Here is a 253,079-nt window from a genome sequence, read left to right on the forward strand (position 1 = left end):
TTGATGAACTTAAAAGGTAGGCAGGAATTAGAGCATGGAGACTATGAATACCTTCTAAAAGAGTATAGCATGAGCAGATTTACCTATCAGGAGGCTGACTATTACAGTAGTATAGAAGATAGATTGTAGGGAAGTGTGACTCCAGGGAGGGCATCCAGTTAAGGTAAAGTTATGAGAACCTGAACCAAGGCAGAGGCAACTGGATAGAGAGGAGGAAAAAAATCTGATAGACATTTAGGAGGTATATGCAGAAGGATTTAATGAGTGAGTGAACCTGAGGAAAAAGTATGAGATTGGATGAGGATAAGTGCCAGGTTTCTGACTTGGATGGGGTCATTTATTAGGAGACAGCATACAACAGAAGAAGCAGGCTGGTTGGAAAACATAATGAATTCAGTTTGGGACATACCGAATTTCAGATGACTATGACACATTCAGATGGAACTTTTCATCTGGGCAGTTGGATTTGTTGCCAAGGAAAGAGGAAGATAAAGATTTTTCACCAAGAAGGAAACAACTAATTTTCAAAGTAGGTTTGAAATAACAAGTATAGAGAAGCCAAGGAGAAAAAGTCAAACCAAAGAAGAAAACATAAAGGAGAGAGTCATCAGCATTGTCAAATGCCATTTCAAGGTCAAGTTGAGAGCTGAAACACACTCACTGTCTTTGGCAATTAGAAGGTTATTGCTGACCTTGGTAATAAGATGCTGTAATGGCTCGAGGTGTCCTCAGTTGGAGTGCAGTGGGTCAAGGACTGAATGGAGGTAGTCAAGTTGCTAATGACTATCTAAAAGCTTTTCTCTAAAGTATCTAAAAATAGCTATTCATAGAAGTATATAGGATAGGAGGGACTTCTTTTTAAGATAGGAAAGACCTACCATTCATATACAGAAAGAAAAGAGATGCTTGAGAAGGAAATATGAGAATAAATGAGAAAGAGGAAAATTTTACAAAGCAATGTTCTGAAAGAGACAGAAGAGGATGAAATCAATATACAAAAAGAGAGATTAATTTTGGACAAAAGAAAGAACACCTCTACTAAGACAGGAGTCAAAAGGAAAGGAGAGAAAGGAAATTAAAGGAATGTACATTTGATGGCATCACTATTCTCTGTGAAAATGGGGACAAGATCATCCGTTGAGAGAGAGAGAAATAAAAAAACCTTGAGAAGAGTGGTAAAAGTTTAGAATAGTCATCACGTCATGAATCTTAGATTTCTAGTCCTACTCTCCTAGGAGAGGAAATTGACAGGAAAATATAAAACATTTGTTGCTGAAGATCCAGCTGAAGTTAGAGGCCATGCATTTGTAGTGACTTCAGCTCCATGCTGGTTATGTGAAACATTCCAGCAACAAATCCAAAGCGGAGGCTAGAAGTGATTGGATCAATCCAAGGTTTGCAATTTGAAGGGTAAAAGCTATAGAAGTTCCTGGTGACTCCTGGTTTCCTGGGGAAACTAGAGAAGACCTCAGTCAGCCTTTTAGATGGGCGGGCCCTGAAAAGAGCTTTCCCAAAGTGCAGGAGCATATAAATGCTTTTTAAATAAAAATTTAAGTAGAATTTTATTAAAATATAACATACATGCAGAGAATACACAAATCTTAGGTATCTAATTTTATTTGCTCAAAGTGAACACATCTCTTTAGTCAGCACCCAGATCAAAAAACATATTGTTATGAGTGCTCCAGAATTCCAGAAGCCCCTGGTTTGCCTCCTTCTAGTCACTAACCCCTGAAAGGTAACCAATATCCTGACTTCTAATACCACAGATTAGTTTGTTTTCAAATTTTATATGAATTGAGTCATGCAGTATGTACTCATTGTGTGTGTCTTCTTTTGCTCAACATTTTTTTTTTTTTGTGAGAATCATCCATGTTGTATATAATGATAGTTATTTCTTCCTCATTCCACTTTTAGGTATAAACCCAAAGGAAATTTCTAGCTATGATGTGCATGACAAAATGTTCAGAGAAGCATTATTTAATCCCCACTGGAAATAGTCCAAATGTTTACCAACAATAGAAAGAATAAATAAATGGTTATATATTCATAGTATGTAATATTAAACATGTTTTTTAAAAAGTATAGTTTTTTTATTTTCCATTTTTGCCTTGATCTATCCCTATCCAACATTCCTATTCTAGCCACATTAGCTTTCACCTGCATCTGAGGTAACTCATGTTAACAACTTGTTATATATATTTCCATATTTTCTCCTGATGTCATATATAGACACACATACATACATATATATATTTATATATGTATAAACAAATATCTGTGGAGGAGTTATTATAAAAAGTGGGATTACAATATACACCATTTTCTACATCTTGCTTTGTCATGTCATCATATTGAAACCAGGATTCCTATATTCTTTAGATAGTATATGTCTGGAATAATATAATGAAAATATTAAAAATTATGAAAGTTTGGTTAAATTTTATTGAAGCTATTTAGTTATTAATTGGTTCATATCATCTAGAATGAAGAAGTTAGAGAATTCATTTTAATAAACATTTATTACTATGCCAAGTATATTGCTAAGCCTTGAGGATTTTTCTCTTTGCTAAGTACACTTAGAGAACTGTGTTCAGTTTTGGACACCATAGTATAATTCTAAGGATAAACCAGAGCCTGTTCAAAGGAGAGAAACAGGAATATCTAGTGAGAGAACTAACAACTTGAACTGGGAGTAAGGTAGCGGTATAGATGAGAGATAACTATTTTCTTCAAGTATTGAAGGCTCATTATGTGAGAAAAAATTAGAATGACAATAAAAGGTGAGAAGTTATGGAGAAACATTTAAATTCAGAATAAAAATAATCTTCTAACGTGAAACTTCAGAAATGGAATGGAATCTCTTGGGGCCCAGACAGATACTTGATTATATACTATATGATGATTTCAAGCCACAAGTAGGTGGTTCCTTTAAGGTCCCTTTTATCTTGGAATGACATGACCCTAGTATTTATTTAAATTTTTCATTTTCCTTGACAGATATAATATTATGACCATTGTTTTTAATGGAAAATGATTGAAAGTGAAAATCTAAACCAAGAAGAAATAATTAAAGAACTGGTGAGTCAAAACCAAACTTATTTTCAACATTTGTGACAATATTAAATGGAACATTTTTATGCTCCTTTCTAAAGCTGGAAGGGTTATTTAGTGATTTCTTTTACCCTGTGACTTTTGAAAACAGAGAAAAATCACACATGTAGTACAACTTTCTCTCTTGAGAGAGTACAAAAATGGCATCATTTCAATTGATAATTTATAATTTCTAATGGCAAAAGTCTTTTTGTATCATCTAAAATAAGTAGTAACCCAGTTTCTTTCTCTTTAAACAGTGTTTGTGCAATGGTTTATCTTATGAGATGGTTGTACAAGAAGGATCAGACACTTCAAGACTGGAGATGTTTTTCTCAGGGTATCCTCGTATAGTTGGACTGTCATTGTTTCCTAACTTAATAAGTCTTACAATTGTTGCTCAAGATATAAAAGAAATTTCAGGGTTAGAGACTTGTTTACAACTTAAAGAACTTTGGATTGCTGAGTGCTGCATAGAGGTAACTCTAAATATATTAACCTTATATGGAGTATTTTATCCTGAATTCTTTGGCTTTGGAAAAATAATTTATTGAAATATATCTATAAGGCATGGGTAAAACAGATAAATGGACAAAAGATAGAAATTAATTTGTACAAAGGAAAATCTAGAAATAAGGAATTAAAATATAAACATATTCTACTTTTTGGTAATCGTATCAAATCATAGCCAGTATTACTTAGTAGTAACATTGGCTTACTTAGACACAATTGGCTGTTGAAATTATAACATCTAAAAACAATATTGCAAAATGTATCAAGAGCCATAAAAATGTGCATAGTACATTCTTTTCAACTTAGAAATCCCTATTCTAAAATTTTATCCTAGAGAAGTAATTCAACAGCAGAAAATAACTATATGCATGAGGATATTTGTTGTGTTATTTATAATAGCTAAAAATTTGAAATGTAAATATGTCACACATGAGGTAATTTTTAAGAAAATTATAAACTTCAAGAAGTATTTTCTAATTATCAAATATCATAATTTGAAGGATTATAGAAACAGTTTTAAGTTAAAAAATCTTCCAAATGTATGTGCATTATGATTATAACCACATAAAAGTAGGTCTAGAGTTGATTAAAATTTAAAGAGAATAGCAAAGTTGAAAATAGTACTTAGGTGGAAAGACTATATGCTTTTTCTTTTAAAAAAATTTAGTTCATTTTGATGGATATTTATTTTGTAATAAAATGTAATATTTAAGAGAAAATGTAGTTAGAAACCTACTTTATTGAAAGGATTAATGACAAAACATAAGCTAACATGAGTCTGTCTCCCTCTTTGTTTTTTTACAGAAAATTAGAGGTCTTCAAGAATGTAGAAATTTGGAAAAACTGTATTTATATTATAATAAAATTTCCAAAATAGAAAATTTAGAGAAATTAATCAAATTGCAGGTTCTTTGGCTAAACCACAATACAATTAAAAATATTCAGGTAAGATAATTTCAATGATTTCTATGTAAATCCATGGCTAGTATAATTATTGTTGTTAAAAAGAACTAACATGTATGTAGCATTTTATAATGTACATAGAGCTTCTTTTACATCACTTTCTTTACTCTCACAACAAGCCTGAGAGATAAGGTGGTGTTATTCCTTCTTTGAAGTTAAAAAGAAAAAAAAAAAAAAAAAAAAAGAGGTTTAGAGGCATGATATAACGTGCCAAAGATTATAAATGTATTCTGTGAGATATGTTCCTTTTCCTCCTACTGCTCTCCTTTTCCTCTCCACTCCCCTCCCTTTTCCCTCCAATAATTTCCTCTAGGTTCCAGGAGAGAGAAACAAGGATGGCTTCTCTGAAGCACCCATTTCCCTCTGTGCTTGTGAAGTACAAAGCACCCAATACTCAGAGCACCTGGAGAACTAACCAGATTGATCAGAGATGATTTATAAGTAAAGACTTTTAATGACTTTTTTTTCTAAATTATATTGTCTGAATTTTTAGGGCTTACAAACTTTGAAGAATTTAAATGATCTCAACCTTGCTGGAAATCTAATAAGCAGCATTGGTATGTACTATTTCATTTGGATTCTGAGATAATGCTACAACAATTTTTACTAGTATAAAAAAGTACATGCTTTGATTTCTTTTTTTTTTTAGACTTTTTGTATATCATTGCAAAGCATTTCTCAACCTGTGATTACAGGATGTGAAAATATTACCCACTAATCAGTTGTTACTAATTATACAATGATACCATTAGTCTTATTTATATGCAAGAATTGATGGCCATATACAACTTAGAAGTATAACATGACATGAACAGGAGTAAAACAAGAAATTTAATTTTTCTTTCATCTTATTTTTCAAAGGCCGATGTCTTGACCCTAATGAACAACTGGAAAAATTAAACCTTTCTGGTAACCAAATATGTTCTTTCAAGGTATGTTTAAGTGGAATGATTCATTTTTATTTATCAGCATGGATCATGAACCATTTTGTTGCATAAAATGTACTAAAAAGTTCCCTTTTAAGAATAATTTTATTATTTTGGGATACCTGATACTCCAGGAAATTTGAGAGTCAGCTGCCTACATTGGCCTTAATGACCTGATACTATTAAAGCCAAACAAGTAACTATTTACTTGGCTCTTAGGATGTCATTTTCTCTTAGTTTTCTTTCAGTTTTTCTGGTTACAACTCTTCAGTTTCTGTTTTTTCATCCTTTCCTAGCATCTAAAAAATTGACTGCCCTTGATCAATCCTGGGATTGTTTCTCATTTCTATCTGCCTTCATTCTCTAAATAATCTCATCATGTCTTATGACTTTAAATACCTTTTATCCACTGATTACTCCTAAATTGGTACCTTTAGTTTCTCTGACAACTCCCCAGAACTATAAACTTCTCCTATCCTAACTTGAATTGATTTCCCCTCCACCAAACTTTCTTCTCCTGCAGCCTTCCCCACTTCTCTAAATGGTATCTCCATTCTTCCAGTAACTTAATCCAAAATCCTTCATCATTTTTTACTTCCCTTATCCAATCCATCAGCAAATTCTGTTGGTTTCACCTTCAGAATATGTCCAGAGTCTGAACAATTCTTACCACCTGCATCACTACTAACCTGGTTCAAAACGTCATTATCTCTAACCTACGTTATTGAAAATTAAAAAAAAAAAACTCCTAACAGCTCTTTCTGTGTTTATCTTTTCTCTACTATTAATCTGTGCACACACTCCCTTTAGGGCCTTTCCACTAGCAGGAATATTCGTCCCTCACATACCTGCATGGCTCATTTCTTCATTTCTTTCAGATCTTTGTTAAAATGTTATGTTCTTAGTGATGCCTTTGCTGCCCAATTTTGTAATAGCAACAACTCCCACTCCCCTCCCCAACCTGCCGCACTCCTTATCACACTTCCTCTGTTTTACTTTTCCTTTTGACACATCCCTTGCTATAATACAAGCTCCATGAGTACAGGAACTTTGCCTATTTTGTTCACCACTATACCCACAATGCTTAAAACGGCGATAGATATGTAGTAAATCTCAATAAACATTTGTCAAGAACATGAATGAAAAATAGCCAAATGAAAGGACTTATGTTGATCACGTATAATATGGGTTAAAATATGTGGCATTCATAATTTTGACAATATAAGATTTAAGGTGCATATTCAAACACTTCCTCTAAAAAGTATTGAAGAAAGATAGGTAAATATACTATAGAAATAATTTTGAATTGATAAGTATTAAAATAGGCATTCTTACTCAGAGAAGAATATAACAAGACCAAAAAGCTATAGAATGAGGCAGAATAAGTACTTTAAAAAGAAATTTAAACACTATTTTATTTTATTAGTCAAATTCAGGAGGAAATATTTAACATGAACTTTGAAGTGTCAACAGAATTTTAACAGGCATTGCAGGAGGATTTTTCTGGGCAGTAGAGGGTGGGCATTCTAAGATGGGAACAACAATATGCACAAAGGCATGGAAGTAAGAAATCAAGAGGTATATTTGAGTAACATCAGCATTATCATTTGACTGGAGTATAGAGTATACAGGAGAATATTGAAAGTTAAGACTAGAAAGGTCAATGGTGTCTTTAATATGGTCTGTACTCTATTGGCAACAAAGAGCTATTAAAGTTTTTGAGCAAGGAAGTGATATAATCAGATGTTCTTTAGGGATGGTAATCTGGAATTACTCTTTGTTGGTTTGGAGCAACTGCAAGCAGAAAACCCAGTTAAGATATTATAGAATAGTGTAAATGAGAGATTATGAGAATCTGAACTAGGGCATTAACAGCAAAAAAAGAAGAAACAGAAGGAGCAGGGAGGAAGAGGGAGAGGAGGAGGAGGAGAATTATTTGCAGGATTTGGCAGCTAGTAGAATATGAAGATCGAGAGAGTCCAAAATGAATCTGAGAGTACAGTTCTTAGCAAGCTCAGGAAATACACAAAATCAGAAAAAATGGCTAATTTGGGAGGAAAGAGAATATATTTGGTCCTGGATATGTTGAGTTTAGAGTACCAGTGGGGCCATGGTTGAAAATGAGGGGCTGAAATTCCAGGGCTAGAGTACTTAAGAATTATTAGAAGACATCTCATATGGATTAAATATCCATAAAGAATGAATCTTTGCTCTTGGAAAATGTATTTATTTAGGGGATTTGAAGAAAATGAGGAGCCAATAAAAGATGGACAAAGATCTCTCAGAAGAGCTGAAGAGTAAAGGATAAGAGAACTTTAAACAGGATAGTCCATAGTCCCAAATTAGGCAGAGAGATCAAGGATGACAAGGACTAAAATAACTGTCATAAGTTATCATGGAAGCAAATATGCTTATGCCAGGCCATGTCTCAAAGAGTCATAGTCATGGGACCCTTTCTGCTTGGCTAATATGTTTTGGCAGTATGTTTGATGGCTTGCTGGCATTTAACTGATTGGTTATTTAGTGAACTGGGCTAGCAAACACCTGGTCAAGCAAGTCAGAAGTTGAGACTGAAAATTTGTGATCTGGGTGGAATTAGATAAAGGTCTTCTTCGTGGATCAGTCATATGTCCTTAGTGGGTTCCTTACTGAATGTAGATTGACTGAAGGCAGACAATGAGTAAATAATCTAGCCTATTACTGTTTCATGGATACTGGCAGAAGAAACAAAACTCGTGGGTCAGACAAAAGACTTTATTACTCATGCCACAGAAAGTAGCATGAACACAATGTTGGTTTGGTTCAGTTTCCTATGCCCCTCAAATCCCACGGGGGTGACTGGTAGGCCTGATGGATTCTGAACATGCAATAGGTTCGCATCATATCACATCTAAGGAACTCGGGAGCTTAGGAAATCTACTACTTTAGAAGGAAGCTTGCTTTCTATAGAAGGACAGGGGGTTGGGAGGAGTAGGGACATTACCTCATACCTCGAGGTTGCTCACTGCACACACAATGCTGGGAAATGGGTAAAGAGCACTCATGCCTTGCACTCTTGGCATAGCAAGCAAGAGTGTAAAGGGATGCTTAGTGCCCATGGCCTCTCCCAGCACTGAGACCATCAGATAAGGGATCAGAGTAAACATGGAAAATAAGCCATGATAGAAAACCAGAGACACTCAGAGGGTGGTAACAGTTGTCACAGGGACAGCTAGTAAGATAGATAAGTGTGTTGTGTGTGTATGTGTGTGTGTGTGTGTGTGTGTGATTCCCCCCTTCTAGTTCTGCCAGCATAAAATGCTACACTAAATCTTTAAGTCAAGACTAACTACATGGAAATTTTAAACCAGTCTGTTAAACACATCACAAAATTAAAAGGCAAAGAAAACATCTGGGAAATTATTCTTACTATTAAAAGAGCTCTTTTAAACCCATTAGGAGCAAATAACCTAAGATACCCAGTAGAAGAAAGGATAAATGAGCAAATAATTCGTAGAATTGAACTCCACATGGCTAGTAAATTCATAAAAGAATTTTCAATGTCACTAAGAATGAATAAAATGAAAATTAAAGCATGATATAACTTTTAACTGAACATATTTTAGATAGTCAAGATTTTTATAAATATGTACTCTGTGCTAGCAAGATTGGGATACGATGGACATTTATATGATGGTGGTGGTAGTTTAAAGTGGTAGAGATTTTCTGGAAAGCATTTAGACAATATGTACCAAGTCCTTTAAAAAGGTTTCTATCCTTTGACCTATCAATTCCCCTTCTAGGAATCTCTTCCAAGAAAATAATGTGAAATGTGGACAAAGCTTTATGCTTAAATATGTTAAAATTGCAGAAGAGATCAGAGAGAGCTATGAAAGATAAATGCAGAGTGCTGTGGGAACATATGAAAGGACAACCTAGCCTTACTTGGGAGGTCAGGACAAGACATCCTTGAGGAGGTAATGTTGCAGCTGACATGTGAGACCTAAGTAGGAGTAGCCTAGGGAAAGAGCCTTACAGGCAAAGATTAGAGCATGTGTGAAGGCTCAAGGTAGTAAAAAGGAGTATGGCAGAGCCAAGGAACTAGAAATCCTGTGTGGCTGGAACAGAGTGAGGGAGGCAATTGTTAGATGAGGCTGAAGAAGATAAATGCAGGATGTTGGGAAGATAAGGGATTGCCCTGCCAAGAAACCTATAGAAATTTATCTTACTCTGGCTAGCCATGGTAGCCTTGGGGTGGTTATAAGAGTAGGCTGCACAGGCAGAAATATCTGTCAGTTCTAGCCCTGCCCCATACCAGAGGCAGCAATATATAGTGGGAACATGAAGTTTAGGTGAAATAAAGCTCCTAGAATAGTGACTAGCACATAGTAAGGACTCAACCGATATGTTGTTTTTATTATTTTATTACTATTACATTAACCTGTTGCATTTTGATATCCTCATTTTAAAATGATACTATTGTGAAAAGTCATTGTATGACATAATATTAAGAAAGCTGTCTATAGTAATGATGGCTATCATGAAAACATTGAACATGATTCACAGGAACTTTTACTATCTTCATATTAGGAATGTTCCTGAAACACTATTATCATAGATTTTTATCTCTAATCTTTTATCTCACCTTAAAAAGACACTCTTTTGGTAATGATGGAATAACTTCTGTGCCCAGCTTCCATCCATACCAGGCACCACAACACAAATTTTCAATGACATAAGTGGGGGATTCCCATATAGGACTTCAGAGTTCACACCCACCATCTCTTAGCCTGGACTGATGGCCAAATGAAACACAGCCACCCAGTGATCAAAGAGTAATCAAAGGGCTCCTCAGAACAGTTGAACAGTTTGCCTTCATTACCCCTGTAGAATTTGACCAAATAATTCTCTGTACATCCTTAAATCTCCCTTTTGGAGCAACTCTGCTTAGTCCCGCTCCCACCGTGGGCTCAGCTCTAGCCTCAGGTCAGGCCAGTAAGTCACATTTTCACTTGTCGAGAGAGAGTCTGGAATACATTGGCCACCTGACCCTGACTTATTCTTGATTTTAGCAACCTAACTTCACTACTCTCTTTTCCATTCCATTTGTACTTTATCTTTAGAACAAATGCCTCCTAGTTCTTCTTTTGGATTTCTCTTAATTCTGATTCTGACTCTCCTAATTAGTATCTTTTCAAGTTTGACCTCACCATAGTACCATCTTACCTCAGGCATCATCCTAGTAATGAGGAAGATGTAAGGATGTCTTCGAGGTTGGTAGAAAGTAATAATTCAATTTACAAATTTATTTAGTGCCTACTTTGTTCTAAGTGCTGAGTGTTGGGAATTCAATGTTAAGACACAAACTCTGCTCTCAAAGAGTTTATCTCAGAGGTTGGCAACCTTTTTCTGTAAAATGCCTAGTATTAATAGAAAATATTTCAGGCTTTGTGGGCCACATGTGGACTCTAATTGCATATTCCTTAATTTTTTACAACACTTTAAAAATGTAAATATCATTCTTAGTTTGTAGACTGAGGGCCATAGCCCATATGGATTTACAGACTTGTGGATGCACAAGCAATTGGCCATAGGAGATGGTAAATTTCATAACAAAGCTAAGCCCACTGGCTAAGAGAGGTCCTAAGAGGAGCATCTACCCCAATCTTGGGGGATAAAAAAGGCTCCCAGAGAAGATGACACCTGCGTTAGTCCCTGACAGATTAAGAGGTAAAATTGAAGTAAAGATCAGTTCAACCAAAGGGAGCAGGATGAGTGAAGGTCTAAAGACAAGACAGGGTCTGGCACATTTTAAAAATTCAAGTGATTCAAGTTGGCTAAATCATACAATGTTACGACTTAAACAGAAAGAGGCAGACTGCAGAGTTAAGCAAAGACCAGAGGACAAATAAAGGAAAATGTAAACAATGACTTTAGACATCAGGATAAAAGGACTTTAAGGAGAAACATTTGTCTGGGAGTGCATTATTAACCCCTCTTCCTCCATAGTTTGTGAGGAACTGAGGCCCTCGAGAGAAAGCTAGGTTTTAGCTGATCATAATAAGTAGAAAGGGTATTTATGGAAAAAACAAAACAAACAAAAAACAACAAAAAGTCAGGAATTGCATGGTGACTGTTTGTAATGAACAGGGATCCCATAGCCTTTGGGAGCAGATCTGGAGGGCAAGGAAGACTGAGAACAGTATTTCTAGGTGGTAAGTATAGGAGACAGAGGTGAAGGAAGCAGAGACCTACAGTACCCTGGGGACAAGTGTTAGCAGAAGGGGCTGTGCAGAGGGGACAACTTCCTGATGAATAAATGTGCTCATGTGACTGGCTCCAAGGTTCCAGTTGGAATACATGGTTTAGTAAATATTTAAAATGCATAGTTTGTATAGAGTCTGCTGTTTAATTATTATTAATCTATTCTTCAGGAATTTAGCATGTTTTTCACTAGAGAAAAACATGTTAGCCATCTAAATCGCTTTAATATATCTAAGCACATTATTAGAATACATGACATTAGATTATGGGTGATCTTAAGTGTTCAAAGCAGCCTTTAGAAATGGAAAGTCACAATAAATTAATTAATTGAACATTATCATTATTGTTGTTTTAGGACCTCACTAACTTAACCAGGCTGCGTTGCTTAAAGGATTTATGTCTGAATGATCCTCAGTATAAAACCAATCCAGTTTGTCTGCTGTGTAATTATTCCACACATGTATTGTATCACCTGCCTTGCCTTCAAAGGCTAGACACATTTGATGTGTCAGCAAAGCAAATCAAGGAACTGGCAGATGTAAGTACATCCATAATCAGGTATCTGTGGCTTAAATTTTATTAATTAACTGCTTCTTTCTGGCTGTGTCCACATATGGTAGGTAGGATCAGCAGGTCAGTTCTTGTTGCCAATTCCACTTTGCCCAGTGAACAGATATTTCATATGAAATTATGTAAATAATAACACTAATACTAGGGTCTCAATTTTGATGATATTACTGGAAGGTGAAATAATAGAAAAACATTAGTCTCTACAAAACTAGAAGAAGGGAAATTTGACAAATTATCAACGTTGTTAAGAATAATTGGACTAGTGCTATATGTACAAAAAATTAAAGCTTTAATACAATGGAAATGTAACAAGTAACTGCCTCTCATTTGGAATAGTACATATCAAAACTAGAAAATACCCATGGTTGATGGTAGTATGCCAAACATTAGGTAGATTTTAATATAATTAAAAAGATGGCTCGTGATTCCCTGGAAATTTAAGTGGGTCTTTGTACACTGCCATCACATCTCTGAAATTTTGAAGACAGCTGTTCCTGGGCTGCTACTGATGGTGACCTCCCAGTAAGGGGACCACTTTGACATGCCACCAAGGGATCTCTAATTTCATAATGGAGTTCATAGGAATTCTCCATGCTTATTAATAGTCTTTCCATATTATAGTTCTACCTCTCCTTCTAGTCCAGTGCCACTCCCCTTGCTCCATTTGTGTATTCAGTTAATCATCCAGTAAATAGCTTTGAGTATCTAGTGTGCCATGCATGCGTACGCCCCCACATGAGGCCCTTCCATCTTTTCCCACGGCTCAGCCATCACGTCAACATAGGTAAGGAATATCTTGATCTATTTATCTTAACTTGTTTCTCTTCTCTTGCTAGCCTGAAGATTTGTTCTTAAGTTCTATTTTCTCTTCACTTTTTTCTAAGACTTAGATTATCCTGTTCTTCATCCTCAAACTAAGAAGCGAACTGTCTTAACAACACTGAGCAAAATGCTAGCATTCTTGTCTACTACTAGTCGTTGGAGGACCAGGACAGAATGTCTTCTCCAACAATGCTAATTAAAAATAATAACAAAATTTCATAGTATCAACCATATTTTTGAAATTTCCATAATTTTACATCAGGCAAAGATTCTACAAAAGTGAACAGGATGAACATACTTCACGAAATTACTTGGCTGGTTCACTTATCTAACAAATACTTAATGCCTATTATATTCTAGGCACAGTTCAAGGCACTAGAGATATAGAGTGACGAAACCAATCTGTGCTTTCTTGGAGCTTACATTCTAATGAAAGAAGACAGATAATAAGCAACAAAATAAATAAACAACTAATACATCAGACAATAATAAATGTTATGGAGAAAAATAAAACAAGGGTGAAGGAAAAGGGATTATTGATAGGGGCAGAGAAAGGGATGTTGGCTGTTTTATTGTCAGGACTGGAGTTGGGGATAAGGTGATGACATTTGAGCCGAGACCTGAAGGAAGTGAGGGAGCAAGCCATGTGATATCTGGGGTGAGAGCTTTTTAGGGATCAGCAAGTGCAAAGCCCCCAAGGCAGGAGGATGCCTGTTATATTTGAAGGACAACAAAGACGGTAGTGGGGGTGGAGCTGACGACAGGAGGGGAAGAGAAGATATAAAGACAGGAGTGGTAGGGGCCCGATCACATGGGACTCTGTAGAATGTTGTAAGAACTTTGACTTTTACTTTGAGTGAGATAGGGGCCACTGGAAAATGTCGAGTAGAGCAGAGAAGGGATGACTTATGTTTTAAAGGGATCCTTTTGAATAATGGATTAAGAATAGAGGATTAGAGGGGAAAGGTGAAAGCGGAGAGACCAGTTAGATTATTCTAGTAATTTAGATGAGAGATGGAGATGGTTTGATATAGGGTGTTAGTAAAGGAAGTGGTAAGAAGTAGTCAGATTCTAGTAGTAGTTACAAGGTGAAACCTATCTGAATTTGCTGATGGATTAGACATGAGGTGCAAAGGAAGGAAGGAGAGAATAATTCCAAGTTACTGGCCCAAGCAATGGAAAGAATAAGTTGCTATTTGATGAGATGAGGAAGAGTATGAGAGGGTAGGTTTAGGAGGAGGAATCACAATTTAATTTCAGGCATGTAAAGTTTGAACAATCTTCTGAACATCCAAAGGGACATGTTCAATAAGTAATTGGATATGAGAGTCTGCTATTTAAGAGAGTTTCCCAGATTGGAAATATAAATATGAATTGAAAACAGAAAGATGGCACTTAAAGCCATAGACTGGATGAATCACCAAGGTAATGGTGTGGATGGGTAAGTGTGTCATTTGGGTGTTAAAGGCTGTGGAGATGAGGAGGAACCTGCAGAGGACACTGAGAAGGAGAACTAGGAGAGGCAGGTTCTTCTGAGTTTCTGACCGAGATTCTTATATATTTGGTTGAGTTTTGTATATGTGAAGAGTAGTATAAAGAACAAAATAAGGAATTGTTACACAGTTCCCGACCTCTTAAATTATGTCATTATATTTCAGTTTTCCCACTGTAAAATATTTATTCTTCCTTTACATTTTAAGACACAAATAGGATAGATAATTCAGTTCAACTTTTGATTCAGACCAAAATGATTTTTACAATTCAAAGTATTTTTAATTTATGGATTGATATAGATTTCTAAAATGCTTTCTTCATTACTAGTCATAACAAGACAAGTCGTGGCAACTCTCTGTGATAAATTCTTCAACAGAGTGCTATTGATTCTTCAAATTTTCACCATGACTGTGAAGTAGTTTGTGTAAACTACAAGTGGCAAGTAAAGTCAGAACCTACCAGGAAGACCATTGAGAAATCAGATTGAAACAGAGAGAAGAACATGGGGTTTCAAATCAGAAGACTTCGATTCTTTCTACTTGTCACTTTGGCAAGACCCTTCACCTTGCTGAGTTTCAGTTTACTATTAAAATGATGATGTTGAAAATACTATCTACCCTTTACCACGGGGTTGCTGTGGGGATCCAATGAGTTACTGTGCATAAAAACCCATTTTAATTGTTATGTACAACAAAAATGATCACTATGAAACTATAGTTGAGCATGTTTATGACTTTTCATTCTTTTTTGGCTATCAAAGAAGCACAGGGATCAAATTTTGCCTTAATACAAACCTGCAACTGAATCATAAGTAGTCCAATTTCTAAAAAACTTTTCTATTTTAACAGGCAAGTAATTCTACCAAAGTCCTTGAAAATTGCTTTGACATTAATTCATAAAAGTCCATACCCAAAAAGAAAATTGCATATAATCAGCCTACAAAGCTTTTTTGCTTCTATATTTATGATTTACACAACAGTCTTCCCTCCTTTTCCATAATTTTAGTATATATTCTCAAAGAACAAGAACCAAAAATGCTTCCTGATTGTTACTTGTTTGCTTCCCGTTCCTGACTCTAATTTTGGAAAAGTTTAGGAATAGTAAAATATCACAATTTATGTTCCTATATGAAAATATAGGCATAGTCTTAATAAAATAGAAAAATGAAGAAAGTGTGGAAGGAAACACTAGAAACTAAAATCAGTGGTTATCCATGGAAGATGGGGCAACTGGGAAAATGGACAACACATGTGGGAAGTAGACTTTTCAATGTATATCTTTTAATTTTTTGGTTTTTGAAATATTTGAATACACTGCTTATTAAAAAATTTAAAACAAAGTAAAAAAGTAGTACTTTTTATCTTTTAGATAGAATATTTTAGTATAATTTTGTATAATTAAATAAGCATAAGTTTAGTAAGTATGATATTAAAACATTATTTGTTGCTTATATGAAATTCAAATTTAACTTGGCATCTTGCATATTACCTTACAAAATAACTACTTCTATCCCATGTTCTCTTGCTGTTTCCCCTTTTATCTTTAGTTTACATGTAATAATTCTACATATTTATGGGATGCACAGTGATATTTAAATACTCATATATAATATATAATGATCAAATCAGGGTAATTAGCATATCATTCCTTTGTGTTGTGAACATTCAAAATCCTCTCTTCTAGCTTTTTGAAAAATACAATAAATCATAACTGTGTTCACCCTATGGTACTGCAGAACACCAGAATTTATTCCTTCTATCTAGCTATAATTTTGTACCCATTAAGCAACCTCTCCCTATCCTTCCCTCCCTTCTTCGTCCCATCCTCTAATACCCACAATTCTCAATTCTACTCTACTTTCATGAGCTCAAAATTTTCTTTAGCTGCCACATATGAGTGAGAACATGCAGTATGTATCTTTCTGTGCCTGACTTATTTTGCTTAACATAATGTCCTTCTGGCTCATCCATGTAACTGTGACTGATAGGATTTCATTCTTTTATAAAGCTGAATAGTATTCCATTGTGTATATATACCACATTTTCTTTATATATTCATCTGTTGATGGACATTTAGGTTGATTCCATATCTTAGCTATTGTGAATAGTGCTGCAATAAACATGGGGGTACTGGTATCCTTTTGATATACTGATTTGCTTTCCTTTGGATAAATACCTAGTAGTGGGATTACTGAATTGTATAGTAACTATATTTTTAGTTTTTTGAGAAACCTCCATGATGGCCGTACTAATTTTCATTCCCACCAAAGAGTTCCCTTTGCCTCCAGCATTTGTTGTTTTGTCTTTCTGATATTAGCCATTCTAACTGGGATGAGATGATATCTCATTGTGGTTTTGATTTGCATTTCTCTGATGATTAATGATGTTGAGCATTTTTTCATATGTTTGTTGGTCATTTGTATGTCACCTTTGAAGAAATGTCTATTCAGTTTCTTTGCCCATTTTTAAATTGGATTATTTAGTTTTTTTGCTGTTGAGCTGTTTGAGTTCCTTGTATATTCTGGATATTAGTCCCTTATCAAATGAATACTTTGCAAATCTTTCTTAGTCTGTTTTGTGTTACTATGAAGAAATACCTGAAGCTGGGTAATTAATAAATTTTTTTTAAAGGTTTATTTGGCTGACAATTCTGATGGCTGGAAAGTTCAAGATTGGGCATCTGCATTTGAGGAAGGCTTTAGGCTGCTTCTACTCATGGCAGAAGGCAAAGGGGAGATGGTGTGTGCAGACATCACATGATAAGAAAGGAAGTAAGGGGGGGAGGTACCAGGCTCTTTTTAATAACCAACTCTTGTAGGAACTGGAGAGTGAGAATTTATTCACCCCTGAGAGAGAGCATTAATCTATTCATGAAGGATCCACTGTCATGAACCAAACACCTCCCATTATGCCCCAACACTGGGGATCATGAAGTTTGGAAGGGGACAAACCATATCCAAACCATGGCAATTGGATTATTTGGTTTTTTTGTCGTCAAGTTCCTTATATATTCTGGATATTAATCCCTTATTGAATCAATAGCTTGCAGATATTTTCTCCCATTCTACAGGTTGTCTCTTCACACTGTTGATTGTTTCCTGTGCTATGCAGAAGCTTTTCAGTTTAATATAGTACCATTTGTCTGTTTTTGGTTTTGTTGTCTATGCTTTTGAAGCCTTAGCCATACAATCTTTGCCTCAATCAATGTCCTAAAGCATTTCTCCTCCATTTTCTTCCAGTAGTTTTATAGTTTCAGGTCTTAGGTTTAAGTCTTTAATCCATTTAGAGGTGTTTTTTTTTTCAAATACAATATAAGATAATAGTCTAGTTTCATTCTTCTGCATATGGATTTCCTCTTGTTTTATATTTAAGAAGTCATTAGAGATTTTTTTAAGCTGTCACTGACTCAAAGACTTTTGTACTGAATTTTCCATTTTTCTCCAAATAGGCAAAAAATCAGGAAACACCATTTGCCATTTCTTAAGTTACAGTTTTTTCTTGTAACTTAGTTGTACCTCAGAAGTTAAGCTGTTCATTATCGGAGATTTTTAATCAGTTTATCATCCTAAAACAAATTTTTTCTTAACTGTTCTATGTTATGAATGCCTTATCTTTGTCAGAGGAATTTAGTGATTTCAGTTTCAGAACTTCATAATATTCATGGGGAAAGAGATTTCTTTTGGCCTGCTCATTGGACCATATATTTATTTCTATTCTGTCTTTTATGCCAAAGTACTCTGTTTGGGATCTTGATTATCTACTCTGTACTAAATAAATCATATAAAAAGGGGCTGCAGCTATAGAAAATTCACGTCTAAGTCTTCTAGCTTATTTAGGTGCAGATTTCCTGATAAAATGAAATGACTTTATTATTTCCGGTAAACAGTTATACTAGGTCACATTTTTATGATATACCTAATTTGTTTATGTTCTCCTCAGCTAGTTCTTTGTTACTAATGTAATTCTTAAGGACAATTTATGTGGTATATTTCATAAAGATGGATTTAATCATTTTATCATGATAAACTTCTTAATAACTGGATGACCCATTGACATTAATTAATTCAAGATAATTGGATTAGATTGACAATTTAGTAATTTGCTCAGTCTAAAACCAGTTCATTTAGAACATTCTTCTATAGATTTCAAAAAAATTAAATCATAATTCTTAGCCATGCTTTTAAAAAATGAATTGAGTAATGTTACATTTGTTTTTAATTCTTTTTAATTTCTTTATTTTTTCCCTGAGTTAATCTAACAGGAATAATGTATTACATATTTGCTTGAGTTGTACTGCCTCATTAGCTAAATGGTACTATTTTATAAATTAAATTCTATCTCTTTATATTGTATCCTGAAAATAAATGTAAATATGCCTCCCACTTAAATATTATCCACAGAGAAAAATCTTTGGAATTTTATATTTTTCCTACTAAATTTAAATATAGAACTCTATGAAGCCATTGTCACTCCACCTATTATTATTACTAGTAACTGAGCATGAAAAACTTTCAAATTGTTTTATATAACATGCTGTACTCATATAATACCACTAGTAATTACCTATAATTTGTTTTAGCTAATCATCTGGGTTTTTTTTTTACTTTTAGACCACAGCAATGAAAAAAATAATGTATTACAATATGCGTATAAAAACTGTTCAAAGACATCTCAATGAAGACCTTGAAAGACTGAATGATCGCAAATGCAAATTACAGAAGTTGCCAGAAGAACGAATAAAATTATTCAGCTTTGTGAAAAAAAGCGTAAGATTTATTATGTAAAATTCCAGTGGCCACATCTTAAGAAAACTGCCAGATAAGATAGCAAGCGATATCTTCTAAATTACATATATATATATATTTTTAAATTACTGAATTTCAAGTTGTTTGCCCCAAAAATGTTTTGATTTCAGGTACTTAACTAAGCTGTATTCTTAAAGTGCAGCAATTGGAAATTTGCAATTCAAACAGGTATAGGCTTATTGAATTATGCTGAGAAATCTGCAATTCAAAAAAGCTTATAGGCTTATTTAATTATGAAATTTTTTTAAAGCTGTGTAGTTCAGTATGATTCTGAGAGTTACAGAGATCTGTTAGACTTATTTCAGCTGCATTTTTATTAGACACCAGCAGGCTATGCTCAAAATTCATTTTCTTGTTTAAAGTGCTAAAATGTCCCTTTACTAATACTATGAAGGTAAACAACAAGGTGGGAGCTTTAAATCAAGCTACAGTTTAATAGTATATTATGTGTGGTTTTTATTTAGAATAAATTATATTTCCTTTATTAAAAGTAGACCCTGAAAAATTAAGACTTATTTACCTCAAAACAGAACCTCATATAGATATAACTGTATTTTTTTTAAAGGATGAGGAAATAATGGATTATTCAATAAACGGTATTAGAAAAATAATGCAAATATTTGGAATAGGGAGTTGGATCCTTAGTTTACACGTTACTAAATGCAAATACTAGTGGGGGAAAAAAGAATTAAATGTAAAAATGAAAACACGAAAAAATTGAAGAATAAGTATTTAGATGGGTATATTTAACTGATCTTGGCCTGCCAAATAGAATAAATACTGGAAATTGCAAAGGCACAAAATGTAGATTTGATTGCAAGAAAAAAAAAAAACAATGCTTTTGTACTAAGAAGCATCATTAATAAAAAGTAAACAATAAATGACAATCTGAAAAAATTGTCTTCAACAAACATGATAGACAAAGAGTTGATGTCCTTAGTATAAAAGTACTTATAAGTAAAACAAAATAAAAAGTAAATATCCAAATAGAAAAACTGAGCAAAGTACATAAACTAGAATTTTACAAAAGAAGAAATAAAAAATGACTAATAAACATTTGAAAGAAGAGCTGAATCTGATTATTAATTTCTAAATGTTAATTAAGATAAGAAACCATTTTCACCTATAAAACTGTCAAAGCATAACACATGATAGTACTCAGGCCAGTGGAAATGGATGTGACACACTATACACCACTGGTGGGAGTGTAACTTTGGTCATATATATTAACAGCCTAAAAATGCTCATGGCCTTTGATGCAGTAAATCTACTTGTCCTCTATTGTAAAGATTTATAGATGATATTTATCACCATACTATTAATAACAAAAAAAATCATAAACTACCTAAATGTTCAGCAAGAGAAGTTATTCATTCTTAAGATAGAATAGTATGTAGCCATTAAAAACAAACATTTTAAAATATGCAAATGCTTTTTCTAAAATGAACAGGTTTTAATTATTATAATCAGAAAAATATTCTTAAAACATTGACAAAATTTAAATTATTTCTTTGAATAAAAATCACAAGAGACCAGTATTTGGGAATCATTTTATATCTGCCATTTTCATATGCAAATGCATGTATTAAATAAAATCTGCAAATGTGAAAAGTAATAGTTATAGATGTATAAGACTATAGACATTTTTATAAATATGTTTAATTTGCTTTTTAACAGCTGGATATAGCTATTATAGAGAAGAAGTACAGATAATTAGTAAATTTCTATTTATGTACACTTCTTGTACAGTACAATTTATCTTAAAATCTTATAGGGCTGGGATTAGAATGAGGCAAGAGAGGCTCTTGCCTGGGGCCCACAATTTAAGGGAGTGTACAAAACCTCAGTAATCAAGATAAATAATACTGAATGCACTATTTTAAAATATCCAAGTTAATGCAAAAAAGTCCATTATGAACAAAAAACCCCAAAATACCAAAATCTTAAAGACTGGTGCTGTGCTGAGCCAAGTAAGAGACTATAGCAAAAGGAAAAATATACTCCTTAAATACGTGCTTTTGTGTATTTTTTATGATTAATTTTTTTTGTAGAACACCAAAGGAATGGAAAAAATCGTGAAAAATTAAAAAGTAGTTGTGTGAACAATTACATTATTTGAAGTTTAAACATTTTTATACCAAATATAGCATTTATTTTAATTTTACTGACTTTAATAGAAGCATCAATAATATTTAAAAATCTAGTTCTTTGCTTATTTTCAATTGAGACACTGCCATGTTTGAAGTATTTAAGGTTGTCACTTGCTCAAGAGAAACTGGCTGACTGAGGTTGCACTAAAGTTGAAATCACATTTGGCACGCGTTTGTGAAGTTTGGCCTACATATTACATAGATTTCTACTCTGTTAGTTTCAATTAATTATTTAGCCACTAAATCCACTAAAAATTTAATATCTCAATTCAGGCTTTGCCCTTACCATGTTTTATTTTGCTTTCTGGTATGTTGTTTTCAACAGTTGGAACGGGAACTCGCTGAACTAAAGGGATCTGGCAAAGGGTGCAGTGCTAGATCCAGTAACAATAAAGTAACTGAGCTTGAAAGATCAAAGAATTATGAAACTGTCACAGAAGAACCAAGTCTTCAACAGAAGATATTGACCAAAATAAATGCCTTGAATGAAAGGGTAGCATTCTGGAACAAAAAACTAGATGAGTATGTTTAACGAATTGTCTAGTTGTTCAGATTTGAAACATGAGAAAATAAGATTGTTCAGGGCCATAGATTGAGCTCAGTTCCCTTCTTCAGGAGTGGAAAGAACAATAGTATGAAGTAAATAAAGCATGGAACGTGTTCCTAGTTCCATTTCCTAGTACATAGAGGCATCCTTGGTTCAAAGCTGGCATACAGTTTTTTGCAGAGGCAGTTCTTAATTAGAAACAGTGAGCTTCCTCTGCGTGGCTTTGTGCCACATCACTGCTCTAGTGTCTAAAAATTAAAAAAAAAAAAAAATAGAGCTGCTACTGGTGCAGAAACTCACCAAATACATGAGACCTGGCAGAGCACATACACAGTTGTCTGAAATCACGTAGAAACAAGTTCAGGTTCAGTTATCAACTAGAAATATGAAACACAAAGGCTTAGTAAGGACTGTGAATTTTTTTTATTTCCTAAAGCACTAAGTGGATAAGTTAGTTTGCCCTGTAATAATAATACTAACAATAATAATAGTAACATTTATTGGTTTTTTACTCTGTACCAAATTCTTTGCTAAGAGTTTTACATATATTTTGCATATAATCCTCAAAACAGCCTTTTAAGGCATAGGGACTAATAGTGTTGCCATATTACTGAGAAAATTCAGGCATAAAAAGGTTAAGTGACTTGTCTAAGATCTGAATGCCATAAGTGGTAGAGCCAGGATAGTCCTCTAACTTTTATATATTTTCAGATTAACAAAATTAGAGGTGATTTTAATTGCCAAAAAGAGAATGTCTTTTCCTTGGTTTCACTGTCAACACCAAGCTTTCTTTATCCATAGAAAGGAAGCCTTGTATTTTAATATCAGTCAAAAAAATCTATCATGAATTTTAATGTTGTGATTTTATTTTTTTGTGTGTGTGATTTTAGATCTAATAGCTGTATTTATTTTTTTCTTCTATAGAATTGAAGCAATTTATCACTTTGAAGTAAAGCAAAAGAAGAAAACTCATGGCTTATTGATCCCATTTTTATTAATTGAGTTGGAGACTGTGGGGAATATCCATTTTGAAGAAGGCACTCGATCTGACGACTGGTAAATCTGTTTGAAATTTAGGTATAGCTTTATAAATAATTTTAAGTACTCAGAATCATCAACCAGAATATCAACTTATAAAACCTAAAAATGTCCTATTTTTAAAACATTTCTCATGCAGAATATTCATCTATTGAATATTGGCACTTACCTGCCAATTTTGTCACCTATACATTTCTCTGTTTATACCATTGTTGTGAGCCAACTTTGAAGACATCCTAATGTTATATCATTGCTCTTTGCTCAATTTTCCATAACCCAAGAACAGAATATAACTTAGAAAAAAAATAATTTAGTCAATTATTAATTTTTATGTATGTTTATACTATTTGTTTCTGGACTGGATATAGACCTGGATTATGAATATTGGTTGAGAAGGTGGAACAGAGCAGAGATGCCAAAGTAGGATTGGTGACAGCAGGTTGCCAACATGGGAGGAGGATATCTAGCAAATCTGTCGGTCCATGCCGTGTTGTTTAGAGTTAGCTTCAGTCAGGGTATACTTGAACACTACAAGTTAGAATAGGGTATATGCTTAAACTAGGATTTCAGGTCAAAAGTCCATATAGATAAAAATGGAGAGAGCCACCAGGAACAAAAAGCAAGTATCCATGCTTTAGAACCAAGGCCTACTTGTTGAAACAAGGGAGTCACTGTGTTGCTTAAACTAGAGGACACAATTAGTTAGAAATGACCTTTACAAAAAAAAAAAAAAAGAAAAAAGAAAGCCTTGAAGAACGATATTATTAGTTATAACTTTTTATATTTCTGGAGTCATTTTTTTTTAATTGAGAAGCCTATGAAATAGCCAGAGTGCCCTAGAACCGTAATGTGAACATGGGTATGTGGAGATATGCTAGGAGGCATGTGAAACTATAGAATAGACTTGGCACATCACCCTGAAGCACGATTTAACTTGAAGTCGGTGTCAAAACAAATACTGACTTTTATGGAATGGAATGCAAAATATGCATTAGCTTTTTAGAAAAAAAGTGTGATTGTTATGAGTTACTTTAAACCAAGCCCCCTGATTTCTATTAGACATGGCTTTTTACTCTGTAAATAAAAGCTTCTCAAGGGTCTTAGGGATTCTCTGGTGGAAAAGTGTGAGCTCTTCCCAAGGGAAAAAGAGACCTTTTAAAATACTTGCTTTTAAGTACATACACCATTTGCCCAGCAGTTACCACTGTTTGCTTAACCATAATACTTGATTTTTATGTACAAAAATATAAAAGGTGTTCATCCCAGCTCTCATGTAAAACAACAAAGGCCTTGATTTTTCAAGTGCAAAAACTGAATGGTGTCTCTTTGCAGGGTGCACAAATAATTTTTCAATCTTTCATTTATATTCACTCAACCTGAACATAATTGCTTATTATTTCTGTTTCTCTTTAACCTATTGCAAAGTAAGGTCTTTACAAAACAAGCAGGTAAGTGAAAAAAAAAAAAATAAAACAAAATGACTAAAAAGCCATTTAGATAACTGTGTCAGCCTGATAGTAAATTAAATAGCTTTGAGGGATTTTGATAAGCATTAATAATTGTTTACTTAGCTTTAATAAGAATAACCTTGATCTATTTTAAGAAGAAGATCAAATATATGTTCGCAGAATTTAAAAGACATCTTTTTACTTTTAGCATACTGCAAACTTGGCTACCTTACTTCTGAGTAGCTCTGATCTTTTATGTATGTTAAGAAATAACTAGTAAATTGCTTTGACTTGCTATGTACTACATGTCTAGTAGTTTTATTTAAACATTGACTTCTCTTTTATTAATATTTTTAAGGCTAAGGATTTAGTATTTAAATAAAAAGTATCATACTTGAGTAGAGGTAGAACTCAAATAGAAAGGTTTTCTATTTCTTTAACAAAAAAAGCATTGCAGATTTCTAATTGTATATCATTCAATATTTCTTAGTTTCATTTTTTTATGAAATAAAATTATTATATTTTTCAGTTTTAAAAAAATCCTTATTTTACAGAGACTTGCTAGTTGAGTAGATCATTGACACTATAGCTTTATCATTATAGCTTCATATTATTTACCTATGTATTGCCAGTAGAGTTACACATTGACATCAGAAAACATTTATTAAGTAGGGACTCTAAAGCATAAAAGATGCTGTCCTTGTGCTTGAGAACTCAGCTTTCTACCTGGTTATGGATACAATGTACTTATAATTAAAAATATAACTTTAAAGTGCCACCAAACAATATATAAGTGATTTTATACATTACTTGGGGACAGATAGATGTTTCATGTGCCTTATAAGTCATAGCACAGGTCTGGATTCCTAGCCCAGTAGATAATTACTAATTGAAGCTTCCATATCACTTTATAGATACTCAGCTGTTTCATTTTTGTGTATATAATAACTTTCAGTAATTAAACTAACTCTTTATATATAAAGATTTCATGGGTTACTATTTTAAGGAGCTATAGCAGCAGAAACTTTTTGATTTATACTGATAAAATATCAGCTTAAGTCAGTAAGTCAAGTAATAGAATTTATTAAACCCTTAACTAGGATTATGAAGTGCATTTTAATAGGTAAGATTAAGCTCCAACCATTTAAAAACACATGCATTCTACATTTGCTAAATGAGCACACCTTTTGTATATTAACAAAAGTTTGTGGGTATCTTTCTGTGTAATGAATATCTTAGTCAGTGATGTAAATCATTGTGGTTGCTTATACATTCAGGTCCCACTGAATGAGTGAGGGTACCCACTGAAATGAGAGGCTCTCATTCTCCTGACCACTAAAATATTTGACACTGTTAACCATTTCTTCCTTATAACTCCATCATCTCTCTTGTTTTTCGTACTCAGACATTTTGCATTTTCTTTTTATGCCTTCCCTTGCCAATCTCTTCTACTCCTGTACTTTCACAAATTACTTATAGCTACAACCTCTCTCCTAGACTCCAGTCCTGAACTCCTGTCTATTAGACATCTCTATCTGGATGTCCAACCGGCAAGGCAAATTCAATACATTCAAAAGGGAGTCAGCTGTGAAGTAATAGAATATATAAAGAAGAGACAGAAGACCTAGGTTCAAACTCTCTGAAGAATCTTGAAACAACTATTTCATACATCTGAACCTCAGCTGTAAAATTCTCTCCCTCAATCTCCACATCCAATCAGGCGCCAAGACCCACAGGTTCACCTCCATACTGTCTCTTTCATTCATTCTCTCCTGACCAATGTGACCAAAATCACCTGCACACAGGTCTTTATAACCTCCGACCCAGACTATTGCTACAACACCTAATGCAGTGCCTGCATGTAGTAGGTAGGTACTCAGCATTTGTTAATCAATCAGTAAAGATTCCTGAATGGTCTTTCATATGATCCCTGTTGACATGCTTCCTACACAGAAAGCACTCTGTTAAAAACAAAACAAAAGCCTTTGTAACAATCTGTTACCTTCCAAATTACATTCTGACTCTTCACCTATAGTGGAGGATTCAGCATTTCCACCCTATGGTCTCTAAAGTATAACTCCTTTCCAGATCTTTTTGAGTTAGCTGAACTGTGTGCCTTGGAGCATACCCAGTACTCTACCACATAAGTGGTTTTGTTTGTTTGGCTTCCTTCACTCCAAAAGTCTTTGCATCCCTCACCCTCACCCCATCATTGCTCAGCAGTCGAATTCCCAGGCAAACAAAAGCTCTATGAAAGGGTCACACTTCATGAAGTTTCCTGTGCCCATTCCTGCTTCCTGCATTCCTGGGGTACCAGAGTAGAAGCTAGGTATTGTCTATTCATCCCTTCCACCAATTCTTGAGAACCCTTGAGCCCTACCTAGATGTCCACTGTATAACAAAAATGTTATCTAAAATGTCTACAGCATTAGTTTCTACCAAAGTACGGGAAGTGCAATAATGATAGGTTCAGTGCTTCCAGGGAGTTTATTTAGGGAAGACTTGACAGATTTAGGCCAAGAAAATGGTCCCCTATAGGAAGAACAGCAGGTTTCCCACCCCAGATGATAATGTGGCTGTTTTATGAGACCTCTAAACCGGTTCGCAGGCAGAATGCTGATTGCAACACTATTCATATCTGGCTCCTCTACCAGACTGTGAACTCCTCTGGGATTAGTTTGGTTTGGGGAGCTCTCTTTTCAACTCTAAGGGAGAAGTAACTGGCAAGCTCCTGGCTGTACTGATTAAGTATTTGCTAGTGAGAAAAGCAGATGCTCTAGGTTAGAAACTCAAATTTATGAGGCTCAGGGAGAAACTGACCACCCATCAGGAAGCTCACCTCTGTGATCTTAGCTCACATCCATGTTCAGGTCCTGGTTGCTAATGTAGGTGAGGACCTAGACATGTCATCAAAGGCAAATGTATGCCACATAGGATCACTTACTTCTCAAATCATCTTTTCAATATCATCTTAATCTAGATTCTGTGCTACTTTTAGACAGGACCTTAGTTTTATGAGCATGGCCAGGTGAGGGCAGCAGAGAGCAAACAAGCACTTCACTACTTGTTCTCATCTTCGCATAGCTGGCCCCTCCTCCTTAAGTTCTCAGATCAAATATCGTCTCTGAAAGGTCTTCCCCAAGACCTTAAGTAAGTCCCTTCTGCATTCCTTACCTCAAGCCTCTTGTTCTTCAAAGCCATTATCAGTTTAAGAAATTATTTTATTTATGGCTTGTTTATTTTCTGTCTACCTGACCCCTCCGCCCCTCTTGGAATATAGGCTTCATGAAAGCAGAGACACTCCCTCTTTCATGTCTAAATTCCCACTTAGGAAATTATTGAAATACTCCAACTGAGAGATAATGGTGATTTGGAGCTGTTTGGTAACAGTGGTGATGATGAAACATAGTCATATTCAGGAAGTATTTTAGATGTAGAGCCAAACAGACTTGCTAAAGAATTAGATACTGGGGAGGAAGAGAGGAGAGTGTTATTCTTGTGGTTTTAACTTAAGCTATCAGTTAGATGGTGATGCCCTATACTGAGATGGAGAACATTCAGTCAGGATCAGGTTTCGGGGCGGGTGTTAGATAAGTTAGGTATGAGAGGCCTATTTAATATGCAAGTGGATATGTCAAGTTGGTAGTTGGATATTCAACTCTGGACATAACCAGCTAAAATGGGTGGAGATCAAGGCTAGAAATAAAATGTAGGTTATCAACATATATATAAAGATAAAGAACCAAACGAAATCACTTAGGGAGAGTGTTCATGGAAGCACGGGGAAGGCCAAAGGCTGATCCCTGAGACAATCCAACATTTAGAAATCTGTCTGAGAAGAACCAGCAAAGAAAACTAGGAAGGAGCAGCCAGTCATAGGAAATCCAGGAATATGTAGTTTCACTGAAGCTGGGAAAAACAAAGTGTTTCAAAAAGGGAAGATTACTCAACCAAAGTATCTTTTAGGCAGAACAAGTATATACAAAAAATTGATAAGTTATTGTTTTTATAATATTTCAAAATTTAGCATTTCTTTTATTGATTGAATAAGTATGCGCTACTATATGATTACTGTATGTATCTTTAGCAAAAGACACAAAATATGAGCTATAACTTTTATCATATGTAATTTTGTGTTCTTGAACATTTTAAGTAAAATCTGTTACTTTCTTTATGTATTTTATGTATTCCCACATAGGTTTAATTCCTGCTATGAATTAATTCTGTCACGTTTTTGTACATGGGACTTCAGAACATATGGTATTACAGGAGTAAAAGTAAAACGTGTCATTAAAGTTAACAACCGTATTCTGAGACTAAAATTTGAAGAGAAATTTCAAAAGTTTTTGGACAATGAAGATATGCATGATCCAGAGTAAGAATCTGAATTCTCTAAGGAACAATTTTATAAAAATTTGACCTTATTTTGTAAAACAGTCTTTCTGTTTTAAAAGTTTACAGTATTGAAAATATACCTTGTTAGTAAATGTTTCCTTTTTATGCATCTCCCATGGCTAGGATGACTTCATAATTTATCCACACCAGGCCTCTTTTTGAGAACAAAGTCAGGGAGTTAGCTATTAATAATGATGCTGGAATATTGGATGCACATGGGAAGTATCCCTGGCAAGACATATGGTTATCTTATCTATGGCTAAGCTTTTGTGAAATAAATTCTCAAACTTTTTCTGTTTCAATTATTCTTAAGGAGCTATCGAAAGATGCTAGAATGCCTCTTTTATGTTTTTGATCCTGAAGTTACAGTGAAGAAAAAGCATCTGCTACACATACTTGAAAAAGGTTTCAAAGAGAGTGAAACAAGCAAGGTAGAGTAAAATGTCATTTAGAATAATGCTTTCTTCCTAACAAGTAGAGCTCTGCTACTGGTTAAGCATGATTTTCAATCCTTTTATTCATATTTATAGCAAACTTCTGCTATTTCATAAAAAGTTTAGTGTTATCATAGAAAGTATAGCATCTTTCCTCTTTGGATTATACCAGAGTAAGTCCATTAATTACTTTTTCTGCCTGACTCTACTTAATTCTTCTAGGCGTATTATTTTTATGTTGTGATACTTTTGTAGCTGATTTTAAAATCTGCTTCTGTAGTTGGCTGAAAGGCTGTTATAAATCTTTAATCTATTGTAAACTCTCCAGAGTCTTTTCCACCTTGAAAAAATCCAGTATAGTAACTCTGCTGTACTTTCTAGCTATCAGCCTGTTTTCTCTTTCCTTTTTCTGTCACCATTTCTTTATTCTCTGCTTCACTGCCTCTACCTTGCTGCTGATACTGCTTTATCATTTACCTGAGCTCCAAAATATCCAACCAGCTTTTCTCAGACTTCTACCCTCTTGATGAGGCAGCTGTAGCACCCTGGTATACAGCAGTTCTTCCCAACCCTTTTCACATCATGGCACACATAAAATGATAACATTGCTATATTTAAATCCTGGCTTCACTACTCACCAGCTATGTAATTTCACCTCTCTATGCTTCTTTATTCCTATCTGTAAAATGAAGATAAAAATAGTATCTATTTTGCAGAGTTGTTATTAGAACTTAGTGAGATAATACATTAAAAAGTTCTTGGATATTTGTACACCAATGTTCATAGCATCACTATTCAAATAGCCAAAAAAAGTAGAAATGACACAAATATGCATCAAAAGATGAATGGATAAATAAAATATATGATAAACATAAAATGGAGTATTAGTCAGCCATAAAAATGAAATTCTGAAACATGCTACAACATAGGAGAACCTTAAAAATATTACGCTAGTGAATTAAGCCAGTGGAAAAATATCATATGATTCCATGTATATGAAATATCTAGAATAGGCAAATTGAGAGACAGAAAGTAGAAAAGAGGTTACCAGAGGCTGGAGGGGATGAGAGATGGGGAATTATTGTTTAAAGGGTATAGAGTTACAGTTTGGAACAATGGAAAAGTCCTGGAAATGGACAGTGGTAATAGTTGTACAACAATGTGAATGAACCTAATGCCACTGAATTATATGCTTAAAAATGGTTAAAAGGGTAAATTTTATCATATGTCCATTTTAACACAATAAAATAAATCACCAAAAAAGCATTCCACCACTCCGTGAAGAATGGATTAGAGGGAGTAGGAGCAGATGATGGAGGCACTAGTGGGGGACCTACTGCAGCAGCTCAGGCCACAGTTGTTGGTGGCTTTGATGGGATAGTGGTGGTGATAAAACCTTCATTGTACTTTCTGGAAGAGAAGAGCGAAGTGAGGAGTTTTAGAAGGCAGAGTGAAGTGCTCACTTTCAGTCCAGAGAATGGTGAAACATTGTGGGCATGGAGGATAGGGGAAAGATGTGTGTTTTCTACCTATCACACACTGTGCTGAGTGCTTCATCTCCTGCATCTCCTAAAAGAGATGAACTGTCTCCCTTAATCCTACCAATAGCTCTCTATGCTCCTCTGTCTTATAAAGTAGCCACTACCCGCATATGACTATTGAGCATTTAAAATGTGACTAGTCCAAATTGAGTGTGCTAAAATTTTAAAATAAGTTTTTTTTAAGACTTACAATGAAAAAAGATGATAATTTCTCATATTTATTACATGTGGATATGATAGTATTTTGAATATATTAGATTAAACAAAATATATTAATAAAATTTACCAAAAAAGTTCTTGGACCAGTGCCTGGTACATAGAAAGTTTTTGATATTTTATCATTATTGTCTGAAACATTTGCTGCTTTAAATTGTTCCCTCCTTTCTGAAACTCTTCTTTGGCATCCATGATATTACGCTATCGTTATCCTCTTATTTTTCTGATTGTCCTATCTTTGTTTCCTTTTTTTCCTCTTCTTGACTCTAAACATGAAAATACCACCATGTTAAAGTGTGCTGATCTGTCCCTCTTTATCCACAAACCATCAATTACTCTCATTGTTAAGACCTTGTTAACAGAAATGGGAGAAACATTACTATATAGCTGTAAAAGATCAGATGACTAGACTTTTATGCTATGATGTGCACACAATGAGTAAAGATAAATATTTATGTTCTACATTGTTTCAAAGATGGGCTCCAACTTAAAAGACCCTTTTGTAGGCAGTTTAGGAGATGGGTTTGGCTTAGGTTGGAAGTCTTTGTAAGGCGGAAGGGTGGCTGGAGTAGAAAAGAAGAAACTATTTGACTGGAAAACACATCTGAGGTTAAGTCCACCTCGAGGCTGAAAAGGAAAGAGCTCTTTCTGTCATTTCAGGATAAAGTGCTCAATATTAAGGGTGAGAGAGTACAGATTCTTGACTAAATCTGCTCACATGGCTTGAGTTCATGCCCTACCAAATATTCTCTTTTTTTTTTCCTTTATTTCATAATATTACAGGGGTACAAGTGTTTTGGTTACGTGAATTACTTTTGTACAGTTTAAGTCAAAGTTATAAGTGTGCCGATCACTCAGATAGTGTACATTGTACCGGTTAGGTATGATTTCACCCATCCCATCCTCATCCCCCCACCACCTGCTTGATTACCTTTGAGTTTTACTTCCATATGTGCACAGGAGCGCTAATCGATTAGTTCCAATTTAATGGTGAGTACATGTGGTGTTTGCTTTTCCATTCTTGTGATACTTCACTTAGGAGAATGGTCCCCAGTTCCATCTGGGTTGTTACAAAAGGTATTAATTCATCATTTTTTAATGGCTGAGTAGTACTCTATGGTATACATATAACACATTTTATTAATCCACTCATGATTTGATGGGCACTTTGGTTGTTTCCACATCTTTACGATTGTGAATTGTGCTGCAATAAACATTTGCATGCAAGTATCTTTTTTATAAAATGTCTTTTCCTTTGGGTAAATATCCAGAAGTGGGATTGCTGGATCAAATGGTAGGTCTATTTTTAGTTCTTTGAGGTATCTCCATACTACTTTCCATAGAGATGGTACCACTTTGCAGTCCCACCAACAGTGTATAAGTGTTCCTTTCTGTCCGCATTCACACCAGCATCCATTGTTTTGGGACTTTTTGATAAAAGCCATTCTCACTGAGATTCGGTGATACCTCATTGTGGTTTTGATTTGCATTTCCCTGATAATTAGAGATGTTGAGCATTTTTTCATATGTTTATTGTCTTTTATCTTCTTTTGAGAAGTTTCCATTCATGTCTTTTGCCCACTTTTTAATGGGGTTGTTTGATTTTTAATTCCTGATTTGCTTGAGTTCTTTGTAGATTCTAGTTATTAGCCCTGTATCAGATGTATAGCATGCAAATATTTTCTCCCATTCTGTAGGTTGTCTATTTACTCTATTGATTATTTCTTTGGATGTGCAGTTTTTTAATTTGATCAAGTCAAATTTATTAATTTTTGTTGTTGCTGTGATTGCCTTTGGGATCTTATAAATTCTTTGCCTAGGCTGATGTCTATAAGAGTTTTACCAGGCCAGGCGCGGTGGCTCACGCCTGTAATCCTAGCACTCTGGGAGGCCGAGGTGGGCGGATCGTTTGAGCTCAGAAGTTCGAGACCAGCCTGAGCAAGTGCGAGACCCCATCTCTACTAAAAATAGAAAGAAATTATATGGACAGCTAAAAATATATATAGAAAAAATTAGCCGGGCATGGTGGCGCATGCCTGTAGTCCCAGCTACTCGGGAGGCTGAGACAGGAGGATTGCTTGAGCTCAGGAGTTTGAGGTTGCTGTGAGCTAGGCTGACGCCACGGCACTCACTCTAGCCTGGGCAACAGAGTGAGACTCTGTCTCAAAAAAAAAAACAAAAAAAAAAAAAAAAAAAGTTTTACCAATATTTTCTTATAGAATTTTTATAATTTTGTGTCTTAGATTTAAATCTGTTATCCATCTTGAATTAATTTTCATGAGTAGTGACAGGAAAGGATCCTGTTTCAATCTTCTACTTGTTGCTGTCCAGTTTTCCCAGCACCATTTATTGAATAGGGATTCTTTTCCCCAGTGTATATTGTCTGCTTTGTCAAAGATCAGATGGCAATATGTGGATGGTTTTATATCTGAGTTCTCTGTTCTGATCCATTGGTCTGTCTCTATTTTTGTGCCAATACCGTGCTGTTTTGGTTACTGTAGCCTTGTAGTATAGCTTAAAGTCTGGTACAGTGATGCCTCCTGATTTGTTCCTTTTGCTAATGGTTGTTTTGACTATTCAGGCTCTTTTTCTGGTTCCATGTGAAGTGTAGAATTATTTTTTCTAGACCTGTGAAAAATTATGTTGATATTTTAACAGGGATTGCACTGAATCTGTAAATCATTTTGGGTAGTATAGACATTTTAACAATATTGATTCTGAGGATACATGAACATGATATGTTTTTCCATTTGTTTACATCCTCTGTGATTCCCTCCTCAGTGATTCTTAGTTCTCCTTGTAGAGCCTGTCACTTCCTTGGTTAAATACATTCCTCAGTATTTTATTTTCTTTGTAGCTATTGTGAAAAGTATTGAGTTTTTGATTCTAAGCTTGATTATTGTTGGTGTATAGAAGTGATACTGATCTGTATACATTGATATTGTAATCAGAGACTTTGCTGTATTTATGAATTCCAGGAGGCTCTTGGCAGAATCTTTGGGGTTTTCTAAGTATATGATCATATCTTCAGCACACAGCAATAGTTTGACCTCTTCTTTCCCCATTTGGATACCCTTGATTTCTTTCTCTTGTCTGATTGCTCTGGCTAGGACTTCTAACACTATGTTGAATAAAAATGGTAACAGTGGGCAACCTTGTCTAGTTTCAGTTCTAAGTGGGAATGCTTTCAACTTTTCCCTGTTCAGTATGATGTTGGCTGTGGGTTCATTATATATAGCTTTTATAATTTTGAGGTATGTTCCATGTATACCTATTTTGTTAAGAGTTTTTATCATAAATCGGTGCTGGATTTTGTCAAATGCTTTTTCTGTATCTGGTCTGTGTTTTTGCTTCTGTTTATGTGGTGGATCACATTCTGGATTTACATTTGTTGAACCATCCTTTCATCTCTGGGATAAAGCCCACTTGGTTGTGGTGTATTATATTTTTGATGTGCTGCTAAATTTAGTTTGCTAGAATTTTACTGAGAATTTTTACATTTATATTCATAAGGGATATTGGTCTGTGGCTTTCTTTCTTTTTTTTTTTTTTTTTGTCATTATGTCCTTTCCTGGCTTTGATATCAAGGTGATACTGGTTTCACAGAATGAGTTGGGGAGGATTCCTTACTTCTCAATGTTATGAAATAATTTCTGTAGTATGAGTACCAATTTTTCTTTGTAGGTCTGATAAAATTCAGCTGTGAAACCATCTGGTCCAGGAATATTTGTTGGAAGGTATTTTTATTGCTGCTTCAATTCTGTTGCTCATTATTGGACCATTCAGGAGTTCTCTTTCTTCCTGACTGAGCTTTGGGAGGTTGTAGGTTTCCAAGAATTTGTCCATTTCCTCAAAGTTTTCAAACTTATGTGCATAGAGATTTTTATAGTATTCAGAGATATTTTGTATTTCTGCATTATCAGTTGTAACATCTCTTTCTCATTTCTGATTGAGCTTATTTGGGTCCTTTCTTTTCTTTTTGTTAAGCTAGTGAAAGGTCTATCAATTTTGTTTATTTTTTCAAAGAACCAACTTTTTGTTTCATTAATCTTCTGTATAATTCTTTTATTATCAATTTCATTTAGTTCTGCTCTGACCTTATTTATTTCTTTTCTTTTGCTGGGTTTGGTACTGGTTTGCTCTTCCTTCTCTATTTGTTGAGACAAATCATTATATTGTTGATTTGTGGTCTGTCTTTCTGATGTAGGCATTTAAGGCTATGAATTTTCCTCTTAGGACTGCTTTTGCTGAATCCCACAGATTTTGATTACTTGTATCCCCTTTATCATTTAGTTTGAGGAATCTTTTGATTTCTCTCTTAATTTCCTCCTTGACCAATAATCATTCAACAGTAGATTGTTTAATTTCCATGACTTTATATAGAATTGAGTCTTACTCATGGAATTGATTTCTAGTTTTATTCCACTACAGTCTGAGAAGAGACATGGTATGATTTGGATTTTTTAAAATTTTTTGACGCATATTTTGTGCCCTAAGATGTGATCAATCTTAGAGAATGTTCCATATGCTGATGAGAAGAACATATATTCAGTAGTTTTCAGGTAGAGTGTTCTATAAGGTCCATATGTTCTAGAGTCCCATTTAAGTCCAGCGTTTGTTTATTTTCTGCTTGGAGGATCTTTCTAATTCTGTCAGTGAGGTGTTGAAGTTCCTGGCTATTAAGATGCTGCTATTTATCACTTTGTTTAGATATAGTGGGGTTTGCTTTATGAAAATGGGTGCACCTGTGTTAGGTGCATAAATATTTAGGATTGTTATGTCTTGTTGAGTTGCTCCCTTTACCATTATATAATAACTGTCTTTGTCTTTCTTTACTATTATCAATTTGAAGTCTATGTTATGTGATATGAGAATGGCTACACCAGCTATGTTTTGATTTTCGTTTGCACAGAATATTTTTTTCCATCCTTTCACCTTGAGTCTGAATGAGTCCTTGTGGGTTAGATGTGTTTCCTGGAGATGGCAGATACTTGGCTTATATTTTTATCCATTCAGCCAGCGTATGTCTCTTGAGTGAGGAATTCAAGCCACTCATGTTTATTGAAGGAAATGATAAGGGGTGTGGATTTCTGGTCATCCTATTGGATAGAACCTTATTGCTTTGTTTTACCTCTTGAATCATTATGGTGCATATGCTCTGAGCTTTAGCGTTTGGGTAATTTTACACTGGTGAGCGTCCATTGTGCTGATCGATGTATAATGCAGATCTGAGTACTTCCTGGAGGGCAGGTCTGGTCTTGACAGATCCCGTCAGTGTTTGCTTGTCTGAGAAAGTCTTTATTTCTCTTTCATATAAGAAACCTAGTGTTGCAAGATACAAAATTCTAGGCTGGCTATTACTCTGTTTGAGAAGATTGAAAATGGGGCCTCAATCTCTTCTGGTTTGTAAGGTCTCAGTTGAGAAGTCTGCAGTTAACCTGATGGGTTTTCCTTTGTAAGTTACCTGATGTTTTTGCCTTACAGCTTGCAGCAGTTTCTCCTTTGTGTTAACTTTGGCCAGTCTGATGACTATGTGTCATGGTGATTGTCTCTTTGTGGTGAATCTCCCAGGAGTTCATTGGGCTTCTTGTACCTGGATATCTAAATTTCTGGCAAGACCAGGGAAGTTTTTCTCAATTATTTTCTCAAATAGGTTTTCCAACCCTTGTGTATTTTCTTCTTCACTCTCGGGGATGCCTATAATTCTTATGTTAGGCCTCTTTACATAATCCCATATTTCTTGTAGGCTTTGTTCATTCCTCTTATTTCTCAGTTCTTTCTCTTTGACTGACTTGTTTAATTCGAAGGTGTTATCTTCAAGCTCTGAGATTCTTTCTTCTGGCTGATCTAGTCTATTCTTAAAACTTCCCACTGTATTTTGTATTTCCTTGAATGAATTTTTCATAGCCGTTAAGTTCTATTTGATTTTTTAAAATAATTCAATTTCTTTAGTTACTTTTTCATTCATTTCCTGTAATGTTTCTGTGGTTTCTTTGAGTCTGGCTTCCATTTTCTGTTGTATTTCATTGAGATTCCTTATAATCCATATTTGGAATTATCGGTCATTGCAATATTTTTGTTTTGGCTGGTATCCATTGGTAAGGAGTTATTGTTTTCTTTTGGGTGTGTCCTTTTGCTTTTATTTTTCGTATTTCCAGAGTTCTTTCACTAATTCTTTCTCATCTGGCCTCTTAATCAAGGGATTAAGATCCCTGGTATCCCCAGGGATACCAGGAATGGCTTGTGGGCCTATCCCTAGGTCCCCAAAGATCGATCCCTGACCATGGCAGGGAGAGGATTGCTGGTCCCGTGTTGCCTATGGTGTGTTAAAGTAGGTTTGATGAACATTTCAGGTTGCCTCTGACTTTCTGTCTTCACTCTTCCCAGCAGTGATTGGGTTGGGTCCTCCAGCTTAATCTCCAAGATGGTGGGTGGTACTTGTGAGTACAAATCAGCAACACCTTGTTTGCTTGAGTTGGAAAGCACTATGCTGGGCTACAGAGGTTTTCCCCCCTGTCATTGGTTGCTGATTTTGCAGAATAGCCAGCTGCCGAGATGTTCTTTTTTGCCTATGGTAAGCTCTCGTCCCCCTGGTGGGGCACACAAGTGCCCCAAGCTTTAGGAGGGACCCTGTAGCTCCCAGGGGGCTGCTTGATCTCTACTCCCACTGAGGTTGGGGGAGGAAAAAAGCAAGTAAGCAGGTCATGGCTAGATTGTGAGAGCCTAAAAGGCTTTACAAAGCCTCCATGGGGCTCAGCAGTTGCTTTTCCATCTGCTAGGGAGAGCCACCGGAATGAGTTTCAGGATAAGCTCTCCAAACTGGGAAGGCTGTTCCTGAGGGACGGGCCTAAACACTTGCATGCTAAGGCCCTGGGCCATGCTCTTTCTGCCCTTGCCCACTAGCACAGTTTCTCTGCGGGGAGGGGTGAGTGCCCTCCCAAATCTCTATTCCCTGAAACCCTACTGTACGCTCCTATAAGATCAGTCCACATGAGTTCTCTCCACCCAAGTCCAGTTCTCTAACTTCCCCCCAGTCCGTGTGCCTGACCCACTAGCCTTTGTTCGTCTCCACGTAACACTGGCGGGCATGGAGTTCCCCAGTTGTGCACCCCTTTCCACCACAAGTCCCTAAAGGAAGAGCAGTGGGCCTCTCTATCTGCATGGACCTCAGCCAGGGACATGCTTCTGCCAGAGAGAAGCAGCTGCTCATGAGCTTCTTGATTCAAGCTACTCTCACGGTTGCAATTAGTGGGGTAGGGGCTGTGGCTCCCGGTCAGCCTGAGCACTTTCTCAGATGCCAGGTACAGAGGAGGAAGTGCCTAGGTGGAAGAAAGCCAGCACTCCAGTCTCTTGTGGCACTCCCATAGGGTGTCCCTTATGGATGCTCAAATTCCTGGGGCTTGCTGGTTCACCCCACTGTTCCTAATAAGCCACTGTGCTGGGCTCATGGAGGGTGGAAAAGCCTTCAATATACTTTGTGTCCTGCTATTCACAGAAGGCACATAGGTGGGGGAGGGGAAATCCCCCTTACCTTTTCACTCTGAGCCTCTCTGAGTTTGATCTATACCACTATCTTCTCCTCCCCACCTTCTTCTTTCTGAGCTCTGCAGCTTTCGTCCATGGGATCCCTAGTCATCTTTGTCAACTCTCTCTGATCCACACCTGTGCTGCAACTCTTCTCTACTCTCCTCAGTCCAATATCCTACCTTCCAGCTGGGATGGTCCGACAAGCAGTGTCTCCAGTTGGCCATCTTGACTCACTCCTCCAGATATCTTTTTGATAACCAAGGACTTGGTTATCAGAGGAGTTATCTTTTATTTTTGGCTTTCTCCAAAATATATCCTCAGCCAGTTCATCTCATGACCTCTAATCTGACACCCACCTCTGCTACTTCTGGTTAATCGTCTTGTCTTCTTATACAACACGTCTACAACTAGCCTTTAATCTTTTGTCCATAAGTAACTCTCTCCTAGTTTTCTTTCATGATTTATACTAACAATACTGTTATTTCATCCATTGACCAGGCTTAAAGCCTTAAAATTATGTTCAACTCTTTCCTTTTCTACTATCTCTACATCTAATCATTTACCGTTTCTAGTAATTCTTCCTTTATCGTATCAATTCTATTCTTCCCTTCCCTCCTTATTCCCACTTCCTGCCACCACTTTAAACCCTTAGAACATTCCTTCTTAATTTTGCCATTAGTTTCACAACAGGCAACCTGACCTTTGGCCATGCCCTCTAATCCTTCTACCTTTCATAGTATAGATAAATTAATTGTTCTTAAAACATTTTCATAGTGCACACTGTACTTTGCCCCATGATAAGAAACCTTCAATAGCTTCCCATTACTTATATTAACAATGATGAAATCTACCTTTCTCCTTCTGACATTTAAGGCCTCTTACAACCCTCACAATCTAGCTTCAAACTAACTCCGTGTTACCAAATATACCAAATGTCCCAAATGAAGTATGTATTACACTTGTGATTCTCCTAAGCACAACTCAATGTCATGTCTCCCTTTGATGAAATGCTGTTTTTTACTTTTTCCCTGTGACAAAGTTACTCATCCTTTAAGTCTCAGCTCAAAGGCCCCTTTCCTGAATTCTCAAACAATATCCTATTACCTAGTTTGCAGGTTAATCAAAAAGTCAATTAAAATGGAGAACTGTAAACAAATGATTTAATTAACAAATCCTCTAATATAAAACTTAAATTTACATTCATTTGTCAATCTTCTATGTAAGACCAAAAGCTTTGACTATGAAATTGGAACTGTAAGTAGTCTTTCTTATATTAGCCACAACCATCTTTCATATTAGTTTTGGTTTCCATAAAGTTGAGCACACCACTTAAATATTCTCACAAAGCAACTTGAGTGTAAGAATCCATCTAGTTTATCTGTCATTCCAAACTTTTCCATTTGTCTTGCCTAAACATGCTTTCGCAGAAGTTTTTAATGATTAGCCTCTTTGAATTTTACCCAGTTTTCTGCTTAGTTTCAAAGAAACAACTCTTTCTTTCTATTTCATTGTTTTATGTAATATGCATAATTTCTATAACAAGTACTACTGGCATAAACAAGTATGGGAACGAAATTAACTGACTCTTGGTAAGTGTACAACACAACTAGATAGAAGTATATCCATGTTTTAAAAGTACAGTCTTATCCTTGAACTGCCACCATACTGTCTGTTATAGAGAGAATGGAAAATATTATTAATAGTTAATCCTGCAAATGATTAAGTGTAAGTGCTAATCAATTGAGAATTGTTATTATAGCACCTTTGTTATAAAGAAATGTAATCACTTGTGTGTATTTCTCTACTAGTCCTTAGGGTAGGGACTTTGTTAATAGAGTAGATTCTTAGTAAAAATCTGGTGAATGAATGGATGGGGAGGTGGATGGATGGCATTCACACCTATTTCTATATCTTTATGAGGTTTTCTCCTCTTAAAAAATAATTTATTTTTAAATTTTTGATTATTTGAATTATGTCCAATCTTCAAGGCCTAGCCATGATCCCATTACCTCTACAAACTCTTTCCTAATCATTTCAGTTAAAAAGGATATCTTATTTGACACATCTTGTGATGCCTTGTGTCTTTAATTATTGAGTACAGTTTCTATCTTCATCTCCCTTAACTGAGGACCAAGACTATAGCCTCACAATGCCATGCCACATGGGTTATAATTCTAATGGATATTTAGTGATGTTCATTGGAAGTCTGAGAATGTTACTGGGATGTGAAATTTGTGTCAGATGAGCCACATTTGAATGCAGTCATCCCTCAATATCCATGGGGGATTGGTTCCAGGACTCCCATGGATACCAAAATCTGTAGATGCTCCAGTCCTTTATATAAAGTGGTACAGTATTTGCATATAACCTGTATATTCTCCTTTATATTTTAAATCATCTCTTGACTACTTATAATGTAAATGCTGTGGAAATATCTGTCATACTATATTATTTTATATTTGTATTATTTTTATTGTTATGGTTTTTTTTTTTTTCCTGAATATTTTCAATCTGTGATTGATTGAATCCAGGGATATGGGAATTGCAGATATGGAGGTCTGGCTATATTTATTTTTTAAAAACTTCGGGTTATAAGTTTCAATAATAAAAAATATATAGGTAAGTCAGCATTTACAGAAAAGATATAATTCTAAATAATTTGGGTATTAATATTAAACTAGTGATAATTTCAAAACTCTGAGATTGTCAAAGACAAGTAGACCTTAGTTCAATTTATGACTTTGCCAGTTCTGTCCTTGGACAGATCATATATTCTCTTTTAGACCTAGTTTTCTTACTACTAAAAATAGAGATTTTTGTTTGATTTTTTAGAGCTGTTTTCACAGAAAGTAATATGAATATTACTGACGTAACACTTTCAAGAAATAAAGCTAGTCACAATGCAAATTAAGATTTCCATGCATTACCACAATAAGAAATGTTTTGTTTCTGGAAAATAATGTAGATTATTAAACAAAAAAATGATATAAATAAAAACCTTCCTTGGTGTAGTATCTCATTCCCACAGAACTGTCTTTTTGGAGTTAGCAAGATTACTAGTGGAATACTCATTGAAAGCTGTTGCTCCTGCATCATGCAATGTTGTCAGTCTTGACTTTGGCTGCTTTTCCAAGAACAAATTTTGTTCTGTATCAGTTTTTACAAACCTATTTGCATATGAATTTAAGATATATAAATGGCTTTGCAGAATGAAATTGCACCTGGAGGTTATCTACTTCTTTTCAGTGAGTCTGGCCTGCAGATTTTTTTTGCCCAGACATATAAACATAAAATAATAAACAATCTGTATTGAAGTTGAAATATTGTCAAGTTTGTAAAAATACCCAGACTTTGTTTTTTCTTTGCAGCTGCCTCTCAGAAAAGAAGCTGTTATTCTTGCTAACAGCCTAAGTATGGTTGAGTGTCCCAGAATTGAATTTCTACAGAAAAAATACAAGGATGAAAAGAAAAATTCTCTTGAGCATGAGCTCTTCAGACATGGTAATACAAATATACGGTGTTTTGAACTTTAAGTCTTCAAATTCATTAATTATTTTCATATTATTTTTGATACATAGTTTTTCAACCCAAGAGATGTTTTTCAAACCATTTTACTTCATATTTGCCAACATAGTAATACATGATTTTCTCACCATTAATTTAGCTACACTGTCAACAAACTGAATGATTATTGTGTCACCATTAATAGGAAGAGACTAATTTGTTACTCAGATGTTAAATTCAACTTATATACACTTTTCACAGTCTACTTTTGTTCATTATGTTGTGTCATAAAAATAAAACTCAACATGTATGTACATATATGTTACATGCACCAAATTTACATGAAAGAGAAAAGAGAACTTGACCCATATATGTAATAATCATATGGCATTATATAAAGTACACTTTATTTGTCCTGAATCATCACAGTGTAAGATGATAAGAAAACCTGGTTATAATTTAAAATCTGCTAAAGACAAATTATGAAATGTATAGATTGCTTTATAAGTTGTCTTATAGAAGATATGTTTTTGGTATTTTAATTTATTCATAATTATCAGTCCTTTATTTGCACTTTGAATATATATAAATATAAGTACATGAACCAATTTATAGGACACTTCTGGGAGAGATTCCCCGGTACCCACAGATTGGAGAAAAAGACCAACTCATCATGTCCCCTTGCCTCGGCCTTTTCCATTGTTCTACAAGTATTTATTGAATGCTTATTGTGTGTTAGGCATCAGTAAGTGATAGGATACAGTCTCTCTAAACTAGACAGTTTCTCCTTTATGGTGCTTACAAATATTAATAATCACATAAATAAATGTGAAATTACAATTATCATAAGAACAATAAACATGAAGTATTAACACACAGTACCAAAGAATGTATAATATGGAGAACAGATCAGGTCAGAGAGTAAGGGACACCTATTCTTTGGTCTGAACCATCCAACCTACTGAAGCAAATAGTCAGAAGTTTGGTTAACATAATTCTGTAAGAATGACATTCTAGGTCCCAGACTATAACTCTGCTAGGATGATTCATGCTGAACTAAACTATGTGTGTTTTAAGTCTTTCCTTCAGTTAATGATAATCAGAAAATTAAGCAGATTATTGAATCTAGAAAGAGCTCATTACTTGAAAAAATCGTTTGCTTATTCTTTATCATTCTTCTCCATTCTCATCTTAACAAATAGCTCATGATGTTCTGTTAGATCCTTCTGGAATGTTTTCCAAAACAATTAGTTTCTCTCAACTTATATTTTATATCTTGTACATAGTAAAAATAAACCAAAAATCATTTGAATGTTTTATGCTTTGTGATTAGAAATTATTTCTTCAGATTCATTGGCTTGTAAGGATCTTTCAGATTTAGTAAATCCCAAGGATCCCTAAGAATCTAAACGGAAAAGAAATGTCCATCCATTCAGTAGACATGTATTGAGTGTCTTCTACTGTGTGCTAGGTGCTATTGATATAGAGATGAATTTTTACCCAGTTAACAATAAAAAAACTTTTCTTACTTTTAACTACTTAATAAAAAACCATCCTAAATTATCATGTTCTTTCCTTCTTCCTTTTCTGTAAAGCTTTGCCTGATATAATCACGAGACTCCTCTTTTACAACCATTTCATTTATTCAACAAATATTTGCTGATCTTCTATTTTGGATCAAGTAGTGTTCTGTGTACTACGTGCTATACAGTAACAAACAACATAGCCAGGATCTCTGCCTTTATAGAACACACAGTCAAGTCTGGGGCCAATAAAAAAGGTTATATTGGAAAATTATTAAAGTAAATTATTGTTAAAAATTATTTCTTTTTTTCTTTTTATATTTAGGCATCCTCCTCATTACAAAGGTTTTCCTTGGCCAGAGTGTTCAGGCTCATGAGCAAGAATCCATCAATCAATCCAACTATCCAATGGTTAATTCAGTGTTCATTCCTCGGAAATATTTACTAAGTATGTCTGCCATAAAAAGAAATGTGATTTCATCTCTCCAAATGCAAAATGTTTGTGTTTAATACAGATACTTACAGTTTAACCTCTACCTAACAAACTTTATAGACTTTTCTACAAAAATCTATTCCTGGCTACTAATAATTCTCTTATTGTCTACCTCAGTAACATTTACGTGTATGTGTATGTGTGTGTACATGTAGTTTATTTGGAAGATTTACATTTAATTATATATTTGTGTGTATATGTTTATATACAAGTGGATAAAAAGTCACTTAACTTTTAACAACAAGCCTTTTAGAGTAATATTAATAAATTTGTCAAAGACACATGACCACACATTGAATAAAAATGTGAAAAAGTATGAAAAGGAAAAGGATATGAATAAAATTAAACCTACTAGTCTATCTGGTGAAAGGATGACTAGTATTTATAGAATTAAGACTCTTGGGGAGCAGATAGAGAGGACAGGGAGATAAAAGAAAAAACCCTCAATAATATAATTGCTGGAATTTACTGAGGTTGTTATTTATTATCTATGTGAGAATGAAAAAATATATTATTCTCCTATTACTTTGAAGAATATTTGTTTTGCTTGTTTTGTTTTTTACTCTAGATTCTATCATAGGACAAAGAAACTGTGATTGCAGCGTTCGGCAGTGCAAGTGGTTTGTCTTTGATCATGACCTTGTTTTGCCAGAATACATCGTTGAATTTGAGTATATTACAGTGGTATGAATTGTTATATATTTTTAAAAACTGGTATTCCTTAAATGGGAACAAAATAGTAATTTGAATTCTAATAATGTTATGTCAAGTTTATACTGTAAGTGTGTAATTGTTATTCTGTGAAGGACTTAATTCTCAAATCATTATGACACCTAAATATTTTTCTTATACAAATATATTACATGAGTGATATATGGCTTTAGTCACACTGGTAAAGATTTAAACTATATTGAAAACTAACAAATATGAAAATCTGCCTTCACTTTAACCCCACTGCCACTCCCTTTTACCAAGGCGTCCACTGTTAACAGTTTTGTGGGTTTGTTTTCAATCTTTTTTCTATGCATTCTGTGATGTTTTACACCTTTAACAATATGTCTTGAACATATATCCACTTTAGTACATATAGGTGTATACTTCATTCTTTTGGTGGCTGTGTATTATTCATTAATACTCTGATTTATTTGACTATTCCCCTGTAGATAGACTCTATCCAGTATTTTTACTGTTTTAAAGCAATATCAGTGAACATCATCAAAGATGCATCTTTATACAAATATGGAAGTTTTTCTACAGGATAGATTTGCAGAAAACTTGGAGAGTGAAAGGATATGTGCGTTTTAAATTTTAAGAGATTTTGGCAAATTGTCTCCGTAAAGACTTACTTTACAAATTTCCAACAGTGTGTGACAGTGCTTGTTTCTTTGCATCTTTACCAACACAAAATATTATCAGTCTTTTTTTGAGGGGGTCCCACTATGATGGGCAAAAACCAAGATATTTTATTCTTCTATATGCTTCAAATGATTTATAGTTTTATGAATCAAATATTATATCTTTCACCATTTTCTATTAGACTTTATCTTTTTCATAGTGACTGGAGAAATCCTTATATGCATTCTGGATATTAATCCTTTATCTTATACATATGTTGCCTATATTTTCTTTCACTTGCTTTTAATTTTATTTGTAACAAAAACTTATTTCTTATTTTAATTTGTCATTTACAAGTTAATTTTTAAGAGATCAGAATCTCTCTGGATTCTGAATTTTATGTTTTGTTTCAAAAATCTCATAATTATTATAAATATTTTCTCTTATTTTCTTCCAAATACTTACATAACTTGTTTTAAAACCTTTAGCTTTTTTAATCCATTTACATATTGTTTTATGTGTAAAGTAGAAGAGTAGTCAAATAATTTTTTTTCTTAAAAATGGGCAGATACTTGTTGAAACATTATCTTTTTTGCTCTATTATGAAATACTATCTTTATTGTTAAAATTATTTTCAAATATAAGGATCTATTTATAGATCTCTATTCTCTTCTATTGATTTCTTTGTCTAATTTTGGACCCCTACCACATTCGTTTTGATGATATGTTTTGATATATAATAGAGTGGATTCCCTTCTTCTACCCACACTCAAATTTTTGAAAATTTTCTTGGGCCAGGTGCAGTGGCTCTCACACCTGTAATTCCAGTACTTTAGGAGGCCAAGGTGAGAGGATCACTTGAGGCCAGGAGTTTGAGACCAGCTTGGGCAACATAGTGAGACCCCATCTCTACAAAAAATAAATAAATAAGTAAATAAATAAACTGGCCAGGTGTGGTGGTGGAGGCTGAGGTGGGAGGATTGCTTGAGCCCAGGGGTTTGAGGCTGTAGTGAGCTATGATCATACCACTGCACTCTGGCCTGGTGGCAGAGCAAGACCCTATTTCAATCAATCAATCTATTTATTTCTTGGCTTTTCTTGACTATTCTTGAACATTATCTTTTCTAAATAAAATTTAGAATAGCTTGTCAAGTTCTATTTAAAAATCCTATAGGGTTTGAAATTGTATTGAATTTAAAACTTAATTTGGGGTGAACTGGCTACTTAATATTGGGCTTCTCATTCAGGAACATGAAAATGTACTCCATTTCCTTGAGTCCTCTCTTATAGTTTTCTTTATGTAGATCTTCAACATTTCTTGTTAAATATAGTTCTGGGAATTTATACTTTATATTGCTATCATGAATGGGATTATATCAGTCAAGGATGCTTTTAGCAGAAGATAGATACATAAACCCAGAGAAATAGTAAACAGATAGAGAAGTTCATTTACCTCACATAAGAAGAAGCCAAGAGGTGGGCAGTCCCTGGTTGTGACTGTACAATGTTAGGGAAGACCTTTAGTCCCAACATCCTTCTGCTTGTCTTCATGAGCTCTTTTGAGCTGGTGATTCAGTTCTTTCTTCACTTCTGGGAAGTCTTCTTTTGTTAATTTCTTGATTGTTTCTTCTCTTCCATTCTCTGTTAAGCCCTCTGGAACCTCTATTGTTTAAACATTGGGCAGTCTGAATTGATCCTCCATATTTTTTCATTTTTTCTCTCATATTTTACATCTAAGTTTCTTAATTCTTTGTTCTGGCAGGTTTCCTCAGTATTAGCTTTCACACTGCTAATTTGATCTGCTGCCACATCCATTTGGTTTCTCAGAGCATTTGTGGGGAGTTAGCTACGCTCCCCTCAACGTGGTTTTTTCTTTCCGGTCGGGTCTCTCAGGCAGGGGTCCTCGCAAAGGATGAAAAAATAGCAGGAAAGAGATATAAATGAATAATAATAATAATACACAGAGCCAAAGATATCGTTTATAAAGTAAAGGTTTATGAAGTTAGACAGAGGAGGAGTCCGGAAGGTATATATTTCTCCTGTGGAAACATAGCAAAGACTGAACTTTTTACATGGGTACTTATAGGGCAGATACATGCTCAGGTTGCCAAGGGCAACGGGATTTACATAATAACAGGCAGTTTGGTTTAGGGTCAAAGTCTTCTAAAAGGCTACTACAGATCCTTTAACTAACTCTATCTAGGTGAACAATGAGTTACAAAATCTTCTTAGGGCAAACTTCTAAGTTTTATGATAAGGCTATTACTTTAGCAAAAAACAGAGACATCTTGGCTCCGGTAATTGTGTTCTTGGAGACAGAGATGATCTCAGAAGTCAACATGAGCTGTGCCTTGTGCTAATTACTTTAACTGCATGGTTCCGTCTTGGGCATTAGCATATCTATTTGATCAGCTCTCATCTCTGGTGGTCTTTGTTGATCAGCTCTGGCAACCTATGGCCCTAGGTGAAGCCTATCTTGTCTTTCAAAACAGGTGAGAACCATGGCCCAGCTTACAGCTGTCTCTTTGAAATGCAGCTATCACTCTCCTGAGGCGAGGCAGCTTTTGAGCTAACACATTTATTTTTTCTTTAAGGCAAAGCCTTATTTGACTTCTGAAATCAAATCTTGTCTCCAAAATTACAGGGGGCATTTCTATAACTCAGTATTCTTAAGCTCAACATCCATTTATTAAATTTTTTAAATTTTAATAATTATTTTTATCTTAGCTTTGCAGTGTTTACCCTATTTTCTTTTCTATAGTAGCCTATTATTTTATTATAAATGCTTTATTCTCTTATATTTTTAAAAATTCTCTGATGAACCATTTGGTTTCTTCTAGAGCCAGTTCTGTTAATTCATGTAGCTCTTGTTCATTCATTCACAGTTTTTATCATAATTATTTAATTACCTGACAACTACCTAGAGCATCCTCTTGGTCTTTTATTTATTCACGCTGAACATCAAGTTTCTCTGGATCTGGTCTTCAAAGTGGTTATCTTCTGCACATGTTTTGGCTAGAGATCACATTTCTGCTCCTATTTTTCTGTCAATTCAGTCCCTTCTGATTTATATGTCATAATTTCTAGTCTTTTGTTGGCATCCTCTCCACGGTTATGAAATATTTAAATATATCTTTTGCCAGTTTTAAGAAATTTTCAGTGGGTGGGAATGGACACACCCATGCTTAGCAATCTTAATCTACTCTCATAGATATCCTAATGTAATTCTGATCATCATAGATATTACCATATAACTGAAAAAAGTCAATCCATCTTTTCTACACAGCCTATTTGTTTTCAAAATGAAAAATACAGCAACTGAATTTTTGATACTGATATTTTTAATAAATTTTTTAGGTCAAGGCTCACTCTTTATTCTCTTCATTCAACAATGTTACTCTAGAAGAAAGCAAAAAAAATTCAGAAGGATCAGCATTGTCCCAGGATTTGAAATTTGATGATGAAGTTATGAAAATGGAGCCCAGGATCAAGGCCCGACCAAAACTTATTAGTTTGGATGACAAAACAATTCTTTCCCTTGCCAAGACTAGCATTTTCAGTCATATTGTGGTGAGTATTATGAGGAATAAAATTTTGGGACAGGAATCTTTGATTTGGAATCAGAATCTAGCATATGACATCTGAAGATACTAAACTACCTATCCGATGATGTCAGGCATCATGCTAACTAATTTAAAAGTGCCCAGACCTCTTTACATGGACTAGATCAGTGCTCTCCAGTAGTGATATAAAGTGAATCACATATGTAATTTTAAATTTTCTAGTGGCTATGTTTAAAAAGTAAAAAACATAAAATTAATTTTAATAATACATTTTATTTAACCCAATTGTCTTACACAGTTTTCTGTTGCTGTAACAGAATACCACAGACTGGGTAATTTATAAAGAAATGGAGATTATTTATATTTAGGTCATGGAAGCTGGGAAGTCCAAGAGCAGATTGCCAGCATGTGGTGAGGGCCTTCTTGCTGTGTCATAAAATGGCAAAGGGCATCACATGGCAAGAGGGCAAGAGCAAGATAGCTAGAGAGAACTCATTTTTATAACAAATACACCCCCAAGATAACAGACCCACTCCTGTGACAGTAACTTTAATCCATTCATGAGGGCAGAGACCTCATTAATCCGTTAATCCATTTGAGGCCAGAGAGATGAAGTTTCCAACAAATGAACATTCAAACTATAGCACCAATATACCTAAAATATTATCATTTTAACATATAACCAATATGAAGATTCATTAATGAGATAGTTTCATATTAAATCTTTGAATTCTGGAATATATGTTACATTCTCAGCACATCTCAATTTAAGACTAGCCACGTTTCAAGTTCTCAATAGCCACTTGAGGTAGCCTTCCAATTAGCAAAGAATGTTATTCCTAAATAACCAATAAACTCTCTTTAAATGATTAATATGAAGGCAGATAAGTTTCAAATCAGTTTCTAGATTAATCAACATAGAATATGGGAGTTTTATCTTTAAAAAATTAATCAACAGAATTTTAATTACTTATTAAAGTGACCTTGCTTTATGCTGAGGCAATTCTATTGAGATATTAAGCATACTTCCATATCTGACTTTCAGATCTGTCCATTTCAGATCTGCTACTACCACTGTATTCAAACTATCATCATTTATAACCTAGACTACTATCGTAGCCTTCCAACCAGGCTCTCTGCACTCTACCATCACAATATTGCACAACTCCAGGAAGCACCTTTCATATTGTACCCTGTTAATGTGCTGTTTGAATACCATTCATTATATAATTGAACAGAACTCAAGACAAGGTGAATAGGGGTAGGGTGCCTCCTTGGCTATGCAACAGAGACCCTGTCCTGTTTCCATAAATGTTCAATATAGTGATTACAAGAGCAATCTTCTGGCTGACAGTACTGAAAACTTATTATTTTTGTACTATAATGTTGAGATTTAATATTTGAGTAATACATTTTTGATAATAAAACTTTAGTAATGAAATGTTTTTAAAAATGTGTTCTGATTGCATTGAGCTTCCGCAATATGTATTCTTGTAGGCTTAAAGGGATTAAATAAAAGTAAAAAACCAGCACCAGAAATCAGGTCTTTTGATTATCTTTGGCGTGCAAAACAAAATGCAGAGAGAAAGAGAATAAGACTTCACAATAGCTTGGCCTTCCTATGACCCCTACTTGACTTAGCATTCGTTTGAGCAATACCCCTGTCATATAAATAGAGAGGAATTTTACCTTTAATTTGCCTGTGCCGCTTAAAAACCAGCAAACTTTCTAGGGTGTCTAGTAAGATTACTAGATATTACAACAAGAATGTTTAGACATCATAGCCTTTGCACTCCACTTCTTCCTTTGTGTCATTACTCTGAGAATTTTAAGGTATATTCCTCTTATTTTCTTTTCAGTGTTCCTCACTAGATTGGGTTTTATGAGAAGAATCCATAAAAATAAATAAATATATAGAAAATAAAATAGAAATAACCCCCCCAGATTATGTAACATATAATTTCATATTCTCTTATAGCACAATTAAATACTAAAAATTAGAGTTGTCAGTTGTAAGTCTGGCTTTTACATTGATTTATTCACCTAGAATTTGCTGAAAATTTGCTATGTCTTAGGCAATGAGGTATGTATTGGGGATTCCAAAGGAATAAGTTATTTTCCCTTCCCTGAGAACATCAGTTTAGTGGAGGAGATAGATATGTAAACAAATGTGGGAAGCTTAGAATTGTTGAGAGACCTATATAGAAAGAGATGAGTTATGAGTGAATTTTTAAAGGATATGAGAAATTTACATTTTCCAGGCAGAGAAAATACTCCACCTGTAGGCACATGGTTTTGAAAGATCCTGGTGTCTTCAGGCAACACTGAGAAATTCAGTATGACTAGGATCTAGAGTTATGATGGTAGAAAGGAGAGGTGTAGGTTGGAATTTAAGGAAGAGATATAAAGCTGAGGAAGAGCAGGAAATTATATCCAAATGAGGACACATTTTGGAAGCCAAATTAAAAGTTTAGATTCTTTAAGGAACAGGCTTTCTGTTTTTAAAAACCCTAACTTGGGCAGCATGTGGATAGATTTAACTAAAGTCAGACTGGTGGTACAGAAATCCAGTAGAAAACTATTGCAGTAGTCCAAAGGAGAAATAACGGTCTGTACTAAGGCACCAGTAGTGGTGATGTAATGGTGTGGCTAATGGTAATAGTTGAAGACACATTTCTATAATCAAATGTTTATGGGAAAAAAAGAGGAAAGGGGTTATCAACAGTATGTTAGATAGATAGTGAAACACTTAATCAGACATATAGGGAAGATAATGAATTCAGTTGTAAACATATTAAGTATAAGGTATCTGTAGAATCTATCATAGATTATACCCATATGTGACTTCTAAAGTAACTAGTCTGCATAAATTGGCCCTTCTTAAAAATTTCAGCTATTTTGACAGCTATTAGAAATTTGTTTCTCCCTTCCAGGAAGTTAGTTATGTCCACAGTATAAAGTATAAGGTGGTAGTGGTGAGCAAAGAGGGCTAGGAGATAGATACTTGATTTTATCATGATAATACCCATTTGTTGTGAATACTGTAGTCAGTTATACTAATACATTTTCTTGTACCATTGTTTATTTTGTAAGCTATACATAAATACACTCTTCACTTAATACCATCCACAACAGTGTAATTTAAAGACAAAAAAAAATGTAGACATCAGGATCTTCCCTAAATATAAATATGTGATAATATTTCTTTGTATATAGCCCAGGGTGAAATGGACAGGGAAACTCTGGGCCAAATTGTGATACAGGCACTGTCTTAGACACTCTCCCACCTCCTTCTTCGACTTTCTGTCCTCTTACTTCAACATAGTCAGCCTTTCTTCCTTGGACCAGTGTCCTCATGCAATTTCCTGCAGTCAGGGTATATCCTTGTCATCTCTCTCCTGTGAGGTATTATATCTGACACCCAAAATTTTCAGGGTCTATACTATTCACTGATTAGCCTAAGAAATAGATCTTACCTAATAAATATCTGAACATATATATTTAACTATTTTCTAGAAAGAATTTCATGCCAGTTACTGATAAACTTAGATCAAGTAGGAAATCACATTAATCCATAACAAGGTCCAGTGGTAGTAATACTATTATAAACTGTTTTTTACCTTTTAACATAATAGATATTTTGTTATTGGTACTCTCTTAATGTTGTGTAAAACAGCTGTTTTCTCATTTTATATTGTAGTGGCTGAAGTAATTGTTCTAAACATTTTAGATATCCACATTTCAGTATGATGCAGAATGTAATCTGTCTTATTAATTTATATTTTATTTTGCTTCAGAATCTGAATCTACATGGGAACAGTTTGAGTAAATTGAGAGATCTTGCCAAGTTAACGGGACTTCGGAAACTGAGTATTAGCTTTAATGAATTTACTTGTTTAGATGATGTATACCACTTGGTAAGAACTGTTCTTTTCAAATCTGAAAAAGTTTAACTCATATAAATAAAAAGGAGAATGGTGGTTGTAAGGGCCTACGGGGTAGCAGAAATGGGGAGATGTTGCTCAAAGGGTACAGACTTTCAGTTATAAAATGAACAAGCTCTGGGTATCTAATGTACAGCAGGGGTGGTGATGGATGTGTTAATTAATTTGATTGTGGTAATCATTACACATGTATACATATATCAGATCATCATGTTGTATACCTTGAATATATTCAAACTTCATCTGACAATTTAATATTTAAAAAAAACTTTGGTGCAGCAAAAAATATCATAAAGACAAAGGACAAATGATAAATTAGAATAAATATTTGAAAAAAGTACTATCTTTTTGAAAATATTTAAGTTAAATAAAGTAATTAATGGATAAATTATTTTTGTAATTATGACTTCATATATGCCATATGCAAGATTATATATCCCAAATCAGGAATAAAGTACATATATGCCTAATTATGTTACTTTCTATAAAACAGGTCCTAGATTTAGCTTTTGTATGCAGACCAAATATACACCTCTGGTCATATCTGATTTCTAGCTACTTTAAAATAAATATATTAAAATAACTTCTCAGATTTGTTTTTAAAATGTCCTTTGGTGTCATTCCATTTTCTTCTGCTCTTGTTTTCCCACTCTTCTTTTTCTCTTTCTCCTGAGTCCCTGTGTCTTCACTTTCTAGTTCACCACTTCACATTTAACATTGCCAAACTTCCCATCTGCTCATTATCCAGGTTGTTATTTCTCTTTCTCTTTGTCTTGTCCTTTCTACCTGAATGTTACACGCATAGATCTTGTTTGACTTAAGTTCACCTTATGATATGTCATAGGATAATATAGTAATGCAGATGTACACATAGGCAAGGATCTCGTCTGACTTTTGTTTTCCTCATCATATATTATATAACAAAAATAATTACATATGTGGTTCCAGAAATTCAACCAAGCATCCCCTGTTTACATGGATCCCAGGTCAGTCACATGCCTTTTTAGAATACATCATCATTCTCAGCTCTTGTTCATTCTCTCCTCTACCTCCCTGCAACCACATCAAAGCCTTTGCATTGCTTCTTCTACCATTGTGGTGGAAGCTGTTTCTTTTACTTAGGTTTTAGTATTAAATTCTCTCTCTTGTTTCTTTTGGTAGGTCTAAGCCCTTTTAAATTAACAGAATCCCTGATAGCCTAGGATCAGTATCCAGCTGAGGAAAAAAACGTAGTTTAAAAGAGGTGCCAGGACTGTGTGTAGATTATTGGCATTTATATTTAATTTTTTCTAATAATTTCATAGCAGGTCCAGAGGTTATGACAGTCATTATAATTTTGTTAAAGCTCAAATTTGAAGAGTAAACTCTAAGTCTTAGATAGTGAGTGCGCTTAGGCAGCTTCCCAGCATTTATATTTCAACGTGGCTTTGCTGGTCTCTTTTAATACAAAAATTACTTTCATAATCACAGCCTCACAGCCTACTTGTTGGATGAATATTACTATGGTCATTTTACAGATAAGGGAACTGGGTAAATTTTATGCCCAAGTGGTAGTTCAAATTTTAGAGTTAGCAAATGTGGCTAGATATAGACCTCTCATTCAAACGTCAGGCATCTGGTGTGTGCCTCTAAAAATGACTATAAGGATGTTAAAGGTGGTCAGAGAGAGGAGATAGTCTACATTGATATACATAAATGTGTATTTTTCATCTTATTATAAGATAAAACACAGATACAGAAAACCACATACTACAGTTGTATGGCTTAGTAACACCTTTGTACTGTGTCTTTGAAGTTTCTTTTAATTTATAGATTTCCCTTCCATTTCCCGTAGTTTATCTCTAGAAATACTTGGGCCCATTGACCTAAAGAGTTTTCCACAGCCTGGACCCTGCTGACTTGCTTAAGATACAACCCTACTGCAAATTGGCAAGTGGATCCAGAGATGAGATCAGACCCAGGTTCTAGTCCTCTGGCAAGACTAATGTTTGAAAAGACTGTAGGAGACACATAATATCTGGTTGTCTCACTTTTGTGATGCCAGAAGCCATTATTACTTAATGCCCATATCTTTTAATTCATTGGGGATTACAAAATGGTTATATTCTTATTCTATCACTTTTTTCATTTATTAGTTGGAATACTTTTACAAAGAGACTTTTCTCCTTATTTCATTACCAGTGGTAGCATTACTCAGTGGTAGCATTCATATAGAAAGTACAAAATAGATGCTTAAGTACCTTTATTTACCAATTTTCAAGATAATGAGTTGGTTCCCTATAATTTTTCAAAGGTGAGCAATTCTTTTTTGTTTTAATATCATTTTGAGTGCAGGGACTTAACACATATTTGATTACATTCAGTCCATTGCAATTATCATGTTGAAACTCAAATTGTTTCATCCTTAGCCAGTGAGAACATTTAAAAGTTAGCTCCTTTTGCCATGACCCTAATGGTCTTTGATAGTTTCTTTGACATCTAGTATGACAAGATGTTCCATATACATCTTGTATATTTTCTGTTGTAGACATGGGATCAGCCATTTCTTCACAGAGCCCTGGTTTCTTTTAGAGAAAAGTGGTATTTTCGGAACATAATCAGGATTGCTCATCATTTCTAGGTCTTTTCACCTGACAGCATTTGTTGAGGGAGGATGTGAAAAAATATATGTGTATGTATAAGTATAGCTAAAAATAACTTTATGAATTTATATTGATACTTCCAATTCAGATTCAAGACTACAAAACTTTTAAACTCTGTTACATACATCTATATCATTTTTCTCATACAAGAATCCTAATTCTCAAGGATATGAGATGATAAAATTAGAATATTTAATAATTACTCATTTGTTTTATCCCCCATTATACACACAACAGTCTCAGAATGACAGTTCTTATACTCTCACCAATATTATATACTGGAAAGATTTTCTAAAAATTTTGTGTATGTCCTTCCTATTCTTCCCCATTTTAAAAACTAATTAAAATAATTACACTATATCTACATTGTCAGAGCATGCTGCCTTACATTATGTACACTCTCCCTTTTAGTTTAGTGGTAGCTATATATTTAATTCTCATCACCAGTCCTTATCATATCCAATCAATAAACATTTATCCAATCAATAAACATTTTGATTGTCTGAAATACGTTCTATTATAGATCATCAGGATCGGCTTATGGGAACAATATCTCTTCAGTTACTGCATGTAACAGTTTAACTATATCCTTTATATTAATACTTGAAAGACAGATTTGCTAGATATATTATAAAATCCTTGGCTCACAGTTTCTTTTGGGGGACCTCTTAAATGTTATTCCATTTTGTTCTGTCACAAAGTGTTGCTGTAGAAAAGTCTGATGAGAATGTATGATTTTTTTTTTTTTTTTTTTTTTTTGAGACAGAGTCTCGCTTTGTTGCCCGGGCTAGAGTGAGTGCCATGGCGTCAGCCTAGCTCACAGCAACCTCAAACTCCTGGGCTTAAGCAATCCTACCACCTCAGCCTCCCGAGTAGCTGGGACTACAGGCATGCGCCACCATGCCCGGCTAATTTTTTCTATATATATTTTAGTTGGCCAGATAATTTCTTTCTATTTTTTTAGTAGAGACGGGTCTCACTCTTGCTCAGGCTGGTCTCGAACTCCTGACCTTGAGCGATCCACCTGCCTCGGCCTCCCAGAGTGCTAGGATTACAGGCGTGAGCCACCGCGCCCGGCCAAGAATGTATGATTTTTTTTACCACTTATAAGTCACAAGCTTCTTTTCTTCTGGATGGCCAAAGAACTTTTTTAGTTTTCTTTAAAGTCTAATAATTTTACTAGAATTTATCTTGGCATTGGTTGTTCTGGGTTGATATTTCAGATTCACAATATAATCTTCCAATATATAGTTTAAAATCATTTTTTCTTTCAGGAAAGTTGTTTTGAACTGGAAGTTTTTAGCAATTTTTCTGTTTCCCTGATTTTGTTTTCTTCCTCAGGGACTCTCATTATCCATATGTGGAATCTTCATCTATCTTCAATATTTGTTACTTTCTCTTGAATCCTTTTTTCATTTAGTCATTAAATTTTTTTTGTCTTTTCACCTTATATTTCTCTTTTTTTTTTTATTTTTAAAAAATTGTGTCATCCTTGCGCAGGGGCCATGCTAATCTTCTCTGTATCGTTCCAATTTTAGTATATGTGCTGCCGAAGCGAGCACCTTATATTTCTCTTAAAGCATTATCTGTTGTGTTTATTCATTCTTGTTTGACTAATTAGTCTTTATTTCTGATATTATTTTATTACTTTATTTCAATTTTTTTTCTGGTTTCTTTCACCTCAGTTCTAAGTTTTTCTAATCCAGATTTATGTTGTTATTTTATGTCTTGTATCATTCCTAACATCTTTTTGCTTGTTTTGATATAGTAAGTTAATAGTCATGATCTACTTCTTGAGCTTATCTTTCTGGTGTACTTTTATTGCTGGCAGCAATATTAGTCTCTCCTCCCTTTCTCTCTCTTTCTCACTTTCTCTGTCTCTCTCCTTCCTATCCCCTCTCTCATAGGTTTGTCTTGGATTTGATCTCAGTATGTTTCTGCTGTTCATTTTTAAGTGAAATTAATTTAAAAGCAAATTTTATGTGCAAAAAATATATGTAACAAATTAAAGTCTTAGAGATTTCTTACAAACAAATAAAATGAAGTTCTGAATAAATAGCCAAAGGCAACAAAGGCAATAAACAAAAAAATAAATTTAAAAATGGTTAATATAAACACATGGAAAGATATTCAACTTCACTGATAATAAATAATGTAAATTAAAATAAGGCAGGTGGAGCAGTGAGTATTTGAGGAAATGGGCATTCCCATATTCTACTGTTAGAAGAAAATTTTGGTACAAACTTCCTTGAACTCTGTTTGGCAGTATTTATCAAGAGTCTTAGTAATACCAAATCCTTAGAACCAGTAAATCCTATTTTTAAAAACCTGTTCTGAAAAAAATTTTCAGAAGTGTAGTTAAAGTATAATGGATGTTTGTTGCTTTGTTGCCAAAAATTAGAAACAAAAAAGTTCATAGTAAAATGTTTAAAACAATTATAATAATTTACATAGTAGAATATTATGCAGTCCTGAAAAATTATTTCTTAGAATATTTAATGATGTGTGAGAATGTTAAAAGGATACAAAATTCTATATATTTGTTTTATATAGGAAAAAATATATGTGCATATAATAAAAAACAATGTTTTCAGCAGTTCTTTCTAAGCAACAGAATTATATATGCTTTCTATTTTTTCTTTTCAATTATTTACTATATTTTCCAATTTCCAACAGGGAACATGTGTTACTTTTATGATTTTAAAAAATGTTATTAAAAATTGTGCACTTTTAAAAAAGAAAATTATAGTATTGAATTAATATAGTTCCACCTCTGAAAATGAATGTTTTTTAACCAGGCTATGGATTCAACAGTATAAACTGGAAGCCTATATATTAAGAAGTGCATTTTGTTTGCTGGGGACAAGTTATCTTGCCAATTTCTTTTTTCTTTTTTTTTTTTTGAGACAGAATGTCGCTTTGTTGCCCTGGCTAGAGTGAGTGCCGTGGCGTCAGCCTAGCTCACAGCAACCTCAAACTCCTGGGCTTAAGCGATCCTACCGCCTCAGCCTCCCGAGTAGCTGGGACTACAGGCATGCGCCACCATGCCCGGCTAATTTTTTGTATATATATTTTAGTTGGCCAGATAATTTCTTTCTATTTTTAGTAGAGATGGGGTCTCGCTCTTGCTCAGGCTGGTCTCGAACTCCTGACCTCGAGCGATCCACCCGCCTCAGCCTCCCAGAGTGCTAGGATTACAGGCGTGAGCCACCGCGCCTGGCCTCTTGCCAATTTCTTTATGCTCTCTCTCCTACGAAAACAAACACTGCCACCCTATGTTACAAGGGTGAAGTGTGAATTAAGAGAGAATTACTAAAATGAAATACCTGTAGCTCTTTAGGCAAATTCATATGTTAATATCATTACTATAATATAATGACTGTTTAGGTTTTCTGTGAGGATACATAAAGTGTATGAAGTACTTAGAGAATGATAGAGAAAAGAACTTTATAAATAGAAATCATGATTTTCTTAGCATCACTTCTATTTGTATGTGTTGCAGTATAACCTTGAATACTTGGATGCAAGCCATAACCATGTGATAACCCTTGAGGGATTTAGAGGTCTGATGAAACTAAGGCACTTAGACTTGAGCTGGAATCAACTGAAAAAATCTGGAGATGAAATAAATATGTTATGCAAACACACGACAAACCTTCTCACTCTTGATATTCAACATAATCCATGGCAAAAGGTATGCAACAGACATGTTTATAAAAATGCACTTTTATTTCAAAGCCATTTCTCACTACTTTGCTATTCAATCATAGCTATATATAGGCAAACTATCTTTGCTTTTCTAGGCTTTAAATCTTTCATAAATTAAATTTAGTGTAGTGATCAAATAAATCAAATGTTACTATAAGAAAATGCTATACTTTCATGTCAGATTTTTTGTAACCCCTAAAAGTTTGAGAACATTATTGCTTTGAGTCATTGATGTCATTGTTGTTTGCAAACCTCCAGACAGTTTATATATCTCAGTGTGCCAGAACCACACTGTAATGAGAAATAGGAACTGATGATAATATAATATAGTGAGAGAAGCATACTATTAAGGAAGAAACATAATTTGATTTATAATATTTAATTTACAATCTGTGGTTGAGAAACATGTTTTATAATTTTACTTTGCATTTTGCATTGTTTGTATTATTTGTTCTCTAAGTCCAGAAATCACCTCCCCTCATAAACTTATATCATACAGTCTTCTGTTATAAAAAGAAAGTTGACTAAACATTTTTTCTCATCACAAAATACATAGATTAATGCTAAGTAATTTCCACATTCAAGTACTATATTAAAGCATATTTTCAAGTATGTAAAATAAGCCCAAGTTTATAACTTCAAGAATCTTCCTTTCTCTGCTTTTAAAAGATATATATAAGGCAGTGTGCAATATTTTGTCAAGAAACTAAAGCATGCTTGGTTCTATTAAGTTGGCCATATTACTAAGTTTATATTATTGTATTTCTTCTTTTTTGCTCAGTAAAATTGAAGAATTTTTCTTTTGCCAAAGCAGACTTCCTGGATGATCACAGTACAACTATCTTCCTGTTGCCAAATTGGATTGTCAAGCGCTAAAGATCCATATTGAATCACACACATGGCGATTGCTAGCTTACTGCTGATCTAGATAAACAGGAGTCACTGCAGTTGTTCTTTTAACACTTTTCACCACAGTCACTTTTCAATAGCTTATGGGATTTCCCCTCTTCATAAGAGTAGGATCTTCTACCTTCAAACAAAACATTAATTCTTAAATATAACTTAATTTCAACTATTATGTAAAGAATTAAGTTAAACCTTTATTTTTAGATACATATATAATAAATAAGGAGATACGTATTTTTTAATTATGGAAAGGAATGAAAAAGCACTCACTTCCATGCCATAACATATATAATATTTTGTGAAAATTAATTTTTCGCTATTTTTCCCAAGCCAGCCACATTGAGGCTAAGTGTTATTGGCAGATTAAAGACTCTTACACATTTAGATGGAGTCCTCATTTCTGAAGAAGAAGCAACAGAAGCTATGAAATTTATTACTGGAACAAGGATTACTCAGGTTGGATTTTATTGTTTAATATTTCTTGTGCTATTTGGAACATACAAATAATATTTCCCATATGCTTTTTCTGTCATTAAGATTTTATATTCCTTCATAGCATGTTAATAAAAATATGTAGCATCATATCACTTGATTTTTTTTTTGTTTAAATGTACCCCATTTAAATACCAGCTGGTTGTATGGATTCTCTTGATTCATCCCTGAACACTACCCCCAAAAATATTTCTAGGGTAACTGTTTTTTTCCTGGTCACCTGAACTCATCAGAGTCCTTTCTAGAGCCTACATGAAAATAAGCAACTTTCTAAGGATAAGGTAAGCTTACAGGCTGCCTTGAGAAAGCATTTGGTGAATTATCTACTTAGTATTGACACTATATGTGTCTGGCTGAAGAAAACAAAACTTACTAACATGGAAGGAGGGGAAATACCTTTATTATCCAGATTAAGAATGCTACACTTTAGCCAAAGTAGCTTCAACATCCTAAATATCTCCAGTTATCTAGCTATTTACTCTTGGTGGGGTAAATATTAATTCCTTAAATGATGCAATGTTTAATTTTGGATCTATTCAAAATGATGGAAAGAAACTTTTTTATTGAGAAAAACATAATTAACACCCCTATAGAAGAGTTGGGTATTTACCCTGCTAGAAATTAGAGCCTACTGAACTCTTTTAAGACAATGTAGTATTGTCACAAAGTTAGTCAAATAGACCAGTTGAACACAATAAAATACCTAACATAGACCTATTCATTTGTGGAAACTTGATAAATAACAGAGCTGCCTTTGCACATCAGGGAGGCTATTCAATAAAAGGCACTGGGACAAGTACATTAAAGACTTCACTGTAAAAGGCAAAACCAAAAATGTTTTTGAAGAAAACATAAGAGATTATCATTACGATCTTGAGTTACTGAAGAATTTATTAGGCAAGAAACAAAGAGCATAAACCATAAGAGATTGGATTTGTCTACCTTAAAATTAATATATCTTTTTCTCAAAGAAAGTGAAAAGACAAGCTACTTACTTGGAAAAGAAATTTGCAATGAAACTGACAAAAGATATTCTTTATATATCCAGAATGTATAAGGAAAAAGACAACCAACTGAACAGAAAAGTGAGCAGAAGATCTGAACAGATACTTCACTGGAGAGGAAATTGGGATGGCCAATTAACCTAGGAAAAGATACTTCACCACATTAGTATTCAAGAGAATGAACATTAAAACCACAATCACCTACCAATTATTGCCAATTTTATAGGTTGGCAAAAATTGTATAGCCTGACAACACCAAGTTGTAGCAAAGCTATAAAGTAAAGTTATAGATATAAATACACACACTTGCTATACATATACATACAATTTTACCTAGAGGCATATAATGTAAAGAAACTCTTGCATCTATATACCATGAGACATGCACAGGAATATTCATGACAGCAGTGTTTATAATAGCAAAAACTGAATCAACCCCAATGTTCATTGACAGGAAAGTTATTAAGGGAATACTATATAGCAGTGACATATGAATGAACTATAGTTACATACAGAAGCATAGATGAATCTCATGAATGTGACATTGAGCAAAAAAAGCAAGTCATAGAAGAATATATATATATTATTCAATTTACATAAAGTTCAAATGAGTGCATGACTAAATAATATATTTTTATAGACACAACTATAGGACTATAAAGAAAGCAAGTGAATGGTAGACAAAAAGAAATTGAAATAGTTATCATTTCTAAGGGAAAGGAGAAGAAAAGGCTTAGGATGGGGCCCAAGGGAGCTTGGGATTTCATGGGTAGATTATATAGGTGTTCATGTTATAGTAATCCTTTCAGTTTTACAAATGTTATCTTGTAATGTTTCAATATTTGCTAAAACAATAAAAGTAAATAATTAAAATGTATCTAGATATTGAAAACATTTTCAGGCAAAGGAAATATTATATTTTAAAATTATTTATTGGACCACTCATCTTCCTTAGGAAACAATACTTTTAACTATATGTAAATAACCTCTGTATGCTATTTCCTTTATTCACTATTTTTTTTGTTTGTTTCATTAGTTATCTCTCTTACGGCATTCTAGTACTAAAGAGGAAAGACCACGGATACTTAGTGTATGGCCTTCTGCCAAAATTCTGACACAGATTTCAAAGTTAGGACCACATTTACATCTGAGTGGAAACTGGTACTTGAAGGTAAAGGCCAATTTTATTGAATCTAATATAAAAGCTTAATTTAAATTGACATTTTAGTCAGCACTGGTTTGTGTATCATCAAGAAGGCACAGATAGGTACGGAGCAGAAAACTGGAAGAGAAGAATTAAAATAGAGAGGGAATACTTAAGATCTACCCTCTTAGCAAATTGCAAGTATACAATACAGTATTGTTAACTTTAGTCATGGTGTTGTACATTAGATCTCCAGAACTTACTCATCTTGCATAATTGAAACTTTGTACCTCTTGACTAATCTCTCCCCATTTCTCCTTGCTCCCAGTCCCTGGCAACCACTATTCTATTCTCTGAGATTGACTATTGAGATTTCACATATAGAAATCACGTAGTATTTAATTCACAATATATACCTATATCAAATCAAGTTGTATACCTTAAATATATATAATTTTAAATTGTCAATTATACCTCAATAAAGTTGGGAAAAAAATAAAAACACCAATGTTGTTATTAGGAAAAAAGTAATAAATTTACTGCATTCCAAAAAATGAAAATAGGAAGATCAAGTCGTGAGTTGTCATGGTACAGAGGCTAGGCCCTGACTGTTATAAACCATAAAATTGGAGATTTAGGATAAAGGAACACTACACACTGAAGGGTAGATTCTGATAACATGTCAAAATAGGCAAGCAAACTTTAAAGGCTCAGAGCCAGAGAGCAAGCCCAATTTTGAGTGGTAGGGGATCAGGAACACTGGAAAGAGAATAGAGGAACTGGACAGAATTCAGCCAAGGATAAGGGAAAAGGTTACAGAGTACCAGCAGCTTCTTGCTGCATTAGGTGCCCTTATAATTCTTGCCAAAGATAGAAACTGGGGCTAAATGAAGCTGACCCTTGAAAATGTAAGCTATTAGTAGCATTATTTTTATTATGGGATATATATAGATATTGAGCTGCAATGAAGGCCTAATGACAGCCTTGGCTGACCCCATAGCAAGTTCTGGAATTAGAATGGCCCTTTAAATTTGTCTCAAGTTGGGCTGAGATGGTCAGGCCCTTATATCTCTCTATCATTGGCTGTGGGCCAACCTGGGAAGGAGTGTGACCTTGGGTGAGGCAGCTCTCTGCAGCTCTCTGAGCAGAAGGGGCTGACAGCTGAAGGCTTTCTGCCAACAGCACTCCCAGCAGCTGGGACAAGTCCTTCATTGCAGTGGGAATCTGACTGGCATATCACAGAGTCCGTAATATCGGATAAGCCCTTCTTGGAGTTATAGTCTTGTCAAATTTTACTTTTTTATAAACTAAGAGCTTCATAATACCTTTAGTCTCTGAAAGAATCCTTTTGATGTTTACTTCTCACATTTGAATTACTTTATTAGCCTTTTTAAAATCTTGTAGCATTGACTGAATTTACTCATAAGATACAGAAATAACATGTAATGTGAATTATTCTACAGATAACTGCCTTAAATTTAGATGGACAGCATCTCTTTGAAATCACAAATTTAGAACAATTGGAAAATTTGAAATGGGCATCATTCAGCAACAATAACCTCACTAAAATAGAAGGCTTAGAATTCTGTGTTAATTTGGAAGAACTCACATTAGATGGAAACTGCATCTCAAAGATAGAAGGTAAGGAACTTGAGAACTTTGAGGTCTCAAAATATGAATGTCCAAATACCAGAGAAAAAAATTAATAACACTGAGGACAGAGTATTTGAAGAGGAAGATTTCCAGAGGAGTTCCAAGAAGGTTTATGGCAGAGTATTCTAAATACCTAATGTGAGGTAATGCAGTTATTAATTAGCTAGATTTAGCCATTTCATAATGTATATACTTCAAAATATCATGTTATATTAAGATAAGTACATATAATATTATCTTTCAAATTAAATAATTGAAAATAAAAAATACCTATGAGTAGGATTTGTGACTGACTGCTATATATAATCAGTCCCAGCAAGCTGACTTTCACCTCCTCTGCCTTCTCTCTCTTCTCTGTGCCAGTTTACAGTCTGTTAACAAACCTAGCACATACAAACTGGGGAGTCATTAATGTCTGTAAAGTTGAATAAATGAATGAGGTATGCTTCTGAAAAAGATGAAGACCACTTCATTTTTCAAAATATATGATTAAGGTCATATTTGGAAATTTGAAGATTTTTAACAAAAATGAAAATTATATTCATTAGACATCAAAAATTAAATATACTACATATAACCTTTTGTATGAATCTAAATAAAAGTACAATTAAGCAGCTTTACTAGTGTCTCAATATTGAGACCAATATAATATGTTTTATTTGACTGTTTAAAATTCAGTATTAAAACATATCTTTCTGGACCAGAGAGAATAAAAAAGACTTTTCTTCCCTTCCTCGTTCCAAGCTTCTTAGATTCTTCACTTCTTTTGGGTTTATACTTATATGCAGCTAAAAATCATGAGTGAAGAGGGTATATATTAAGTTAAATATTTTCTGACTCCTTCCCAGCTTTATTTTATTCTTACCCTCATTTAATGCTTGGAACTTGGAAAGAAATTGAAAGAAACCTTCCATGACTTGCTAACAAGTTTCTCCTATTCTCCCTCTCCAACTACTCAAAGGGGTAACTAATTCCCAGGAATTAAAAAATAATATGCCCACAAGTGTGCACCATTTGAAAAGGGGAATGTATATATATGTGTGCGTGTGCGTGTGTGTGTGTGTGTGTGTGTGTGTGTAACCCCACAAACATACATAGTTACCTCAGCAAAGAATATTTCTGTATGTGCATTTTGGTAACATAGTTGACCTTGTCAAGGAGGGAAGGTAAGAATTAGAAATCATGGCTGGAAAAAAGATAATTTATACTTTATTCACTTTTGAATTGGATTATTTTTAGCATGTGTGTACACTATATTTTTCATAAAATAGAAAATTTGATTTAAAGAATTATATATAAAATCAAGTATTAAATATCTTTAAAAAACAGCATGTACAGCAATTTTGTTATATTTATTTTAATGGCTATTAATGATATATATCTAAAACTTTCTTCGTCATAAAAATCACTTGGGATACAGATTCACGGGCCTCTCCTCTGTTGACTTCAGTTGAGTAAACCTGAGGTCAGCTCAGGCATCTGTGTCTAAAATCATTACCAGTCTTTTGTTCCCATACAGTTGGGAGTTAGTTTTGCTTTGTATATACAATTGAGAACCCATTTCCCTTTCATTTCCCTCTATAAAATCTATTAAAGGGAAGAAACTCTCCGATCTGTATTTTTCTTACACCTACTTTTCAGAGAAGATAGCTACTCCTCTAAAATTTAACAGAAATTTCTCTTATTTTTCTCCAAACATGGGTAGCTTTAATATCCATTTAATGATTTTTGCTTTGATGGTTTTATCCTAGCTTGCCCTAGACTGTTTTACTTTCAGCATTACATGGTTCCATGATAGAGGCTGTTGTGAAAGGGGAGCACAGATAAAATTTATGGAGGAACAATTATTTGCCAAAAGCTATAACTGATGCTTTTCAAACATTATTCCATATAATTTCATAGCCCCTTGAAAGTAGATTTCAGTATGTACACTTTATGGGTGAGGAAACTGAGGCTCAGAGGTTACATAATTTACTTGTGGTCCCAAATCTAGTAGTGATGCATTTGAAACCAGCTATGACTCTAAAGTTCTTATCTTTTACCTGCACCATCCTGCCTACAGTTAGTTATAAAGTACCTACAGTACATAATATACATCGGAGTTAGATTGTGGTAAAAGATCCCATCTTCTAAACTTCTGTTTTAGGGTACATCTAAGCATACAAAGGTAGAAGTAGCCTATCTAAATGGTTCTTTTTAATATAAATGATACCATAATGAGTACTACTTTGCAGATTTGTACTCTAGTTCCTTACCCTTAATGTTTTAAAATGAGGGCTGGTGGTTACTTTGAGTTTGAAGAGGCTTATGTTATCATGATGGTAAAAATCCTAATTAATTATATCATTTAAAGGTTATTTGAAAGACAAATTCAGTATTTTCTACATAATGCCTTTCCTTGACACCTAAGAAAAATGAATCTACTTAAAAATCCAAAATTAGAATTTAATGTATGAAATGGGACTTGATATACAAGATTATATACTTCTGAAACAAAATAAAAAATAGTGATGGTTAATATTATAGAATTCTTAAGGCTACTTGAACTTAGCCATTTGATTAACAATAAAATTACCAGCCAGTTATTTTTTTAAATTAACCTTTTAGAGCTATCTGAATCTTTTCTTGGATTTGTTTATTTTTCTAGGTATTTCCAAGCTGACTAAATTAACCCGGCTCAGCATAAATAATAATCTTCTCACTGGTTTGGAAAAGCATACTTTTGATAACATGCTTCATCTTCACTCCCTTTCTCTTGAGAACAACAGAATCACATCATTGAGTGGTTTACAAAAAACGTTTACTCTAGTCGAATTATACATAAGCAATAACTATGTTGCTGTCAATCAGGAGATCTACAATTTAAAGGTGACCATCTGGGGTGGTAATTTCTGTTTTTTAAAACAATATTTATTGTTTCTTTATACTATGAAAGTAATACATGTTCACTGTGCAGAATTTGGAAAATATAGATAAATATAACAAGAAAATTAAGAATAACAAAGTTTATTAAAATGCATTTGCATTCAACTTATGTATATATACATATATATGTGTGTGTAACCATAATGCCCCCAATTTGATAACCTTATGGGGTAACTGTTTTTAAAATATTCAAATAAAATACCCAAACCGATGCCTCCTAACCTGGTGCCTTCTTCAATATTTCCAAGTAGTCCCCAACCTGGTTGGAGAGTAGGATTCTTTAACATTCTCCTGTTCTCAGTACAATTCTTCATTATCTCTCACTGTTCTTACCAGTGGCCCAAACTCAAGTCACCTTTGCTCAGATTTGCTTTCTTTAATTCTCCCAAAGAAACCACTAATTCAAGGTTACTGTGTAACAGAATTTATTAAAGGTTTGAACAAAATAGAGGGTTTCTACTACACAGAATAGGAATTTATTTCAAATGTAATGTGTGACTTCATTGTCTCTAAAGTTCAATGACCATTTCCTAACACTGTGCGTCTTACATAGGCCTTTCCTTTTGCTGATACCATATTGCTAGAACTGTATCTCCTACTAAAAACTTGTGTCCACTTCCTATCTTTCCTTCTCCCTATCCTTTCCCCCCAATATAACTACTACTTCTAGAGCTATAGAGGCAACCTAATCAACAACAATTTCAGCAATAAAATCAGCCATTTTACAATATTATGCACAGTAGCTTTATTCAGTCCTGTCTTAACCTCTCCCTTCCATACCTACTCAGGACCCTTCCTTCACAACAAAGCCATATCAAACTGGTCTAATAAGAAAGCACATTTTCCCTTAAGATGAATTCTGCTACCCTTCAAAAGGTAGAAGCACTTCAGTTTTATCCCTTTTCAAATGGCAGTGTCTTTTACTCCTGTTATATCTGTATACACATATACATAACATTTAATAGGCCATAATTCCATAAACAAAGCGTATTGTCTTAAACATAGCAAAGTTCCCTCTAAACCCTTACCACTGGTAGATATTTGGCACCAGTATCCTAAAAGGGATTCTGATCATATAATATAGACCATTGAAATATTGTATAAAATTATGCCTTAGTGGTCTAAAAGGGTAACCTTTGCATTTAAAAGTACAGTCAAAAGCATTCAAATCCTGTGAAATGATAGATAATTCAAATATTAAAATTAAAGGATGGTTAACCTCTTAAAGAAAATAAAACTTAATGGAGTGCTTTAAATATACATGTATAAAATATGTATTTTTATTACCTTAGGGTTTATGCAACTTGGTCATTCTAGACATGTGTGGAAATGTTGTTGTATGGAATCAAGAAAACTACCGGTTGTTTGTAATATTTCATCTTCCAGAACTGAAAGCTTTGGATGGAATCTCAATTGTAAGTTGTTTTATGACTTAGAGCATTTAGTTCAAGCTGCATATTCACATATGCATATGCTATAATCATTTTGAACACTGCTTTATCATTAGCATGATACCCAAACACACTATGCCTATTAAAATCCACGTCTCCAAAGCTCATTTTAGATTACATCCAGGTTTTAAATTTTTCTCATCTGGCCAATTCTTAATTGTCTGAATTGAGGTGGAAGGGGAAGGAAGATGCTGCTTATGGCTGAACCCACTGAATTCAGTGCCTAAAAAGTAAAGAGCACAATTTTATGAGACAGGATAGAAAAACTATGCTCTGGGGCCCTACCATCCTCTTGGACCTAAAAACAGCTTCCTATTTTCTGGAAAAATATAATTGTTAATAATTAAGAAAAATATATTCCAACCAACAAGTGTAGTGAGCTGTAAAGAAAAGTAGACACAGAACTTAGGACCGAATGTGAAAGCAACATTTGGAGACTTGAATTCTATAACAAGCAAGTTCATACAGGGCTCCAGATTTCCACGTAACAGGGTAAGTACGTGAAAAATGTGCAAAGAATAAAAGGTTTCCCTGTGTAATGTTGCCTAGCTCCCATCAGACAATAAAACTCATTATATTTTCTAGAAAATTGAAAGACAATTCATGATTATTTGGTACTCTGAGGTACACTGAAAAGATTACTAAGCCCAGCCCTACTTTTTTCAGGCCCCTCCCAAGAATGGAGATTAAAACATTCTCACTCCAACATATACAAGTTCCCTAGATTCTTGTATGCTGGGTTTTATTTATTAACAGTTGTTAGCTTTCATTGAGGGATATTTTAAAAATAGTCTTACAAATCTAGTATTGCATATACTCTAAAGATGTTGAGGGTTTTATCTTTTCTATTTCTCTATGCCCTCATTTGCAGGGCCACGTGAGAAAGTACTTTTAGAAATCAGTGTAGGAAAAACATTTTCCCCTGAGGAAGAGTTATGTTCTGCTCTCTTATAATGAGTATTATTTAATTACTTTTCTTTTCACTTTGACTACCTCAAAACTCAGGGCCAAATTTATGAAATTAAAAACCTATAGGTTCTTATGGTCTGTCCTAGGGTCTCTAACCCTAGTTTTTATCTATTCTAATTTACATTGTTCCTGGTCTTGATTTTCATTATGTATGATTTGAATTTTACTATTTGATTATGTGTGTTTCCTGTAAGCTGCCACAAGTTCTTTGTGAAATGAAGCAGAATATAGATATATGAATTAATAATGGGACATGAAGACTAGACTGAAGAATTTAGACTTTAAATGAGAGATAATAGGAATGCATTGGATTTGAAAGACAAGGAAAAGGAAGAGTAAAAGATGTCTACAAGGTTTGAGTCTATACCTATAAAAGATATCATAACAGAATATGAGTACAGGAAGAAAATCAATTTTCAGGAATAAGATGATTAGTATTGGACACGGAGTTTTATATGACAGTAGATCATCTGACTTGCGATGTCAAGCAGGCAGTTGAAATTATAGGACTAAATTTAGGTATGAAAATTTACTTTACACTTGTGTAGACTTAGAACTAATTTGAAGAGAGTTGATAGTTAAAACCAAAAGCAGACATATGATTGTCTAAGGAAAGAGAATAGAGAAAGTAAAGAAATCTAAGTGAGGATTTAATACTTTTATACTTATGAAACATAGGAAAAGCAGCTATGAAAAGTGGGTGCACAGGGAGGTAAACGAGCAATATAATCCTACAGTGTTTGAGATGTAAATGGACTTGAGAAATGACATAGTCTAAATCCTTTATTTTATGGATGAGCACAGAGAACTTTAGAGAAGTTACATGACTGTGACTCTTCAATGGTAAATCATGCACAGCTGAGCCTCATTCTCTGTCCAAACTCTCATAAAATCACATTGCCTTCTTTGGAGTAGGAGTAGAAACCAAGGAAGGACAGAGATTATGAAGAGCCAAAGAGCAGTCTGGGTAGTTGTGTTTTCATTTTATCTCCTCTTCCCACATACTCCTATTTTTAAAAGTTTATTTTTTACATTTAGAATACATACTCTCAATTCAGATATGAAGTTTTAATGGAGTAGGATAAAAGAAGGCAGTTTGAGTAAAAACAGAATGACATCAGTTTTATTTAAGTCAAGGTCAAGCCATTTGACTAAAATAGGTTGACAAACTATGGCCCCTGGGCCAAATGTGGCCTGCCACCTGTTTTTGTAAATAAAATCTTACTGGAACACATCCATGCCTCTTTGTTTATATATAGTCTATGACTGCTTTTACACTACAATGGCAAAATTAAATAGTTGTAACAGAGAACCTGTCGTCCACAAAGCCTAAAATATTGACTGACTTTTTACAGAAAAAGTTTGTCAACTCCCAATTTAGAAGGACACTAATCCAATGTATGAAAAATGCAAAAGCTACAGTATTTCTAAAGCTGAGTTAATGTTTTTTAAACTTATTTTGAGATTGTATTATTTGGGATTCAACCAGAAAAGCAGAGCTAGTATGAGATACATATATATATGTATCTTAATAATTGTCGGGGCTCCCTAAGCAAGTCCAAAATCCATAGGTCAGGCCATCAGGAAGGGAAGATTGTGGGCAGGTTGGAACTCAAAGGCATGAAACAAAGCTTCTGTTCATAGGTGGAATTTCTTAAGGAAAATTCTTTCTTTCAGGAAGCCTTAGCTCTGCTTTTAAGGCCTTGTAATTGCTTGAATCAGTTCCATCCAGATTTTCCACGATCTCCTAATTGGAAGTCAGCAAATTAGGAGCTTTAATTATATCTGCAAAATACATTCACAGCAACACCTAGATTACTTTGATATAATAACTGGAGGCTGTAGCCTCACATATTTTGCATCTCTGTTGTTTGGTGCATACACATTTTGGATTGTTACCTCTTCTTGGTGGATTGACCCTTTTATCAGTATGTAATGTCTTACTCTGTCTCTGATAATTTTCTTTGAAGTGTACTTTATCCGCGGTTAATGTAGCCATTCCTTCTTTCTTTTAATTAATGTTTGTGTGGTAACTTGTGCCATCCTTTTACTTTTGACCTGCATCTGTCACTGTATTTGAAGTGAGTTTCTTGTTGATAACATACAGTTGGATCACGTTTTTTAACTACTGCTAATTTCTACCTTTGAATTGATGAATGAAGACTATTTACATTTAATATAGTTATTGACATATTAGGGCTTAACTCTGCCATTTTATTTTTTTATTTTATGTTTGTTTCCTCTGTTTATCTTTTTTCTGTTTTCTTTTTCATGCCTTCCTATGGGGCTACTTGAACAATTTTTAGAATTCTATTTTTATTTATCTATAGTTTTTAGTGTATCTCTTCATTTAGATTTTTTAATGGTTATTCTAGGTGTTACAATATATATACATAACTTATTATAGTCCACTGGTGTTGACATTTTTACCAGTTTGAGTGAAGTGTAGAAATCTTACTTGCCTTTAAGTCTATTTCTCCTCCCGTTTATAATTGTCTTAAATATTTCCTCCATATATATTAAGAACCACATCAGACAATATTATACTTTTTTACTTCAACCAAACTGAGATAATTCAGAAAACTCAAGAGAAGAAAAGTTTATTTTTTTCCTGCTTAAAAAACTTCTTTAGCCATCTTTTACGGTAGGTCTGCTGGTGACAATTTGTTTAGATTTTTTCCATCTTGATTTCCCCTTTCATTTCTGAATGATAATTTCTGTGGATATAAGATTCTGGGTTGACATTTTGCTTTCACCAAAATGTTGTGTCACATCCTCTGATTTCCATGGCTTCTAATTCGAAAGCTACTGTCATTCAAATTGTTTTCCCCTTATGGGTAAAATTTCATTCCTCTCTCAATGCTTTCATGATTTTTCTCTGTCATTAGTTTTCAGAAATTTGATTATGATGTGTCCTCCCATGGATTTGGGGGCTGGGGTTTGGGGTTTGCTCAGCTTCTTGAATCTGTAAGTTTATGTCTTTTGCCAAATTTGGGTGATTTTCAGCTATTATTTCTTCAAATACTTGTTCAGCCCTCCCCCCATTTCTCCTCTACTTCTATGAATCCAGTGATACCAACATTAAATCTTTTGTTATGGTCCCACAAGTCCAGGATATGATCTGTCTTGGTAAGGTGAGGCTCATGTTTTTAAAGTCTGTTTTCTCTCTTTTGTTCATATTGGGTAATTTCTATTGTTCATTCTTCAAGTTCACTGATTTTTTATTCTCTTCATTCTGCTATTGAGCACATTTGTTTCAAATATGTTTGTAATTGCTTGTTGAAGCATTTTTGTGATGGCTGCTTTAAAATCCTTGCCAGGTAATTAATAATATCTGTGCCATTTCAGAGTTGGTGCCTGTTGATTGCCTTTTCATATTCAAATTGAGATTTTCTTGGTTCTTAGCATGATGATAGATTTTTCTATTTTATTCTGGACATTTTGAGTATTGTGTTATAGACTGTGGATCTGATTTAAATCTTCTATTTTAGCAAGCCTCCCTTGATGCTACACCTGTGAGAAGATGGGGCACCTCTTTGTTGCTGTCAGGTGGGAGGTAGAAGTCCAAGTTCCTCCACTTGGCCTCTGTTAACAACCCAGAGGTGTGTTTCATTAACTGCTAGACTTGGGAAGGAGTTCATTCTTCTCACCATTGATTCACTCTGGCCAGGATGGGGAGAGAGGAGCTCTTTGATACTGTTCCCCATAGATCTTCACTGATTCATCCTGGCTAGGAGAGGCAGAAGTGCCTCATTAATGCTCCACAGACATCTATCTCATTACCAGGTGGAAGTGGGAAACCAGGATTCCCATGTGGTCTTCAGTAAAACGTGTGGGAGGGGGGCATGGGGGGTACGGGAGTGCATTACTGCTGGGAAGGGATCAAAGTTCAGGCTCAAACTCAGCTAAGTGGATGATGGAGGAGTGCCTTGTTACAGAGGGGCTAAGGTGGAAGTCTAAGCAGCCCATTCTGCTTTTACTGGTGGGGCTGGAGTTGGGGCCACAGTTTATTATGTGGGGTTTAGCTGGAGTAGACATGTATTGTCTAAAAGTTTTCTATTTTGCTAGGCTTCTTTTTTTCTGATCTTTTGACTAGAGAAAGCAGGCTTTTTTTGTGGACTTTGTCTTGTTTTCTTTTGTTGATATTTCTGAGTTCCTGGCTTCTCCAGCACCCACTCTGGCATGTATGGGGCAAAAAGAAAATCCAGGGTATCATTCCTCAAGTCCCACGGTCCCCAGCTGGTTGCTTTCTTCTTTGCACCTTGCAGTACTTTTATGTTTGTCTTATATATAATGTGTAGAGGTTTTAGCTGTACTTAGCAGATGAAATAGGGAGAAAGGAGTCTACCCCATTTTACCTGAAACCAGAGAATTAATGTGATTTAGTCATCTGTAAGGACATTATTTTCTAAATGTCTTCATACAGGAACCACCAGAGACTGAGAATGCAAAAGATTTGTTTGGTGGCAGACTAACTTCTGACATGATTGCAGAACGACAAGGACATTCCACTTTCACCCAAATGCAAGAACTAAATTGGACTTCATCATCTATCAGGTACAATCATTTTTATTATATGCTTCTTGACATTATAATCAAATATGTAATTAAAATTTTTCTGAAGTTCATATATTCACATATCTTATTTAAATATAACCAACAATTCAGAAAATCATCTACCCTACTTCAGTATCTCATACTAACTTTGCCACCCTTTAAATGCATTAATAATTTTTATTATCAGAGACTGATTTAACATGTCATAAATTTTTCTCAGACTTTGTTTCTCTTTTCTTTCAGAACCAAGTTTTTAAAGTTAGAACATACTAGATTTGCTCCTCACATTTTATCACTCTAATCCAATGCAATCTTATTTCTACTGCCACATTTCTGTGATACTATTCTCACAAATGTCATCATTGTCCTCCTGGTTAACAAACACAGTGGATTGTTTTTAGTTCTTATCTAACTTGACCTCTCTGAGTCATATGAGAATGTTGACTCCTCCTTCCTTGTACTTCTTATCTCTTTTTCCTCCTGTAATTTCATATTTTCAATTTTTCTGTAAACTTCTTCAGTTTTCTTTATGAGTTCTTACTGTCTGGTGTTGTCCTAACCTGAATATTTAGTTGCTCTCTGGATAGCACCTAGGCAACAACATCTGCCTGCTGTTGCCCAGGCCAAAAAAATCTGAGAAAAATCTTAGTCATTTCTTTCTTTTCTTTGCCCTACATTTTGAATCATCACCAAGTTCTTCAATATGTCTTACTCCTCCTTTCTGCAGTCATAGCCATTGGCCTAGGTTGGCAATTTTTTATTGTTTGTCTTATATAAACCTTCCTTGAAAACCCATCTAATATGCATACTGTCTTCTAAGATGCAAGTTTTATCAGATTACTTCCCCTTTCAACATTGTTCAGTAGCTTTCCATTATTTACAAAAGAAAATTTAAAATTCCTTTGTGTGACATAGAAGACCCTTAATTACAGATCCATTTTTATCTCTTGTAATCCTTATCTTTACTGCCCATGACAATTTACACTTCAGAAATTCTGAAATATTCTAGTTACTGAGTCTCAATCATAAGATGCTGTTTCATGTTTCATATTTCATGTTTGTTTCTGCCTCTGTTTGTGCCTGTTGTACTGCCTGGAACTCTTTTCTCCCAATTTGCCCGACAAATACCTACAAGTGTCATCTCAATATTTTTCTTCTCTGTGATGTCATCCTTGACTTCCTTAAATAGGTTTTCTTTCCCTGAAATTCCATTACACCTAATCCTAGTATTGCATTTTTCATCTTTATTTTAGTTTTTCTGGCTCCTACTTCTTGAGGGCAGAAATAATTTCTTTTGTATTTGTTGTAGTCATTCCAAACACACTTTGTCTGCACTTAGGAAATACTAATGAAAATATGTTGAGTGAATGAATGGCTTATTAATGGATAAAATTATATCATAATTATAACTTCAAGTTTAGGATTTATTTAAGGAAGTGAACAGGGAAAGGTGATTTGCTATTATTCTCTTCTCTGTTAAGGCTCAAATGAAGGTAGAACAGTTATATAGCTAGGCACTAGGAATCAAGCATTCTCTTTAATTACCAAAAAATTCTTACAAGGTGGAATGCAATAATAGTTTTCAGGATATCCCACAGAAAACTCTCTTTTCAAAGACCTTACCTGCATTTCTTTTGCTTTCCCATCTCTAACCCTCTCCTGGCATTTCAGAAATAACCTACTTCACGTATACCCTCTGAAGTTTATAACATGAGCATCTTATGATTTACTGTATCAATTTCACTATGATTTCATGAACATGTATGTGAATTTATAAAGAATTTGGAGATGTTTATTTTATATGATTTTTATGATAGTGCTATGTTTATGTGGCAACAGATGTGTTTTTGAAAGCAATCAAATTCTATATCATTTTCTTACATATGTGCCCAACAAAAATGTGTATTTAGCTGATAATTTGACCCATACATTTCACATTAAAGGCAATTATTTTTCAGAGAATTTGTCAGATGAGATTTTTTTCATGCCTTTGCAGATTGTACATGGAATAACTCACCCTTTCCTATATTTTTCCTATCCTATTAAAATAATAACTATGTTTGCTTTGTCTAAATTCAGAACTGTGGATTTGATTCCAGTTGATCAGTTTAGAAATGTGTGTAATGTGAATCTACAGAACAATAATCTTACCTCATTTAGTGGATTAATCTATCTGCCTAATGTGAAGGTGAGTCACTCACAAATTTTTTTTTTTAATTTCAAGCTTTTCAAATGCAAGTTGTTATCGTTTTTACTTTGGACTAAAATGTATTTCCATGTTATTAAAGTAGAGAAATTATTCTTGAAAGTTTTTTGTTGTTGTTGTTGTGCTTTTTACTAAGAAAGAAAAAGTATTACCTTCCAAAGTTATTTTGGTTTGACTTCAGTTTTCTGTCATTGTTTTACCTGCTGTAAATTTTATTCTGCAGTAGGAGATAGGATGGAAGGCTGCCTCTATAGTGAGCAGGTATGGAATGAAGTTGAAGATACTAAGGTTCTTAAAGCAGCCTCATTGCCTCCTTTCCTATTGCCTTGACTCAGGCATCTACTAAGGCTGTTTAAACATAGGGAAACCCTTAGTCTCTTCCACTAAGGGGTTATTTTATCCCCAGTTGGGCTTGGAGAAATCAGGAGTGCAGATTGAGAAAGTTGAGTAGCTTTCTAGGATCTCCATTATTTTATCTGAAATGCTGTAATTTCCCAGCATGTCAGATAATCAAAAATACATTCAGGCCAGATGCAATGGCTTAACCCTGTACTCCTAGCTCTTTGGGAGGCCAAGGTGGGAGGATAATCTGAGGCCAGGAGTTCAAGACCAGCCTAGGCAACATACCAAGACCTTATCTCCATAAAACAAGTTTAAAAATTAGCCAGGCATGGTGGCACGTGTCTGTAGTCCCAGATACTTGGGATGCTGAGGCAGGAGGATTGCTTGAGCCCAGGAGTTTGAGATTGCAGTGAGCTATGCACTGTAGCCCAGGTAAGAGAGCAAAACTCTGTCTCAAAAACAAATTCAAAAATAAATCCAAATAATTTTGGATATAAAAATTTGTTATTTTTAACATTAATATGTTATTAAATTATATGGTATATTACATATTTTATCCATACCATTTTTAACAGTTTCTAGGATGTCTGATTAGTCAGATATTCTTTCTGTAGGTCTTATGCCTCAACTATAATCATATTGAATCAATCATGCCCAGAGTAAAGCCTCAGACTCATTTAACCAACAGACAACTACTCTACCAGAAAGTGGCTTCAAGTGGTTATGGACAGCAAGGAACTTCAAAAACAAACAGGTACTATCCTTGATTTTTACAATTACAAATAATTTTGGCTGGGAATTTAAAAAGCAGTTAATTCCCTGCCCTCCTGATTGCAAGCCCACAGCCATCACCATTTCAAGAGTTTAATGAACCATGCCCCACCCTCAGCCTGAGTTCAAGGTAACATGGCTGCAGCTGCCACCTAGCCACGAATGGAAAGGGGAGACCAAGTTTTCCTAATCACATTTGGACAATACCATCACCTTGTTACAGGCAGCTATGGGACTGCAGACTAGCCTGCCCAATCCATTGCAGCTACCAGTAATACTAATACAGACCAGTTGGGTCCTCGTGGATGGCTTCACCATCACTACCACCTCACACTGCACACCAGCTTGCTCTGGGGCTTGAGAACCTGCCCACACACCACACACCTGCCCTCTGCTTCAACTACTAGTTTCTGAGCAAGCCTCCTCCTAAAGGCCCAAGAATTGGCCCCACAGGATGCACTAACACCATTGCCAGCATAATCTGCCCTGGGTCCTAAAATCAGGCATACTTAGCCCACTGCTTCCGCCACTGGGGCCCAAAGACTGGCTCATCTTACATTCAAGTCCCCAGAAAAACTTCACCACAGCCTCAACTAATAACTGTTCCCTAAGCCACCCAGGAAATCACAGATACCACTGACCCTAAGGATAAGTGGTATCTGCCTAAGAAACCATGCAAAGACCACACGACTGCAGGCACCCAAAATCAAAGCCAAAGTGTCCTATTCAACCAACAACATATATACATCTTCAGGGAAAAATTCTCCCCTTCAAAAATAATTCAAAAAAAATAGAACAAGTGACTACCACATCGTATGCTCAGATATCAATGGAAAGACATAGGAAACATGAAAAATCAAGAAAATATGACACCACCAGAACACTAAAACAATTTTTTTCCAGTAACAGATCTCAATCAAAAAGAATTCCTCATAATGCCAGATAAAGGATTCCAAATACTGATTCTACAGAAGCTCAATGAGATGCAAGAAAAAACACTACAAAGAAATCAGAAAATCAATTTAGGATATGAATGAGAATTTACCAAGTAGATAGATATCTTTTCTTTTTTTTTTTTTTTTTTTGAGACAGAGTCTCACTCTTGTTGCCCGGGCTAGAGTGAGTGCCATGGCGTCAGCCTAGCTCACAGCAATCTCAAACTCCTGGGCTCAAGCAATCCTTCTGCCTCAGCCTCCCGAGTAGCTGGGACTACAGGCAGGCGCCACCATGCCCGGCTAATTTTTTCTGTATATTTTTAGTTGGCCAGATAATTTCTTTCTATTTTTTTAGTAGAGATGGGGTCTCGCTCTTGCTCAGGCTGGTCTCGAACTCCTGAGCGCAAACGATCCACCCACCTCGGCCTCCCAGAGTGCTAGGATTACAGGTATGAGCCACCATGCCCTGCCAGACATCTTAAAAAAGACAAAAAAAAAAAAAAGAAATTCTGGAGCTGAAAAATTAAGGAAATACAGAACACATTGAAACAAAAACATGTTAAACCAAGAAAGAATCTGAGAACATGAAGACAGGTATTTTGAAATAACCCAGTCAAACAAAAATAAGTAAAAAAGAATGAGCAAAGCATTCAAAATGTCTAGGACTACATAAAGTGACTGAACTTACAAATTGTCAGTATTCCCAAGTGAGAAGAGAGATCAAAAAGTTTAGAAACCTAATTTAAGGAAATAATCAATGAAAACTTCCCAAGACTAGCAAGGGAGTTAGACAGTCAGATACAGGAGGCCCAATGATTCCCCAGGCAAATACACTGCAAAAAGGACTTCACCATAGCATACTATAATCAGAATAACTAAAGTCAAAAGCAAAAGAGAGAATTTTAAAATTAGCAAGGGAAAAGTGTCTAGTGACTTATAAAGGAAGCCCCATCAGACTAACAGCGAACCTCTCAGCAGAAACCTTTTAGCCAGAAGACAATGAGCTGGCATTTTCAAAATACTGAAAGAAAAAAAAAACTGTCAGCCAAGAATTTCATATCCCAACAGAGTAAGCTTCATAAAGAAGCTTCATAAAGAAGAAGAAAGTCTTTCCCAGACAAGCAAATGCTGTTAGAATTTGTCACCACTATATAGTCATATAGGAAATGCTCACAGGAGCCTTAAACATGGGAATAAAAGGTCAATATTCACCATCATGAAAACACATAAAATATAAAACTCATAGGTGCTATAAAGCAATCAAAGGAGGAAGAGAAAAGAATTAAATGGTAACATGACAGAAGTACAGCAAACCACAAACAAAAAAAGAGAAAGAATTTATAAAACAACTTGAAATCAACTAACAATATGACAGAAACAAAGCTTTACATATCAATATTGATCTTGAACATAAATGAATTAAATGTTCCAGTTAAAAGATACAGACTGGCAGAATGGATAAAGAAAGGTGATCCAACTATATGTTCTTACAAGAAACTTACCTTACCCATAAAGACACATACAGACTGAAAGTAAAGGACTGGAAAAAGATATTCCATGCAAACACAAATTAAAAGCAAGCAGGTGGAGCTATACTTATATCAGATAAAACAGACTTTAAACCAAAAACAGTTAAAGACAAAGAAGGTCATTATATAATGATAAAGGGATCAATTCAGCAAGAGGATATAATGATCATAAATATATATGCACCCTACATTGGAGCACCTAGATTCACAAAACAAATATTATCAGACCTAAAGAAAGATATAGACAGCAACACAATAATAGTGGGGCACTTCAGCATCCCACTCACAGAACTAAACTGATATCAAGACAGAAAATCGGCCGGGCGCGGTGGCTCACGCCTGTAATCCTAGCACTCTGGGAGGCCGAGGCGGGTGGATCGCTCAAGGTCAGGAGTTCGAGACCAGCCTGAGCAAGAGCGAGACCCCGTCTCTACTAAAAATAGAAAGAAATTATATGGACAACTAAAATATATATAGAAAAAATTAGCCGGGCATGGTGGCGCGTGCCTGTAGTCCCAGCTACTCGGGAGGCTGAGGCAGTAGGATCGCTTGAGCCCAGGAGTTTGAGGTTGCTGTGAGCTAGGCTGACGCCATGGCACTCACTCTAGCCCGGGCAACAAAGTGAGACTCTGTCTCAAAAACAAAAAAAAAAAAAAAAAAAAAAGACAGAAAATCAATAAAGAAACGTTGGACTTAAATTGGACTTTAGAGCAAATGGACTTAACAGACATTTACAGAACATTCCACCCAACAACTACAGAATATACATTCTTTTCATCAGCACATGGAACATTCTCCAAGATAGACCACATTTTAGGCCACAAAACAAATCTTAACAAATTTTTAAAAATCTAAATATCAAGTAGCTTTTCAGACCAGAGTAGAATAAAGCTAGAAATCTGTACAAAGAGGAACTTCAGAAACTATACAAATACATGGAAATTAATCAACATGCCCCTGAACAATCACTAGGTCAACAAAGAAAATGAAAATTTAAAACTTTTTCAAAACAAATGAAAGTACAACATAACAAAACCTATGGGATACAGGAAAAGCAGTGCTAAGAGAGAAGTTTATAGCATTAAATGCCTACATCAAAAAAGTAAAATGATCACAAATTAACAACCTAACATTGTACCTCAGGGAACTAGAAACAAGAACAAACCAAACCCAAAGTTAGCAGGAAAAAAGAAATGACAAAGATCAGAACAGAACTAAACAGAGACCAAAAAAGGATCAACGAAATGAAAAGTTGGTTCTTCAGACAGATAGACAAAATTGATAAACCATGGGCTAGACTAACCAAGAAAAAAGGAGATACAATCCAAATAAACACAATCAGAAGTGAAAAAGGAGACAACTGATTCCACAGAAATACAAAAGATTATCAGAGACTATTACGAACAACTATACAAACTCACGAAATAGAAACTCTAGAGTAAATGGATGAATTCCTGAAAGTGTACAACCTCCCAAGATTGAACCACGAAGAAACAGAACTCCTGAATGGACCAATAATGAGTAATGAGATTAAATCAGTAATAAGAAAATTTCCCACCAATAAAGAAGCTCAGGACCTGATGGATTCACAGCCGAATTCTACCAGACATACAAAGAAGAACTGGTGCCAATCCTACTGAAACTGTTCCACAAGATCAAGAAGGAGGGAATCCTCCCTAATTCATTCTACAAAGCCAGTATCACCTTGATACTAAACCCAGGAAAGGATTCAACAAAAAAGAAAATTACAGACCATTATCTCTGATGAACATGGACATAAAAATCCTCAACAAAATACTAGCCAACCAAAATCAATAGCACATCAAAAGGATAATTCATTATGATCAAGTGGGTTTCATCCCATGGATGCAAGATGGCTTAACATATACAAGTTAATAAATATAATTCACCACATAAACAGAATTAAAAAACAAAAACCATATAATCATCCCACTAGATCCAGAAAAAGCATTCAATAAAATCTAGCTTCCCTTCATGATAAAAACTCTCAAAAAACTCAGCATAGAAGGAACACACCCCAAAATAACAAAAGCCATATATGACACACAGTCAATATTATACTGAATGGGGAAAAGTTGAAAGCATTTCCCTTAAGTACTGGAACAAGACAAGGGTGCTCACTTTCACCACTTCTATTAATATTCAGCATAGTACTAAAAGTCCTAGACAGAGCAGTCAAGCAAGAGAAAGAAATAAAGAGCATCCACATTGGAAAAAAGGAAGTCAAATTATCTCTGTTTGCTTATGATATGATTTTTTACCTAGAAAACCCTAAGAACTCCTCCAAAAGACTCCTATATTTGATAAATGAATTCAGCAAAGTCTCAGGTTATACAATCGACATACAAAAATTAATAGCATCCACAATGACTAGGCTGAGAACCAAATCAGTAACTCAATCCAATTTACAATAGCTGCAAAAAACCCAGTAAAATATCTAGGAATAAATTTAACCAAGGAGGTGAAAGATTTCTATAAGGAGAATTACAAATCACTAATGAAAGAAATCATAGATGGCACACACCAATGGAAAAACCTCCCATGCTCATGGATCAGAAGAATCAATATTGTTAAAATGACTGTATTGCCCAAAGCAATCTACAGATTCAATTAAATTCTTATCAAAATACCAATGTCATTTTTCACAGAATTAGAAAAAAACAATTATAAAATTCATATGGAACCAGAAAATTGCCCAAATAGCCAAAGCAATCTAAGCAAAAAGAACATTATAAGTCTACAGTAACCAAAACAGCATGGTATTGGCATAAAAGTAGACATGTAGATCAATGGAACAGAATAGAGAACCCAGAAATAAAACCATATACCTACATACAACTGATCTTTGAGAAAGCAGACAAAAAGAAGACTGGGGAAAGGACACACTATTCAATAAATGGTTCTGGGAAAACTGAATAGCCATATACAGAATAATGAAACTGGATCCCTATCTCTCATCACATATAAAAATTAACTCAAGATGGATTAAAGACTTAAATGTAAGATCTGAAACAATAAAAATCCTAGAAGAAAACCTTGGAAAAACTCTTCTGGTGATAGGCCTAGGCAAAAAATTTATGACTAAGACCCCAAAAGCCAATGCAATAAGAACAAAAAAATAGACAAATGGTACTTAATTAAACTAAAAAAACTTCTGCACAGCAAAAGAAATAATCAAAAAAGTAAACAGATAACCTATAGAACGGGAGAAAATATTTGCAAACTACATGTCTGACGAAGGACTAAGATCCAGAAGGATAAGATAGAAGGAACTCAAACAACTCAACAAGAAAAAGGAAAAAAAAAAAAAACATTAAATAGTGGGCAAATGACATGAATAGGTATTTTTCAAAAGATATACATATGGCCAATAAACATGAAAAAATGCTAAACATCACTAATTATCAGGAAAATACAAATTAATAGAACCACAACAAGAAGATGTTACTCTAATTAGAATGGCCCTTATTAAAAAAATCAAAAAACAATAGCTGTTGGCATGGATGTGGTGAAAATGGAACACTTACACACTATTGGTGGAAATATAAATTAGTACAGCCTCTATGGAGATCAGTATGGAGATTTCTCAAAGACTAAAAGTAGATCTACCATTCAATTCTGTATTCCTACTACTGGGTATCTACCCAGAGGAAAAGAAATCAGTGTATCAAAAAGATACCTGTACTTGTATGTTTATCATGGCACAATTCACAATAACAGAGATATGGAATCAACCTAAATACCCATCAACTGATGAGTGGATAAAGAAAATGTGGGTGTGTGTGCATGTGTGTGTGTATGTATGTATCATGGAGTACTACTCAGCGATAAAAAAGAATGAAAGAATGTCTTTTGCAGCAACTTGGATGGAACTGGAGGCCATCATCCTAAGTGAAGTAACTCAGGAACAGAAAAGTAAATGCCACATGTTCTCATCTATAAGTGGGAGCTAAACTATGGCTATACAAGGGCACACAAGAGTGGTATAATGGATATTGGAGACTCAGAAAGAGGGACTGTGGGAGGGGCTGCAGGATGAAAAATTATCTATGGGATACAAGGTACACTGCTTGGGTGATGAGCTTACCTAAAGGCCATACTCCACCACTATGCAGTACACTATACAATATGTACATGTAACAGAACTCGACTTGTACCCCCTAAATCTATTAAAATAAAAATAAAAAATTTTAAAAACCATTTTGCTAGGTGAAAGAAGGCAAACAAAGAAGACCACATATTATATGACTTCATTGTATAAAATATCCAAAATAGACAAATTCACAGATAGTAGGTTAATGTTTTCCTAGAGCTGGGTGGGGAGAGGGTGTAAGGGGATGGGAGGTGATAGCTAAAGGGTAAGAGATTTCCCTTTGGGCTGATGAAAATATTCTGGAATTAGCAGTGTTAAGTGTACAACTTTGTGAATATACTAAAAAACTCTGAATTGTATGCTTTGAAATGGTATGTGAATCATATCTCAAGAAAATATAAATAAGGTTTGGTCACCATAGACCCAGTTCAACCAATGCAGAAGTACATAAAGGTGAGAGTAAGTATCTGCAAGTCCTTTCCTCTTGACTCTAAACCTATACTTCCATATTCTGCTTTGTGATGCTTCCACTAGGACTTTACACTCATTTCTCACTAAAGGGAGACTGTATTAAATCTATTGATTAATTTGGGAGAATTGCCATTTTAGTAATCTCGAATGTTCTAATCCATGAACATGGACTATATGTCACTTTATTTAGATATTCCTTAATTTCTCTCATCAATGTTTTATAGATTTCTCTATATAAATTTGGCAATTCTTTTGGTAAACTTATTCTGAAGTGTTTTATTCCTTTTTATACTATTGTGAACAGAATTGTTTTCTTAATTTCATTTTCAGATTATTTATTACTGGTATGTAGAAATTCAATTAATTTTTACATATTAATCTTTTATCCTATGACGTTGCTGAACTCATTTATTAATTCAGTTTTTTGGTGGATCCCTTAGGATTTTTTAAATACAGGATCATGTCATGTGAGAATAAAAGAATAAAGACAGTTTTACTTATTCTTCTCCAATTTGGATGCCTTTCTTTTTTCTTTTTCTTGCCTGATTGCATTAGATATTGCTTTTCATTATAACACTTTATGTACTTTTTTATTCTTTACCATATAAAAATATTTTAAAAAATTAAAAGTATTATTATATAAAACATAGAGACTACATGTTATAGATTAATTCTGATATATTAATAAATTCATTGTTTTCTTTTTTATTAACTTCAATTTATAGTAAAAACATACCATATTGTCTTTTTATGATATAGCTGGTTTGAAATTAAGTTATGGCCTCAAACCTACCTATGTGTTTCAGAGATACAATGTGCAGTGAAAATTTGCCTCCAATAATGCACAGTTTAGAAGTTCTTCATTTGGGCTACAATGGAATTTGTAATTTAATCCAGCTACAACTTAACAGACTGAGAAATTTAAAATTCCTCTTTCTACAGGGTGAGTAGAAACACTGTTAATGTCTAAGTCTTTATTACTTAGACTTTATTTAAAAGTGACAGCATCTTCATGTTTTGATAAGCAAATATAAGCACCAATGTTTACTCAAACAGATTTATTGCCAAAAATAGTATAGTAATCACAAATGGATTTTTCTTGGGTTATTTATATATTTCTAAAAACTATTTGTAAAGAAAAATACAATATTCTGGGGTATATACAGTATTATATTATAATTTACTTTTATATCATATTCAACTTAAAAAATAATGAAAAGTAACCAGTAATTCACAAGTATTTATTAAATCCAGAGTTATGCTAAGTACTATGAAAGATATGGAAGTACTATATTACTGTAATTATATATAATTGAGATCCTTGATCTAAAGTAGTTTAAGATCTGCCTGTGGGGAAGTACTGAGACAAAGATGAATTAAGTTCTACTTAATGTGTTACTAAATTAAGTGCAATAGAAGTTCAGAGAAAAGAGAAATTGAACAATTAACTCCTCTACATATCTAGGAGTCTTTGAAGGATTGATAGAATTTAGACTGAAAGTCTACTGAGAGCTTTGCCGGCAGAGGGAGGAGGAGAAGAGTCACAGGGCATGATTGTAGTGTCTGTGGCCAGTTCTTGGAAAGGGACTAACCTGGTGAGAACAAAGAATATGCAGTTCTCTGAGAGAATTATTAAGCTTCTAAACATGATCAACTTTATAGATAATACTCATTTTGATATTTTATTTAGTTTAATTTTAAGTAAGCCTCATTATTCTATAGTAATATTTTTTATTTTGTGGAATAGTGAAGAATTGAAGTTGAAAATATAGAGAAAAACTGAATTATGGAAAGCCAGGAGGAGAAATTTGGACAGTATGTAGTCAATGATAGATAGGAACTATAAATTTTTAGAAAAGTGGTATGAGAAAACACAGGGTTAGAACATTAGTCTAACAATAATTATTTGGTGACAGAGGAGAAAGGCTGGGAGATCCATCAATGAGATATATGGGGAGATATTTGGATAGTTGATTTTAGTAACTTTTTTCTGAAAGGCTTTTCTAGACCGTATCTTTTAAAAACTTAATGCATCTTTTTTGCCTATCAAAGGTACTTGTGATTTGGATCAAGAACATGTAGACTTAGCCTTAAAAAAACAAGAAATTGAATACAATGACAGATCTTTTAAAAGATACGTTGACATACAAAAAAAGCTGACAACCTATCCCTGGAAGGTCTATTTTAATCTAATAATGAAAAGAAGGAATTTGTTCTGTTGCTGTGGCTAGCATGGCAAATCAGAAAAGGGAAGCCTTATGCAGGAAGTGAGGCAGTTTACTCTGACAATAATGGCTGATGTTTATGGAGGCATTGGGCAAGATGTTTATCTATATAGATTACCTAATCTTCACAGCAACCCCGCATGGTAAGTATTATCATATGTATTTTACCAAAAAAGAAATCGAGGTTTAGTGCAGTTGAATAATTTTGTTGTTGAAACCGCAAGAGGATTTCAGTCTAGATCCAGTTACTCGTCGCACAAAGATCCAATTATTGAGACAATGAGGTTGCCAAGGAAGAAAGGAATTTTTTAATATGAAGGACATCTTGTCAGGAGAACTGGAGAAGCTGCCTCAAGTCCATCTCTCCAACTAATGGAGATCATGGGCTTTTAAAGGAGGGACCATGTGCCTTGGGGCAGGTTGTGGTGTAACTAAAAATGGACTACATGCGTTGGGGGCAGATTGTTAGTATGTTAGTTCACTTCACATGATCCCATATTTCTCTAAGTGATTATTCATTTTTTTATATATATTTTTTATTCTTATTTCAGCATATTGTGGGGGTACAAAAGTTTAGGTTACATATATAGCCCTTGCCCCTTCCCCCTGAATCAGAGCTTCAAACGTGTCCATCCCCTAGACAGTGCGCATCGCACTCATTATGTATGTATACACTCATCCCCTCCCCCACCCACATCTGCCCGACATCGGATCAATGTTATTCCTAAATGTGCTCTTGGGTGATGATCAGTGAAACCAATTTGATGGTGAGTACATGTGGTGCTTATTTTCTTCTCTGCCTCTTTGAATAACTGGGTTAGCTCAAAGCCTTGCTTCAAGTTCTGAGATTCTTCTCCTTGGTTTATTGAAGCTATCTGCTGTGTTTGGAAATTCCCTAAATAATTCTTTCTTTTCCTTAAGTTTTATTTTCCCCTTAAGTTTTATTTTATCCATTCTCATGTTGTCTTGTTCTTTAGCAACTTGTTCATTGATTTCCTGAGTTTTTTTTGTTTTGTTTTGTTTTGTTTTTTACTTTTTGTTGGTTTTCAACTTCCTTTTCAATTCCATTCATCTTATTTGCCATCCATATTCTGAATTCCATTTTTGTCATTTTGGCAATTTCCTTGTGGTTGGAGTGCACTACTATAGCTGTGGTCCCTTGGGGGTGTCAAACTCTTCTGCTTTTTCATATTGCCAGGGTTCTTTTGCTGATTTCTTCTCATCTGAATCGTCTTTTCTCTACTCAGGGCTAATAGGCATGCAGGGCACCTGATCTCCTTTGCTGAGAACGCCCGCTCTTGTTTAATTAGAAGAATGGGGACGTCCCTAGCGGCACTTTTTTCCTACTCTGAAGTATTGATTCAGCAGGAGACGAGCATATCCACCAAAAGCCTATAGGGCAGCTGTTCTGTTTTGTCCTATTCACCTGAGATTGCCACAGTTCAAGCCAGCACTGGATGATCTTTGTGCAGAGTGGTGGGTTGTTCCCCCAGATTGCTGTAGGAAGTTCAAATTGAACCCTCTCCACGAAGGCTTGTGTTGTGAGGATTGCTTTGCCTGGGCTCTCCCCACAGAGGTGACAATGACATATCTAACACAGTTGTTGTGGGTGCACAGGCTGTGGGTATTTGCTCAAACCAGGTCCTGGTGTAATGGTGGCTTGAGCCTGGCGTTCCCTGGCAGAGCATTGGACCTCAGGGCAGTTCCATTAGCCCAGCAGCAGTGGTGGAGACTCAGGGTTGGGGTCTTGGGGTCCATGTGCAACTCTGTAATTTCAGGGGAGGTATCTGGGCCTCCTGGCAGCTCTGGAGCCACAGGGAAGGGCCTCAGTCTTCAGCATGAAAGCCTCAGAGCCGGAACTAGGGCCTGTGAAATTGGGGCTGTACAGGCTGTTCCAAACTTGGACACGAAGGCAGGGCTGCACAGGCAGCAGACTGTTGCGCCAGGTTGAGGACTGTGGAGGCCAAGTTGCATGGGCGGGGCTTGGTTCCAGCGGCCCAGGGACCATGGAATTCTCCCCACCCCACCCCCAGTTCCCACTGAAGCAGTTACTCAAAGCTTCCCAGATCAAGCCCGTAGCACCAGAGGCAACGCCTCTGCTCAGATCCTTCCATGCTGGAGGGGAGGGGCACTTGGCTCCCAGTCACAGGGTACAGCTCAGGGGAGCATCTGCTCAGTCTGCTCCCTCCCCAGCCTGGTGGAGGTGATGTGAAGGCTACTGCCGCAAACCTGAGTCCTGTGCAGACCTGGCACCGTGCACCTGAGAGCTCAGGATGATGTTCAGCTGCAGAAACCCAGGATCGGCAACCACCAGATCCTTACTGCACTTGTTCTCCTGTGCAATGACTCTGCACAGACTCTAGGCAGCTCCCCATTCACTCCAGATGAGCATAGCATCCCAGCATTCTGTCCTTCTAATCTTTCTCAAATGTAGATACCTCCCCACAGATCCCTTCAATGTTGTCAAATGAATCATCCTGTTACTTTCTCTTTCACTGTGAGTGTCCTGCATCACTTTTCTGGGGTTTCACAATGTTCCTTCTGAGAATAGCTATCTGCCTGCAATTTACTATCTTTTCCTTGAGAGTGGCGTGCTTGCGGACTGCTTCTAGTGTGCCATCTTCCCTAAGCTCCTCTTCTTATAAGGACACCAGTCGTATTGAATTAGGATTCACCTCAATTACCTCATTTAATCTTACTTACCTCTTTAAAGACCCTATCTCCAAATACAGTCACATTCTGAGGTACTGAAGGTTAGGACTTTAACATATAAATTTGAGGGGTGTGTTAGTTTGCACTAGTATAAAGAAAATACCTGAAGCTGAATAATTTATAAAGAAAGAGGTTTATTTGGCTCACAGTTCTGCAGACTGTACAGAACTGCTTCTGGTGAGAGCTTCAGGGAGCTTTTAATCTAGGTGGAAGGGAAAGGGGAGCAGGCACATCACATGGCTAGAGAAGGAGAAACGGGGAGGAAGTGCCGCTAGGCTCTTTCAAACAACCAGCTCTCACGTGAACTAACAAAGTGAGAATTCACTCATTATGGCAGGGAGGGCACCAAGCCACTCATGAGGGATCCACCTTCATAACCCAAACACCTCCCACCAGGCCCCACCTCCAACACTGGGGATCAAATTTCAACATGAGATTTGGAGGGGCCAGACATGTAAAGCATGTCACATGGGGATTACAATTCAGCCCATAATAAACAAGGAGGATGGATATTGAATTAAATATTGTATGACATACCAGAAAGATCATTGAGCCTAAAGTGTAAAAGGTCTAAGTTAGGCCTGATGTTGCTACTTTGAGTGAGTCACTTAATTTCTCTGACCTTAAATTTTTTGATTATTAAAGAGATAATATCTTCCCTGTTGCATTTTGAGACTCTAATAGAAAATACTGTACATATAAAAGCATTTTGTAAATTGAAGCATCGTCTTCTCATATAAGTTATTTATATTTATAAAGCTACTGATAGCTACAGTAGAGAGAAATCATAGGTTATAAAGAAGAGTTTAGTGTTTTAAAGCATGAGATGAATTCTAATTTGTTTAATATAGCTGCAGTGCAAAAATATACTGACAAAGAACAGCATAATTAATGTGTATTCTTCCAACTTAACAATTTTAAGAAATAATTAGCTATACTGTTAGAAAAACCATTAGAATAACTGATATATTCAGCATATCTTCTTTTGCAGCACTTTTATATATCTACTTTTGTCAAAACCAACTATTTTAGCATGTAATTAAACAGACAGATTAGTTCAATTCAGTACATTGTGTACATCATCACCTCCTAATCTTTCAAACACAAAGGAGAAACTTTAACAAATACTACTGATGATGATGCTACCTTCCTGTAAATTACATTTCAATATATCTCTTTGGAAATAAGTTTTTTTAGTACCTTTTTTAAAAAAAATCGTTTGATAAAAATATTTAAATGAAGGTAGATAACCTTTAACTTGGGGAGCCTGGGTCGCCTGATATATCATGACTTATGTTTTTTTAGGGAATGAAATCAGTCAAGTTGAAGGGCTTGACAACTTAATAGTCCTTCAGGAATTGGTAGTGGACCATAACCGCATCAGAGCATTTAATGACAGTGCTTTTGCCAAACCAAGTTCTTTGTTGGCACTTCACCTGGAGGAGAACAGACTACGAGAGCTGAGCAAATTACAACCTTTGGTAAAACTAGAGAAACTCTTCCTAGGATATAATAAAATCCAGGTAACATTATTTTGTTTTTTGTTATGAGATTTGCAAGCCTTAATTCCTCTGAGCTATGAACATAAAGCTTCAAACACAGCAATTAAAATTTTGCTAGTGTGCTATTTACCATTTATATACCATGCATATTTCAAGGTATACAAATACTCTCTGATGTAGAGATGTCCACCTTGCTTCTAGGCTTATAAACTGGACAAATCCACATGCCCCTACCCACTAATAAAGGTTAGCTCTAAATGTTCTAAGGCTCTTCTCATCAGTTCTCTCTGAGAGATCTCATTTGTTCCTTGACTGCTGTTGGTCCGAGTTGTTTCTGTGTCTCAATTCCAGACATCCTCTGGCCCTTTAAACTTGACATATGTACTTGATCTACCTGGCATTTGAATTGGTTTCCTTTAATGGACTTTGACTTGGTTTTAATATTACATCTCTCCCCACTCAAGGCTTCCTTAGATAGGCTCCTACCTTAGTTTTATCTGCTCAGAATTCAACCGGTTGCTTTGTGGCCACTGCCCCACCTAACCCTGCTCAGACTCTCTCCTAAGATATTATACAATTAAGAGAGTTGAAGATATAACCTTATACAACTCTCACATTTCTCTCAGAATTTCAGTAATTATCTGTTAGCCCTATTACCCACTTTACTATTCCTGCCTATACCTCTAAGACAGCCTCAAAGATAGACTCAACTGTAAACTAACCGCCTGTGCCCCAAGGGCAAGGACCGAGTCTAACTTGTCCTCATTTGTATCAGTATATAGCACAGTACTTGGTACATAGTAGATACTCAATAAAGATTTGTTTGTGGCTTATTTCCTAGAGTTCAGGAAGCCTTTTCTGGGATGATATAAAAGCCCTGTACAAGGTTAGAAGGAAATCATAAGCAGTGCCCCTTTCTACATAGCAACTAGGGAATGTACATACAAAAAAAAAAAAAATAGTATACAACTAATTAATCCAGATTCAAACATTCTTCTGAGAAAAGTCTGCCAAACTGGCAATGATTCTTTCAAAGCTTTATCCAGAAGAAATCTAAATTAGGAAAATTTAGATTCTGGGGAAAAGCTTTCCAGTGGTAGCAACTGAGCTAAGGATTTAACACAAAGGATTGTAGAATCAGACTTATACTCGTTAGGGATCTTACCTGGTATCAAACTTTTCTAATAATGTCAAGGATACACAGGACCTAGGACATTCTTAGTGGTTTTTCAGGTCTTTCCTTCACATATCTCACACACAGCTTTTAGCTTAGCACAAAAGATGAAGTTTTCAAGTGAGATTTTTGGGGTGATCTTACATAGCAGGAGAGTTACATTTATGAAACATCTCCATATTATACTTGAACTTATGTAGGGAGCCATGCCTTATAATTCTATAGATTCTAGGGGTGTTTTGTTTTGTTTTGTTTTTTGCTATAAGAGTCCTTAACCAAGGAGATCTGCTAACAGAATACCATAAATAAGGACCATCTTCTCAGCAAATATTGCTCTATTTGACAGGATATTCAGTTACCAGCATCCTTACAAGAACAGACCAGGTAACCTGCTTTTCCCCAGGAGTGTCCCTGCCCTACCTCCTACCTCCCTATCCCTCTTAAGGAAATGAACAGATGGAAGATCAGCTGGTATAGCAACTTCCTCCCTAGTACTTAAATAGAATAATTTTTAGTCAAGCTTATTTATTATCAAAATCTAATACAGCTAAATGACAACCTATATTATAAATCATGGGAGATTAAACATATCATTGAATGAAAGGATAAGAATTGCTGATTCTTTAGTGTTTATTTTTATCCTTGAAATAGTATTTTTCTTTTCTGAGACAGGGTCTCACTTTGTTGCCCAGGCTAGAGTACAGTGGCATGATCATAGCTCACTGCAGCCTCAAACTCCTTGGCTCAAGCAATCCCCCTATCTCAGCCTCCCAAGTAGCTGGGATTGCAGGTGTATGTTACCATGTCCAGATAATTTTTTTATTTTTTATAGAGACAGGGTCTTGCTATGTTGCCTAGGCTGGTCTCGAAATCCTGGCCTCAAGCAGTCCTCCTGCCTCAGCCTCCCAAAGTGCTGGGATTACAGGCATGCACCACTGTGCCCAGCCAAAATGGCATTTTTCATTGAATTTAGATTGATCATTTTGCCATTAAGTTTATGCTAACCATTAATATTATAGTACCTTAATGTGACCATATATTTAGCTGGGGAAAAAATGAACTCAGAGGAATAAGAAGGTTATATTGGAAATTCTGCTGAAATTCTACTGAAAATATACCAATATGTTTTTCAATATTCTTAACTCCTGGTTTCAAATCTACTTAATAGATTTTGTCTCTAGATTCATACCAACATGGGCAGGCTGATACCAGTATTAATTTCCACAACTGGACAATTGGATTATGACCTTTGGGTTGAAAAAGATTGATGGGATAGAAGGAGAAATGCCTAGAAAAATTAGCAAAACAGCAGTATTTCTAAGTAAGGCATATGCAGTTCCTCATTGACCCACTTAAAGTCTTTCAGAAGCTGCATATCCTTGATAACAGATTTTGGTGTGAAGCTTTTGAGTTAGCCATCATGTCCAATAATGTAGCTTTGGAAAATTGTTGCCTATTGTCTTACTTCTGCAGGAAGAATCACAGACACACAATTGAAAGATGAGTTATTTAACTCAGCTTTACAGTCTCATTTGATCCTTGTGTCTAAATGATTCTCTTACCTGGCATCCAGCTTCTCTGTCTACTTTTAAACATCTGAATAATCACCTGAAGCTGGAAATGACCCTAGGAAATAGTCTATTGCGAAGTGTCTTGTCCTAAATGAAGGTCCTAATCTGGACCTAATTATTACTATTATTGCTTTAAGTGCTTATCTTAACAATATACTCAAAAGGTAACAACCACTTGTGCGCTGGTTAATGTTTAACATCTGGCTTTCTGGGGACCTGGGGGACCCTAATTTGTAGCATTTGCCTATTTCCATAGTATAATTTCTTCTACCATTGTCAATTTCAAGCTAAAACACCATTTCACAAAATTCACCAATTGACTTTTGTGAGCCAGTAAAAGGTAACTCCAATGCACCACTGTAAAAAATACCCTATATTCAAAATGGGAAGCCATCAGGCCTCTTCTCTCCAGTTATGGACATATTAGCTTGCTTGATGTCTCTTTAAAACTTTATACTAGCATTATCCTCCTCATATTTAACAGTCTATTTCTTATATTTTCCATGAGAAATTAACATTTTGATTAGAAATATTTCACTAGTGAACACTGCTATATTTTGTTTAATTTGAGAAAATAATGGAAAACTTTACATATGTCCATGATTTATAATCAGGCTTTGATTCCACAGAGAGAAATTGCCTGTGGGAAAAAATACATAATATCTCTATAGATAATAAGATGTTAGAGCTTTGTAAAGCCCTCCTTTATGATACTTCCAAAATCAAAATAAAGATCATTTTAAAAATCAAATTCTACTTCCAAATGATCTAAAATAGGTCTACAGTTGTATGTCCACTTGTAATTCCCAATAGGAATATGGTATATCAATAACTTTGTTGTAGTACTATGAACTATCAACAACCTGAAGCTGAGCTTGTTGGCTAAATTTTGTCAGAAATAGCATTTTAGAAATAATTTTGCAAAAACTAAGAGGTATGCTGAAGAAACCCAAGATTATTTTTTAAAAAAAGTATACTTGCAAACTTCCACCAATGTTAAATGGATAATAATAAATAATCTTATGCAGTAGGGAAGGAGAATTATTTGACTAGAGAAATAGTTTTTCAGCTATATATATTCCCAGTAAGTATAGCAGGATGCAGGCTACTCAATATCACATGTTCCTTTATTTTATTTATTTATTTTTTTCTTTTTTGTGTTCCTTTATTTTTAAAGTTGTATTTAAATATATACATTTGAAATTGTTTAGACTGGGTTCACCTTTTCCATATTTCTTGGTCAATATTCTGGAAGAATTAACCAAATATTCCTAGAATAAATCAAAACTCTTCTGAGAAGAAATTTGGTCTTTTCTTGTAAGTGCTGCTATATGGCCGATTTTCCATGTTAGACTGTCAATGTTTGCCAGTCATGTATTGGGAATCTACAGTAAACATATCTGCCTTTATTTAACAAAACAATATTGTCACTCGAGCTCACTTTAGAGGATTTAGTCATGAGATAGCTGCAATCCAACACTCACATATAATTAGTTCAAATTAGTCTATATTTGAAGATGCTGGGTCTAACCAAATAATAACATTAACTTTTGAATAGGATATCGCAGAACTGGAAAAACTTGATGTTATCTCTTCTCTGAGAGAGCTTACAGTTTATGGCAATCCAGTAAGTATGTTACTGTTCTAATTTATTAGTTAAATTACTGATAGTTGTATATAATTTATTTTTATATGGTGTGAGAAAAGGATTTAATTTTATCTGTTTCTGTATGCATAGCCAGTTATCTCAGCACAATTTATTGACTTGTGTCTTCTTCCAACTGGTAATAGTGCAAACTTCCATTGTTAAGTATAAGAAGGTCTCTTTCAGGTTTCTACATTGTATTCATTGGCCTATTTATCTATCCCTATACTAATTTTTTATTGTGTTAATTACTAATGTTTTATATTAAGCCTTAATGTCTGGCAGAGTAAGTGGCTATAATTCTCTCTTTTACCTCCTTCTCTTTCTCACCATTTCTTTCTCTTTCTTCACTGTCTTAGGCACTATTCTTAACCCTTTATACTTTCCTGTGGATTTTAGGAAACAACTTCTCAAGTTACATGAAAATCTCATTGATAATTTTAATCGGAATTGCATTCAATTTATAAATTAAGGCCGGGTGTGGTGGCTCACACCTGTAATCCTAGCTCTCTGGGAGGCCAAGGCGGGAGGATCACTCGAGGTCAGGAGTTTGAGATCAGCCTGAGCAAGAGTGAGACCCCGTCTCTACAAAAAAATAGAAAGAAATTAACTGGACAACTAAAAATATATAGAAAAAAATTAGCTAGGCATGGTGGCGCATGCCTGTAGTCCCAGCTACTTGGGAAGCTGAGGCAATAGGATTGCTTGAGCCCAGGAGTTTGAGGTTGCTGTGAGCTAGGCTGATGCCACGGCACTCTAGCTCAGGCAACAGAGTGAGACTCTGTCTCAAAAAAATAAAATAAAATAAAATAATAAATGGCTTTTAAAAAAATTATAAATTAATTTTGGGAGAGATTTGCCACCTTTCCTATTAGAGTCTGAGGGAATCCAATAAGTAGCACCCTTGTTCATCTAATAGCTGAACAAATTGAGAAATATGACAGTGAAGAGGTGAAAATAGCTCCTTAGCTTAGTGAGAAAGCCAAACAGGCATGTTAACAGATCCCAGAAATGGGCAATCATGATCACCCCAAAACAGGGAATACTAGACTGAGGTCTTTCCACATGGGAGGAGATCTTCTCTTGGAAGAACAGGTCACATTCTCCCAGAACACTCCTTTTTCAAGGGAGTTAAATTACTACTTCCTTTACTATTTAAATTACTCTGCTTCCCCTGGTACAGAGGTAGTCAAGGGATTCAGAGAGCCCAGAAGGGCCACATCATAGAGCTACTTCTACTAAGATGGAAATAGCAATAAGTAGTCTCTCCTAATATTTACAGTATTTAGTCTTCCCATTCATAAACACATGTATCACGCCATTTATTTCATATCTTTCAATAAAGATTTATAATTTTCTCCATAAAGCTTTTAATCATCTTTGGTTAATTTATTGTGTTATTTTAATTGCTGTTTTAAATAATATCTTGTTATATTTTTCAATTTTTGCTACAGTATAGAAATTATGATTTTTGTATATTGCTTTTTATCAAGGTACGTTGCTGAGCCCTCTTTTTAGTTCTAATGGTTTGGAATTTTTTTGGATTTTTCTCTATAGACTATTATACTATATACAAAAAACAACTATTATTTCTTTCAAAGACTCATGTTTTTAATTTCCTTTACTTTCTTCTTAGTGTGCTGACTAGGACTTCTAGTACAGTGTTGAATAGAAACACTGATAGTAAGTTACTGACTTCAAAAGAATGCTTCTAAGTTGTCACTATTAAATACTGTGTTTGCAGTAGGTTATGGAAAGATAACCAATAACAGTTTAAGGAAGTTCCTTTCTAGTTCCAGTTTACTACCTGTTTTGTCATGAAGGGACATTAGATTTTGACTAATTGATAATATAGTTTTTATCTTTAATCTGTTAATATGGTAAATTCTACTAATAGACTTTCTACTATTAAACCGTCCTTACATTGCTGGGATGAATACTACTTGGTCGTGTTTTATATTTTACTGGATTCAATTTGCTAATATTTTACATATTAATAGCATATCCGTAGCTATGGAAGTAAATAAAATGATCGTATAATTTTATCTTCTTACCCTATTCTTTTCAAATCTATTAAGGTTGTTCTTGCCTCATAAAATTAATTTGGGATCTTTCTCTTTCTAGTCTATGCATTAGTTTGTATAGGAGAAGATATGTTCCTTGAAGGATAAGTAGACCTTATTTCTAAATCTCTGTGGGCTTAGTATTTTATGACATTGAATTTTAAACTATTTACTCAAATTCTTTTTTTTTAATTTGTATGAATTTATGGGGTACAAGTACAATTTTGTTACATGTATGGATTGTGTAGTCAAGTCAGGGCTTTAGGCTATCCATCACCCAAATAATATATTAATACATTGTATCCATTAAGTAATTTCTCATCATCCACCCCCATCCCAACCCTTCACCCTTCCAATTCTCCGTTGCCTATCATTCCACTCTCTACATCCATGTGTACACACATTTTTTTAGCACTTACTTACGAGTGAGAACATACAATTGACTTTCTGTGCTTTATTTCACTTAATATAATGACCTCCCAGTTGCATTCCTGTTGCTACAAAACACATGATTTCATTTTTTATGGCTGAATAGTATTCCATTATGTATATATACCACATTCTCTTTATCCATTCATCCATTGATGGATACTTAGGTGGTTTCCGTATCTTTGCTATTGTGAATAGTGCTGTGGTAAACATACAAATACAGGTATCTTTTTGATAAATTGACTTTTTTCCCCTTATGTAGATACCCAGTAGTGGGATTGCTGGATTAAATGGTAGTTCTATTTTTAGTTCTTTGAAAAATCCCCAGAGTATTTTCTGTAGAGGTTGTACTAATTTACATTCCCACCAACAGTGTATGAGTTCCCTTCTTTTCTCTGCATCTTCACGAACATATGTTATTTTCTGTCTTTCTATCATGTTTTCAATTTCCTCAAAAGTCAATTTTGAGAAGCTATATTCTTCTAGAAAATTGTTTTTATCTAAATTTTTAAATGTATTGCTACCATAGTGCTTTCATTAATTTTTTAAATGTCCACTGTGTCTGTATTTTTGTCACCTTTTTATACCTAAATTTGTTGATTTTTGCTTTTTCTCTTTTATTCTTAATAAATCTTGCTAAAGGTTTTCTACTGTTATAGTTTCTTTAAAGAACCATATTTCACTTTTATCAAGTGTATTATTTCTTTGTTTTCTATTTCATTAATTTCCACCCTTTATTACTTCCTTCTTTTGGTTTCTTGAAATTTACTTTTCAAAAAGATTCTTAAGTTGGTCTAGCTCATTAATCTTCAGTATTTCTTCTGAATCAATCAGTCAATTTTAGGTTACACTGTACCTCTTTAGTAGCATCCTAAACGTTTTGATATATAGTGTTTTTACTGATTTTTTTTTTTTTTTTTTTTGAGACAGAGTCTCACTCTGTTGCCCAGGCTAGAGTGAGTGCCGTGGCGTCTGCCTAGCTCACAGCAACCTCAAACTCCTGAGCTCAAGCGATCCTCCTGTCTCAGCCTCCCGAGTAGCTGGGACTACAGGCATGCGCCACTATGCCCGGCTAATTTTTTCTATATATATATTTTTTTTAGCTGTCCATATAATTTCTTTCTATTTTTAGTAGAGGTGGGGTCTCGCTCTTGCTCAGGCTGGTCTCGAACTCCTGAGCTCAAACGATCCGCCCACCTCGGCCTCCCAGAGTGCTAGGATTACAGGCGTGAGCCACCACGCCCGGCCTTTACTGATTTTTATTTCTTAAAATCTTCTACTTTCCAAAAGATTTCTTCTTTAATTCATGAATTATTGAGGATTATATGTGTATGTATATTAATTTCAAATCTATGGGGTGTTTTTAGTTACCTTTGTCATTTCTTTCTAATGTTATATTTTAGTCAGAGGAAGGAGTCTATTTATGTATTCTTTGGTATTTATGAAACTTGCTTTGTGGCCTAGCATGTGGTCAGGTTTCTTACTCAATTACATGTGTTAGAAATACTTCTCCATTAGTATATATAAAGCTACTACATTCTTTTTAAAATAGTTTATTCATTTCATGGTGATAGTTTCTTTTTTCTTCTTTCTTTCTTTTTTGTTTACTATTACAAACAACGCTGCACACTTTCTGTGTTGGCAGTCCCCAAGTTCACCCCCATGTTCAGAAATTTGCTAGAAGGACTCATGGACTCAGCATATAGTTGTATTTATGGCTAAGATTTATTATCGTGACATAGTAAGGATATATAGCTAGATGATAAGGGGGAAAAACACAGGCAGAGTCTGGAGGAATCCATGTGCAGCCTTCTTTATGTTCTTTCTCTCCCACAAGGGGTCACACAGAGCACACTCTTCACCCAGCAACAAAAATGCAGCAATTTGTGTGTTATGCTTCTACCCAAGACAGCCCATTAGAAACTCAGCATTCAAGGATTTTGTTGGAGGCTGGCCACATAGGTATCCTCTCCCTATCATGTGCCAAAATTGCAGACCCTCAGAAAGAAATAAGGTTAAACATCAATCATATTGTTTGTATTAATAGTCTAGGCATAGTGAAGTAGCCTTATCAGTTAAGGAATGGCAGGAACACTCACAAAACACCAAATATCAAACACCAGCAAGAGCCATCCTTGCAAGTAGACCCTTCTAAAGTTAACAGCCTCAGGCCTATTTTATTCACTCTTTCTATACACCTTCTTATGTACATATGTGAATTTTTTAGAGTAGGCTGATACTGTGAAGAAATGGATCATACAGTTCAGCAGATGTGTACTGAATTAAATTGAATAATGCCTGTAGAAAAATATCATGTAAGTTTCAAGCTAATTACTTATAAGTGAACTTGCATAATATAATCCTATTCATGAATTGGGACTGCTTGTAGTTAATGAATACTACTCTTACTCTAAAAGGAGACTAAACCAATAAATGGTAGCCTTAGTTAAAAAAAAAAATTTCTTCATTGGGCATGATAGGAAAGTGAGCAAGCTTTCAAAAAGGAGGTTCATATCTGTAGCATCTATTACTATTAATTAGCTATTATCTGTCATCTTTACTACCTATGCCAAATTCCCTTCTCTATAAAGATTAATCTTTGAAATAAAAGGGTTTTTTATGGAATAAATTATTATTTTTAACTTTATGCAGATTTGTAGAAAAATTATACATCGCCATGTGCTCATATTCCGACTGCCTAACTTACAGATGTTAGATGGAATTCCTGTGAATTCAGATGATAGGGCAAAAGCTGAATTTCACTTCTCTGAACTACAAGCAAAGAAAAACTCGGTAATAACTATATTACTTACACTTTTCCTCTTGAAATATGAATTATTAGTAAATGAACATTCCATCATATATTTTGACTTAAATGTTTAAACCAATGATGTTTTTGTAGATGATCTTAGTATCTATTTAGGGATTACTATCAAAGGCAGCCTGGTCTGGTGAATAGAACATACACACATACACACACACACACACACACACACACGCACACGCACGCACGTGCCAGGGATTCATCTATACATGGTTAGTAAAATAGAGAAAGTCTTTATGTTAGAGAAATATATTTTATCTGAAGATTCAACACTAATTACTGTTTTCAGAACTAGAACAAAATTAAGCCTTATTTCTTTTAACTAGCTGTTCAGGAGACACAAGTACAAAAAACTTTTCAAGTTTATCAGTCTAACATGTTTTTCTTTACTTAAGTAGCTGCTGTTCTTTAATAGCAGATAAGGAAAAAATAAATGAAACTAAAGTTGTCTTTTAAACCAAAACATTTTGGTGATTTGGTTTCAGAAGAAAATTTGACAGCATTCTAGATTACTGATGGGAAGAAACTCCCACAGAGGAATTAGGGGATTTGAGACTGGCTAGATAGAGTAAAAAGACAGCTACCTTAACATTCATTTACAAAGCTGCGTTCTTGCTAACATTTACTGAAGTGTGAGGTATTGGTAATTTTACACAAATAGCAAAGCGTATAACTCTAAATAAAGTGAATCATATGTTCAGAATTCATATTTTTAAAAGTATAAACAAGGGCAGTCTTAATGAAAGCAGAGCAGGCATAATTTCTAGGGAAAGCAAGAATCCTTTACCTAAAACACTTTTCTCCTCCATTTGCTAATTCCTGAAATTCTTTTAAAAGCCTCTTAATCCTCAACAGTTTTGAAATATAAACATTGTTTAGAGAGTTTTATCACGTTCATTAAAATTATTGTAAGTTGCTTTTCTTAGTCCTCATTTTATTTGCTTGTTTTGAAAAATAGGTAATTGCAAGGCACCTGATGAGGTAATGTAAGGAATACAAAGATATGGGACAAATGACTCTTACCTTCCAGAAATTCCTATGCATTAAAAAAAGAAATATTACAAAGAGAAAAAAGGCTTAATTCTTATTTTTTAATTCTTCACTTACCTTGTTAAGATCCTTTTGGAATCTAAATCCTTAGATTCAAGTGATGAGTACAACGCAGTCTGAAAAAACAGAACAAGATTGTGAGGGAGGTTAACTTCTCAAAAGGCTCTGTTGATTTTACAGGTTTTACTTAGTATCAATTCTTAGTTTAGGCAAGCATATAACTCCTGACTAAAAAAAATTTAAGTTGATTGTCAGATGGGGCTTGTGATAAGGACTAAACCTATTGATCTGAGTTTTGGGGATGAGATGCTCTTAATTTATTTTTTTATATAGCTTATTCCTGTTACCAACTTTCCTGTGGATGGTGGGTCACTTGGCCAAGTGAAAGCTCCTCCCATAAAGATAACAAATGTAATTCTGCCTGGTGGATTAAGCCATTACCTGGGAACTGACTTCTCTTTAACTCCTGAAGTTGAAGGTATTTTGACAAAGAATTTCACAGAGAGAATGTAAAACAAACACTTTATTTGAAACAAAAATCTCACTTTGATTTCTAATATTACTTAAAATTCCGTGTTTTTAATTTACATTTCCTAAAGTTGCATGTTTGTTTATGTTTTGTATGGTCATTCTGATTTCAGAGACTATAGTATTTTTTGTTCTACTCAACTACTAATATGCTGTAACTAAATACTTCCTCAATCGAAATGTGAACTTTGTGATACTTAAACAATTATTTCCTAACTATTTCTTTCAAAGCTTTTATTTCAGTTTATGCATGTCATAACAAACAACTACTAAAACCATTTCATTAGTGCATCCTGCTGAAAGTAGAAATCAGAAGTATAAAAATATGACAATAAAATCTTGAGATATAAAGGATATTTTACAAAGAGATCACTTTTCTCTTGAAACAAGTAATATTCATGAAGCTAACACGGAAGAGTTTCAAGAGGTAGAGTTTTAAAGGAGGGAGTTTATTAAAATTTAAATAAGCGTGGAAAGGGTTTATTCTATTATACAAATTTTAGTTTAGGTTTAGAATAAGCCTGTTCCCTAATTCCAGATCTTCTCTGGCTATCATTTTGCAAAATTGGGGCTAGCTACTCCTTCTCTGAGGGTTTACCTTTTCCATTCCTTTTAACGTCTCACTTTGTCCTCAGACCACTGTTAGACAGTAAAACTGAACATTAAATAATTATAAAATGATATAATAGCCTACAAAGAGTAGCAGATTGCTCCATGTGTTTAAAGTTTTTAAAGGAAACCCAGTTAAAAGAAACTCAGCATAATTTACTCTATTTTCTCTAACTTATTTTTCATACTTCTATATCTTTATGACTTAAAGGTTTTAATCATAATGAGGATTGTTATTCTTTTGTCCAGGAGATATCAAAATTGGACATATAAATTGTTACTATTAATAGCTTCCTTAACAGAAGAAAGTCACCTTCAGGAATGTCATATCTTATTTATTTATTTATTTATTTTACATTAGTTCAACCCTGGATTCATCTCCACAACTTTTTTCTCAGGTACAGACATACCTCGTTTTAGTGCACTTCACTTTATTGCACTTCATAGATATTGCGATTTTTACAAATTGAAGGTTTGTGGCAACTCTGTGTCAAGCAAGTCTATCAGTGCCATTTTTGAAATAGCATGTGCTCACTTCATATTTCTGTGTCACACTTTGTTAACTCTCTCACTATTTCAGACTTTTTCATTAATATTTTATCTGTTATGGTGGTCTATAGTCAGTGATCTTTCATAGTACTGTCATAACTGTTTGGGGCACCACAACTGCACCCATATAAGATGGCACTTAATTGATAAATGTTGCACATGTTCTGATTGCTCCACCTACCAGCCGTTCCCCAAACTCTTTTCCTCTCCCCAGGCCTCCCTGTTCCCTGAGACACAAGAACATTGAAATTAGGCCAATTAATAACCCTACAATGGCCTCTATGTGTTCAAGTGGAAAGAGGAGTCACACGTCTCTCACTTTAAATCAAAAGCTAGAAATTATTAAGCTTAGTGAGGAAGGCATGTTGAAAGCCTAGACAAGCCAAAAGCTAGACCTCTTGTGCCAAATATTTAGCCAAGTTGTGAATTCAAAGGAAAAGTTTTTAAAGGAAATTAAAAATGCTATTCCAATGAATAAGAAAGTAAAATTTTATTGCTGATACAGAGAAAGTGGTTTGGATAGAAGACCAAACCAGCTACAACATTCCCTTAAGCCAAAGCCTAATCCTAACTCTCTTCAATTCTATGAAGGCCAAGAGAGGTGAGGACGCTGCAGAAGAAAGTCTGAAGACAGTAGAGCCTGATTTATGAAATTTAAGGAAAGAAGGCATCTCCATAAAATAAAAGTTCAAGGTGAAGTAGCACGGGCCAATGTAGAAGATGCAGCGCTTTATTCAGATCTAGCTAAGATAATTGATAAAGGTGACTACACTAAAAAATAGATTTTCAATGTTGGTAAAACATCCTTATATTGGAATAAGAAGCCATCTAGGACTTTCATAGTTAGAGAGGAGAAGTCAATGCCTGGCTTCAAAACTTCAAAAGATGGTCTGACTCTCTTATTAGCAGCTAATGCTGCTGGTGACTTTAAGCTAAAGCCAGTGCTCATTTATTGTTCTGAAAATCCTAGGGCCCTTAATAATTTTGATAAATCTACTCTCCCTGTGCTCTATAAATAGAACTATAAAGCCTGAATGGCAGCACATCTGTTTAAAACATGATTTACTGAATATTTTAAGTCCACTATTAAGACCTGCTGAGAAAAAATTCCTTTCAAAAGATTGCTGCCCATTGACAATGTACCTAAGTCACCCAAGGGCTCTGATGGAAATATACAAGGAGATGAATGTTGTTTTCATGCTTGCAAACACAACAACTCTTCTATAGCACATGGATCAAGGAGTAATTTCAACTTGCAAGTCTTATGGTTTAAGAAATACATTTCGTAAGCCTATAGCTGCCATGGAAAGTTGATTCCTCTGATGGATCTGGGCAAATTAAATCAAAAACCTTCTGGAAAGGAGTCACCATTCTGGATGCCATTAAGAACACTCATGATTCAGGGGAAAAGTGAAAATATCAACATTAACAGAAGTTTGGAAGAGGTGATTCCAATCCTCATGGATGACTTTGAGAGGTTCAAGACTTCAGTGGAGGAAGTAACTGCAGATGTGGCAGAAAAAGCAAGAGAACTAGAATTAGAAGTGAAGTCTGAAGATGTGACCAAACTGCTGCAATCTCATGATCAAACTTGAACAGATGAGGAGTTGCTTCTTATGGATGAGCAAACAGATGGAATTTACTGCTGGTGAGGATACTATGGATGTTGCTGAAATGACAACAAAGGATTTAGAATATTACATAAACTTATTGATGGCAATGTTGAAAGAAGTCCTACTGTGGGTAAAATGCTATCAAACAACATTGCATGCTACAGAAAAATCTTTCATGAAAGGAAGAGTGAATCAATGCACCAAAATTCATTGTTGTCTCATTCTGAGAAATTGCCATGGCCACCCAAACCTTCAGCAACCACCACCCTGATCAGTTAGCAGCCATCAACACTGGGGCAAGAGCCTCCACCAGCAAAAAGATTATGATTTGCTGAAGGCTCAGATGATCGTTAGCATATTTTAGCAATAAAGTATTTTCAATTAAGGTATGTACATTTTTTACATATAAAACTATCGCACACTTAATAGACAACAGCATAGCATAAACATGACTTTTATATGCACTAGGCAACCAAAAAATTTGTGTAACTTTGCTTTATTGCAATATTCACTTTATTGCAGTGATCTACGACCCAACCCGCAATATCTCCGAGGTATGCCTGTAACTTTTTTCAAGACATGTTATGCAACTATTTCTTAGGATTTGCTGAAAAAGTCCTATAATTTTTTCTATTTTTTTGGCTGTGCTGCTCCAATTTTTATTTGGAAAAGCATGGTCACTTTATCTGTACATTTATTACAGCATGCAAATCTGGATATTTATATATTTTTAAATTACCTAGAAAGGATCAAATTGATTCATTAGCTCACAGAAATTTGGGCCACATTAAATGCTAGGAATATATTCCAATTATATATTTTTTTGGAATTTTAATTCATGTTATGAAACATGTATAGCAGACATTTTGCTGAAGCACAACCAAACTTTATTACTTAATTCTTATATTACTCAGTGTTTCTTATTGTTTCATAATTTTAACTTTCTGATTCCTCATTTCAGACAACAAAAACAAGAATGCTAGGATTCTGACAAATGATCATCCTCGGAGCATCCATGCAGAAATAGCTTTTCGGCAACTCAGAGGGATAAATATCTCTCCATCTCTTTTATCACATCAGAATATTACATCCCCGACTGCACAGATGTACCACAGCAACCAAGATGAGGGACGGTAAAGCTATTCTGTCCTTTAATATCATTTCTCATCCCATTAAAAATATACTCTCCATATTTGTGGTAGTCATGTATAAAAATAGGAAATATTGTTATATACTATCATGTATTCACTCTGGCAGCTGGGAAAACCTGTCAGATAGCATAAGGCTTCTTTTCCCACATTCACCAAACCTTTCCCAAAGTCCAGTGTATTTACATCATAATTCAAAAAGGCTTAGAAATGGCTAACAAGGTCAAATAATGTTCAAACAGTACTAGTGCTCACTAGTGAGGGAACCTTGAAATAATTATATGGAAACTACTTTTAATTGTATTTTCTCCCAACTCACTCTACTCACTGAATATGCAAAGCAGTTCACTTATACTTTGAAGGGCATATAAATTCAACTCTATGAAATCATAAAGGCCAAAAATTTTGTGAATTCTTCAAAATTTTCTTGAAAGTTCCCACTTGCCCCTGTCTCCAGTCTGGACCCTGCCCTAGATCCCACCTCAGTGCCTAAGAGCCTTGCTAATTCTCATCAAGCATCCACTCTGCTGCTCAACACCTGTCCACCTAGATTTTCAAGTATTACCTGTCTACTAGCTTCTTTGTGCCCATGCTCCCACTCATCTGTTAAAGTGACCCACCCAGCACAGATCTAGCTTAGGCCTGCCTCTTGCTGCACTGACTCCCTCTGCTATCATTAGTTGTGTTCCATTGAGTCCTCGGGATAACCCAATTTTTAAATAGCCAAAAATAGGATCATTTTCTCTTTTTTATAGTATTTTTGAAATTTCACACATATAAAATACAAAAATTACTTACTGTAGAATTACCTAAAGTTAGCTTATGCATTAAGAAATCAAGTCACCATTATTTGACTCATAAATATCTTATTTCTTACAGAATTCCTGGGGGCAACTTTCCAAGATCAAATCGAATGTAACTGCCTAAAGAGACATGAGCATACACCAAGAAACCTTTTTCTGTTTAGCAGTTGTGCAAAAACTAGCAGACAGTAGTCAGTGAAAAAAAAAATCATGTTACTTATGTTACTGAAACACTTCAGTTCCATATGAAGATAATCTATGACCTTTCATGAATTTTATTTAATATCACCTCTCAAACTTTCGTTATGGTTATCTTAATTATTTGTTTGAATTTCTATATTATAAAAATCATGGACTATTACATCATACAACAATTTGAAAAGATAAAAGTGACATGAAACAAAGTCCAGAGAATCAAATGCTTAGTTCTGGTATTAGAAGCATTTAGTTATAAAATGTCATTATGGCCTGTCATATGAAGATATTAAGAAAAGATAACTTCAGGAAATAAGCATCCTTTCATTTGCAGAGTATCTTTTCATTTGGGATTACATAAACTAAAGCATACGTTTCTTACAAAACACAACTGTTACTAAAGCAAGATGAGTTTTGCTGGCCTCACTACAGATTAGTTTTTAGGACTATACTTTGAAAAATATACTCTCAAACCAGGTCTGCCCTGAAAATTGTTTAGAGATGCAAATTATAGGCATCAATAGTAGTTCCTAAACGTGGCTGACTGTGAGTGCAACCAGTCATTCATGCACTAAGAATAAGAGAAATGAGTCCTATTTCATATACAAATCGTTAATTGTGCCTACTGTGATATAATTTTACAAGCAGTTTCAGGCTGAAAAGAACACATGTTCCAACTGAGTGGACATATTTAAAATTTTGACTTTTAATAATTATATTTCACTAGAAATGACTTTTCTAAACTATTACATTGCATAGTACTAGGATATATCAAAAATCAATCAAATATGGTTTTGAGTTGGCTTATGTGTTAAATCCAGTTCTTTAAATTGATAACTAAACTGCCAGTCATATTTTGATGTAAATGGATTCCATGATTCATGAAATGTTTTATTTAAATTTTTAAAGTACTAGTTCAACACTGCATGTAGTTTTCATACTATTCATATTTTGTATGTTCCTTACATGAAAATAAAATAAGTATACTTTATAATCTATCTGAAAATAGTTTTAAAGGTATTTTGGAAACTATATAATTCCAATGTGTATGCAACAATTTTGTATTTTTTCTTCTTTAAATGCTATGTTTGTAATTTAATCATGTGATACTTAAAATTTCAAAATTAATTACAGATTGATTTTGCTTTTTTTTTTTTGAGACAGAGTCTTGCTTTGTTGCCCGGGCTAGAGTGAGTGCCGTGGCGTCAGCCTAACTCAACCTCAAACTCCTGGGCTTAAGCAATCCTACTGCCTCAGCCTCCCGAGTAGCTGGGACTACAGGCATGAGCCACCATGCCCAGCTAATTTTTATTTCTATATATATTTTAGTTGGCTAGCTAATTTCTTTCTATTTTTAGTAGAGATGGGGTCTCCCTCTTGCTGGTCTCGAACTCCTGACCTCGAGTGATCCACCCGCCTCGGCCTCCCAGAGTGCTAGGATTACAGGCGTGAGCCACCGCACCCAGCCGATTTTGCTCTTCTTAATGTGTGGTTTTTAAACAGTTATTACACTTAGGTGAAAATAAGATCCTTTGTTTAAAATCAACTATGGGCCGGGCGCGGTGGCTCACGCCTGTAATCCTAGCACTCTGGGAGGCCGAGGTGGCCGGATCGTTTGAGCTCAGGAGTTCGAGACCAGCCTGAACAAGAGCGAGACCCCATCTCTACTAAAAATAGAAAGAAATTATATGGACAGCTAAAAATATATATAGAAAAAATTAGCCGGGTACGGTGGTGCATGCCTGTAGTCCCAACTACTTGGGAGGCTGAGACAGGAGGATCCCTTGAGCTCAGGAGTTTGAGGTTGCTGTGAGCTAGGCTGACGCCATGGCAGTCACTCTAGCCTGGGCAACAAAGTGAGACTCTGTCTCAAAAAAAAAAATAAATAAAATAAAATCAACTATGCAGTTCTTAAGATGTCCAGAAGATGTCTTTGTTGCCCCTTAGTTTGGACAACTGCTTTCATTATAGTGTTTTGACAGTCTACTCTTCACAATTTATTACTAAATCAGCATCACCTACTTTTTTTCTTTGATGATTATGTATAAATTAAATGCTGACTGTGTAATACTTTTATAATAGAAAGTGTCTTTTTAAATAATAAAGTGTGGGAAAAATAAGTGTAATAGGTTTTCACTGGAGAAAAATGTTCAAGAATAGAAAAGTGTAAAGCAGAAAAATACGTAACTTATGCTACATCCAATTAGCATTTTGTCATATTTTCTTTTAGCCATTTTTCCTATGAATTTCTAACATATTTGAGATCTTTCATTTAATTTTTATGTATACATTGTTAAATTTGGAGCTATCTTATAATTCTTATTATAAATTTTAATTAAATTTTAATTGCATATAAATTTCTTGAAATTAAAATAATTTTTAATACATAATTTGATAATGACACTAAGAAAAATAATAAACATATTTAGGCATTGCTAAGTGCTGTACAGTATATAGACACAGACCCAATCTCTAGGGACCTTTTAATATCAATTTACAATAAACAATTTCATATAAAAGCAATGAGAGAAATGATTATTAACATGATTAGGCATAGCCATTCTGAATTTTTTTTGTCAGGATAGCAGATGACACTGACATGACATACAAATCCCCTGGGAATACCTAGATCATTTAAACTATTGGTTATGTGCAATTCATAAGGCGATAGCTTATTAACTCCATCCCTTTCCAACTTAGTAAAACAAATGAAAATGTAAATGAACATGAGTAACGTTTTTATAAGAGTGATTTTAGATCTGCTCTAAATTATTTCTTAAGTAAATAATTCACACACTGAAATTTTAAGTTATAATTACAAATTATTTGTAACCCACTTAGCAAAGCAACCGATTGCAACAAAACAACTAGTGATTTAAATTTACAAACCACTGGCAAACATTTTAAATGAGTTATCCTAATAACAATCATAAAGCAGGCATGACATATATTGTCTCCATTTATATATAAAGAAGCTGTGGCTTCACAAGGAAAAGAGTACATACCATACCTGATACATATTTTTTTCAACACCAGATTCATTGCTTTTTCAATTACAAGGGAATTGGTAAATAATTATTACTAATATGCTTTTTAATCAGCTGTAATAGAGCCCCAACGTATGTAAAGATTGTAAACTATTTATTCATTCTCTTCCAGTATATTTCACTTAGAGAAAACATAATTTCTACAGTAAAATTATTATTCTTTGCTCCAGCAATTATCTTGATAGGTTTATTTTGCATGCAGTCATATGCATGATTATATGACTTATTTTCAATTAAGGACAATTCCACAAACAACCTGGAAAACTAGAAATTGGGGAACTTTATAGATTAGGAGCCTCCAGTGATGAAGTGAATACAGATGTCAAACTGATCTTCTGATTTGTATATATGTATATATGAAAATATATGAAGATTAATTAATTGTTCAATAAGAACTTTATTATTTACTTCTATTTTTATAGTCCTGGATTTTTCTGACTACTGACACAAAATTAACTATGGTTGTGAATATTTTTTTGCCTAGAATATTTATTTATTTATATTTTTATTTCAGAATATTATCGGGGTACAAACATTTTGGTTACAATTAATGACTTTGCCTCACCCAAGCCAGGGCTAGAGGCATGCCCTTCCCCCATACAGTGCACACACCTCATTGATTAGTTGTAAGTTTACCCTCCCATGCCCCCACCTGACTGGCACCCAATGAATATTACTTTCATGTGAGCACCTTAGTGTTGATCAGTTAGTACCAATTTGATGGTAAGTACATGTGGTGCTTATTTTTCCATTGCCAAGAATATTCAGTGTGCACGGAGTATGTGTGTTTGCAGCCACTAATGACTAGTTTTAAAATAAACCTTATATTTAAGGAACATGCCATTTCATTATTCATAAGCTACATAAATTATGAAAAGTGTTTAATGTTTTAATACATTAGATCTTACTCTTAGTCATACTCTAGCCTCTTAACTTCAATTAAATTTTACATAAAAGGAAATAAATTATTTATAGTTCTGTATGAGTAGAAGCACTTATGGCCAAGTTCCTTTGGTTATTCAATGAATCTAACTAACACTGTTTACAGGCTAGAAACTGACTGGGTTTTTTGACACTTCTGCTGTAAAAATTAGAGCTCACAGACCACTTCCAAGTGCTTGACTACTTTCCTTGTTCAACTTTCTATGCTTTCCTCCATTATGGAAATATTTTTAAAGAAAAACCTATGCTGAATTGCATCTAAGTTTTCAGTTGCCTTTTAGAAGTAGGTCAGCAAGAAGTACACAGCTATTTCATTAGTTATATTCTGTTTCTACAAGCTTTTATTTTACATAAATTATACCATTCTACTATTACTCTTTTTCAGTTGTGAATAAAACTGTTTTGTAAACTATTCAGAAGACATTTCTTAGACTCAATTTATGCATTTTTTTAATCTTAAAATTTTGTTTGGGGGATGATTTTTCCTTAAAATTAACATAAAATGAATGATTTTATAGCAAAATCATGAAATGTTATAACCTAAAAATAAAATAGTATATTCAAAGAAACTTAGAAGTAGTTTTGAAAATATTAATTACCTGAAATCAAATTAATTTATCTTTTATATTTTGTTAGGCCTTACTTTAACTATATGCTCTTTTAGGTAAATCAAAAAGCCAATTCCTCAACATTGTCATTCTCCATATAAAATACCAGTGATTCTGAAATGCTAAATTTAAAGTTAGAACAGATTTTTCCTCATATTAATAAAAATAAAAGTATTTTCATATGCTCCGAATAAAAATCCATTGCGATAACATATTTTGTTTTTTTAATGAATTATATTTTGATCAAACATTAAAATGGAAATGGTTGTGAATTATTTTTAACAAATATTAATAAAATTCTACATTTTTATCTTGGTTTTTAATTTTATAATTAACTTATACATGTTTAAAAACATTTCATACCAGCAGTTATTTTTAAACTTTATAAATAGGAAAAAAGGTTAGTGATAATCTTACTATTTTTGTGAACCATAAAGTTAACAATGACTATATTTTAAACAACGAAAAAATTAAGGTGGTGTGATTTAATAGCTGTAGATTTTATTCATGAACTTCATGTTTTACATTTTGCTTATTGAAAAACATTAAGGTTTTCTTCTAGAAAATGTTTTCAATAATTTTAGTGGTTTGGCTCTAATATTTGTTCTGTCTTTAATTAGAACATAGCCTTTCCTCTCCTCTCCCTCCCAGAACAACCAAAAAAGACTAATCTGTTAAAAAATATATATATATCAGTAGCATTTTAAAGTTTCCAATTATTTCTTATTCCTTCCTATCAATTTGGCTTAAAACAGGTATTTACAAACACTGGTGGCCTACTTTCTTATGGCCTTTCAATTTTTATGATGTTCTTTAAAAGTGTTCAATCAACCTTAATGGTGCATGTTTAGTTAAGGAAATAGAATGGGGAGAAGTCAATTTGAGCTCCCATACGAACAAGTGTCTTCAGAAAGAATACGCATAAATGGATTTAGAAAACAGAGAGTACAAGTAAAATGCAGCGAGCAGAGCACTCAGGGAAGCCAGATACAATGGAAAGAGTAAAATACTGCAGAGCTTTTTAAGCTTCATACAATTGGAACAATGGGCTTGATCCAGCCATCTATGTTAAACTGTTAAAAGGTAGGTGAAAAGCAAGCTGGAATTCTCTAAAGAGCGTTGAGGAATAGTAGAATGAAGAGCTTTACATCTAAAAAGAGAATGAATGCAGTCTTTCAATAAGATGGAAATGAAGTCAAAATTGGCATATTTCCCTGGCTACCTTAGGAAGCACTCTGTTCTGTTTTAGTTATTAAGCCATTATTAGCAACAAAATAGTCTTAAAACTGCCACCATTGGAGGTTTTTAAACAACATAGTATACATCTGTGAATTTTATAATACGTACACATATACACGCAAGTAAAAATACAACATACAGTTCTCATATTATTGTAACAATATTATAGTCTATAACAATCAGTACACTATGTCAAACTTCTTACCTCCCCCCCAAAAAAGGCTAATTTAGATTTAGTGGCAAAGGTACAAGTATACAATTATAAAACTTGAAATAGAAAACTAGATAACACATTACTCATAGAATAGGATACTTCAGAATAATTGGTTTAATTTTTTAATTAGCTGAAAGTCAATCAGACTTATTTTGTACACTTGTGGAAATTTTTTCTTAAGTGTATTGATATACTTTCCTGCCTTAAAAAGTAGAATAAATTAAACAAAATTTTATTTTCAATGTTTTATAGTGCTTCAGGGTCATAGTTGTGCACGATTTACAATTTTAGAGAAATGCAACTAAAGAAAAATGTTTAGAAAGTGTCCTGATCTTAGGCTATAACCTTGGAAATTGCTTATGGCCAAGGTTCCTAATATGTACTTTTGTCTTCTGGCCTGCTTTTTTGTGTGTGTTCCCTTAATTATTATGATGCTGAAATAATTTTTCTAGTTAGTCAAAGATTCTAATATTAATAGAGCCATTACCACACTGTTGAATTATGTTTTCAATGAAGGTATGAGTATACTTACGCAAACAGATGCTAAAACCTCTATAAATAGAAACTAAATACAATAAAACTGAAGCTCAAACATCTGTTAATGTTAAGAGGTTAGGCTGTTGTTAACTCTCAAGGAGAATAATTATGAGAATGTCAGTCTCATAATTGTCATCCTTTAATAGTTCAGTTATTAAATGTTTTAAATATTCTTTTTAAGATTATGCATTAACTGATTAATGTTGACATTATCAAGAATTTAAATGACAGCTCTAACAGAGATTTGAAAAACTGATTTTCTGGTATCATGAAATTATTTTAGCATAGTACTATTTCCAGATTTTTTTCAATGCATATAAGAAAATAAGAGTAGAAATTTGTACTTACAACGTGAGTATTTCAGTCACTTCAATATTTAGAAGAGAAACCATCAATAACAGCTGTTAATAAAAACTAAACTTACTTTTTAAAGAGCATTATTTTCATGAAGGAAACAAAAACAAAAAAACCAGTTTTGGTTGGAAACCACTTTTCTAACTCAAAAACAATTTTAAATAGTGAGATATTTGTTTCTAATATTAGATCCTTCAAATCTTTTGATCAGTTATTTTTAATTATATTCAAAAGATCAATTAATGATACTATTATGAGCCCAGATGAGGTAAATTGCATGAAAACAAAGCAGAAATAATGCTTTCTAGAGTAATTTTATTCCTATTTAGTTATAGTCTTACTGGATCATAAACATTTAAGTGATTTTATCTTGTAATCAATTATTAATCTTTACATACTGTTTTGTTTTCCACTGAATTTTAAAATTTTGTTCATTATGTTCACAATGAGTCTTCATGATATTTAGGGGGGAAGAACTAGTGATTTTTAAAAAAAATACTAAATCAAATCTACTCACTACTTTAATTTCAAGGTAATACAATTGTGTAAAAATATTAAAAACATATGGGCTCATATAGTTCTAAAAATTGATATTATTCCTTTGTTGTAAACCCACTTATTCATTTGTATGTGCAATCACGCTTACTATAGCTAATGGCCTATATATTAAAGAGGTAAGTAAATGAATGTTATAGTAGAGTATAGACGATACACAACCAACAGAAAGAATGATAAAAATCAAAGAGCTATCCTATTACATACTAAATCACTTCCCTTTCATGACATCATGTTCTTATTGTTCTTTTACATTTATTAAAGATTTATACCTCACTATCTGGGAGATCAAAAAATCAGTTACATACAGGCTCTCATCAAATATTCAATTGAATATATCAGTGCAACAGAGAAAGCAACAGCAGAACCAACACCCAAGATCTAAGAAATTATTTCCCCTAAGAGTTGCAAACTTAGAAGTCTTCAGGGACCTGCTACATAACCATAATGAAGGAGGACAGATATAAGAATAAGTGCACTTTTACTGAAATATTATGTGCTAGATAGCCTCCCTTTGCCCTTCCACATCTATTCTCTACCATTCTCCTCCTGCTCTGTGACTCTAGAGACACACCTTTAAGGACAGCATCAATTAGGGTCCTTTGTCTCTCTAGCTGGCAGTTGGGTTTAGCCAATGGAAGACACTAGAAGGAGATCAAAGAGTAGAAGAGTGAGATTTGGGCCTTAACAACTGTATTCCTCAACAAGGGCCACAGCGCCTACTGGGCTCTCCTAAACTATCTGGGTTCTTCTAATGAACTCTCCTCCTCTTACACATTCAGGCCTATAGGTGTTGCAAGTTCAACTATGTCACAAATCTGATTTGTTTCCTTTAATCCTATCTATATACACTTGTGAAACAGTCCCCTTCATTAAACTGCTCAATGGCCCCATTAATTGTAACACCTGTTTTCTGCTGAGAGTCTCTTATACATAGTACCTACATGACACAAACATGTATGATATTGGAGCTTATATTTTAAATTCTTAATGGAAAAAATACCAGTGGAAAACTAAAATATCTAATTTTTTTTTTGATAATCCATTATTCTTCTGATTTGTACCTAGATGCCAGATACCTTTTCTTCTACAGCAAGATGTTAATGTCAGGTTGGAGTTGTGATGTGCAACATGGAAATATAGTCTTGAATTCTGAGAGCTGTATTTTTTAGTTGGTTTAATTAAAAAAAAAATGGAATTGAAGGAGTTCTAGTTCGTTGTTGCCTAGATAACACTCCCCATCTCTTGCTATGAGTCAAGAAAGTTTATTCTGAACAAAGAGAAAAGTGAGATTAGAACTAAGAGTCAACACAGAAGTTTTTTGGTCCCATCAAGAATTACACTGAGTATCAAGAATCATACTCAAATAAATAGAGATAGCTGGATCATATATAACTGTGCTCTTCTAAACTGAAGTAGAAAATGCCACAAATAATTTAACACTTAAACACAATTTTTCTTGTAACTGTAACAGAACTTCTTAGACATATCTTTAACCTACTGATCAAAAGAATTTCCAATGAAGTTCACATCTACAGATGATTGTTTTTAATGCTGAATAATATTCTACTGTTTGTACATAATACCACATTTTGCTTATCCATTCATCTGTCATGAATACTTGGTTTCCTTCTACTTTTTGGCTATTGTGAATAACGCTGCTATGAACATGGATGTGCAAATATTTGTTAAGAGGCTCTGCTTTCACTCCTTTTGGGTATCCAGAAGTGCAAATGCTAGAATGTAGTAGTTATGTGTTTAATTTTTTAAAGAGCTACTATATTGTTTTCTACAACAGCTTTGCCATTTTACATTACCACCAGTAACACACAAAGGTTGCATGCAATTCAGGACTTTTATACATTAAACTATTTAATTATTTTTAAATAATACATGATGTTTCAAAAACAGACATTGAGATGATCATCTGAAACACCTCCATGCTAATACAACTATCATTTTTGAAAATTCCAAGTTTTCTCATTTAAGATTTTTATGAAATTTTAACACTTTATTCAATTTTTATTTTTTCACATTACATATATAAGCATTAACATGATTATCATTTTAACGTTTGTGTTATATTCAACCAAGGGGAAATACTATAACTTTCTTAATCATTGAAACTTGGAAAATTCAAGTTGGATCCAATTTTCCAGTATCAGAAATATGCATTAAATACATAGGTGCATGAATCCTTTTTCTTCTTCTTTTTTTTTTTTTTTTTTTGAGACAGAGTCTCTCTCTGTTGCCCAGGCTAGAGTGAGTGCCGTGGCGTCAGCCTAGCTCACAGCAACCTCAAACTCCTGAGCTCAAGCGATCCTCCTGTCTCAGCCTCCCGAGTAGCTGGGACTACAGGCATGTGCCACTATGCCCGGCTAATTTTTTCTATATATATTTTTAGCTGTCCATATAATTTCTTTCTATTTTTAGTAGAGATGGAGTCTCGCTCTTGCTCAGGCTGGTCTCGAACTCCTGAGCTCAAACGATCCGGCCACCTCGGCCTCCCAGAGTGCTAGGATTACAGGCGTGAGCCACCGCGCCCAGCCTTCTTTTGAACACTTATTAATCCATTAAAATGTATGCACATTTTTAGAGTGCATACCTTTTAATAAATGTGATTAAACTTCTTTCCAAAGTGATCATATAGATTTGTATTACCCCAGCACCTCTCACCAGTGGGGCCCATGGTAGGAGGTACTACTCCTCTCTATGTATCACTAGTCCTCTAACAAATTGCTTATCACCTAGTAAACACACAATCGATGTTCACTAATTTAATTCATAAATGAATAAATAAGAATGCCATTTAACTAAATCCTCACTATCACTGAATCTTATATAGTTTGCTAATTTAAGGCAGCCATTACATTTTAGGCTATTTTAAAAATACTTAAAACAATTAAAAATTGGCCTTTGAACCAGAAGGTTCATAAAAGATGAATCTTCTTGCCAGCATAAAAGTCTTTCTTAGTATTTAAACATTTTTCTATACATTGCCAAGTGCAATGTAACTTCGCTCAATGATAACTTTTCTTTCTAAATATAAAAATTGTGGGATCATGTTCCTAATGTCCCAAGTTTTGTTGTATGAGGTAGATAACCTCTATTTAGTACTTATATATAAGCAAATGAAATAGTATCAGCCATATTCAACTTATAACTAAGGTGTAGTTCATTCTAAATGTTTCTAGTTTTATTTTGTTCATTTCTTTTTTATTGTGAATTTTCTATCCATTAAGTTGTAAACTCTTTGGAGTTAAATGTTTCTTTTTCATCTCTGTATCTGTCAAACTGATTTGCACATTTTGCACATAGTAGGCATCAATAAATATTTTAGGTATATTTATTATGCTCTATGTTTGATTTTTGTTTGATAATTGAGAATAGTTTTTAAGCATCATGATAAAAGAAATAAATTATATATGCATTTAAAAAATACACATTACAAAGATCCCTCTTTATATTAAAGACGTAGAATAAAATCAGCAGATAAAAAAGGAAGTCTCATTCACTGGTAGAATGTCATAACCAAAAAAAAAAAAGGAAGCACTAAACTATTCTGATAGTCAACATAGTATTCAATTCTTCACAGATTGTAAATTATAATGGTAACATTACTACAACTGTCAAAATTCTTCCCAAAGCAATCTTCAAGGCTAATCAACATAGACAATCACTCTTTTCATTTCTATAGCAGTAAGAAAATTTTAAGCAATATCTTTTGATTGGAGTTGTCTTGAAAATTGCTTAGTTGGAAGCCTTATTTTAAAATGCAACAAGCCTGAAATATTAAATGTAATTTGCCATGCAGCCTAGAAAAAGAATGAAGCATTTGGTACATTTTTCCTAATTGTTTCTGATTGCTGCCTGGGTAGCTTCAGCACTTCTCCATCTTCAAAATCACCTTCAAGGGCTTCAACATCTTTGACCACTACTTTTAATCAAAAAGAAGCTAAGTATAAAATAATTTGGCTATTACATGGCAGAAATCTTCACAATACTGGCTTTAACATTTTTATTTAATTGGCCTTAAGGAAAGAGCACTCAGAAGTTAACCATTGGTATTTAATGAATACTGATTAAGGTGACATATTATCTGATGTTAATATTCACAGAAATCACTACCCAGGCAAAGTGGTCAATACTTAAGTTAACACAGTTTAGTTTTCTAATGATAACCATGTTTTGTTTAGGTCTGCCTAACAATAAATAAAGCTCACTCTTATGTTTGTTATTTAGAAAATTTATGCACTTTAAAAATGTATATGCATAGAATTTTATTGACTGTCTTTATTTCCAGCCATAGCATGATAAAGTTAATACAAAAATAAACAGCAGAAATATACAGTTATATGGAAATTTAGAGATATAGCCCAATCTCTTAATATTATTGAGGAGAAAACTGAATTCTGAAGAGTTTGACTTGCCTAATGTCAAATTATCAGGTTTCTTGTAGAGCTTGAATTTTAATTCAGATCTCAATATTTCTGATTAAATACGCTCTCCATAACTCTATGAACATCATTATGTTTTTCTTTCACAGGAGACTGTTTTCTTAAATTTCCACTATTTTAATCTGGAATAAAGTTTTCATGTCCATTTATCCAACAAGGAAGAAATCAGTTACTGAGTTCATGTTTTGATGAGGAATGAAGAAAATACTGATCTAGTAAATAGAGATCATGCAAAGACATCAAAGTATTTCAGAGTGTTTCTCAGGTAGGGCTGCTTTTGTTTCTGAAAGAAAGGAGTCATTCTCTCTGGAAGGAGGCAGCAATGAATGGGGCACTGGTGATATGATCAAAAGAAGGGAAAATGGGCTTCAGGCCCTTCTTAGAGATGTTCTTAAAGATTGTTTTCTGACTCATAAGGCAAACACTATTCATTCTGTGCATCAGGAGAAAAAGGAATAAAAATTCTGGAAGAGTCCACGTTACACTCAGGTGAGTATTTTTAAGATGTACTATCTTTTAAAGAATTTGTATATTGGAGAATGAAGGAATACATAAACAAAAAAGTCTTTTCTTAGGAGTAAATGTAATTTTTAGGTTTTCATGGCCCACAGTTCTACCCGAGAGTACATTTGGGCACAACAACGACATAGGAACAAGTTGCCCAGGGATACTGAATTGTGAAGTTCAGAGTGTTTTCTTCTACACTAATTGAACCATTGAAATAAAAAAATTTTCATTTGATTTTTATATACTCAAGACTATGAGTATTTGTTTGGTTTTATCACATGTATTATGCAGGCAGGGTATATATGTCTTTAAAACAAAGCTTGCCTCTGAAATATTACTCATTATTACGATGCCAGGAGAAAATGTCATAAGGGAAAAAATTCACAGGGAATAAAATCCATAGGCTTTTATATAAAAGCCACAAATGATGGTTATCTCTACAAGTACATGCTTCTCTTTTTTGTGTGCTTCTCTTTACTGGTATATACATTTTCTACCAATTACAAAGTCTTGTAGGAGTAAAATTTCTATGTGAAACATGAATCAGATATTTGGCTTGAAATTCATAAATAAGAGAATTTTTAAAATTCAGTAGGATTACTAATTATTCTAATATTCATTTCTATACATTGGTTTTAATTTAAATTAAGAGTCTAAAAAGCAGCTCTGCTAAAACTGAAATTTAAAAAAATTACTGGCATAAATTTTATTAAAATGAATATACTTTAAAATTATATTGCTAAAGACAAAACCACATATAAAAATTTATTCTGGTAATACTTAGTCATTGCTGATTCAACAAAATAGGAGTTATTTTGCATATTATATATAACATATACTTTATATATACAAATATTTTACATATCCGTATATATACACTAGTGTATGTTTTTTACTTATATATGAAAATTGATATTTACATTTTATATGCAACACTGGAAAAAATCTAATAATCTTGAGAATGTATACATAAATTCAGTAAATGTTCTCATTTACTATACAAAATGAACTAATTTTAAGGATGAATAAAACACTGCAGTGGTCCAGAATCTAAGTAATCTCTCATTAGCGGAGCACAGAATTTACCAATATACCAAACAACTTATAATAATTTTCAACAGTAAAATAACACTAAAAAACAATATAGCATTTGTCTTCCTATGAAAGCATCAATACTTATTTCTTTATTCAGAGAAACTAACAGTATATTACAAATTATTTTCTGGATAAGGTACTACTATGAAAACAAAAACCCACTACACCTTTTTACTGGTTACACATTAAATGACTTGGTGAGGCTTTGAGGGGACAAGGGGAGTATTTCTGTCAATTTTTTTGTTTGTAATTTTTTATTATTTAAAGATTATGGGATAATACATATTGATTGTTTAAAAAATTTATTAATAGCACATGACTATAAGGTAAAAAGTAAAAGTTCCCCTTCCCATCAAACTCCAGTAAACCTCTTGAGGTCAAGGTCTGTCATAGTTTCATATGTATCCTTCAGAAATAAGTACATACAAAACATGTTCATGCTTACTTCTAGTTTTACATAAATAAAATCATACTATACAGACTATAATTTTTACATTTTTTACTTAACATAATTTGGACATCTTTGCATAGAAGTGCATGTAGATATACCTCCTTTTTTACCTGTTGCCTATTGAAGAATTTTTGTTTTTGCTATTACAAATGTTCTAAGTACATCTTTGTACAAATATTGCTGCACACTTAGATAAGGTATCTGTAAAGTATATTTCTAGAGATGAAATTTCTGTGTCAAAGGAAACTGCATTTTCAATTTTGCTAAATAAAGCAGCCAAGCTATATTTTAAAAACGTACCTCTAATCTACCATCACACCAACACTGGCTTTTGTTGTTGTTGATGTATTTTATATATACATATATATATAGATAGATAGATAGGTTTTTTTTTTTTTTTTAATAGACAGAGACTCACTGTGTCACCCAGGCTGAAATTCCTAGGCTCAAGCAGTCCTCCCACCTCACCCTCCCAAGTAGCTGGGATTACTGGTACTATCTATGTTGCCCCAGGCTGGTCTCAAACTCCTGGCCTCAAGCGATCCTTTCACCTTGACCTCCCAAAAGGCTGGGATTATAGATATAAACCATTATGCTGACTGATATTTATATTTAATGTACAAATTTTATTTGCTAAATATGGTTTCATTTTCCCAAAATAATTATTTAATGTAACCTCTAGTTTTTGTGTTTTTAAATATATTAACCTAAAGAGGTCATCACGATGTAAACTGTAGGAAGTAATTCTAACCAATGTGGACTTTTCCATCCAACAGTAATAGCATCATGAGGCTGGAAAGATTCTAAGAGGGCACCAAGGCTTTCCTCCACAATTAGGCAAATTACACCTAACTATTCCCCCCATTCTTACGTAATTACAACTGTCCTACCAAATAGAAATTCTTTCAGTTAAGTTGTTCACTGCACTTTCTTATATATTCATTCAATGGGAAAGTGAAGATGGTCACAAGATTCTAAAGTTAGTACATTTATAAACGGAGAACTTGGCAGGCAAATGCCAGGAAAAGGCCATCTACTTGAGGTTACTAACTTCAGCATTACCTTTAGAAATTAATATTCATAATAATATCCTTGGTAACACTGTCATAGAAGAAGTTAACTGTTGTTCCAATCTTAGCATAGGATGCTAGAATAGGCTATGAAATCTGCATAGTCAACTATCAATTATGTGTGCCAAAATAAAGGGGAATCATATTTAATTCAGATGCATGTAACTTAATTTTTGTAGAGTAAAATTATAAATATAGCTATGGATATTTATACAGAGTTTTGTTACTATTAAAATTTGATCTTTCAGTGAAGTTATTCATAAATTTTTATAAAGTATAATATAATTTAAAAATTAAACTCTAGCCTTTTAAATATTACAATTTACTGATTTTCAGTCTACCAATTCTACCGTGTTCTCTTTCTTAAACACCTGTGTTCAACTTTTAAACTATCCAAAATAAGTTTCTGGTAATGATAATGTTCTAAATAATATTAATTCAAATGGTCCTAAAATTAAACACCTAATCTGAGAAGTTATTTATGTGGAATAATCTTGAAATTTAAAAGCTATATGAGAAGATTCAAAATTCTCAAATATAACCAAAATCTGAGAAACAATCCTTTTGCCCTACATTACCCAACAGTAATTACTGTACATTTTTCAGAAGTATAATTTAAAATATATTGTATCTTAAAATAAAGCTTAAGACCAACTAATGGCAAAGCTATGATTACACTATACATTGTTTATTTGATGGTTCTATTTATGAATGTTTATGGGATATGAAATTTTCCATATTAAGTCTCAAATGACATTTTTATAATTAAATATTGATCACTCCGTCTTCAATATTCTCACAACTCCATGTCACTCAACCAACATGCTGTGAACATGCTGAGACATTCTAAAATTATCTACCTACGACATGCCCATTCGCATGGTCTTTGTTTTTATATGTATATAATGATCTGTGACATAAAGCAATGAGACAGATTTCAACAAGCCATATAAGAAATTGATCATCTTATTTTATAGTCTCTTAATTCTCTTCTGATGGTTTTCTTCTTTGGTTTTCTTCTTGTCCCGTAAGATCTAAACCTTGGCATTCTCTTTCAATCTTATGACATCAACATTTTTTTATTTTTAAGTACAGAATACTCCCAAATCTCTGTCTTGACCTCTCTCCCAAGATCCAATCACTTATTTCTAACTGGACATATCCACCTAAATATTACACCAGCCTCTCAAACACATGTCTCAAAATGGAATCATCTTTCTTTCCAAAACCATTCTTCCTCCTGTGTTTATTTAAGGTACCTGAAACTTTGTGGACACCAAGCCTGATTTCACCCATCATACTTGGTGCTGCAGCTTTGCATTAGTTTCAGAGCTCCCTGGCCAGTGGTCTCTAGGCAATGGGGCAGAGTATAAATTTTATGGTGTGTTTTTTGTTTTTGCTTTTTAGCAAAAGAAGTAACTGAAGTATGAAGTGAAAATAGGCATTACCATTACACAAAAACATGTATGTCATGATAATGCCTGGCTAAATATTTTCTCTGGCTGAAGCAGCAGCTCCAGATTCTTCACAATCTGTTTCATTTTACATGAATCAGCAAGGTAGAAAAAATATATGAATCTTGGACATAGAGATAAGGGCTTAATTCCAGATCTCATCATTTATTTTACTTTATTGAAGCTCAGATTCCTTATATTTGAAATGAGAATAACGACAAGCTGTCAAAAGGTTAAGATTAAATGAGATACACAAAGCACCTGATTCTATGTATGCTGTAAATATTTGTTAAATGAATGAATGAATGTTCTCCTACCCAAAATGCCTCCTCTCCTATATTTTCACCCACTTAACTTCTACTTGTCCTTAGAAACTAGATTGCAGCCATCCTTAATTTCCCCAGAATCATTTGTGTCCCACTTCTGTTTCTATAGCTCAGTACCTTTTTACCACACACTCTATACTTACTATGTCCTTATTGTCAAAATTATGACCTTGATGCTATATTTTGGTAAATTCCTTAAGCATCATGTTTTATTTGACTTTATATCTGTAGCAATTAGTGTGCTTCCTGACAAATAGGAATCACAATTCCATTCACTTTTTCAAAAATGTTGACTATTTTATACACAGATAATAACCAAAGGCCTTGTACCATAAGTTTTACTAATTTTATTCTAAGTAAGTACAATGTTCAAATATATTTAAAAAAAGAAAAAACAAAGAAACCAAATACCAACAGCAGGTTTTTCAACAATAAAAATGTTAATTCTGTTTGGGTCACACATATTGCCCATAAGAAAAATGGGCATTATAAATACAAGTCTCTCTACATAGTGGTAATAATTCATCTATACTAAGCACTTAAACTGTGCCAGTTACTGTGTAAGTGATTTACAGGTATGTAGATTTATTCCAATCAACTTAACTCTCCGTGGGTTAAATTCTATCATCAATCTTATTTTACCAGAGAGGGGATACGGTGAGGTAACTGAGCACAGGAGAAATTAGGTAACCCCCAAAATAGTGAAGAGTGGTGACAGGGTTTCAGCCCAGGCTTCCTGATTCCGGAGCCTCTACTCTTAATCACAGTGTACTCAGACTTCTTAGCAGTAACTGATGCTTCAAAGACGATGAATGTAGTACTCTGACCCATCATGAGGGAGCCTGAGTGGGAAATATTATGGATGGACCAAAAGCACATTTTCCCATAATCTAATTGTGAAGACACCGAACTATGAAAGGTTCTATCTGCAAATTGTGTCCTTAAAGACAAGTATATGCACACCATTGATACTACACAAGGTTTTCTCCCAGTTGCTTTCAATAAAGTATGCTTATCCTCAGAACAGTATTTTATATATTTTTTTTAATAAAATCTTGGCTTTAACAATAACACAAGAATTTTTTCCTATTATGACTTGAAAACCTAAATGCTTAAATATTAAGCCACCATCATCAGCGGGGAGAGGGAGGCCACATTTATAGTTTTGAGGTAAGGAGATCCAAACGAAACAGTCCTAAAGCCACTTAGGAGTCCCAGGTGTACAGAACTGCTAGGTTATCAATCACATAGGAAAACCTCTAAATCAGTGTAGGTCAATCATTGCTAAAGCTCTCAGAGGCCGCCTTGAGGACTCCCAACTGGCAATCTATAAAGTGTACATAATTTAGGGGGGAAATCAAATTTCGTGGAAAATGGAGGTGGGCACTGGACACACAGATAACTTTTTAACTGGCATAACTGGGGTTTTTGTGGCCAGCCTTTGAAAATTTCTCGGTCTGAAATTAGTGATGTAATAAAAGCCACAGCGCTTTTATTGGAATACGAGAACTTCACCTAATTAATAGACCTTTCCATGATGGGCATTTTGGTTCCTTGTATTTAAAAAAGTAGCTACAAATCCACTCATAGGAAAAAAAAAATGTAATAAAGGGGCGATAGCAAGCATGTGTGTGCAGTTCCAAATCTTCCAAGCCGAATAGGGTGTATGAAGTATCGCTTAAAAACATTCATTACCGTCAGTGTGATGTGTGCTGACGACCAGTGTAGATGTCGTCAATGTGACCGCGAGACGCTGAGCGGTTGGAGCCCTACTACACGCCTGCGTCGGCTCACAAACGATCCCACCGGACATCAGGTGACTGGACATTCACAAAATGGCGGAAGCACGTCTATCAGCCCTGTGAACACGATCCAGCGGAAGAACTTCACGTCACCAAGGCAACGACGCTTTTGCGCAGAGGGGCACGGCCCGGGGCAAAGTTCAGGGCTAGCGCTGCGATGTTTGTTTCCGCCGCTGATGCAGCTCCTAGACCCAGGGCGGAGCCAGAGCAGGAGGGACTCCCACTGCCCCTCGCCTGTCGAGCGTTGGCACAGAGGAGCCAACGAAGCGCGCCACTTTAGCCCTCTCCGCCTGGCCTGGCCAGCCGTAGGGAAGGGCCCGCCTTGGGCGTGAGCGCAGGCCGCGGGGCGGGGCGAGCCGGGCGCCCGGCCCCACCCCTGAGCGCGCGCGTACTCCTCTGCTCTGGGTGGCGCCAGCCGGAGTTGACGTTAGCCATGGAAACCTGGAGCGGGCCTGTGAGGGACCGCGGTGAGCTGGTTGTTCGACCGCTGCAGCTTCTCTGCCTTCAAGTTCTGGTCGCAGCCAGCCTCCCAGCGGGAGGGCCCAACCCGGGTTTACCTGCAAAAATGCAGTCCCCGGGATGCCTTCGCGTCTCCTCTTCCCTCGGGTGACTTGAGGTATGTTTCGATCCCTGACACCCCCTGGGTACTTCTTCGGCGCCTTAATTTCCAAGCCTGTGCATAGCCACGTCGTTCTTGCAGCTTTCATTGCCACAAGAAACGAATTTTTTTGTTGTTGTCCTTTCGTGTAAAACCTTTAAAAGCGATTATTGCATTTTTTAAAGATGTAAAGTGAACTCAGTCGTTAGAGGTCGTAATCCAGTGTGATTTTAACTTTCCTTCGAAATACTACTTTAGCCTGTTGTAGCATTTTCTTTCTGAGAGACCCTTACGAAATGGAAAATAGCCCTTTGACCCTTGATTAAGACATGGCCATGTTACCCTAATAAAATTATCAACTATGTCCCTCGGATAGCACTCCACTCTTTCTCGCCTTATCTGCAACTAATCCCCTAACCCCTTTGCCTCAAATTGTTCAACTCATTCCCCCCCCCCCCCCCCGCCCCGTCTCCCAACGTGAATTGCGCCTTCACTGATCTACACTCTCTCCACAATCCTTTGTCAAGGACTAGAATTTGCTTCAATAAAGTCTAATCAATCGTAAGTTATTTGTCTTGCCTCCAAATTGATTATCTGCTCTGTACCCATCATTTTTTATTTCTTTTTTCACTATTATTAGGTGTTTGTTTTTTTCGTTAAATCATTCCTGCAATTAGGGCAAAGACTATCCTGACTGTAATGATATCCACTGCCACTCACGCCAAATCCCCAAATGTTTATTGTAGCATTCAGTTCAGATATTGCCATTTTAGTAATTTAACTGTTGGAACACCTGTTGGCTACTCCTAAGTTTCGTACTTAAATAGCTGCCTACTAGTTATTAACCGCTGCGGAAAATACCATTTAGGGAACCTTTTCCTTTCTAAGAGCTTTATTAAAATATAATTCACATTCCATACAATTCATCCATTTAAGGTGTACAATTCATTGGTTTTTAGTATATTCACAGAATTGTGCAACCATTACTACAGCCAATTTTAAAACATTTTCACCACCCCAGAAAGAAACCCTAAACCTTTTAGCTGTTACCCTCCCCCCATTATCTCTACCCCCATCAGCTCTAAGCAACCATTAATCTATTTTATGTCCCTATAGATTTGCTTATTATGGGCATTTTGTATGAATGGAATCATACAATATGTGGCCTTTTGTAACTGGCTTCTTTCACTAGCATAATGTTTTCAAGGTTCATCTATGTGGTATATATCAGTATTCATTCTTGTTTATAGCCTAATATTTCATTATGTGGATATACCACATTTTATTTATCCATCTATTGATGGACATTTGGGTTGTTTACATTTTTTGGCTGTTAATACTTCTGCTGTGAAATTCATGTGCAAATTCTTGTGTAGATTTATATTTCTGTTTCTCTTGGGTGTATACCTAAGAGTGGAATTGCTGGGTCATTTGCTAACTCTAGGTTTATTTAGCCATTTGAGGAACTGCCAGAGTGTTTTCCAAAGCCGCTGTACAATTTTACCTTCCCACCAGATGTGTTTGAGGGTTCTAATTTCTCCACAACCTCACCAGTAATTTTTATTGTCTGTCTTTTTTATTTTAGCCAGTCAAAGGGGTTTGAAATGGTATCTCATTGTGGTTTTGATTTGTGTTTCCCTAATGAGTAATGATGTCGAGTATCATTTCTTGTGCCTATTGGCCACTTGTATATTATGCTTGGAGAAATGTCTATTCAGATCCTTTTCTCATTTTAAAAATACTGAGTAGGCCGGGCGCCGTGGCTCACGCCTGTAATCCTAGCACTCTGGGAGGCCGAGGCTGGTGGATCGCTCGAGGTCAGGAGTTCGAGACCAGCCTGAGCAAGAGTGAGACCCCGCCTCTACTAAAAATAGAAAGAAATTATATGGACAACTAAAATATATATATACAAAAAATTAGCTGGGCATGGTGTCGCATGCCTGTAGTCCCAGCTACTCGGGAGGCTGAGACAGGAGGATCGCTTGAGCCCAGGAGTTTGAGGTTGCTGTGAGCTAGGCTGACGCCACGGCACTCACTCTAGCCCGGGCAACAGAGTGAGACTCTGTCTCAAAAATAAATAAATAAATAAATAAATACTGAGTTATTTGATTTTTTGTTATCTAACTGTAAGAGTTCTTTATATATTCTAGATACAAGTTTCTTATATATGGTTTGCAAAAATTTTCTCCCATTCTCTAAGTTGTTTTCACTTTGTGGTGTTCAACTTTTCTTTTAAACACTTTCCCATTTGTCTTATCAAAGAGTACTAGGTGCCAATCACTTCTTGCTGGCTTAGTTATCAAAAGCGTCTCATTTTGTAGATTCCTCTGAGACCCGTCTTTTCCTGAAGACCCTTTTCTCTCAAATTATCATTTTAGTTCTCTGGCCTCAAAATAAAATTCCCTTTCATTTGGCAATAGCTTGGTGTGATTCAAAAACTCATTCTTCCACCAACTGACATTGTATCTTAGTTAAGTCACTTAATATCACTGTTTCTCAATCTTTTCTGTAAAATAAATTGATTTATTTCTAGTAATTCATGTGAGTTGCAGACGTCATTCACCTGATACTTGATTTTGAAAGAAACACTTGTCAACTCAATTGAGTTTATAGTGGGAAAGGTGTGTGAGGTATGGAAATGGCAGGTTGGAATAGAAACAAGTATTGGCTGGCCCTATGGTACATTTATAATGCTTTTATGTGATCTTCAGCTATTTCCTACCATTTTACTTTTCCATGAGTAATTGAGTGCTATCAATTCATATTCTGGTGTTGAACCAACAATTTGTCATTTCACTTGTGAAACGTTGCCAACATCTACCTGTAATATAGATCCTTTGAGCTATCCAGGTATACTTCCCAACCAGTCATAGTTTTCTCTAGAAACCAATTCCTGTGAACTTGAATAAATACCATTTTATAGATCCAAAACGATGTTAATGTGCTTTTTCCTTCTTTTTAAGATTTTCTTTTCAGGTAGCTTGGGTAGATTTTCCTTTGATTGGTGGGAAGAAGAGGGTGCTTACCACATAATTTGTAAACCAAAGCATGAAATATATATTTTATGTGTAAGCATCAAATGTTTTCCAAAAGGCTCAAGAATTATAGCTGTTTCTTCATGGTATGGCATTCAGTTAAGATTTCATAGAGATTTTCAGAAGTATAGTGGTAGCTATATTTGCGTCTCTGGATTTCTACTTGAACCCTTAATAGTTAGCACTTGGCTATCAAAAAATTCACGTAGCATACTTTTTAGACCTGCTCTGGTAGTTTTTATCCAGAGCAACTCAAATTTAAGTTGTTTGATACCATGCTTTTTGAATACTTAGATTGTAGGCTAGTTTGTTTCTTTCTTTCTTTATTTTTAGAGGCAAGGTCTTGCTCTGTTGCCCAGACTAAAGTGCAGTGGCATCATCATAGCTCAGTGCAGCCTCAAACTCTAGGCTCAAGTGAGCGTCCTGCCTCAGCCTGTGTAGTAGCTAGGACTACAGGCATGCACCATCAGGCTTAATTTTTTTTTCTTTTTTTCTTTTTTCTTTTTTTTTTAGAAACAGGCTCTTGTTATATTGCCCAGGCAAAACTCCTGGCCTTAAGTGATCCTCCCACCTTGGCCTCCCAAAGTGCTGGGAGAACAGGCGTGAGCCACTGTGTCCAGCCTAATTTTAAAACATAAGCAGGAATTAGTTTTTCTTGACAAGTTTAATTGTGTTTAACGATTTTAGGTTATTTATAAATTAACTTTCTGTTTTCTGCTTCTTTTCTCGATAATGAGAATTAAAAGAATTCCAGAGTTGCTTCTAACAAAAACAGATAATTTGAGGGGAAAATGAACTTTACTGTACTGGATTGTTACCTCCTTTGGGTCAGAGAGCAGCCTTATTACCATCACCTAGCACATTGTTGGTACCCAAAAGTTATTAAAAACTTTAAATTTGTGGAAAGTACTAATTTATCATTTAACTATTTCTCTGTCAAAGGAAGGGGGTAACACATTTGGCCTATATTAACAGATATCAAAATGTAATCTTTAGTCTTCACTAGCATCTTTCAATAGTGCTTTAAGAACAAGGTAACATGGAAAATAAAAAGATTGTAACATATGTCAAAGAGTTAATGCCTTTCACATAAAAAATTATTCTAAATTAATAAGAAAAATGATCACTTGATATAGTCTGGATGTTTACTCCTCCAAATCTCATGTTGAAATTCAATCTCCAATGTTGGAGGTGGGGCCAAGTATAAGGTGTTTGAGTCTTGAGGGCGGATCCCTCATGAACGGCTTGGTGCCCTCCCTGAGGTAATGGGTTAATTCTTACTGTATTTGTTCACACCAGAGGTGGGATCCTGGCATTCCTTCATCTCTCTTGCTCCTCCTTTGGCCATGTGACACCCCCGCTTCACCTTTGCCTTCTACCTTGAATCCCTTACCAGAAGCAGATGCTGACACCATGCTTCCTGTACAGTTTGCAGAACTGGGAACTAAATAAACTCCTTTTCTTTATAAAATACCAGTCTCAGGTATTACTTTATAGTGATGCAAAAACAGGCTAATCCAACACTCCAACAGAAAAATAGACAAAGAACATGAAGAGGCAACTTACAGAAAACTAAAAACAGCATTTGTCCACACACACAAAGACATACACATATATGTAAAGAATGTTATCAGAGAGACCATATTCATGATATAATAATAGGATTCTATAAAAAGGAACATCAGAGATGAAAGAAGAGTTCTTAGAAATTAAAAATATGAGAGCAAAAATTTGATAAATTTTGACAAATATATTTGGTCATTAGATATGAAATGTCCAATTTTGAATCAAAAGTTTATTATATCTCAAACAAGAAGCAGTACAATTAATCAAAGTATGTGCCAAAACTGTTGACACAGTTTTGCCATCTTAACAGTAGCTTGCTTATGCCAGCAGCAAAGAAGCCTGGTGAGGGAGTAGCGATGAAATCTCAAAAGGCCTTTTCCACAGCTTGTTGAGAATTGAATAATTTTCTTGGCAAGAAGTGGGCCAAAGCCTGAAAGAAGTGGTAGTCAAGTAGGTGCAAGGTCCCATGAATATATGGTGGATAAGAAAGAGTTTCCAAGTCCAGCTTTTGTAGTTTGAGCAGCATTGTTTGTTGCGACACATGGTCTTGCAAGAGGATTGGCCTGTCTTTGTTGACTAGTCTTGGCTGCTTAATTGCAAGTATCCTCATCATTTCATCCAGTTGGTTGCCGTAGACATCTGCTGTAATTGACCCGGTTTCATGCAGCTGTAGTGGGTAATACCAGCACTGGACCACCAAACAGATACTATTAGCTTTTTTTGACGAATAGTTGGTTTTGGACTGTTGTGGCACTTCATCTTTATCCAACCATCATGCTGAATATTTGCAGTTGTCAAACAGAATCCGTTTTTCATCACACGTAACAACATGGTGTAGAAATGTTCGCCTTTATGTTGTGACAGCAGAGAAACGCAAGCTTCGAGATGATTTCTCTTCTGACACTCATTTAATTCATGCAGTACCCACCTATCCAGCTTCTTTACCTTGCCCATTTGTTTCAAATGGTCCAATATTGTTGGAATACTAATGTCAAACCTTGCTCCTAATTCTCACATAAGTTGAGATGGATTGGCTTCCACTACAGCTTTCAGCTCATCTTATCCACCGTGGTCTCAGGTCACTCACATGGCTCATCTATCTTTAAGATTAAAATCACCAGAATGGAATTTCTCAAACCATCAATGTACTGTGCATTTGTTAGCCACATCATTCCCAAACACCTCATTGATATTTCAAGCTATCTGGTCCACGTCGGAACTCACATTCAAAAATAACATGAATTTTTTATTTATCCATGCTTTCACAAAAATTGCTCTAAAAATAATTTGAAAGATAATCACAAGCCAAACATGCATTTGAAAGAATGAGGATATACCTTCACAATAACAAAAAAGCCCCAAGAAGTGTCAAAGTGAAATGTCAGAGATATCAACTATCAAATTTAGTACTTAAGGAAATCAGACATTCCATACTTAATAACCTAATATTAAAAGACAGTAAGTCTCTCAAAAGCACAACAAAAATACAATTGAAGCAAATGCCTTAGTGCAGAAGCACACAATAAATGTGTGTGGGTTCAGTATCACCTCACCTGTTAGGGTGGCTACTATCAAAAACTAAGTTTTGGCAAGGATATGGAGAAATTGGAACCCTTGTGTGCTATAGGTAGGAATACAAAATGGTACACCTGCTATGCAAAACAGTATGGAGGTTCTTCAAAAAAATAAAAAGAATTACCATATGATCCGGCAATCCTACTTCTGGGTATTTATCCAAAAAAATTGAAATCAGAATTTCGAAGTGATATCTGCCTCCCCATGTTCATTGCAGCATTATTCACTATAGCCAAGATGTGGAAACAACCTGTGTCAATCAACAGATGAGTGGTTAAAGAAAATGTGGCATATACATACAACGGAATATTATTCAACATTTAAAAAGGAAATCCTGCCATATGGGGAAAAAGTCTGTACGTGTTCAGTACAGATGCAATTTTTTTCTGAATATTTTCGATCCGCAAAGTTGGTTGATTCCATGGATACAAAAATCCACAGATAAGTATGGGCAACTGCACTTGCAGGGCTGTCATGTGAGCAAAAGCTGTGATTTGTTCTGTGCAGCACTAAGACCATGAGTGGAAGATATAAGAAGATAGATGTTTACAATTTAAAGAACTTCCTAATAGTATAACAAAAAGGTGCTCTAAGGTACTAATTCTTAAAAATGACCCTCAAACCTTTCATGATGCCCCAAATCTCTTTCCAGGGTTGATATTGGTTAGGTAGAACTGACTGGTGGAAAGACTATTTTAAACTGACTGGAAGAAAGACTATTTTAAAATGGTTTGAAATTTAATTTTTCTTCTCTAGCCTAACATAAGATCTGCTGAGGTAATGCTTTGCTGGCTGATCTTGTGTCAAGCAACTGTTTTTCAAAGTAAGCTATAGAGTATAAGGAAAAGTTAAACTGAAGAGAACCCATGTTAGTTGATGCTTAGATTTTTGTAGCTGTTGAATGAAAATAATCTAAAGCATGTATAGAATCCTGTTACTATTTCATGTTTCCCCAGTTCTGGTAGATTCTTGAAACTGACAACAGAGAGACTGAAAAATGAATTATTGCTTGCCCATGGTAACATAGCTGATAATAATAAGCATCTACTGTGGCATGTAAAGTGTTTTAATTTCTAGTTCATTGTTCTTCCTACCATATGTTGAGCTGCCATATGGATTTTTATTGAAATGCTAGTTATTTTAGCAGGATTTGATTTTTTAAATTATTGGAAAATCCTGAATTTACTGTAATTATTAAATGATACGAGTAACACTTAGTATTTCTATTTTCCACTTGTATTTCCATTTTAATTCAAGGGAATTACAGAGCATATCCTTATTTTATAGGGTGGGATTGGCAAACTATGGCCCACAGGCTAAATATGGCTCATAGCCTATTTGGATAAATACTATAAAAATTTTACTAGAACACAGCCCCTAACCTCCATTTATATATTGTGTTGTTTATGGCTGCTTTTGTGCTACAACAGCACAGTTGAGTAGTTGTAACAGAATATGGTCCACAAAGCTTAAAAGTAAATACTGTCTAGCCCTTTAAAGAAAAAGTTTGCTGACCCTTATAATAGAGAAAAAAATTTAAAAACAAACAATAGAAACTCACTGAGAAATGACCAGTTAAACTACTGGCAGATTTGAGTTCAAAGCTTTTTGAACTTTCCTTTAACCTCAAAATTCTAAAATGTGAGTTAATATCTAATGCCAAATTATTACATTCTAGATGAATTAATAAAGAATATGATTTAAAAAATAAAAAATAATATATATCATTTTGTTTAAAAAAACCAACAACTGAGCCAGGCGCAGTGGCTCACGCTTGTAATTCTAGCACTCCGGGAAGCAAAGGTGGGAGGATCGCTTGATGTCAGGGGTTCCAGACCAGCCTGAGCAAGAGTGAGACCCCATCTCTACTAAAAATAGAAAGAAAAAAAATTAGCTGGGCAACTAAAAATAGAAACCAAAAAGTAGTCGGGTGGGGTGGCACACCCCTGTGTAGTCCCAGCTGCTTAGGAGGCTGAGGCAGGAGGATCACTTGAGCCTAGGAGTTGGAGGTTGCTGTGAGCTAGGCTGATGCCACAGCACTCTAGCCTGGGCAACAGAGCGAGACTCTGTCTCAAAAAAAAAAAAAAAAAATATCCATTCTTGGGATACTTCACTTAATAGAATGGGTTCCAGCTCTCTCCAGGAGAACCAAAGAGATGCCATATCGCCATTATTTCTAATAGCTGAGTAATATTCCATGGTATACATATACCACATTTTGCTAATCCATTCATGAATCGATGGACATTTGGGTTGTTTCCACATCTTTGCGATTAAGTATCCCAAGAATGGAAAAATAAGCACCACATGTACTCACCAGCAAACTGGTTTCCCTGAGTGCACATTTGGGAATAACACCAATTGGGTATCGGACAGAGGTCGGGGCTGGGTGGAAGGGATGGGTGTATACCTACTTGTTGAGTGCGATGCGCACTGCCTGGGGAATGGACACGCTTGAAGTTCTGACTGGGGGGGATGGGGTGGGAGGAGGGGAGGGGTGCACACCTACATGATGAGGGTAATGTGCACTGTCTAGGGAATGGACACAACTGAAGCTCAGACTCAGGGGGATGGGGAGGCATGGGCAATGTATATAGCCTGATCTTTTGTACCCCCATAATGAGCTGAAAAACAAACAAAAAGTAAAAAAAAAAAAAGAAAAACCCAACAACTTAGTGCCAAGTATATGTCAGGCAATGGGAAGTAAAGTCTGAGAAGTGAAGTTATAAATCCTGCCCTTGAAGGAACTAAGGAGATAAAATAGAAATGTGGGTTTTTTTCCCCTCAGGTTTAAAGTATGACATTTTCAAATAGTAACTTTTTTTCTTTTTCTTAGAGACTGCTGTATTACAGAAAAGGATGTGACTTTCAGAATAATCCTGAGTGTGAAGGATGAGTCCAGATGTGCCTCTGCTGAACGATTACAAACAGGACTTCTTTCTGAAGCGCTTTCCACAGACTGTTCTTGGAGGCCCTCGACTCAAATTAGGCTATTGTGCCCCTCCTTATATATATGTTAATCAGATTATCCTTTTTCTAATGCCATGGGTTTTGGGTGGAATAGGAACACTTTTGTACCAATTGGGCATCCTGAAAGACTATTATACAGCAGCATTATCAGGTGGATTAATGCTTTTCACTGCATTTGTCATCCAGTTCACAAGTTTATACGCCAGAAACAAATCGGTGACAGTACAAAGAATACTAACCACAGATATCTTAGCAGAGGAAGATGAATATGAATTTACAAGTTGTGCTGGTGCTGAGACTGTCAAATTTCTAATTCCTGGCAAGAAATATATAGCCAATACAGTTTTTCATTCTGTTCTTGCTGGATTAGTATGTGGTCTCGGAACGTTGTATCTGCTCCCAGATAGAATAACCTTGCTGTATGGCAGTACAGGAGGCACTGCTCTACTATTTTTCTTTGGATGGATGACATTATGTATAGGAGAATATTCATTAATTGTAAATACAGCTACAGAGACTGCGACTTTCCAAACCCAGGATACTTATGAAATCACTCCTCTTATGAGGCCTCTTTATATTTTTTTCTTCATTTCTGTGGATCTTGCTCACAGGTAAAAACCTACCAAATGCTTTATAACTTGCTTTGTTTTTAAGTATACATGATAGAACTCTCCTTAGTATTAAAAAAAAATAAGTCTGTGTTTAAAAATCATCAAGACCAAACAATTGGATGATAAGTTGTTTTGATGATTAATCTTTTAGGACTGATTTTTATAGAACATTCATACTAAAGCAGTAGTTAAATCTTATTGAACAATAAAAAAAAAACAAAAACCTTTTTAAGATAAATTTAATAAACACTTTTTCAATCCTCTGTTTCACTTTAAATAAGTTTTGAATCTATAAGATAGCTTGGCTCAAACCTGTATAAAGAGGTGGAACTTGCCCGTGGGGGAGAAAATTAAGAATTTAAAATTTATGCACATAAATATGTCCAGATTAAGTGAATTAAAGATGAATAGAAAATTTGTTTCTAATTTTTTGATAGCAACAATATTAGAAGGAATATTGATGTTTTAACCAATTTGTTACAGAAGAAAAATAGAAAATAGTTCTAACAAACATAATCGTTTACCAAATTGTTTGATAACACCTTTTGCTTGCTTTTTCTAAATCTGACTTTTATTTTTCAGTTTCTATAGATTGCAGCTTTTTCTTTCCCAGGTAGTATCCAAGTAGAAATGTAAAAGCATGTTATGGACTGAATGTATCTCCTCAAAATTCACACATTGAAGTCCTAAACCCCAATATGATGGTATTTGGAGTTGGGATCTTTGGAAGATACTTAGGTCATGAAGGTTGGGCCCTGGTGTGTTGGCATTGGGGCCTTATTAGAAGAGACACCAGAGAGCTTGATCTCACTCTCTCTCTTTGTCATGGAAGGACACAGCAAGAAGGCAGCCATCTGCAAGCCAAGAAGAGAGTTCTCACCAGAACCTGACTGTACTGGCAGCCTGATCTTGGACCACTCAGTCTATGGTATTTTGTTATGGCAGCCCAAGCTAAGATTTTGGTACTGAGAAGTGGGGTCCCTAAAAATGTGGAAGGAGCTTTGTAACTGTTGGTAATGGGTAGCAGCTGGAAGAGTTTTGATGTACATGGCACGAATACGGACATCAAGGGCGATTCCAATGAAGTCTTAGATGCAAATAAGGAACATGTTATTGGAAACTGAAGGAAAGGCAGTCCTTGTTATAAGGTGTCAAAGAACCTGGCTGAACGGTGTTCTAATGTTTTGTGGAAGGTAGAACTTGCAAGTGCTGAAATTGCATATTTAATTAAGGAAATTTCAAAGCAAAGTGTTGGAATAGCTTGATTTCTCCTAACTGCTTATAATAAAATGCGAAAGGAAAGAGATGAATTGAAGAAAGAATAAATAAAAAAAAAGGAACTAGAAGATTTGGAAAATTCTCAGCCTATCCATAGTGTAAGACATGAGAAAGCATATTTTGAAGAGAACACCAAGGGTATGAAGCCTATCACTCAGTAAAGAGCTTATGGTATTATATGAGCAGAAACACTGCCAGTTTGAATTGAAGGGGTCGGAGACAGGATGAAATGTAGGAAGGCTGTCAAACTTCTTGGGTTTGATAGGATGGGTTGATAGAACTGTTCAGCTGCAAACATGCACTATTCTTCAAGAAAAGCGAAAAATGATGCTGAAGGTGATTCAGAGATCATCAGGGTTACCACCTTACTTTCAACTGGCCTGGTAGCCCCTTTCCAAAGCCTTAGGAGGAGGACCCCTGCCCAGAGCTGTGGGTGTGATGCTACCTGCCATTCAAGGGGCCTAGAAGGCAGAGCATGGAGCCAAAGAGAATTATTCTCAAGCCGTAAGATCTAATGGAATTTGTCTTGCTAGGTTTTGGACTTCTTTGGGACCCATCACCCCTTTCTTTTTTCCTGTTTCTACATTTTGGAGTGGAAACATCTCTCAAATGCCTGTCCCACCATTATATTTTGGAAGCACATAAATTCTCTGTGCTTTCACAAGTTCACAGCTGGAGAGGAATTTTAATTCAGTATGGATTGTGTTTAAGTCTTAGCCATATCTGGTTTAGATGATACTTAGGTGAGACTTAGGACTTCAGACTTTAGAGTTACTGGTGGAATGAGTTAAGACTTTGGGGACTGTTGGGATGGAATGAATGTATTTTTCATGTGAAAAGGACATGAATTTGGCGGGGGCTGGCCAAGGATGCAATGTTGTGGACTGATTTTGTTACCCCAAAATGCTTATGGTTGAAGCCCTGATCCCCAGTGTGATGGTATTTGGAGATGGGGCCTTTGGAAAGTAATAATAGGTTATGAAGGTGGGACCCTGATGTGATGGGATTAGTCCCCTTATGAGAACAGACACCAGAGAGCTTGCTACCTGCCTTCTCTCCTCCCTCTCCATCTCCTCCCTAAAACCTCCCACCATTTAAAGACACAGCAATCTATAAGTTAGGAAGTGATCCGTTAGCAGAACCTGACTATACTGGCAGCCTGCTCTTAAACTCCAGAACTGTGGGAAAATAAATTTCTGTTGTTTAAGCCACCTAGTCTATGGTATTTTGTTATAGCAGCCCAAGCTGACCTAACATAAGGCATTTAGAAATATTTAGTCAGTTTGCGTACTGAAACTGACCTCTTCTTGAGTGTCTGTTTGCTATTCCTTAACTCATAATCTCTTCTAATTGTACTACATTTATAAACCAGAGGACAATATAATGCCCACATAGTTCTTCACCTAATCAAATATGTAAGAGGAGAATTCATCAATAAGAAATTTATTATAAATTGATTTCTTAATACCACTACCATTTACTATAAAAAAAATAATGTATTACAATTAAATGCTTGATTTTGAGAAGTTAGCAGTAAAATTGGGTTTAAATAGTGTGTACACATATGATCCCTTTTAAAAGATTTAAGTTTATAAGATTATTTTCAGGATATATATTCTTGAGTTACTATCTCACTACCATTCCTGAAATCAGACATTATATACCTGCTGTAATACATCTTTACATTTAAAATGATGTCCTAAGTTCTTTAATTTTTACAAAAATCTCAGTTAATTTTTCATTTGGTTTCTGCATTGTTCATTTCTATATGAAAGTACATAAAGGTTTTTTACTAAATTCTTATTGAATTTAATATACAGTTTTAACGTTTAGATGAAAAATATTTTTACTAAGACTAGAAAAATACAAAGGCTGTTCTCACATCTGTTTTTAAAGAAGACAATGAGTAATTTATCCAGAATAATTATCTCCCATTTCATTTTTAGAAAATTTTAGCTTGTGATTAACAAAATAATAAAGAACTGAGGTGATCTTTATACAGAAGGTGTGATACTGCTAGCAAGTGATGGATGAAGTGCCCACACTCTTCAAATTTAAACAGTTGTTGGTTATGTCAGATTGTTTCTTAATTTTGTTTCAGAGGAGGTGAAAAAAAGCTGAAGAGAGGAGATCCACAGTGTAGTAATCTTTTCTTTCCTCATTCTTTATTCTACCCAGTACAGTTGTGAAATAATAACTTAAAGGATTGTTTCTGTGTGTTTTTATCAGACACACATTACAATGCTTAGCTCAGAGATCTCAGGGAATATTTGAATGAATGCTACACATTTGTATTATCTAAGCCACTATAAAAAAAAAAAAGACATCTTTTTTTCTGGACATGTGGATCTTAGTTTGCAGAATTTGAATTTTTTTTTTTTTCCCAAGAGACCAGGTCTTGCTCTGTGACCCATGTTGGAAACAGTGGCACGATCATAGCTCACTGCAGCCTGGAATACCTGGGCTCAAGCAATCCTCCCACCTCATCCTCCGGAGCTCAAGCCACCATGCCTGGCTGAAATATGTTTATAGTTGTTAGGTTTGAAACATAGTTTTGTTTTGTTTCCCTTAAGGGCTAAGACTTTTTTACCCTAGAAAATTTCTGTTACATTAACAGAAATATGCAAATTTAAACATTTTCCCACATTAAAGAATTAACCACAATAATCTTCCATTTGGGGCTGAGTCATGTATACAGGAGAATAATCACAGTATTTGGTTACTTCAATTATATGTGCTTATATTTATTGTGTATAAATACCATGCCATAACTTATTGTTTAGGGACAAAACGATTTAAGAGTAGAGTCTAATTTTGGTAAAATGTTTCCTGAGTATACATTATTTTTATACAAATTATTCTTGAGTATGTTTGCAAGAGAAGTGTTATCTTGGGGTTAAAAAACTCTATACAAACCAGCATGTTTTCCTTGACCTTCCTTGATTTGTGTTACTTGAGTGTTTTCTTCTCAGAATGAAGTGAATGCTATTTTAAAACTATACTACAGAATGTATTGTTCTTTATTTTAGCATCACATTGTTAACCTTGTGTTCATTAATTCTCTGCTTATAAAAATTTGAAGGACATACATTATGAGGCAGAGCACATTAGCTAGCTTAGTCCTAGTTATCTGTGAGCAAACACATTATGCCATTACTGTATTACATCCAGAGTTGCTACACATTTGCTCTTGGGCTATCAACATATACTTAAGTGGAGAAGTATAAGATAAAGACAACTTGCAGAGTTTTCTTTTTCCTCGACTTTGACTAGCAGCTCAGGTACTCAAGTACAATTATGCTATAAGTTTTAAGATTTAGTTTTCCCTTTTGAAAGTTACCTTTGGAACTCCATAAGTACTCTGACTGTATTGGTGTCTGGATACAGTGTTTGGTTACCCTTATTCAAAAAATTCGCAATATATTGGTGATGTTTATCCTCCTATGCTTTCAAATTTTATTAAACTATTCAAAACCATTTAATGATGTCCTATTTAATGAGTAAGTGCTATACCAGTTATCAGTTTCTTCACTTAAGATAGAAGCAATCCCTACTTAATGAGGAGATTGTATTGTACAAACTTGTGTTCTCAATGCCATACCATTGGTTATATAAAATAGAACAGTATTATAAATGCTAGTTAGTTCCCAGGGTAACCCACAGACACACAGTCATAACCTAAGTTGCTCACTTCTGAAACTATACTGACTTCAAATTCTGGGACTTGGGAGCAGGACAATATAGGAGAAAGTACAAGGAAGAAGAGCTTCCTGTCTTTGCTAGCTACTGATGTGTGAATGTAAGGCTTTGACTTTCCCAAAGTTACTTGCAATTTTAAATTATGAAATCTTAAACTCTAAAGAATCATTGGTAGAATTTCAGCCAATGTAGTTTAGATATTTAGGGGAAAAATATTTTTGCTCTGCCCTCAGTTGTTCAGTTTTACAAATCCCTGTATTCAATTTTCTTACTATTCAATGATGGCTTTTAATTACTTCTTCCTTTGCATATTTGAATTCACATATTTTCTAAATGCTAAGCTTGTATACAATTGAATAGGGGTAGTTGCTGGTATAGGGAAAGGACAGTGGTCACAGTTTATATGTGTAGATCATTTATAAACAGGGCCTGAGCCCTTTCTGTAAGTGTATTTTTGTTTTGGGGTGTGTGTTATTCTTTGTTGTTTTGTCTTTCTGGAAAGATCCTCTTCTATATATTATTTTGTATGATTTAAATGTTTTCTTTTTCTTATAGATTTATGGTAAATATACCAGCTTTAGAACAAATGAATCAGATTTTACACATCTTGTTTATATTTTTACCCTTTCTGTGGGCAGCTGGGACTCTGCCCCCGCCCGATGCACTTTTCTTATGGGCAATGGAACAGATTTTAGAGTTTGGCCTTGGAGGCTCATCTATGTCAACCCACCTACGGTAATTATTTAAAAGTATTGATATAATATGTAACTTATTCTCAAAGAACGTTTTGTGAAGTAAATCTTTTTTTCTTCTTTTACTCTGCAGGTTATTAGTAATGTTCATCATTTCTGCTGGAACAGCTATAACATCATATTTCATTCCCAGCACTGTTGGTGCAGTTCTTTTCATGACTGGACTTGGCTTCTTACTAAGTCTTAACCTAGCTGACATGGGTTTTGACTTCAAACACAGTGTGACTAGACACAGAATTGGAGCCAAATCTAAGGCTTTACCCAGTTGTTCAAAAAAACAGTTTACATGGAAGGAATGCCTTTTCTACATCATAATATTAGTCTTGGCTCTCTTAGAAACTAGTTCGCTTCATCACTTTGCTGGTTTCTCACAGATTTCCAAAAGCAGTTCCCAGGTTATTTTTGGCTATATTTTGGTGATATTACTTATAATACTGTGGATACTTAGAGAAATTCAAAATGTGTATATCATTGGAATTTTCCGAAACCCTTTCTATCCAAAAGATGTGCAACCTATGACTATATTCTTAGAGAAGCAAACAAGGCTCATGAGGATTGGTATTGCCAGACGGATTTTGCTAACTCTAGGTAGGAAGATAAAATCTACTACTCTTTTGTGTTGTGAACCATACCTATGAAGTGTTCAAAAATATTAATATTATAGGATTCCAATATTTGTGTGGTATTATATTTCATACAAATATTTATTCTTTTGTTTTTTATTTTTTTAATTAAATGTGCTCATAAAAAAATCATATTTGCCAAAATAAATTAGAAGGAATTACTTTGCTTTAGTTAAATTTGTCTCCTTTTTTTGTTTGTTTGTTTTAGTGTCACCTTTTGCTATGATAGCATTTCTTTCATTGGACAGTTCCTTACAAGAGCTCCACTCTGTGTCTGTCTCTATTGGATTCACAAGAGCTTTTAGAATGGTAATCCTAATATGTACTTAATAGTATTTTCCTCTTGCTAAGTTTAATTGTGATTTTGTTTAACGGTTTTCTTAGATTACCAAATTCTACCTAATAAAAGTGGATAATTTGTATACTGCAGGTATGGCAGAATACAGAAAATGCTTTATTGGAGATAGTCATTGTATCAGCAGTGCACTTGATCTCCAGTACAGACTTATGGTGGAACAGAAGCCTGGATACAGGAATCAGACTCTTAGTGGTAAATGTGTTTTTTAATAGCTTATTGAGATATATTTCACCTACCATAAAATTTTATCCATTTAAAGTATATCGTTTAGTGGTATATATTCGGAGTTTTGCAACCATCCAATTTTAGAACAGTTTCAACATTCCCAAAGGAAACTTCTATACCTTAATTGTCATTCCCCACTCCTACTCTCCATGCCCCCTGCCACCCACTGTAGTTCCAGCAACCACTAATCTACTTTTTGCCTCTATGTATTTGCCCATTCTGGACATTTCGAATGAATGGAATTATGCAGTATGTGGTCTTTTGCATCTGGCTTCCTTCAGTATATGTTTTCAAGGTTCATCCATGTTGTGGCATGTATCAGTATAGTCATGCCCTGGAAAATGACATCCTGGTCAATGACACACCACATATTTTAATACAATGGTGGTTTTCTGATATGATAATGGAGATGATAAATTCTATCCCCTAGTGACGTAGCCCTCATAGCGTAATGCATTATTCACATTTGTGGCAATGCCCATGTAAACACACCTACTGTGCTGCCAGTCATATAAAAGTATAGCACATGCAATTGTTTATAGTACATAATGCTTCATAATGATAAAAAATGATTATGTTACTGGTTTATGTATTTCCTATACTGTGCTTTTTATCATTATTTTAGAGTATACTCCTCCTACTTATAAAAAAAGTTAACTGTAAAACAGCCTCAGGCAGGTCCTTCAGGAGGTATTCCTGAAGAAGGCAGTGTTATGCAGGAAATGACAGCTCCATAAGTGTTTTGCCCCCGAAGACCTTCCAGTGGGACAAGACATGGAGGTGGAAGACAGTGATATTGATGATGGTGTGTAGGCCAAGGCTACGTGTGTTTGTGTCTTAGTTTTTTAACAAAAAAGTTTTTTAACAAAAAAGTTTAAAAAGTTAAAAGAATAAAAAATTTTAAAAATAAAAAAACCTTTAAGAATAAGGATATAAATAAACAAAATATTTCTGTATAGTTGTGCAATGTTTATGTTTTAAGCTGAGTGTCGTTACGAAAGAGTCAAAAAGTTTTTGGGGGGAGGGGATGGGTGTACACCTACATGATGGGTGTGACGCGCACTGTCTGGGGAATGGACACACTTGAAGCTCTTGACTCGGGGGGATGGGGAGGCATGGGCAATGTATATAACCTGAACTTTTGTACCCCCATAAGCTGAAATTAAAAAAAAAAAAATGAAAAAGTCAAAAAGATTTAAAAAATGAAAGTTTATAAAGTAAAAAAGTTATAGTAAACTAAGGTTAATTTATTATTAATAAAGAAAAATCATTTTTATAAATTTGGTGTAGCCTAAATGTACAGTGTTTATAAAGTCCACAGTAGTGTACGGTAATGTCCTAGGCCTTCACATTTACTCACCACTCACTCACTGAGTCACCCAAAGCAACTTAAAGTTCTGCAAGCACCAATCACAGTAAGTGCCCTATTCAAGTGTGCCATTTTTTCTTTTATAATATATTTTTACTTACCTTTTAATATTTAGATTTGTTTTGATATGTAAATACTTACCATTGTATTACAGTTGCCTACAGTATTCAGTACAGTAACATGCTGTACAGGTTTGTAGCCTAGGAGCAATAGGCTATACCATATAGCCTAGGTGTGTGTAGTAAGCTATACTGTCTATAGGTTTAAGTATACACTATGATATTCACACAATGATAAAATTGCCTAATGACACATTTCTCAGAACATATCCCCATTAGTAAGTGATGTATGACTGTACTCGATTCTTTTTTATTGTCAAATAATATTTCATTGTATAGATGTACACATTTAGTTAATTAATTCATTAGCTGATCAATATGTAGGTTGTTTCCATCCTTGACTATTAACAAGCATATTGCTATGAACATTTGTGTACACATTTAGGTATGAACATATGTTTTCATTTCCCTTGGGTCTGTATACCTAGGACTGGAATTTCTGGTCATGTAGGAACTCCACGTTTAATGCTTCAAAGTACTGCAAAACTGCTTTCCAAGTGGTAGTACCATTTTACATTCCCATCAGAGAATGTATGAGGATTCCAATTTCTTCACATCTTCATTAGCACTTACTATCTGATGTTTTCATTATGGCCCTACTAGTGGGTGTGAGCTGTGAGCTTATTGTGATTTTGATTTGCATTTCTCTGCTTGCTAATGATGCATCTTTTTATGTGTTCGTGGGCCATTTGTATATATGTATATTTTTTTGATAAAAGTCTATTCAAATCTTTTGCCCATTTTACTTTGGGTTGTCTTTTTATTATTGAGTTGTGAGAGTTCTTTATTCTAGATACAAATCCCTTGACAGACATGATATGCACAAAATTTCTCCTATTCTGCAGGTTGTCTTTCTCTTTCTTGATAGTGTCCTTTGAAACACAAAGATTTTTAACTTTAATGAAGTTTAATTTATCTCTTTTTCTTTTGTCAGTTGTGTTTTTGGTGTTGTATTTGACAAAGCTTACTATGTTTTCTTCTAAAAGTTTATAGTTTTACCTGTTACATGGGGGCCTATGGTCTGCTTTGAGTTAACTTTTGTATATGGTATGAGGTAGGGTTCCAGATTTATTCTTTGGCATGTAGATGTACAATTGTCTTAGCACCATTTATTGAAAAGACTATTCACCCTTGGTGATATTTCTTGGTAGCCTTGCCAAAAATCAAATGACCAGAAATGTTAAGGTTTATTTCTGGACTATTCTGAGTTCTGTTTCATTAACCTATGTGTCTATCCTTATGCCAGTGCCACACTGTCTTGGTTACTATAACTTTGTAGTAGGTTGTGAAGTTAGGAAGTGTGAGTCCTCCAGCTTTGTCTTTCTTTTTCAAGGGTGTTTTGACTCTTCTGGGACCCCTGCATTGCCATATAAGTATTAGTTATAGCGTATCAGTTTATGCAAAAAGGGCTCTGGGATTTTACTAGATAATACCTTGAATCTGAAGACGAATTTGGGGAATATTGCCATCTTAAAAATATTAGTTCCTCCAATCCATGAACATGAGATGTCTTTTCATTTATTTAGATCTCCTTTAATTTATTTCAACAGCGTTTTATATTTTTCGGTGTATAAGTCTTACACTGCCTTTATTAAATTTATTCCTAAGTATTCTTTTTGATGATATTATAAATGGAATTGTCTTCTTAATTTCATGTTTTGGCTTATTTATTTCTACAGTATGGAATACAATTTTTTTATATTAATCTTGTATCCTGAAACCTCACTAAACTCATTTATTCATTCTAACAGATTCTATCAGAATCGAATAGTGGATTCTTAGGACATTCTATATATAAGATCATGTCTCTGCAGATAAGAGATAGTTTTACTTCTTTATGTCCAGTCTAGATGCCTTTCTTTTCTTTTTCTTGCCTAATTGCAATGGCTAGAACTCTAGTATAATGTTGAATGGAAGGGGTAAGAGTGGATATCTTATGAGTAAAGCATTCAGTCTTTCTCTATTAAGTATGATGTCAGCCTTTTTACCATTAAATATAGTATCAGCTAAGGATTTTTTGAATATGCTTTTATCAGGTTGAAGAAGTTTCCTTTATTACTCAGTTAAGTGTTTTTATCATGAAGGTGTTGGATTTTGTCAAATGCTTTTTTTGTGTCTATTAAAATAATCATGTAGTTTTAGTCCTTTAGTGTATTAACATGGCATAATATGTTGATGACTTTTGGTTATTAAAACAACCTTGCTTTCCTGGAATAAATCCCACTTGGTCATGGTGTATAATCCTTTTTATGTGTTGCAGAATTTGGTTGGCTCGTATTTTGTCTGTCATCTAAATTCATAAAATATGTGTGTGTGTGTGTGTATGTATCTGTAGTTTTCTTTCCTTGTGATGTCATTGTCTGGTTTAGGTATCAGGGTAGCTCCAGTTCCATAAAATGAGTTAGAAAGTATTCCATACTTTTCTATTTTCTGGAAGAGTTGGTGAAGCATTGGTATTGATTATTCTTAAATGTTTTGTAGCATTCAATATGTATCTTAAATATTTTATATTGATAGTATGTAGTATTTTGTAGTACTGAAGCCATCTGAGTCTCACTTTTCTTTGTGGGTAGTTTTTAAATTATTAATTCAATTTCTTGTCATAGGTCTATTCAGATTTTTTATTTCTTCTTGAGCCAGTTTCAGTAATATGTGTCTTTCTAGGAACTTGTCTCTTTCATCTGCATTATCTAATCTGTTATCATATAGTTCAGCCTTAAGATACACTGTCAGTTCTCCTTGGTGTCACTTTTTGTTTTTTTTAAGAAAGCCCAAACTTTAAAATTTGGTCTTATTTATTAATTGTGAGGTCATAGAAGATTATACCAAAGAATATAAGGACTTTTTCCTTAAAAATATTAGAACAATAATAAAATTATTATATAGTTTTTCTTATGTGATCTTGAGAATTTGCAAAGTTTTTAATAATAAATAAAATTCATTTTTGTATCTCTGCAGGTTGGTATCATACGTGATCGTTTGATTCAATTCATCTCTAAATTGCAGTTTGCTGTGACTTTACTTTTGGCATCATGGACAGAGAAAAAACAACATCGAAAAACAACTACCACTTTATGCATACTCAACATTGTCTTTTCTCCATTTGTGTTGGTCTTCATAGTGTTTTCTACACTACTCTCTTCTCCCTTACTACCCCTCTTCACCCTTCCTGTGTTCTTGGTGGGGTTTCCCCGACCTATTCAGAGTTGGCCAGGAGCAGTGGGCACTGCAGCCTGCGTATGTGCAGATACAGTGTTCTACTATCAGATGGTCCCCAGGTTGACTGCTGCACTGCAGACTGCAATGGCAGCTGGAAGTTTAGGTAAGTAAATGGGTTGTGCTTATGACTTCCTTACTAATGTATTTAAAGTGAAAAACAAAAAATAACACACAGAAAAACTATCTTTTGAACCAACCATAAAATAGCATAACAACCATAACACCCAATGTGTAGGCAGAAACACTAAGTATGAAATAGAAGTGTACTTCCTGTTCCTTGTTTTGAGGTGAATAAAGTTATAAAATAAAAATACTAAAGGAAAATTTCATTAAGGTGATTGGATAATTTTTAAATGCATTTTCTTGAATAAATTCATATTATAGTTCCACCATTGAAACATGAAAACCCCTTTCCCCCAGGATTTTTATGAATTTATAATGAGTTCATATCAAGTAGATGTAATAGTTTAGATCCATAAAGAGTTAAAACTAGCTAATAATATCAGATTGAAGAGTTAATGGAAGTTTTGTTCCTACCTCATTAGTTATTGTACAGAGACTTAAGCAGTCTGACAAGATTACTATGCAAGATAACATAAAAACTTTAGTCAGAGATCCCAAAGTGAAGTACTATGCAAATATTAGCAAGAAAATAGATATTTTATGAGAATGAACTTACTTTATGAGTTTTAATGCTTTTATTGCATAGTAATGGCAAATTTCAACTGTAATATACTTCTCTAGGTTGATTTTAGGTAAGGTACAAGCTGATGACAATAGTGTGTCGTCTCCTACCACATGCTTTAGCCATTAAAACTTGTTTTAGAAGTGGTAGATGACTTCCTGGCAAACTGATTCTAGGCAATTTAAGCTTAGAATTTTAATAAAATACTTACTTGGGTTGAACTTTTCTAATTATCTATTATGTGAGATAATTTAGGAAAAAAATTATTTTTACAGTATAAATTTTTCATGAGTAACCATTTTTCTTTCTTGAAGGAAATATTTTACACTTTTAATAATTTTATCCACTTCTAATTAATTTTCACCATATAATGCTGTCCTACTTTTTAAAATGCCAGTGGAGTTAAACTCATATCAGAAATAGTAATAAAGTAAAAATTATATATTATCAAATCGATTACACTCAACCAGGAAGTGTGTTATAAAGTATTTTCTGGTGGGGAAATAGGCAAGGAGATAACATTTCATTCACATCCAATTGGCAAAAATGTAAAAATTTGACACTATTAAGTTTTGGCTAGGGCATGGGGAACAAAAACTTTCAAACCCTAGTAGAAGGGAATATAAATTCATACAATCACCTTAAAGAAGTAGATAGTCTGTAGTAAAGATATATATATTCTGAGTGGTAACACTTGAAGGTGCTGACTCGGGAAGGGGGGGTGGGGAAGGGAGGGATATATACCTCATGATGGGTGCAATGCGCACGACCTGGGGAACAGACACGCCTGGAGCTCTGACTTGGGGGGAAAGGTGGTACAGGAGCAACATATGTAACCTGCAATTCTGTATCCCCCATAACAAGATAAAATAAAAAAGAAAAAAAAAAGATATATATATTCTGTGGCTCAGGAATTTCAATTTTAGATTCCATTATGCAGTGATTCCAATTCTAAAGAAACTCTAGTACATGTGTTTTAGGGGGTCCTCGAGACCAATCCCAGGTTTGGTGATTCACTAGAACTCAGGGTTAAGATTTATTACAGCAAAAGGATACAGAGCAAAATCAGGAAAGGGAAAAGTCACATGGGGTAAAGAAGACCAGGACAAGCTTCCAGGTGGAGTCATGCAGAATGTACTTAATGCCCCAGCAGCATGTTGTGACATGTGTGATATGTTGACTGTCAGAGGAGAACACTTGAGACTCAATGCCCAGGGATTTTATTGTGGGCTGGTCATGTAGGTACCCTCTGCCTATCTAATGCCAATATTCTAGACTCCCAAAAGGAAAGCACATGTTCAGTATATACTGTATTGTTTGCACAAACAGATATGATGAGAGACTCTTGGCAGGTAGGGTGGTTCCCAGATGCCAGCCAAGGGCCAATCTTATAAGCAGGCCTTTTGAAGAATAGCAGTCAGTCCTGCTATGTTAACTCTTTTCTGTACCACATGTTATATAAGCAGGCTTGCAAAAAGATAATTTCTGCAGCATTATTTATAATAGTGAAAAATTAGAAACATTTGAAATATTTATCAACCAGGAAATGAATACTCAAATTCAATTATATTTATACAGTGATTTCTTGACAGCAGTTATAATGAGTGAACTTTAGCTGTTTGCAGTAGATATGGGCATTGTGTAGACAGAAAGACTACAGTATTGAGAGGAAAAAATAAGTTTTTAAAAGTATCTGTACAGTATGGTAGCATTTTTTTTTAATTTTCAAAACCATAAAATACTTTATATATATGCAGGTATATAAAAATATCCAAAATGTTTAGCATCATTAATGTGAAATTGGCTTTTATATATTTTATACTTTTCCTAATATGCTTAACCTGTATTTAAGATTTTATATAACAGTTTCTAGTTTGTTGTTTTTCTGGAAAATATACCTTTCAGTTTTTATGTATTATCGCCTGTAGATGTCTCTTCCAACTGCCTTGTAAAATGCTGAATTTAATGCCTCCTGCTATACAATGAATAGTTATTTCTGTTCTTGACCTAATGAAGGTGTAGAAGGAGTCATGAATTAGTTCTAGATGTGTTATCAGTTTTGGAGATTCACTTGGCAAAATAAAAGAAGTTTGAAAAATGATTTTCTTCTTTTTATTTCTTAATTTGTTGTAGGTCTTCTCTCACCTGGATCTCATTACTTGGGCCGTTTTCAGGATCGTTTAATATGGATAATGATTCTTGAACGTGGTTATACTTACTGCTGTATTAACATTAAGGTCAGCCTGCATTTGAAACCTCTCTAGTATTTTCATAGTACATGTGTAAAATTGTAACCTTTATGTACACCTCAAATACTTAATAGCTCAATTTGAAAGAAGAATATCTTTTTAATTACCTGTGAAAACATCTAGGGATTTTAAAAGTATATTTCAATAAGCACATATTGTTAGGTAGACTAATGTTGATTATATAATAGAGCACAGTAACAAAATATATCTTCTTCCTTTTCTTCCAGTCCTATTCATTTTATCCCTGTCTATCTGAGCATCTCAAAAGTGTGAATCAGTAATTTATCTTATTTTATTTTTTTGAGACAAGGTCTTGCTTTGTTGCCCAGGGTAAAAGTGCAGTGGCGAAATATCATAGCTCACAGCCACTTCAAACTTCTGGGTTCAAACAATTCTCCTGCCTCGGCCTCCAAAAGTGCTAGAATTACAGGCATGAGCCACCATGCTCGGCCTGAATCAGTAATATTTTTTAACTACTATGTGAAATAAACAGTCTCAACTTAATAAAAACTGTCTCTGACCCCACTACTCCTACTTGCTGTACCCTATTTCTCTCCTTACTTGAAGAGCAAAATGCCTTACTAGAGATGCTTATTATCATATCTCCAATTTCATTTCTCCCCTTCTATTTTCAACTACTGTAGGTTTTTGACCCATTACCCCACCCAGACTGTTCTTGTTAAGGTCACCATGACTGCCACATAGCTAAATTCAATGATCGACTCTCAGCCCTACTCTTAAGCAGCATTTGACAGAGTTAATCTCTTCTCTTCACTTGTTTCATAGGTTACTTCTTGTCAGCCAACTTTGATGGTTCCTTCTCTTTTCTTTGATCTCTTAATATCAGAGTGCCTCAGAGCCTAGTAGTCCTCGGTGACAACTCTATCCTCCAAGAATACTGGAGTCATATTTGACTCCTTTTTTGTTTCTATATACCACACCCAATCTAACAAGCATAGGTCTTTTGTGCTTTGTGACATATGTGGTTTAAAAATACACGTTTTTGGTGGCAGTCTTCTTTCTTTCTTTTTTTTTTTAAGACAGGCTGGGTTAGGCTACACCGTCTATTAAGATTTACATAACACTTTAAAGTTCACAAAATTTACTTAATCTATTATATTCCCAACCCTATGTGCTAGGATTATTTTTCTTTGAAAGAGAAAGAAAAGGAATCTCAGAAGGTAGATGACCTACTCAAGGTATTTGCCTGTAGCTAGTGGAAACATGACTTAACAAGAGGTTCTGATGGCTCAGATGGTTTTCATAAAAATATATAAGTAAATAAGCAATAACAATAATAGTAAACAGTAGCTGGTACATCCTCTTCAAATTATTCCTTTTAAGGAAGTTCTCAAAATGTGTTTAAAATTCACATAAGAACCTATTTATAATATTCCTTTATTCAACATATATTTTCTGCTTACCAGGTACTGGTTTAGGCACTGGGGATATCATACTACACTAAAGAGAGCTGCTTTATTGAGTTTATATTGTAATTGGAGGACACAGACAGTAATCAAATAAATAAATCTGTATTATTATGTTATGAAAATACTGGAGCAGGAGAATGATAAACTCTGGCACATCCATACAATAGAATAATGCTATTAGTCTCATATAAAGTAGGGTGGAAAGGATACAAAACTACTGTACATAGTGTGTAATTCCAATTTTGCTTTTTTCTTGCAAAAAATTATAATTTAAAAGTTTTTAATGTGTGCTTCAGCCTTGACTGTAGATACAGTCTTTTAAAATTATGTTCATAGTTAATAAGTTTGCCCAATTTCTAGTGAAATCTCTGTAATATCTTTTAAAATAGTAGCAGTGTTATTTTTAATCTCTTTATCCAACAGCAAATCTGTTCCACTAAGTTTAAGTTAGGATGTAGTTCTTCAGTTAAAAGAAATTTTTTTGTCATTTTCCATATTTTTATGATGAGAATCTATGGACATTTATAGGACTAGTTACTATACTCTCTGTAACCAATGATCATAAACTCAAAGTACTTTTTATTTCCTTTATTTCCTTTCCTTTTATTTCCTCTAACCCCTTTTTAGGGGTTAGAATTACAAGAAACATCCTGTCACACTGCAGAAGCTCGCAGAGTTGATGAAGTTTTTGAAAGTGCCTTTGAACAAGAAGAATACACAAATGTATGTTCCCTTAATGAACACTTTGGAAATGTCTTGACACCCTGTACTGTTTTGCCTGTGAAACTATATTCTGATGCCAGGAGTATTCTATCTGGCATAATCGATTCTCATGAAAACTTAGTGGAATTTAAAGGTGACCTTGTTAAAGTACTTGTGTGGATACTTGTTCAATATTGCTCCAAAAGGCCTAGCATGGAGGAGAATGTCCACAAAACTGAAAATAAAGGGCAAGCACCTCTACTAATCTTGCCTGCTTTGAACACTTCACCATATCCCAAATCCCTAGAAGACTCAGATAGTTTAAATTCAGAAACTTTTGATGACTGGTCTGATGATGACATTTTTGATGATGAACCAACTATCAAAAAAGAAAAAGAAGAAAAAGATCAGCTGAAAGATTTTCCAGGTACAAATTTCCCTATTCCAGGGTCAATAGTAGAATCACAGAGGGTTGGTAATCATTCTACAGGCACAGTTCCTGAAAACAATCTCTACAGAGCAGTTATACTAGGATACCCTGCTATTGACAAAGGAAAACAAGAAGACATGGCATATATCCCTCTCATGGAGTTTAGTTGTTCACATTCTCACTTACTAAGCTTACCCAAAGAGTGGAGATCTCCCTGTATACCCAATTCCAAAATGAAAGAGATGAGCTCATTGTTTCCAGAAGACTGGTACCAATTTGTTTTAAGGCAACTGGAATGTTTTCATTCAGAAGAAAAGGCCTCAAATGTACTGGAAGAAATTGCAAAGGACAAAGTTTTAAAAGACTTTTATGTTCATACTGTAATGACTTGTTATTTTAGTTTATTTGGAATAGACAATATGATTCCTAGTCCTGGTCTTATCTTGAGTGTTTACAGTGGTGTTTTGCCTTGGTCTGTTGCCTTGGATTGGCTCACAGAAAAACCAGAACTGTTCCAACTAGCACTGAAAGCATTCAGGTAACGAATTTTGATTATATATAAGTTGTAACATTGGCAGAAAATGTTGATTTTTTTTTTTAATCACCTAAAAGAAGACAATCCTTCATTTCTAATTTTTTTTTTACATTACTTTCTTAAAAATGAAAAGAAATGCTTAGTATGTATTATATCAGGAGTACATTTGTTTATATGGAGAAGCTGTTTTTCATATGGTTCACTGGATTTCTTCACTTTGTATCATTTTACCCTCAACATTTTATCTGAATTATGTATAATTTCAGTTCAATGTCTTATAACCATTTATTAACAAAATCTGTTTCATCTATAAAGTTGATAGAAAATATTCTAAAATTCTTTGGTTATCCATTTTGTAGGTATACTCTGAAACTAATGATTGATAAAGCATGTTTAGGCCCAATAGAAGACTTTAAAGAACTGACCAGCTTCCTTGAAGAATATGAAAGTGACTGGTACATTGGTTTGGTATCGGATGAAAAGTGGAAGGAAGCAATTTTACAAGAAAAGCCATACTTGTTTTCTCTGGGGTATGATCCCAGTATGGTAAGGTTAAAAATGTTGTTAAACATTTTTGTATATTAATCTTAAAGAATGGAAATCAGTTATGAAGTATTTGAACTCAGTAATAGATGACATAACATTCTAGTTACTGATATATTAGTTATAGTTAATTGAGGCATGTGTAATCATAACTTTAGAGGTGGTTCTTGATTCTGAATCTGAGTTTTGATCTTGGTAGGAAGTTTGCCTAAATGCAATGAGATTTTTCTCTAAATTTATAAATAAAATAGAAAGGCCTGAATGTAATCTCTTTTCTTTATTTCCTCTCCTGCCCTTTTATACTTTAAAGGGAGTTTACACTGGAAGAGTACTCATGCTTCAAGAATTATTGATCCAAGTTGGGAAGTTAAATGCTGAAGCTGTTAGAGGTCAGTGGGCCAATCTTTCCTGGGAATTGCTTTATGCCACAAACGATGATGAGGAACGTTATAGTATACAAGCTCATCCACTACTTTTAAGAAACCTTACTATACAAGCGGCAGACCCTCCCCTAGGATATCCGATTTATTCTTCAGAACCTCTCCATATACATTTATATTAGAACCTACTTTGACTTGTGATGTAATGTCATCAAATGAGGTGTTTTTATATTTCATCATAGAAAAGTTAGCAGTGTGATTCCTATAACTTCACTGGACTTTTCCCTGCCCCATTCAGATGCCTGAGAAAAGCTAAGCTCCTTAAAGTTGATTCTTTTAGACAGCTTAATAGTTTAAACATCTTTGTCTAATGTAAAAGTTAGAACTAGTTGGCCAATATTTGTGCCCCCTGGATTGTAATAGGCTTTGGTAAATATGATAAAACATTTGTATGATATTAGATAATGATTTTTTAATGCCTTCTTAAATGTGTGATAGGTCAGTTACTTACAAAAGTCAACAGCTATGTAATGTTTATATACTTAGAAGATATACATGTCAATGTTTTTAAGGGATGATAGTGGATCCTGTCGAAGGTTAACATAATGTATATATATTTATTTGAAATATAATGAATTTTTGTGGCATTTTCAAATGTGCTGTTTTATTTTAACATTTAACATGGTCTGAATATTTTTATATAACATGTTTTCTTTTCATATATTTAATTCAGATACCTTAAAAATTTTTAATAGAATCTTTTCCCTCCTTTCCAGATATCCTTTTGATACACATGAAAGAAACAGGGTTCATCCTGTTTATCATGTGAATACTCATAGGATGAACAATGTTAGGGTGATCTGAGTATGACTACTAGAGGCCATTGCATAAATCTGACTCCTGCATTTCTTTCAACTGAAGTTACTGCTTCTAAAGAATGATTTACCCATAAGACCACCAGTTACTAGTGTTAGGGTATATGAACTAAAGTCAGAAGGAGATGAGAAGAAAATGTTTATAATGTGATCAGAGTTTTATTTTTTATTCTCTTCCTGCTTAGGAACTCTTTACAGGTACTTACAAGGGGGATGAACGATGAATCCACATCACTTAAGAGATGAATTTCCTCTACTCCTTATTTAATTTTCAACTAAATCTACAGGAGCCCCCTAGATTGATAATATAGTAATCCATTCTCTTTAGAAATGATTGAAATTATTTGAAATGAACCAGTTAGGTTTTTATTATTATTACTCCATTTATTTAGGATGTGAACCATTTCATTCCAGCAATGTTAAAGGGTGAGTTTTTGAACTAATTATCAGTTAATGAATTAATGAGATTTATGTGTTAACCTTTTGGGGGGAAGGCAATGTAGGATAGTTACTAAGAAGATAGTTTTATATTATATCTGACTCAGATCTCAGGCTCATGATTTACATAATTGAGATTTACTAGCTAGACAGTTTAATATTTTTTGGTCGTGTAGGAAATTTTCTCATGTCATTAAAACTACTTTCTAATTATCAATTTTAATGACTTTCTACCATTCCATTGATATATATAATTTATTGGACTGTTCCCCCAAATAATGGGAATTTTAAGTTCAGAGATTTTCACTATTATAATAATGTCAAGCCATGCCTTCCCTTGACCTTGTATCTTCCTCAGACTGCCCTCACATCTCCATTTCATTCACGGCCAAGTTTCATTCGCTTATCAAACCATTCCAATCTGGATTCTATCTATATTCTCTAAAATTTAAAGAAAAGAGTTTTTATTAAGGTCACTATTGACCTTGATATTGTCAAACCAGCTGGTCACTTTTATACCCTTTTCTTACTTGTCCTCTAAGTAGCATTTGGCACATTGAATCACCTTTTGTGTTTTCTTTGGGCTTTCCTGACACCATAGTCTTTATTTTCTGTCTTCCTGGCAACTCCTCAATCACCTTTGCTGCTTTTACTCTTCTGCCTGACCTCTAAATTTTGGAATTTCTGAACAATTGGTTCCAGGCCTCCTCGTCTTATTCTGCATTCACTGTATGTAGTCTCATCTGCTCCCAAGACTTTTATCATCAATAAGGTGATGATGATCAAATACATGTACCTAACACAACCTCTCTTCTTGCACTGAACCTATATATCTAACTTATTTGATATTTCTACCTGATATATTGAAAGCTGATCTTACTGTATTTTCCCTAAAACCTACTTTTCTACTTGCAACTTTTAGTAGTGTATAGGTAATTCACATCAACCATTTCATGGAGAACTGAGCAAAACAGTGTTTTTTAATTTACTTAAAGGCATTAGAGAACCAAGAGACAGTGAAGAATTACCTAAGATCCAAGGCAGAATGGTACTTAGAGTTGAGCTCAACATTTGGGCTTCTTTTCTTCTAGTAGCACATGCTAATTCAGGCAAAAAGTGGGTGAAAAGCTAAGCAGCTGAGTAGCCCTTTTGACAGCCTTACTACCAAGTTAAAGGGACAAAAATTGGAGTTCATGTCTCTTCAAGGAAGTTGGCCGGTGGGAGAACCCTGACCACACGTTGAGTCAAAACCCTCAAGGACTATATCCTAATTTTAAAAACGAACAACAACAAAAAAAAATGATGCAGTTTGAATGTTCTCACTACACAGAGCAAATGTAAATCTTCTCTGGACCGATCTTTTAAGGTTTTCTTTTTTTTTTTTTTTACAATTTTTCATATTTAATGTTAAGCAGTTAACTTAAAATAAGGCATCTGAAGAAACATCAAAATCCAAGAGAAGCAACATATAATAGAAGCAGGCCAACAGGGGGCCCAAATAATAGAGTTACTAAACACAGGCTCTAAAATTATTACATTTAGTATATTTAAAGATATAAAACACAAGATTCAGAATTTTAGCAATCAGAAACTATACAGAAGAATCAATTGGCAAGTCCCAAACTGAAAAATATGTTAATCAAGTTTAAGAATTCAGTGAATGGACGTGATAGAAACTGGATAACCTGAAGTAAGAATTAGTGAATAAGAAGTTAGTTCAGAAGTAAATATCTGATATGAAAAATGAAGAGACAAAAAATGGAGGATACAGTTGAGAAGATAAGAGACATGGGATTAACATGAGAAGATCTAATGTACTGTAATTGGAATACCAGGAGAGGAGAGAGAATGTGGCAGAGAACATTTGAGAAAATAACTGAGATTCTTCCAAATTTTTAAGGGGCATCAGCCCTTGCAAGACCCAAGCATGATAAATAAAAACAAAACTACACCTCAGCACATCATAAGAAAAAATAAAACACAAAAAGGAAATCACAAAAGTAGCCAGAAAGGCATAAAAGACATTAATTTTAAAGGAGCAACAATTGCATAAAACTGATAGCTAACTTCTCAACAGAAAATATGGCAACCAGAAATCAACAATGAATTTTCAACTTGCTGAAAGAAAATAACTGCAAACTTAGAATACAATACCGAGCCTTTCCCCAAAAACAGTTCTTCAAGAATTAAGGCAAAGATACTTTTAAACACAGTAAATTCAATGGCAGATTCCCATTAAAAGAAATAGTGAAGAGTATTCTTCAAACAGAAAGAAAATGATCCCAGAAAAAAGCTTAGGGATAAAGGAATGAACATTAATAAAAAAAAATGAATATATGGCTAACTCTAAGTAAATATTTACTATCTAAAATAGTTTTGGAGGTTAAAATAATGTTAAAATACATGAAAATAATAGTATATAAGTTTGGTGTAGGAGTTCTGAGGTCCTTGCATTATCACAAAGAAGTAAAAAGTACCAGATAATATTAGAGTTTGCCATGTCATCTGTAGGGTAACCACTAAAAGAATAGCAAAAAGCAAAACAAAACAAAACCAAGTGTATAACTACTAAGGTAATAGAGGGGGAAGGTGGAACAATAAGGCAAAAAAGGAGAGAAAAAATATAAAACAGGACAAATGGAAATCAAATAGAAGATTGGGAGATTTAAATCTAAATATCAGGTATTACATTAAGTGTGAATGGACTGAATGCTTCAATTAAATTCAAAGAATATCAAACTGAAAAAGAAACAAAACCCACAAGGTACCTTTTATAAGAGACATACCTTAAATTTAGGAATACAGAAGGTTGTAAGTAAACAAGAATAGAGAAAGTTACAGTATGAAATTAAAAAAAAATGGGAAAGAGGGCTTTTGTAGCTATAACAATGTCATTCAATGCAGACTTTAAGGTAGAAAGTATTATAAACAGAGATACTTAGTAATGATAAAAGATTTGATTCACCAGAAAAGGAAAAGTTCAACAGTTCTAATTTTTTAATGATCTAGTAATATAGCCTCAAATATTTCAGCAAAAGTAAACAGAATTAAAAGGAGAAAAGACAAATCTGCATTCATAATAGGAGATTTTAATATACCTACCTAACTCAGTAACTGATAGAACAACACACACACACATACACAAATAAGTACATATGTAAAGACTGGAATAAGATTTTTTTTTTTTTTTTTGAGACAGAGTCTCACTTTGTTGCCCAGGCTAGAGTGAGTGCTGTGGCGTCAGCCTAGCTCACAGCAACCTCAAACTCCTGGGCTCAAGCGATCCTCCTGCCTCAGCCTCCTGAGTAGCTGGGACTACAGGCATGTGCCACTATGCCCGGCTAATTTTTCTATATATATATTTTTAGTTGTCCATATAATTTCTTTCTATTTTTAGTAGAGACGGGGGTCTCGCTCTTGCTCAGGCTGGTCTCGAACTCCTGACCTTGAGCGATCCACCCGCCTCAGCCTCCCAGAGTGCTAGGATTACAGGCGTGAGCCACCGCGCCCGGCCTGGAATAAGATTTAAAAACTTAACATAATTGGCATATATAGAACATAATATCCAACAATTGAAAAATATACACTTTCCAAATGTACATGGAATATTTACTAAAATTGACAATAATCTGGGTCATAAGAACAGAGTATATTCTTTGGCCCTGTGCCATTCAGCTAGAAATCAATAATTAAAAAGTAGAAAATATTAAGTTCAGAAATTAACATTTTCAAATAACTCATAGATCAAATAATAAATTACAATGAACATTTTATATTTGAACTGAATAGTGAAAGTGCCACATCAAAACTTATGGCATACATTTAAAACCATGCTTAAAAGGAAATTTATAGTTTTTTTCTTTTTTTTTTAGAGACAGGGTCTTGCTGTCACCCAGGCCAAAGTGCTGTGGTGCGATCATACCTCACTGTAACCTCAAACTCCTAGGTTCAAGTGATCCTCCCACCTCACCCTCCTGAGTAGCTAGGACTATAGGCGCATGCTGCCACACCCAGCTAATTTTGTATGTGTGTGTGACCTTGGAAAAGTAACATCCAGTTGCTTTGGGCATCTCTTTCTTCATCTATAAAGGTAGATAATACCACCTATCTTAGTGGGTTGTTATGAAGAATAAATGAATTAACTAATACTAAGCACCCTAGTACAGCAAATGGCATATAACAGGTGTTTAATAAGTGACAGCTGCTGAGAGTCCTACCGAATACTGTCATTTGTACCTGTCAGCTCTAAGAGAGAGTAAGTACCTTGGAGGTAGGATCATTTCAAATACTTCTTTATATCTGCCCAGTACCCAGTGCTCTGCTTTGTGTGAAATATTTCCTACATTTATGTTGTTGTGGTTTGAATGTTTTTGTCTCCTCCAAAATTCATGTTGAAACTTAATCTCTAAAGCAACAGTATTAAGAGTTGTGTCCTTTAAGAGGTGATTGAGTCATGAATGGGATTAGGTGTCCTTACAAAGGGTTTAATGGAGGGAGTTCACCCCTCTTGCCCTTCTGTCCCATCCACCGTGTGAGGACACGGCCTTCCTCCCCTCTGGAGAATGCAGCAACCAGGCTCCACCTTGGAAGCAGAGATCAACCCTTACCAGATACCAATCCTGTTGGTGCCTTGATCTTGGAATTCCCACCTTCAAGAACCATCAGAAATAAATCTATATTGTTTACAAATTACCAAGTCTGTGATATTATGTTATAGCAGAACAAACAGACTAAGACATATATTAAATGGATTATTGTAATTCTTTGGTTAGATTTGTATTAACCTAAATTTTAAACATATATGCTAACGTATTTTAAAATGTTATTTTATCCAAGAATGTAGTATATGTTAATTCTTTTTTTGCAAGATGCATGGCGATCTTTTATTTATTTATTATGTGTGGAAAGTTGTATCTATTAAAAAGTGAAATCACAAATTAGTCTTCAGTTAGTCTTAGTACATAAGAAAATTGATGTTTTCAATGTTTTCCATTTCTCCCTCCTGTGACTTAAAAAATGTAGTTCTCCTTTCAGTCATGTTTTGCCTTCAACATTTTAAAAGAAAAGGAGTCTGAATCCTGTAAAAGAGTGACAGAAACATGAATCAGTACCTCCTATTTACCCCAGTTTTGACAATTAAATCCTTCTGTTTTGACGAGCTTTATCACTATGATTTGCTGTTAAGAATCCCAACAAAACTTGAGCAAATGCTTAAATTAGGATAAAAATCATAGGCAAAATTCTAGGTCTACTTGACAGTATCTCTAATGGGCTTAGCATCATTCCTCTAGTTGGCATAAATAGCATTGGTTAGCATCCACTTGTACCATTTCTTAAATACTGAATTCTGTATTATTACTTTCCTGGATTAGTATATCATACTTACACTGATTTGCCTTAATAAATACGAAGGATAGGTCAGAGTATATAGAATTGAAATATTTGGGAGATAACTCTAAAAGTACTTGCGAACTTTTAGTATGTTGTTTAAAAAATAAACCAAGGCAGTTTATAATCCCTATTGTCATGTTTCATTTGGGAAGACATGCATTTACTACTTCGAGAAATCTGCACTAAGACAATAATGATAACACAAAATTCAATGTAGCTATTGGTCCCTAAAAATGATAAAAATTCATAAAAACAAAGTTCCAGATATACTGTTCCTAGCCTGACGGATAGAAGCAAATTCAAGTATATCAACAAGTACAATTAGCTTGGGATAAGCTATATTGTCTCTTAACTTAGATGCTTATAAACATATGTCAATAAGGGAATGGATATATATAATAGAAAATAATAGGGGAGGGAGAAGTAAAAAGGCAGAAAGGAGGGAGTGGAGTCAAAAGTAGAAGGAACAATTTTTTAAAGTTTTTATGGTTTTGTGTAAAGAATGAGGTATTATGTCCCAAAAATGGTATTGGGAAATGAGAAGATGTGCAGTTTATTATAAAAAAAAAGGCACTAAAGCAGTAAGAACACATAATAAGCAATATTTTAAAGATGGTGATAGGAAGAAAAAGACCATGATTTTTTAGAAAAGGCTAGATGTAATCAAATGCTACATATTAAACAAAACAAAATAACCTACATATGGACGTTTCTGAAGAACTACTGCAATGGGACTGAAATTCTCTAGTCCCTGGTCCCTCTTTCCCCTCTGAAAAAATGAATTCTATAATGTATTTTTTCTCTGTCCTATCATCCAAATCATTGAGAATGTGAATTGGTACACACATTATGGAAAACAATATAGAAGTTCCTCAAAAAATTAAAAATAGAATTACCTTATGGTCCAGAAATTCCCCTTAGGGGGGTATATATTCAAAGGAAATAAAATAAGTATCTTGTAGACATATGTGCACTCTCACGTTCATTTCAGCATTATTCGCAATAGCCAAGATACACAAACAACCCAAGTGTCCATTGATGGATGAATGGATAATTACATATATATGTAACAGCTGTTTATATAAAAGTATATATAATATGTATACACACACATCATGGAATATTATTCAGCCATAAAAAGATGGACATGCTGCCATTTGTTGACAACAGGGTGAACCTGGAAGATATGCTAAGTGAAATAAGCAAGATACAGAAAGACAAATACTGTATGATTCCACTTATATGGAATCTAAAAAAAGTCAAACTCACAGAAACAGAGTAGAATGGTGGTTGCCAGGGGCTGGAAGATGGGAGAAATGGGGAGATGTTGGTCAAAGGGTACAAACTTTCAGTTATAAGATGAATAATTTACATTATTGTAACAAATTCTAGGGAGCTAACATATACCATGGTGATTATAGTTATTAATATTATATAGTTGAAATTTGATAAGAGTAGATTTTAAGTGTTCTCACCACTCAAAAAAACGTAAATATCTAAGGTGTTTGGTGTGTTAACTAACTTGATTACAGTAATCATTTTTAATTATATGTACATCAAATCATCACATTGTACACCTTAAATATATACAAATTTTATTTATGAATTATAAGAAAATCTTTGATCTTTACTATATATACTCTGAGTATCTTGCTACTATCTAACTCATGATGAAAAAGAGGAAAAAAGCACAACAGCTAATGCTCACAATATTCCAGGTTGTGTTTTAAGTGTTTTCCATATACTATACTCATGTAATCCTCATAACAATCCTATGGCTAGGTACTACCCTCATCATTAATCTCCATTTTATAGATAGCAGGATTGAGTGATTGAGAAGTAACTTGCTTAGGTCATGGGGCAAGTATGGGGTAGAGCTGGGGTTTGAACCCAAGCAACCTCACACCAGGCTCCATGCTCTTCTCCAGGACGCTGTGCTATGCTAGGAAGTGGACTTTTGCTCCCAACTCTTATCTATCACTGGGCACAAAGCCACTGTATCAGCTGTCCACCACATTTAAAACTCAGCTGTAATCTTTAATGACACTCTACCTTTAAAACCATCCCACACTACCAAGTCCCAACATTACCAAAACACTTTTAAGTGATTTGACCCATAACAAACCGGTCCGCATTACAACTTGGTAGCAAATGAAAAGCACGCTTCATGACTTTTCAAGCTCTGATGTTGTAGTGTATCATGAAACTGTTTGATAATAGTTTAACTCTCTTTAAGCATTTTGTTATGTTTTGTATTTTACTTTTTTCCCCCCTAATTCATTTTCACTGTCCTGCAAAAAATTGGAATAAAGTAAATGTCTAACAATTAGTGGATTACTTAAATATCGGCAAGTTATATAATGATACATATAGTATGATCCTGTTTTATAATTATAATTCCTTTTATATATAAATCCCTATTGACTGATTTCTAAAAAAAGGTAGTAACAAAGTATGAAAGACTTTAACAATAAAAACCATCCACAGCAATAAACTTTGCATAATCATAATCTATAATTTTTGGTTTAACTCATTACATTTCCTGTACTGTTTATACATTAACTTCTTGATGGTTACAATTTTCTCAGAATTAGTTAACATTCCCTCTAATTAGTATAAGAATGAGCACTAAGAGAATGAGTAATCAACGTATTTCCTTAGACATGGGCACAAGCACATCTTAAATGTGCAGAGTACTTCAGGAACGAAGTAAAAGCAACCAGTACTACACAGTGCGTGCATGCATTTGTTTAAGAGCACAATAAGTGCTTCGACAGGAAAGCAGAGGGGCTGAGGTGCACCTACTCCTGGGGAAAAGTGGGAGGAAAAGCCAGGTACCACTCCAAGCCTCCTGAGCTGAGAATGGTAGGATGGGGAGGAGTTGGTAGGGAGAAACAGTGGGAAAATAGCATTTTAACATGTACACTGTTCAAACAGGAAGTGTAGAAATAAAAATGGCAATCTTTGATTTGGTTTTACCTCACAGAAAACTTCTTTCTCTAAGACTAGTAATAATATATAGTAAACCAACAGATGATGCATGGGGACAGAATATTTCTTATTTTTGTATTTATATCATGAGATTGGTGGAGAGCTAGTAAGAAAGTTTTTTAAGCACTGGAAAATTCTGTACTTTCCTGCAAGATTGATATGTATTATTAAGAAATATATAAATTGGTCTTACCACACCACGCTTAAAGTTCTCAATCCTTTTCTTTCCTAACTTGCTGGTTATCCACCAGGCCCAGGTTGGCATGTATTGCCACAAATATGGCATTACCAGAAAGGGCTGATCTGCGATCCAGACTTCTTTCAAATCATTGGCCATGGTGATTAGCATCAGCCGCACACAACGACTGGTTGCCATCTTGTGGGACTGGTCTACATTATTGCCTAGGGACTAAGAAAATTTAAAAATTCAGTGAATGCTGAATATTTATCCAAGCTATTTCATAGAAATTTTAAACTGGAAAGGACCCAAAGACCATCTAGTTGAGTGGTTCCTTTAGTGGGGGCTCATGCCCCATAGCAGTCCCCATAGGTACTAATTGGGGTTAGTAAATTATTTCTAATATTAATATTTCAGAAAGCCTAACAGAAATCATACACTTACTAGATAAGACTGTGTATCCTAAAAGATGAAGTTTCTTTGCTTTTAATTAGAATTTCATCATCATTATGTGCTTAATTATGATTATATTATTACTTAGGTAATAAAAATTAAATCATTAAGACATGCATGTAGCAAATGGAATTCCATAAAACATGTAGCCCATGGGGAAGAAATGGAGAAAGAAGATAAGGAGTTTCTTTCTTGGTAGTGAAAAAAATCTGTTACATAATGGTGGTCACAAAATAGTGGACTACTTATAAGTGGTATCTTATTCCCAAATGTGCACTTATCACCAATTAGGTGTCCGGCAGATGTGGGGGGTGGGGGGACGGGATGGGTGTATACCTACATAATGAGTGCGATGCGCACTATCTGGGGAATGGACACACTTGAAGCTCTAAATGGGGGGGGGCCCATGGGCAATATACATAACCTAAACTTTTGTACCCCCATAATAAGCTGACATAAAAAAATAAATAAATAAAAAAGTGGTATCTTAGCAATTTTATTGGCCTTTATTAAAACTGGATGCAAAGCACTATCAGTGAAACTTAACAAGTTTCATAGTGCCACGAGTTAAGTTTTATGAATAATTCACACAAAAGCAATTCTAACACAAAAACCCTGATATAATATAGTGATATAACTAGTAAAGCATTCAAATTATTCCCAACTAGAAATTTTTACCTTTGTGACTTCTTCACTCAGGGCATTCTTCACAATATCTGATTGCACAGGTCCTGGGCAAATGTTAGAGACTACTATACCTGGGCATGTGTTGTCAAGTTCAGTTCGGAGGCCATTAAAAAAACCCTAATGGACCAAAATAAAGGAAAAAAAGCAAATAGAATTAAATACAGAGACATATCTCATGATTTACCAAAATATATTCTAAAATGCCTCAGTAAAGGACAAGTAGTGTAATTGTGCAAGCTTATTTTAACTGTATGGCTGGAGGAAATCTAGAACAGACATTCTCAGCTCTTCCCAGTACAAATGGTTCACCACCTTTGGTAGTGGTGGCTCTTGCCATCAATGATTTCTATGGTAGGCACACACTAAATAGGTGGAGAAACCATCCCCAAAGATTCTGATACACCGTCCCACCCTCCTCCTACCAGTCTTCATCTCCCCATTCCAAAAGGGGTGCACGTTCTCCACTGAGAATCACTGAAATTGGGTTTCTCTTTATTCCCCAAAGTGGTCAAAAGTGCCAGTGTTAGGAGCAAAGGGAAGCAAGAGATTAGTACTTCATGGAAACTATCATAGAGAAAGAATTCAACTTTTTCCATTTATACTGTTATTTTAACATAATGAATTAGTTTCAGCAAACACCTTTTTTGGGTAATAAGAGAGTAGGTGACTAATTAAAAATGTAATACAACTGCTGTTGTAAAACAAACTAGACCCTCTAGACTTAAAGATACTGCCATTTCTAAAGCAATGGGGAATAAACAAAAATCTACTTCCCCTAAATCTTCTTTTCCTAAATTAGGAAATGTTTCAAGACTATGTTGTTATAAGGCTGGGTTATCATAGAGCCTTAGCAGCTAACCCACAGCACATTTGTATATGATCTGACAATATTAAACTGTCACCAGCCCTTAAATGCTGACCTAACAGACACAGGGCCTATGAGGGTTCATGCTCAGAGACTGACACAGTGCAGAAATGGACTCAAGAAAATGCTTGCTTGATACATGAAAGGAAAACTCCCATACCTTTAACCTTCTGCCCCTCTATAGCAAAAGAGGAGAGAGGACACCAGGCAAGCCAATACATCAGACACTAAAACCTCTCCTTGTTTGAAATCACATCTAACTTTTCAATGATAAACAAGTTTGCTGTGTAGCTTGCTGGGAATCTAAGAAGGAAATGTGCTGTTCAAAAAGAGCTTCCTGGTCTCCAGTTTAACTACTAGTACAAGTAAATAGAGTCTCAATCTGCCACATTCTATCAGAGGATCAAATACAGAAATAAAATAGTGATTCTTGGAGAGCAGGCCAGACAGCTCATCTGTGTTTTATCGAAACCATCCTGCAGGTCTTATGAGATTCTTGGCATCAAACAGATGGGGTGGCCGCCCTCCCTCCTCTGCCTGCCTGCAGCTTGCCCAACTGCTCTCCAGGAGGTCCCTGATAGCCCCCTTCTAAGTACAAGGAGATCATCAGTGTTTAACAGTCCACTGTATCACTCTCTGCAACTGTGTGCTCTTCACAGCAGCAAGAGGATGTCCTAAAGAACCAAAGCTTCAAATTTTCATGAAACTATCATCACCATGCAGCTACTGCGTCTCATCATTTCAACAGTGAAACATTCTACTTTAACTTTCAACACCATTAAATATAAATTCTGTGCCTCCTTTAACCATTCTCTTCCTATTGGCTTTATGATTTCTTCATATCCATGCTTAAGCCAACATTACAAATTCATTCATTTCTAATATTTATACCTCATAAGATATGCAGCCCAAATCAAGCTTTTCTCCTAGCCTCTGCCTTGACTAGACTTTCTTCTTCCAGTGAAACCAGAGTGAATAGTCAAGGCTAGTCTCAGGAGGGATATGAGAGGACTAATCACCCAGTGGGCAAGACCTGTTTCTGACATGCATATATAATTAGACCAAGTTAAATAAACAACAAGACAAGGAGGAAGGAAAAAAATAGGGAGAAAAAGTACGTCCTTAAGTGCATGTAGAAGGCAGGAGGAACAGCCCCCCAATTTGCCATGAAGATGTGGTGGGAGTAAGGATAAGCTAAATGGTGACATGTTGACTAGACGATAAATACACTCCTTGAGAGCAGAGAATGTATCTTACCATCTTTACATCCCCAAGATCTGTTGCAGTGCCTGTGCTCAATGCACATTTGTTGAATAAGTTAGAAGCATGTGTGGCTCAAGTCTTTTTTAGCATCTACTGGGACATCCTCTACCAGAGGTCTCTGTGGGTCTCTCTTTTTGTCTCCCCACATCGCTGCCCAGTTCCAGTGGCCTCACACGGTGACGGCCATATCCCTCATACACACACTTAGGTCAGTCCTCTCAGAGTTGAGTTCAAGCAACCTTACCTGAAGAGCATGCTTGCTGGCAGAATATCCAATGGAAAGGGGTGCAGATAGGATACCCATGAAGCTATTCACAGTAACAATCTTTCCTTGCTTCCTCTCGATCATGTGAGGCAGAACACACTTTGTCAAGGACACTGTTCCTAAGTAGTTCACCTCTATTAGTTCCTTGTAGACGTCCATGCTGGTATCCACACACAAAGAACGCTGGCTTCTTCCACCATTGTTGACCAGAATGTTAATCTAGTTAAATAAAATCAGAAAAGGGACACCTTGGGGATGTCCTGGATTGACAGATCCAGGACCTTTGTGGATGGATTGATAGAATTCGTAAGGATAGCTGGTTCTACTGTTAACTAGAAGAATCAACAGACAATGGTAGATTTCCAGAAGTCAGAAATTAAAATGATATAATAAAATAAAAACCAGAATTCACCTATGGAATTGAATTTCCATTTTAGGTGACTTTCTGTGGAAGATAATAATTGTCATAAAAACAAAAGCAATGGTGAATTTTTAGCTTCTGTTTTTCCACACAGAGGAATCAGTGCTTGTTAAGGAATGAAAAGTAACAATTACATAAAGCCAAAGACTCAGATATTAAGAGGCCCAATTCATGGCACTGATCTCACTGCCTGGGCCCCGTTTGCCTAAAACCCCTTCAATGATAGCACCACAGAGGGGAATCTCTTTTGCAGTTACTTCAAAACAAGACTGTATCAACACAAAATGCTACTTACTCTCCCAAACTCCTGGAGAACAGTTTTGGTAGCCGCTTCATGGGAACTTCTGTCAGTCAGGTCAAGGGGCAAAACAAGTATATCTTTTTCTTTTAAATTGCCATTCTCTAAATAAAGACAAAAATTAGCGTGGAAGTCATGCCATAGGTCAACCAAGCTCTTAGATACTCCCCTTGAAACCCACCCTACCTCAGGAGTCGGCAATGAATTCATTTCTGGGTGGCCCTGTGCAAGTTCCTCCCAGTGATCAGGAGGACTAGGGGGAATATGGCAACATCTTATGAGACAGAAAGCTGGCTGGCTTCACAGGAAGGGGAATGGCACACTTCGCTTGAGTAGACACAGTCTAACTTTAGAACAGACTCTGGCAGAAATCAAGATTATACCATAAGCTTAAAAAAAAAAAAAAACCGCAAAAGTTGTAGAGCAATATTTTTTAAGTACAGAGGTGCCTTTGTTTTGTGTTATTGCTCACAAAGTGTTGTTGCTCTTCTACACACACTTAAAACACAACAATTTGCACTTAAAAGCAGGAAGAAGCTCAGAGTACTATAGTCAAATGTCATATAGAAACTTCTCTCTAGAGGCTAAGGATTCCAGAAGGTAAACAAGAAAAAGACACACTCCTGAAACTCCCAACCAAGAAACATGTTGAGATGTAATGAGGACTTTGTGTTCATCAAAAGAACTAAAACTAATTTTCCTGGACTCTAACCTTGAAACTCAAGTAATGCCAGTAACAAAAACAAGCAAATATAGAAAACATTAGAGGTATAAAGGCTTCATGAGCAAAAGAGTTCATTGTGAAACATCAACCATATTAAAAGAAAGGTCAAAGGTTGCACCAATGATCTGAAAGGCAAAAGGAAAGCAATCAGCCTCACGCCAGGTAACAAATGCTGACATGGTTCATCTACTCTGTCAGTGCAGGACTTGCAAGTCACAGCAGTAGGGGAACAACTACCATAAGAAGTGACCCAGTACAAAAACGCAAGAGGCCCTTGAAAGCAACACCAGGAAGAGGCCTTGTGGCCCGGCTGAGTGCTGCTGTGCAACTCACTCTCATTTCTGGGTGGTTAGCTCAATCAGTGAAAGAAAAATTTTTAAAAATGACAGGTAGAAACATGACTCCCCATAAACGGTCCTTTGGGAAACTCAAAATTATCTCAGGTTAAGTACTAAATGTCCCATGAGAAATAATAATTTTATTACTGGAGGCTGCTTTCAGTGTGAACATTACACAAAAACTCAAAAATATGAACACTGTTGCCCTTTATATGAATATGAAAGATATTATCTCAAGTTGCATTTTTTAAACTTATTTCCATTCCTGTTCTTTTATCCTATGTAACAAAAATCTTATTCCATCCCATTTGACTTTAATATCTGACATTTTAGCAAAATGAGTAAGGATCCTTCCTAATTAAAATTCTAAGGTTAGACACAAAATGTTCTTTCTCTAAGACAAAAATAAGTCAGCTGGTCACTAGAAACCACCTGTATATGACAGAATTGGTGTTGACTCCCTCATCCCAAGAGTCAATGCAAGAAATGAGTGTAAAGGTGGCAGAAAAGGAGAAGAAAAAGGCAAGGGCAGCTAATTAATAGAAGACGGGAAGAGGAGGGTCTCAGGCAAAGCACTTGGAACATCTGGAACCAGGGTGCACTCCCCAGGAAAACTGCACTCTTCTCTCTAAATGTTCCAAAATTGTATTCGAGTTTGGAATCTGATTCATTCCTAGGAAGCACCACTGCTGTTTGGGATTTGCTTACCTAGGCATCTTCTTTTCACCCTTTCCAGCTCAGGCACTCTTCGGGCAGACAGTACCAGAGAAACTCCTAGTTTAGACAACTGGAAAGCCAGCTCCTCTCCAATTCCACTTGAGGCTCCAGTCACCCACACCACCATATCCGTCAGTTCCCATTCTGTGGAGGAAGGAGTAGGAATAGCAGGGAAAAAATAGGCTGTGATTACATTAAATCAAAGATTAGCTAAATTAGGCTAAATCAAAAGATTAGCAAAAAATAAAAAGCTTTAAACCACATCACTAAATATGAAGACATAATGTGAGGAACTTAAAATTTTAAATATCCTAAGGAAACATCTCCTTAATTTTTTTTTTTTTAAAATATGAATACAAACCATATAAGTAACAATTATTATCACTGTATTTTTGTATTCTTGAAACCTGGTGAGTTTTCTAGACTTTATTTTAAAGGCTAAGATTATAACTCCATGGTTTCACACCAGGGCTCTATTTATCTATGTATTTGATAAAGAAAAGTAAGGCTAAATGAATTGAAAGTCATTGTCCAGACTCACTTTCCTTTTCCATAAAATGAAGGATTCAGATTAGATGACTGCTAAAGGTCCCATCCAGTTTTCAATTTTTTTTTTTTTAGACAGGGTCTCACTCTGTTGCTGAGCAAGAGTACAGTGGCATCATCATAGCTCACGGCAACTTCAAACTCCTGGGCTCAAGCGATCCTCCAGCCTCAGCCTCCCAAGTATCTGGGACTACAGGTGTGTGCCAACACACTGGGCTAATTTTTCTATTTTTTATAAAGAGAGGGTCTTGCTCTTCCTCAGGCTGGTCTCCAACTTCTCACCTCAAGCAATCCTCCCACCCTGCACAGCATGAGCCACTGTGCCCAGCCAGGACTTTAAAAGTGATATTTTCCCCATTTGCCAATCATATCTACCGCTTAACAGCTAAAGGTCATTTTATAAAAGTGCTTCCCAACTGCCCGAGCTTTCATCATCTCTTAGGACAATCTAGTAATTTACACAGAGGAAATTGCTGTGCTCTGCTTGTCCAGTTATGTTCCTGTTAAACACTATAAAAATGTAATGGTACTAAAGCAATGACAAGTGGCTCCTTCTACTTTTGTCCAATGAAAAATTTATTTGCATTCCAGGAGATGATATTCAGTCTATCTGAATCCATAAAGACACTGTTGTGCAAGGTTCCTATGTGCCATATTTATAAAAATACACGTTATTTATCAAAAATAACTATCACTTTATATCACATTTCTGATTTTAGATCAGAAAAAAGTTACAATCAGGAAATGATTACACTGTTTTAGTTAAACAGTTCTAAATCCTAACCGTGGTATTACCATTACCAGCTTTGGAGACTGTCAGGGCTTCAGACACTCCCGTGTCAGAACTCAGTGCCCTAATTTTCCAGAACTGGAAATGCGATAATAAAACATCCCACATAGGATTGTTGAGAGAAATGAGTTAACAACATGGAAAGCACTCAGAGAAGTATCTGGCATAGACTCAGTGCTTAATAAACATCAACTATAATTATTTCTAAAATTCTTTGACAGATGGACTTTATAGCAGCAAAACATAGAATATTCACTTAATGATATGTGTGTTCTGATTTCTCCAGCCAGGGCAATGGGCTTAACTTTTTTTCATTACTTTTTATGTGCTTAACACATTATCTATTAAATCGCTCACAAAAACCTTATGAAATACGCATTATTATCTGGTTCACAGAAAAGGAAACAGGTTTACAGAGATTAGTTTAGCCCCAGCACTTGTAGTTCCAGCTACTCAAGAGGCTGAAGCAGGAGGATAGCTTAAGCCCAGGAGTTCAAGGCCAGCCTGGGCAAGATAGCAAGACCCCTGTCCTTAGAGAAAAAAAAAACACACACACAATCACCCTCACTAGACTGTAAATTCCATTAAGGCTGCCACCCTGTCTACCTTGTCCTTTTTCTGGCCGCAGTGTCTAGCACAGAGACTGGAATACAGAAAAGCCTCCATGAATGACTATTGAATGAACACCTCAGAACCCTGGCAGAGCTGGGATACAAGGGGGGGTATATCTAGCTCCAAAGCCCACACTGTCCACTATCCTTTGGTGCATATTTAAATATGATCAATATTTTAAAGCCCAACTGTTTCTTAGACTTTCAAAAAAATACAACTTGTCTTCAGGGAAAAGGTTCCCTGTAAATCTCTCAACTAAGGATAAAAACATCCCCAATATTATGTCTGGGCTATAATGCTTTCCTGTCATATAATGTACTTTTATGGAATGGCACAATTAGGCAACCTTCCTATGGACATTATCAGGAACAACAGAAGGTATATTCAGATAATTATTTATTCATTCTTTGACTACTCATTATCCCAAAGTTCTGCAATATTCTGACGCTAGGGTGAATATTGTTTGTTTTGGAACCACAGCCTGGATGCTAACAAAGATTTCTCTATTTTTATACCAATAAGCAAATACTATGTAAAACCAACAATGAAAACCTTAGTATAACTACAGTTCTGGCACCATTCTTCCCACCATGGAGAAGAAAACTTTGTTAGTTAGCACCAATGTTTGTTTCCCAGTTCCACAGAATCTGGCATATATAATGCCCTCCTTTAAACAGCCTCTGAAAGCAGTCTTACAGTTGCAAAGAAACTGATAGTTCAACCTCCACCCCTGTTTGAGAATTCTCCCCTCAAGCCACTGACTAGTCTCTACTTAATTCTCTCACAGAAAGAGGAAGCTAGTTATCTGGAAACTCCTGCTCCTTTTTTGGACAAGTCTAATCATGTAAGGGTTCTTGCTTATACTGATGTGATATTGAATTCTACCTTTGAATTCTACCAAGGGGCAGCAGTGGGCAGCAGTTCTGCCTTCCCAAACCTTTCACATGACAATCCCCCACAGCTGTTAGGGAAGACAGCCCTTATGTCCTAAGTCCTCTCATCTCTTGCTTCTCTAAAGCTAAATAAACCCGTACAATTTCTGCTACCTTCCCTCAAATGACATGGCATCAGGTTTCCTGGCTCTTCTGCACCAGCTCTAATTGGCCAATGTTCCCACTGAAAGGAGCTGGCCAGGGAAGGACACAGGATTCAGCAGAGTCTGGACAGTGCAGAGCAGGGTGAGATGATGTAATCACTTCCCTTGGCCCCTGCAAGGTAGGCCTGTGAGGGCCAGGGCTGTCCTGGGCTCAGTCACTGCTGGGTCCCCAGAGGCCAGCACATACAAGCGGGTATTCAGGGGACAACTGCTGTTTGCAGTTGTTGCTTCAGACACTAAACATCTACAGATGCAGCCCGGGCTTGCATAATCTTTTCTGGCAGCCACTTCACAGCTGACTCATATGGAGGTTACTATCAACTATAACCTGAGTTTCATTCACATGTGCTGCTGTTGAAATTTTCCTACTCTAGACTTATGCAATGGATTTTTCTGGGCCATTTTAATATCTAAAATTAGTCACCCTTAAATTTCATGATGTAAGATCTATGCTTGGAAATGCAGAGAATGTCCCTAGAAGATTCAGAAGAGGCAGGAAGCAGTGGTTGCCTCCAGAGAGTCATACTTGTCCTGGGGGACAAGGGTAGGAGACAGCCTTACTTTTTACTGTGTTTCATTCTGTATTTTTAAAGTTTGCATTACATAAGGATGTTGTCTATATTTTAAAATGACAAGAAATAATAAACCTACAGAGATGTGAAGGAGGATACTTTTTTTTTCTTTTTTCATCTTGACAGAGTTTGCCCATCTTTCTAGCCTAAACTGTTTTGGCAATCTGAGTCTGTTTCCAAGTTCATCTTTTTTTCTTTATCATTCCCCACCCCCACCAGGAGTCTTTTTAAACATTTTGTTTTCCTAAAATTCCCCCATGAAATTTTAATTCCACAGGTATACTGTATATCCATTTACATACTGCACACATATCTATCTTTGCTTTATACATAAAGAGTTCTATAAAGCTTACTCCTTAGTTAATGCCGGTATAAGAATGACTAAATTTAAGTTAAAATTAAATTAAAATCTAAAAGCTATTATCATCTAACTTTATAACTATTTGCTGAATAACTTAATGTAACTTCAACAGTAATGCATCAAATTATATATGCAAATTTGCAATCATATAACTACATAATAGCAATGTAATTAAATTTAAAATCTTTCAAACTGAATTTTCCAACAAAAGTAAAACAATTGAAAAAATTAAATGAATATCTTAAAATTATTTTTTAGTGATCTAAACTTTTAACTTTTGCTTGATATGAGAAAATAAGTTTTAACTTACTGGGTTAGAGATATTCATTTAGATATTGTCAACATTTTTCCTTTTTAGCTCTTGACATAATTGGATGGGTTGAATAACTTTAGAATTAAGTAATAATTTACAAACTATTTTTATTTAATCCTCCAAGTCCAAGTTAACACAAAAAGCACTGAGGATCAAACACAAACAACATCTACAAGGCAACCAATACGCATGGGCATTCCACCTGTTGAGATGGAGAAATCCATCCGGAGAAAGTCCTATGGTTAATAAAGTTGCATGGTATTTGGGATTCCTACTTAAAACAGAAAGGAGAAAGTCCACCTGTCACAGTCTTCTACTTGCCAGTTTTGTAGTGCTAATGTTGCATATATGGTCATGTATTTTCCATGAACTCAGTGTCACTGCTGCACATGTTATACCCAAGAAGAAACAGAAATGAAATCCTATAGAGTAAGATTTTGTCTAGTAGGATTGAGTTTTGGAAGGGGCACATACACTACACTATTGGATTTTTTTTTTTTTTTCAGTCCTCCAGTACCAATTTTCACCTCTTTGAGATGCATATCACCACCAGCCCTCACCCTCCCACCCTCACCCTGCCCACCTTAGGAAACATGGTTATCTTCTGAGCTACTACCTGTGACTTCCAAGCAAACCTCACCATATGCTTTGAGTATTTTCATACTGGAAACTTGGCCCAGGGAAACCCCACTTACCCCAGTTCTTAAAGATCCAAAGTATAGGTTTGGGCACATCACTTAGTTTCTCTGAGCATCAGAGAAACTATCTGGAAAATAAGACTAATAATACCTACTTTGTAAGAGTTGTTATAAAGGTTAGAGATTATCTATATAGAGTACCAAGCACACAGCCTACCTAGCAGATAGAATGTTTAGGAAACAAACATATATTATATGATCATCAAATATGAAGCAAAGCACAGATAAATGTGGGATAGGCAGAATGACCTTTAGTATACCAATAATGATCTTGCTCCAGGCAAAATGCCAATTCAGTTCTCTCTAGTGTTACACTTTCATACCAACGAGTAGGTAGGGGGGTGACTCCGTATATCTCGGATTTTATTTCAAAACTCCAGGAGAGTGAGAAGTGGAGGATAAAACAATTTCAGGAAGTAGAAAGACCTAGCCTGCAGTCCTTACAAAGGAGGTTCCCTTACAAACGCAGGGAGACGCTGTTTTCTCAAAGTAGCATCCTCTGACCCTACACCAGAATCCTGGTTAAGAAGTCTGAGTCTCGAGGGCGTCCTGCCCATTCCAGCGCTCTCTTATAGTTTGGTAACCCCTGGAGAGGCACGCCTATGCCATCTTCGACCAGGACACAAGAAAAACGCAGAGAATAGCTTCCTTAGCCCCGGCCTCTTCCTCCCCGACCCTTGGCCCCTGGAAAGGCACAGCCTCGCCGCCGGGAAGCTCCACCAAAGCAGCAGGGACCCGGGACGACCGCGGAGCCAGCGGAGATCAGGACGCGCCTCGGCCGCTCCGAGCCCGGCCTCCAACTCGGGAGGGGCCGCGGCGGGTCCTCACCTGGGCGTCGCCCCTGCCACTCGGCCCACAGCAGCGTCAGGTCGCCGTCAGCCCTCAGGAAGCGCAGCAGCTGCACCACCAGCAGGAGCGGCGCGCACAGCGCCAGCAGCCAAAGCACCAGCTCCCAGCTCATCGCGGCCACGCGCGTCCCGCTCCGCGAGGGCCAGACTGCCCGCGCCGCAGGCCTGAAGGGCCCCAGCACCGCCTGCTGCGGGCCCGCCCCGAACAGCGCCGCCTGGACTCCGCCCAGAGAGCAGGCGGAAAGGAGGAGCTGCCCGGGCTCGCCCAGATCCGCGCCAGCTCCTAGGGCGATCGCCACAGGCCCAGTCCGGGGCTCCCACGCCCTGGGGCACCAAACCAGGCTTGGGTTTGGGCAGCACAAGCTGCCCCTGTTTCTCTTGCCTGTGCGCCTAATAAAGGGTTGCAATAGGAACAAAAGTCATGAATGACTTAATTACTTGGAGATACTACTGTTGATACAAGAGTCACAGGACTTCTAATGCCAAGAACTATTCTGTAACAGTTGTTTTGAGAGCAAATAGTTTTTCAGGGCTCTGGTTCCATCTACGTGAAGAACACTATCATTTAAAATTTGAACTTGCCGTCTTCCTCCACTTCATCTTTCCCCTCTTTCTCATCTTTTTTTTCTTTTAAAACTAGGTGAACAAACCATTAGATTGAATGTTTTCGCCCACCGAATTAACCAAGTCGCTGAGTTGGGTTGGCCTTGCCTCAATTAAACTTTGTAAAGTACGTTGCAAATGACTCTTGACCTTTGAAGGTCCAGAAAATGCTAATTCGGACTGGATTGTTGGCCAGGCCTATCTAAGGCTAGGAGAGCAGGCTAGGGAACTGCACCCATGGGGATGGAATGATAAGGAAAACCCTCATGTATTACTTGGCACAGCAGCCAGCTGAGACCCCCACCCCTCACAGAAGACCTGCATCAGCATAATAGTAACCTATTACCCGGTGCTTCAACTACCCTATTACCTGGAGCATCAGCATAACACTAACCTATCACCTGGTGCTTCAACTACCCTATTACCTGATGTGTCAACATAGTACTAACCTATTACCTGACATATCAACTAACCTATTACCTGGAGGGCATTAGCCACCTGAGACCCCACCCCTCAGAGCACCCCAACTTAATAAAAGTCGGAAAAATCGGGTAGACAGGGTTTACAATTTGGTGGCGAGATCCCTCTGAGCCCTCAGGGAAATAAATCTTGAATCTCAGACTCTCCCTGTGCCACTCGGGACCACCCGCTGTAACACTTGCTACAACAGGAGTCCAGCGCTGTGCCCTCTGCTACCCTGTAGAAGTTATTTCCTTACCTGTACCCACAAAGAATATCTAGGAAGGTTTAAGTGAGAAAAAACCTGTGAAGGGCACAGTGCCGCGTCCACAGTAATTGTATTCTCTCTTTTGTAATTATTAGTATTAATTATATTGATGAATTATTTATTCTTTCCGTTGTAATTATCGTTTCTTGGCCCTCAACCTGCAAGGCAGAGACTCTGTTTATTAATTTCTATATTCTGCACCGATTGAGTTCCCCTTGCACGTGAAAGCAGTAAAAAAATGTTTACACTGTGATGAATCAGAAATTGTTGTGATGTGGTTCCAGGTTTGCCCAGGAAGATGTGAGCTAGCTCAACTTTGACCTCGCCTGGTTGCTTACCCCAGTTACAACTTGGAATAATACTGCTCAAGAGTTGTTCGCATTGGCTTGTCGCCTTTACAATGTGGGTTTTATTTTCCAATGATAAATGATTTTTATAATGCAGCACTTAAAAAACACCATACTGAGTTTCACAGAGAACAAACACTAATAAAAAGTTTCCTCTGAGCCTATTTCCCCTTCTGTAAAATGAAAGGGTTAAGTTAGATTTATTTAGTGTCCCAAGCCAGACCACAGGTGGATAAACTAGATTCTCCAGCACAGAGTCCAGCTGTGGGGAGGGTGGGAGCAGAACAGAGTTGCAAATGGCAATTATGAGAGCGGGGGATGGAACAGTGGGCTCAGGGCTACAAAAAACTGACCAGAAAAGAATATGAGCTCCCCTCTGTTCAGCCCTAGAGATTAAGAGGTCTCTGTGAGTTCTGAATGTTGAAGTCTCAAAAATGTGTATTTTAATCTGATGATTTGGGCCAGTGTGAATGTCTTATTCATTCCAGTGTATGTACTTATTCTAAACGTATGTACAAAATTAAATATCCTATTTATCAATTTACTAAACTGTAAATGATTAATTTTATACATCAGCTTGACTAGACCATGGTACCCAGTTTTTAGTCAAACATCACATTGTTGTGAAAGTAATTTTTAGATGTGATTAAATTTTTTTTTTTTTTTTTTTTTTCAGACAGAATCTCACTCTGTCACCTGGGCTAGAGAGTGCCATGGCGTCAGTTTTGCTCACAGCAACCTCAAACTCCTGGGGTCAAGCAATCCTTCTGCTTCAGCCCCCCAAGTAGCTGCAACTACAGGCATGCGCCACCATGTCCGGCTAATTTTTTCTATATATTTTTCAGTTGTCCAGCTAATTTCTTTTTTTTTTTTTTTCAGTAGAGATGGGATCTCATTCTTCTCAGTCTGGTCTCAAACTGCTGAGTCAAATGATCCGCCCACCTCGGCCTCCCAGAGTGCTAGGATCAGAGGTCTGAGCCACTGTGCCCAGCCTAGCTCCTAGGATTTTAACCATTTAAATATAAAATACTGCCGGGCATGGTGGCTCACGCCTGTAATCCTAGCACTCTGGGAGGCCGAGGTGGGCGGATCCTTTGAGCTCAGGAGTTCGAGACCAGCCTGAGCAAGAGAGAGACCCCATCTCTACTAAAAAATAGAAAGAAATTATATGGACAGCTAAAAATATATATAGAAAAAATTAGCCGGGCATGGTGGTGCATGCCTGTAGTCCCAACTACTTGGGAGGCTGAGACAGGAGGATCCCTTGAGCTCAGGAGTTTGAGGTTGCTGTGAGCTAGGCTGACGCCACGGCACTCACTCTAGCCTGGGCAACAAAGTGAGACTCTGTCTCAAAAAAAAAAAAAAAAAAGTAAATATAAAATACCACTAATTAAAAAAACTGATTCAAATATAAGCTACATTATTATGCTACATTATTTCCTCTCTGACCAGAGAAACTATCAACGGCCCAGAGACAAGGAGAGAGAAGAATCACTCTCACTGAGTCCCTCTTCTCCACTCCCATTTGGAGAGAGCATCAGCTGCTCCCTCTCCTCAAGTCTCAGAACCTTTTCATGAGGTTGAGACAGTGCTAAAGAGTGTGGCTATCACTCAAGACTCTGCAAGCCAAGGCAATGGTCCCTCCATTGGGACACAGTCCTTTCACAATCAGAGAAGAAAGACTGAAGCCATATGCTATATCAGCACCTTACAGTATGATTCTGACAACACACAAACTTGCTCCTGGCTAGAGTGTTTGTTTGGCAACCAAAGCCTAGCTTGGCACTAAATCCTTCCCTTACCCAAGGCATGATTCACATCCTAATGTAAGCAGCACAATAAAGACAGAGAATGTAATTAAAACTCCACGGGTTTGCCTGCTCTAATACACAAACCAGTAATATGCTATTCCTGATTAATTCCCCTTAGAAATGAGCTTCAAAACATTTTATTGCTTCTTACGCAATATCTACATGAGTCAGAGAGGCATCAACAGTAGCAACTTTCTTATTTTCAAGCATTAAAAGCAAAAGAGTTTTCAATTCACAGGCCTCAGATGGACCCAGTTACAGTGCATAAAAACTGGGCCGTGGATGAGAACAACCAATAGTCAAATGGGGAAAGTTCTAGGTGTTGATGCAGTAGAACTTCCATCCTCTCTCTTTCCTAGAATATCTTTATATGCTCTGATGTCAAAAGTTGTTCCTTGGCAGAAGTTAAACATGACTTTAAAACAGTAATGGAAGTGAAAAAGGCAGTAGTTTTCCTCCCCAATGTTGTTTTATTTTTCCAGTCTTGTCTACCAAACTTCCCTTTTCTCTTGAAATGTTTTGAAGAATGTTACTTGCAGTAATTAACTTTCCTTAAACAGCTCTTCCTTCTCTCTTTCTAATCCCACTGCAAACTGCACCAGCCGTCTCCCCACTTTCATCCTCTGCAAAGCTTTTCCAGGGCCCATGATCATCTCCTCCCTAGTCTCACCTCTTTTCACAATTACTTCAGATGGGAACTAGGTCCAATATTGTTCTCTAATTATTTGGGAGGTAAATATGTTATTGTCCCAGTAGAACTTTAAGTTCCTTGAGATAAAGTAGAAAAGCTGATACTTCTTTTAAAGAGTCTATAATACTCACTATAGAATATATGCATGTAATGGAATTCAACTAGTACCCCCAAGATCTATTAAAATAAAAAAATTTAAAAAAGAAAGCCACCTGATTAAAAAATGAACAAAACACTGAAAACAGGCACCTCACAAAATAAGATATACAGATGGCAAGTACGCATATGAAAAGATGGTCAACATCCGATGTCATTAGGAAATTGCAAATTAAAACAACAATGAGAGACCACTACATAGAATAGCCAAAATTCAAAACACTGACACTAGATGCTGGCAAGGATATGGAGCAACAGGAACTCTCATTCATTGCTAGTAAGAATGCAAAATGATACAGCCCCTTTGGAAGACAGTTTGGCAGTTTCTTACAAAAATAAACACACTCTTAACACACAATCCAGCTATTGCACTCCTCGATATTTACCCAAATGAAGTTAAACTTATGTCCACACAATAACCTGCACATGGATGTTTATAGCAGCCTTAGTCATAATTGCCAAAACTTAGAAGCAATCAAAATGTCTTTCATTAGGGGAGTGAAAAAATAAACACATCTAGACAATGGAATACTGTTCAATACTAAAAAGAAATGAGCTATCAAGCCATGAAAAATGACATGAAGGAAACTTAAATGCATATTACTACTTGAAAGAAGCCAATATGAAATGGCTACATTCTGTGTGATTCCAACTATGTGGCACTCTGAAAAGGGCAAAACTACAGCAGTAAAAAGATCAGTCGTTCTCAGAAATGGGCAGGGGAGAGGGAATGAATAGGCAGAGCATGGAAGATTTTTAGGGCAGTGAAATTATTCTGTATGATACTGCAATGTTAGGTACGTGTCATTGTCCATTTGTTAAAACCCATAGAACATAGAAAACCAAAAGTGAACCCTAGGGTAAACCATGGACTTTGGGTGATTATGATGTGCTGATATAGGTTTATCAGTTGTAACAAATGTACCACTCTGGCATGGGATGTAGGTAGTAGTGGAAATGTGTGTGAATAGGACCAGGGTTATATGGAATCTCTCTGTACTTTCTGCTCAATTTTGCCATGATCCTAAAACTTCTCAAAAAAATAGATTCTATTAAAAAAATTTAAAAAAAGGATCTACAGTACTTAGCTTAGTGTTGACATAACAAACAATAAGCCCCGGTGACTGATTGAATTCTTCTTTTCCTTGAAAGTTAAACCTCCTTGAAGTTCTCAACTCAAGTTGGTATTAGAATGAATGTTGCTAGCATTTGATAAATCAGTTTCTGCTTGTCATTAAAATGCTTTGAATAAAGTCCCACAAAGGGACCCCGAAGCCCTCTGGATAATTGGTAACCCTAGTTTTCAATTCCAGCTGTGACAGAATGGTACCTCAGCTTCCCTCTTTGTAATGCTCACTTTTGATGGTCTGGGGTTAGGCCAGATCAGGGTCCATCGGCCAAGTTGAAGCCAGCTGTGTCTTAGTAAATGGCTACTTTCCATAACAAAAGCTTATGCAAAAATAACTTTAAAAATCTAGATTCTCCAAGATTGGCAGTCTCTGGAAAAAAAGAAAGACTTTATGAATGGAAACAGGGACTGAAGTAGTCTAGAGAGAGAATATTCTCCCTCGAGAACAAGAAGGGATTTGTGGTTTTTGACTTGGGGGTTTACCACAACCCTTAGATGCTTTTAGAAATTTGTTGGCTGTAGCTTGTTTCCATAGTGGCAGGTGGCCAGAGCACTATCAGAGTGAGAAAGAACCAGCAAAGATGTGAAGACACACCCAACAAAGAATTGTCCCACCCCAGTGTCCCACCCCAGCCCTATTTAGAAATCGAGCAGCCTGGCTGCGGTGGAAAGGAGTTCTGAGTCTGTTCACTGCTGAGGAGACACATTCCTCCACGTGCTCTGGCTCTACCTCTGCCCGGCCATACTCCATGTACCAGCGTTCGGGTTGTTGTTTAGTGTTCTGATGTTCTGCAGGCAGACAAGGTCGTACCTGAGGAATCTTGTGTTCATATACATTATTTCCTTATCTTTAGTGATCTCATGATGGGATGCCTCAATAGGAACATCTCACTGCACTGTTCACCACAGGCATTGATTGTTTCTTAGCCAACTTCCACATTTTCTTGAGTTTCTGAAACATGAACAACTAACTATGTAGTTCTCTCTCTCCTTCTCTCCCTCTCTCTCTCTTTAAATGCCTTGTTTCAAACTTTCCTTTATATATCTTGGTAAATGACTTAGTAGTGGTGGTGGTTACTCAAATCTACCCATGTGATAAAATTGCATAGAACTTCACACACACACACACACACACACACGCGCGCGCACACACACAACTGCATGTGAAGCTGGTGAAATCTGAATAAGGTCTATGGATTATACCAGTATCAATTTCCTGCTTCTGTCATTGTTCTAAAATTATGGAAAATGTTACTAGTGGGAAAAATGGAGTTCAGTGTTCACAGGACCTATCTGTGCCATTTTTGCAACTTCCTGTGAATCTACAATCATTTTAAAGTAAAAAGTTAATAATTCAGGTTGAACTCTTTTATTTTTTTTTCATTTGTTTTATTCTATTTTATTTTATTTTATTTTATTGAGACAGAGTCTCACTCTGTTGCTCTGGGTATAGTGCACTGGCATTATCGTAGCTCACTGCAACCTCAAACTCCTGGGCTCAGGTGATCCTCTTGCCTCAACCTCCCAAGTATCTGGGACTGCAGGCACGTGCCACAGCACCCAACTAATTGGGGTCTCGCTCTTGCTCAGGCTGGTCTCAGACTCCTGAGCTCAAGCAATCCTCCCACCTTGGCCTCCCAGAGTGCTAGGATTACAGGTGTGAGCCACCGTGACAGGCCTGAGCTCTTTTAAAAATGCAAATATTTTCTTAGAACTCTAAAATGTGTCAATGCTTTTTCCTTTCCTTCTTTTCTCTCTCTTCTCTCCAGCTAGGAACAGCCATAAATGGAGTGAGCAGCAGTTTAAACTCTCAGATTTAAGAAGCAAGGGAACACCCACATACTCCATCCTATCTGCTTGTAAACATGCTGACTTTCCTCATAATTTCACTCTTCATAAAACAAAGCAATAAGTTATAGAAGAACTTGACATATTAGAAAACTTAGACATTGAAAGTGGTTAGCTTAACCCATTAAGTCTTTGGAGGACTTGGGACTCAAATTTGGAAGATGGCTCAGAATGAGATATGTTCTAAATCAATGAGACTCAGAATCCTCCGGTCATGTGACAGACAATATGTTATTAATAAAATACATTGAAGCGGGCATCAGTAACCTTTACAGCAGAGTTCAGTAGAGTTAATCAGTGAAGGCTTTCTGGAATGCCAGCCCATCTCAAGGCCTTGGCACCTACTGTTCTGTCTGCATAGAGGGATAGCTGGAAATCCAAGATGGCTTCCAACCATGCTCACCTCCTGGTATGCAAACCATCCTGTAGTTCCCTTGCACATTGTGTCAGCATTGGTCACTGTCACCAATACAACACTGTGGAAATGATAGGTATAATGATGGATGTGTGACTCCCAAGGCTAGGTCATAAAAGACATGCAGCTTTCACCTCTTGCTCTCTCGTTTACAACTTTACTAAAGTATAATCAGATATAATAATCTGCACATATTCAAACTATACAATTTGTGGACTTTGACAAATGTATACAGCTGTGAAACCATCGCCACAATCAAGGTAACAAACATTTCTTTCACCCTCCAAAATTTCTTTGTGACCCTTTGAAATCCAGCCCTCCCCCAACTCCTCCCTAGGTGACCAATGGTCACCTCTCTGTTTCTATCATATCCCATTGTATAGATACACCATTCTTGTTTCCTCTGTGGGACATGAAGGCCCTTCTCTGGATCCTTTCAGTTCTTGTCTTATGTCTGTTTTCTTTGCCAAATCTTTACCTTTGCTCAGGGTAACTTTAGTTAGACTAACTTTGTTTTTTCAATTCTGAACCACGGGAGTCTTGGATTGCTGCCTGTTGCAAGAGGGCAGGGGAGCAGTGAGGAGAGAGCGATCTCTTTTTAACAAAGCTGTATGCTGTTCCCAGCCAAGACCAAGGCTCTTCTCTTTCTGGTAGGTTATTGGTGGGATCCACTAGAAGTAACCCACACAACTATAGAGTTAACCTGTCCATATGCTTACTAAGTGCCAGGCCTATTCTAAGAGTTTTATATATATTAAATCCTTTAATCCTCACAACAATGCAATTAGTTAGGTACTATTTTAATTTCCATTTCCCCAATGAGGAAGCTTACTTGAGATTAAGTAACTAGCCCTAGGTCACACAGCTGGGAAATGGTGGGCTTTGAACCCAGGCAGTCTAACTTCAGAGTCCTTCTCTTAAACCACCATATGATGCTGGTTCTCATAATAGAGCAGCTTAACCTTGTTCTACCAGGTCTCCTGAAACTTCCACCTCAGTAGGTACAGGTCTGAATCCCAAAGAAGCCACAAGGACATTTTAATGAGCTGCTCATTATCATGTCATAAAGATTGTCCACCTCCCAGCCAGAGATGGAAAGAGCCTTGCTGCCTCCTACCCCACCTGGATACAACAGTTTAGATTTTAGGATCTTTCATTTCTAGCAGTCCACTTCTGGGTACCAATGTCTCAGTCAGTCAGGACTCTCTCAACTACAGATGGCAGAGACCCAACTCAAATTAGCTTACAAGAAACTATTCAAGAATGTATTGGCCCCTCCATGTATAAAACCCCAACCATAAAGATGTAACCTGCCTCCCCAACCCCCCAGGCATCTGGATGTAAACCATTAATCTGAGCTCCAGGAAGTAGAGCACAGCCTGTTCCTGGGAGACAGAAGCTGCTCAGCTGAGGCCAATGCTAAGTACCCTGGCCTAAGCTGAGCAGGTAAGATTTCTGTAGCTTCTTACTGTCTAGAAACCTCAATATCTAAAATGAATGTAAATGTATTAATTTTCTAGGGCTTCCATAACAAACTATCACAGACTGGGTGGCTTAAAACAACAGAAATTTATTTTCACACCATTCTGGAGTCTAGAGGTCCAAGATCAAGGTGTTGGCAGGGTTATTTTCTTCTGAGGTCTCTCTCCTTAACTTGTAAATGGCCGCCTTCTCTCTGTGACTTCACATGGTCTTTCCTCTGTGTGCATCTTTGCCCTAATCTCCTCTTCTTATAAGGACACTAGTCATATTGGATTAGGACTCACTAACATATCTTCATTTTACCTTAATTACCTATTTAAAGACCTTATCTCCAAATACGATCTCATTCTGTGGTACAAGGGGTTAGGACTTCAACATATGAATTTGGTAGGAGCGGGGGGCACAATTTAGCCCATAACAATAAACAAAAAACAAAGCTGAATTTATTGCTTAGTTATATAAGGGAGAGCCATGCTGCTTAGGCCCAGTCTTTCTAAGTAGATCAGATCTTGATGGGCTTCTGGGTAAGCATGGAGTTCGGTCACTGATGGAGTAGGTGTACATCAGCTGAGGAGCTGTGGTTCAGTGCAACTTTCGAAGATTTGTTGACACTCAGTAGTGTGTTCATTGAAGCACCCCGTCCCCATTGGCCTACTTTCACAAGCGAAGGGCTATCGCTGCTGGGTTGGCTTCCAGAAGCATGCTTGCTCACGCAAGTTAGTGATGATTAAATACGTTTTTGTTTTTAATCTCTGTGACTTTGCCAGGTGTTATTAAATGTCTTTCAAACCAGTTCTAAAGGTTCCATGGCTATAAAACTGTCATTTATTGATTAAATAGATTTAAAATCAGTTCTTGCGGCATCTTGTTACCTTGACTGCAGAATGGTCTTTCATAGGAGTGTGGGAACTTTTTAAAATTGTCACTACTGCCAAAAAATAATACTTCAGAAACATTAGTTATTTGCATGTGGATAGCTTACTCGTATACACCAGAGAGAAGGTTCAAGAAACAAAGGCAAAACGTGATTTATAAGGATAAGGAGAGAGATCAGAGGAAAAGTACAGCCTGGGAACAATAAATCTTGTTTGCACAATTTTTGGATAAACTAATTACCGGGTATGTAGCAAAGAGCTCAGCTTGGACAGTTATCCTTGGGCAGGTGGACTGAGGGAACCAAAGAAAACAATTGGGTTTTCTGTGGCACTTTGCTGTGTAGGACACATGACGGGCTGTGGTCTCTGTGTAATATCTGCCCCTGTGCCTCCAGGAGCACCCCCTCACGAGGCTAGTTCTGTACCTTTCCCTCTCCGGGACTTCTCACCAGTCACGCGGTTCCCAGGAAACACAGTGGACTGCCCAGCAAAGGAGTTGTGTGGTCAAAGAACCTCAAGCCCAAATGGCACCATGTCTGAGGCAGTTCTTAGGCCCCTTACTGACTCCAACAACAGTGCAGGGAAGGGAAGATGAATTCTCACTTTTGCTACTTCCGGTATGCAGATCTTAAGGTAACCAGACTGGCAATTTGCTGTTAGCGAGTGAGGTCTTCCTGTACCTCTGCAGAAACATGTGGCATGAGACCAGTGTGTGGTTTTCTGGTAGTTATCTTATCTTTCCCTCTAACATAGGATATCATGTGTGTTGGAGGTTCTCAAATTTATTATTTAATATCTTTAAATATATGTGGACCACATCTGCACCAAAAGGAATGCATATCACCAAGAAGTACAAGATTGAAGGTAAATACAAGTGACTTTGGATTGTCTTTCTTTGGGAGGGAATACATGGATTATACGTAGAACAGTTGTATTTTGTCAGTCAGGCACTTTAAAGATGGTATGTATGGGAAGAAGACATTATCTGAAAATGAATTGGCCAATGGCTGCACATGTGACCAGGACCTGGCCAATCAGAGAATCCTCATCCCCCCAGCCGAACTGATGAGTTCTGGGATGGACACCGGACCCCAGCCAACCACTCAGCTTCCTGCCAAGGACTCAATTTGAGGAAGATTTTCTCTTGCTTTGGGAAAATGTAGACTGGAAGCAGTTTGTGACCAAACTCACTGACCACATGGAAGAGGCACATCTGAACTACGAAAGGATGAAGGCAGCATGCAAAAAAATGCAAAAACAGAGATGACAGATTATCTTAATCTGTTTTTGTGTTGCTATCAAGGAATAGCTAAGGCTGGATAATTTCTAAAGAAAAGAGGTTTATTTGGTATGCAGTTCTGCAGGCTGTACAAGAAACATGGTATCTGCATCTGCTTCTCGTGAGGTCTTCAGGCTGCTTCTACTCATGGGAGGAAGAGAAGCGGAGCTGGTATGTACAGAGGCGAGAGGAGGTGGGGGTGGGATAGGGTGGGATGGGAGGTGCCAGAGTCTTTTTAACCTTCAGCTCTTGTGGGAACTAATAGAGTGAGAACTTGCTTATTAGTGCAAGGACAAGGGTGGCACCAAGCCCAAACATCTCCCACTAGACCCTAGCTCTAATATTGGGGATCAGATTTCAACATGCGATTTGGGGAGAAAATTATCCAAGCTATATCAGAGATGAATGGTGAGAGAGATTGGTCACTATTAAATCTCTAGTTTCTGAGGCTTTTCCCCTAGTTCTATGATGCATTCTTCCCGTTGATATTTGTGACAATAAAGTCCTTCCTTTTTTGGGTTCAATTAGTTTGAATGGCATTTCTGTCACTTGCAACCAAGAGTCCTATATGAGATAATGCTTTTTACTTTTACTTTATAGTAATCATTGCAGTTGTATCTTTGTTATTTATAGTATAATTTTAATCTTAATTATAATTGCAATTTTACTCATGTTATTTTTCTCTCTCTCCTCCATCAGAGATTTTTTTCTCTGTACATTTGCATCAGCATAAAAACATGCATAATATGTTCCATCTTAAAGAAAAAGCATTTCTTTGATCCAAATTTCCCTCCAGCTCTTCTTCCATTTTTCTCTGTTCTCCTTTAAAGCAAAAAAGTTGTCTATATGAATGGTTTCCACGTCTTCACCTTCATTCTCTCTTCAGCTCATACCAACCAGGCTTTTTGACGCCACTATTCCACTGAAACCACTCTTGCTATGTCACCAATGATCGTCCTCTTGATATATACAATGGTCAGTGGTCAGTCCTCATCTCATTCAACCCTCAACAGCATTTGACACAGTTGGTCACTCCCTCATTCTTCCTCTTTTTATTTTTTTTTCAGTTGGCTTCCAGGACAAGACATTTCTTGGTTTTCCTCTTACTTCAAAGGTGCTGGCTCCTTTTTGGTCTCCATTGCCAGCTTCTCCTTCTCTCCCTGACCTTTGAATGTCACAGTAGCCCCAGGACTGCCCTTGGCCCTCTGCTCTTCCCCCCTATCTATTCCCATATCCCGGTGATCTCTTCTTTATATACTATCTATACTCTGTTGAGTCTCACAAGTGTGTTTCTGGACTGACCTCTCCCTTGAGTTCCAAACTCACATCCTCACTAGTTGTCTAATATTCATCTCAAACTTAAAACATCCAAAACAGAATTCATGATTCTTACCCCTAAATGTTTCCTACCCCCAGCATTCTCCAAGCTCAGTAAATGACACCCCATTTGTGCAGGCCCCAAAACTCAGAATCACCCCTAACAGGATAAATGGGGATTTTCCTGTGTCCTCAGAACTGATTTAAAAGGTCTATTACATAATCAATATTCTAAAAAGGGGCAGACACCTCCTCAGGGTGTATTCATAGCCAAAGAACCTGTTTTGCCACTCTCAAACATGACTCCAACAAACCCCTCTCCCAATTCCAACCTGTCCCAGAAGGAAATTGCCAGGGATAGTTGTGGGAAATGAAGCAGTGAGTCAACAGCCTCAAGGAAGGCTATGGTTTCTCCTCCTTGCCCATGCAAAGGGAATGTGAGTGCCCTCTTCTCCAAAACAGGTGAGGGGAGGCTCACAGGACTGGGGCACCTGCAAGAAGGGAGACTGGCTGTTCATTCTGCTGTGAGCTCCTGCTAGAAGCAGACTGGACCAGGGAAAAGAGAAAACAATGTGAGACAGCAAAGTGGGCAGAGGGGGTATGATGGGACTGCCTGTAAGACCATTACTGGGTATGACAGGGACTTTGGAATTTCCCAGGGGCCAGATGATGGAGGTAGCAACACTTAAGCCATCATATGTTTTAACCCATTCCCCTGTGATTGCCACAGTTCGAGCCAGTTCTGCATGATCTTCATGTGGGGTGGAGGGATGTTCACAAGCTCATTGTCGGGAGTTTGAGTTGAGGGCTGGTTGCAACCCATGGCAGCTGTTGTTGTGGGGGATTGCTCTGGCTGGGGTCGCCCAGTGGAGGTGCCAGTGGCAGCTGGGTGAGTCTATTTAGGCAGTGGTTGGGGATGACTGGGCTGTGGGCATTTGCTCTAACAAAGTCCAGGAGTAATGGCTGCTCAGGGTTGGGGGGTCCTGAGTGAAGCGTTGGACCTTGGGGAGGTTCCACTGGCCCAGAGGCAGGGGGTACTCAGTGGTGATGTCTTGGGGCCCAGGCACAACTCTGGAGTCTCAGGGGTGGTGTCACAGGCCCAGCAGTGGCCTTGGACCTACAGGGACACAGCCTCGGGCTTGGGTGCAGTGAGAGCTTCAGAGCTGGTTCTGGGATAATGAGGGCAGAGCCGCACTTATGGAGGGCTGTTCTGCCAGCATGGAGGCTGCTGACGCCCAGCTGCACAGGCAGGGGTTTGTCTCATTGGCCCAGGGACCAAGTAGGTGGGCTGGAGCTGCTGGCCGGCCAAGGTTCTCCCGCAACACCTAGGATCTGCTGATGCTGTCGAGCAAGGCTTCCCAGGTGGTGCCTGTGGTGTCTGAGGCTCCCCCTCTGCCCAGAGCCCATGTGGAGGAGGAGGTATGCTTGGCCCCCAGTCACAGGGCACAACATGGGGGACTGTCTGTTCTGTCTGTTACCTCCCTGGAGCAGGAGGGAGGACGCAAAGACTACTTCTGGAAGGCTGAGTCCCAAGTGCACCTAGGTCCATGCACCAGAGGAATCAAGATGATATCAGTTGCAGAAACCTGGGGTTGGCAGCCACCAGGTCTCTGCTGCCCCTGCTCTCCAGTGCAGCGTCTCTGCACAGACTCTGAGCAGCTCTCCTGTCAGCCCAGAGGTCTGCAGTGGAGGAGGGAGATCCCTCACAGCTCCAGCTGCCTACAACTTTTCTTTTTTTTTTTTGTTTTGAGACCGAGTCTCACTCTGTTGCCCAGGCTAGAGTGAGTGCCATGGCATCAGCCTAGCTCACAGCAACCTCAGACTCCTGGGCTCAAGCGATCCTCCTGCCTCAACCTCCCAAGTAGCTGGGACTACAGGCATGCACCATCATGCCTGGCTTATTTTTTCTATATATATTTTTAGCTGTCTAGATAATTTCTTTCTATTTTTAGTAGAGACGGGGTCTCGCTCTTGCTCAGCCTGGTCTTGAACTCCTGAGCTCAAATGATCCACCCGCCTCGGCCTCCCAGAGTGCTAGGATTACAGGCGTGAGCCACCGTGCCTGGCCAGCCTACAGCTTTTATTCCTCTCCTAAAACGTGGTGCCCCCTCAGGTTGCTTCTATTCTTCTGTCTTCTTCCCAGCAGTGTGAATTGTATTGGGACCCCCAGCGTAGTCTCTGAGATGGTGGGTGGTACTTATGAGTAAGGATCAGTGATGCCCTGTTTGATGTGAGTTGGTAGATGCTGTAATGAGCTATAGAGTAGTTCTCCTTGTCAGTGGCTGATGCTTGCAGGAAAGAGCCAACTTTAGAGATGTTCTTTTGTGGCTGTAATAGGCTCTAGCCCCTCTGGAGAAGTACTTGAATGCCCCAGGCAGTGGGAGGGGCCCTGTAGCTCCCAGGGGATTGCTTGTTCTCCATCACAGCAGAGGTGGGTGGAGGGGTGAGTCTGGGCAGGATTAGGTTCTGCAAAGTCTCAGCAGGGCTCAAAGGTCATTTCTCAGGCTGCTGGGGAAACCTGCTAGGAGGGGGTCGAAGTGGCCTCTCCAATCCAGACACTCTGCTGTCTGTAATTCACCAACTGCCTATCAATAGTGAGCCCTGCCCCTCTTGCTCTACCCCTGCCCCAAGAGTCTCCCTCTAGTGTCTGATTGCAAATGGGTGCCCAAACATACTGTGCTCAGCAGCAATGGCACCCTGGGCTGGGAACTTCCCCGCCAGGGGACCCAACCCACAGCATGGCTTTCCTGTGGGGCGATGGACACTCCACTAGATCGTCACAGCCCAGACCCACACTGCACTGTCCCATCAGTTCTGCCCACATGGGCTCCCTCACCTCACAAGTCCAGCTCTCAAATCTCCCCTTTGTTCCCCCTGGCAACTTGCTTGAGTGCTGGGGGCATGGTCCCTGGCCTATGTGTCTGACAGGCTGGTGTGCATCTCCAGGGAGTGCCAGCGGGCAGGGAACTCCCAGACTCAGCACCCCTGGGTGCACTGCAGGTCCTCAAGAGGAAAGCTGTGGAACTCACTCTCTGGAAACCTCAAGTTGGAGGGAGCACCAGCAGCGGGGAGGCAGCCACTCCTAAAAGTCTCAGCTCAATCTGCCCTCCCAGCTGCAGTGGGTGGGGCAGGGGAGAGGGAGAAAAAGAGTCTGAATGTAAGACAGCCAGGACTGTGGCTCCTCTGGTCCCTCTCCCTGGATAGAAGCCCACAAACGGCATCCAAGCTCTGGAATCACAGAAGTTCTCCACACAATTCAGCGGTTGCAGCAGCACTTGGGCTCAGGAGGGCGGAAAAGCTTCTAAGCAGCTTGGTAGCCCACTGATGACTGAAGGTGTGGGAAGGAGAAATGGAACCCCACCTCCCCCTTTACTGGGCTCCAAGCCTCTCTGAGTGTGATCCTCACCGATATCTTTTTTCTTTTTCCTCTTTCTATTCTGCTTTGTGATTTCCCTCCGTGATGTCCCCGGCAGGCCCTGGAACTTCCTCCTCTGAACTACACCTTAACTGTGCCCATTCCCCCCACTCCTTTACCTGAAACCTTTCCTTCCCTCCAGGACGATCCACAAGCAATATCTATAGTTAGCCATCTTGCTTCCCTTGTTGTATTGTGAATATTAATCCATTATCAGATACATGATTTGCAAATATTTTCTCCCATTTGTGGGTTGCCTTTTCACTCTCTTGATAGTCTACCATTTTTAAGTCCCCTTTTTCTTCACTTTAAGCATTCACTTTTTTTCTTGTAATCCTTTGTTTTATAGAATTCTGACAAAGCTGATTATGAGAGTATTTACTTGAATTTTTGATGTGTCTGTGGAGAAACATGCGCTTGGAGCTACCTACTCCACCATTTCTGCTGACATCACTCCATCTGCCTGTTTCTATATAGTCTTATTGGAACACGTGTATGCCCTTTATTGATATATTGTCTATGGCTGCCGTGGTAGGCCTCTTCTGACACGGATCCCTGTCTCCTGGTATTCACAGCCTTCTGCAATCCTCTTTTTTGATTGTGGGCTGGATCTAGTGACTTGCTTCTAACAAATATAATGGAGCAAAAGTGATGGAATGTCATGTCTTTTCTGTGATTGGGTTTGGAAAGACTGGGACTCCCTCTTGCTCTTATTCTCTCCATATTGCCCTCTCAGCCTGTGTGTTTTAATGAAGCAAGCTGCCATGTTTGTAGGGCCCACATAGCAAGGAACTGAAGGTGGCTTCTGGCCAACAGCCAGCAAGAAATTAAGGTTCTCAGTCAAGCAACCTTTGGGGAACTGAATTCAACCATCAACTACATAAGTGAGCTTGGAAACATCCTTTCCTAGTTGAGCGTTCAGATGAGACCATATCACCGGCCAACACCTTGATTATAGCCTTGTGAGAGACCATGAAGCAGAGAACACTGCTAAGTCTTGCCAGGATTCTTGACCCACAGAAACCACGAGATAATAAATGTGTGCTGTTTTAACCCACTAGATTTTGGGGCAAATTATTACACAGGAACTGACAACTAATACAGCTGTTTTTGCACTACAACATTAGAGTTGATTATTGTGACAGAGACCGCATGACTCACAAAGAATAACATATTTTTACTATCTGGCTCTTTACAGGAAAAGTTCTTTGTGGGAAGGACAGCAAGGGGGCTGGCAGGTATAGCCTTCCATGACCCGGTAAGGAGAGAAGAACCAATGACATGAGCACTAGTAGCACTTGCTACATGAGCATGGGATGGTAAAGATGTCTTTACAGAGATGATCCTTTTCATTTGATATACTGATGATAGACATCAAATGTCTATCTTGAGCTCAAACCAAGAGATTTGCTTGATATGACCTCAGAAATTCTTCCTACACAAATAAAGTTTGAAGGCCCAGGAGGGTCAGGGACAGGTGTGTCTCCCCACACCATTCACACTCTGGCCCCTTTTATTTCCTGGAAAGCCCTGTAAGGACTTTGGAGTGATGCTCAGTGAGACTTGGGAATTACCACTTTAAACTTTCCTAGAAAATCAGAATTAATTTAGTTAACTTACTCTTTCATGGAATAAATGCTTCTTAAAGCAAAAAGGAAGCTAGTCTTTATCTGGACCAAATGTGACATTTTCTAGATGAGAAAAATGAGGATGACAGAGCTTAAAAGGCTATCTGAAGGCCACAAGGACCAAGAGGCAGGAGAAACATGAAAGCAGAGTCCTCAATTCCCAGTCCAGGGTTTTGTTTTGTTAAAAAAAATTACTATCTAATTTAGTTTCCAGGCAAATGATCACAAAATTTGATTTAATTAAATGTGAATTAATATGGTGTTACTGCATTAAGAATTATCTGCTCTGCATGTTTGTTGAACAATTTACATCAGGAAAAGGCTTTCATTACTAAATTTGTATTCGCTGCTGGAGGCATCCATGACTAAGTCAGCACCGCCCTCTACTGGATGATTTGTGCTTATTACTCAATAGTTGTGTCCAAAGTGATTTAAATAGAATTTTTGATATTTTTTCTTAATTTTAATGAAAGATACATAAAAACCAGGACATCCCAGCTGTCTGGATATGACCTCACGCCTGTTAATCTGGTCAGATAAAATTTTCTTCCTCTGGCCTGGCGTGGTGGCTCAGGCCTGTAATCCTAGCACTCTGGGAGGCCGAGGGGGGTGGATCCTTTGAGCTCAGGAGTTCCAGACCAGCCTGAGCAAGAACTAGACTGGTCTCTACTGAAAAATAGAAAGAAATTAGCTGGACAACTAAAAATATACAGACAAAATTAGCTGGGCATGGTGGCACATGCCTGTAGTCCCAGCTACTTGGGAGGCTGAGGCAGAAGGATTGCTCGAGCCCAGGAGTTTGAGGTTGCTGTGAGCTAGGTTGATGCCACGGACTTGTCCTCAAAAAAAAAAAAAAAAAAAATTTCGTCCTCCAAAAGAAGACTTGATTTTCCAGGTTTGAAATTATAAGTTTAAAAAAAGAATTCCAACGTGTTAACAAAGAAGTAAAAGAGTCAAAGAGATAGCTAGAGATAGAGATGAGAAAAAGAAAGAGAGAGAGAGATTGGAAGAGAGAGTCAATACTCATCAGAGTACATGGGGACTGTTTTGCTACTTTGGCAACCTCAAAAACACACTCAAGTAAATATTTTCTTTGTGACATCACCAGCTGCCATTCTTATAATGTGTTTGCTAATTCTAGACCATGGGATACATTTTTTATCTTCTAAAGACAAAATTGAAGCTGTGAGCTTGGTTGACTACCATGATGGGTTCTCCTGCTGTGCAAATGGTATGCTTCTATCAAAGCAGACTAAATTGTGGTAGGTTGGGAGACAGCCAGCAAACTGCTGTACTGGACATAGTAACAGCGCTAAAACTGACTGAATTATGGTTCAAATTGTGACTTATAAAGTAAGAAAAAATAAATGATAATAAAAAGAGACTGCTGCATGAGTAGCTCTTACGTAGCAAAAAGAAAAAAAAGAACAGCTAATATAAATTATGTACCATAAATTACTATGACAGGGCCACTTAGGTGCAGTTTTAATAAGACAAACGCAAGTGCAGTGAGCCATCTTTTCTAGGTTAAATATTCCCATAACAGACTCTTCAGTCCTGATCACTATCATCTCACTCAGAAGCAGCCTTAGATCCTGGCCAGAACATGGGTTTTGGCATAGACAGACCTGACTTTAAATTCCAGCACTGCCGCTGTGTGGCTGGGAGAAAAGCCTTGTATAGCTTACCTGTAAATTGGAGACAATCACATGTAACTCATCTAGTTTGGGGTAACCAAATAAAATAAAGCATATAAATTACCTAACATAGTAGCTGGCATATATTAGGCTCACAATAAAAAATTTTTCTTTTCTCATTTCCCCTTCCCTCCAAACTCTTGTATTCATCTGGCTACTAGACAACTCCAGCTGGCACACACAGGCCATCAGTTCCAAGCAACATGTCCCAAACTCCCTCCCTCCACATCCACTTTCCTAGTTACTGCCACCATTGTTCACTTAGTTGACTAAGCCATAAACTTGAGCATCAGTCTGGATTCCATTCTCCTGTTCACCTCCACTTATGCTTGCAAAACTCCCATTCTGCCTTCAAGACTCAGTTCAGGTGTCACCTGTCCTGGGAAGAGGCTAGATTTCTCTGCTCTTCTCAGACTGAGTTAAGTTCTTGTTCGGCTTCCATGTTCCCAAAGCTCCTCATACATACAGTCTATTAGAGAGCTAGTCACATCATGTTACTGTGCCTTGGACTGTGAGTACTTTTAGAGCAGAGAATTTTATCTTATGTATGGTTTTATTCTCAAGTTCAAGCTTTGTACCTGCTACATGAAGATGCTGAAAAACATTTGTAGAATAAATGAATCAATGAATGGATGGATGGACGAACATGCATTAGAGTTTCTGAAATGCTCATTGCACCCTTTTTCTCTATGGATTCTGAACCCATGCAGCATAGAGTCAGGAGTCAGATGGAGAACGCCACATGGACCTCCAGCCAGGATCAGACTTCCTGTTCCTTCCCCCATGTTTAGATTTCTAGACCCTGCAAGTCAGGCAAGATTTGTTGAGCAGCCACCTTCTCCCTGGGGAAACGGCTACCTGCCTCATACCTACCAGCACAGGGTAGACACAGGCCTGCCTCCAGAAGCCTGACCTTGGGCCTTGACCCAGGTGTGCTTACCCCACAGAATCAGGGGCAGAGGAAAATGCATGCTCTTGCAGGCAGGGCAGTTCTAAAGATGAGAATGCGCATGTTAGTGCAATTTGTTCCCTTTGTCCCTCACACAATTTGCCAGTTGAGGAGGAGGTAGGGACAGAAATCTAGCTCACATTCCACTAGCCAAGCTATACTCATCGGTTTGAGTCTGTGTTGCAAAAAGATAACCCATCTGCTCATCACGCTGTGTGGTCAGAGGGTTGTGTCCATCCAGATGGAGACCTCTGGTCTCATTTGTACAAAAGCTTGGTGTAAATTCACAAGGTGCTACTAAATATGCTTTTCTCAGATCTTACCAATCAGATGAATCTTTTTTGCTCCCTTGGAGAGGAATATAACAGATGGAAGTAAGGCCAGACATCCCTTCCCTAGACTTCCAAAACAGTGGAAATTTCATGTTTATGATCTAGAAGAGGAAGGGAAGAGTTGTCCTTAAGAAAGATGGCCAGGGAGAAGAGAATTAGCATTAATTGAACATGTACTGAGTGACAGACATTGGAACACATGATTTGGATAAACCATTTCATATTATTCAAACAAGTCTCTGAAGATTGGTATCTTCAGATAAGTATGCTGAAGATTAGATTAAGGAAGACCACACACCCAAAAAAGGTGATGCTTGAGTCCAAAGCCCATGAACTTACTTCCACCCCATGGTACTTTGTGCTCTTCCAACAGAAGATCCTACTAGCAGTGACTTATTTTTAGGATTCCTGGGAGCTGAAGAGCATGAAGCTGAGCAATACAGACACAACTACTGCCCCAGTGATCTGCACTGAAAAACACCTGCAAGGCAATGCTAAGTTTTCAAAATGGTATGCTCCAAAATTTCATTGTCCAAGACTAGAGCTTAGCAAATATTTTTTCTAAGTTTTATAAATGAAGACTAGGCTCATGAGCTAGCTCACAAAAGTGTTTTTAGTATGGTTTGGACTCTTAAGCCCTGAAATAGAGCTTCTCTGATCCTCTCTGACCATTGAATCCCACTGGGCACCCTCTTGGGCCAGTAAAGCCCAAGATGGATTAGCTGAGCATACAGGGGGCTTGTAAGGCAAATAACAAAATAAAAGGTCTATGCAAAAAGTCCTACAAACAAGGTTTTGAATATCTCTATTGCAGGGCTTCTCAATCTGAGCACTATTAACATTTGGGGCTAGAATATTCTCTGTTGCAGAGAGCTGTCTGGTGCATCATAGGATGTTTAGCAGCATCCCCAGACTCAACCCACTAGATGTCAGTAACAACATCCTACCACCACTAGTTGTGATAACGAAAAATGTCTCCAGACATTGCCAGATGTCCCCTGGGAAACCAAAATCACTTTCTGTTGGGACTTTGGAGTACAACGGCCTCTGAACAATGGCTTAAAACCATTTAAGTCTTCTGAACCTCTCAAAGGCTTAAAACCCAGGTTCTGTGAGTAAACACACTAATGTGCAAAAACACATAACATTTTAAAAAGTAAAACACAAGTTTTGAGAGTTGGGAAGGGCTATTTTTAGTATCTTTAAAGATTTAATGCCTTTAAAGGTGTAGGTATTTTTAACACCTAGAAACATTTAACACCTTTTCTTATGTAAAGGAGGATTGAAACTTGCTTTTCAATCTCACATAAAATATACTGTTTCCCAGACAGTCTAAGATATTTTAAGTGTATTATGACAATCTTGTTTTCAGGTGGCGATTTGGTATCAACAATGAGCCTTTTCTTTGGCCATAAACAGAAAAATGTGGGTAGGGACATAATGAAGTAATTGTACAGTTGGAAATAGTGAATAATTCACATCACTTGTAGGAAAAGGGTCATGCTACCTTCACCACGCAGGCCAAGAAAATTCCCATGATCTAAGCCACACAGAAGAGTTTCAGATTCCACAACATACTTTGACTCCCCTCCTTTATTCTCTCATCCCACTATTCTCTCTTTTTGAATGACCAAAAAGTGAAGTTTCCTTTATAGGCCATCAAGCTAATGTCCATTTGCTCCTTGGGAAAGTTCAACCTCCCTTTTATTTGAAAGTTAAAATTCTCATCTGAGCAACACCAAAATCTCCATTCAAAGATGAACGCAGAGGGAGTAGATGTAGCTCTCTAAATGTTACACAAAGCAGATAGAGCAATAGAATTGCAGGACTCTGCCTTCCCAGTCCTCTATAGACATTATTATAAATTCTGCAACTGAAAGGCAAAGTCCAGGATCTAGCTGTTACCTCTCTCCTCATCCACATTCCTAAAAAGAACTGAAAACATACATGGTTTGTACATAAGCAGAGTAGAGTGGTTGAGAGCTGGGATTCTGGTGCCCAATGACCTAGATGCAGAATCCCAGCTCTGCCACTTACTTGTGACCTTAGGACTTTCCACCTGAACCTCTGGGTGCCTGTTACCTCATCTACGCAGTGGAGACAATAAAAGTGTCCATTTCCTAAGGTTGTTATGAGGAATAAATGAGCTAATATTTATAAAGTGCATAGATTGGTGTCTAACACAAAGCAAGTACTTAAAAAGTATTCATTAAATAAATTATAAAATAAATAGAGCCACACAAGGTCTTTGTCCCATTGTTACAATCATGCAATGCCCTAGGGGAAAAATTAGAAAATAGGCCTTTTGTCTCTGGGAACCTCACTTCCTTCTTCCAGTCCCTTCTTCCTTTTTCAGTGTCCATTCTGAGTCCTCTTTCCAAGTTTCTACCAGGCTGTTGGCAGATAACAACTGGTGCTGCTTAAGGTGCCAGTCTAAGCCTCTGCCTCAGAGGAGACTTTCCATCTGCCCTGGAGACTTCAGAAGGCTGAAAAGCCACCAGAACCCAAAGAAATGAATCTCTAAGCCCGCCACATCAGTGGAGAGCTGTATTTTCAGATGGGGAGAGTCCCCCACCCCTGTGCCTGGTCTGTGTACTCCTGAGGCTTGCCCTGGGGAGAACGGTGATACGAATTCGTACCTTTGAGTTTAAAAATTAAGTTTAAAAAACAAGCAGCCTCACATTTCTGTATTCTAGCATATGGCAGTTGTGGCACGGTCTTGAAATGAGTCATCTTAAGCCCAAGTTAGAAGCAGACATAATTTCCAGATGTCAAAAAATATATATATTTTTCACCAAACAGAAGAGCCAGCAAGATGGAGTACGGTTTTTAATACTGCTTATTTTACTGGTTGTTAATGTTTACTCACTTATGATTTTCCTAAGATTATTGCCTTGTAAACTGTGGCCTAAATGCATTTAAATTGCCTTTGACTACCCCGAGCAATCCTTACTACCATGGAAACAGAACCAAGGATATGCAAGATGACTCCTCTGGGGCATAATTTGGTGCTGTAGGTACTTTTGATTGGTTGTTCTCTGCTCTGTCACCCCTTCTCTGAAATATAAGCATGTTGGGTGGATTTATTGTTGTTATCCACGAGAGCACACAATTCACCAAGTAGCAGAAAGTGCCTTTCATCCATGAAAGTCCTTCCAGAGATACGGGCAGTGTTAGCAAGGACAAATCTGTATGTGTCAGAAAGCACAGGCAGATTGCTCCAGGATTTAGGCATTTACCCAAACCTCTATGAGGTAACTGCACCTTTTTACATTTTATTGACGTAGGAGAAAAAGCTATGGCCTGGTGTCCCCCAAAATACTGCCTAATGCTCTGTCTCTTGAGAATGTAAGTGGGCAGTTGTATGATTCTGTATAAAGGGTATATGAGATAGTAACAACACGGGACCAAAATTGAGAAGTATCCAATTCCTGACTTTGTTGTTATTTATAACCTTAATAAAGTCACTTCATTGGCTTTTCTTTTTCCATATGTAAAATGGCCATTTATAGAGTGAAGAATTAGGGCTTGGGTTCAGTTTGAGATCAATATTTGTAAACTAATGAATCCTTTGGATGAAAGATTAGACATAAAGAACAAATATTATTTCCTTTATCTTTCCTATCAATCCACAATGAAGAAGAGAGTAAAATGTCAATGTCACATCTGTCTTTCTTGTTTAAAAAAATAGCATCTGTGACATGAGCATCTATCTTAGCCACTTAATGTCATAATATCCTTATGCTTCCCAAAATAACTATTAATAGATTTGTGAAACGTGCACAGGCACAAAACAAATATTTATGATTTTTGGATTCATATTCTCTTCTTTTTTTAGAGTTCCTTGAAGTTCTGTGGGCATATGTCAATGCATGGGAACAGAAACCAGCTGCTTCTTAGAATGCATGATATCACAGCAACGAAAAAAGCAAGGGGCAGAGTTGGACAAGCTGAGCCTACCTGACCTTTGCTCTGCACAGAATGATTGTGGCATTTAGATGTTCAAAAAGTGAAACATTGACAGCTAAGGTTAATCTCCATAGTATAGAAAAGTTCCTGTACACCCATCAGCAATATATTGATAAATATATTCACAGATATTTCTAATAGAAAAATTGCCAAAGAAGGTGCAATGATATTAATAGTTTATGTGAGTGAATATGAAATCAGTACCTAAAAACTTTAAGGAAAATGTAATTAGTAATCAGAATAATGAAAACCTACTTTATAACAAACTAGCAAAAACAATTTAATTATTTAATGCTGGCAAAGTTATGGAAGGTGAAGCAGACACATATCATGTCTGTGGCCAACAGTGTCTTTTGAATGACCTTCATGTATTTGGAGAAGTTTCCAAATTATGAGTCTTGCCTATTTAGAAAAAAAATAAAGAACTCATTTTCCCAACCTCCTTTGCAACAGAGATGTAGACGTGTAACCTAGGCTCCACCGACCAAATACACCAATTGCAACTTTGATATGGAAGAGGGAAAAAGAAGGATGCAGATGCTGCAAGAATTTATTTTCTGATGGAAATGACAGCAGAGGTGTCAGCTTTGAGGACAGCAGAGTTTCTGGCACCAGCCAGTGCCATACGCAGCAGATGAGCTGTGGTCTGGTGACAACATAGTCCTCTCCAGAGCAATCCCACAGTGTGGTGTGGGCATCCTTCATGACTGTGTAGCCTTCCAAGACTTACTCTCTGGTCCTCTGAAAGGAGCAATCAATTCCTTTTCAACTAAAGACACTGATTATTACAGTATGTTCATTGATACACCCCAGTACAAATATAAATCGGAACACCACTTTTGTAAAGTGCTTTAGTATTGTATATTAAGATCCAGAAAAAAATCATCTTTGACTCGTTAAACCTTCTTATAAGAATTTATGCTAAGGAAATAGTCCAAAGGAAGAAAAGTGGCAATATGAATGGAGATGAATTGAAACTTCAAAGAATTAGAAATAATCCAAAGGTTCACCTACAGGGGAACAGTTAAGTCAATGATGGCATTCCCTTGGTAGTCAGTAGGACCCCATTATTGCTACATGGTAGGGGTTCAGGGTACACCGTTTTGTAGGAGGGAGGCCAAGGGACTTAAAGCTGCATTTAGATAGAGTGAATTTTTTTTTAGCTTAGACTGAATATTTATTTGGGGTTGCTTGTTGGGAATGAAGAATGGGATTGGAGGACACTAAAACCTGCCCCAACTGTCTCCCTGTTGGCAAACTATTACACAGGGAATAAAATGATTATTAGGAAGTTACGTCACAATGTAGAAAAATACGCATAATATCTTGTGTAGGGAATAGAGCAAAACACAAAATTATAGCTCTGCTGTGACTACTATGGTTATGTAAAAAAATTGAAAAGGTCATATGACCCAGTTCTGAAAGGAAATAGAAAAATATTATGATTTGTTGAGTGGCAGATTGTCAATAAATATTTTGTTCTTATTTTCTGCTAAGGTTGTTCAATGCAATGAATATTTTTCTGCTTTGCAAAATATCTAAGTGTTCAAAATTATATCTTCTCCTTAGCAATGTCTTAGCAATGTTATGGTGACGTGGCTGCCTGCTCAGTGAGGATAACTTTGACACCTATTGTCTTGTGGCAGAGTTAGACTCAATCTGGGCCCTAGGTAACTGGGCTACTTTGGATGTTCATGCATCCACAGGGCCAGTGGGAAAAGAAATCACTATATGAAAGCACCCGCCACATAGGCCTTTCCATCAGAGCTGTAAACATACACCTGCTTACATGGAACATGGGGACTGTGGGTGGAACAGTAAATTCGCAAACCTCTTTGCCATTCTCTATTAAAGTTGGAGCTATCCATACCCTATGACCCAGAAAATTCACTCCTAGGGATTTACACTGGAGAAACTATTGGCACACATGCACCAGTAAATATCCACAAGAATGTTTACAAAAGCACTATTCCTATTTACCAAAAACTGAAAACAACTTAAATGTTCATTGACAGTAGAACAGATAAAAATGGGCAAATACATGTCATAATCCTGCAATTCTATGCAACATGAATATAGATATAAACTACATTTAGACTCAGCAAAATGGACAAAGCTCATAAACATAGTGATGAATGACAGCACCAAGATATATGATAGGATTCCATTCATAAAAAGCTTAAAACAGGCAAAATAATGCTATGATATAATATTAAAGGATGTGCACAAAATTGGTAAAACTATACAATAAAGTAAGAACATGATTATCACAAATGTCAAGGTAGTGGTTACCTCTGAGGAGGGAAGGGGAGAGTGAGCTGTTGTTTGGAAATGGGCACACTGGGGGCTCTGGCCTGGTAATGTTCTTTCTTGATTAGATCATGGTTTTGCAGATGTTCATTCTTTTGCATTAGACAGTGGGACATTTGTATTTTATGCTTTCTGTGTGTATGTTATGGTTTATATTTTTAAAAGCAAAAGAGAGGACAATCTATCAAAAAGGTCTATGTGTCAGGGGTGAGTCAGTGGAGAAATCCTTTTCTAGAAAGAAAAACTACCTTCAGGTCACTGAAGTGGGAGTTGAAGTTAGTTAAGACCTTGACTATTAACATAGAACCACCTCCGGAATTTGGTTATCAATAAGGAGCATGGTTCAGAAGCACTACTTCATGAATCAATGTGATCTTTTGAATTCCTTGATGGGAGGTCTAGACCACCAGTAATTGTATTATATCATTGAAAGACTCTGGGGCAGAAGAAATGAGAGCTCTCTGGTGGTCCTGGAGGCTGGTGCATGGGGAGAAGGAGTCCTCTCTTAGTCCATGCCTGCCTCCTCTCTTGCTTCTACCTCTTCATCCTCACCCACTGTTGACTGAGGAACTCAGGAGGGAGGCATAGACCTGCTGACAGAGAAGTCGAGGTTACAGTTTCTGGATCCAAATTAGGGTTGTCATGAAGTCATGAACACAGGCACGTTTATTAACTGGCCAATTCCCACAGGGCTTGGTGGCCCATGAAAGGGCTCTGAAATGAAGGGGAAAAACATTTGGGACTGTTAGCCTGAAGGTGGGACTCCAACAATTTTAAATGGAACCTAGAATAGCAGAATAGTGAGGACTAGAGAGTTCTTGCTACATTGTACTATGGCCTATGAAGCTACCTGACTCACTCTCCTGCTTATAAACTTCTGCCTAGGAAAATTTTAACTTAAGCCTGGTTGAGCCCTACTCGAACTGACTTGGAAAGCAAAATATCTAGCAAATATTGTTCAGCTGATTGGTCAACATGTACCATCTGCTCCATACTAAGCAGTCTACCTACAAGAACCAAAAGACTGTATCAATAACCTGTACGGTTGAAACCTATCATTTAAAGCTCAATACCTGAGGAGTCTCACTGGCTTACGTTTACTGTTGTGTTCCTGATACACCCTAGTAAACTGGAAACTTGGAAAGAAGCAAAGGAGATTACTTGGTGCTCTTGCAGTGTAGTGCTGAGCTTAACTTCCTATTGACTGGGTTATTTTACAACTCCGTAGAGTTGGAGGTGAACTTACAGATCCTTGTCTGGTAGAGACACAAATAATTTCTGTGTGGTGGAACAGATAACCTCTAAGATTATAATTATGGCCCTGTTGGACATTAACCAGTTTTGTATATAAACCCAGCAATCTTACCTGAGTAGCTGGGACTACAGGCATGCGCCACTATGCCCGGCTAATTTTTTCTATATAGATTTTTAGGTGTCCATGTAATGTCTTTCTATTTTTAGTAGAGACGGGGTCTCGCTCAGGCTGGTCTCGAACTCCTGACCTTGAGCAATCCACCCACCTCGGCCTCCCAGAGTGCTAGGATTACAGGCGTGAGCCACCGCGCCCGGCCTCTCAAATACTCTTTGTACAGGTTTTTTTAATTAGCTAGATATCTATGGGCTAAAATAGTAAAATTAAAACACTTCTTCTATGAAAGAACATATGAAGAATATGAAAAGGATAAACAGACGGGCTACAGACCAGGAGAAAATATTTGCAAACCACATATCCAACAAATAAAAACTCAAAACTTAATATTGAAAAAAAAAAAGAACAATCCAATTAGAAAATGGGTCAAAGTCATGAGCAAACATTTCACTGAAGATAGTAGAAACTGAATCACTCATACATTGTTGGTGGGAGTGTTAAAATAGTCCAGACACTCTGGAAAACAGTTTCATAATTTCTTTTAAAACTAAACACACAAATACCATATGGGCCAGCAACTGAGCTCTTGGGCGTTTATCTCAGGGAAATGAACTTATGTCCACACCAAAAGCTGTGTGCAAATGTTCGTAGTAGCTTTATTCGTAATAGCCAAAACTGGAAACCGACCAGAGGTCCTTCCATGGATGAATGGTTAAATAAACTGTGATATACCCAGACCATGAAATACTACTCCACAATAAAAATCAAGAAATTGTTGATACGTACAACTTGGATGAATCTCCATGGAATTAAGATAATATTCAACAGATAAACCTATTTTTTTTATTTAAAAGTGGCTTGCTAAAGTGGTATTTTTAGGGATCTAGAAATCAGAAAACCTGGATCTAGCACAGATTCAGTCATAGTTTTTGCAGCTATTAAGTCACTCTTTCTCTGTGGTCCTCCACTTTTCTTTTGTAAAATGGAGCAATTGAATTTGTTGATTTCTTACATTTCTATGTAATAATAAAATATTTTTCTCTGCTAAAAGTATAGTACTCAGATTCTTCACATAAATCTCAAGGCTTATAAAATTAAAAAAAAAAAAAAAGATAAGTTGAGGGGAAAAAAGGCAATCCTAAAAGGTTCCACCCTGTGTAAGCCTATTCTATTTATTTAACATTTCAATGTTAACACAACATTCCAATATTTAACAGCTTTTAACATTTTGGACATTGAATATTCCCTTTATTTGAAAGTCTATATTTAAAATTAGTTAACAAATTTAAATATTTATTTAACATATTTAACATAAAATTTCAGAAATGGAAAGGGAGATTAGGGGTTTCCAGAGTCAGGGACCAGAGTCAGAAGGTGGGACAAGAGGGAGGCAGATGAGGGAATAAATGCAATAGGAGGGGTCATGCTTATGGTAAAGGAACTGTTCTGAATCACGACTGTGATGAACCTACAGCTGTGATAAAAATGTTTAGAAGTAAACACATACATACACACACACACACACACACACACACACACACACGGGGTACATGTGCCCCCCACAGGGGAAATCTGAATAAGATCTATGAACTGTATCAATGTCAATATCCTGTTTGTTATATCATACTATAGTTTTGCAAGACACAACCATTAGGGAAAATTTGGTAATGGGTACATGGATCTTTCTATCATTTCTTACAATTGCATGTAAATCTGTAATTATCTCAATTAAAATTGCAACTAAAATAATAATACATGCTCTCTGTAAGCATGTATTAAAAAGAAAAATTGTGAAGAAAATTAAGATATTCCTCAAGGAAGAAGCCAAGATGGCTGACTAGGAGACAAAGCTTGTTGGACCATCCTGGCAGAAGAGTTGAAGATTGCAGTGAGGAGTGCTGAGAGTAATTACTGCTTGGAAGTGGACCCTGGGGATAGACATCAGTGGAGTCTGGGAAACCACCAGGAAGAACCAAGCAGCCCAAAGAGAGGAAGATAGAAGGGAGTAATCAGCACAAACTAATTCCAGGGAGATCCAAAGCCAAGGGAAAGGGTAAGAGTTCTTTTCCCCCTGCCCCATCCAGGTGCCTCAGGCCAGCAGTGGGACCCAGGGCTCTCATCCACAGGGGAGTGCGAGTGCCATGAAAGACCAGAGAGTCGACATCCTGCATCTAGATGCCTCCTCCTCTGCACCTCCTCCACTCCTGGCATCCCAGAAAGTAATTTTGGCTCAAGACGCTGGTAGCCCTGTGGCTGCATCCACTCCATAGCAACCGCCAAAGCACTTTGCCTGAGTGACTTGGCTCCCTGCAATGAGAGTGCACTCCCAGCCAAGCCTGCCTCAGTCAGTATAGCTGCCACAGGGCTTGGAGAGGAGGACGGTCAGGCTGCCACAGCTGGCTGCTTGGAGAGGAGGGTGGACGGGTGCCCCCCTGAACTTGAGAGTGGTACAGGAGGTCCACAGCCCCTTCCCCAAATCATAGCAGCAGCTAGAGTTCTCTGTGCTGAGTGACCTGCTTTCAGTGCTGGGGCGCATTTCCACGGCCAACTGCCAGGGCAATCTCAAGTTTGTGATCTTCCTGCCCCCAGGCATTTGGCCCATTCACCTGCTGAGAGTGCAGATGAAGGGGTGGGGAGGTTGGGGGAGAGATCCCGGTTCCAGGGTCAGGCAGCAAGTGAGAGCCCGTGTCCATCGGGAGAGTCTGGAGGAGCACAAGAGAGCAGTGTTCTGTGGGTGAGCCCCAACCCCTCTCCCCCTAGAGAACTGCCATATTGGAGTCTGCTGTGCCATTGTGACTCAATTTGCATAAGTATTGGTTCCCATGGCAACCGAACGTCTCAGGTGCTGCAGGCTGAATGGGAGCAGCTGCCCCCACCCTCACTCACTTTAATAGGGAGTTCAGCTTGAACCAAGAGGTCCTTGAGCTGCCATTATTGCCCGGTGGGAGCAACCCCTGGTGCAGACTTGTGGGGATAGAGAGGCCCACCTACCTTGCTTTCGGATCTAGTGACAGAAAAGGAGTGCGCAATTGAAGATCCCCATATCTGCCAGCCTTGTGCCAAGACGCACTGGAGTGGGCCAGACACACAAACTGTGGGGAAGCTCGAGAGCCCATCTTGGGCGGAGAGGAAGCACAACTGGAGCAACCAGAGGAGAAAGTGCCTGGGTCTGTGGACAGGGATGGAAAAACCTGGCTAGCGGCCTCAGCAATCATACCAACAGGCCCCTCCCATCAGGAGCAGCCCTCCAAGCTTGGAGAGAAAGAGCGCTGAATTCCATATCAGTGGCTCCCCCTAGTGGCTGGATAAGCAACCTCTGAGCCCCATGGAAGCTCACACACCCAGGCTCTTGCACCAGAAAATCTGGAAATGCAAGATGCATTCAAGGAATTGCAAAACACAATGGAAATCCTTAAGAATAGGCTGGATCACGCAGAAGAAAGAATCTCAGAGTTTGAAGATAACACCTATGAGCTGAACAAATCAGTTGAAGAGAAAGAACACAGAAACAAGAGGCATGAACAAATCCCATACAAAAAATATGGGATTATGTAAAGAGGCCAAACATAAGAATCGTAGGCATCCCTGAGGGCAAAGAAGAAAATATACAACAGCTAGAAAATCTATTTGAAGGAATAATTGGAGACAATTTCCCTGGCGAGAAATCTAGATATCCAAGTCCAACAAGCACACAAGACTCCTGGGAGATTCAATGTGAAAAGACGAACACCATGTCACATAGTTATTAGGCTGGCCAAAGTAAACACAAAAGAGGCACTCCTTTGAGCAGTAAGGTGAAAACAGCAGGTGACCTAGAAAGGAAAACCTATCAGACTAACTGTAGATTTCTCAACTGAAACTTTACTACAAGCCAAAGGGACTGTGGACCCATTCTCAGTCTTCTGACACCGAATAATGGCCAGCCTAGAATTATTTATCCTGCAAAACTAAACTTCTTATATGAGGAAGAAATAAAGACTTTCCCAGACAAGCAATCACTAGTGGAATTCGTGAACACCAGACCTGCCCTGCAGGAAGTACTCAGACCTGCATTATATACTGACCAGTGCAATAGACACCCACCAGCGTAAAATGACCCAAAAGCTAAAGTCCAGAACCCTGATTCCACAATGGCTCAAGAGGAAAAATAATAAGAGTCCACATAAAAAGATAACAGAAATCCACCCCAAATATAAATTATCTCAATAAATGTGAAAGGTTTGAGCCTAAGCAAGAGTGAGACCCCATCTCTACTAAAAATAGAAAGAAATTATATGGACAGCTAAAACTATATATAGAAAAAATTAGCCGGGCATGGTGGTGCATGCCTGTAGTCCCAGCTACTCAGGAGGCTGAGACAGGAGGATCCCTTGAGCTCAGGAGTTTGAGGTTGCTGTGAGCTAGGCTGACACCATGGCACTCACTCTAGCCTGGGCAACAGAGTGAGACTCTGTCTCAAAAAAAAAGTGAAAGGTTTAAATTGCCCACTGAAGAGACATAGGCTGGTTGAATGGATAAAAAAAAAAACAAAAAACACAAGCCAAGTATCTGCTGTCTCCATAAAACAATCTTACCCACAAGGACTCATTTAGATTCAAGGTGAAGGAGTTGAAAACAATATTCCAGGCAAACTGAAACCAAAAGAAAGCTGGTGTAGCCATTCTTCTATCAGATAACATAAACTTCAAAGCAACAATAGTAAAGAAAGACAAAGAGGGTCACTAGATAGTGGTGGAGGGAAAAATTCAGCAAGAAGACCTAACAATCCTAGATACTTATGCACCCAACACAGGAGCACCCAGATCCATAAGCAAATCCTGCTTGATTTAAATAAAATGATAAACAGCAATGCTGTAATAGCTAGGGACTTCAACACCCCATTGACAGAACTGTAAAGATCCTCTAAGCAGAAAATAAGCAAAGAAATGATGGACTTAAACAGAACTCTACAATCAATTGGCCTAACAGACATTTATAGGACATCCACCCAAATAACACTGATATATGTTCTTCTCGTCAGCTCATGAACTTTTTCTCAAATTGATCACCTACTGGACCACAAAACAGATCTCAACAAATTTTAAAAGATTGAAATTATACCATGTATCTTCTCAGACCACAGTGGAATAGAATTAGAAATCAATTCCAACAGAAACAGTCATTTCTACACAAACTCATGGAAATTAAATAATCTATGGTTGAATGATTGTTGGGTCAAGGAGGAGATTCAGATGGAAATCAAAAGATTCTTTGGCCGGGCGCGGTGGCTCACGCCTGTAATCCTAGCACTCTGGGAGGCCGAGGTGGGCGGATCCTTTGAGCTCAGGAGTTCGAGACCAGCCTGAGCAAGAGCGAGACCCCATCTCTACTAAAAATAGAAAGAAATTATATGGACAGCTAAAAATATATATAGAAAAAATTAGCCGGGCATGGTGGCTCATGCCTGTAGTCCCAGCTACTCGGGAGGCTGAGGCAGTAGGATTGCTTAAGCCCAGGAGTTTGAGGTTGCTGTGAGCTAGGCTGACGCCACGGCACTCACTCTAATCTGGGCAACAGAGTGAGACTCTGTCTCAAAAAAAAAAAAAAAAAAAAAAAGATTCTTTGATCTAAATGTTAATGGGGACACAAGTTACCAAAATCTGTGAGATACTGCAAAAGGAGTCCTGAGAGGAAACTCATAGCCTTAAATGCCCACATCTAAAAGACAGAAAGATCACAAATCAACAAACTAATAAGTTGTCTCAAAGAACAGAAAAGGAAGAGCAAACCAATCCTAAACACAGCAGAAGAAAAGAAATAACCAAGAGCAGAGCAGAACTAAATGAAAACAAAAGGACTATACAGAAGATTAAGAAAACAAGAAGTTGGTTATTTGAAAACATAAACAAAATTGACAGGCCTCTTGCTACATTGACCAGAAGTAGAAAGGAAAGGACTCTAACAAACTCAATTAGAAAGGAAAAAGGAAAGGTTACAATTGATATCACAGAAATATAGAACAGCATCTTTAAATACTATCATAATCTCTATGCTCAAAAACTTGAAAATGTGGAGGAAATAGACAAATTCTTAGAAACACACAACCTCCCTAGACTTAATCGGGAAGAAATAGAGTTCCTGAACAGACAATATCAAGCACCAAAATTGAAGCAGCAATAAAAAAAATCTTCCAATAAAAAAAAGTCCAGGACTAGACGGATTTACACCTGAATTTTACCAAACCTACTAAGAAGAACTGGTATTATACCTATACTGCAGAAATTATTCCACAACATTGAGAAGAATGGAATCCTCCCCAACTCATTCTACAAAGCCAATATCACCTTCATACCAAAGCCAGGAAAGGACACAACAAAAAAAGAAAACTACAGACAAATATCTGTTATGAATATAGATGCAAAAATTCTCAATAAAATCTTAGCACCGAATTCAACTGCACATCAAAAAAAAATAATTCATCATGACTAGGTAGGCTTCATCCAAGAGATGCAAGGATGATTTGACATACACAAATCTATAAATGTAATTCACCATATAAATAAAAGCAAGTACAAACACCATATGATTCTCTCAGACACATAAAAAGCATTTGACAAAATTCAGCACCCTTTTATGATAAGAACTCTTAACAAAATAGGCATAGATGAGCCATATCTCAAAAGTATTAAAACCATATAAAACAAACCTACAGCCAACATCATACTGAATGGGGAAAAATTAAAATCATTCTCACTTCAAACTGAACCAGATAAGGTTGCCCACTATCTCCACTTCTATTCAACGTAGTGTTGCATGTCCTTGTGAGAGCAATCAGACAAGAGAAGGGAATCCATCCAAACAAGGGTAGAAGAGATCAAACTATTGCTCTTTGCTGATGATATGATATTATATCTTGAAAACCCCAAAGATTCAACCAAGAGACTCCTGGAATTGATGAATGAATTCAGCAAAGTCTCAAGATACAAAATCAATGCACACAAATCAATAGCTTTCATATGTGCCATTAACAGTGAAGCCAAGAATCAAACTGAAGGCTCAATGCCTTTCACAGTGGCATCAAAGAAAATTAAATAGTTGGGAATATATTTAACTAAGGAGGTGAGAGACCTATATAGGGAGAACTATAAAACACTGAGAAAAGAAATTGCAGAGGATGTAAACAGATGGAAATCTCTGCGATGCTCATGGATCAGCAGAATCAATATTGTTAAAATGTCTATACTACCCAAAGTGATCTACAGATTCAGTGCAGTCCCCTATTACAATACTAACATTATTTTTCACAGACCTAGAAAAAATGACTCTATGTTTTGTATGGAACCAAAGAGGACTCCATATAGACAAAGCAATCTTAAGCAAAAGGAACAATTTGGGAGGCATCAATCTACCAGAGTTCAAGCTATACTACAAGGCTATAGTAACCAAAACAGCATGGTACTGGCATAAGAACAGAGACATAGTCCAATGGAACAGGACTGAGAACCCAGATATAACACCATCCTCATATTGTCATCTGATCTTTGACAAAGCAGACAAAAACATACCCTGGGGAAAAGAATCCCTATTCAATAAATGGTGCTGGGAAAATTGGATAGCCCCATGTAGAAGACTGAAACAGGATCCACACCTCTCACCTCTCACAAAAATCAACTCACAATGGATAACAGACTTAAACCTAAGACATGAAACCTTAAGCATTCTAGAAGAAATGTTGGAAAAACTCTTATAGAAAGTGGCCTAGGCAAAGAATTTATGAAGAAAATCCCAAAAGCAATCACAGCAACAACAGAAATAAATAGATGGGACCTTATCAAATTAACAGCTTCTGCACAGCCAAGGAATCTATCATGAGAGCAAACAGACAACCTAGAGAATTGGAGAAAATATTTGCATGCTATACATCCGATAAAGGGCTAATAACTAGAATCTATATAGAACTTAGGAAAATCAACAAGAAATAATCAAACAACCCCATTAAAAAGTGGGAAAGGACATCAACAGAAATTTTTCAAAAGAAGACAGACTAATGGCCAAAAAACACACAAAAAAATGCTCAACATCACTACGCATCAGGGAAATGGAAACCAAACCCACAAGGAAATATCACTTAATTCCAGTGAGATTGGCTTTTATCAAAAAGTCCAGAAGAGCAAATGTTGGCACAGATGTGGAGAGACAGGAACACTCATACACTGTTGGTGGGACTGCAAACTAGTACAATCTCTATGGAAAGCAATATGAAGATACTTCAAAGAGCTAAAAGTAAAACTACCATTTGATCCAACAATGCCACTACTGGGTATTTACCCAAAGGAAAAAAAGACATTCTATAATAAAGACATCTGCACTTGAATGTTTATAGCAGCACAATCCACAATTGCAAAGAGGTGGAAACCACCCAAGTGCCCACCAATACATGAGTGGATTAATAAAATGTGGTATATGTATATCATGGAGTACTACTCAGCCATAAAAAAGAATGGCAAATTACTACCTCTTGTATTATCTTGGATGGAGCTGGAGCTCATTCTTTGGAGTGAAATATTAAAGGAATGGAAAAAGAAACACCACATGTGCTCACCACTAAATTGGTACTAACTGATTGACACTGATGTGGACATATAGAAGTAACATTGATCAGATGTCGGGCAAATGGGAGGAGGATGGAGGAGATGGGTAAATTCACATCTAATAGGTGCAGTGCACACTGTCTGGGGGATGGGCATGCTTGTAGCTCTGATTCCTTGGTGCAAAGGCAATATATGTAACCAAAGTGTACCCCCGTAATATTCTGAAATTAAAAAATAAATTTAAAAAAATTCCTCAATTTCATCACTTAGAAATAAGCAACTGCTAAGACTTTGAAGTATATTTTAGCCTTTTAAGAATTCATATTTTACAATACTTATGTTTTATAAGCTAGTTTGTCACTTAATATCATTTTCCATATCATTAAATCATCTCCTAAAACATTATTTTTTAATGACTGCACATTATTCCTTTATATGGAAAAATGAGTCTACCCAGTCCCTTGCTTCATTCTCTTTTTCCTTGTTATGAAAAATGTTCAATGAGTATTTTTGTATATAAGCTTTTGGTCACATTCCTGAATATTTCCCTCAGATAAATTTTAAGATGTGGAATTACTGTTCAAAGGGTATAAGCATTTTTAAGACTTTTGACACATCACTAAAATGCTCTGAAGAAAGGTTGTAGCAAAATACACTCCTGTTAATAGTAACTGAAAATATCCATTCCCCAAGACCTCACAGATACTGAGGATTATCACTTATTGAAAGTTGCAAATGTGATAAGAGAGATATAGTATCTCATTTTAAAACTATATTCCTTTAAATATTAATCCATCTGAAATTTTTAGATATGTTTTTTGGCCATTAAATTTCCTGTGGGATTGAGCTTCTATGTCCTTTACCCATTTTTCTGTTTCTATGGGCTCCCTATTTTCTTACTGATTTGCAAATGAGCTTTATAAATTAAGCCTCTTGACCCTATATGCAACTTTTGCCCAGTTCTTTATTTTAAATTTTTAATGTATAGAATTTTCATTTTTTTATGTATTGAAGTCTATTTATAGCTTCTCCTTTAATTTCAAGCTTAAGTCCTTAATTTCTCTGATGGCCAATTATTAATTATCTATATTACCTGTGTTTACCTTTCATCCTTTCATATTTTCATTTTTTTACATTTAAACTTTATCTACTTATAATTTATTTTTGTGTTAATTGTAAAAACAGATCTTATAACTTTTCCTAAACGTTCACCATTTGTCTCACCACTATTTTTTGGGTGGCTCAACTTTTCTTCCCGAACTTTAAATGTTAATGTTGTCAGATACCAAATTCCTGTGTATTTAGGGGTTGCTTGTAGAGATTTCTGTTTCATTGTTGTGTTTACTTTTGTAATAGCTTCATTTTGTTTTATTGATTGTACTGTTTGATGATATTATATATTGTAATGCCTAGAAATGCAAGCTCCATTTTATTATTGTTCTTTTACATTTTCCTAACTATTCTCACCAATATATTTGACAGATTTTTTTGCTGACTTTATTATGCAACTAAGTATATATGTAGATATGGCCTATACTGCTATTGTGCCAACTGCTAATTACAGTAGGGAACATCTATTGAATGCTCATTTATGCCAGGCACTGTTCTGAGTGTTTTATATGCACCAGCTCTTTAATACTAGCAGTGCTCCTAAAAGGTGGGTACCTTTGTTGTCTGTGTGTTACAGAAAAGGAAATGGGAGCATAAAGAGGTGAAGTAAACTTGCCCAAGGTCACACCACTAGCATGTGCGTAAGTTAGCTGTCGCACATAATACACTCACTAAACCCAGGCAGTCTGACTCCAGAGCTCACTATCTCTCAAACAGTATAGCAGGGGTTAATATTATCTTGCTTGTTTGCTTTAAACTGCAAGTGCTATAATGCAATAAGACTTTGGGACTCCACAATAACTAAAAACACTTCAAATCAGCTTTGTATACACATTCTAAGGCAATATACTTTTCCCTTTTAAAGTGATGAAGGATGAAATTTTCTTCAAATTATAAAATACTGCTAAGAGTATTAAATCCCAACAAAGGAGAAGGCAAAAAAAAAAGAGAGAGAGAGGCAGCAAACTATTACCAGAAGAGCCCTGGACTGGGCAACAAGAAAAGAAGTGTTCTAGTCCTTGTTTTGCTGCTAACTAGCTTCCTCCAACGCAAACACACTCCCACCTAAAATATCTTTCTTATTAGTCTGTAACCCTGGCTAAAATTCCAGTATTATACATTCATTCTTCCAGGTTAACTCTCTTCCTGAAATGTGACTAGCCCTGGTGACATAATGCTTGTCAAAATATTGATTATCTACACTGTTAGGTGAGTTTAATTCCTCTGAACCAAGAAACTAGCCCTTCCATAACAGGCGTTGTTGCCGTCCAACATGGAGATGGACCTAGAAGGTGCTGTGATTCTAGAACCTGAAGGGTTGTGAGAGGAAGGTGTGTGTAGTGGGGCATCAGAACTGACAAAAACAGGCAGTCAGAGAGAAGTGCGGGTATCTCAGGAGACAGAGGGTGATGGGAGGGGAGGCTGAGAAGGGGAAGACGTCCCCATGGAGGGGATGTGGGATGAAGATCCTCTACTTGAAGTTTTTTCCAGGGCTGGTGATGCGCGTAGCTGACGATTCTAAGAGGAGGCCTTCCTCTGGGGATCATGGAGGGAGGGAAGGAATATGGCAAGAGTCCACCCCCTTGAATTCACCCAAAGTTTCTGAGGTTCATTGGAAAAGATGAATGAGAAGCTGTGTTTAAGGGCATGCAAACAGACACACAGAACACCATAAAAGGAGACAGCTTTTTAGGCTTTCCTCAAATCATCATGCTTGCAAATTTCTTCAGCAAAGTTCTTGGAACATCATATCTCTGCCAAACCTTCCCCCATTTGTCACTACCCCAGTGATGCTGACTTCGAATTCCAATACCAGGGGGAAAAGGTGTGTGTGGGGGGTCAATAGCATCAAATTTTTATGTAAATTCTTACTTGCTCAAACAAATAATTTTATTTCTTTTTGTTTTATGGCAGTGCAAGTGGAATAGTTTCAGTGTTTTTGTTGATTACAAAGGCAAGGAACGCTTATTGTAAAAGATCAATGACACGGGAAAAGAAGTGAAATCCTCCTGTCACTCGACCACACTGTAGTGTGTCTCTTCCAGATATTTTGAAAATGGGATCACACTGTTCTGCCATTGGCATTTTTATGTAACATAATATTGCGGTTACTTCCTTTTGTCAATAAATGTAGCACTCCATCTTCTTTATAGATGGCTCCATAGTATTCCACTCTATTTGCTATTCCATAATTTATTCAACAAACCCAGTTGATAGGTATTTAGGTCATTACAACTTTTTTCTATTCTATATTTATCGTTGCAGTAATTGTCCCCAAAGTATAATTTCCTAAGAAAAGAGGAGCTAAAGGACACATACATAAAATTTTACTGTACCGTTTCATATTTATAATCTTTGTTTGTATCTTCTGCCATGTCTTTTGCTGGTGTCCAGCTCTTTCTCAGAAACCTTTTAAACGTGTCCTTTGTTCCATTTCACAATTGGTAAAACATAGGTTAATAGAGAGCTCAAAGATTTTCAAATTTGGGGCATCCTTTATTCTTTAGATCTTTAAGAAATCTTTCTAGGAGCATCAGACATAAAGCTACTGGCAAATGAAAAGATATTATGACGACAAAGGAGAGAAGGAAGCTCTATGTTCTTGGTATTCAGTCATACAATTTAATTTTCATTATGATTGTTCTGGTGAAAATGAGTCAGGGAGAAACTGTACTCTTTTTGGCTTGATTATCTAGGATCACATGAGAGTGCCTGGGAAGGAGATGCTGAAACCAATGACAACGCTTTTCACTGAACAATGTAGAAAAAGATCAAAATCTTGGGTGTAATCTCTTCCTGGGCCACTTAGCTGCATTTTCTTCCTCAGCACACATTGTACCCTGCCAGATTTAATAAATGAGAGCTGGAGCTTATGAGAAGCCCAACCAAGAACACATGGATGGCACCAGGGCAGATCTACTGGCCCCACTCAAGGGGTAGCAGCATAACTTCAGAGCAAATCACAATCCATTACACTTAGTTCATAGACTGCAAGCTGTACTGCGTTGAACTGAGAGTCAGGCCATAGTGCCTATCGGAAGATCAGTGGGAGAAGGAAAAAAGAAAGAAATAGAAATAGAAAATGTGCTGAGTCAGGGGTGAGGAGGGCCTTTCAAATCTTCCAAACTGAGGCCATGATCATCCATGACAAAGTTGGGTGTGGCTGCTGAAGAAAGTCACTAATTCAATTAATGGAAAGCCAACAAATATGTGCCTATCAGCAACTGAGTCTTCTTTCTTCCCCAGCAGACTTTGTTCTCATATCCTGTGGACTTTCCACAGAATTCCTGTCAGGGGTTCTCTCCTATGTTTTTCACAATCCTCCAGGCTACCTCCAAGTCTGTACATCTTTGTGTTCTTGCACCCCTCTCTCTCGTGTGCGCACACTCTCACTCTGCCTTCTTCCCTTTCCTTCCTTCCTCCCTAGTTGCTGAATACCCAGTGGCAAATGAGACCTATATTGCTTCTTTCTTTTTCTTAGAGATAGGGTCTCACTCTGTTGCCCAATGGGGTCATCATTGTAACCTCAAACTCCTGGGCTCAAGTGATCCTCCTGTATAGCTGGGACTATAGGCCCACTCCACCACATCTGGCTAATTTTTTTAGTAGAGATGGGGTCTCACTGTGTTGCCCAGGCTGGTCTCGAACTCTTGGCCTTACGAGATCCTCCTGCCATGGCCTCCCCCGTGCTGGGTTTACAAGTGTGAGCCAGCCTACTGTTTTCTTTCTATAAATGCCTTCCCCCTTGCCAACAAACTGTCTCAGGCCTTTCCCATTCCAAAGAATTTCTTCCTTCAATTATGTTCTAGTTAAAACTTCCTTAGTATCCATTCACTTTATCCCTTTGTGGTTTTGCAATGAGCTTTCAAAGATAGGAGGTGGCTGGAGTGTTTGTGTGTGTGTGTGTGTGTGTGTGTGTGTGTGTGAGTCTGTGTATACAGGCACCATCTGCTTCACATACATAGATGGAAACTCCCCTGTGACTTCAAGAGGGACCCTAGCTCTAGGGCAGGGGTTCTCCACCCTAGCTGCTCATCAGAATCACTTGGGCAGCTTTTAAAAATCGCATGCCCAGGCTGCACCCCACACCAATTAAACCTGAATCTCTGAAGGTGGGTCCTGGCATCAGTCCTTTTTAACAGCTCCGTAGCAGTTCCAACGTGCAGGCAAGTTGAAAGCCTCTAGGCTTCCCTGTAGGGGAAGTTAATGTATTAGTTAACCTGCAGAAATTAAGAACCTCCCACTCATTGTTATCATAATCAGGTGAAAGCTTTAATGGCTTATACCAAAGCACCTACCAACAGAAAAGTGGCAAAATTCTGACACTGCCAGATCTGAACCAGTGGCTTTCTAAGCCCCAGGTAAAGCATCCCACCAATGTAATCCTAATTCTGTTCGACAACTGGATTTTACTACCCATGCTATGAATAGCTCTTTTTTTGCCAAAATAGAAAAGATCTTCTGCCACACAAGTTACATGGACCCCTTGGCTGTCAGGGCTCTCCACTCTGCCTGTGGATTCTCGTGTCACAAATTGTGTGTGTGCCTACATGTGTACATGTGTGTGTTTTCATGCCCTTTCCTTTCAAAGTGGTTGTTACTGAATTTGACAGGAGGGAAGACAAAGAAGGGGTGATGGAGTGCTGCCGTACGGTCTTGTCTGTTTGTATTTGCCCTGACAAGGATTTTTCAATGACATCATGTTACTTAGTAGGCACTTATTTTCTAGGCACTGTATGGATATTATCTTGCTCAATTTCAACAACTCTGCAAATTAGGTATTTTTCCCATTCTATGGATGAGAAAACTGAGGATCATAGAAATTAAATGTACCTGAAGGCAAATGGCTAACAGGTGATGAAATCAGAATTTGAATCCACATCTATTAGACTTCAAAGTTTAGGCTCTTGGCCGCATTATTCTGCCTCTGGGAGTATTTTTGTGATCATCCATATGCCCTTTATCCAATGTCAAGTATTAGTAAAATGTGCTTATTACCTTAAGGAATTCCAGAAATTATCTTTACTGATCAGACCCACAACACAGGTTAGGGATCTCTACAGATGCACAATCGTCAAAGTTGCTAAGGTAGTGCCATGTCCAATTTGGGCACTTAATAAATGTTTGCTGAGGGATGGCTGGATTGATAGATGGATGAATGAATAAATCAATACATGTATGGATAAGTGAATGAATGGGGAATCTAATGAAAATCTACATTATCTTCACTATTAGATTAAGGTCCTTGAGGGGAGCGAGTATGTCTTGTTAACCACTGAATCAGTGCCTTGCATAGTGCCTGGCACATACCATGTGTTCATGTAAGTACAGGAAGAAGTAGGAAAATACATAGCGATACAGGCCACCGAATCCAAAATTATTCTGTTGGTAGAATTTGGAAAAAAAATCATATTTCAATATCTTTCCATAGAGTAGGAAGGCCTAAATCCAGGGGGAAAAAAGGGTACTAAACAGGTGGCTGAAAATTGAAAAATGTAGGGAAATTTTTCATGTCGTCTCTATAAAACCAAGCATCCATACATTTGAAAAATGTAGGGAAATTTTTCATGTCGTCTCTATAAAACCAAGCATCCATACATTTCCATATATTTTCATACATTTGGAAAATATGAATTTTAAAATGTCTTTTCCATTTTGATTTTATTTCTCAATGTTGGGTATGCAAAGTTTCAGGGTTAGTCTCACCCACACATGAAAGCCACAAACAATTACGGTGTACTTTATATGTAGAAAGGGAAGTGGGATTTTCTTAGCACAAAGAGCTTGCAAAATCTGATAAGCACCGTATCACTCAGGGTTGAGAGGTGCAAGTGTTCTCTTTCTTGCTCCTGAGAGCCACTTCCAGGTCATTCCTCCTCATTCCACCCTTCTATAAAAATCTTTTCTCTTCTTAGGTTCACACTGTACAGACTACACCACACCCCAACCACTGTGTAATAATAAATGTCATCACTCTTTCGCTTCCTGCTCACACTGAGGAAGTGCCTGGTTTACAGCTGTCTTCTCCATGTGGTTCCTGCCATTCCCCTTGAAGCCCATCCAATAGCCTTGCATCTCCCTTCCCTGACCTCCCAACCCCTGATGATCTCCATTTCTCCACAGCTACCATGGCCATGGTCACCCCCTGTACTTTCCATCCGCGGTAATTCAGCACCTCACAAATGACAAATTTAAACATCTCATTTCTCATTCATAACCTCCTCTTCCAGCTTTCCTGCTTGGCCCCATCAGACTTTTTTGATCTATGATCCTTCCACCTTTTTTTTCCTATCATGGTCTTTTGCCTTCTCTTCGCCTATACCAGCTTAGATTCCTGGGCCCCTCATTACAATAATCATGTCACAAATATGCTAGGCTGAATTGGCTTTTTCTCCTTTCACAGCATCTTCCTACAGGACCCCAGTCCTACCCGTGTGTCAGTGTCTCAGCAACTGGATGTTGCCATAAAAATCGCAAAACCTCTCCAGATTGGTAACACAATGAAATCTCAACTACAGATATCAGCAGGTGGTCTACATGGTCCAGCCATCTTACCTTTGTTCCCTGGAAAGCTTTAGCTCCCATTCTCTGCAACTGCTAATTCTCTGACTCACTCTCAGAAGACTACCTATTGCAGACATTGTAGAATTATGCTTGTTTACAGAATCCTAATTTTATTTGCGTGATGTGGAATCATGTTTGGGCTAAGCCAGAAGTTTTTAACCTGCATTATGTGAACTCCTGGGGGAACACAAAGACTTTCCAAGGGATATGGGCACAGATACTCAACTACCTTTTGAAAAATGTTCATTTTTCTAAAATGATCCACCTGAAAATGCCCCTACCAGTTTTTAATTCTCACCTCCCCTTTCACAATTACCCTTTTCCACTTTACAAAAGAAATTCCTATGTTTCACCCTTCTTAACTCTTACTTTGGTACATTGTACAGTGATGTGAAGGTCTGCTACACTGAATCAAGGGATATTTCTAAATATTGATATCAGAGAAGCTTCCATTAATTAAGGCACCATAAGCCCATGGTAGGGATTCATGTCTTTATAACATTTCCATTGAGAGTAAAGCTTCATTTTGTTATAGAAATGGGGTATTAACCTATATTGAGATGTTTTGAACTCAAATATATCATGGGGTATAGCAGTGGGAATGATGAAAAATTTCATTTAACAACTTATACAAAATGCTGAAGGTAGTAGTACCTTATTTCATCCATGAAAGGCTCCAGTACTTACCTATCTCTCTACTGTGAAATTAATGCATTCAAGATTATAGAACGCTTGCTGGAAAATACCAATCTGCAGCAAAGCTAGTCTGAATTTTCACCATTCATAGTAGTGAGAAAGCATAGGATGAGTACTTTTTCTTATCTGTGTCTGCCATTGTGCCTCAGTTGCATATTTTGTTGGATTCAAGGAAGAAGAAGCGAAAAGTCCTATGTTGACTTCCAACAGGTAAACAATACAGAGCTTAGAGTAAAAAGAATATAGATCAGAGTTAACATTTCGTTTATTTGTTACAATTAGTAGGAAAATACTTTTTACCAACATTTACCAAGAGTTTGTTAGATATTTTAAATCCACATTCATTTTTCCTTTAGTGAACATCTTCTACTGGCACTTCTCTGCTAGTTTACTTATACCTACCACCCTCTTAAATGTTTTGGACTATCCCAATAGGAATAGGTAGTAGGAATCAGTATCATTCTACTATAAGTGATGCACTTAACTACCAGTGCCATAACACTGTACAGCCCCAGGGGACACCATTCCCAGGCAGCCCTGTTAACAGCAATTATTAATAATCCTTTCGTAAACCTGAACTTACAAGGACCCATTACCTCCCCCTCCCTTTCTCTATTTTATGTTCTGTAAATTTTCACAAAGTGGATTCAATGACATGATGAAAAGTAGAATTTCTATTTATGGACAAGTGTAGGAAAACAGGTTTCCTAGATGCAACGTAGGATGTAAAGCCAGTTTCATCCCCTCAGATGAAGATATGCATTTATAACTATGCCAAATGTATAGCTATAAACTTTATTTTTAACCATGAAATTAAATTATTGATCTATTTATAAATTTTAATTCCCAAGAATCTATTTCACTTTTCTTTCTTTCTTTCTTTTAATTTTAATTTTGGAGGACAGGCTCTTGCTCTGTTGCCCAGGATAGAGTGCAGTGGTGTCATCATAGCTCATTGCAACCTCAAACTCCTGGGCTCAAGTGATCCTCCTGCCTCAGTCCCTCTCTGGGACTATAGGTGCACACCACTGTACTCGGCTATGGTTCCACCTTTCTAATGCCCTTTAAGGAGAACAAAAAAATTGAAATGGGGTATGAATGTATGTGTTTTTGTTCATAACCAAAAGGAAAAATCTAAAATGTATAATTTTCAATTTTACACAATGTTTTAACAGATTTGAGCTCATTTTAGTTCCATAAACAAGGTGCCTCTAAATGAAAGAGTGACTGGTATAATTGTCATTTTATAAAAGACATTTCATAAGTTTTTCTTAATATTTTTCTCAAATATTGAGAAAACAAATGACTCTAATATCTGGTTAACAAATTTTTTTGCAAACCGGGTGGATTCCAATTCTTTCTTTTCAACAGAATTGAAAGAGGACCTAATTTGAGTATGATAGATCACTAAAAATAATTTTGACTACAGATAACTGGGATTTTGCTATGTAACTCAAAAAAAGTTCAAAGAGTTGAGTAGTAGTGGATGTCAAAACTCCTTTTATTACCATCTATTTATGTAAACAAATTTTTTCAGCATTTGCATCTATTTAAAAAATAGGAATAGACTTTATGCTGAACCCTGTTTTTTTCAAGCAACACGGGATATTCATTCATGAATAAATGAACTAATTTTTAAAAAATCATATCCATTTCATTAAAAGATGCATTCTAATAGATTTTTATATTTAATAAATATTTTTCATATATGTATATAGTTTTGATCTGTTCTATACTGATTGTTGAAATAACTCAATCCAGAAAAATGTTTTTGACAACTTAAGCCCCATTTATTCAATTTTAAAAATAGAGAAATTATTGCATAAGCATAGTGCTATTGCTGGGACATGTGATAGGTGGCCTCATGCCTCAAAAGACTTTGAGGCATGAACATATTACATTAGGATAAAATTCTGTGGTAGAACCAGAATGAAAATATGAGTTCAAGAAGAAAAATAACTGATGAAATCTCCAACTATTAATGAAGAGCCTGTTTATTTTTTTCAATAAACAGTAGTGGGTATTAAGTCACTATAGTATTTGTGTTCTACTGGATACATTTGAAAAAATGGTGTAACAGTTTCGTTATTTAATAGTAATTTACATTGTATCAGAAATTACATTTTTATTAACCATTTAAACTTTTTTTTTCTTTTTTTTTGAGACAGAGTCTCACTCTGTTGCCTGGGCTAGAGTGCCATGGCGTCAGCCTAGCTTACAGCAACCTCAAAGTCCTGGGCTCAAGCAATCCTTCTGCCTCAGCCTCCCAATTAGCTGGGACTACAGGCATGCACCACCATGCATGGCTAATTTTTTCTACATAGATTTTTTAGCTGTCCAAATCATTTCTTTCTATTTTTAGTAGAGATGGGGTCTCGCTCTTGCTCAGGCTGGTCTCGAACTCCTGAGCTCAAGCGATCCTCCCGCCTCGGCCTCCCAGAGTGCTAGGATTACAGACGCCTGGCCCAACCATTTAAACTTTTGATGAAAATGTTCAGATGTCAACTTAAAAATATAAAAAGGGGAAATTTTCAAAATTCTTTTATGGGGTGCCCAAGCAAAAATTTTGGGTATTACTGTTTTAAGCCAATCGCAATATTGATTTATGAAACCAAATTCTCAATTTTTCCCCACTCAAACATGCTTCCCCTTTGGTTTTCTACATCAATAAATAACATCTTCACCTACCCAGATGCCCTTGTAAGAATACTGAGTGCATCATCCCTGACGTAGCCCTTACCTTCAATCTCACCTCCCTCCTTCAACCCCAACTTCAATCCCAAAAGAGACATCACCAAGTCCTATAGATCATATCTCTAAAATACGCCCTAAATCAGTCCACTTCTATTTGTTTCCACGCTTCCCACAATCCAATACACCACACTTTCACAAGTCTTCTTAACTGATTTTTTTCCCATTCTCATTCTAATCCATTCTTCACGTAAGAGCCAGAGCAATGGTTGAAAAGATAAATTTGATTATATCGTTTCCCAACTTAAAACACTTCAATGACTACCCATTGCACTGGGATAAAAATCCTCTATCTTTAATATTGCCTACAAGACATTGCATAATTTATCTCCCACAGACCATTCCCATTCCATCACACGTCTTTCCCTTTGGCTCACTATGGCCCAACCACATGAGTTTCTTGAGGGCGCCAAGTTCTTTGCTTACTCAAGGCCTGCTCCGTGTAGAATACTCCTTGCCAGGCTTGGCCCTCTAGTCTAAATTTGTGTCATTTCCTTTCCTAACTCTCCCAGTCCAAGTTATATCCCATTATGTATGCAATGTACTAAAGATATACACAATGTATATCAGTCACACACATTTTCCCACTTCTTTGCTATTTTGAACAGTGCTGCTATAAACATTTTTATATATGTGTGCAAGAGTTTCTCTAAGGCAGTGTTTTTCAAACTGTGGGTCCCAACTTGCTAGTGAATTAGTAATATCAATTTTTAAGAAAAGAAGGAAGAAAAAAGAAATAGAAGATAGAATGGAAAACACCAGAGTATATCATACATAACAAATGTAAGCTTTGTTTTATGAAATTTATTTCAGGGGTGTGTGTGTGCATGCACATGTGTATTGGATCACAAGATAAAATAGATTTATTACTGCTGGTCAAAGTAAAAAAGGGTTGGAAGCCACTATTTCAGGGTATATTTCGGGAATGGATATCTTGGGTCATAGCATTCAATCATAATTTTAAACACAAATAAAGAAAATCAAAGACTCCGGTGGAAAAAATATACATATATATAGTACTTTGCCTTGGTTTGCTCATGTTAGTTTCCATAAACTTTTGTTCACATTAACAATATCTTTTTTTAAGGGGAAAATTCTTAGAGTAAAATATCTTACAAATACTTTATAAGGGATGAACTATTTATGTAGAAATCAGTGTTGTTTAAGCACACAGCAGTGACAGAAACCAGGAGGTCTAAAGTTTTAGCATGCGTTCTCTTTTCATAACTTTCCACATCACCAATTTACATTATGGCTAGAAATAAATCCTCCATGTTTATTTAAACACTAAAAGTGCAGAACACATTTATTTTATTGTATAAAACTCCACTGGAAAAATCCTGGCTGCTTAGGATAGTAATCCCCGATCCATGGACCAAATACCATCTCCATGTGCTGTTTTCTATTCTTGTTCCATTCGGTGCTGCCCTTTAACCTACCTTTACTGCAAAGCAAAGATCTGTAACAGAGCCAGCCCCACCAAGCCAGAGCAGACAGCTGCCTCCGTGTAGAACTTGAAGGGAACTGAAGGGTGATCTACCCTGAAGCACCTCAGTGCTGCCTGCCTTTTCATCATCACAGTGACTTGTTTGGTATCAACCAGATGACCCCTTCTAAAATCCAGATACCTTATGTAGCAGGAGGAAGTCACATTTTTAAATCATTATTCATTAGCCAGTGAATTGGTTTATTGGCTTAGTTTTAAAAGCAGGATCAGGATCTTGAATGAATGAGATGGAATTTAGATCCTAGGGCGGGGCGAACTGGGAGGCAACAGAGGCACCTTTAGTGAGGGGGCAATCTGAGTTTCCCCACGGGGTGTGGAGAAAGAAGGGCTAGAGACAGACTTTCCCTACGTTGTGGTTTTGTCCTGCCTCGAATACTAACCCTGTTACTGTGGAGCCATCTTGGAAGCACCATGAATCACAGCCAGCATTTTAGTTCTATTCTCCCTAAGCTCATGCACATGCTTCCTCCATTGTGAGGTGTCAGGCACACCCCACGCTCACATTCAAACACAGCTTCTCAGAAGTCAATGTTTGAAATAGGAAAACCATGCAGGTTTGGAAACCCATCTGGTTTATGTGTCACCTTTTTATTTCTATTGTAATTATCTTTAGGACTGGCCTGATGCTTCTTTTAGCCAGGTTTGTTTTTCCAGTTACCTCCAAATGGATATTCGACTTGAGCAAAACCAGTACTATCCTGTAGCCTAAGCCAGCAATGGAAAGAAGAATGCTAGATTTAAAAAGCAATAAAAGAAAACAAATCCAGACAGAGAACAGGTCTGTTTCTTGGGACACATCAACCTTGCACCACATTGTCAAAGTCACTTTTTATTGAAGACAAACAGCAAGTTTTTATTAGATGAAATCCATCCATAGCTGATGTGAGAGGTCGTTTGGTAAGCACAGCAGTAATGAGAACTTAGGTCCAGGTTGAGATTGCTCGGCCAAGATTCAGTTTTGGGGTGAGTTGTGAACAGGCCACCTGCCTCAGGTATTCAAGATAAGTGGACTTTGCTCCCAGAAGCCCAGGGGCTCTGTGTGTGGGGGCAGGTTGGAGGGATGCAGAGTTCCTCACTTCCAGAGCCCAGAACTTCTACTTCCCCACCACTCACCATCTGGCAAAGTTTTGATTAAATTCATTTATAACAAGGTTTAAATGACAAATGAGGTTCCTTGTTTGGTTTTGACACTTCTCCCCCTAGAAATTCATGATGCACATTATCACAGTAAGGTATGTTCCACAGAGAAGAAACCTGTCTAACTTTTTTTTACTCAAAGTATCCAAATTTATTTGACCACGGATCTCTTCTTGACCTCAGAATAACTATCAACGTTTTGGGGCAGCACTAGCATTGTGAGAAGTGTGCTCCTTTAAGTTAAATGATTGCAGCTCCCATTCATTCATTCTTTCAATAAATAGTTATTGAGGCCTAGTATGTACACACCTTCATGGAACTTACATTATTTAATTAACGTTTGTCTCACCCACAGTTTGTTGCATAACTTATTAATAAACATTAGTAAAAATAATCACACAAGTGAGGACAAAGCTGAGCCAGGGCAGCCCCGAAAGGTTCTCTTCCAGGCAACCGAGGAGACCTGGAAGCAGGTGCTAACTAGATGGACAGGGAGGAGGTATGCAGGGAACAGCATTATAGGAAGAGGGAACAGCAGATCTAACAAGTATGGTGCTATTCAAGGAAGCAGAGTGAGGGCATTCTTCCTGTTTGAGGCTGAGGAGGTAGGTAGAGGCCAGATCATGCCAGGAAGTTGGTGGGGGAAGGATTTGCTTTGGCCTGAGGGTGCCTCCCAGTGCTGCTGGGCTCGTTCCACCTCTGTGTGTTGGGCACTTGCCAGGTCCCAGGTCGGGTCACCACACAGGCAGGCATCAGTGTCTTTGTTTTTCAGAGGAGAAAACAAAGGTCAGAGAAGCATGTGACCTGCCAAGAGCATCAAGCTACTCAGGGGCAGAGTCAGGCTTTAAGCTCAAATCTGTATGGGTCCAAAACCACATGTGAAACTAACAACCTCCTGAAGACTGCCGCCTGCTCAGAATGTGTGCCATCACCCATTCCCTCCCCAGAGCACCTAGCTCCTGAGGATCCTGTGGGATTCCAGCCCTGGTAGTGGGGCAGCAGGGGAATGACGAATGCAGATGGCACATTCAGTGTCAGGAAGTGTAGGAGTAGGACATAAAAAGGCACTCTGCCAGACTCAAAGTACGATTCTGAGTGTCAGAAGTGGACACAATTTTCCATTTGATGCTTTAAAACCAGCCTGTCATCCCAAACGCAGAAGGGAAGGCCCGGTTTCCTGTGGTTCTGAACCCTAAATGGTGGCAGCCAACTTTAGACACGCCAGGAGCACAAGCTTGTGGCACCCGGGGGCCTCTGTGCCAGTACTCCAGACCCCTCTGGGAAGCTGGCTGGAAGGCAGGGAGAGGGGGAGTTGGTTTCAAGGCCTTTTAAAAGATCTAAGCATCTAGCAGTCAAGTAAAAGTGTGTCCTCAAAAAGCCCTACATCTGCCCTACTTCCTCTCTGGACTGTCTTGAATATAGAGTGACAGACAGGACTAGAATCGCATTCCCCTCACATCTTCTACACCATACACTCATATGCACGTGTGTATACATGTGCACACACACACACACGCACACACACCCTATTCTTTCTATCTGTGCACATATATCATATTGCATCTTGTGCCTGCTGTGGTCCTAACAGCCAGCTGAGTTCCAGGAATGCTGGAGTCTTATGTCTGATAATGGTTCAGGTTGGATATGTTCCAGCAAAATGTCATCTTTGGGGCTGAAACAGCTCCAGGGTGCTCCCTCAGGCTGACCAAGTGAATACTCAGTAGCCTACACAGGGAGATACTGGGAGACTTCAAGGGGACAACTAATCCCAGTAGGTCCTCCCTGCCCTTCAGAACATCATTGTCCCTAAAACAACCCCTTTGTAGGGCACAAGCTTTGACCACACACACATCTGAGTTTGATTCATGGCCTTTCTGTGTGACCCTGGCAAGACATTCAGCCTCAGTTTCCGCATCTGTGCAATGAAGATCTAATACCTTCCTCCTGGGGTTTTTGTAACAATTAAATGAGTTCTTATAAGAAAAGCAGTTCACACAGTGCCGGGCATATGGTAAGCCCTTAGTGAATGAGGGCAATTATCCCCCAGTGATTGCCAAGCAAAAGTCAAGAGCCCGAGGTGGGTGAGCAGGCAGGACCAGCCTGGAAAACCTGAGGCAGTGTGATCTCTGGCTCTGGTGGCCCCACCTCTTTCCACTCTGATCACCAATCAAATCCAAGGGTCCTTGAATGAACTGAAAAGTGGCCTAGGCTCTCTGCCATCTCATTGGGCCAGGGCACATCTCCAGGATTGAGGCCACATAGGGTAACAGATCGGGAATTATCTTCACAGTGGTCCTGCCTTCGTCTTTTCTTAGCTGTTCAATCTCAGGCAAATCATTTATACTCCCCACATCTCACTTTTCTCATTTGTAAAATGAGACCAATAATGACACCTACCCTACAGGACATTTGTGCAGATTAATGAGATACTGTAGAAAAGGTGCTTTAGGGTATAGTTATGTTTTGTGATGCAGAAAGAGGAGTGATGGTTCAAAAATTTAGCGTCTACTGGAAAACTTCCAGTAACAATGAGTTCACAGAAGGGTGATTCCAGTATTAATCAGTTATAATTGTTTAAAGTTTTCCCTTTATATTAAATGAGTATCTGTTCATCTTAACCCTAACACATATGGATTTCATAGGACAAGTCCCAGACTCCCTAAATTAGAATTTCTGAGGACAGGACGTGGGCTTGTATAGTTAAAAGCCCCCACAGTTTTAACGTGTCAAGCCAAGACTGTCCACTACTGGCCTATGGACCAAGAGCATCCTGGAGTTGGGGTAGAACTCTCCAGGGCTAAAACTGATATAATCAAGTTCTATGTATGGCAAGGCCAGAAACCTATCCAGTCTGATTCAAACTCTACCCTTAAATAGGAGTTGGGCTGGAGTGGGAAAAGATCTATTAGGAAAGTCTCCAAATGGCTTGGACCTTCTGGATTTGTCCGACTTACCCTCCAAATAACCAAATTTTATTTATTCCTCCAATTGTCATCTCCAGGTATCTCTCGAGTAACTTGGGATGGAACAAGGAGAATGGCCACAGTAGGCGTAGTACACCTTCGGGCTCAGGGACTGTCAAAGAGTGTGCTCAGAACAAAGTGAGGAGTGAGCAAGGAGACTTCCCCACTGCAGCCCCCTTAAATGGTATCTGCAAGTACTTGGACTAAAATGGGCACATTTTAAAGCAAAAAGAAACTTTAACCACTATTTAGTTTGTGTGTACATAAGAGATTCAGCTCGTAGGTCAAAAATGTGCTTTGCCCTAAAATATATTTTGTATAGTAAGTTATTTAAAGTGTAAAATGTAAGCAATACAATACAAGAAAAATATACTGACTTCTATTAAAACATTCTTTTTCCATGCTCTTCGCCTTGGAGCATATTAAATTATACACTGTCATTTTATATAAAATTATGTTATTTTCCCAAGGAGATGGGGAGCTCCTTGAGGGAAAGAATCTGTCCCAGTGAAACCTGATACAGAACTCTGGTGTTTGGTAGGTGCTTATCAAAGACTTGATGAAATATCGAATAATGTGGGACCTTGTACTTTGTGTTGCTAAACCTGGATCTAAGACAGGGCTGGCTTGTTTGGAAGGTACCACCCCAGTACCTGTTGTCAGACTATGACAAAACATTCCTGGGAAACCCACAGCAGTTTCTCTGGCTGCTTTCTATTGCTGCTTGCTGGAGTAGCTTCCCACTGCCATTACCTGAGTGACAGGATATGTGGGTCTCTAGAGACAAAGCCCATGGGATTTACTTTCTTTTCCTCTTTTGGTGACAGTGCAGCATGCACAATGTTGGCTGAAGGGTGCACACTTTTTGTAGAGGGCAAGTTACAGATAGGCAGTGTCTCCGTTTACTCAATTCATTGGACACAGGTTTTGGGCAATAAGCAGTCTCTTGACTGCTACCATGAGTAGGATCCTTCTTAGCTCCATCCTTTGAATCCCAAACTGTCTTGATAATTTACCTTGCTTGGCCATTTTCGAGATCCCTGATTTCTGGAGGTAGATAGTAACTTCTGCCCAGGACTTGAGTTTCTCTCCTGGAATTTTCTCTCCTTATAACCACTGGAGCCCAGCATCAACCAATGCCCTTAAGTGTCATTGTGGTGTAAGACTTAAAATTAAGGCTCCATATTATGTGCTGCCTTGACATCTTATAAAATCCAGAGGTCCTTGAATGTCCTAACTGCAAGTTACCCTCCCCACTCTGCTCTTGTAGATAAGGTCTCCTAGCCAAGCAACGCTCCTTATCAAAGTGACCAAGTACGGTTCCTGCTTATCCCTGAGTAGCAGGTTTCAGTTCCCTGGCAGCCCACAGAATTATTCAAACAAGCCAGTCACATCCTCTTGCAGGAATCGGCAGGCATCGTATCCTCTTGATACTATGAAGTCTGCCTCCCACGGCCCCTATTTTGTTCACTCTGCTCCCAAATACAGCCCCATGCGGCCCTGCACGGCAGGCAGTATCCTCCTCACCCAGGCTACAAGTATATGTGGCTAAAAAGTGCTGTTGCTCTCATCTGTCCAGTGTCGGGTGTCGGGTGTTCAGCCATCCCCATAATCCTAGAGCAAGAAGCTCTCCCTCACCAACGGACTGAAGAGGAGGTGATTAAAACAGCTATGCCCACACCACTCCTGAAGTGAATCCCGTGGGTATCAGTTCTTGTGCCCCCTTTTCAGCACTCCTAAGCCGCACCTGTTCCTGCAGGTTTTTAACTGCTTCTGCCGCCCTCCCGGAGTGCTATGTGCTGCACTGCCCTGCACCTTCCCACCTCCAGTTCGTCACGCTCTGCAAGTCACCAACTCTTACAATACCAGCAACAGTGACATGGGAGAGATTCAGAAACAACTTCTTCGAGGTCAGTAAAAAGTAATTGAGTATTTCACTTTCTTTTTCTAGCAACACGAATATTCTCCAAATCCTCTTTAATGCTGTATTTTACTACACCCACCTCTCCACCCTGAGGGTCATCCACATGTATTCTGAGAGTAAAGGGAGTTTTTATGGAGACTCAAACATGTATTAAAAAGATAGTTGGACAGTACTATACCTTTACAAAAAATCCACTACTCTGAATGAGAAGCCACTTCATTTTTTCACTTAAGCTGACTAGAATGTGCTCCTGGTAGAATATGTTGTTAACTGATCAGTCTACTTCTCATCCTCGGTGTCTGCAGTGGGCCTTGACGTGCTGTCAGAAGCCGTGAAGAGGAAAGAATACCCCTCCTGTGTTGCATCTGCTGATGGTGGTGGATTCCTCCCATATTTTAGGTTGTAGATATTCCTTCTAACTTTATGACCATTAGAGCAGCCCACCTGAAGATTAGAAAATTGATTTTTTTAGATTAGTTAGAAAATATAGGTGATTATTTATCTAACTTCACATTGGGGAAGGCCAAGCTTAACAGCAAAATAAGAAAACATAAAGGAAAAAGTGATAGACTTAACTTTATAAAATGGATAAATGTTTGCAGGCTTAAATTTGAAATTCCTACATGAAGTTAAAGGTCAAATTGGGGAAAAGATGAAACATATGGCTGTCAAAGTGTTCACAGTGTTACTGTAAAAGAGGTCTTACAAAAAAGACAAAGATAAATGCTCCAGTGGAAAGCTAACTATTCCAAATGGAAAGTCATTCAACGATACGATTAAGTAATTCATGAAAGAAGAATCACAAATTATCAATAGGGCTATGCAAAATGTCCATCCTCTCTTGCAAACAAATAAATGCAAATTAAGGTAAGACTAAGGCACTATTTTTTGCCTATCAAACTGGCAGTGAATGGACTTTCCCACCTTGTGAGTCTTGGTGGTAGGCAGGGCTCATCTCCCTCTGTAGGAGGTACAAACTCTCGATGTGCTCATTCCTCCCCCTGGGTTTGGGCACTCAGATGTGACAACCTAAGATTGTGTGTCTATTGCTAGTCACACTGAGAAACTGGGAGAAAGCAGAACTCTTTCTGGCTGCAGCAGCAACATCCAGTTTCCAGGAGCCGCCAGGGCAGAGCTGCCAGTGCGGTGTATGGTGTCCAGTGTCCAACGACCAGGCCTGGTTCCAGCCGTGGCAGGCTCTCGTTCAGCCTCAGTGACAACGGCGGAGGAGTCCTTGCTTGTCTGGATCTGCAGTGAGGGCTTGGCTGGGGCTCTGCCTGCACAGCCTTCCTGCGTTCTTGCCCATTTTCTAAGCCTGAGGCTCCAGCTTTCTCAACAAATCTGTGGGATACCCAACACCTTGCAATAAATTCCTGTTGCTTGCTTGTAAAGCAATATAAAGAGAAAGCTCTCCAATCTGGTAATTGGAGATAGCTTAAGTAATTAAAAATGTGCACATTTAAATAAAAGGATATTTTTCTAAGCCCTGTTGAGAGTAGCAAAAACATGGAAACAATCTTAATGTTCTACCATAAAGAATTGATTAAAGGGATTATAATCTAGAATATATATGCCAATTAAAAATCATGTTCTTAAAGAATATTAAAAGACATGTGAAAATACTCATACTAAATTTAAAAAGCAAAATATTCAATAAGAATCTAACTTTTCATAAATAACCAAAATGTTAACCTCTTGTTTGTGGGACTACTGGTGAGTTTTATTTTCTTTAAACTTATTGTGTATATTCTAATGCTCTATAATGAACATGTATTTTTTTAACCTTTATCAAAAAAGTAAACAAAAGCTATTTTAGAAAAAATAGATTTATCTGAAACTGTCAACAGACGAATTGGTTCTCTGTTTAGTTCTATGTTCGTTTTTCACATTTAGTAATAAGTCTGCAACTGGCAAAGGAAAGGGAAAGATTTAACGAGTTTCTAAAGAAATCTAATACCCTATTTGCTATATTTTTTTCACAACAACCCAAAGAACTGCCTCAATAAAATTATGGTTTTAACTTAGGAAACCTGATTTTGAAAAAACATAGCCTGCAAATCATTTGTCCACCCAAGGCAGGAGGTTTAAATTGGGGAAAAGATCAGAAGATACGGGTATGGACTGATGAAAGACCCACATACGGAAGGTGGAGGGACACAAACTCTTGAAAACCTAGAAAACACAGTATAGCATCATTCTCCACTGAGCATGTTAATTGTTGTTTCCTTACACTGATATTGTTTTTAATAACATTCCTTACAGTGCCAGGGTGCTGTACTTGTACTTCCCCACATATTATTATTAGGCTCATTTTACTGGAGGGAAAATTAAGCCCTAGAGAACTGAAATGATCTGTTGAATGTCTCATATTGATTATGTGGCAGAACTGGGCCTAGAAACCAGGTCTTCTGCTCTTTTTACCATCCCTGGAGGTGGCAGAGCAAAGTGATCTAAAACCTGGGCTTTGGAGCCAGACAAACCTGGGTATGCGCTTAGCTTGCCACCTACTAAATGTGTGAACTTGGAGAAATTTCTTAGTTCCTCTCAGCCTCAGTTTCCTCATCTCTCAGGTAGGGATAAAAACACCTACCCTAGAGAGTCCCTATGAGAATGAAAGGTAGCTGTTATTATCATTACCCCACCCATATCCCTGACAACCTTTGCTTTCAGTCTCCTGAGGTCTACATCCCCATTATAGGTCTAGTTGTACCCTCCCAAAATTCATATGTTGAATTCCTAATCCCCAATACCTCAGAATATGACCTTATTTGGAAATAAGGTCTTTGCAAATGTAATTAGTTAAAATGAGGCCCCCAAACTGTGATTCAATAAATGTTGGTTGTTTAAGCTGCTTGGTTTGCAGTACTTTGTTGTAGTAGCCCTGGGAAACGAAAGCAGTCCCCTCCTCAGTGTGGCACTGGTGCAGCTCCATGAAGCACAGTTCCATGAAGTTGTACCGGCACTGGATTCCAATCAGCTGCCCTCTGTGACCCTTTCATCCAAGTTTGTTCAGCAGAGAAAGGTCATCAAAAGGAAAATCTGTCAATGCTGAAGAAGTCCAGACCCCTAGGTTTAAAAAAAAAAAAAAAAAATCACTCTGATTGTAAAGCTCTAATTACAAACATACCTTAACCATAAATGAGCGTAAAGTTGCCATTTACACTTTACCCAGCACCCGAGGAGACAGGGTTCCCCCTGCAACCCATGCTTACTCTGCAGCAATAATTTCTAACCTAGAATCTCAGGGAATGAAGCTCAGGAAAATGTAATTTTAGAAAGCTTTCCAAGTGATTTTCTTGACCAGTTGATTTTCTGGAATAAAATGACATTATTTAATGACATTTGAAAATATCACCCGATTGCAATAAACAGCAAACCAAGATCCTAAAGAAGTAAAGGGCATGGATTAGTTTCCTATTGCTGCCGTAACAAATTACCACAGATTTAGGGGCTTAAAACAACAAAAATGTTTTTTATCTTACAGTTTTGGGGGTCAGAAGCAGTAAGATCTGTCTGCAGCACCCCAATCCTTCTGGAGGCGCTAGGGAAGAGTCAACTTCCTTGCCCTTTCCAGCTGCTAGAGGCCGCCTGCACTTCCTGGTGTGTGTCCCCTCCTCACATCTCTCTGACCTCTGCTTCCCTCATTATGGCTCCTTCTCTGACTCGGACTCTCCTGCCTCCCTCTTATAAAGGACACTTGGGATTACATTGGGCCCACTCAGACAATCCATGATCATTTCCCCGTCTCAGCAACCTTAACTTAATGACATCTCCAAGTTCCTTTTGCCATGTAAGGTAACGTATTTGCAGGTCCCAGGCATTGGGATGTGAACATTTTTGTAGGACCATTATTCGGCTTACCACAGTATAAGAAAGTTGTTTTATGAATTTTTCCTTTTTTTGAATTAAAATTATTATTGTTTTAAGATGCTAATGATCCACACCCTTTCTATTTACAATTCTGGACTCTTTAGGCCTATGGCAATTTATAGAGCCATCCTCTCCACTTTCTGATTTTCAATTAAGAACTAGCATTTTATGAGCAGCAATTTTGAAATAAAATTACTAGTATTTGGATGCCTTTGGAAAATAAGAGGACAGAATCTCTTTTAGTCCTTTTTGTTTTGTTTTGTTTTGTTTTCAAATTTATAGGCCATGTATTTGGGACGCACAGGACCTTTCCTATTTCAAAGGATGCTGTTAAATTTTCAAAAATGTATCAAGATGAAATTTATTCCTATATATATAGAGGAATAAATATAATATATATATAAATATATGTAAATAAATACATATATTGGAGGTAGAAAGAACTGTGTTGCAAAAAACCTATTCAAGTATCAACACATGTTAATATTGCCAGGCAGAGGGGTAGAGGGTGGGTGGGTAGAAATCATGAACTCATATGGTATATTAGTTATCTATTGCTGCCTTAAAATTACACCCAAAACTCTGCAGCTTCGAGCAACATTTCTTATCTCACAGTTTCTGCAGGTTAGGAATTTGGGTGTGGCTTAGCTTGGTCCCCTGGCTCTGAAGCGCTCATGAGACCACAGCCAAGGTATTGGCTGCGGCTGCAGTCATCTCAAGGCTCTACTGCGGATGGATCCTTTTCCAAGCTCATTCACACGGTTGTCAGAGGATTCAGTTTCTTCCAGGCTGTTAGATCAAGGGCCTCCATTCCTTTACTGGCTGTTGGCTGGAAGCCGACCTTAGTTCTTGCCAAATGGACCTCTCCATAGGACAGTCCGCACCATGCCAGCTTGCTTCATCAGCGCAAACAAACTAGAGGGCAGAGAGAGTTTCAGCAAGATGGAAACCAGTCTTTTGTAACCTATTCTTGGAAATAACATCCCATTACTTTTGCAATATTCTATTCGTTAGAAAGGAGTCACCAGGTCCAGCCCACACATAGTGGGAGGGGAGTTACACAAGGATGTGGATACCAGGAGGTAGGGATCATTGTGGCCATCTTAGAAGGCTGCCTACTACAGGTGTTAAACATAAAGACGGGTGTCTATGCTGCTGTTCTATTACTTTATGACATTTATTCTTCTTTTTCCTAAATTCTAGCTGTCAGTCACACTGGGTTTGTCATTATTACTACAGAAATGGATGCAGCTAGCTTGTGACCCTGTCACTTCCAATGTGTTTTAAGATGCTGATAAACTCTGCAGTGACTTCCTACTGTGTGCATGTTGTACCTCCTGACTGCTGCCTTCCAGTCCAAATTCCACATTTCCACCAGTGTAATCTTTCTAAAGTGCTTATCTAATCTTCTCATTTCCCTACGAAGTAGCTCGTTGATGTCCTTCAGTTAAAACCTTGACATGGTTTATAATTCTTGTATCTTCTTGATGGATTGGCTCACTTTGTCATTATAAAATGTTCTTCCTTGTCTCTAGTACTAAACTTTGTCTTAAAGTTTATATTGTCTGATATTAGTATAGACTCCCCGGGACTCATTTCGTTACTGACTGCATGGTATATCTTTTCTATCTCTATACCTTCAATGTTGTTTGTGTCTTTGAATCTTGGATGTCTCTCTTGTTAACAGAATACAGTTGGATCATGTTGGGGTTTTTTGTTTGTTTTGTTTTCTTTTTGAGACAGAGTCTCACTCTATTGCCTGGGCTAGAGTGCCGTGGCATCAGGCTAGCTCACAGCAACCTCAAACTCCTGAGCTCAAGCGATCCTACTGCCTCAGCCTCCTGAGTAGCTGGGATTACAGGCATGCACCACCATGCCTGGCTAATTATATATATATATATATATATATATTTGTTTTTAGTTGTCCATATAATTTATTTCTATTTTTGGTAGAGGCCGGGTCTTGCTCTTGCTCAGGCTGGTCTCGAAATCCTGAGCTCAAGCGATCCTCCCGCCTCAGTCTCCCAGAGTGCTAGGATTACAGGCGTGAGCCACCGCACCCCGGCCTATTGTTGGGGTTTTTAAAAATCCATTCTGCCAATCTCTGCCTTTTCATTGAAGTGTTTAATCCATTTAAATTTAATGTATTACTAGAAAGGTAGGATTTATGTCTGCCACTTTGCTATTTGTTTCCTATATGTCTTATGTCTGTTTTATTTCTCTATTCCTCCACTATTACCCTCTTAAATGTTAAATAGATACTTCCTAGTGTACCATTTTAATTTCCTTGTCATTTCTTTTACTATATATATTGAGTTTTTTTTTTTAGTGGTTGCCTCAGAGGTCACAATTAACATCTTAATTTATAACTATCTACTTCAGATTAATACCAACTCACTTTCAGTTGTATACAAACAACTTTGTTTCTACATAGTTCCATTCCCTCCTTCTTCCTTTGTACTGTTACTGTCATACAAATTACATCCTTATACATTGTATGCCCATCAACACAGGTTTTTATAATTATTGCATTATGCAATTATCTTTTAAATCAGTCCGAGAAAAGTATTACATAAAAAATGCATTTATACTGTTTTTTAAATTTACCTGTGCAGTTTTGCTTACAAGTGCTCTTTATTTCTTCATGTGGATTCAAATTACTCTCTAGTGTCCTTTTGTTTCAGCCTGAAGGATTCCCTTTAGTATTTCTTGTAGGACAGGTTTTCTAGTATCAAATTCTCTCAGGGTTTTTTTTTTTTTAAATATCTGAGAATGTCTTAATTTTTTTCTTCATTTTTGAAGTACAGTTTTACTGAATATAGAGCTCTTGGTTGACAGTCTTTTTCTTTCCGTCCTTTGAATATAACGTCTCACTGCCTTCTGGCTTCCATATTTTTTTAATGAGAAATCAACTATTAATCTTATTGAGGATTTCTGTATGTGATGAGTTATTTCTCTCTTGCTGCTATCGATACTCCCTCTTTGTTTTTAGCTTTTGGTGGTTTGATCACATTGTGTCTAGGTGTGGATTTCTTTGAGTTTTTCTTACTTGGAGTTTGTTAATCTTATTAATTGTATACATTAAAGTTTTTCATCAACTTTGGGAAGTTTTAGGCTATTATTTTTTCAACGTTCTTTTTTCCACTTTCTCTACTCTTTGTATGGGACTCCTATTATGAGTATGTTGGTACAGATCTCTGAGGCTCTGTTCATTTCTCTTCATTCTTTTTTCTGTTTCTTAGATTGGATAATATCAGTTAATCTATCTTCAAATTCCCTGATTCTCTCTTTTTCCAGCTCAAATATGCTGTTGAAGTTTTCAGCTCAAGAATTTCAATTGGTTCTTTTTTATAATTATTAACTCTATTAATGTTTTATTTTTGCTAAGTCACTGTTCTCGTGCTTTCTTTTAGTTCTATAGACATGATTTCCTTTAATTATTTGAACATGTTTTTAAATAGATGACTTAAAGCTTTTGTCTAGTGAGTGCAATGCCTGGGCTTCCTGAAGGATGGTTTCTACCAACTGTTTTTTTTTTTTTTCCTGGTGTATAGATCATATTTTTCTGGTTTTTTTTTTTTTTTTTATATATATGACGGCTAATTTTTTGTGTAAACTTGACTGAATCATGAGGTATCCAGATATTTAGCTAAAAATTATTTTTTATTTTGTCTGTAAGGGTAATTTCTGGATGAGATTAGCATTTGAATCAATAGGATAAGTAAAGCAAATTGCTTCCTTGATATGGGTGGACATCATACAATCCATTTAGGGCCTGAATGGAACAAAAAGGCAGAAGAAGAGAGAATTTGCTCTCTGCTTGACTGCATGAGCTGTGACATTGGTTTTCTCCTGCCCTCAGATTGGGGTTTACACCATTAGCACTACTGGTTCTCAGGCCTTTGAACTCAGACTGGAACTACACCACCAGCTTTCCTGGGCTCCAGCTTGTAGATGGCAAATCATGGGTCTTCTTAGCCTGCATAATAGCATGAGCCAATTCCTTAGAATATTTGTGTGTGTGTGTGTGTATTGGTTCTGTGTCTTTGGAGAACCCTAATACAACATGTCTTATAACTTTTTTGAAAACTAGACATTTTAAATAATGTAATGAGGCAACTCTAGGAATCAGATTCTCCACTCTTCCCAGGAGTTTGTTATTGCTGCTGTTTATTGTTGTTGTTTGCTCGTTTAATGACTTTTCTGAACAAATTCTGTGGAATCTACATCCTTAGTCATGTGTAGCCACTGAAGTCTCTGCTCAGTTAGTTTAGTAGTCAGCTAATCCTTGAACAGAAATGTCCTTAAATACTTAAAATCAATAAGTTTCCCATATACTCAGCCAGACAGTATACAACTCTGCCTTAGGTTTTATTACCCAGTTGTATAGAGCCTCAAAGTTATCCAGAAGTGAAAGCTTTGGGCATTCTCAGGCCTTTCATCAACATGCATACATCCCTGAGCACATACATAGCTTTACCTATGCACAGGCCTTCTAGATTCTCAGTAATATATTGGCACTTTTCAAAGCCCCCATGGACATGTCATTCCTCAACTTTTATTTTAAGCTTTTTGGTTAGCCTATTGTTCACCCGCAACTGTTATCCACTGCTTCAGCTTTCCATGATGTTAAACAATTATTGATTGTTTTTGACAAACATCCTCAGGAAAAAGGCTGTTTGTGCTGAGCAAACTTTCAGTCATGTCAATAAAGGCAGCCTTGGGAGTGGGGTCTTCTGAGGAACTACCAGGCAAATCAAATAATGACAATTCTCTGAGAGTGGGGCTTTGAAAAAGGTCCAGTCTTATTCCGTCCTTCCCAGTGGTTTCCAGGCTGCTGGTTTCCACCATGACTGCAGGCTGCCGGCTTTCAAGGCTCCCCTAGAGCCAGGAGGGTGGGGAGTATGAGAACAGGATAAGTTATTAATAAAACATCACAAAGCTCACTGTTCTTACCAATAGTCAATCATTTTCTTGAATAAATGCTCCTGATATTGCCAAAAGCCTATAGTTAATTTCCAGAGTTCAGAAAAAATTGATTTCAACAATTTTGTTAGTGTTCTTTTTGCTTTTACAGAGGAAAGGATTTTCTGAGGTCCTTAGTCTGCCATTTTCTCTCTCTTCTAAAACCTAACCTCAGATGTCCTGCGGTGTCACTTTTGCCATATTCTACTATTACGGCAGTTACAAATGTTATACCTAATTTTAAGGAAAATGGACTTATATTCCAACTCTTTATGAGGAAATGGTGAAGTTCTAGAAGAGCATATGGGACTAGAAATATTGTTGTGGCCATTGGGGAAAATACAGTTTGCCACAATCTGCTCTCTAACCATAATAATTCACAACTTTCTCGTGCAAAATCCCTAACTTTTTCCTCAAGAACCTCTAAAATCTTATCTGTTTTTTATCTGTATGAAAAAATAGCAAAACTGGAATCAAACAGGGTTCAAATTCTATCTACTCATTTGCTCTACAAATTTAGACAAGTGGCTTACCCTCTGTGAGCCTCTATTTCTCCTCTACAAAATATAGGTAATAACACCTACCTTGAAGGTATATTGTCAAGATTAAATTAGATATCATAATAAAGATTCTAGCAAACAGCAATTTGTCAATAAACAGTAGCTATTATTTACATCTCTTGCCATGTTTAATAGAGTCTGACATATACTATGTTTTTATTGTATACATGGCGTCTGACTAACCTAATTCTTTTCAGATAGAGAGTATGATTCACACCATCTAGAGAATTTTACTGAGAAGTCAGTGAAAGTTCTTGCTTTTAACAGACTTCAAACTAGTATTAAATAACCAAGAAGGATATATCCAAATTAGATAGCACTACAAGGAGCATTTCATGGGCTTTTAAATACCCTTTTGTAACATTGTCTTTGGGAATTTAAGTGTAGGACAGAAGACATTTTATATGTTGTCAATTCCATGTGATACTGTATTTCAGTTTTTGCTTTTGCATTCAGGCAAGACTGACATGCGATGATGATTTTAGTGATGACAGTCTAAATAGTCTGACTGCCTTCAAGCTAATGTTTATGGGTACATAACCCAGATATGATACACATGACTCACCAGGCCATATAAATCACTGGTATTTTATATCAAGCCAAGATTTTTCTTTTGGCATTGCATGTTTCAAGTACTCACATTGTTCCCCTTAACCTTTCCATGCTTTTGTTGTGATTGACAACACAAAAGAGTTTTGTGTGTCTTGCCTGCTTGGACAAAGGTCAGTACTTGTACTGTCCCTCAAGAAATGTGCATATGGTTCTTTAAAAGTTCAGATGCATATATTTTATTAATTATTTCTTTCAAGAACTTAGAATTGTCATAAAGTATAATGTGAACAGCAAATTATTTCCAACAGATATTTATAATAGCATTGATATGACATATATAAGAGCCTGGTGAATAAGAAGTTGCAATACAGTCGTCCCCTCTTCTTTGCAGTTTCACTTTCTGCAGTTTCAGTTACCTGTGGTCAGCTGCAGTCCAAAAATCTTAAATGGAAAATTCCAGACATCATTTGCTTCTGACATCCAACCATTGACATTGTCATGGCTCAGTGATCTAGGATCACCCAAAACAGATGATCCTCCTTCGATCCTCCTTCTGACATATTGTCAGAAGGTCAGTAGTAGCCTAACACTGCATCACCACGCCTATGTTGGTCACCTCATTTCATCTTATCACATAGGCATTTTATCATCTCATGTCATCACACAAAGAAGGGTGAGTATAGTACAATAAGATATTCTGGGGGGATAAAGAGACCACATTCATATAACTTTTATTACAGTATATTGTTATAATTATTAGATTTTATTATTAGTTATTGTTGTTCATCTCTTACTCTGCCTAATTTATAAATTAAACTTTATCATAGGTATATATAGAAGAAACATGGTGTATATAAGGTTGAGTACTATCTGCGGTTTCAGGTACCCACTGGGAGTCTTGGAATGTATCCCCACAGGTATGGAGGGGACTGCTGTATATTTTTTGCATTCCCTTCCGTGTTTAATGGTGTTTGACACACAGTAGGTTTTTAATCAATACTTGGTTGGATGAATTATTCTTTCCAGTGGTGAGTGCTTGTGATTTACACCATCTAATGCATAGGCTGAATTTGACTGTAGGTGTTTTGGCTCATCAATATAGTGTCTACAGATTCTATAGTTGTAATATAATAGTCATAACAATTTTTTAATAAAATACTTATTTTAATTTAATAAAATCCTATAATGTACTAGTTATAAGATCAAACATAAAATTAGCTATCTTCCTTTTCCAAAGGCCTATTCTAGGTTTATTTGAAGACTACCAATATAGACCATTAAATTAAATGAAGAAAACACAGTAGCAATAAAGACTGAACATGTGAAGTGTATATATTTCTTTCATAGGTCTGTGAACAAGAACAAACCTACACACAGTGTGAAAGAAGTAAAATTCATCTTCCATAAACCTTTTCTGAATTTCTTTCACCCCATCTCACCAGCACATGTCAAGGCAACTTGCTTCACAAATATTAAAACTTTTCTCTGCAAAGGATCACAAGACTTTTATATCAAGATGTAAATGTCCGCCTAAGATAAGGACACCCTAACTACCATTCTCACTGGATAGCACAAGGCCAAAATTACTTAGTAGAGTATTAGTCTTCAGACTTCAGATGTGTGTTGAGACAGTAGTGAATGAAGAGGGAGAAACCAATGAGGTTCTTGGAGAATATTGCGGGGGGGGGGGGGGGGGGGTAACAGGTATTCACCTGAAACTGAACCACTTAAGTGGTTCTATTTTACCTATACTTAACCTGGCCTTTCCCACAAGGCACTCCTTGCTACATTTTACTAAATTTACCAAGAAAGGTTACTTGATGAGTCATTGGCAAAAATATCCATATATAGTTCCCAGAAAATGAAAACATGAACCTCAGTAACAAGAGCTCTTTAAAAGACCACATTCTTACCACCAAAATGTAATCACTCTATGTCATTTAAAGCTGAAAGCTAATTTCATCTCCTCTTTAAGGATATGTGAAACTGACGTGAAAGGATTTTTCTGCTTCCACTTGTGCTTTCCTAAAATCTCTTTTCTATACCACAGCAAGAGCAAAACGTAAATCAGATCACGTCACTCCCCTGCATAAAAACCTCCAGTGGTTTTCCATCACACTTAGAATAAAACTCAAAAAAAATTCTTACTGTGGCCTATAGGCACCCTGCCTATATCACACTCTTCCTCCCTCAGCATGCCCAGACATCCCAGAATTCTGTCTGTTCCTGGACATGCCAAGCTCATTTCCATCCCAGGGCCTTTGCCCTTGCCTGGGACAGTCTTCCCCAAGATTTTCCAAGGTGACTTCCTCCTGTTATTCAGGCCTACCCAGCTGCCACCCACTCTAACCGCTTTCTCTGACCAATCCATCTAAAGTAACCTCTCCTTCAGCTCCTCTCCCACCCTGCCTGCCCATGTCGTACTTTGCTCTACATTTACAGTACTTATCCCTCTCTGCATTGACCTTGCTTGTTTTCTCTTGACCCCAGGCAAACTCCAGAAAAACGGCCTCTCTTCTTTAGCACAATATCTCCAGCATCTAGAGCTGTGTATGGCATGTTCCAGGGGTTCAACACCTATTGAATGAATAAAATGCATGAATCAAGTTCTATTTTTTACTATTTCTTTCTTTTTATGTTTTTGGAGACAGAGTCTCGCTCTGTTGCCCTGGGTAAAGTGCCGTGGCGTCAGCCTAGCTCACTGGAACCTCAAACTCCTGGGCTCAAGAAATCCTCCCGCCTCAGCCTTCCAGAATGCTAGGATTACAAGTGTGAGCCCCTGCGCCAGGGCAAGTTCTGTAACATAAAATTGTAAACACTATAACATATAAAATACAGAAATGGGGTTTGGAGTCCTTTTTTTGAAGCACTATAAGAAGAACGATCTAGATTTAGATTCAGAACCAAACGGTCATCTTTGGTGCAGATGGCATGAAGGAGAAAACTCACACAAAAGGGTTCAGCACTGGTAGGGGAGGCAGAATTTTCCAGCAGAGGATCCTTGTCTTCCCTTGACTCCTTGTAGACCATATGTACATTCCCACAGGCTCTCACTAAGATGAAGGACTAGAAGTTAAAACAAATCTTGAAAAGTATGATTTTTGCCCCATAACCGGCAACTCTAGTGTGAACCTATAAGACTATATAAAATGTTGAATAGATAGTGTCAAATTATTTACAATGCATTGTTATTAAAAATACATTGTGTGCTTAAAAGTAACAGTTATATTTTCTTGTATATCTACACACTGTAGTATCAGGCAATGTGATAGGTACATTATGTGCAGGATTTTGGGATTTCATTTGTTTCTGCAAGGTAGGTGATTATTCCCTGTTCCAGAGGAGGAAACCAAGTCTGAGAGAGGTTAAATAACTAGTCCACAGCCTAGAAAGGGCAGAGATGGAATTTGAACTCATTTGATCCATTGCAGTGGTCAAGGGGTGTCCTCTTTGACTCCAATATGTTCAAAATGTTTAACAACTATTATTGTTTTGAATGCCTTCAAATGGAACAAACATATTCCTCTCCACAGTTCCCACTGATCCCTATTGTGCTACACCCAGCCTGACCTAACATTAATATTGCCAGCCTGGTACCTACCATAGGTGCTTGAGTTTTCAGTTTCTGATGCTAACCTGAATCTTTCCCACTACCTGCTGCTTCTCTACAAAGAGGCCCCTGCCATGTATGTACCTGTTGCAGGATGACACATGGACATGGAGCGGGGGGTGGGGTGTCAATAGATGTTGTATTAGCTTTTGTCTCACATGGAATTTTTAAGAAGTCCACAGAAAAGAAAAGAGAGGTATTAGGGGGAGGCAGGACAGAAGTCTTCCTTATGTGAACAAAGCCAGAGAATGGAAGAAGTGACAGTTGAAAGCAAAACTGTAGGAAAAGAGAGAAGTTTACATGGAACTCAAGAAAAAATTTGCTGTAATGTGCATTATAACTCCTCTCCCATCTCCCCAGGACTTCTTTAGTAAAGACATCTTGTTTTTTTTTTTTTGGATGGGACAATGCACTGAAAGGGCCTCAAGGAGAGAGCAAGTCATCTCAAGAAAGCCCAGCCAACTTCTGCAACAGAAACAGTAGGGATTTTGGAATCAGATGGTCCTAGGTTTGCAAAAGAGCTATTTTCACAGTCTTCGTTTCCTATTTTGTGAAATGGGAAAAAAGTGGTATCTTGTTCACAAAGTTACTGTGAGAATTAAATAAGATAACTCTCAGAAGGGGTCTTGTATGGAGCGTGACACATTCCCAGCCAAGTTCTTTCCCCTCTCTTTATATTAAACTAAATTATCTTCTCTGTAACTCCTATGAATTGATTCCAGTTCTACTCTGCAGAACATTAAGTGATTCTGCAAAATTTTTCATGTGATAGTGCTCCAGTTTGTCTAGATCCTTCAAAAAGAGAAAATGCACATTAACATCTCTGCATCTAATTGCTTTCAAGCTTAAAATGACTGTTTTTCAATTACTGCTTTTTCCATCCAATAAAAAACACTCTTAGGGAAAAAAGCAAGATAAAGATTAAAAAGTTAAGCTAATTACTGAATAAATTCCTTAAATATTTAAGAAGAATAATATCAGTACACATCTGACCATGGCAGCTTTTCTAAAGGCAAAGGATCTCATCTGGTGATTAACTTACCATGCTGAGTACTCACTAGGTGTCAGGGACTGACCAGTTCTTCTGCATTTGGGTATTTTTAACTACAAATAACCAAATAAAAAAATAAAAGTGATTTTAACAATGGGGAACATTTATTATGCCTCCTAAAATTAAGTTCCCAAGGGAGGCAATTGCAGGGATGGTTCAATGGTTCAATAATGTGAAAGGTCCACCCTCTTCCTATCATTCCTCTTCTCTGCATTACCTTAGTTCTTTGCATGATGGCCCTGAAATTCCAGGCTCCCATATAGACATAACAACGTATGGCTGAAGAAGACATTTTCTCTCATGTGATTCTTTTTATTAGGGGGGAAAACCTTTCCCAAAGCCATGCCCTCAAGACATCTTCTCAAGTCCCATTGTCCAGAATTAGGTCACATATCCATGCCCTATGTCAGTGCTTCCCAATTTTTTCATATCATGACACAAATAGAAAGATAATGTATTTATGACAAAAAATAGTAAGTGCCTAGGTCAGATTACCAGATGGCACCATCCCAGGACTTCAGCAGCTCAGCCTCACTTGAATGTCCCAAGGGCTTAAGGGATCAATACCTTGTCACATCTATGACCCATTTGAGTTATACCAGAATGTGCTGGCACATAGAGTGGTATACTCTGCTCTAAGCTATGAGGGAGGAAGAGAGCATGTGTCCATATGCAAACTCTAGTGAGAGAAGGATCTGCCAATGAGGAGGAAGAAGCAGGCAGTGATGGGGGCAACCAACAGTGTTAGTCATATTTTCAAGGGCGCCTTTCTATTCTAATTCTCATAATATATCCTAGGAGAAAGTATTTTGTGGAGAATAAAACTGAGGCTCATAATTTTTTTTTTTTTTTTTTTGAGACAGGGTCTCATTATCACCCAGGCTAGAGGGCATGGCCCAAACATAGCTCACTGCAACCTTGAACTCCTGACTCAAGTGATCCTCCCACCTCAGCTTCCCAGGTAGCTAAGACTACAGGTGCACATCACCGAGCCCGGCTAACTTTTAAATTTTTTTGTAGAGAAGGGGTCTTACTATGCTGCCCAGGCTGGTCTCAAACTCCTAGCCTCGAGCAATCTTCCTGCCTCAGTGTCCCAAAGTGCTGGATTACAGGCATGAGCCACCACACCTGGCCTGAGGCTAATAATTTCAGTGGCTTGCTTAAGGTCACAGAACCAGTAAGTGGCTCAGTTGGCACAGCAGATGCAGATCCAGTGTCATGCTGGTAAATGTTTAACAACCACCTCTCCAAATGTAATTTTGACACGACTGTCGGTTAATATTTTCACTTAAGATAAAAATAAAACAACAAATATGTTGCTTGTCAATTTATTTATCAATGATATGAGTAACTTCATTGCTGAATTGGATGTTTTTGTGCTAGTTACAATGTAACAATTATAGACACTACATGCCTTTTTAAGTTTAATCTGCATAAAACATTTTCTCTGTCACTTAAATCTAGAAATCAACAAAGCAATAAGTCAAGCCGTAATCCATGGTGTTTTCTGATCAAGCTATCAAAGTGAAATCACTCAATGTGGTGTTGGGAAGATGTGCAATAACACACTATAGAGAATTTCCACCACACAAACAAAATATGTGTAAATTACCTAAAGATCATAGATAATAATAAAAATATTAAAATAATTTGAAAGTGATAATTTTTATCAAAGATTATCTTTGTTGGAAATTTATTTAATTGGAAATTTATGTAGTTTAATTTTTAATGATGGTTGTATTTAACAAACAGCCGGCAAAATTCCTGAACATTTAACAATCTGTTCTCATAAATTAGTACAAGCCAGCTCTACACAACTGTCTAAAACTAAGTCCAGTCCTCTTTCCACTCTCGACTTGCCTGCTTCCTTATAAAAGCTAGTGATGCTCAGTACTCAGGGAAAAAGCTGGGTACCTGCCATTACTTTCTGTGACCTTCGGTAGTTACTAACTCTCTGACACTCAGTTTTCTCTTCTGTAAAGGATAAGAATAATGGTCCTTGCCCTATCTACCAGAAAGGATTAAGAACAACCACTGAGACTAGTTAGCCTATGTGACAGTGCTTTGTAAACTGCAGAGCCAGGTCCAGATAAAAGGCTTTATTATGACAACCATTTCCTCACTGGTTTTCAACCAGACCACCACTGTTAAGGATGCAAAGTGTGTTGCTGCTTTCAAAGGTATTGTTTAGTTTGAGATCTTCTGTAATGCCCGGAATGGATAGTAAACACTCAGGAGAATTGTTCTCAAGAAGTTCACTCAAATTTTTGCTAGTCTTTACTTAATACAAATAGCTATATATACTGGGAGAAAAATTATTTTTTCAAAGCTTATAGTTTACTCTTTTCTAGCTGCTGTTGGATTGTCTGATGGGGCCTCTCCCTGGGGTTGTGGAATGCTTCTCAATTTATTTCCATAGTTGAATAAAGATCGCTTTATTTTTTAATTTTGATTTTTTAAAGCTACTTTGATATTTGGGCCAGATCAACTCACCTAGTTATTTTTTATGGATTATACACTTCTGCTAAGGCAGTTTTCTAAACATAAATTAAATATCCCAAATATCCAAGTTGAAACACTATTTAAACTTGAACAATTTGAGTTTGCTGAACTTCTCTTTGGGCTGTACACAACCCTTTCTGCCACGCTCTTTTCCACGTTGAGCCCCTTGCCCATGCTGATCCCTCTGCCTGGAGTGTGCTCCCCTGATTCTCTGCAAAGCTGACTCCTTCTCATCCTTTAGCTCATATGCTATCTTGTTAGAGAGGTCTTCCCTGAGCACCTGTTTCAAGTAATCTCCCCAATCTATTTCCTTATTTATTTCCTTCAAAGCACTGATCACTATAAGCAATTTCCTTTTTATTTGTTTACTTTACTTTGTCTATGTCCCTTATTACTACTGCTACTAATATATAACGTTAGCTCCTTGAGGGCAGGGGACCTTGCCCATTGATGCCATCATCTACCCCAGAGCATCCAGTACAGTGCCTGGCACACAATAGCTATCTGTTGAACAGATGAACTTATCTGACAAGATCCATACTAGTGTTGTAAGGCTGTGGCCATATACAGTTATCTTGAAGTGAGAGCCTGTCCTAAAGACTATCCAGGACTTGCCCTGTGGTGCTTGTGGTTGCTCGTGTTTCTCTCAGGCCTCAAGAAGAGCCACGGTGGTAGCATAAGACTGCTGGCTCCCCTCTGCCCACCCTAAGGGAGCTGCCTCAATGATGTCACACAGGACAGAATTCTCTAATCTTTTTCATTCTGTAACTGTGCTTTACACAGCACAGTTTTTCATAACATGATCTGATGATGGGGGAGAGAGGAAGGATGACTGGGGTGCGGGGTACGCCCCCTCCCTGAGTGAAATTAGTTCAGGGGCACTATCTGCTCACATGTTCTGCTGTGAGAGAATAGGGGTACAAGAATTTACAATTTGGATTAAACTAATAAAAAGAGGAAAGAGAAGAATGGGGAAAGGAAAAGCAAAGAAGGTAAAAAGAGAAGAGGAGAAAGGAAAAAGAGAGACTAAGAGGAGAAATATAAGAAGAGAAAGCCAAAAGAAGAGGACGAGTATGAGAAAAAAACACGAAACAGGTAGTGAAGGAGGAGGAGGAAGGAAGAGTTGAACCTGTGTTCTTGGTTTTGTAACTCTCGGGTATGACTGGCTTCAGTCACTACCCCCCACTTGGGTGGGAGGGATTCTCAAGTACTATCCCCCTGAGGGGTCACTTAAATTGCTGAGATATATTTTGAGAGGCCCAGGCAAGGCTGTCTCAAAGGGGACTCCCCTGGATGCATTTGCAACAGTAATTTGGGAATAAGAAATGTAAACCTTTTCTTTAAGTCATGATTGTGGTGGAAATGGGGAGAGAGTATTGCTGACTACACTAAAGCTTTAGATTCACAACCACTGCCCCTTCCTTATCCCAAGACTCTCAGTTACCAGGCTACTAGCACACCAGAAGTTCAGGACTTTAAAGCCAATCTTTCAATCTTCTTTCTCTTTGTTAATTGAAATACAAACAGATTTCCAAAGTAGAGTAGAATGGTTTTATAATACACCTATAAAAATCACTAAAATACAGTCATGGCAATATATTCCCACTGTTTCACAAAAACTTACTATGAACATCCCAGATATATGTAGGAGGCCCAAGCAAAGTCTTGTAGTTCAAAAGAAAAGAAAACTTTCAACTCTCTTTTTTTAATGTTCTTTCCCCCCTTGTAAATATTTTGTTCTCCCCCTCAGCATAAGCTTTAATAATACAGAAGGGGATATTCTTAATATCAAGCATATTTAATCAGACAATATTAAGATATTTTGTTCTAAATTTTAAAATGTTAATCTTATAACCCATGAGTGTCCTAGTTCATACCCAAAGCTGTATCCAGAAATAACAAATAGTAGGAAAGTGCTGCTTTATTGGCAGTCTATGGTACATGATGCAGACTCCTTAAAAATCTCTTTATGTTCATATTTTCTATTTTATTACCTTTTCTGCTACAATTAACCCAGACTCTCCTATAAGTGTAGAATAGAAAGAAGAATGGTGTGGACGCCTAAAGGAAAGAAGCAGAAACATAGGCAAGACCCTCAAGTTTTCTATGGTCCACTGCTGCCATCAGTGACCCAGCTTCTGCCTTATGAATAAGAAAATTTGCTTTTTAAGAGCACTCCAAATGGTGGTTGCCACATGGGTCTTTCTATTACAGAATGTCAGTGAGTCCACTAGCATGCTAATCATGCTGTTACCTGTCTGAAGTACTAAGGATTCCAATAAGGCAGCGTTTCAAAGATCTTTGATCTAATTTTCCTTTTTTGGCAGGTGTGTGGAGAATTAGGAAATGTATCTTCAGATGATACTGGGACCAAATGCATAGTGAATTTTATCTTTACTTTGTATACCTGGAAATAATCCGTCTTCATCTTACTGCAAGAAATTCTAACCCCAAACATACCAAGTAGAGGGATTTTGGGGTGACTTGAGGATTTGGTCTACCAGTGACTGGTGATTATATTTGATCCTGTTGTTAGGTTCCAGGTCTAAAAGTGAAAGAAACAGAATCATCCCAAAGAAGTCATGTTGAAAAAATTGGAGATGGCTTTTACGATTTTAAAAGCAGCTGAATAATGTTTGCTGAATGGCCGAAAGAGGGAATAAATAGGTTACTTTTGATCTAAGAGTTGGGCAACAAAATGGTTTAGGAGATACAAAGTAGCAGGGTGCAAATTGCTCCTGAGATAAAATGGAGAGGCCTTGTCAAAAATTTACCTTTTTGCTAGCCAGAACTCAATTTGGCCAGTAGAACCCGCCTTCCACAATGAAGTATTTGGTTTGTCTTTGCATATACCAGAACATCTTTTTAAAATACAGATTTTTCTTTTAATTTCTGTTCCTGAGAATGTGGTGTAGGTCAAATCGGTGAACAGGTTAAGCCTCTGACAGGAGAGGGAAAGGCACTCCAGCCAATGGGAAGCCGTGCTGGTGATGTACTGCTCCCCAGTTCTGATTCATTGGCTGCCTAGGGTCTGTCATTCTATCCCTGGCATCTGCAAGCAGCGTGGGTCGGTTTTCGGTAGTCTAGCTAGCTAAACTGGATTTTGGCTGTCTGCACGTGCAGTTTCTATTAACTTTAGCTCATCTCTACCTCTTAATAGAAGCAGCTGTTACGTTTCTGATTATCCTCCGGATTTTGAAAAATCCTCGGTTCCTTTAACTTCTTTGGAGGTCGTTCCAGGTCCCCTGTGACAGAATCATGTGACTGTCTAACATGTGCAAATAAATACAATGTGGAATCCCCTGAGCTACAGGGGGAAAACCTGTCAGAAACTCAGAGCATGTGCTCCGTGGGTGAATCAGTTGCACTCGAGTGTGGGTGGGTGGTGGGTAAGATGCGTGTATTACTGACCCGAGGTGTGTGGCCCTGGCACCTGCGTGGGCCTCCTGGGGTCACTGGGGGAGGAAGGCTCCGGAGGCGTGGGGACCTGGGGGAGGGAGTCTG

The 253,079-nt window shown here is 36.7% G+C and overlaps 3 protein-coding genes and 1 non-coding gene across 5 annotated transcripts; 2 read left to right on the forward strand and 2 right to left on the reverse strand.

Annotated features, from left to right (window-relative positions):
• The first annotated feature begins 3,033 nt into the window (after positions 1-3,033).
• Positions 3,034-107,466, forward strand: LRRC9 (leucine rich repeat containing 9). The gene is made up of 32 exons (XM_069465013.1): positions 3,034-3,081; positions 3,354-3,572; positions 4,411-4,551; positions 5,063-5,126; positions 5,431-5,501; positions 12,094-12,276; positions 19,234-19,389; positions 21,904-22,100; positions 23,050-23,181; positions 28,810-28,986; positions 29,320-29,437; positions 42,093-42,225; positions 44,077-44,199; positions 44,813-44,928; positions 48,937-49,149; positions 52,940-53,059; positions 59,231-59,422; positions 60,673-60,798; positions 62,875-63,009; positions 64,446-64,623; positions 67,283-67,503; positions 68,853-68,975; positions 74,407-74,537; positions 76,617-76,725; positions 77,700-77,839; positions 85,712-85,848; positions 91,148-91,365; positions 95,648-95,716; positions 100,879-101,019; positions 102,434-102,578; positions 106,361-106,532; positions 107,427-107,466. Exons 1-32 carry the CDS (start codon positions 3,034-3,036, stop codon positions 107,464-107,466), a joined length of 4,488 nt encoding a protein of 1,495 aa, XP_069321114.1.
• Positions 57,184-57,290, reverse strand: LOC138381020 (U6 spliceosomal RNA). Its single transcript, XR_011232975.1, has one exon. It is a non-coding gene; the product is annotated as a U6 spliceosomal RNA (small nuclear RNA).
• A 19,179-nt stretch (positions 107,467-126,645) lies between the features above and the next one.
• Positions 126,646-155,632, forward strand: PCNX4 (pecanex 4). Its single transcript, XM_069465014.1, has 11 exons — positions 126,646-126,819; positions 135,814-136,558; positions 142,091-142,270; positions 142,361-142,875; positions 143,119-143,219; positions 143,341-143,460; positions 147,940-148,303; positions 151,019-151,122; positions 153,192-154,234; positions 154,591-154,777; positions 155,085-155,632. The coding sequence occupies exons 2-11, from the start codon at positions 135,870-135,872 to the stop codon at positions 155,334-155,336; spliced, it is 3,555 nt and encodes a 1,184-aa protein (XP_069321115.1). The 5' UTR covers positions 126,646-126,819; positions 135,814-135,869; the 3' UTR covers positions 155,337-155,632.
• Positions 155,633-159,986: 4,354 nt separating this feature from the next.
• On the reverse strand, positions 159,987-177,256 carry DHRS7 (dehydrogenase/reductase 7). 2 transcript variants are annotated; one of them, XM_069465015.1, is made up of 7 exons: positions 176,875-177,256; positions 171,050-171,202; positions 169,277-169,383; positions 168,540-168,779; positions 166,159-166,284; positions 165,043-165,258; positions 159,987-161,545 (listed from the first exon to the last, which is right to left on the reverse strand). In XM_069465015.1, exons 1-7 carry the CDS (start codon positions 177,005-177,007, stop codon positions 161,498-161,500), a joined length of 1,023 nt encoding a protein of 340 aa, XP_069321116.1. In that variant the 5' UTR covers positions 177,008-177,256; the 3' UTR covers positions 159,987-161,497. The 2 variants fall into 2 exon arrangements, with proteins under 2 accessions (XP_069321116.1, XP_069321117.1); XM_069465016.1 differs by lacking the exon at positions 168,540-168,779.
• Positions 177,257-253,079: the final 75,823 nt, after the last annotated feature.

Source organism: Eulemur rufifrons, chromosome 2, assembly GCF_041146395.1.
Source record: "Eulemur rufifrons isolate Redbay chromosome 2, OSU_ERuf_1, whole genome shotgun sequence".
Classification (NCBI taxonomy): Eukaryota; Metazoa; Chordata; class Mammalia; order Primates; family Lemuridae; genus Eulemur; species Eulemur rufifrons.

What these genes read in the sequence shown, in the direction of transcription:
- LRRC9 (XM_069465013.1), top strand. Translation starts at nt 3,034, where the DNA reads ATGATTGAAAGTGAAAATCTAAACCAAGAAGAAATAATTAAAGAACTG. An exon ending in AGGAGATCTACAATTTAAAG is followed by an intron (nt 67,504 to 68,852) that starts GTGACCATCTGG and finishes TTATTACCTTAG; the next exon opens with GGTTTATGCAACTTGGTCAT. An exon ending in TAGGATATAATAAAATCCAG is followed by an intron (nt 91,366 to 95,647) that starts GTAACATTATTT and finishes ACTTTTGAATAG; the next exon opens with GATATCGCAGAACTGGAAAA.
- PCNX4 (XM_069465014.1), top strand. Translation starts at nt 135,870, where the DNA reads ATGAGTCCAGATGTGCCTCTGCTGAACGATTACAAACAGGACTTCTTT. An exon ending in TCTGTGGATCTTGCTCACAG is followed by an intron (nt 136,559 to 142,090) that starts GTAAAAACCTAC and finishes TTTTTCTTATAG; the next exon opens with ATTTATGGTAAATATACCAG. An exon ending in TGGGGTATGATCCCAGTATG is followed by an intron (nt 154,778 to 155,084) that starts GTAAGGTTAAAA and finishes TATACTTTAAAG; the next exon opens with GGAGTTTACACTGGAAGAGT.
- DHRS7 (XM_069465015.1), bottom strand. Translation starts at nt 177,007, where the DNA reads ATGAGCTGGGAGCTGGTGCTTTGGCTGCTGGCGCTGTGCGCGCCGCTC. An exon ending in GTGGCAGGGGCGACGCCCAG is followed by an intron (nt 171,203 to 176,874) that starts GTGAGGACCCGC and finishes CTTCCTCCACAG; the next exon opens with AATGGGAACTGACGGATATG. An exon ending in TGAGTGAAGAAGTCACAAAG is followed by an intron (nt 165,259 to 166,158) that starts GTAAAAATTTCT and finishes AAATTTTCTTAG; the next exon opens with TCCCTAGGCAATAATGTAGA.